The sequence below is a fragment of the Poecile atricapillus genome, chromosome 18 (genome assembly GCF_030490865.1).
Source record: "Poecile atricapillus isolate bPoeAtr1 chromosome 18, bPoeAtr1.hap1, whole genome shotgun sequence".
Lineage (NCBI taxonomy): Eukaryota > Metazoa > Chordata > Aves > Passeriformes > Paridae > Poecile > Poecile atricapillus.
In genome coordinates, this window is record NC_081266.1 from 4,871,643 (window position 1) to 5,155,764 (window position 284,122).

General features: G+C 42.6%; 9 protein-coding genes and 2 long non-coding RNA genes across 37 annotated transcripts in view; 4 read left to right on the forward strand and 7 right to left on the reverse strand.

The window, feature by feature from the left end:
* Positions 1-10,834: 10,834 nt before the first annotated feature.
* LOC131586118 (uncharacterized) lies at positions 10,835-18,926 on the reverse strand. Its single transcript, XR_009279086.1, has 4 exons — positions 18,137-18,926; positions 12,676-12,795; positions 12,407-12,524; positions 10,835-11,096 (listed from the first exon to the last, which is right to left on the reverse strand). It is a non-coding gene; the product is annotated as an uncharacterized LOC131586118 (long non-coding RNA).
* A 328-nt stretch (positions 18,927-19,254) lies between these two features.
* BPGM (bisphosphoglycerate mutase) lies at positions 19,255-53,662 on the reverse strand. 3 transcript variants are annotated; one of them, XM_058852869.1, is made up of 5 exons: positions 53,525-53,662; positions 38,555-38,597; positions 33,845-33,937; positions 30,839-31,494; positions 19,255-22,453 (listed from the first exon to the last, which is right to left on the reverse strand). In XM_058852869.1, exons 4-5 carry the CDS (start codon positions 31,437-31,439, stop codon positions 22,275-22,277), a joined length of 780 nt encoding a protein of 259 aa, XP_058708852.1. In that variant the 5' UTR covers positions 31,440-31,494; positions 33,845-33,937; positions 38,555-38,597; positions 53,525-53,662; the 3' UTR covers positions 19,255-22,274. The 3 variants fall into 3 exon arrangements, with proteins under 3 accessions (XP_058708852.1, XP_058708851.1, XP_058708850.1); XM_058852868.1 differs by lacking the exon at positions 38,555-38,597; XM_058852867.1 differs by lacking the exons at positions 38,555-38,597; positions 53,525-53,662 and adding an exon at positions 35,018-35,101.
* On the forward strand, positions 45,747-69,879 carry LOC131586111 (aldo-keto reductase family 1 member B10-like). Of its 4 annotated transcripts, none has more exons than XM_058852862.1 (10): positions 45,747-45,925; positions 64,030-64,197; positions 64,516-64,632; positions 65,868-65,945; positions 66,487-66,609; positions 67,733-67,839; positions 67,964-68,045; positions 68,517-68,600; positions 69,338-69,420; positions 69,685-69,879. In XM_058852862.1, exons 1-10 carry the CDS (start codon positions 45,860-45,862, stop codon positions 69,725-69,727), a joined length of 951 nt encoding a protein of 316 aa, XP_058708845.1. In that variant the 5' UTR covers positions 45,747-45,859; the 3' UTR covers positions 69,728-69,879. The 4 variants fall into 4 exon arrangements, with proteins under 4 accessions (XP_058708845.1, XP_058708844.1, XP_058708847.1 ...); XM_058852861.1 differs by lacking the exons at positions 64,030-64,197; positions 64,516-64,632; positions 65,868-65,945; ... (4 more) ...; positions 69,338-69,420; positions 69,685-69,879 and adding exons at positions 46,274-46,441; positions 47,429-47,545; positions 48,692-48,769; ... (4 more) ...; positions 51,397-51,479; positions 51,933-52,209 and having other exon boundaries at positions 45,748-45,925; XM_058852864.1 differs by lacking the exon at positions 45,747-45,925 and adding an exon at positions 62,864-63,044.
* LOC131586108 (aldo-keto reductase family 1 member B1-like) lies at positions 53,968-59,628 on the forward strand. The gene is made up of 10 exons (XM_058852857.1): positions 53,968-54,099; positions 54,181-54,348; positions 54,667-54,783; positions 56,001-56,078; positions 56,323-56,445; positions 56,942-57,042; positions 57,222-57,303; positions 57,799-57,882; positions 58,271-58,353; positions 59,010-59,628. Exons 1-10 carry the CDS (start codon positions 54,025-54,027, stop codon positions 59,050-59,052), a joined length of 954 nt encoding a protein of 317 aa, XP_058708840.1. The 5' UTR covers positions 53,968-54,024; the 3' UTR covers positions 59,053-59,628.
* Positions 69,880-70,812: 933 nt separating the features above from the next.
* LOC131586117 (uncharacterized) lies at positions 70,813-74,602 on the reverse strand. Its single transcript, XR_009279085.1, has 2 exons — positions 73,961-74,602; positions 70,813-72,139 (listed from the first exon to the last, which is right to left on the reverse strand). It is a non-coding gene; the product is annotated as an uncharacterized LOC131586117 (long non-coding RNA).
* A 113-nt stretch (positions 74,603-74,715) lies between these two features.
* LOC131586110 (aldo-keto reductase family 1 member B1-like) lies at positions 74,716-84,075 on the forward strand. Its single transcript, XM_058852860.1, has 10 exons — positions 74,716-74,874; positions 75,110-75,277; positions 75,726-75,842; positions 77,153-77,230; positions 77,611-77,733; positions 80,865-80,971; positions 81,123-81,204; positions 81,726-81,809; positions 82,600-82,682; positions 83,435-84,075. The coding sequence occupies exons 1-10, from the start codon at positions 74,809-74,811 to the stop codon at positions 83,475-83,477; spliced, it is 951 nt and encodes a 316-aa protein (XP_058708843.1). The 5' UTR covers positions 74,716-74,808; the 3' UTR covers positions 83,478-84,075.
* Positions 83,823-99,875, reverse strand: LOC131586112 (aldo-keto reductase family 1 member B1-like). Its single transcript, XM_058852865.1, has 10 exons — positions 99,720-99,875; positions 96,936-97,103; positions 96,170-96,286; positions 95,088-95,165; positions 93,604-93,726; positions 93,278-93,384; positions 92,412-92,493; positions 91,846-91,929; positions 91,368-91,450; positions 83,823-90,574 (listed from the first exon to the last, which is right to left on the reverse strand). The coding sequence occupies exons 1-10, from the start codon at positions 99,783-99,785 to the stop codon at positions 90,535-90,537; spliced, it is 948 nt and encodes a 315-aa protein (XP_058708848.1). The 5' UTR covers positions 99,786-99,875; the 3' UTR covers positions 83,823-90,534.
* Positions 99,876-99,967: 92 nt separating this feature from the next.
* USP18 (ubiquitin specific peptidase 18) lies at positions 99,968-113,296 on the reverse strand. Of its 3 annotated transcripts, none has more exons than XM_058852854.1 (11): positions 113,158-113,296; positions 110,488-110,684; positions 109,745-109,841; positions 108,434-108,579; positions 106,839-106,918; positions 105,886-106,032; positions 105,373-105,468; positions 104,679-104,849; positions 103,787-103,918; positions 103,361-103,410; positions 99,968-102,996 (listed from the first exon to the last, which is right to left on the reverse strand). In XM_058852854.1, the coding sequence occupies exons 2-11, from the start codon at positions 110,654-110,656 to the stop codon at positions 102,948-102,950; spliced, it is 1,137 nt and encodes a 378-aa protein (XP_058708837.1). In that variant the 5' UTR covers positions 110,657-110,684; positions 113,158-113,296; the 3' UTR covers positions 99,968-102,947. The 3 variants fall into 3 exon arrangements, with proteins under 3 accessions (XP_058708837.1, XP_058708838.1, XP_058708839.1); XM_058852855.1 differs by having other exon boundaries at positions 110,488-110,645; positions 113,158-113,261; XM_058852856.1 differs by lacking the exons at positions 104,679-104,849; positions 113,158-113,296 and having other exon boundaries at positions 110,488-113,147.
* Positions 113,297-116,303: 3,007 nt separating this feature from the next.
* Positions 116,304-124,213, reverse strand: TUBA8 (tubulin alpha 8). The gene is made up of 5 exons (XM_058852853.1): positions 123,998-124,213; positions 120,090-120,312; positions 119,272-119,420; positions 117,721-118,401; positions 116,304-116,820 (listed from the first exon to the last, which is right to left on the reverse strand). The coding sequence occupies exons 1-5, from the start codon at positions 123,998-124,000 to the stop codon at positions 116,527-116,529; spliced, it is 1,350 nt and encodes a 449-aa protein (XP_058708836.1). The 5' UTR covers positions 124,001-124,213; the 3' UTR covers positions 116,304-116,526.
* Positions 124,214-126,067: 1,854 nt separating this feature from the next.
* On the reverse strand, positions 126,068-131,376 carry PEX26 (peroxisomal biogenesis factor 26). The gene is made up of 5 exons (XM_058852866.1): positions 131,053-131,376; positions 130,562-130,702; positions 129,894-130,207; positions 129,093-129,239; positions 126,068-128,697 (listed from the first exon to the last, which is right to left on the reverse strand). Exons 1-5 carry the CDS (start codon positions 131,241-131,243, stop codon positions 128,594-128,596), a joined length of 897 nt encoding a protein of 298 aa, XP_058708849.1. The 5' UTR covers positions 131,244-131,376; the 3' UTR covers positions 126,068-128,593.
* Positions 131,377-154,197: 22,821 nt separating this feature from the next.
* The window catches only part of MICAL3 (microtubule associated monooxygenase, calponin and LIM domain containing 3), a 149,193-nt gene continuing 19,268 nt past the window's right edge, over positions 154,198-284,122 (forward strand). For 4 of the 20 annotated variants that reach the window (XM_058853043.1, XM_058853050.1, XM_058853047.1 and 1 more), the window contains exons 1-38: positions 154,198-154,359; positions 199,547-199,922; positions 205,558-205,765; positions 206,778-206,894; positions 207,604-207,705; positions 208,261-208,416; positions 208,941-209,041; positions 209,609-209,866; positions 210,459-210,574; positions 211,857-211,983; positions 212,487-212,580; positions 213,711-213,858; positions 215,103-215,299; positions 216,231-216,343; positions 216,827-216,889; positions 217,615-217,788; positions 218,846-218,938; positions 224,339-224,434; positions 226,500-226,556; positions 228,394-228,498; positions 230,980-231,087; positions 233,623-233,730; positions 234,372-234,558; positions 237,879-237,967; positions 239,075-239,162; positions 257,912-258,107; positions 260,753-260,991; positions 262,115-262,204; positions 265,247-265,384; positions 267,468-267,530; positions 270,222-270,326; positions 270,935-271,063; positions 271,452-271,543; positions 272,486-274,361; positions 275,265-275,359; positions 278,978-279,028; positions 280,624-280,731; positions 281,464-281,557. In XM_058853043.1, the coding sequence (XP_058709026.1) occupies positions 199,659-199,922; positions 205,558-205,765; positions 206,778-206,894; positions 207,604-207,705; positions 208,261-208,416; positions 208,941-209,041; positions 209,609-209,866; positions 210,459-210,574; positions 211,857-211,983; positions 212,487-212,580; positions 213,711-213,858; positions 215,103-215,299; positions 216,231-216,343; positions 216,827-216,889; positions 217,615-217,788; positions 218,846-218,938; positions 224,339-224,434; positions 226,500-226,556; positions 228,394-228,498; positions 230,980-231,087; positions 233,623-233,730; positions 234,372-234,558; positions 237,879-237,967; positions 239,075-239,162; positions 257,912-258,107; positions 260,753-260,991; positions 262,115-262,204; positions 265,247-265,384; positions 267,468-267,530; positions 270,222-270,326; positions 270,935-271,063; positions 271,452-271,543; positions 272,486-274,361; positions 275,265-275,359; positions 278,978-279,028; positions 280,624-280,731; positions 281,464-281,557 (6,445 nt within the window). In that variant the 5' untranslated portion in view covers positions 154,198-154,359; positions 199,547-199,658. The other 16 variants (XM_058853051.1, XM_058853063.1, XM_058853044.1 and 13 more) reach the window with 15 other exon arrangements.

The following is a 284,122-nucleotide window of genomic DNA, read 5'->3' on the forward strand; positions in this document are numbered from 1 at the left end:
TTGTGATTTTTTTGCTTAATCCATCCTGCACCACGTCAGACTGGGCCTTCCTTACTTTCATGTCAGCTTTTCCCCAGTGACACGACCTAAAATAAGAGTGCCAGGGCTGCCAGGCATTTTAGGGAGACTGAACACAGCAATAACACCAGTTACTGATCTCTTAAATGTGTTCTAGATGGGGGGTTTGGCTTCCTTCAGGACAGCAGGGGAAAGAAGTCTTTGTTCAAGCATTGTTCTTCCTTCTGAGCACAACGGGGTTGTGTTTTTTGTCCCACAGAGCGACAGGTTTTCAACACAATGGATGGAAGTGTGAGCTCCCAGCTTTGAGATGGCAACACATCATGTTCTGGGGACTAGAATTTGCTTTTGAACTTGAGCTGAACGGGCATTAAAAAGATTCATATCTCTTGACTGTGTCATTTACATGCAAAATGAGTGTGTTTAATCCTGTCCTTTGAGATCTTGTTAGGAGCACATCTGACATTCTATTGAAGGACAATTTTCACTCAGTGCTCTTGGAGGATAAGCGAGCTCTGGATCACTCTTCACCTACATCAAAGCCAGAGCTGAACACTGACAACAGCAGAAGTGTCAGTGTATTACTGATTGAGCCTGTCCTGGTGCAATATTTTGGATTCCTGCCCCATCAGCTGGAATCCTGAGTGATGTGCATGGTGCAGAACCAGCCTGTTCACACACAGCAAGACAAAACTTCCATCCTGGCATCCCCATGAATGTGCAGCAGCCACTTTCCCAACCTGAGCATGTTGGGCTATTAGAGGTGCACAAATTGATCTGGAATTATTCAGCAGCCAGATGTCTAGAACTGACTGGGCCACTGAATTGCCAAGAAAAACAATCAGCTATTTGCAGAAAGTAACTGGGCTGGCAAGTCTTCAACCTGCAGCAAAAGGAGTCGGAGTCCAAGCCATCCTTTTAATATAGCTGCCGATCATCATTATTTCCTGGCTGCAGAGGATGAAATAAATTGCTCATCATCTTTTTTAATTAAGTTATGCAGCTACAGTAGACACACCACAAAGCCTGTAATAGCAGAAGTTGCTGTCACAGAGGAGCACAGAGCAGTGGGCATTCTGAAAGTACAGTTTTGTGTAACTATCCAAAAGAAAACTGGGAGAAATCCAGGCTGTGTTTAGCACTGAGTCTTGAGGTAACCAGTTACCACCCCACCAACTGAGGTTAAAAAAATGAGGTTAAAAAACAAACCCATAAATAAAAAAGGAACCCCTCCATAACAATTATCCAGGGATGCATTACACCAGGGCTGGCAGATTCACGAGCTGCATCTGAAGAGCTCAAATGTTCCCCTCCCTGCATTTACTGCAATGAAATGAGCTGAACTCTCTCACCCTGCTGTGCATGGCAAGGCCAGAGCTGTGCAGCCCACACACAGCAGTGGGTTTCACACAGGGGCTCACTCGTGGCTTTGTGCTCTGAGAGCTGATCATTGCAGTGCAATCAGCATTAATCCCTTGGGGCAAAGCACATGTCAAGGTTTACAGCCCAAGCACACGCAAAAACGTGCTCCTCTGCAGCCAGGGAAGGGCTGACACCACCCATGGAGCCTGGAACAGCTCCTTCTCCTCAGGGCTTGGTTTATCTTCCAAACACAGAACTCTTTTCCTGACCAAAACAGGCAACAGAAACCAGAGCAGAAGTGTGCTGCTCCTCTGCCACACTCTGTTAGGAACAGCCATAGTGACCACACAGAGAGAAAGTTTTATTCTTCCAGATTTTCTTTTATAGACAGTTCTGAGCAGGTCTGAGAAGGTAAAACTTTCATTGATCATGGAACCAACACATCACCATCACTGGACAATCGAGAACAGCACCCCTTGGCTGTTTCTTACCATTAACAAGGAACAAACAGCACCTGCAAAGGTTGTTTTCCTTCTCCAAGGACTGTTTGGGTTCCTCCTTATGATTTCCCAGGCCAGAGTGAGAAAGTTGTGTGATTGAGTTTCACACAGACATTGCGCTCCTGCCTGATCTCTCACATTCAGCATCCACACTCCTCCTTGCCCCATCCTCCTTCCACTGCTTACAATCCCTTACCCCACAAACCTCACCTCCCCTCCTCACTTCCATTTGTGTGATGCTCCTATTGACAGGGAGATTGTGTCACCTTTGAGCCTCTGAGTGCTCCTGCAGCACTAAACAGCATCCTCTTGCCCAAAGGGGAAGCACTGCTCATAAAAAAACCTCCACATAAAAGAGGCATTAAAGTTGTCCCTCTCTTCCCTGAGGATATTTTGCCACAGCAGTGTTTGCTGGGCAGGGAACAAGCGATATCCTCATGATGAGGACAAGTATCACAGCTGAAGGGGGAAGGAGTGAGCACTGCTCCTGGTCTAAGAGGGAAGAACAAATGACAAGAGAAACAGAGGCTGAGGTGAAGCAGCTCTTTAGATACCTGTTTGCTTCTGCAAATGCTCCTTCCTTGCTGTCTGTTCCTGCCAGAGCCCATTTTTCTATCCATACACACACTGAAGCAGTGCTGGCTGGCTCTGGACACCCTCAGGCAGTCCCTGCTGTCTCAGCAGCCTCTTTCTTACAAAGAAAACCATTAAACTTTTTTTTTTTTTTTTAATTTTAATTTTAATTTTTTTTTTTAATTTTAAATTTGTTCTTATTTGTTTTTCCCCCGAATCTGCTACAGGAATGGCTGATGAATGACTTTAACATTTCAAACAATGGATTTTAGCTGGAGATCAAGCAAGAACCTGGATGTTAAATGATTGGGAGGGTTATTGGGTTATTGATGATGACAGACAGATGGGTAACAAGAAGGACTAACACCAAAGTTATCTCCATGTCCCCAGTGAGCCATGAGGCATTATGTGACCATCAGCTCCATCAAGCAGAGGATCAGATATGCTCACCCTGTGAACAAAATTATTTGGAAATATCTGTAATATTTGATCTTCCTGTTTCCTCCCAATGTGCTGATTGCCACTTTAAATCAGTCTCCTGATGACTTTGCAGGGAAAGAGGAGATTTGTCCTGCAGCCCAGTGTTATAGAGGCCTTCTGAATATCTCTGGTTATTAAAACACTCTCAAGCACGTTTCTTTTCTAAGAGAGGGTCCTGGGTGCTCCTGTAAATTATTCCATTGTCATTCCAGAGGGAAAATGCCTCTTCCCTTCCCCTCTGGAGCAGCACAAGTGGCACCCTGCCTCCTGTGCAGAATGATCCCTATACATGGGCTCAGAAGTGATTTGGGGACTTGCACCAAGTAAGGCCACACATCATTATTCCACAGGTAAAGCTTCTGTAGTTAGCAGTAGCAAAAAGGGAAAAATACCAGGAAGTTTTCATAGAAAATATTCAGGGAAAAACGTTTTCAGGTTTTCCAGGCTTTTGGAAATATCTGAGCTATTTGAAACCTCCCTCAGTTTATGCACTAGAGAAGGAAATAGTAAGAAAAAGGCAAGGATTTGGACCAATTTGAATTTTTATAAGTCATTTTCCATCACAATACTTTCTCAAACTTCTCCCTCCCATCACTCTCCACAAAGATGTGAAGGACCCACATTTTACTGATGTCCCATTTATAATTCTGCAACTTTGCTGCTTTGGTGCTTTTGGCAGAAGCAAGTGTCTACCCAGCTCTGGCTTGGATTTTAGGGAAATACCTCTATTTTGCATAGATTCACCTGCTGCTTTTTAGGATCTTGCACATCCAATAACCTGCAAGGCTCAAGTTACTCTGTTTTGCAAGGAATCAGAGGCAAAGGACACAGGACAGGGCAACCTGGCATGAGACAGGCAGTGCTGTCAGCAGTCCAGAGATTCTGGCAGGTTTCCACGACACAGAAAGAAGGAGGTGATGTGAAATGATGGACAGGATATTAAACCAAAAGGAAGAAGCAGAGATCCTCCCCAAGCACCCCCCCACTGTTTCTCTGTAAACAAACAAACATGTTAATCAAGGAAGAGCAAAAAGTCAGAATGCACTTTGCAACCAACTAAAGAAAGCCCTAAAAAGGCACAGACAAGCCAAGACACACAAGAATCCTGAAAGAGAAGTGCTAGAAGTTTAAAAAGACAGTGAAACATAAGATGTCAGAGAGAACTCCATCAAGATTAGAAAACATTTTTATTACACTTGGCATTAACAGCTGAAGTCCTCTAACTGTGGCTGAGATGTAGAAGGAACATCTATAACACTCCATTGTATTTTAATTTAACATCAAGAAAAATGTAATTCCCTGGGAACATGAGGCCTCCTTGGTGCCAGCCTGGCTTTTCACCCTCCTCACTCTACTCCTGGCCAAGAACACTTCCAGAAGAGGGTCACTGAGCTCTGGAGTTTGCTGTGCCACGAGGCTTTGAGAAGGGAGAAGCCAAACTGGGGACACGACCCTGCTGGCACAGGAGACACCCCCATTCCAGAGGAGGGATGAAGCCACAGTCCCATGGCACTGATGGAGATTTTCAGGGTCAGAAATGGTCCCTGTTGCTGCAGGCAGCAGCACACCATGATACCCCTCAGGTTTTCCACTCTGGGTGAGTGGAGTGCTGCGAAAGGTGCAGGGAAACAGCAAAAATGCTGTGCTGAGAGACACCTCTGCTTGTGAAATATTGGGGGAAATCTCCCAGTTTCTCCCCACTAAAAGCACTGGAACAGCCTAACCAGGGAACTGCTCAATCCCCATCCCTGGAGGGATTTAGCAGGATGTAGATGTGGCACTCAGGGATGTGCTTTAGTGGTGGGCTTGGCAGTGGTAGATTTACAGCTGGATTTGATGAGCTTAAGAGCCTTTTCCAACCTAAATAAATGGTTGCATGGGTTCCCTGTAACACCTCTGCCAAGCAGGAATATCACAGCTTTGTTTGACTGTCCTCCTCAAGTGTGACCAGGAAGAAGAAACCTCTCTCTCCTCTGCATAGAGACTTTCCCTTCTTTTTTCTTGCTTCTCAAAGAGATGCAAAGAAACAGAGACTTTCAAGTGGTTCTGCTGAGGCAGTAATTTCATGGTTTGTTCAGTTCCAGGCTTTAACCTCGGTGCCAAGAATCAGTGCCACACAATAATGAAAAGTCTAAAATGATTTTTAAATACAGAGGGAGAGAGAAATGCAGTGCAAAATACAGCTAAAAATAAAAGAGCAAAAGTAAGCAAATAAGGAATGCTCAAAATTGGCATGGCAGTTTCCTCTGGATCAAAATTAAGGCTTAGTTACCACCCAGTCTAGTGAACCTGGAGTGGATCTGGAAGACATTAAAGATTTGGAATAAAAAACACAGAGCTGAAAAATTATATTTGATTACTAATTAAAATAAACTGCAAAAATAACAGCAGTAGGCTGCCAATATCATCTGTCCTTCTGTAGTGCATCCAAACACACTGCGTGGAATTGCACTGCTCAGTCCTTGAAAGAGAAACATTTGAATAAAAATGCATCACCAAGTTCAGGAACTTTAGCAACAGTGCAGAGACATCAGCCCATTTATGTTCTGAATGCTTAAAAACAGGGATGATCCTGCATGGATCAGGCTCAGACTGGTGCTCAGGCTGGATCCCAACTGAGGATCCACAAGCAAGGTGTGCAAGGGGAGGTTCTCAGGTGCCAACTCATATCCTATATAAGATATAACATCTTCATTTAATGCATCTTTTGGCCTTTCAGCTACAGAGTGTATTGAACTCCAGAAAGAGCCTTTGAACTTCTATGGAAATGTGGTTTTTATATATATATACATATTTTACCTTTTCTTTTTTTTCTTTTTTAATGGGTGTCAAGGATGCTAAAAAAAGAAAAGCAAGTATCTGGGGGTTTGGGTTGTTTTTTCTGTTTAAAGCACAGTCTGAACTGAGCTGGGTTCTGCCATCTATCAGTTTGTGATTCCATCACATGGCCAGGGAAAGCAGGGCAGCCCTGCTGGGAGTCTCCCAGAGGAAACACAAGTGCTGGCAGACCCGATGGCAGCGATCCTCCAAACAATGTGGATCTCCTTAGAGCTGAGAGACTGGGTGTTGGAGCCTGGAATCCAGAGTGTGTGCCCTTGTTTCTGATACTTAGTTATAAGATCTAGAAAAACACTGAATTTCATATCATATGAAATTCATGAGCATGTTTTCAAGGTGATACATGAAAACAAATGTTAAAGTTAGATAGAAAAAGCTAAAAGTGTAAATGTATAAATTAGAAAGTTTTTTTAAATCACTGGGTGAAAAAGTTAGTTTAGAGAACAGGAGACAAGATGGAGGATTTAGGGTGTTGTCTCTTGTTCCTTCTTCTTTCTTCTTCATGTTCCTCTCCTGGAGGTTTTTGGGTAATAGTGAGTGATTGGATAGAGAATGCCACAGTGCAGCACAGAGGTGATGGGTCATTGGGTCATTAAGAAAAATAATATACATGTCTATTGTTAATTGGGTAAAAATAGGTATAAAGTTAAAAGAACTGCGTATTTTGGTGCCATTTTGTGCATCAGACACGAAGTGTGCCACAAGGCCTTGTTTGTACCATCAGAAGAAAGAAATGTCCCAGATTGCAAAGATTAACCTTGTGTAGCCAGCCTGGAGAGAGCTGTTAAGTTTTGTGATCACCTGTTAATAAACACCAGAAACAAGATTCTAACGAGCTCGGGAGTTTTCTTCCAATCACAAGAACTGAGATAAGCAGGGCTCCCCACGAGGGAAGATCCCAAAAGAATTCAGTCCAAAGGAGGCTGAGAAATCCAAGAATAAAAAGAAAAATACAGAAGAGATGCAGCAGAAACAGAGAAAAGATTTTTTTAGAGAAAAGTTACACTGGGTCTCTGACAAGAGATTAAAGATGGAACTGTGGCCCATGGAAAGCTCAGAAATCCTGTCACCAGAGGAACCTTGTCCCTACTCCCCATGGCAGGGCTCCAGCCAGCACACACAAACCACTTCAAGGGAAGCCAATGTCCTCCAACATGAAACCTCCAAAGGACCAGAGATCTGAAAAACTGATGGGGTGACTGGTTCATTTGTGCTCAGGAAACTGTGCTATGTTTAAAAAGCTCAACAGTCTCTCTTGCCTTTGATAAATTACACACATTAGCCACCCCAAAGGTCTGCTCAGTAGCTGCCACCCCACTGGAACATCTTGCTTTCTTCTCCACAGGAACTCCATAAATTCACTATCCCTTTCTTGTAATCCATCTTCCTCCTTACTTCTGTCAAGGAACCACTTGAGCTTCTTTAATTTAACCAGGCACAATTTAATTCAATTTTCCCAGGCACAGCTAAAAGCCTTTGCTTGTGTTCATGAGAGGAAATGCCTGGTTATCTGCTAGGTAAACTGATTAATTAAATACAAAAGCTTCCAGGACAGTTTTTGCTCTTTTAAAAGCAGTTTCTCAGTCCAGTCCTGTTGTCCCATTTCCTTAATACAGAGTGTCTTTACCTTTGTCTAGACCCCATGGCAATATTTCAAGACCCTACCAGGGGCAGCACAGATCTTCCACAGGGCACCCACCAACTCCTGAACTTCATCAGAGGGCTCCAAGGTCAGATATTTTGGCTTCAAGGCTTCTCTGTGCTGTTTTTCACCAAAGTGCATCCATTCCTCTTCCATGGTGTCAAAAAATCAGCAGTCAGTCACTTTATTTTATGTTCTCTTTTGCCCTTTGGATGCATTTAGCATTGCCCCTAGAGGAAAAAAAAAATACTGGTTTGTCAGATTTCTACCATTTCTAATCAATCCAGAGCTTTTCCCCTCCTGGATTCTTTCCATTTGCCTTTCTGTATGTATTCCCTAGCTCAGGAAAGCAGATTCTGATTTCCCCTAGGCCCAGCACAAAACAATACTAATATCTTTTTTATGTTTGATTTTGTTTGGTTGGGTTTTTTTTGGTGGAGGAAGGAAACATTGTTTATTAAATCTTTTTTTTTTTAAACTAAAAAGCTGTTCTCACTTAAAATGCCAACAATCCGTTTTGAGATGGCAGCCCTGTGTCTTCAGCTTGTGTGTTTGCAGAATATACACATATTTTTAATATAAGGTGTGTATATATAACTATTGCACAAGCCTAACCAAACTCACAAGTAATAACAGGAGTTTTCAAATAAAATTAGGAAACTTCTACCCAAAGAAAATGGCATTTACTGTGCACTCAAGTGTAACCAAAACTGCAATTCCCAGAAGGAAATGCCATGGTCTCTTGTTATTTTTTTTAACCTGTTCTTTCTGCTTTCCACCCAGAAGGAAAAAAACTTTTTCACTCACAACTTGAATGAATGTCTTTTGGAAAGAGAAAGGGAAAAGAAAAGGGGGAATATGACATGAAATATGTCTGGCAAGGCAGGGTAGAAGGAGGAATGGGCAAATGCTGATCTCTCTGAGCTCAGCAGGGGCTTGGCAGGCACCAGAGAGGGTCCTGAGCATCTCTGTGCTCCTCACCTTCAGTGCCCAGCAGGACGTAGCCCCTCACAGAAGCTTCAGAAATGGCTTTATTGCACTAAAGATCTGTGAGTGGTGCCCTCCTGTTCCTTCTTTTCTACAAGAGGAATGTGTTTTGGCTGCTGAACAAGAACAGGAAAGATGGGTTGTAACAGTTAAACCACTTAAATCAACTTTTTTCATTTCATCTCTTCGCCCTCCCCCGGCCATTTGATTCACACAGCAAGCAAATCCACCCACTGAACATAAACATAAATAGATTTTCATGGGAAAGTTCATTAAAAAAAAAACCTCAAGCCTTTTTTTTTTTTAAAAAAATAATAGATATGTCAATGAGGAGCTGTAAGCTAAAATCATTGTCATTCTTACTCTCCTAACAAAATCAAACCTAGAATCTTCCTGGGTAATTCCCATCTTTGCATAGGTCAAATGCATAAATTAAGTTACTTTTCCCCAGGCTTTCTCCACAGCCAAAACAAAGCCAGGATGAACAATAAATTTCCTCACTAGATGGAGCAAGAGCATTTAGATAGCAGAAGGTATTGCCAAAGTGCTGTAATGGGACTCTCAGAACTGGGACAGCCCAACTCCATTTAAAGCCTTGGAAAACCACAGAGCTCTTGTCTTTTATTCCAGCAATGTCAGTGCTCTGCTCAGTAGCTGAGCAATAATCCAAAATCAGGGGGGAAATCCCTGCTATGGTAAAGGTCTTCAAACTGAGAGGGGTTCTTGCCACCCTCCTCCTCCCTGGTTCTCACCCTCAATAATGCTGTTGCTGACAGAGCTGGACAAACCATGCTCCTGCTGGCTTTGTTTCTGGAAGAACAGTAATTTTCAGTGCTGATTTCTTGTCCAGCTCAGCCCCCTGGGCAGGGTTGGAGGTACCAGTGGTGCAGGGACACCTCAGCTACTGCAAACTCATGGCAGGGATTTGATTTTATTTGATTTTTGTAGCCACTGTTGGTTCTCCCTGGCTGAAATAAGCACAATTTTCAGTCACTGATAAAACTCCTCCTGGGGATGACCAGCACAGAGGGTCCAGCATGGAGTTCCACCAGTTCAGACAACCTGCAGTGTCTCTTGAGGTAGGAGCCACTGCTTGTACTGATGGATGGAGTGGTATTTTCTGCAGCTCCAGTTAAAGCCACCACTCAGAGTTATTCCTGTTTTCCCACATCCTCAGATCTGTGACAAAGTGTCATCATTTAACCCCAGCTCCCTGCCAGCCCCTGCACTTTCAAGGCAAACTGCATCCTCTCCTCCTCCTTTCTGAGACTTCACAGTGGCAAAAAACAATTTATTTCCTAACTGGAGATTCAGCAAGTCCTTTTGTGATCTGGCATTTGATACCCTATTCTGAGGAAAACTTCTGGTGTGGAAAATACCACCACTGTTCTCTTGGGCTGAAGTTTAACAAAAATATTAACAAAAGAAAATAGGATGTAGGCAAGCCTAAGGATTTTTTAAAAAACATTCAGCAATTATTAATTGCTTAATTATCAGCCCTGTTGCCAACTTGTGCCAGCAGAGGAAACAACAGGACAAACAGAAATCAAACCTACAAGCACAGAAAGTTACAAAGTCCTACAAAAACCGTCTTATGTTGACAACAAATCACACAACAAGGATCATTTCTCATCATTATCAATTGATAATCCAGGATTAGAACAAACCTTTGGTGCAACATGAGGAGTAAAATCCCCTTTCTCCCCAATTTATTCCACCCCATAACCCAGCCCCATCCTGAACTTTCAGCTGCCTGCAGTTTTACACAGAGATTTGCAGTTTCTCCACTGCAAATTATTGATTCTTCAAATTCTCAGCTGGGAAATCATTGATGTGAGAGCAATCATTTGGTGAGATGATGTCTGTACCTCACTTCTAAGGAACAGACAACTCACAGCAAAAATTCCTCTGTAACATATTTCTCTGCCTTCCAGAGAGCTGTAGCACAGTGATTTTCCCCCAGGAATGCTGGGGAACAGGAATTGCCCTCTTTGCCACCTTCCTTTAAGAGTGTGACGTATTTCACAAAATGCCTGGGTAAATAATATTGCATCTTGAGAAGGTTAAATTTCAACAAATAAGATGCAAACAAAGGCATAAAAATGTTTTTAAAATGCCAATAGCTTTTTTCCCCCTCCATCTTTTTGTCCTCACAAAATCTTTTCCTGTTGGACAAAGAAGCACAGACTTAAAACAGAATTTTCTCCTGTTTTCTTAGACTATTTTCTATTAAAAAGGAATTTTGGAAAAAAAAAAAAAAAACAACCACTTCCCAAAATAATTTCCAGTTTTTTATAAACAAAATATTTGTAGCACAAAGTTGTGGTTTCTCATTTCATATTGTTAAATCTGTGAAGAAAAAAAAAAAAAACAACAGAAAAAAACCATTTTATTCTTCTCAAATACTTTAAGGAGAAAAATAATCCACCAAAACATAACCAGCTCTTCACAATAGTAGCATATGCTTGCTCCTGGCTTCTTTCATATAAAGATAACCACACTTAGCTGCAGGATTAGATGGGAAATTTCCAAGTGGCACAGGAGTAAGCAGGAGGATTGTTCTTTCTGCAGCTTGCACACCTCAAACTGCTCCGTGGTCTCTTTTATCTCAATAAATCTCATTGCACATAGAGGTCTCTGACTCAGGTTTGCTTCATTTCTCACTGCCAGACTTTGAAGACTTTGTCTTTATGGTCCTGCATGGGGAAGAGGTAGATATATTCATTATGGTCTTTCAGGAAATACATTTTATCCCCACCTACGAATATTTTGCCTTATTTTATGTATGAAAATGGGGTTGTTGGTTATGCAGTTTGCTCACATCCCTGATATATTTTGAAATCCCCTAAGTTCCTGCCTGGGTGGAGGATTCACAGGTTGCTCCTAAATTACCCATGGTCTTAACCTCTGACTTTGAAGGTCTTAACCTTTGACTATGTTGGTTGTATACCCCAAACACAGACACTGACGAAGGAAAAAGTCCTGAAGGGGTCATTGGGGTCAGGATTGAGCTCTTAATTATCAGATGCATCCAATTAAACTGACTGCAGAGTAATGCTGACATTAATACTGTAAAATATGTTTTACAGTTACAATTGCATCAATGAGAACCGTAATACACCAATTTCCTGAGGCTGTTTTATTTACTTCAAGTGGTTTGAGCTTGAGAAACATAACTGGGAAAGCATAACAAATGCTTATTTCTTGGTGGTTTGCCTAGATTTGTTATGAAGCTGAAATCTAGTCACTGGTCAAATGGTTCTTTATGGATATTGGTCATAGGTCTTTCTTTTTTACTTTAATTTCCTGTTACATTTCTATTTAGAATTTAAAATTGTCTGTCCTAAGAATTTCCCTTGTGGTTGCTCCACTTCAATCAGAGAAATTCATGTGGGCATTTTCTGGAAGCTAAATATGCAGGTCTGAACTTTTTCTCAACTGTTGGGATTGCAGCTTTCAACACCAGAATTCTGCAAAATATTTAACACTCCAATAATGAGAGAAAAGAGCCCAGTTTCTCTCCACCTTGACCTGTCTCCCCAGCAGGACCTGATGGAGCCTGCAGAAAATGAAAACCGAAAAATTCACCATAACCTGGCTCACTTTGGGCTCTGATGGCACAAAATGGACCCAAACCATGTGGCTGTTTCATCTTTATATCCATTTTTTTACCCAGTTAACAATAGACAGGTGTATTGTTTTTATATATTAACAAATAAGTTTTCTATATCTACTTTTGTAACTAAAATTGTGACTAACTTTCAAACAATCACTCTTTGTGCTCCTAAAAACTGCAGAATCATGGAGAAGAAGGAAGGAGAGCTAAAAACCACACCTTTTTTTTTCCCTCCATCTTTACTCCATGTATTAAACCCTCTAAAATCTGTATTTTTTACTTCAGTGACACACTAAACATTATACTACTTTCTACTTAATTTTTTTATAAATCCTGTTTTACCCAGGGATATTTGGAAGCCTTTCTGTCAGTGACAAATAGGATTAATACCTTTTTGGGGAATAGGACAAACAGAGAAATGTTTCTCCATTTCTGGATTCTTGCATCCTCTCAGGGTGGTTTTGGGCAACACAGGGCACTGCAGGGCATGCTGGAAAGCCCTTTCCACCTAAATGGGGTGGAAAAGAAGTTGAAATCATACACCAAGTTTGCTGGGTCATCTTTATGGACAGCACAATCCAGCTTTGGGGTAAATGATTAAAAAGGGTATAAATGTATCCATCCACGGGGGTTTTTTGCATGCTACGTGGATCACTTACCAAAATCAACTCTGCAGCTCAGAAACCAAACTCATCAGGCATGGGGATCCCTCTGTGCAGATAGAGGCTTCTGCAAAACATCCTAAATCAGATCTAGTCACACTGGAGCTCCCTGAGTCACTGGGGAGAAGAAAAGAGTGGGAGGCCACTATTAATCTCACCTAAATGAAATATCTAAAATAGCTCTGATGATTCACATCCTAAAAAGGACTGCTAGTCCTTCTTATCAACAAAAGGAGCCAAGGGAGAGCCTTGCTCAGGTTGGGGGATATTTATAGTGCAGACATGTCCGAGGAGGTGAGGTAAAGCCTGTCCCATCAGTCCCCCTTGGTAAAGGAAACAGTGTTATCAGGAACATGCTTCATCAAAAAAGGCAGGAACTCTCCCTCCTCTTCCAGCTTGGCATTGTGGTTGTTTAAATTGAACTGGAAAAACTTCCTGTCCATTTGCAACAGCATTAGGACAGAGTGAGGACAATCTTTGGGCCTTTTGCAGAGCTGGAAGTGGCCAGACTGTTTTTGGACATTGATTTATTTGCATGAATGAACTCCTACAGAGATACCTATGGCATGGTTCTACCAATGCAATGGAAATTGCCACTGAAGACTTCTGAGCTCTGGTCTCCACAATTTTTACACAATAAATGCTTATTACAGTTGTTGTAGTGTGAAAGAATAGGCAGGGAAACTCCATTTTAAAAACAAATTAATCTTTTAAGCACACTGCAAAGATAAAATGCACAAAGCTGTTGCAAATAGAAGGCAAGGTAGAAATCTCAAGCTTTCCCAGAAACCTCATTACTCAGAGCTCCATTAGGTGGATGAGCAGGCTAGAATTCAGGATTATTCATGCTTTGCAATGTCTAGCTCTCTTCCTGTCTGTCCATCGAGGCTGCTGTCGTTAAGGGCCCTCCCAGGAATCTCACAAGAAATGAGATTTCACAAAAAGATAGGAAGGTTGCATTTCAAAGCCTGTTCTTTATTTCTGCATCCAGAGGAAAAAAAGAGTTGTGGGCAGTTTGGGCCCTCTCCCTCTGCAGACAGGGGGACCTGCACAATTTACTGTGAGGAAAACAAAGATCAGGATCACAGGATCAAGGTGATCACAGCAAAACCGAGGTGAGCACAGCAAAAGGAGGATGTAAAGAGCTAAATTCAGCATTGTGTTTTTAGCCAGGAGTTCTGTGGTCACCAGTGGACACGTTGGACACACGAGGGCTGAACCTGGACCTGCATGAAAAAGGCACTTCCCTCACCTCATCCTTTTTTCCCAATCCTGCTCCTTTTTCCCAATGCTGTCTCAGAGCTGAATAATGTTGGAGTCTGGAATCCAGAGTGTGTGCCCTTGTTTCTGATACTTAGTTATAAGATCTAGAAAAACACTGAATTTCATATAACATTAAATTCATGAGTATGTTTTCATGGTGATACATGAAAACAAATGTTAAAGTTAGATAGAAGAAGTGTAAGTGTTTAGATTAGAAAGTTTCTTAAATCACTGGGTGAAAAAGTAGTTTAGACAACAGGAGACAAGATTTAGGGTGTTGCCTCTTGTCCTTCTTCTTTCTTCTTCGTGTTCTTCTCCTGGAGGTTTTTGGGTGATAGTGAGTGATTGGATAGAGAATGCCACAGTGCAGCACACAGGTGATGGGTCATTGGGTCATTAAGAAAAATAATATACGTGTCTATTGTTAATTGGGTAAAAATAGGTATAAAGATAAAAGAACTGTGTATTTCGGGGCCATTTTGTGCATCAGACACAAAGTGTGCCACAAGGCCTTGTTTGTACCATCAGAAGAAAGAAATGTACCAGATTGCAAAGATTAACCCTGTGTAGCCAGCCTGGAGAGAGCTGTTCAGTTTTGTGATCACCTGTTAATAAACACCAGAAACAAGATTCTAACGAGCTCGGGAGTTTTCTTCCAATCACAAGAACTGAGATAAGCAGAGCTCCCCACGAGGGAAGATCCCAAAAGAATTCAGTCCAAAGGAGGCTGAGAAATCCAAGAATAAAAAGAAAAATACAGAAGAGATGCAGCAGAAACAAAGAAACAGAAAAAGGAATTTTTAGAGAAAAGTTACAGACAAGATCACACATTCACACTCTCTGCATCCACTTGAGACAGCTCTTCAAGTGACCTGCTTTTACAGAAATGCTGACTTCAGTGGAAATTATTGTGCCTCAAAAACAGGGACATAGGAGGCAAACCTATTAAGCACCTTCTGTACCAAGACCAAACAGCCAGGCTTTGTGGAGCCCTTTTTTCTCATCTCCATGAAAACCAAGTCAAAGCTACAAAGCTGCACAGCTACTGTCAGCTGTGAAAAACTGGCTATCATGGTGGGAGAGAGCTTTGCTGGAGGAACAGAGAGAACAGAACAAGCAGATAAAAATTATTAAGAGGAAAACAGGTCACTCGGTGTTTCTCTCACGTGGGTGGCTTTTTCCAGCTAAAATATATATATATAAAAAAAAAAATCCTCCTTTTCCCCCGTGAATCGTTGGAATGCAGACAGGACTGTAAAATATAAAATGTGATCCAGCTGGAAATCCACAGCTCAGCACAGCAGTTCTCAGGCTTTTTCAGATGTATCTCCCTCTCAAAGCCATTCCACACTTGACCCTGTCTCCCCCCATGTAAGCACCTCTGCCAAGGAGCCTGAAGCTGGCAGGACACACCACGGAGGAAGGTGTCATGGAACAAAAATGCTCTGTGGGGGCACCTGGGTGGTACTTTGTGGTTGGATGGAGAAGTTTAGGGTGGGGACACATCAGGGGACAGGGAAAAAAAACCCACAAACCTGAGAAGATGCCACAGTAACCAAAGGCCTTACCCAAAACCAAGTGATGACTCTCCCCCCCCTAAGAAACACGAAGGACCTTGTTGTGCAGACAGCAGCTTTCTATGGAAACCATTTTTGGAACTTGCCAGTTGTTGTTTTTCATTGTTCTGGACAAAGATGTCAGTATTTCTGGTGGATTTTGACCAAATCTGATTCATGCTTTCCAAACTAAGAAAATAGAACCAAAATCCAAGCTCCTGTGGAATTTGAGTTCTAAGGTATCAGAAGGGAAGGGCAGAAAACCTAAATAAAGAACTAGAGGACAACAGGATATAAAATACTAGTTAAAAGGAGGTATTTCTGGCCACAGAAAACACTTGAGCCAACCACACAGAAGTGAAAGCACAGAATATAAGATTTCCAGCATTGAAACAAAATACTTTTAATTTCTGTAGGGTGTCCTAAAGCTTTCACCTGAGCAAATGAGGTCTGGGAAAGTTTATTCTGTTTTGCTGTTGTCCAACAAAAATTAAGTGTCAGTTCCCACAACATGCCATGAAACTGAAATGTGTATGTTGATGTACTTTAAAAACGCCTTTAGAGATATGGGTTGAAGTATGCAAAAACAAAGCTCATGAGTTTTGCATCACTAACAAGCACTTTTTGCACTGATGTGTTAGGGAAGGTTGCAGAACAAGAATTTATTTATTTTTCTATCAGCTACACCTACAGCCTCACTCAACGGGGATAACTCACATCAGTCCACATATTTCAAGATAGGTGTAAGGGGGGTCTGAACTGTCTTTCTTAAAGCTTAATTTGACATTTGACAGCATGCAAAATAAATAATAATAAATGAATTTCCACAAATTCTGAAAGGTAGAGAGAGGAATACAAGAGCCCTTGGGGAAAAAAAAAAACCAACTAGTACAGGAGTATCTGAAATCAGATCCCTGAAATCCAAGGCACCTTCCAATTCATGTTCTTTTTAATTTGGTATTTGCTCATTGCTGAGCACCTTTTGTCATGCAGCCCTGACTGGTCTGGTGGAGATGCTGAGGTGAGACTAAATCTGGGATCTAAACCTAGGTCTAGCAACCCTAGATGATGACTGCAACTTATTCCACAGCAGAACTAAATCACCCTCACTCCACTTGTTAAACCACAGGGCAGCTCTGGCAGAGAAAATGTGCTGCTTCTCAGGAGAGGCTGATCAGCCTTGCTGTGCCCACAGGGTGTAATTCTATTTTCCTGTGCACACTTTACCACAATGCACTTGCTCCACCTGTTGTCCACTTGCTTTTCTACAGCTGTAATTTGTGCAATTCCTTTGCCTGTAGGGATACTCGGGGATCTTTATGACTGCTTTCTCACTCCTAGCACAGCATCACTGCCTTCCATAGAGGAAAAAGAACAACCTGCAGCTCAGGAATAGCTGAAAAATAGCTGAAAAACCACAGATCTTAGAGTAGCTCAGCTTTAATCATACATTATCATTGTTGTTGTATGAGTAATCATCTTGTTACTGAGAGCCTGACAAGCGTCTGTCAGGAAAGCAGGATGCACTGCTGAATAATTAATATTTCAATTATTATTTAAATAATTGAATTGAATTCAATTAATATTTAAATAATTAATTATTCAGACAGGCATCCTCAGTCTAGGTTATGGCATTAATAGCAAATGCACATTCCTACTTTCCAGCTCTTCTGCTAGATTATCACCAGAAACAAGGAATAAAAAATGGCTTTTACTGAAAGAAACAGGCACTTCCACTAAACAGCTCTGGCAGCACCAGGGTAATGACACATCATGAGTGTATTCAGTTGTGCCATTTGCTCCTCATTGGTAGAAATGACCAAGCTGGAAGATGGCACCAAATTCTGCCTGGTTCTCCTGAAGTCACCAGCAGCCCAAATGTGAGCATTTGCTGCCACACTGCTTTCCTGGGAAAAGGTTTCCTTTCCTTTTCTTTTCCCAAATTAATACTTTCATGCAAGTACCAGACTGAAGGTGAGGAAATATGTGCTGTGCTGAGGGGGAGCTGGGACAGACCTGAGGAAGAGCATGGCTCTGTTAATGAGGCAGTAATGCTTGCAGACACAGCATTTGTAGTGCCAGGGCTCCCCTTAGGGCCACAACTGCTTTCTGAAGCTGGTAAGAGTAATTGCAGCACCACAGCAACAAGCACAGAACAATCTGAGCTGGAAGGGATTCACAAGGATCAACTGAGCTGTGGGTTAACGTCCCTCCTTTTAAAAGAAGTCATCTTCAGGTCACTTCATTGCACTGGGAGGGACAGCACAGCTCAGCAGCAGCTGTAGTCTGGTGTCTGCTGCCCTCCCCTGCTCTGTCAGCATCATGGGAAGGGCAAGAACAGGGAGCCTCTTCCCCTGCTCCCCCATTTTTCTGTAGCATAGGGACACGACCTGGCTGCTAAATTCTGCTGGAATGGCCCCAAGAAGGCCTGGCTGCTGAGAAACAAGGAGTAAGGCAGTGGGAAGAGTGCCATGGCACAGCCATCCTGCTCTCTGTGCTAAGCTGAAGTTCTCTCTTATATCCACCCACCCCCAGAACCTCTGACCACCACAACACAGGGCAGAGGGAGCAACACCTGCTCTCACAGCTCCTCCAAACCCTTCTGCACCCTCTGCTTGTTATCATTAATCAGTTCTCACCAGAGTTCTGATTCAGAGTGCTTCCTTGAGCAGCAGAGCTGTCACATCAACTTCCTCTCCTGCCCATGGGAATTTAAGGCTGAGGAGATGCTGAGGCCAGCAGAGAAGACAGACAAGGCAAATGTCCTTTATGGTGAACTCTGAGAATGAGCACTCTCCACAAACTAAAAGGAAGAAAAAGAAAAAACAAAACAAAAAAGGAAGAAGAAAAGCAAAGTTGAAATTTTGCAAATGTGACTAGGTAGAGTCAGTGTCTCCTCAGGCTGTGAACAGCAGGTTCATAGCAAAGTCCTTGGCACAAAGGTATGACAGACTGAAACCAAGCTGGTCTTCAGATGGTCTTTTCCCAACAAAAGAAACAGTGGGCACTGCTCTGGAACAATCTGAGGTGTTACTAAAGCAAAATACAGACTGGGGGAAAGGGAGGGAATACACCTTAAAATACCAATACAATTTGGAATTGGCTGACAGCAGTGCCACATTAACTGCAAAATGATAAACTCAGATCTGTTCCATTCCCCACTCAATCTCAACACAAGACCAAGTTTTAAAAAGGTCTGTTTCTTTAGTATGCTTTTTTAAAGCCCCACAGCTGTGTCTTCCCCACTTCTAGCTGAATGTTCAACTTTTTTAGGATTTTTATACTGCCTGCCATCCTCCCAGCACTCAAGGCTTTCCATGTGAAGGTCAGCAATAAGAGGCAGCCCCCAGCAGGTTTGCAGTTCCATGTGGCTGTCACTGGAGCTCCAACTCTGCTCGGCATCAAAGTGCTTTGGAGACACACCATCAAAAATTAATGCCTCTCACTAAAAGGAAAAGCAAGCATGGGAATTGGTAAGCATTTGTTTAGATCCACTGTTGTGGAACTAAAGTTCCTTGTTCTCAAGTAAATGTCCCCATAGTTTTGAAGGGGCATGTATTCCCTCCAACACTTCTTTCCGTGTAAATACCAGGAAGTGTTGGCTCCAGCACTATTTTAACCCAACTGACTGCATGATGTGTGATAAACAACTGCTTGAGTAGTTTTGGAACCCTGAAGGTCAGTTTTATTTACTTATCAGCCCTGAAAAGGAAACAAACGGGTTAGGAGTAGAAGAAAAAAAAAGACTGAAGCCAAATTAAATTTTATTTCAGATGATTTATTGAGTTATAAAGAACCTGCCAGCTCCACCATATTTACAAAGGTTTTCAAGAGGATCTAAAGCTATTACTGCTACTGAACCACAAGTTAAAAATGCATAAACAAACCAAATCAACCACATCCATTATGTTAACTGTAAAAACACCATTTACGTTATAGGACTTTGAGGCACACTCAAACACAGGGAAAAATCCTTCCCAACCACTGATCTCTAAAGTAAGATTCTCATTTCCCCCTCTTGATACAGCTGTGCCTGAAGATCAGAAATCCTTATGCCACTGCTGATGGAATTTGGTTTCTGTTCTTCAACAGACATGGTTTCTGAATCAGGATTTTAATTAAAGGTTTATTAATTTAGTTTAAAAGGTTACTCAGAATTGCAAGGCATTAAAATAATCTTAAAGAGCACAGTGAAATCCCCAGTTGGTTCCACTTGATACTTTTGTGAGGTGTTATTGCTGCCAGATGTGCAAATAAAATCCTGCCATCACTCTGGAGCCACAATCCAAGCAAACAAAGTCAAACTTCCCAGAGCACTGTCACTGTTCACATCTCACACAGCACCTCCTGAAAACATCACACTTGTGTTCTCCTCTTCCTGTGCATGACTCAAAGGATGATTTCAGTCAATTCCATCCATTCAGCTGCAATTAATGCTCCCTAAATTCCCTCACCCACTTTTCCATTCTCCTCCTTGCCCACAGAAGAGCTCATGGGTTCTGTGAGACAAGGGGAAGAAAGATTCAGCTGGGTTCGTTTCCAAGCATATTCCAGCTGCGTGTCACATCCTGAAGAAGTTCCACATTACAACTGCACAATGCCAAAGGGATATGGACGTGCCCTGGGTGCTCACACACCTGGATGCATCCAGTTCCCACTGGCAACAGGTGGCTCTGCCAGTCTGGTTTAAAGTCCACAGTAACATTGACTTGATATTGAGCTTCACACGTTATTTAATGTTTGGGGAAGAGTTTATTCACTTGAGTGCCAGTGAGCCTTCTCAGGGTTTCCACAGGTGAATGTTTGCTGATCAGCAATCTAATGCTGTGACACTCACTTGTAAACTACCAACTAAAATTCAGAGTTACTCTAAGCACAGAAACTAAAACCCCAGAAACTAAGTCAGTATCAAAATTAAGTAGCAGAGAAGTTGCCAATAGCATTTCAGAGGAAAAAAAGCCAAAACAACCAAAAAACACTGAAATATCTCTTGTACAAAGAAAGAGGAAACCTACCAGCTTTATGTAGCATTGTTCCTACTGCAAGTGCTACAAAAACAAAACCAAAGAGAAGCCCAAGCACCATTCATGCATGAGAAACTACCTTCTAGCAAGAAGTCTGTTATGGAGTACATGCTACTCTAATGTGAGCTGGCATCAGACCTGCAAAGCCTTGCTCCACATTGCAGCAAGACTGTCAGAGGCACACCACACTGTCACACTGCTCTCCTCCAAGGAAAAAACATCCTCTCACACAAAGCAAGATACACAGCCGCTCACTGCTGCAGCAGCAGCTCCTCTAGGATTTTAGAACTTTAGCATCACATCAAGGAAATGCTCATCAACATTGAGATTTGTAGCTGGGCCATGCTGAGAACACATTCAGCTCAAGCAGCACCCATGTTGATATCCAAGGGCAGAATCAGATGCTCAGGTGTTGAGACAGTGGGTCAGATATAAACTTTTTAACAGGTTCGTATTTGCAGGTAAGATTAAGGGCAAGTCTTCAAAAGTGGAATTACTCTGGTGCCTGTGTAGATAAAAAGAACACCAGGCTGCCACACCTGATACACTGCATCCAACCACAGGGTGAACTGGTCAAATCCAGTGCCAAACAACAGCAAGGCCACAATCTGCAGGAATCAAGCTACAATTGTGAGGAGAGGTTTACAGGGGACCACCTTCAGGCATGGCAGAATATCCTTCCTTACCAGCAGGATGGCTGAAGGAGCTGCACCCAGCAACACTTGTGACATGCTTCATGCAACTCTTCCAGCCCTTCAGAGAATTTGATACAGATAATGCCACAGTAATGTTACTGTGGCACACATTTATCACGATACCTTTGCAACTCAGGAAAGCTTAGAGGGGTTTTTCCCCAGGTCACTTTTGCTGAGGTGAGCAGGAATTATTTATCAACTCAACAAAGGGGTGATCAAACTAGTATATGTTACCAAAGTATTTCAAAGTTATTCAGGTCCCTCACTAGGAGCTACATGATAAACAGAGCAGAAAACCTTTGTGCTTCTTTTGTGGATTAAAGTCTGACTTAAATCCTATTACTGCAATCCAGCAAAATGCAGTGATGCTAGGCTTTGCAAAGATGGTGGAGGAAAAGGGATTCCATCTGGATTCCTGAAAAACTGAGTAAAGTGTAACAAAAGACAACTATGTTAACTCTAATAGTCAGAACATCTCTACAAAATTCTCTGGACCATGAACTGGCCACAGAAGACTCAAAATAACAAAGGCAGAGAGTTTTCCAGCTGGAAGCATTCTGAAAGACTGAAGGAAATCCATCGAGAACAAATTGACATGGCTGTTGTGACACAGAAAAATCATATTTGAAAACAGAGTTACCTGGTTCCATTTTATCAGTGACAGTTTTAGTGCCTGTAACATCCTGGACTTTAATTAGCCCAGTAAGCTGGTGCTTCTCTCCTTAACAGATGAGGATTGATTGTTGGTAGACACCAAGAACACATCCCTTTATTTCTCTACTGGACCATCCTAGGTGGTGGATCTGGGGCAGACTGCCCTGCAAGTTTTCATTACCTGAATCATCTCTTCCTTTTCCAGTATCGAAAACCTCACGCTGCGATCTAAATTCCAGTTTTTGAAAAGGCAGAGGGTTAAACTACCAACCTGAGACTCAACAATTGTCCCTTCCAATTATTTAGTGCTTGAAATTGAGACATTCACACAGCACAAACTAGCAGTCATACACACACCCTCACTTACTACCACACTGAACACAGCTGTGATAGAGAGCAGGATTTTACTTCTCAGCAGCTTTTACTTTCCCTTGATCTTCCACTTTTTTGATGGCAGCTTGGATAGCTTCTTGATCACCCAGAAACTGGTGAGGGCCCAGAGGGTGCAAATTCTCATCAAGTTCAAGAAGTATGGGCACACCAGTGGGGAGAGTGACATTGATGATGTCCTCATCGGAGATGCCTGCCAGAGAAAAACAGAACAGACACCTTCAGCTTCCTCAGTGCCTGTTTCTGAGGTTTCCTGGTCTTACAACAGTCAAGGACAACTTCCAACCCCCATCAACACCAGCAGCCACTCAAGGGTCAATTCCCAGCTGGGCCACAGCTTGGGAAGTGCTTTAGGAACAGCTGAAGGAGAGAATTCCCACCAAGGTGAAGACAGTTTCTTCACTTTTTCAGCCTACACGTGTGAAATAAACAGGAAGAGATTGCCCTGGAGACTGTTCCTTCAGTACAGGACATGGAGTACAATAGGTTCCCCTCTATCATTTCCCAGCTCACACATCACAAAAGATGATGAGAGTCCACATGTGCTACTCCAACATGAAACAACCTCTGCCACACAGCCAATACACACTCCTTAAAAAGGCAGGACAACAAGGTTAATTTTTCTCTTAAATTTTCTGGGCAGCTCTTATCACACAAACTGTCATAAAAATCAGTATTTAATTCTTCTTGTGTGAGAACCACTCTTTGCCCACACCTGATTTCTCACAAGCAAGTTTATAGCAGGGTCCACAGCATTCTCAGAATTACTACATATAGGATATTCATTTCTACTTTCAAATGAGGGGAAGAAAAAGGAGGCAGAAAAGCCAACTTGTACTTTTTTCCACTTAACTAAAGGAATGTGTACACGTGTGTACTGGAAACAAAGTTTATTTTACACAGTTGTGTAATTAAAATATTCTGGGCTCTCATCTCAGTGAAATTGCACGTTGTTTTTATATCAAATGCACATCCAAGAACACCAAGTAAATTGCAAGACCAAAGGTGCCAAATAAATTTCAAGACCAAACATCCTAGTAAAATTTCCACACAAGTTCTAAATAGTTGCACTGAAAGCAGTGACTGCAAAGACATCAACCCTCAAAAAAATCAGGCAAAAGCAAGTTAGTGTTATTGGGAATGTCAAGATTTCCCTTTCCCTCCCCTTTTCAGAAGCACGGAGGTCCCAGCAGCAGCCTGCTGTTGTGCAGCAGGGCACAGATTTGAGCAATTCACTTGGAAAAAGCACATGACCAAGCTTCTAAAGTGATGACACCATATGAACCAGACCAAGGTGCACCAAGCAAACATTCTCCTGGAGCAGCTGACAAAACAGATGGTGCTCAGAACACACGGGTGTAAATTTACCAGAGATTTTCACATTAAGCAGAAAAGCAGAGCCATCATATTAACAGGAAAACACACACATGAGTAAAGAAACTCAACTGTTGGGGTGACAACAGTTCAGAAAAAAAACAAAACTGTTCATGAGGTGAGGATCACGTGCCCCTGCCCAGAGACTGCACCAGCACCCAACTTTTGCAGTGACCTGTTCTTGGTTTATGCTCAGCACTTGGGTGAGCCCTAAGTTTCAGAAGGGCACCAGCCTTTACAAAAAACTTACACCTTGTTACATATTGAGCATCAATCCGCTGAAGTCACACTCAGCTTAAGCAATTCTTGCATACAAGGGACAATAATTAATCTGGTGTTGGCCACAGTATCAGACCTACAGGGAAAAAACCTCAAAGAATATCTAAAATTTAAAAATGGCACAGAAATTAATGGGGAAAATATTACATCCATTCACCAGTCACAAGCACTGTTCTCAAGGACTTTTGTTTGCAAAACAAGCAGCCAAGCTGCCTGAGCTCTTATTTCAAGGATTCTTAAGCATTAGATTTTAACAACACCCACATCAGCATGTATATTCCCAGAGAATCTATGCCTAGGAAGTGTTCTGACCACCTCCTAAGTTCTGTCTCCCAGACTAAACCATTCATATACACACAAAACAGATGAAGTCATGCAGGAGAGTTTAGGCAAACCACATAATGTGGTCAGGAGACATGATATTTAAAAGTTTCCTCTGGAGATGGATTAAACAAAACTAGCTGTAGCTACATGGATTCAGAAATGCATTTTACTGTTTTTACAGAACACAAAGTGACCACAATGTCAACTAGTATCAATTTACAAAGCAAAACAGTGCAGTCTAGGATAAACACACAGCAGCAAACATGATGGTTTTCTCCTCAGGACTTTTCCTCATACTCAAGTGCTGCCCCACAGCCAGAAGTCTGGAAACACAAGCTGAAATCAGATGAAAATCCTAAAGAAACAGCAGTTGTCCTGTTGCTGTGTGCAGTATTTCTGTTTCTCAGGAAGCAAGAAGCTGAGCAAGCTGGTCACACAAGCTCTTTGGTTGCAGGGAGAGCTCACCAGAACACTCCCCAGCCAGGTGCTGGAGTGCCAGGCACAGAAAATGTCCCTGTATCTGTGCTGACAGGCTCAGGCACTCAAGAAAACACCAGGTTTAATTTAAGACCATGGAGAAGGCTTCTAAAATTGAGTGGAGAAGCTGGGAATGTGAATGTGTGAGTTAGAATTATGTTAAGTCACTGGGTGAAAAACTTAGAGATAATAGTAGTGAATGACAGACAAGATGGATGTTCTAGGGCATTGGCTTGTCTTTGCCTTTCTCTTTTCTTCATGGTTTTGGGTGGTGTTGGGTGATTGGATAGAGAAATGTGGAACATGGGTGTTTGGTTATAGGGTTAAAAGTAAAAATAAATTAGTTGGCATTGGATAATTGGATAGTTTATGCTTAAAAGGCCTTGTAGACAGAGCCCTAGGTTGCCATTTGTAGCTTGTTAGGTTAGTGTAGAAGTGCTTACTGTCTGTAACAACGTAATATAGGCAAGAAAAATCAACATCCTAAATCCAAACATGAAAGATTTCTCTGCTCATCAATCCTGATCCTGGGGAAAAACTGAACACTTTTACACACAGGGAGAACTCCTTGCAGTGCTGGTGGCTGCAGTGAGAGCTGACTGCTATCCAGTTACTCCATGTGCTGTAACTGTAACCAGCTGACCTTTTCCTGCTGAACTCTGCCCCCAGCCAGCCCATGGCACTGGGAAGGGTGAAATCAGGGCAAGATCTCAAGTGCTGACTACAAGGTGCAGTGGTAAATAAGACCTCTGAAGAAGCAACTCTTCCCTCCAGTTTAATACCAAAGCCCTGCTGAAGTACTGTGCTGCTGTAGCTTTTTAATAATTCTTTTTGTTTCTTTTTTCTCTCTGGATTCTGCTGCTGTGCTTCTTCTGCACTTCTTTTCACTCTTGGATTTCTCAGTCCCCCTTTGGGCTGAGTTCCTTTGGGATACTCCCTCACAAGAAGGGAGTAAAACTGAATTTATCTCAGTTCTCTGGGTTTGAAGAAAACTCCCAAGTTTGTTAGGATCTTGTTTCTCATGTTTATTAGGATGTTATTACAAAACTTGGTAAGTCTCTCTAGACTATCTGCACAAGTTCAATTCACCACAACCTGGCTCATTTTGTTTTGATGGTACAAAATGGCCTTGTGGCTCACTGGCTTTGAAAGCACAAAATGGCTCTGAACTATGCAGATTTTTTATCTTTATACTCATTCTTACCCAATTAACAATAGATACATATATTATTTTTCTTTATGACCTAATGAACCATCACCTGTGTGCTGCACTGTGGCATTTTCTAACCAACCACTCATTATTACCCAAAAACTTTTAGAAGAAAATGAAGAAGGAAAAGAGACAACATTCTAAATCCTCCCTCTTACCTTCTGCTTTCTAAACTATTTTAAACTCTAAACTTTTTCACTCAGTGACTTAAGAAAACTCTCTAATTTACACTCACTTTTAGCTTTTCTATATAACTTTAACAGCTGTTTTCATGTATCACTATGAAAAGATGCTCATAAGTTTCATGTTATATGAAATTCAGTGTTTTTCTGGATCTCAGAGCTAAGCATCAAAAACAAAGTGCACACACTCTGTGTTTCAGATTCTAACATGCTGCTGGAAGCAGTCTTTACCCAAGAGAGTTTAAAACCCAGCTCCTACCTACTTACATTCCTGAGAACCCACAGACATTACTGAAATACTCAGGATGACTTCCTCAGGAGCCCAGATAAAATGTTCAGCAGACAGCTGCACTCCTCAAGTGGCCATCTGCCATGCTGTGTCCTGAGAACACTGTTCCTCACCTGTACAGCAGGAAGCAATTAGGTACAGGAACTCTACGGTAATTTGGTACAGCACTTATTATAATAAGAGACTTTTCAAAATTACATTCTAAATTCTTCCCCAGCTCACTTATCCTCCATTTAGCCAAACTGGGTAACCAAACACACAAACTGGAAGTATCTCCAGGCAAGCTTAAGGCTTCACCTTCATGTGGCAGCCCATGGAGTGTTTTGAAGTATTTGTAGCTTGCAAAGTCCTACAGAGACAAACCCCACTGATTTTGAGCACCTACAGCACTTTCACAGGTTCAGATTCCCCTTCCCTCTCACCTGTTCTTACCAAGTTCCTCCCTTCTATTCCTATGGTCAGAGGAACCCCAAACCCACAAGAGCTATTGAGAATAACAACAGCTCTCCTCTCTGCATGTCAGCTGCACTTGAGGCCAGGTGATTCATCCAATAAAAGATCATACACATGATCAAATGCATAAATTCAGCCACAAAAGCTTGTTAAATACTGGTGCATTGTAATTGAGTTCCAAATCAGGTCATTGCATCCTTCCCACATGCTTAATGAAAATACTAAAGCTTTAGCCTAGTAAGGTAAATATTCAGAGCCACTTTCTGCCCTCCCTGCAGGCTGACAGAAGATCTAACTTCAACAGGGCAGAGGAGGGAAATTAGCAGAGTATTAGAATCTGGCTTTTGATCTTGACAGAATGTCAACTTGCTGTGCAAATTTTAAGGAAAGATGTGTGGGTTACAACCATGGTGCACATCATTTACATTTGTTTCACTCACATCTGCCAAGACTTTCTGTCTGTATTAGGTTTGCACAGCCAGGCTTTAGTAGATGGGGGCACCAAGAAAGAATTCCCATCCTCAGCACAATGGCTGGGGAGAAAAGATGCAAAAATAACTTGTGGGCCAAGACAAAGGCAGTTTACAGAAGCAAAAGTAGAGGCCAAGCACAGAAGCAAAGAAAAAGGATTTATTCTCTACTTCCCATCAGCAGGCAATCCAGCCACTTCCCACTAATCAAGGCTCCAATATGCAGAGCTATTGCTCCAATGTCATTACAAATGCCCTTCCTCCTTTCTCTTAGCTTTTACTGCTGAGCAGACATCATATGGGGTAAGGAATAAATATCCCTTTAGTCAATTTGGGTCAGCTCTCCTGGCTACCTCCCCTCCCAAGAGCTCCCCCCAACCCCAGCCTACTTGGGGATAATGTTGGAGAGATATTCCTGATGCTGTGGAAGCACTTCAACAGAAACAGGGCAAAGTGGTCACAAGTATTACTTGTGTAAGTATTAATGTCTTCATAAAGGGGTGCTGTCAAGAGGGCTCCAATATGAAGCACTGGTTACTAGATAAATAAAAAACTGTCCTCCCCCAAAGAGTTGAGAAAAAACACCTACAAATAGATGCTGTGCATCCAGGATGCTCATTTAGCATGACAGATTCTACAAACATTCCATACACCTTAATGAGGTCCATGCAGTACAAGGAGAACACAAGAACAAAACCCACACCCACAATCAAAGCCTTTTGAGCCTGATGCTGTTACTCCAATGATTGCATGCAAGTAGAAAGCAGAACTACATGTCCAGCTCTTTACCAATTACTCAGAACAAGGACAGCACAGATTCAGAGAATTGCAGGTCTGTTTCAAGAAAACACCTCCTTGAAATAATAACTTCAAGGGATAGTCTGTAGTCTTTTATGAAAAAAAAACTCAAATTGACACTGGAACAATTAGAATTGTTTCATCAGATCCAACTGAATGAAAACATTCCTATTTCCTGCCATTTAAAGTTTGAGCTACATCTTCCAAGATCAAGTTAACATCATGACTAAGACATCCAAGCAGCTGTGCAAGATTGCTGCTCGAGGCATTTGGAGCCCAGTTTTCAAAATGCCAAAAAAAAAAAAAAAAGGAAAAAAAGGCAAAACAGCTAAACTAGAGAGGCTTAGAAAACTCCCTTCAAGTACAGGACACACTAAGCTTATAAAAAAGAAAAATCTACAAAAACACAGCCCATTTCACAGTGGGTGCTATAAATACAGTTTAAGTATGGCAGAGTTTAAGCACTGTTGAATCAAGTCCAACTCTAGCAGGGTTCCAGAGCAACTCACAACCTTTCAGGAGAGAAAAGGAGAGACAGCCAGCAATGCAGACAAGGAACCTCATAGATCCAGCTAGTTTTAGGCCAAAAGAAAAAACAAAAACCAACAAAAACAAAACAACAAAGGCAGATTGTAATACCATGGGTCTCAAAGCTCTGTCCATGCTACCCTTCAGGCAAGCTCTTCAGAAATCCAATCTCCACTACATAGAGGGCAGGAGAGCCAGCAGGTACCTGCCGGTTGTTCCTGTGTGGGGTAGCTCACAAATGGCCACCAGAACCAGATCTCTGCCAGGGATTGCTCACATTTCCCTATGTAAGCATATGCTGGGAGGGTGAAGGTGTACTGCAAGACAAAGGATAGTTTTATTATACTTGGAGTATGGGCACTCCTGGAAGAATTACACAGAGTTAGCAACTGTCCCAAAAGAAAAGTTCTGCAGCACTGCTCCTCTCTGATCTCAGTGCAGCAAGAAATCCAGCCATGCTAACTCCAAAGCAGCCCTTGCCAGTCCCTGATGCTGCCAGCCCCTGTTTGCAGGCCTGCACAAGGAAGGAGCTCTGCAGGAACCTACATTCATTCAGCTGTCACCATTTCACCCACAAAGGGCTTGGCCAGCACGGTTTCATGGAGCTGGTTCAGCTCTTGGGAGGCAGGGGAGTCACCACAGCTGCAGATCCCTCTTCCCCTTTTCCCTTGATCACTTTACACAGTGTGGACAACCGCTCTGACCACAGCATGGAACTGACTGAACCAGCCCTTCCTCCTTCATCCAAGCAGTGATCTGCAGCCCAGGATTCACAGCCTCTCTAGTTCCAGAAGCCATTTGTACCTGTTCATTTCACAGGCTTCAGACTCCTGACAGTTCCAGCATGGCCAAATGCAAAAAGTACTCAGCAGACAGAGCCACAGAACAGGGGATTTTATAACTGAAACACAAAACTGAGTGGACACAATCCAGCCTGTGCATATTTGTAACTACAACTGTACTAGGCTGCATTCACACATATATAATCACTGAATTCTGCTCTACCCACGAAGAAATTAATATAGTTCAACTTCCAGTTTAGAATGACCTAGAAGCCAGGAGATGAAAGAGGAAGGGAGGGAAGACTCTAACAATGAAAAGGATGTTTTTTATCATAAAGTCACAAATAAGTCCTTTTCAAGACCACTTCTGGGATTTCCAGTCAAGGTTAAGACTTATTGGAGCAGGATCAGAGGGCCTCAAAAATGAACAGAGGGATGAAGCACATCTGTTAGGAAAGACTGAGTTGGGGCTGTTCAGCTTGGAGAAAAGAAGATTCCAGAGGGCCTCTAAGAAAGATGGAAACAGACTTTTTAGCAGGGCCTGTTGCAATAGGATAAGGGGTAATGGCTTTAAACTACAAGAAGATCATTTCAGACTAGATACAAGGAAGAAAATTCGTACAATGAGGCTGGTAAAACACTGGAACATGTTGCCCAAAGAGACAGCAGATATATCCCATTCTTGGACACATTCAAGGCCAGGTTGAACAGGACTCTTGACAGTTGAACAACTCTTAACAGACTCTTAATCTAGTTGAAGATGTCTCTGCTCATTGCACAGGGACTGGACTAGATGGCCTTTAAAAGATATTTCCCAACAGAAACCATTCTGTGGTAAATCAACAGCCTTGCTAAGCTACCAATTTGGCTGTTTATTGGGGTGCATTTTCTATATTGGAATATGGTGCAGTACTTGCACAAGCTTTAGCAAGTGCCTACTCCCTGTCACATAAATTTTAAATAAAAAATTATCAAGGTGACCAATCAGAGTAACAAGAACATCTCCCACAACCCAAGCCAAGCACTTTTATTCTGCTGTGTTACAGCAATGTTTTTTTAATTAAGAGATGATTATCACAGACCTGAAAAAGCAGCTGAAAAAAAAAACCAAAAATAATGTCAGCCTGCAGAGTTTTTGTGTATCTAAACCAACCACAAAGTTTGTTTGAATACAGTAGTTTTAAATGAACAATGAGAAATAGAATGAAAGCATCTGGCCCTTTCCTTAACTACAGGAACCTAACTAATTCTCTCACCTTTCCACATGTCCCAGTTTGCTTCCTTGACCAACCTTCTACTTCCTCCTTGGAGACCACAGACATTGCCCAGGTAATATACACTCCAGAGCAAGATATAAAGCTCCAAGCTGTTGAGTAAGGAGGAGAGGGGAAGGCTAAAACAAAGGCCCTTACCTTCCACGTGCTTCAGCAATGCCCTGCTGCTGTTGCCATGAGCAGAGATAAGAATCATTTTGCCACTTTTCAGTTCTGGCACTATCTTTTCATTCCAATAGGGAAGGAGTCTATCAAGCACATCTTTGAGACTTTCAGCCTTTGGGAGATTCTCCTGAGAGACATCACCGCATTTATAGCGGCGGTCGTTGTATATCTCTGCGTAGTAGGGGTGAGATTCAGAGATGGGAGGTGGAGTAACATCGTAGCTTCTTCTCCAGATCTTCACTTGCTCCTCCCCGTGGTTCAGAGCCATCTCTGCTCTGTTGAGCCCGATCAGAGCTCCATAGTGACGCTCATTCAGCCGCCAGGAGCTCTGGATGGGGACCCACTCCTGGCCCATCTCTTCCAGGATCAGCCAGGCAGTCTGGATGGAGCGGCTCAGCACTGAGGTGAAGACGAGGTCGAACTCGAAGCCCAGCGCTTTGAGGTGTTTGCCACAGTTCTGAGCTTCCTTTATCCCATCACTGCTCAGCTTCTGGTCCACCCAGCTGCAGAAGCGATTCTCCTTGGTCCAGGCTCCTTCCCCATGTCTTAGGAGAACGAGCCTATACTTTGCCATTTTGGTTGCAGCTTAGCACAGATGGCAGCTGGTCTGGCATCTAATAACAATACATCTGGACAAAGACATGAGAGAGACACATCAAACATCCTACAGATAATGCGTTACAAGTAGCAAAACGGCAGTGAAAAGTAAACAACTACCAGAAACAAAACAACCAACAAAACAAGTGTCTGCTGAGTATGATTTTACAATTGAGAGTGGGAGGAATTCCAAACCAAGAGACCTCACGTGGGAAGGAAAGTGCCGTTCTTCACCCAGCTTGTTGCAACTAGCCCACTTAAACAATTGATTAGGAGCAGATTTGTACAAGCTGCTCCAGCCTACAGGTTTCCCTCAAGTGCTTAAACAGAGCCTCACTCAGTACCACAGGCTCCCAGAGCAGCAATCTCTCTCACTGGGGGACTCTGAGGTGCCACATGTAGCTCCAGCCCATGAGGGCTCTCCAGACCCTCCCTGCTCTGAGGGGATGCAGGCACAGACAGCAGCTGTGGCCCTCAGAACTGCAACTGGCAACACACAAAACCTTATCAGCTTTTCTCAAAGGAGATTTCAACACAATCACACTCTGCATAATTTCCTCATATCCCCATCCTGTCCTGCTAATTAAGCCAGTCTATGCTTGATTTTTTCCCCAGGCCACCTCCTCCATGCTCAAGTGTGACAACACAGATACTCTGGGATGCCATGTTCAACTACTGAGTCCTCATTTCACTGAATCTGCAAGTGACCTCACAGATTATCCCATCCTCTTCCTGACTTTCAAGTCTATTTTTCCTCTCCTGTCTGTGAATTACAATGCCAGATTCATGGGCACCAGAATTAATGTTTTCACTTTTGGAGTGGGCACAAAAGGCCTATTTGCTGTCCTCATTAAGTCAGACAGCTACACATTCATAAGGCCAAACAGTACCTTTCTCTTTTTTCTTGACCAAGCAGCATCACCTCTGGATTGTCTTCAATGGCAGATACATTCTAACAACACATCCAAGGGCCTGCCAGGGTGGTCAAAGATCTGACAGCAGATGATGGAATGCCTGAAAGGTCCATCTAACAAAGGACTGCAACTCTGAAAACCCCACCTGATCCCTCTGACCCGAGACACAGGCTAGATGGAATGGACAGAGCGGGGGAAAAATATAAAAATACAACTCTGCACTGGGGGAATTGCTGTACCTCAGATGAATATGAAGTGCTCCCAAAACCATGGACAGTGGGAGACTGAGCTCTGACTTCTGCACACCCAACCTTGGGCTTATTTCCATAAGAAACACACTTAAAGGAGCTCCCATCATCTCAAATCAGTTGGAGCTGCTTCCATCACACTCCAAGTATCTCAAATTCAAGCCCAGTGTGACCCTGAATTAGGTCAGCAGGATGGGATAGGCCCATGCATTCTAGGTTCTGGGAAACACCCAGCACAATACCAGCATTCATTTTTCCAGACTTTCAAAAAAAAGCATCTAGAAAAGTTAAATTCAGGAATCTGATCTTGCAGCTTAGTTCTCCTCTAATCTCATGTTAAGACAGCATTTACATCACACAAAGGCACTATGCAAAACCCCCCAATGCTAACTCCTGCCTAATGGCACAGCTCAGGATTAGAAAGCCTTTGAGGACTGAGATTTTTACAGAGTATCAGGAAGTATTGTTTGACACACAATACAAAATACAAAAATTTTGTATTCAAGAAATACAAAAGAAAGTCTTATTTCATGCAAAGGCAGGCTGAGATTTGTGTAGGGCAAGGAACATCTCAGACAAAATTGCCTGCACAGTCCACTTTTTCCACTCCTGATAATCAGCTGCACTTTAAGCAAAGAAATCAGCTATTGCTAGGAGTCAGGTATTATGTCACATCAGACCCAACACTAAACTGCACTCTGTAAGATCCAGGCTTGTAACAAGAACAAGTATTTGATAGAATTTCCACCTAAAGCAACTGGTTCTTACTCAACATACCAGCGATACAATTAAAAAATTGCACTGTGTTCACAGCATGAGCTGCTACAAAAAACATCTCCACAGAAAGCTCTATCTCTACAGATGCCTCATTATTCAGATGAGTTTATTCTATTATCCACAGAAATAAATTGCATAAGCTACAAAACCAAATTAAGACCCAACAATAGGGGTGATGCACCTCTTTGCCAAAGTTCAGTTGGCATTTTAGCCAAAAGCAATAAGAAATTTAGCTAGTATAAGAGACACAGTTACACAAAGCCCAAAAATCATCTGGGTGCCATAAACTCCAGTTCACTTATATAAAACATTAGGCAGAAGCACAATTCTCAAACAAATTTAGAAAGAGCTAGCTGACACAGAGTTGTTTAAATATCAGTCCACTTCTGGAAGCACTTAAACCAGAAAGCCTTAGAGCAACACATGGAAATAATCCTACTCACCTTTCCTATGGCAAAGGAACAACCTACACAAATCCCAGTACAGGCTCAAGAGCTGCTTTATACGGAGACCACCACACACTCTTGGCTGGTTACCTGCAGGGAAAGAATAAACACTGAGCGCTCACAGAAAGAGCCCACAAGTGCAAATGGTCATGCCAGCCACCATTTGCTCTCCAAGTTGTTAAAAAAATAGAGCACACACCCCTTGTAAGGGCTGGGAAAGTTACCAAACGCCTTCTCCCAAAAAGAGATGCCAATGCACAACTCCTGCATTTCTAACAAGGGAAAGTTTCTGGTCTCCCACAGGCCCCGGGATATCATTTGCTTCCTAAGATTTGTTTAGGCTGCAATTACATAGCTGTAGCATGCAGAAATCTACCAAAAGCTCTTGGACACCATGGAGGATACAGAGAACAGACACGGATCCAGCACAGAGGCACTGGAACAGGATATCCATAGAAGCTGTAGGTGCCCCATCGCTAGAGGTGTTCAAGGCCAGGCTGGTTGGAGTCTTGAGCAATGTGGTCTAGCGAAAGGTGTCCCTGCCCATGGCACGGGGGGTGGAAATAGATGGCCTTTAAGGTCCCTTCCAACCCAAAGCACTCTGTGGTTCCGTCTGTGATAGAACAGAAACCCAGAGCCCCAGCTCAGCCCAGGAGAACAGCGCACGGTGCTCGGGATAACATCTTACACCGGCGGATCTCTTGGCCAAGCACAGCTTTAATGTCTAACACCAGTGGCTGTCACTTCCAGTGCTCCTGCTCCAGCCGGGACAAGCTCCCCTGCTCATCCCTTTTATAAGGCGTCCCTGTGGGGAGCACCTGCGTGTCCCAGCCCTCCCCGAGCACGGAGGCTCGGCCACAAGTAGGGCAGCACCTCCCGGACAGGCGCAAACCCCCGCGGCTGCCAGCGCGGGGCGGCGACCCGCACACGAACACAAACACGGCCCGGGGCCCGCGGGCACGGCCCCGGGGCACACACGCGGTGCCTCGCAGCCTCCGCCCCCTCGGGAAGCCGCCGCTTCCCCGGGGCACAGCCCCACCATCCCTCCCCGGAGCGCCGGAACAGCCCCGCCGAGGGAGCCCCCCCCCCTCCCCGAACCCAGGGCCGCTCCACCTCCTGCCCGCTGCCCGCTCCCCACCCCGAGCTCCCGGCAATGCTCCCGGGAATTACCGGGCTGAAGCCGCGCTGCCTCACGGGGAGCGCCGGAGCCGCCGCCGGGCCGGCCGAGGGGCGGACCGCGCGTCTTATTGCGAGAGAGACGCGCTCTGATTGGCCGGCCGGCGCGATGGACAGCGGCGCCAGCCAATGGGCGCGGCGCGGGGCGGTGACGCGCTGCCCCGGGCCCCGCGCTCAGCCCGGCGCTGCCGAGCCCGGCGGGGCTCGGGGATGCTGCGGCCGTCCCGGGCCTCCTCCCTCCGGCCCTCCCGGCTCTCCTCCCTCCGGCCCTCCCGCGGCAATGCCGGCCTCCCGGAGCGGCCCATCTGCCGCCAGGGACCGCGGCAGAGATGCTGGCTCCCCCCGCGGCTCTGGGCACGCAGGCGGCGCTTTGTGAAGCGGGGAAACGGGGTCGCGCCAACGCACGACCGGAGGCATCCAAACCTCTGGCTTCTCCCGAAACCGCTTTAGGACCTTCTGGTTTTGGTAAAAAGCAAGGGTCCAAAATCTAATTACTCATAATGAAATCAATAGCCAAAAGAATAAAAGAATTGGACGTGAGTCTTCCTAAGGATCAAGCTAGCTCACTCATTCCCACAGGCTGCAATCCAAATATAAAGTAATTAAAAACAATTAATGTTTTTACAACAATCTAGTTCGAAACAAGAGGAAAGTGGAGTGGAAAGATGGTGTCCTTTAGTGCTTCTATTGCCATAGGTCTGATTTTATCTTAAAGAAGAAGCAGAGCACATCTTTCATACCCCTTCAGAGTCATAATTTCTTCTCTAAATGCTTACCCTGAACAGCCACGAGGTAAAGCTTAGAGGGCCACAAACTGGATGCAAACCAAATATATTCTATCATCCTCTCTGCAGGGGATAGAGGTGATCTTCCCTTTTTTAATAAGTTAAAAAAAGACTGCATGAAAATGAAAGATTCAGATTCTGATAGGAAAAAGTGGCATGATTAAATTTAATAAAATTTGGGGCAGAGTTATTAAAATAATATCTCTGTTGTGCTGTGAAGAGAAACGGTCTAATTTTACATTTATAGGGAATAGATCCTAAAATGTCAGTGGGAAAGAAGGCTAATCCAAGTGAAACACTGCTTTGCTAGGCTCATAGCACTAGCAAAGTGTTTACCCTCAGTGGTAACGGTGGCCAGGCTGCTGGTGAGCTGCGTCCTGCATCTCTTTGGTGATTACTGCACTTTGTTCCTCATTCATTTGGGAAGCTCTAGAAAGCATTCTGCATCTCAGGGAGAATACTTTCAATGCCTTCCCTGATAGAGCAATTCCTGACCCCACCACAGAACCACAATAAAATGTGCTGCTTCTGCAGAATATTTCTACTGGATGTGCATTGTACTTAACAGTTACATATAAAATCCTTTTCACCTCATCCACCAACTTTAATAACTACCTTTCATTCCTGTCAGCTTTGTCTAAGCCAGAACTTAAGAGTATAAACCCAGTCCAGCCTATGTGATCAAAGCAATACTCAAGTTCTTGGTGTAGAAGAGTTTGATTTGCCAGATCAGCTCCAACTGGTGAAGAGAAATGCTCCAACCCCCCCTGCACGACCACACACCTGCAGTCACCATGCCTTCAGGCAAACTGCTTGGCTGACTTTGTAAGGAAAAGAAGCAAAGTTCCTAGAGATGGAAGGAAAAATAGCTTTTCTTGAATATCAGAACTATGTGCATTGGCTGTACATCAATCATCAAGAATACAATTAACAGAAAGAAACATTTTATGCCAATGTGCAGTCGTGAATGAGTAGACAGTACCCCATGCCACAATCCAGGACTTCTATGGCCATTAAATACAGATTTTTGTCTCCTTTAGTCTCTAGGCAAGACCATTTCATTAGCACGGCAAAAACAGCCTAATGACTTTGATTCACATTTCAAACTATCCAAGGACATAGAGTCAAAGCCACAACCCTGTGCGTGACTTCTTGCAGACAGCTACACTCACTAGGCAGCTATTATCTCTCAGACCAGCTGGCTTGTGTTTTTCAGGATCTCTGCTCTGGAGCCCTTCCAGCCTGTTGCATTTAGCTGGAATGTTTGTGGCAGAATTAGTCCAGGAAACTCCTTTCCTCAACCCATAAACTTCCACCAGGGCACCAGTGCAACTGCACCGCTCTGAATAAAGGCCTGGAGCTGAGCAAGGCAGATGCAGAAGAAAACAGAACTGGAAGAAAAAAAGGCTGATTAAGGATTGATTCAAACTGTGGCAAACAGGAGTCTTCTTCACTGATTATGGCCTTGGTACTCTTTCACAGAATAGTTACTTTGTTCAAAGCCAGATCCAGTGCTTGCCACAGAGCATTGCAGACATTCCCATTTTAATTTCCAGAAAACCCTGAGCTCTTTGTTTAGAACTATTTGATACATGATCTGTCTTCATTAATAATTTCATGCTCAAAATACACTTCTGTAATCAAGTCCTTGCACTCTTTAATAACCCTGAAACCCTCTCTCTAAAACTTCTCCTGTGTTTTCCTACATGAATTTACATCTCCTTTTCTAGACCCTCCCTACTCCTTTCCAGCCCATTCTCTCTGCTGCCCAGATGTGTGCCCAGGGACTCTCACTCACTTTTTTTCTGGGATTGCAGGCTCATTCAGGTAATTTTCAACACTTGACATTTCTTTCCCCTACAAAAAACCTAGATCTTTCCTGTCTACAAAAAAAACCCTGACTTTCCTGTCTGCCATCCAAGTTATTGTCTCACATTCCTCTGCAACTATTCTGATAGCCCACAGACAAATTTGTATGGAGAAAGCTCTGGGAGTATAACACACTACAAAGAGAAAAACATCCTTACTGCCTTCTGAGGATTCAGAATTACAACACTGTAAAATTACTCTGGCTAAATCCATCTCTTCATACATCTCTACGCACCAGATCTCGGTCTGTAACACAAGGAAAATGAACCTTTTTCCATCAGAGCTCAGGGAGCAGGAGCAGGCACTGTAACATAAGGAAAATCAACCTTTTTCCATCAGAGCTCATGGAGCAGGAACAGGCACTGTAACACAAGGAAAATGAACCTTTTTCCATCAGAGCTCAGGGAGCAGGAGCAGGCAAGGACATGCCAGGCTCCTGTCTCTCTGCTGGAGCCACTCACCACATCTTGCAGTACCCACACATGTGGCTCTCAGCATTTCCTTGGCTGGAGCACACCTGTGTGTTGGTAATTTTTCATCACACACCTACCCCTATTTGTCAACATATCACACCAGCACATCTTAAACCAAGCCTATTATTACCTCAGACTTGGGGGTGCACCTGACAGAGCAGCCAGGCACACCTTGCAGTCACACAATTACAATTTAAGCTCCTTGGCAAAGGCCCTTTTTCACATTTAGTTTCACTAGTTTAGGTACTGTTCAACACCTGCTCAATACAATGTTCCTTTCCTGTGTTAACACAGTGGGGCTTTCATCCTGTTTGGGTAAGGAAGCAATACACAACTTCAGGAGATTCTCCTTCTATCAAAAGCAGAAGTATAAGCCCATGTGAAGAGAAAATAAAGTACTTTACCTTTTTTTTTCTTCTCTCTAACTGCACTACTTGGAGGGAAAATCTGTTTAAAAAACAAAAAGAAAAAGTTGAGTGTGTCAGCACTCTTAAACTAAGCCTGCATTTCTCACCAGAATCAGAACTTTAGTCTTTAAGGAAGTGCAGAAGTTTTTCTGCATCATTAATACCAAATAAATGACCAAGAAGGAGGAAGAAAATACATAAAAGCTCTCATTATATGCAAAACAGATGGAGGGAAGCTGCTTTGTGAGGCATCATATTCTAAACCTGAAGTGGGAACTGAATTTTTTATGTAATCCCAATAGCTAGTTACTGATAATGTTATTCTGAAGTAAAAAAAAATTACTTCTGTTTGTTCTTCTGAAATATTAACTAAAAAAAAAATTATTTCTAGATATCCCAAGCTGAGAACACAGGCATGGGAGAAAAACTTATATTCTCCATGCTCTTAAAACCATTATATTGTCATCTTCAAATAAACACCTCAGCCCAAGCAAGTGCCTAGAACATACAAAAAAGTGTGTGGAACACAATGTTCTGAAGAAATCTTCATGGATACAGTTCTAGTCTTCAAAAATACTCTGAAAAAAGTTTTACAAGGTATCAATGGCTAGGAAAAGAAATTTCTTTCTCACAATCAAAAGTTTTCCCATTTTTAGAGCCAGAGACAAAATCTGAAAATTTACAAGGTTCACTTTTAAATTTTGTGGGTTTGGAGGGGTTTACATTTCAGATTTTGGTTTGGAGCATTTCACTGGTTTTTAGTCACAATATTGTCCAAATTAACTTCTTGTAGCAGTATCAAAAGCAAAGAAAATCCTGTGATGAAATCTGCTTTTTTTTCCCTCATAATAAACAAAGTGCTCCAGACACCAGACGTCAGTAAGGAACTGTCTGGGAAGAGATAATTTTAAAGGGCTTTGAAAAAAGAAAGCAGCAGGGTGGTGTCTAGTCACGATAAGTTATTTTGAAAACACACTGGATAGTGCTGATACTAGAGCATGATGACAGCACATAACAATCTGGGCAAATACAACCAAAAAGGGTAAAATGGGAACTTTTGTGTTGTTGCAGAGAATGGTGAGAACAACAAACACACACTACATATTTAAGTTCATGTGTATTAACTTTCTTGTTATGAAAAATTAATGGTTCACCTCAAAAAAAAAAAAACAAAACTGCTCTAAAGTCTTTTATTTCCATGTTACAATGAACCTTGGATTAACTAAGACTTTGTTGATGTGTGTGTGTAGAGTTATCTCTGTCTGTATTTATGATGTTTGTTTTCACACAAATTTGATTTTCTTGTACAAATCACAAAGACTTTTCTGGTGCTTCTTGTGTTTCTGTCCATGGTATGTGGCTCCCTTGCATCACACCATTTTACAAATCAAGACTGGCTGAAGTTCAGTTTGGTTTTGAATGGAGCACAAAAATGAGCTTCCTATATAAAAAGTCTGTCCTATGTGTTATGGTCACATAATATCAAGAGAAGGACTGAGTCACACTGTTCTTCCAGTTTACTGTAACTCCTCAGAATTCACTGGGGCTGCTCCTGACCGTAAAAAGCAACAAAATCAGGCCTCTCTTTTACAGGATTGTTTCCCAGGAAACTTTAGGACTTAGGTTGCTAAATAAATAGCTGTGTATCACAAGTCAATTCATGCTTCCTCCTCCTCCACCCCACCTCATTTCTTTAACAAAAAAGGAGCATGAGTGGAAAGACAGACAGGATTAATAAATCATGCATGATGGGGAGTCAAAATATCCAACTTCACAGAGTTTTTCAATTCAAATTTTTCAAATCTGTTTTACTTACATGGAAAACCATTCACTTAAATAATTTTGTGCCTGACTTCTACTCTTTTTCTATTCAGAATTAGTCTATTCCTCTATATTGTCACCATATCTTGCTATCCATGGAAGGGCCAGAAAAAATATTCTGCCTGTAATTCAGTATTTCTCTCCTTTTTATCTTAAAAAGAGACTTTTCTGCTTCAGCACTGTCCAACATTTAACATTTTGGACAGGTCAAGTACTTGTTTAAACATTCAGTATTGCTGTCCTTATTCTTCTGGGTACTGCATCTGTAATATATCAAACACAGGACTGAGCCAAGATCAATACAAGGATGTGTGAGGGAAAAGAATGGGCACTAGGTCCTGCCCTTCTTAAGGAGGAATTTGCAGCAGTAGATTCATCTGGCAACAACCTGTTTTCTGTTTGGGGAAGGGTATAATGTGTCTAGAAACACACCACAGAATGAGGCACGTGCTGTTGGACCAAGGCCTCTTGCCCTTTTCAAGATCCAGAAACTTTAGAGATGAAGAAGCCACTTTACCTGCTCTTATGGTTGCATGTGGTTTGGGGGGCAGCTGGGAACACACCCAGGCCAAAACAATTTTTCTGGCTTCAGCAGCAACCCACACATGGCCACCATCTCTGCCCAGCCCCTGGGCTCCACACACATTCCAGCTGCAGGACGAGCTGAGTCCCCAGCCAAGACAATTGCTGGAAGCCTCGTGCTAGAACAATGTTCAGCCCATGGCCTCCTCCCTGCACATCCTGAATTCCTTCTGGAAATGACAGATGCTGAGAGTGCAGGAGCCCATCTGACCAAGCCCAGAGCAGAGCTGGAGCACAGAGCGCGATAACTGCACAGCCACGGATTAGTGAAGGACAATGAGCTGAACTTCTGTGGGAATCACTGGACCTTCCACATCCCCACTAAATGTTCCTGTTGCCCACGGGTCCTGCCATGTGACGGGAGAAACACCACATGAGGTTCTGCTCTCCTATTTACAAAACCTGAGTAACTCAGTCAGCTAAAACAATCTGGCTCCCCTGTTGTGTACGAGTTCAGGTTATAAAGCAATTTCTATTCAGCTCCAACTGTACAGATTCCACAGTGCTATTTTTCATGTTGTTCCTAATTGAGATGAACTCTTTGGTTTTACTGTGTGCTTCATTTTGTTTTGTTTTTCAAACACTAGGGAAATATTTCCAACACTTTTCAAAACTTTTGTGGTTTTTTAAAAGGGAAAACTTATCTCTTCCTCTACTCTTAAGACATTCAAAGCATCCCTTTCCTTGTCAAAACCAGACATGGCTTACTGCTGAAACTTGAAAGGAAGCATGAAAATATTTTTCCGTGAGAATAAGAGCCTCCACCTGGCAAGAAAAATAGTCAACTGCTCTCTAAAGTGATGAGCTTTGGAAAACCTACAGTCTGCATATACAAGAAAGGAAAATCCCATTCCTGTGATAACCATGCCTACCAACAGAACTGGACAGGAATGTAGGTCTGGGATGGGCAAATTTTCCATTTATAGATGAGATGGGTTTGGATGCTGGCCATGGTGTTCTTCCTACTTAATTGAAGTTGCCTCTCCCCACATTACAAAGCCCATTCTCCCACAGAAACAACTGAGAAGGTTTGGTCTTTGTTGATGCTTTGGTACTTCCTCTTTTTACAGGGCTTGACCTAGAGAAAATCAAGCAAAGTATTTGCCAGTCCCACATTAATCCACCTCTCCAGTCTGTGATCAGAAGGTTTCTTTTTAGAAGTTAAAGAAAAGACACAAAAGACACTGACATGTTTCTGCTTCCACAGCAACCAGTCCTGGCCTGTGCAAGGAAGTTGAAGTTTAATTAAACCAGTTCAAAAACTGACGCTGTTAAATTAATGTGAAGTCTTTGAGAGGATGGATGTTATTTTACTGGAATCGTTTCTACTGTTTTAACTGAAGTGGTAAGGAAGGGATTTAAGCTAAATCAATACACAACATACTTCAACTGATATGTGTCCAAAAAAGGCATTTGCATCAGCATAATGAAACAGTGCAAGATTTTCATGTAGACAAGACTCAGAAGAAAATATAACTATATTATTCTTTGGGAATATTGTGAACATGCCTTGTTTTGCCCTTGTCTGCTGTCAACACCTCCTCCACTGCCTCCAGGGGTCTGCTCCCCACTGCCTGACAGTTTTATTAACTCTCTCTTCCTGTCCTGTTTACCCCCAGGTACCCATTTGTTGGCAAGTTACACTTCTCTTTATCACCAAACCACCACCCCATTTGATGTAGTTCTCAAAAACTGTAGCTTCCTGCAGTTCTGCTCAGTTAAAAGGTTCCTCTTCAGGGTAGTTTCAACTTGACGTTCCCCAGATTTTCCCCTTTCCTCTACTTGTAACAGTAATAGTTACTCCAGCTTCAGAAGGCAATTGCCTAGGTTTTTATCAGAACCCAAAATACATTGTTTCAGGTTTCTTGTGTGCCCAGTGCTGTGGAAACATCAGACTGTGATCACTCCTTCTGGGAGGCCCATCTTGATCCAGAGGGTGACACACAGTGAGAAAAAGTATTAAAAAAGGCCATTTTTAGCAGCTACTCTCTCAGCTTTGCATGATATCCCAGCACCTCTTGAGCTCACTGGTTTACACTAGACTGGGGAATGTCCTGGGGAAGAAGGAAATGTAAATTCTTACTCTTCTTACTGTTCTTGGTTTGCCCCCAGAGGCCAGCATGGCCAGGTCAACCCTGGGATGCAGATCCTGAGGAATTTTTTCTCCCCGTTTTTCCTGAGGCACCAGCACTGCTGCCCTGGGAGCTGCAGGAGGAACACAGGGGATCCCTGGGGACGAGGCACAGAAAAACAGCTCAGAAATCTCAACATCCAGCCATTCCGAGCACACCAGGGCCAACATACAGCATAGGTCAGACAGGATTTGGTACTACACTGGCTGAACAAAGAGCTGGCAAACATTTTACCAAATGGCTCCTTTCCACATTATTGGATCCATGGCAAATTTCCCAATGGAAGCAGCTTCTGGCCACAAAAGTGCAGTTAACAACCCAAATCTGTACAGCACACCCTGCTTCCTACCAGCTGCACATGGCCACAGACCCCACAGACAGCTGCAGGCAAAAGCTGGAGCTGTTGAGCACAGGAGAGCACTCCCAGTTGTAGTAAATCCAACCATACTAAATTTTAGATAGTCTTTCTGCTTCTCCTTGGACACAAATGATGAAGGTAAGTGCCTTGTTAACAGGAGGGAAAAAACAGACTTGATTTCCCCTCCACGTGCATAACAGTGATTAAAAGTGCGAGTTTTGGAACACCTCTGGTTGGAGACCATCTCACATTTCAGAGCAAAAGACAGCAGGGAAAATGGAATTATTTTCTATGACTTGAGTTTAAGATCAGTCAATTTAGAAAATTGGTATGTTAGTGAGAACTGGCTTGCAGTTATCTTTTGCAATTTCCTCTTTAAACACAGATTTGTATCTTTTGAGTCCCTACCAGAAAATTTTCAAGTCTATTAATTTATTACAAATGTAAACCACCTTTATTTTTTTTCTTCTTATCCTTTTTTAGGAAAAGAGGCAGAGGAAGAGAGACTTACAACTTCTCATTATTACAAAATCTAAGGAATCCAATATCCAGTTCAATCTGCTGAGTTAAGACTGAAGAAATGCAAAAGCAGTGGCCACAAACAAGTTTAACTCTGCCCCCGTGTGTGCAAACATTAAAACACATCCATCCACCCTGGATCCTGCTCTGGTTTTGTGCTAAAGGGTGTGTTAGTTTGTGGCAGTAATTATATATGGCATCCACAATGACCATGAAGCTACAGCACACTTATACACTCATATGTCTTTGCATTATGAAACTCTTTTATTACTGCATTGGCTGCTAAAAAAAAAGACACAAAGATATGCCTGCTGCCCACAATAATAATAATAACAATAATAACAATAATAACAATAATAACAATAATAACAATAATAATAATAAATTAAAAATAAATAATTAAAAATAAATATATAAAAATAGAATAGAATAGAAATAATTATATTATAAAAAAATGATAAGACAAGAAAAGGTGAAGAAAATAAAGAAGAAAGGAAGGAAAGGAAGGAAAGGAAGGAAAGGAAGGAAAGGAAGGAAAGGAAGGAAAGGAAGGAAAGGAAGGAAAGGAAGGAAAGGAAGGAAAGGAAGGAAAGGAAGGAAAGGAAGGAAAGGAAGGAAAGGAAGGAAAGGAAGGAAAGGAAGGAAAGGAAGGAAAGGGCAGTTCTGGAATTTTACCAGAGGGATGATTCTGTTAAGATTGGGGAAAAACAGGGACTTAATTTTACTTCTCACAGTTGGCACACATGCCCTGTGTGAATTTCCCTGTCCTACACTGTGCCTCACCTTTCAGCCTGAGAAGGGGATACCAACACCTTTGGGGAGGGTGAAAAGGAGCTCCTTCCTCCCCTGCAAACTCCCCCTGAGGTTTCTCCAGCTGTGTCACTTCATCAGCACACATGGTGACAAGGCTCCATCAAGGAGAGATGGCACTGCAGGAGTTGATCCTGGCAGAAACACCAGCAGGATCAGGACACACCCGCCCTCAACCCTTATCTTCTCATAAGGGAAAGGTCTACAGGGCACACCACTGCCAAGCTCCGAGTAATCACTGTAATTTTTAATCTGTTTTTTTGATTCTGCTCTATTTCTTCTCTCATGTGGATTTCTCAGTCCCCTCTGGGCCAAGCTCCTTCAGAATATTCCCTCATGGGGAGTTCTGTTTATCTCAGTTCTCTGGGTGAGGAAGAAAACTCCAAAGCTCATCGGGATCTTGTTTCTCGTGTTTATTAGGATGCTGATCTTTCCAGACTTTCTACACAAGTTCAAATCACTCCAACCTGGCACACTTTGGGCTCTGATTGCACAAAATGGCCTTGAACTGTGCAGCTTTTTTATCCTCATATTTATTCTTATCTAATTAGCAATAGACACATATATTATTTTTCTTAATGACCTAATGACCCATCACCTGTGTGCTGCACTGCAGCATTTTTTATCCAATCAGTTACTATTACCCAAAAACTTTTAGAAGAAGAAAATGAAGAAGAAGGAAAAGAGACAACACCCTAAATCCTCCATCTTGTTTTCTGCTCTCTAAACTAGTTTAAACTCTAAACTAATTTTTTCACCCAGTGACTTAAGAAAACTCTCTAATCTACACACACTTTTAGCTTTATCTAACTCAGAGCTAAGCAACAGAGATAAGGGCACACACTCTGTGTCTCAGACTCCAACAATCACCTCGTCAATCTTTAATTGATTTCAGCTTTCCCATTAACCTTTGTGAGCCGAGTGCACAAGAGGAAAAGTCACAGCCTTGTTTGCTGGATGTGGGAGGGCCCAAAGCACCAGTGACACAGCAGCATTGTCCCAGCCCTGGCCAGTGAGCACTGTTAAACCAGACAGGCAAGAGGCAGCTGTGCTGAGGCAGCCAGGAGGGAGTGCAGGATCATGGCCACCTACGTGCAGCTGAACACCGGTGCCAAGATGCCTCTCGTGGGGCTGGGCACCTGGAAGGTAAGAGCTACAGAGTAAAGCACCTGTACTGCAGAGCTCCCCAGCACAAAATTTCACTGCTCCTGGTCCAGCTTTGGACAGCTGTCCTGGGGCTCTGCTCTGCCTGGCTGTTGGGCTGAGCATGAGTTGGAGTGGAGCTACAGGTAAATGGCTGGAGGTTGATTTCCAGCCCTGGAGTCCATGTTTACCACTGCAAGAAACGGTGTTCTTGTAAAGGAAAAAACCCCACCAACCTGGACTGGGGGGAGGGATTGCTTTCCCTAACACAGTTTTCCTGGTTTTATTTATTCCCTAGAATACAGATCTTTGACAAGCACTGATTCTTAATATTTATGCATTTTTTTCCAGTCTGCAGCTGGGCAAGTAAAAGCTGTGGTGATGGCTGCCATCGATGCCGGGTACCGCCACTTCGACTGTGCCTACGTGTACGAGAATGAGAATGAAATTGGGGAAGGGATCCAGCAGAAAATCAAAGAAGGAGCTGTGAAAAGGGAAGACCTCTTTGTTGTCAGCAAGGTAAGGATCAAATGATCCTGCAGCCTGGAGCACAGCTGGGGGAATGCTTTGCATAAAGTATTTTTATTAGAAATAAAATAGGAAGGTAGCAGGAAGGTAAAAAATAGAGACAAACTTTACGTTATAGGATAAAGCAAATCATAGCAGCATTCAGGTCACTGCTGATACAAGGTTACAGCTTCACCCCTTTCTGTAGGGAGAGTTAGGAAGGACACACCGTGTCTGCACCCTGCTGTGGTGACCCAGCACTCCCGGGGGACGGACTGATCAGTGCAAAAGAAGAGAAGCAGGAAAAGGCAGAGTGGACCAGATAGCCCCGAGCAAGGTAGAAACAAGTGATGCAGAGGTCAGAGACCACTCAGTGTAAAGGACTGATAGAGGCAGAAGCAGCTTGCTAATGACAGCCTGCTGACTGCTAAAGCACAGCAGAGCACACAGGCCTGTCACTACCTGGTGCTTGTTCCAGCAGTTGGCTCAGGGCATTGCCAAAGAAGTGTCCCTGCCATGGGAGCTGTCTTTCAGAGCACCTTGGGACACTCAGCACATGTCCCAAGGAAGGTGGGGATAGTGGGCTTTCTTTCTTATTACAAAAATCAGGCTATTTAGCTGGAATCTGGAGTTACTTCTTACCTAAGTAAAGGTTGGGGGCAACCACTCTTTATGGTTTGTGTTATATTTCCTTGGCTTTGCCTGCTACATGCGTGCTCAGGAAGAACAGATACACCACTGCCTCTGGGAGCCCCCTACTGCCAGGGCACACCCTGGGGCAAAGGGGGTAGCACAAATGATGGGTGAACCTGACAGTGGCACACACTGCCCCCAGGGTCACAGGCCAGGCCCAGCCCAGATCTTGCCACATCTGAAGAGCACTAGGCTGGCCTCATGCCACATCTCATTCCAAAGAACAGGGAGCATTTCTGTGCTGCGCAGGAGAGCACCCCAGAGCTTTAACCAGGAGGTCACAGTCTGCCCTGCTTTTGTCTCCAGCTGTGGTGCACCTTTCATGAGAAGCCTCTGGTGAAGAAAGCCTGCCTGAAGACTCTTGCTGACCTGAAACTGGATTACCTGGATCTCTACCTCATGCACTGGCCTTTTGGCTTCAAGGTACACAGTAACAGCAGGTCTCATTCCTGGGAGAGCTCCTCAGAAGTGCCAGGAGCACTTGCAGCACCACTGCTGCTCCAGAAAGAGCCCGTGCCTGTTGTGCCAGCACTGCCCAGTGCTGCCCATCCCACTCTGCCCCTGATCTCTGCCCCAACAGCGCTGCCTGCACAGCGTCCTCTGCCCTCCTGATAACGGGCAGGCAGAGCCAGCACTAAGCTCAGGCCCCTGGCTGCAAGCAATAGCTGTTTTTCTTTCCCTTTCCTTCACAAACCCAAAGTGTGCTCTTCTGAAGGAAAAGCCCCTGGGATAGAGGGGTGCAGTTTGCTGCCTGACAGAAATTCTTTCCTCTGCAGCTTACAGAATCACATGGTGCAAGTAAACACTTCTGTTTCCCATTTCTTTCTTTATTCTCCAAATCCTTCATACAGTACAGATTGAGCTGACCTTGCCTGTAGGAGCCTTAATGTTGTTTCACAGACTTTGGATCTCAAAAAGATGATGCCTATCAAATTCTTTATTCTACTTTATGCTTTTGAGCTCAATTCCATTCCTTCAATATTGTTCTAGTTAGCTTTATGTGGACAAAGTTGTCAAGTGAAACTGCACAATATTGTGGCATTTAGATAATTCCAGTAATTCAAAATACTTCGGCCATACTGTCCAGTTAGAGGCTGTTCTAATTTTTCTAATACAGCAATTTCAACAATGAGCATCCCCATGGGACATCTGTCAGCAGATGCACTCCAGTATGAAGGTCTGTGTTCCCAAGTCAATCCTCCGTATACCCTTTTTAACAACAACTAAAGAAACTGTTACTTGAACACTACTTGAAGTGAACTCATGTAGGACTCCAGAATATTGTTCTATAAGTTAACCACCTCCCTGCATGCACTCTGTGGATCATCACTTCAAAGGGTCCAGCAGAAACACCTGTCTTTATTGGCATAATAGTTGACAAAAATTCAAGAACTAAGAATAAGAAGTAACCAAAGAACTAATTGAGTTATGGAGAGAATTGCTTGTTGTTTTGTTGGGTTTTTTAATGCAGTATTTGCTTTAGCTCCTTACATCCCTGTTGGGTGATTTTACACAGCTACTGCCACAGCAGAGATTATTTCAAGCCTTTTCTCTCTCTCTCTCTGACAGGCTGGAGAGGAATTATTTCCCAAAGATGACAAAGGCATGGCCATACCCAGCAACAGCGACCTTCTACAGACATGGGAGGTAAGTTCAGCCAGAGCAGAAGAGGAATATCCTCTATCCTCATCAGTCTTTTCCATGCTTGCATTACCTTCAGCAGTCACAGAACTGTTGTCTTGTTCACACAAAATTAGTTGGAAGGAACCAATTTAATAAGGCAGTACAAACTGCCTTATTAAACTTAAATTTACTGCCTTATTAAACAAAATTACAAACTTAAATTTAAACTTAATAAGGCAGTACAAAATAGCTTTTCATAATGGGCATGCTTAATCCTTCCCTGGTTATTCCTATTCTCTGAGTGTCTTACTTGACTGGAGCTGCACAAGCACTTCCAGTGGCCACCACACTGAAGCTAGAAAAATCTCACTGCGGAACAATAACAACTTGTTTTAATAACAAATTGTTTTCACCACAGTTCTTGTGCCTTTCTTGAGTTGCTCAAACAAATTTCACAGAAATAAAGACATTTTAGGTTGAAATCTGGCCTATAATGTGTGGGACAGCCCTCCACTGCTTGCACAATGGTGGATTACTGAGTGTCATCATTCTTCTCCTCATGCAACTCAGTGTGAATTTCTACACACTCAGGGAATGAGAATTTGGGCTTGGGTGAAATGGCATTAATGTGCCAGCATCTGCTTTTCTCTCAGAGAACTTTGCAACACTAAACAGCTCTTTTGTGCTGCTTGTGGTGGGAAACAAGTCACATTAGGAAGAAAATCATCATGAGCTGCCTTGCACACTGGATGATGATTTTGTTGTTTTAGGCCATGGAAGAGCTGGTGGATGCTGGTCTGGTAAAAGCCATTGGTGTCTCCAACTTCAACCATGAGCAGATTGGAAGAATCTTGAACAAGCCAGGACTGAAGCACAAGCCTGCAAATGTCCAGGTGAGCTGCAAAGTGACTGCAGGGGACTGGCTTTGTGGGATTATAAAGATCCAATTACAGCTGCATGAGGAAAAGGAAAAACAAAGCAGACACAGCATGTACTTTAAATTCCTCTCTATGGATATTTCAGAGTACAGCACTTAGATACTTCTTTTTTCTTTTTTTTTTTTTATCACCTTGCTCAACCACTGTTTAAGTGAGAGTTTTCCTGAAAACAGTCTTTCTGGAATAATAAAGAAACCAGAGTTTTGTGAAAGACCCCCCAGCAAAAACTGTGTAAACCCTTTGTATCATTATTGCCATGGTATTATCATGGAGGCCATTCTCAAATCAGGGAAAAAATCATGCTCTAATTGGATTAGGAGAAAATTTCTGGAGCACAATATTGCAGCAGTTCTGGCACTGTCAGACTGTTTGTTTTTTGTGTTGGCAGATTGAATCTCATCCATATCTCACCCAGGAGAAGCTGATCAAGTATTGTCAGTCCAAAGGGCTGGCTGTGACTGCATACAGCCCTCTTGGCTCTCCTGACAGACCATGGTAAATTTGTTTTGCAATCTGCCAGGGAGCTGGTGGGGGTTATGACTGAAGCACTGAGACTGCACACACACCACTCATTTCTTATTTAAATACAGATCTCTGTTGTTGTGCTGAATCTTTCTGCAGAGGTTTCTTGCCACTGGTTTGTTTTCTCTGTGTAGGGCTAAGCCTGAGGATCCTTCCCTTCTGGATGACCCCAAGATCAAAGAGATTGCAGCCAAGCACAACAAAACCCCAGCACAGGTGGGCACTCCTTCCCAATGCAGGAAAGCAGAGCTCCAAAACAGGTAGAACCTCTATCCCTTCCCCATGAACTGTGGCACTTCTCTGATTTTTCCCTAACAATGCAGATTTTTTTATTCTATTACCTCCAGGACACACCTTTAACTCTTTGGCCATCAAAGAGATTCTAGACCACCTTCAGATGTCACTTCCCCTCTCAAGTCCTCTTGCAGAGAATGTAAACCTTGCGTAGACTGCTAAAATCCCAGATGCAAACAAAAGGAATTGACTGGCCCAAAACCAGAATAGAAAGAAGACCTTCCATGGGGGCTTCCCCCACTCTCCTCTTTGCTCTCCAGGCACTGCAACCTGGACTGCAGGGACAGGGATGATTTGAAATGCAGCTTGCACAAGTGCCTATAGCTTAGGGAAAACAGCTGTTGGAACAGGAGGGAAGATTCAGTTGTCTGTTCTTGCAGGTTCTCCTTCGCTTCCAGGTCCAGAGAAATGTGATTGTGATTCCCAAATCTGTCACCCCACAGCGCATTGTGGAGAACTTGCAGGTGAGGGATCGGGATTGAGCTGCTGCCCCTCAGGGATGGCTGGGCACTGATCCTTTATCACCCTTGCCATGGCCTCCTGCAGCAAGAGGACTGGACTTCTTCTTTATGCTTAACTACACTTTACTCTGTGTTAACCCAGGCCTACTTTTGGAGAGTTTAATCAGCAATCCTTACATCATATTATTCCCTGTTCCATGGCTTGTGGATGGATGAGCAGGCACAGCTTGCTTGGAATCCCCACACAGGAACATGCCAGAAACATCTCATCTAAGAATTAGCAATGGTCATAAAATAATCCCTTACATCCATAAAACAAGTTGTTGCTCATAATTCAGTGGTCCATGTGTGAAAATGGATTCTCCAGTGTGGAGCTGCTCTTATATTTCTCTTAAGTTTGTTCAAAGAAGTGATTTCCACTTGTATCTCTGTTTAGGTGTTTGACTTTGAACTGACTAAAGAGGAGATGGCAACTATTCTGACCTTCAACAGAAACTGGAGGGTCTGTGCAATGAATGTGTAAGTGATGCTGCTTGTTTTCTTCTAAATCTTTAATTCTGAGTATTCTGTACATGGAATTTTGTGTCACAGCTTCTAACATGAAATTCAATTTATTTAAAAATCATGCCAACTCAAACTCCAACTGGTTTGTTCCAAAATAATAACATTTTCAGGAGAAGGCTTGATATTTTCACTTTAAAAATAAAACAAAAATTAAACCAAATTGCATTCTCATTTTTAGTTCTTAGTTTTCAGGAATCTCCCTGTAACTTGAATGACAAAAAATGGGTACTGGATGTTCAACTCATCTCAGTCTGTATCAGAGAAAGGAGAATATGTATCTCCACCTGTTCTTGCTGTGACTGCATGATGCAGGTCTTCCCTTGGTGGCTCCTCCATGCACACAGCATTATCTCTACATCACATTTGGATCATGTGTGAAAATAACATTCTCACTTTCATTTCTTTCAGGTCCAAAAATCTCAAGGAATACCCTTTCAATGCAGAATACTGAAGGTGATAAATACTAGACCTCTGGTGTCATCTGCCCTGGTGCTGCCAGTGAAGACATGGGATGTTTATCCCATGAAATTTGTTTTTTTTGGAAGAAGGAAAGAGTATTTTCTACAGCACCACTATTCAGTGGCTGTCTACAGTCGTGCATCAGCAGAAACCAGATGTTGACAAGCACACACCACAGGTCCACAATTTCATCAGAGGTGTCACGCATTTTAAATAAAATTAACTTTAAAATGCAAAAATCTGTTTGAGGGGAAGTTTTCTGTCTGTTGTAGGAAAAACCCAAGGCCCTCCCACCCAGAGATGCACAGAGGGGTGGGTTGCAGCCACCTGCACTGTGGGGACACAGGTCCTGCCTGGGACACTCAGCATTTTCCCCTGCCATCCCTCAGCACCCACCTTGTCCCCTCCTCACTGGCCACAGCCCCCAAGCCCTGGGCACAGCCCTGTTTTTAACAGGAAAATACAAGAACTATCAGAAGCTAAAGTCTTATTAAATAAAAAAATAAAAAAAACCTCTTGAGAAGACACAGAGATATTGGTGGGACCTCAGAGGATGCTCCTGGCTTGATCTGAACTCAGTGCAAGAAAGAGGCCAATGTCTTAAAATCAGATTAAATCTCTACTCCCCTGTTTTACTCCTGCCTTAACAAGCATCTGGAAGTTGAATCAATGCACACCATTTAGCAACATAAACCTGTTCCAATAAATACACTTTTCTCAAAGGTCCTGCCACACCTTCAGGACAGAAACAAGAATTGATATGGTCTGGGCAAGGCCTCACACCAACAAAGCAAAACACCAAACCTTCTGCCCAAAACCTTCTCTCAAAAGACCAAGGTGTCTCTCATGGGGAAAAGCAGGCAGCAACCTTCAAAGGAGAACATGAGTTCACAGAAGAAAGGGAGAGGAAGGAGAAACTGCATTTCTCAGCCCCCTGCTCTCTTATGTGATTAAACTGCAATACCACATCCTGCAGGGGACAGCTGACAGCACTGACAGAAAACTGGAGGAAGATTAAAGGGAAAACTAATTGTCTTGTCTGTCTCCAGTTAAATGAAGCAGAACAATCTTGGGCATCCTCTGTGGGAGAGACATCCTCTGTGGGAGAAAAAAGCACCATTGTACATGTTTCAGATTTCTCTTTGTACCTGAATGAATTCCCCAAGTACCAGCAAACAGCAAAGCCTCCCAAGCAGCCCTAACAGGCTGTTATTGAGCACTCGAAGGATCCTGTTGATAAATTAATTTCTTTTTCATTGCACTTTCAACACCTCATCCGTACAGCATATTTTGCCTCTCCAAAATTGCAAAGTCAGTTTCTAATGTGAAATTAAAAGGCCACCTATCATTTATTGTTACACTCGTACGTATTTCCTTCTGAAATACGGTTTGCACCTCCCTGAAGGCAGAGGGACAAGGTGATCATTGTGATACTCGCTGAAAACTCGGTTGTTTTGAAAACACACTAAAACACGCTTTCCCTTAGCATTTTAAATGAAGTGATTTGTCCTGATAATTTCCGAAATTGCTCGCAAACTCACCCCAAAGCGAAACTGTTTGTCCCACGTTTGTGTCTCTCAGGGAACCGAGAGGGGTTCAAAACACCGGGGGACATGGCACAAGCGAGACACGCACAGACAACCCGAGGTACAGGCGCAGGGTGCTGCGGGAGCTGATCCCTGCAGGAATTCCAGCCGGACCGGGACACACCTGAGCCCAGCCCTTATCTTTCCACAGGGAACTTCACCCTTCTCCCGGGGGAAAGCCGGGAGCGCGCCCGGCCTCCCTCACACACGAACCGCCCCCACGGCCGGCGGCGGTCCCCACTGGCCGCGGGCTCCACTGCTGATTGGTCAGCGCGGCGGGCTCGCGCCGGGACGGAGGACGCTGATTGGTCAGCAGGACGGGCTCGCGCCGGGACGGGGGATGCTGATTGGTCGGCGCGGCGGGCTCGCGCCGGGACGGAGGACGCTGATTGATCAGCGCGACGGGCTCGCGCGAGAGTGAGGGACGGTGATTGGCCGCGGGCGGGGGGGTGCTGATGGCGGGCATGGCGGGGTACGTGAGGCTCGGGACCGCCGCCAGCGCGCCCCTCATGGGGCTGGGAACATGGAAGGTGAGGCGGGCACCGCGCTGCGGGACGGGGGAGCGCCTGAGAATCCCTCACCGAGACCTGCCCTGCCCTTTGTCCCTTTAGTCCCCCCCAGGTAAGGTGGCAGCTGCGGTGATGGCTGCCATCGATGCCGGGTACCGCCACTTCGACTGTGCCTACGTGTACCAGAATGAGAAGGAAGTTGGGGAAGGGATCCAGCAGAAAATCAAGGAAGGTGCTGTGAAGCGAGAGGACCTCTTCGTGGTCAGCAAGGTATGGATCAGATGGCCGTGGATTATGGACATACTGGTTTTATCGGTGGTGTTTTTACAGTAGGAACAGCTGACATTTAACATCATTAAATGCCGTAACACTGGAGAAGTTTGTAATGTGAATGAGTTAATTGCTGGTATTTTCTTGCTTCCTGCGCTGCCGCACAGGCGAGAGCTCAGTGTGTGCGAAGAGCACTGTGCTGGCCCCGTTCCATCCCATTCCAAAGAACAGCATTCCTGTGCGGGAGAGCACCCCAGAGCTTTAACACAGCAATTCTCAGTCTGACAAGTCTGAGAAAGCCCTGCTTTGTGTCCCCAGCTGTGGTGCACCTTCCATGAGAAGCCTCTGGTGAAGGGAGCCTGCCAGAAGACTCTTGCAGACCTGAAGCTGGATTACCTGGATCTCTACCTTGTCCACTGGCCTTTTGGCTTCAAGGTACGGTAGCAGCAATGCCCGTACCTTTGTTTCTTGTGGCTGGTTTAACAGCCCAGCAATTGTTCTGGCTGACAATTCCATGCCTGTTATCTGTGCCAGCACTGCTCTGGTGCTCAGCTTGACCCTGGCCATGTGACTCGGGCTCTTGGTCTCTGCCCTAGGGGCAATTGTTTGATCCTGGGAATGATGGCCTGAAAACTAGAGAAACTAGAGGCAGCTCTCCCAGCTCCAAGCATAAGAGACAGGCTGCTTTACTTTTCTGTTGCAAATCCAGTGTGTATTCATCTCAAATTCACCCCTTGTGGGAAGGAGGGTTGCTTTTTGCTGCTTTTCTGCCATTTTCCTTTGTGTGCTACAGAATCAGAGAGCAAAAGAAAGCCTATCTGGTTTCCATTTCAATCACCAAGTCCTTAGTTCAGTACAGATTGAGCTGACCTTGCTTGTAGGAGCCTTAGCATTGTTCCACTGAGACAGGAATTAAAAAGGTGAAATTTCTTTTAGAGAGTTTATGCCCCCCAAGGTCAGTGAAGGAGTTGATGTCTCAGTTTGAATATTTCTAGTCACAGCCTTTCTATCCTCTTGCAGTCTGATCCCTCCCCATTCTATCTGTTGCTTTTGAGATGCTCATCTTTTTGTTGTGCTTTATTTTAATTTTATATTAACAGAGGCATGAAAATGAAACTGTCTCATGGTGACAGCAGCAAACAGCTGCTAAACACAGTTCAGTCTTGGCATTTTTTCATAACTTGTACACAAAGGCTCTTCTAACTTTCCTTGTGTTGGTGGCTTTACACTGAGCATTCTCATGGAAGAGCTGGCAGTGCACACAAAACCTCTTTTCAGTAGATCTGGTGTTGTGTAGACCAAAGTGTTGATGCCCCCCCTGGAAAAAGGACAAAGCAGTTCTTGCTAAGTGGAAACTGAAGAACAGCACCTGAAGGGAGCACATGTGAGGCTGGAGGCTGCAGCTCTGACTGCTTTGTTTCCCTGTAGGTGTTTGGGTGAGCCATCACTTCCAGGGGTCCAGCAGAAAAACCTGTTCCTACGGGGAGTGGTCACTGGCAAAAATGCCTTAAATTCCTTCCACTTCTCAGGAAGGAATGACTGAATGTAGACAAGAATTAGCGCTCTTGCACTAGAAGTTTAAGGTGCTGTGGTTGTGAGCACTCAAGTGGACTCATCAAGAGATTTTCAAGCAATTTCTCTCTCACTGACAGGCAGGAGAGGATCTGTTCCCTGTAGATGACAAAGGCATGGCCATCCCCAGCAACACAGATATTCTACAGACATGGGAGGTGAGTTCATCCTGTGCAGGAGAGTCACATCTTCTGTCCTCAGCAGTGGTGTTGCCTTCAGCAGTTGCAGAATGTTCATCTGTGTTGATCCATTTTCATTCCTAGTTAGCTGGAAAGAATTTGCAGAAGCACACGGCAGCTTTTAAAAATGTGCTCCCCATGAAGAAGAACAGAGCATGTCAGGAAGAATGTGTTCAGTCACTTCTTACCCACTGCATGCTGACTGTGCTCCTCTTTCTGCCAGGCCATGGAAGAGCTGGTGGATGCTGGTCTGGTAAAAGCCATTGGAATCTCCAATTTTAACCGTGAGCAGATTGAAAGAATCTTGAACAAGCCAGGACTGAAGCACAAGCCTGCAAATAATCAAGTAAGCTGCAAAGTGACTGCAGGGAAATACTTCTCAGGGATTATAAAGTTCTGATTACAGTTGAATGAGGAGGTGGAAAAAGAGAGAACAAAGTAGATACAGCATGTAGTTTAAATCCCTCTCTCTGGATATTTCTTCATACAAACAGAACCAGAATATTTCCTTTTTTTCTCACCTTGTTGAACCGCTAACTTTGGAGTATTTTACTAGGAGCCATTCTCTCTAGAGGCATGAAGAACCCAGATGTGGGCAATTGTTCTGACATAATGATTGACTCCTACAAAGCTTCTCAGAAAAAAAAATCCAAAAAGCACGTTAAGACTCAGTATAAAAGTTGGTGCCCTACAGAATTATAGTCTTGTATTGTCACATAGGTCAACTGCAGGGTTGGGTGAAGGCAATGTCTAATTAGAAAATTAGGATTCAGAAAAATCTCTGGAGCAAGGGAAAACTACAGTAGTTTTACAGCTCTCACTCTCTGCTTCTGTGTTGGCAGATTGAGTGTCATCCATACCTGTCCCAGGAGAAGCTGATTGACTACTGCCACTCCAAAGGGATCACTGTGACAGCCTACTGTCCCCTTGGACGTCCTGATGGGTAATTTCCACGTGGGTTTGTGTGATTTAAGTCTGAAGCATTCAGACTAATTGAGTAATGGTGCAGGTGTATATATATTTTCCTTTTTTTTTTGTTTTTTTTTAATTAATGGGGCTAGATGGAATTTTTCTGAAGTGATTCTTTGTTGTTTCATCCTTTTCTCCCCCTGTTTTGTCTAGTTCTAAACCAGATGCACCTTCTCTTCTGGATGACCCCAAGATCAAGGAGATTGCAGCCAAGCACAACAAAACCCCAGCACAGGTGAGTAGGTGTCAGACAGTGGATACCCCTTCCTCTAACAAAGCAATTTAGGAAACTCTGTCTGAAGAGAGGGCACAGCCACTGTGGTGTTACCTGTGAGCAATCCTGCTTTTTTCTCTTGTTAACAAGCAATGCAGGCTGTCCATTCTGTGTCCTACAAGACAAGCTACTACTAACTCTGGCCATCAGTCAAGAAAATATTCTTGACTCATCTTCAGATGTCACTTCCCCTCTCAAGTCCTCTTGCAGAGAATGTAAACCTTGCATAGACTGCTAAAATCCCAGATGCAAACAAAAGGAATTGACTGGCCCAAAACCAGAATGGAAAGAAGACCTTCCATGGGGGCTTCCCCCACTCTCCTCTTTGCTCTCCAGGCACTGCAACCTGGACTGCAGGGACAGGGATGATTTGAAATGCAGCTTGCACAAGTGCCTATAGCTTAGGGAAAACAGCTGTTGGAACAGGAAGAAGGATTCAGCTGTCTGTTCTTGCAGGTTCTCCTTCGCTTCCAGATCCAGAGAAATGTGATTGTGATTCCCAAATCTGTCACCCCACAGCGCATTGTGGAGAACTTGCAGGTGAGGGATCGGGATTGAGCTGCTGCCCCTCAGGGATGGCTGGGCAGTGATCCTTTATCACCCTTGCCATGGCCTCCTGCAGAAGAGGACTGGACTCTTTCTGTCTGTCTGGAAGGCAGGGCTACAGGGAAAACTGCAGTGAAGAACAGACAGAGCTCTTGCAAACACTATTCTGATAACCTTATCAGGCACTTTATGTGGTGCCTCCTTCTATTTCTTCCCTCTGCCAGTAGAGTGGAAAATCCAATGATATTCCTTTTCCTTTCCATGTTTCATGAATCTATCTTGTAATCAGCATCCTTTCTGATATGAAGTTGTTTTTTCATCTTGTGAATCTTGCTTCTGATTTGATTTGTTTAAAGAAGTCCAGCTGGTTTTCTCTTTTTAGGTGTTTGACTTTGAACTGACTAAAGAGGAGATGGCAACTCTTCTTAGCTTAAACAGAAACTGGAGAATCTGTGAAATGGTCACGTAAGTGGCAGTTTGTGTCCTTCAAACTCTTACATTTTCAATGATCTTTATTCTGATCTCACAGGGACTGCTATAGCTGTTCAAATTAGGTATATTTTGAAATCTGATAAAATTTGGGGGACAAAGCATCTGTTGTTATACTTCCACTTTATTGACTGAAAGGCAAGGGTAAGTTGTGCTGTGTATTCATTGTAAATCCATTCTCCAGGAAACTTTATATGCCTGGAATTCAACATGAGGGTTTTAGTTGATAACTTTGGCTGTGTCCATATGGGATAAATGAGCATTAGGCTGTTTTAAATTTTGGGTAATTTTTTTCTGTAGGGTATTAGAAATTGATGTCAGCCCTTACACAGGTGGTTGTGAGGATGGATAACCATCTGTTGTGCAGTACAAAGCACAGCTGCTTGCAAATATGCACCTTGGAAGCCAAAACAGGAAGTCTTGGCTGCAAGGCCACAGAAAGTGCTGCTGTCTCTGTGTGAATTTTAACTCTGTATCTAAAAAGAGTTAACTCTCTACTTGGTCCCACCACTGTTCAATGCCTGAGTAACAGAAAGGCTGGAACTTGGTCCTGTAGGCTGTTTCTATATTATCAAATCTCTTAAGTTAATTATTTTAGCCTTGAGTAATCTTTCCTCTTTGATTTCCTCCAGGTGCAAAAATCACAAGGCATACCCTTTCAATGCAGAATACTGAAGATGGATTTTTTCCTGCCCTTTCTCAGGCCTCCAGGGTCTAATGAGTTTCTACCATTGCCTCAAACTGTGCACTATGTAGCTTACACACTGTATCCTTCTTGCCAGCAAAGGCAAGGTTATTGTGTTCAGTGACTTTGGGTTTTTTTCTTTGATGGAAGGAAATTGTACAATTGTTCTGAAGAACAAAATGTGGGCTGTGATAATTCTCATGACATGAATGTTTCTGCATGGCTGAAATAGCAAAGGGGAAAACAGAAGAGGGAATTAGCAACTGATTTTATCTGCTGTCTTACATCAGCACCATTTAAGGCTGCAGGGTTAAGGATATATAAGTGCAGGAGAAAAATGCATCCTGAATAATCACATAATCACTTCCTGAAGGTAAATGACAAAATTAACTTCTAGAGTACAGCCCAAAGCTTTCTTCTTTCAAAGAAAAATAAGTGAGAGAAGTGTCCAGATGAATACCAACTCATACTGGGCCTTATTTCAGTCACTTTTTTTAACAGGCTGAAACTGGAAAGAGATTGATGTTCAATTTCATTCTTGACCAAAATAAAAATATTTGGATTACTGCTGGTTTGGAAGTTCTATTCTAATGCTAAAATTAACAAACCAAGAAACTTGCATGAACAATGTAATTGGAAAATAATTCATAAAATTGGATAAAATCAGATATAAAATGTAAGTGGAAATAATCATCCCTGTTCAATTTTAAATGATGTCACAAGAGCATTGAGATCTTGTGCTCAACAAGCAACAGGAGACCAACACCTGACCTGCTGAAAACTCTGCCTGGGTATCCCTGTGGACGGATTTGGTTGGTAGCCAGTGCTGGTATCTGGCTATTGAAAGCCCAGAGTACCAGAGACCGGGGGGAGAGGGGAGATAAGCAGTGTTCAGCAAGTGGCTGGTACAGCACAGAGAGTGGATGGTGGAACTAGAATATGTTAATACTGAGCTGCTGCCCAGGGCCTGACACTGGAGTATATTATATAATATTATATTGTATTCTTTTCAGGATGTGCTGATTCACTGGGACAGGTCTCTGCTCACTGTAACCATGTGAATGAGTAAAGGCTTCCCTTGCCAAAGCCTCTCCTGTTGGAGTCAGAGGCACAGAGAGTGTTCCCTTATCTCTGATACCTGGCTCTGACATCCAAGAAAACACTGAATTTCATATCACACCATGGAAACAACTGTTAAATAGAGAAACCAGGAGTGTGAGTGTGTAAGAGAGTTTTCTTATGTCACTAGGTAAAAAAGTTAAAGGTTTAAACTAGTTAGAAAACAAAAGACAAGATGGAGGATTTAGGGTGTTGTCTTTTCTTCCTTTCTTCTTCCAGAGGTTTTTGGGTAGTAATGAGTGATTGGATAGAAAATGCCGCAGTGCAGCTCACAGGTGTTGGGTCATTGGGTCACTAAGAAAAATAATTAACTTGGCATTTGTTAATTGGGTAAATGGACATATAAAAAAACCTTGAAGAAGTTCTTTGTTGGCCATTTTGCACCTTTCTATCTTAGTGCATGCAGCTCCTTGTGCCTTGTATATATGTAATATAGATTAGAGAAGAATAAACAACCAGGTCTGAAGAGAAAACTGCCTCTCTGTCATCAAACTCAGTCCAAGGGGGGAAAGAACCCAGCCACAAGTGTCCCATCATCTCCCTCCTGGTGGAGGTGCAGGTGAGCCTGGCTGGGCAGTGCTGGGATGGCTGGGAGGTGCTGTGACAGTGTGGCAGCTCGGGTGTCCGTGTGTCCACGTGTGCCTGGGGCTGGCAGAACATCTGCTGCATTCTGATCCGTAACTCCCACACCAGACCGAGCTGTGAGCTCTGAGGAATGCATGTGAAGGTTGAGCTGTGTCTTGAGTAGCTGAATGGTCAAGAGACTTCCTTGAGGACTAACAAAAACCAGCATTTGTGAAGGTTACTAGCATTAGGGCCCAATGCTGACTGACTTAGTGCTCATGCTGTACTACTGTTTAACTCAGTATGCAGCGGGTAAATACACTTAGACAAGCTTGAGCTGCTTGCATTGTACAATTGCAATGGGAATTGGGTTGTGGGTGTGAGTGCATGGATGAAAGGTTCTTGACAGATGGCAGAAAGGCTGAGAGACTGAATGTCACAGGAGCATCAAGAGGTTGCTGTGATTAGGAGTTAAAATAACTGGATATAATGAACCATGACTGACCAGTTGGTGCAGACAAGAGCTGTGGGAGGAGTCTTGGTACATAGCATGTGAAAGTGCCAGGAGTGTAACTGGAAGTGCTGGAGAGCTCTGTGGTGAAAGTGTGGACTGCTCTGGCTGCCATGCTGTGCTGATCGATCCAGCTTTACAAGCCCTCAGTAAAACAGACTGTGAGGGAACATGACTACACCCATGCAGATACCCAAAATGATGAGGACACGAGGTGTAAGAGCTTGTGTTAGTGCTGAGCCACCGCCCAGAGCCTGACAGGTCAGAGTTGAGTGCTCTTTTTTCCCCCAGGTGAGGCCACACTGACCCACTGCAGTACTTTAGGAGGGGCACACACTAATACACATTGTGAATATTTCCAGGTATGGTTCTCCTGTTGCTTTATCATCCAGAGCTCATACCAATACTCCTTCAGTGCATGTCACATCCTCTCTGTCAGGCTTTTCCTTCACTGATGCACTTGGTGAATCCAGTTTAGCACTGTCACCTTGTCTGGTCTTCCCTTACCCCATGACAGATGCAAACAGAACTTGGCCTTTGTAAGTGATTAAAAAGATTTTGTTCTCAAATGAGGTATGAACAAAACTTGTGCTTTTGGTTGTGACCAAATGGACCTCAGATACATTACAGCAAATGCAAACCTTCTGCTCAAAATCCTTTCTAAAAGACAGAGACATCTCTCAGTCAAGAAACCATTGGGGAAAAACCCCCAAACTGGGATGGCAGCAGGCCTCTCATGCTTGGCTTTAATACTGTACTCCTAATATCACAATCTTTCCACTGATTTCACTGTCCCTCAAGCCAAACCCCAAGAGTCTGAGCATGCTCAGAGCAGATACACAGAGGAGGAATCCAGCAGGGAAAAAAAAGTAAAAGGCAAACAATACGTTACATAACTATTTTGTGATGTTAACCAAAACATCACATCCTGCTGGGGATGGCTGATGGTGCTGACAAAAAACAGAATTACAGATACAAACTATTGTCTACCCTCAGGTAAGCAGGGCAAGAAAAGAGCTACAAAGAGAAAGCACACAGAGAAAAATGCATTATTATGTTGCCAACTGATGCTGACACCTGAATAAATTCTCCAACCACAAGCATCCAGCAAAACTTCAACATAACACCTATTATTCTTCAGCAGCTTTCAAAAAAATACTAAAAGAAGCATCTCCCAACACTAAAAATAATTTTTTTCTTTAAAATAACTGCTTTCTAATTTACCCCTTCAAAGGAGGTCACTTTTCCTCTCCCGTCCCAGAGAGATGAGGAGGGAACCCAGAGCCCACATTGCAGCTGGGGGGATGACACAAAGTGATTCACACAGACGCAGCTCCAAGTGTGATGAAAGAAGAAGGAAGTTTATTTTGTTCTTTCCGTATTTATAGGTTTTTGACCACGACCAGGGATTGGATAGTCAGGTTAACACCTTCCCAACCACACTGGCCGTGAGAGATGTCTATCAAAAGGCAAATCTTTAATGGACTGTATAAACATTTATGTTTATAGTTATTTTCCTGGGAAGGCGGCTAGAAATTATGAAAACAATATCGAAAGGTCTGATTCTCAGGGCGACAGGGGGAGAAGCAGCGAGCCCAGCCCGGTGTCCCCAGGGCCACGGGGCTGTGGCTGTGCCCGGGCGGGTCCCGGGCGGGTCCCGGGGCGCGGCGCTGCCTTTCTGGGAGGGCTGAACGCTCCGGGGAAACACTCCCGGCTGGAGCCATGGCCACCTGCCTGCAGCTCTCCAGCGGGGCCGGGATGCCCGCCGTGGGGCTGGGCACATGGAAGGTAAGGGGGACAGCGGGCTGGCTCCGTGCCATCTCCTCCGGAAGGGTCCGGAGCGCTCGGGGGTGGGCAGGGAGCCGGGACAGCTCGGCTCGGTCCCGGGATGCGAACAGAGCCCCGGCGATGCTTTGGAAGCCGCTTTCGCTCTCCGTCCCTGCCGCAGCCGCCAGGGATGCGCGGATCCCAGCCAGCCCCTGCTGTCCCTGTCCCTTCCCATGCCCCTGCCCTGCAGCACATCCCTGCTGAGGAACAGGCAGTAGCAAGTTCCCCGGGAGCCGTCTGCTAACGAGGTATGGCTTCAGAAGACAATTCATGCGTTTCGAGCAAGTTCTGACAAAGAGGTTTGCACCGTTGTTACGATGACTACAAAACCGCTGATCTATACAATGCCTAGAAACAAACATTGCTGGATTTGTGTGGACAAGAGATGCCAACATTTCTTTGTGCACGGCTCTTACACGCCCTTTCAGGGTGTAAATACACATGGAACTGCACACCTCCTCTGTCTCTGAAGGAAGCAGCTGATATAAAGCTCAAATTACAGGTGGGATGTGCTCTAACATGAGCACAGTGTAACACTCCAAAGAGATGTGGATGAGTAAGGTGTAGACCACTGCCCTCCCCATGAGAACTAAAATTCTTCTAGCTGGGCCATTTGTTTCTCAGACACAGCACTGGGAAGCGAGAAGTGTGGAGCAAGAGGCACTGCAGAGCTCCCTGGCACAAAATTTGGTTCCCCCTGGTCCATCTCTGGCAGTGTTGAGGGCTCTGCTCTACCTGGCTGTTGGCTGAGCCAGCTTGGGACTGGGGCAATGGATAAATACCTGGAGGCTGGATTCAAACCCAGCAGCCTACATTCGTAAGATGAAGAGAGCTTTAAGAGCACAGCATGGAAAAACTCTACTTAAAACCCCACTGTATGTGTTTATTTAGTTGTTAGATAAGTAGGAAATCTGTATGCTTTGGGATCTTAAGCTTCTTTTTCCAGTCTGCAGCTGGGCAAGTAAAAGCTGCGGTGATGGCTGCCATCGATGCCGGGTACCGCCACTTCGACTGTGCCTACGTGTACCAGAATGAGAATGAAATTGGGGAAGGGATCCAGCAGAAAATCAAGGAAGGTGTTGTGAAAAGAGAAGACCTCTTCATTGTCAGCAAGGTAAGGTGACCTAGGATGCAGGGGAATTTGTGACAACATATGCATAGAAGGAAATTCAGAGCTGTGAGGAAAGGCTGTGTGCTATAGTGTGAAATTATTAGGAGAATAGTTCAGACCCATACTGGTAAAAACTTCTTTTTGTCTCTCTATTTTGTAGAGCATTATCTAAGATGTGTTCTACATTCTTCATTTTCATGGGACTGTTCAAATTATGTGTTAAGCAGAAGTAGCCCCAGAAAGTGTGCTAGCTTTTTTTTTCCTTCTTCAGGAAAGAGCTTGAACTCAGGAGGTCACAATCTTCCGTGTTTTTCTCTCTAGCTGTGGTCCACTTTTCATGAGAAGCCTCTGGTGAAGGGAGCCTGCCTGAAGACTCTTGCTGACCTGAAATTGGATTACCTGGATCTCTACCTCATGCACTGGCCTCTGGGGTTCAAGGTACAGTAACAGCAGTGCCCTTGGTTTTCTCTCCTGGGAGAGCTCCTCAGAAGTGCCAGGAGCACTTGCAGCACCACTGCTGCTCCAGAAAGAGCCCGTGCCTGTTGTGCCAGCACTGCCCCAGTGCTGCCCATCCCGCTCTGCCCCTGATCTCTGCCCCAACAGCGCTGCCTGCACAGCGTCCTCTGCCCTCCTGATAACGGGCAGGCAGAGCCAGCACTAAGCTCAGGCCCCTGGCTGCAAGATTGACTCGTGCTGCTTAACTTTGGCCTAAATCATCCTTTCCTGCTTTGAGGGAAGGAAGGCTGTACTTTGCTGCCTGACAGAAATTCTTTCCTCTGTGTGTTACAGAAGCACAGAACAAGAGCATGTTTCTGTCTTCCATTTCCTTCTTTAATCACTGAGTCCTTAACACACTACAGATTGAGCTGAGCTCTGCTGTAGGAGTCTTAAAGTTGTTCCACAGACCCTGGATTTCAAAAGGTGAGACTTTCTGACATCCATGTCAGAAGTACATGAGATACATCTCATCCTTCATGTACTTCAAAGGAGCTGATGTCTCAGTCTGTGTCTAGTCTTGGCTTTTCCTTTCTGCTGCAGACAGGTTAAGACCTCCATCCTATACCTGTGGCTTTCAAGCTTGTCAGCTGTCACACTTGCAAAGCTGTCATGGTTAGTTTTATGTGAACAAAGAGCTTGAGTAAAAGTGTCATAATACTCTGACATCTTCACATTGGATGTGGAGGTTTATTTCTGAGTTTGTACATCTGGGGTGTTCTGATTTGCCTCCAACTTAAACTGAGGCTCCCCTCACAGGACACCTCTGTGTTCACATAATATCTTCTTCAGCAGATGTGGCTCAGCCTAAACCTGACTTAAATGTTCCTGGAACTTTCAACAAGTCCTTCAAAAAAAACAAAAAAAAACCCTAATTTGGCCTTAAAGGAATAATAGAGGAGTACAGGAAGCTTGTTTGTTCCACAAGTGTAACTTGTTTATCTGTACATGTTCTAGTGAGTCATCACATTGCTGGATCCAGGACATACACCTAATATCTGATTCCAGATCATTCCTACTAGGAATGATTACTGGCAAAATTGCCAGGAACAATGTAAACAAATATTAGTATTTTCTGTACTAGTAGCTAAAGCCATCATGGTCTTCAGTTGTCTTGGTATTACCTTGCCAATAAAAAGAGTGTTTATATAATTTTTTTTTTTTTTTTTCACTGACAGGCAGGAGAGGAGCTGTTTCCTGCAGATGACAAAGGCATGGCTATTCCAAGCAACACAGATTTTCTAGATACATGGGAGGTAAGTTCAGCCACAGTGGGAAAGTCATGCTTTCTGTTGCTGGCAGTCTTTTCCATGCTTTCATTACCTTCAGCAGCCACAAAGTTCTTATGTATTTATTGCACCATATACAAAATAGCTTTTCAAAACATACATGTTCAGTCAAGCTGATAATCTTTAGTGAAGCTGCAAGCCAGACTGCCTGGCCATACCAGAAACAGAACTGTCCTCATTCTGTTCTGAAAGTGCTCAAATACACTCTGCTGAAATAAATTAGGTTGTGATCATGCTGGCTTAAGAACACATCATTGATTATCCTTATTTTCCATGTGAAAATAACTGAATTTCTGCCATCTCAAGAAAGGAGCCCTTGGGTTTGGGTGAGATGGAAGACACGGCATAAATACACCAGAGTGCACTTTTCCTCAGGAGACAATCTTTGCAGCTCCAAACATTTGTTTTTCCTTGCCCATGAAGGGAAATGAAGCCACACAAATGAAGGAATAATTCTTCCAGGGCCTGTCTTGTATACTGATGCTGACTGTGCTCCTCTTTCTGCCAGGCCATGGAAGAGCTGGTGGATGCTGGTCTGGTAAAAGCCATTGGTGTCTCCAACTTCAACCATGAGCAGATTGAAAGAATCTTGAACAAGCCAGGACTGAAGCACAAGCCTGCAAATGTCCAGGTGAGCTGCAAAGTGACTGCAGGGGACTGGCTTTGTGGGATTATAAAGATCCAATTACAGCTGCATGAGGAGATGCAAAAAGGAAGAACAAAGCAGACACAGGACAGTTACGCCCTGTGATTATTTCTGAGTACACACAAAGGTGTTGTAGATCTGTGTCCTGATAGGGAATGAAGTTGTGGTACACAAATTACCACAAGAACTCTAAAATACTTGTTCTGTTATTAGTAATGGCATCAATCTGTTATTAATAGCAGATGATTGTTCACACAAGATGTGTTTTATCTCATGCAGGAATCCACAATTCAGTCACCCAGTTGGAAAGGGAGGTCAGTTTTAACTTTTATACAGGAGTAGAGCATTTACTGACACACTGGTGGCTTCCTGGTATCTACTCTGATTTATGTAAAATAGGAAATAAGGTATTTTTATACACACATATTTTAAAAATAAATCACCTAGTCTTTGCATACAGCAGCCACTGCCCCTTTGCATGCAGGTGCTGCAGAAGTTTATCCCTTCAAGGGCCCTTGGACAGACTCAGACATCTCTTACAGTTCTGAATTCAGTACTTCATGCATATTCACCAAGAGTACTAAATTCCCTCAGTCTCCAGAGCCTGCCAGTCCTTCCTCTGCATGTAGTTACAAAAAAAGAGCATGCTGAAAGGAAAAAAAAAAAAAGCATCTTTGTCCAAAACTATAGCACATGAGAAAGGAGCACCAATTGATGAGAAAGGGAGATTTTATGTCTGGAACAGATGGGGGGGGAGAACAGAGCAGATGCAGCACGTTCTTCTCATCCCACTCCACTTTACTGCTGAATATGTGAGGCATTGGGGTTTTCAATATTTGCTAAGCTACTGCTTAGAAATCTGAGAAGGACCTCAGAACATGCCAAAGAACCCCGAGGTGAGCCTTGTGGAATGCTTTTCCCCCAGAGCAAAGACCCAGAGGTACAAGGAGTCTCACTGTAGAAGCAGGTGCTGTAGAAAACTACGGCTGAAAGATGCTTTGCTAAGACTGGCACGTGAGGACAAATTCCAGCCTTGAAGTGCACTGGGAGATAATCCCTGCAGTGAGTTACAGCTGCATTCTACCCATCTCTACCCTTCTGCTGGCAGATTGAATGCAATCCATACCTTACCCAGGAGAAGCTGGTGAACTACTGCCAATCCCAAGGGATTTCTGTGACAGCCTACAGCCCCCTTGGCTCTCCAGACAGACCATGGTAAGATTGCTTTGTAATTTGTGAGGAAGCTGGCATGGATAATGCTTGGAGCACTGAGACAGTCGGTGTACTATTAGCCATTGATGTCAAAACAGATTTCTGCTGTTGTCTCTCCTCTGTGTAGGGCTAAACCAGAGGATCCTTCCCTTCTGGATGACCCCAAGATCAAGGAAATTGCAGCCAAGCACAACAAATCCACAGCCCAGGTACATGGATGCCAGGCTGTGGTACCCCTTCCTGTGACACAGGACAGCCAGTGACAGTGTGGAGGACAGGCTGGCTCTTTGTTCCCAGTCAGCTCTGGTGAGAGGCAGCAGTGCAGGGCCTGTTTTCTGCATGGCCTGCAATGCACACTCTCAAGTGTGCTCTGACTGCCATCATGAAACATTTTCTTGACCTGTCCTCAAATGCTGGAATGTTTCAGTCTTCATCTGAAGTCCTCCTGCAGAGAATGAAATCTTGATAGAAGTCTGGGTGAGCAGGAAGCCTTGACTGGCCCAAAACTGAATGGGAAAGGAGGCCTTTCACAGGAGGCTCCACCACTTCCCTCTTTGCTCTTCAGGCAGGGCAGCCAGGGCTGCAGGGACAGGAATGCTTGGAAAGAGGGATAACATCTATTGGAACAGTCTCTGCTTCCTCCAGGGCAAGAAGAATGATTCAGTTGTCTGTTCTTGCAGGTTCTCCTTCGCTTCCAGATCCAGAGAAATGTGATTGTGATTCCCAAATCTGTCACCCCACAGCGCATTGTGGAGAACTTGCAGGTGAGGGATTGGGATTGAGCTGCTGCCCCTCAGGGATGGCTGGGCTTCTCCCTGCACAGCAAGGGAAAAAATCCTTTATCATTCTTCCCAGCTCCTGCACAGGCAAGAACACCAGGCTTTTTGTCTGTTTACACACTCTACTAAGGGCCAAACTTAAGGTTACAGTTGGAGAGCAGGAATGAACCAAGCCTTTTTTCAGTATGCTGATAATTCTAGCAGTCACTTTACACAGTGTCTTGTATTCTGCAGACTTGAGATGAATTACCAGATGGTTTTTCACTGGCACTTGAGTGCAGCAACACACCATGAAAGGCTTATGTAGAGCAAGCAGTGTTAAGAAAACAGTTGTGGTGTTCACAAACCATGTTGCTCTATTCAGTGGTCTTTTCTAATTCGGTGGTCTTTGACTGCAACTGGTCAGTGGGATTTCAAAAAGTCTAGATAGATTAAATGAAATTTGGAAATCTTCTAGATGTGCCTTTGGAATAGGACAGAAAGATGCATCTCTCACAAGTGACAGATGCAAGAGCCTGCCAAGTGTCCTGCAACAGCTGGCATGTGTTACTGAAACTTGTGATGAATTTTTCTCTTCCCTCTGCCAATGCATTCTTGGTGAAACAGAGAGATGCCTTTTTCATGAAGCAGTCATGTTTTCTAACCAGCTGCCTTCCCTTGCAGACTTGAGGATTTTGCTTACAGACTCTGGTTTGTTCAAAGAGGCGGTTTTCTCTTTTTAGGTGTTTGACTTCAAATTGACTGAAGAGGAGATGGCAACTATTTTCAGCTTTAATAGAAACTGGAGAGTCTATACAATGAGCATGTAAGTGGTAGCACTCAGTATTTTTCTCCAAACCCATCAGTTATGAATATTATATACACAGAGGTTTTGCATCTAAATACTGCCTAGAATGTCAAGAGCCTGAATGATGAAGTAATTGGGATGTTCCAAATGTACAAAAACACATACAATAGAGGAAAACTAATCTGGAATGAACCCATCCTTCAATTACAGAGCTTAGTGGCTTCTTGAAGCAAAACTAGAAAGGAAAATTATGACTAAAATGAAGTTTTCTATTCCCTGCAGGGGCAAAACTCACAAGGACTACCCGTTCAATGCAGAATACTGAAGATATTCATATCCTGCCCTCCTTCAGAGCTTGGTCTGATATTCTTCCTATCAATTTATCTGACTTTCTTATTGCTCTTATTGCTTTTCTCCTCCTGCAGCCAGTGAAGTCACAGCATATGTATTCAGTGTTCATCTCTTGTTTATTCTTTCTGAAAGATACAGTAAAATTGTTCCAAAAGAATAAAATGGGGGCTGTAATCATTTTTTGTCAAAATGTGGATGGAGTAATCCACATTGAGTGCGGGAGAGACTTTGAACTACACATTCACCTTTTTAATTTATCTTGCTTCTACACAAGAGGATAGTTGGAGTTATGAGAGAAAAATCTGAAAAATGTCACCTAAAGGCCAGCAGTTTTATCACTCCAGAAGTAACTGAGAAAGCAGCTTTTCCTACCTAGGAAAAACTTTCCCTTAGGAAAAAAACCAAACTCTATAAGCAGAAAACACAGAGGGGTGTGGTCAGCGGTATTTTCAGCCAGGTTTTCTCCTGAGTGTGTGGATTTTCCCTGGGACAGGGCACATTTCCCATTCCCCTGCGGGCAGCAGAGGGCAGCCATCCCTCAGCCTGTCCCCATCCCTGATGTCACACAGCCCGGGGCTCTGGCTGCTGGCACCAGGAGCTCAGCCCCCAAAGTCCCGGCATCTCCTCTGGCCCTGTCAGCTTGGGGGGCAAATTCTGGCCGCAGTTAATGCCCCTCTAGCTCCATCCACCTCGCCCTCCAGCCCAGCCACCCATCTGCCGCTGCCCTTGGCCCCACAGCCCCAGGTGAGAACAGGAGGTGTTTGCTTTTGGGGCTGTGGCACATTTCTGCTCCCAACCCTTGGGCAGGTGACCAAACACAATCATGAAGTTGCACACTGGGTTTCAAGGCAAAAGAGCAAAACTCTTGTTCAAGAAAACCAGCACCTTCTTTGGTGCTTCTTTCCAAAATTTCCACTTCCAATTCATGCAAATATAATCCAAGAACATTCACTTTGCAGCTTTCTAAAGGAAGCAGCCCATAAAACCTTCTGTAACCCCATACTGAGGTGAGACTTAGCTCTGCTGAAATCAAATACAGATTTTTATTGAACAATAAAGGTACAATGTTACTATGATGCACAAATTTGGAGCACTGTCTTTTTAGTGAATACTTTCTCCAGCACGGGTTCCCCAGTGCCCACTGTGCCTTCAGAAGTTTCCTTGTTCAAACATAACTCATCCACCAGCTGCAGTCCCCTTGGAATTAAGTCCTTTCAGCATGGATCTCCTTCAAAAAAGTGCACCTGTGTCTCCAGAAGTATTCCTGAGTAGCAGGACTGTGAGCTTAAATTCTGGCATGGGACAGGGTGTTTGTTTCAGTGGTCTCCACACAGCTCACCACTGCCATCCCTTGATACTGCAATTTATATTCTTTACATTCCACCCTGCATTTAATTGAGAGATATATTAAGATTTGTTTCACCCTTATTCAAACTCCATCTTTAACATAATCATCATTTTACTGCATATTCATTATAAAATCCACTCCTTGCCCATGCAGACCTGTGTAGTTAACACCTCACCAGTGCAAACAAGACATGAATCCCAAACCCACCCCTTCTCCCAGAGACAAAATTATCAGGATCAACACTGTAACAGTCAACATATTTTCCAACTGCTTCTAAAATGCTTTCCAAGCTGAACTCCCAGCTATCCTTGGCCAGAGCCACTAATCTGCTGATCTTTTGGCATGCACTAGCCAGTACAATGCATGTGAGTTACTCCTTGATGTCCCAACAGCAACTTATCAAGTGATACCAGTAGTAACTGTGCTCAGACCTTGGAGCTTTCAGGCCACAGCATCAGTGATCACCACTTTTTCAGGGTCCTTCCCCCCGGCCTGTAAACACCACCCAGCAGTCCAGACATCTGCAGAGGAGTCTCATCTGTGGGATCAGCGGGATCAGACGATTTCTCCCCACAGCCCCTCACTGACGGATCCTAAAGCCTTCCTCCCTTGGGAAGGGCAGTGCCTGCTAGTAGCAGAGAGCCCAAACTTCCCACAACTCTGCTCTTACAAGGCAAAAACCTAAATCCCATTTGCTGACACAGCCTGAGCAAAGGACTGTCAAGAGAGTGCTCACATTCTGGGGAGCAGCACTCCCACCTCCACAGGCCTACCTAACCTTACAACTCAGGCTGCCTCAAGAGGCTTTGTTTTCACTTTGCCATCAGCTTTCAGAAAGCATCTGTTTCTCTTTTCCAAGTCATCTTCCTACCCAGCACTGGCCTGCCCAGATGTCTCCTCTCCTCAGGCAATTGCACACTGTGTGTGCTCCCCCCTGGACGTGCACTGGCTGCTCCACTTCCACTATTGTGTATTCCCAGGGCCAGGATCATTGCTTCTTCCAGAGTTCTCATTACTCCACTTCTGTGTCTCAGGTAACTGAAGAGTGAAAAAAAAAAAAACACAGAACAACAATTGAGAAAATGCCTTTCTCCCCCTTCCCCAGCCTCAGTTTAAGCCAAACACCAATCTGCTCCCTGTCCTCCTCTCCACCCCTTCTTTGTCACCACAGATTGCATCCAGGCCACCCCATTCCCTCCCTGGAAACAAGGGTGTCTCTGAGGGTGATGCTGGGTGCCTGATGCTTCCTTTCACCTCTCAGTCCTGCTTATTGTGTCCTAGAGCTCCTGGGTGGGCAGTCTGCTGTCCCCAGGGCTGCCAGTGTCCCCAGGACTGCCACTGTCCCCAGGGCTGCCAGTGTCCCCAGGACTGCCACTGTCCCCAGGACTGCCACTTTCCTGCCCAGCAGGGGTGACCCAGCCCACAGGATCCCCTCTTTGGAGTGAGGTGCTGCCCTCCTCAGCGGTCAGGGGGACGGTGGGGGACACAGAGGTGCTTCCCATCTGCAAGGACTCAGTCACCCCAGGTACAGTACCACTTTTAGAGCCAGCCAGAATCAGTCCTGACCAGCCTGGGGCAGTTCATGGCTTCCCCCTGCCCAGGTTTCCCCTGCTGTACTAAACCTGCCCTTCCCACACAATAATCACCACAGATGGGTGGTGGGATCTCTTCCTCATCCTTGGCTGTGCCTGGAGCTTGTTATTTCAGCAGGTGCAAAGGACAAAAGCATGAGGACAAAAAGCATCATTAGCTCTGAAAATAGGGCAGATCCACCAAGATAAGCTCCTGGGCTGATTTGAGCTCAGAATGAGAAAGAGGCTGAGGTCTTCTACAGTCATGGCTGGCCAAGCACCTCAGATCTGCCTCCTGGCATCCAGAGGTTGAACTGGAACCCACACTGAGCAAGATAAATCTCCCCTCCAAGCTAAGCAGAAATTCCTGCTGTGCTTCTCAGCTATTCAAGCCTGAAATCTGCCTGCCCTCACCTCCAAGGTGTAAGTTATGCCTGTGTCTGGTGTTTCTGAATCTACAGACCCCTGCAGTTCTTCCCCTTAGCTGTAGAGATGATCACACCTTGCAGCAGTGTCACCTCCCCACTTTGCCTTCACGTTATTTCAGCGGGCCACTGGGTCTCTCTGTAAACACTGTCCATAAGGACATACCCACTTCTGTTTTGGGCCCTGTTCTCAGATTCCAAACACCACTGGTCACCAAAGTCACAACTTGTGGTGAAATTACAGTTACTAAATGCAAAGTCAGCAAAACAAGCCAAAAACTCATGATATTATGCCTCCTGTGGATCAAGGGAAAAAAAAAAAAAGCAAGCAAGAGCCTCCTCCCCCTCACAGTTCCTCATTGTCAGCACTCTCTGTAAAGACATGACCATGTTATCAAGGACACAGGGCACAAGATTTAGCAGGCTGGCTGTCACAGGGTGACACGTGCAGTACTTCTTCCTCCTCCCAGGCCCCCAGAAGACCTTCAGGAGAGGCAAATAGTAGAAAGCTGGCTGGCCTTACAGCTCTGAGGGGGAAGGCTCCAACTCACAAGAGACAAGAGCAAAAACAAAATACAGAACTTCTGCCTGAAGCCTCTTGAGACAGGACAGAGGCATCTCCAGCCTGAAACCACGAGGGAAAATTCAACCCAGGTGGTAAGAGATAAGCACCAAGCTGTGTAAAGGTTTTGTGATCCAAGTGAAAGCACATCACATCCTGCCAGAGATGCCTGATGGTGCTGACACAAAACAGGAGGAACACTAAAGAGGAAAACCAATTACCGTGCCACCCTTAGCTAAATGGAGCAAAAAATATGGAGCTGCAGAGAGCAGGGAGAGGCACCCAGAGCAAACACTCGCACCTGAAGGAACTCTCCACATGTGAATAAGCAGCAAAGCCTCCCAGGCAAGTCTGGGTTTTTCCATTGCGCTGTGACGTCTTCAGCAGAACAGCGAATGCTTGTCTGCAAAAGCATCAAAGCCAGTTTCTGATGTGAGACTGCTGGCCACGACCACGTACCATTACAATCGTGCATTTTATTCTGCAATGTCCTCAGCACTTCCCTAAAGACAGAGGGACAACATGATCATGATGTCACTCATTAAGAAGTCACTGTTCCTCTTCTGAGACTTTCAAAACACTTTCAAAAAAACCTCTTCTAAAATTCAAAATAAAGCTGGTTTGGTGCTTGGTTTTGTTTTTTAATTCGCTCTATCCTAAATTACTGCTTAGCGAAGCTGGGTTTGCCTCACTCGGCGCAGGGAACAGCTTCTCCTGGCCCTCAGCAGTCAGGCACACGGGGGTTTCTGCTGCCGTGTCGCTGTACCAGCACACAGAGCCACGGGATCCCGGCAAGGGGGACCAGCCCGGGCCACCAGCGCTGCGGCGGGGCCGGGGGCTCAGCGCTCCCGCGGTGTGAGGCGGCTCCTGCCGGGGGAGGACACACTTCTGCCCCGTGTCCCCTCTGTCACCCCCGCCCGGGGATGAGGCTCCAGGGGACCGAGGTGCTGCGGGAGGGTAGCCCAGGGGCCACACCTGTCTGATATCTGTCCATGCCCCAGCACGGAGCCGCAGTCGCGGCCTGCCCCACAGCCCCGGCAGCGGCCCCGGGCTCGGCGCCGCCCCGGCCCGGGCGGGGCGGGCCCGGCCCCGCTCGCTATTAAAGGCGCGGGGCTCGGCCGCGGCTGAGGTGGTGCTGCTGGCGGGGCCATGGCGAACTACGTGCAGCTCAACACCGGGGCCAAGATGCCCATTCTGGGGCTGGGCACGTGGAAGGTACCGGGACGCGCTCCCTTGGGTTGCCGGCGTGAGGGCGATGGGGAGCGGGCAAAGGGAGGAGCGCGGCCCGGGCCCTGCGAGCGCTGTCCCGGCCAGGCCGCCGGCGGGATTTGGCTTTGTTTTAGCTGCGGTTTGCTTTGGATGTGGTGGCTTTCTTAGCTTTATCTTGCCGTGAGAGAGGTCTTCAGTGCTGTGTTGATGGGAGGTTTTTTTTTGCCGTGGCTTTTTTCAGTCCCAGCCGGGGAAAGTAACAGCTGCGGTGATGGCTGCCATCGATGCCGGGTACCGCCACTTCGACTGCGCCTACGTGTACCAGAATGAAAACGAAGTTGGGGAAGGGATCCAGCAGAAAATCAAGGCAGGCGTTGTGAAACGAGAGGACCTCTTTGTCGTCAGTAAGGTATGGATCTGGTGATGTAGGGTTTACCGGGAGATCCCTTTTTGTTTTAAAGTAATCCCCCCAGTTCTTTACTCACCTACTGTGTTGTGCAGCATGGAGCAATTCAGAGCATTACTTAAGCCGTTCCTGAGACTCCTACTTCACCTTATCCTGTATTGAAAATTATGCAGGGTCCATATCACAAATTTGGGTGATGCTTTCAACTTAAATCTTAATAACTGAAACCAGACTACTGCTTCTGTCAGGACATCATGCAGTTAGTTATGTGTGCTGCCACTGCACACGCTGCCCAGTATCACAGGCCAGTCCTGCCCTGCTTGAAGAGCTGTAGGATGACCTGGTTTCACATCACTTTCCCAAGGGGACAGGCACCCTGCTGAACAGTACGGAAGAGTTCCAAGAGCTTTAACCCAAGAGGTCACAATGTGCCTTGGCTTTTTGTCCCCAGCTGTGGTGCACATTTCATGAGAAGCCTCTGGTGAAGGGAGCCTGCCAGAAGACTCTTGCTGCCCTGAAACTGGATTACCTGGATCTGTACCTCATCCACTGGCCTCTTGGTTTCAAGGTATGGTAACAGCAGTGCCCTGTGAGTGGCAATTATGAAGAGCTATGTGGCTTTATTAGCCCAGTGATTGCTTCAGCTGCACAGATCATCCTATGTGTATTGTGTAATAGCACTGCTCTGGTGCTCAGCTTTACTGTGGCCATGTGAGCCAAGCTGTTGATTTTTACCTCTTGAGATCCCTACTTGTATGGCATCTGAGCCCTTTTTCTCATGGAAGAGGCAGACCTTGAACCCTAAGGATGGGATTCCCTGATGGAAGCAGAAGTTACATCTCTTCCCTTTTGATTATTGATTGTGTTGCCTTCTACAAATCCAAAGTCACATTCAGTGTGGTTTCTTCTTTGTGGGAGGAGGGCTGTCCTTTGCTGTCTGACAGAAGTTCTTTCCTCTGCATGTTACAGAATCACAGAATAAGAGATTGCTTGTCTTTCATTTCTCTCTTCAATCACTAAGGCCTTAAATACAATCCAGTTTGAACTGACCTTTGCTGTAGGAGCTTTAGCATTCCGCAGGCTCTAGAGTTAAACTTTTTAGTTCCTAAGTCTTCTACTGTACTGACTGCATGCAAAGGAACTGATGTCTCAGTTTAAATATGTCCAAGCTTAAGCTTTCAATGAGAGCTTGATCAAATTTTTCACTCTATCTCTTGCTACCAAGATGAACTGCTCTTCATAACATCTGTATTTTTAAAATTAGCTTCAAATGGACAGAACTATTGAAGTGAAAATTCGCTGTGGTGTAAATAACGAATTAGTAGAAAATAACTGGTTTTGAATGAAGTTGATACCTGGCAGATAGTCCTAACTGGGACACAGGGTGTTCTAACCTTCCTTATGCCAGCAACTTAAACAATGAGACTCCCCATGAAACACCAGCCAGGAAATCTGGCCCAGTATAACCTGAACATATTCCAAATCCTAAGTGGGTTCTTATGCATTTCACTAAAACACTTCATTATGAGCAGATAGCAACTGTGTATTTTTGTAAACTGGCTATAATTCTACTTTCTGTATTACAAGTGGAGACTTCAGTTTTACCCTGTGGATTTTGGTGAGCCAGGGGACACAGTGTCCATCAGAAATATCTGTCCTTACTGGGTTGACTGTAGGCAAAAAACCTGCCATAATACCATGTGGAAACAAAAGAAAAGCCTATAGATAGAGTATTAGTGTCTAATATGTATGTAGATAATTAGTATAATAAGGATTAGTTTGTCCTGTAATAAGAGTTTATAGGATCATTGTCTTCAGCTGGTGTTAACCCAACCTCCCAATAATGTTTATTTCAAGCAATTTCTCTCTCACTGACAGGCAGGAGAGGAGCTGTTCCCTGTAGATGACAAAGGCATGGCCATCCCCAGCAACACAGATATTCTACAGACATGGGAGGTGAGTTCAGCCCCAGCAGGAAAAAGTTTAGACTGATGAAGGTAAAGAGAGCATCAGAGGCTGCTGAGAACAGAAGATGATCTCACTAAGAATTACTTGGAAGGGCTCAACTGGTACAATAGCAAATTGTCATGTATCAGTCCATCATTTTCCACTTCTAACTTGCTGTGAATTTCCATGATCTCAAAGAATGAGTCCTTTGAGCATGGGAGACATGGCACATACACACCAGTGCTCTGAGGTTTTTTCCCTCAAACCTGAACTCTGAAAATCTAAGCACTTCATTTAGGTTCCTTATGAAGGAAACAAGGCATATCAGGAAGCATGTGCTCTTCAGGCCTTTGTATATTAGATCCTGACTTTGTGCTTCTTTCTGCCAGGCCATGGAAGAGCTGGTGGATGCTGGTCTGGTAAAAGCCATTGGAATCTCCAACTTCAACCATGAGCAGATTGAAAGAATCTTGAACAAGCCAGGACTGAAATACAAACCTGCAAATAATCAGGTAAGCCGAGTGGCAGAGGCAAATGTTTGGTGGTGTTCTTTTTTCTGTCATTTGTTGTGGGTTTTTTTTAAAGAAAATGACAAAGGTCTTACTTTGAAATAAGGTTATAGAAAGAGAGACTGGAGTAGACACTACATATTCTTCAGTCTCACCCTCCAGCTGCTTCTGGATGCCAAGGTGCTAGCTTTTTATGAGCTTTGTGCTTCTGCTTGGAAATCTGGCACTGAGCAGCTCCAGAATCCCTTCTTGTAGGAGGAAAGGAGGGGGAACTCAGATGAGCTCTAAAAAGCTCCTTGCAGTAGAGTAAGACTTGGTGTATGTGTATACATAGAGAATTGGATGACTTTTTCATGACACTCCTGTGGAGAAGCCAGTTCCTGCTGCTGATGAGTGAGGGAATTGATCAGGAACATGCTTTATGGACTCAAGACTTAATGAGGGTTAGGAGGAGGGAGGAAATGAACTTGCAGGGTAGGCAATAGAGTGGAAGTTATATAGACAGCACCAGAATGGAATCGTAGGAAAATTCAGATGGCAGGAGACCCTGGGAGATGATCTGTTCAGAGGAACATCAGCCCTGAGATCAGACCAGGTTATCCAGGGCTGTTACCATCTTGAAACCTGTGAGGATGGAGACTGCACAGCCTCCCTAGGTAGTGTGCTCTGCTCCCTGACCCCCTCAGGTGTATGGCAGGGAGAGGGAGTTCTCCTACATCCAGTCTCAACCTCTGAGCTTGCATCTGTCCTTTCTCCAAGCACCACTAAAGAGCTTGGCTTGCATTTGCATGACCTCCTTTTAGCTACTGAAAAGCTGCTACTAGGAGGCCTGAACCCTTCCTCCCCTCCCTCAACCTTTCCCAGTGCAGCAGGTTCTCCAGCCCCTACCCATCCTGGAGCTTCTCTGCTGAATTGATGGCACTCAGTCAATATTTCTGCTGCTGAGGGGAGCTGGGAAGAGGAAAACTGGACACAGTGATTATGAAGGTGGTTTGGCAAGGATGAGGGGAGGCAAATGATCACTTCTCACATATTGCTGGCTGTGTTCCTGCTGCCAGGGCTCACTGACCCCCTGGTCCTTTTAAGCATAGCTGCTTTACAGGTAGTCAGGTTCCAGCCTGTGCTATTGCCAGGGGCTTTTCCTTCCCAGGTGCATGGCTTTGGGCTTTTCCTTCCCAGGTGCATGGCTTTGTGTGCAGCCTTGTTGAATTCCTTCAGGTTTTTGTTTGATTGTTATTTCTGCTTGAATGGGTCCCTCTGAAGTTGCAGTCCCACCCTTAAGTATGTTGGCTGGTTGTTCCTCAGTTTGACATCACCTTCAGGACTGACATGATTATGGACTGGCACAGGTTGCTGGAGAGGACAAGTCCCAGGATAGACCCCTGTAGGGTCTGTCTAGTCTTGACCCTTGACTCTTAGAGCATTTGAAGGACTCTACTCAATTAGTGATACTGGATTAGTAAAACTGGGTCATTTATTGTGGTAATGTGAGCATTATCAGCCCTGAAGCACTTTCAGAAGGCTTAATTTAAGTTTTATGATATCTTTCAACATCTGCCACACCTCATTGCCACTATCACTGTATGATAATTGCCCTTATCTCTGGTATAGTGACCTTTCACACTTGTAAATGCTCTCAAGCTTTAAATGATTACTGACTATAATCAAGTTTAGCACAAAGCATTGGGTCTTTGGTCCTTGTCCTTCACAAACTACTGCTTCTGAAGAGATGCTTGCAAGCCTGAAAGCTTGCTGTTACTACCAGGTGGGCTAATAGTGAGAGTGCTTCTTGAAAATTACTTCCTCTGTGCAGATATTTCACATGTAATCCACTGGCTTCTTTGTCATTCCCATTCTTTATTTGAATGTAGCCAGGATATGTGTTGGTTTCAATTGTAGCAAGAAAATTAATTTGGTAAGGTGGTAATTACATAACAATGGTGCTAGTACTTAATTTAATTTCTTAAGTGCCAGTGGACAGGTGAGGATGACCATGCTTTACTTGTTGCACATTCTACCTGCTGAATAGTTGAGAAAACTAGATGCTCTATTATTCTTAAATAGCTGTCCTTCTGCAACTGCTGAAGCAAAATAAATATGTATAATGTGTCCTAAAAATGGAGCTCTCTGTTCTGTTTAATATTCCAGCATGTCTCAGAGGGGAAACAGGCATGCAGGCCTCTGATAACAGCAGGCAGCTAGAACCACAAATAAAGTGCTCGAGGCTGTAAACTGATTCCGTGTTTTGCACTCCCTTGCTCCACCTGCCAGCAGCGCCAGCTTCCAGGACTGCCCTCAGAATGCAGCTGCAGGAGGCTCAAATGACAGTGTGTAGTCCAAAGGGTTCTTGCTGTTGCCTGCTGAAAGAAAAGTAGTGTTCCCTTGGTGTGCAACTATCCTGAAAGTAGTCCCTCTGTGCAAAGTATCAAATGTTCATTCACTGCCTCACTGACACATGAACAGTTCCTGTTCCTTGCTCCGTATCTGTGCATTTGCCTGCCAGAACACAGATCCACTATGAAGGAGTCTGTGCTCCATTATACAGCTGTTCTTGTGGAAGCTCATGCTAAGTGCACGTGTGTTTGTAAAGGGTCTGTAATGGTTGGTGAGCTGAAGGTCTCAAATCTGTAGCAGGCAACCATTCTCAACATTTTCAGCTTAGAGGTGCTTAGTGTGAGTGTTGACACAAAGCAAAGGAAGACTAAAGAAACAATGCTGACCTTGAAGTTAACATGATAGCTGTAAAAAAAATATTATGGCACATTTAATTAGGGCTGAAAAGAGAACTTTGCACTTCTCTGGTCTGCAATCCTGTTGCTGTGATTTTGCAGCTCTCCTGGGTGTGCATTTTACTGTTCCATTTTGAAGCAATTGTGTAGCTGGTCACCCATATGCTGGAGATGATCTGGATCAGCAAAGTTTTAAGGAGTCTTGTCACAGTCCTCAGACCCTTCACTGCAAGGAGAGCTACTATAAATAGTAGAAAAGGGGTGGGACATAGAGAAAATAAAGACTGTATAATATTGCTTAGAGACTATTGAGTTAGCACAGAAATCAGCCTTTGTTTAAAAACTAATCCCTGGAACATGTTAAAGCAGTTAAGTCACTGTCAGTCTCTGTTTTTATGTTGGCAGGTGGAGTGCCATCCATACCTTACCCAGGAGAAGCTGATCAAGTACTGTCAATCCAAAGGGATTTCTGTGACAGCCTACAGCCCCCTTGGCTCTCCTGACAGACCATGGTAAGCTTGCTTAGAGACCAGGGAGCTGGTGTAGATTATTCTGGAAGCACTGAGACTACATGTGCAGCATTAATTTTTCATCCAGATACAGGTCTTTACTGGGTTGGGCCTATGGAGGTTTCTTGCCACTGATCTTCTTCCCTCTGTGCAGGGCTAAGCCTGAGGATCCTTCCCTTCTGGATGACCCCAAGATCAAAGAGATTGCAGCCAAGCACAACAAAACCCCAGCACAGGTGGGTAGGTGCCAGAGTGCCCCTTCCTGTAGCCCAGCATGAGGGGCAGCTGGTGACAATGTAGAGGGCAGGCTGGCTCTTCATTCCCTGTCACTTGTGGTGTTAGCTAGCAGTGGAGGTTTTATTCCTTATGTGGCTTTCCAAGGATGCTCTAATCATCACAAGAAACATTTTCTTAACCCGTCTCCAGATGCTGCCATGTTTGTCTTCCCACCTCAAGTGCTGTTGCAAAGAAGGGAACATTTGAATAGCCTACTCAAAATCTGGGTGAGAAGGAAAGGAATTGAGTGTCACTAAATTGCAGGGGAGAGGAGAATGGAAGCCTTGTGGGATTCCACCACTCCTCTATGTGCACTTCAGGAAGTGCTGTTTAGAATTCAGGTATAGTTTGAAAAGCAGCTCCAAAGAGTGGGTTGCTTCTGCTGAATTGTACCATTTGCAGTAAGTGACTGCTAACCAGGCTCTGTTTGCCATGGAGCAGGAACCATCCCCTCTCTGATGCAGTGATGTGCCTCTTGCAGGTTCTCATTCGGTTCCACATCCAGAGAAATGTGATTGTGATTCCCAAATCCGTCACACCACAGCGCATTGTGGAGAACTTCAAGGTGAGCTGGGTGCATGGCATGGCCAGGGGTGGCTTGGCTTCTCTCAGCACAGCAAGCAGAGATCCTTTCTCACCTTTCCCAGGTGCTCTTCTGACAGTAGGACTGGGCTTTTTCTCCATGTGTTTGCCTACAGTCTCCTGAGGGCTGAATTTAAGATTACAGTGGGGGAGAGCAGGAGTGACCAAAGTTTTGGGAAACACTGTATCCTGATAATCTGAGCAGTCACATTGTGATTCTTCCTGTTCTGTGTCATGTGATGAGTCATTTGACAACTTATTTGGGGCCTGAGTGCAGTAGCACACTCCAAAAGACTTCTGTAGAGCAAGCACTTTTAAGGAAATAGTCCTGGTGTCCACAAACCATGTTTCTACTCTTGATTCCTGGACTGGACCCAGTATTAGGATTTTGCTTCCAAACACTCAGTGGCTTTTGGTGGAATATGGAGATCTTACAGCTTCTACTTTGGCATAGAACAAAAAGATGCATCCTTCACAAATGGAAGATGGAGGCAGTCTGCTACACAGTGCTCCCCAAATTTAGAATAACTGGCATGTTGAGATTCTAGAATTCCTGCCTCTCCCACTCCAGCTAGGGGAGGCTCAGAAATCCAGAGAGTAGTGTCTTTTTCCTTTCCCTTCATTCAGCAGTCACTTCCAACAAGTCACTTCCAACACTTCCTACACTGTGGACTTGTTCTTTAATTTTGTGATTTTTTTTCTCTTAATATTATTTTTTGCTTACAAGCACTGATTTGTTCAAAGAGGTGATTTCCAGCTTTTTCTCCTGTTAGGTGTTTGACTTTGAATTGACTAAAGAGGAGATGGCAACTATTCTCAGCTTTAATAGAAACTGGAGAGCCTGTGAAATGACCATGTAAGTGGCACTTCCTTTTCTTTAAGCTATTAAGTTATCCCATAGTTCAGTAAATGAAGTTACAGATGGTAGTCTTGACTGAAACTCAGGGTATGCAAACTCAAGTTTTCAAAGGAGTCATCTTCAAAATAACATTCCAGAGTAAGATTTTTTTTTTTAAATGTTCATTTTATGAACCAAAACATGATGAGCTTTGAGCAAACTTCATTTTCAGTTCAGTGGCCAAGAAACTCTTTATAGCTGGAATTGCAGCAGGAGGTTTCTTATTCATAATTTTTTTGTCCCTATTGGAGGAATGAGCATGATGCAGACTTAAAATCTTGATTAGCTTTGCTTGTGGTGTTGTGTCTTTCTTCCTCATCACTCCTAAGTACATTACAAAAATCTGTGTGTTCTTCAAGAGTTGTTGGGAAGGTAGATGAGCATTCAAACTGTAAGGTGAGGATTTGCAGCTTGGAAGTGTAGATCCAGATATGAAATCTTTTCTGGAAGGCTGAAAGAAAAGTCTTTCTGTCAGTAAACAGCAAAACCTTGACTTAGTTGTCCACAAAGCACCTCTAGGTCCCATCACCCAAACAACAGAAGGCACTCAAAATCTTTTTGTTTGGAAATGCAGAATATCATCAAGGAAAAGAGAAGCAGCCTTTGCTTTTATACAGTTAATCTCTTCCCTTGGTGGTTCTTTGATGTGGTTACAGGTGCATACAATGTCTTGGGGCATGAGATAATCCTTGCTTTTTGATTTCCTCCAGGTGCAAAACTCACAAGGGCTACCCTTTCCATGCAGAATACTGAAGATGGTTTCCTGCCTTTCTCCAGGCTTCCCAGATATGCTTCTGCTGTTGCCTATGAGTTGTCTGTGTAGCTTTTTCACTGCATCAGACACCCCTCCACACCCCCATTTTTTTTCCTTCTCTTTTTCCCCACAAACATGCAGTATATGTACTCCGTGATTTTGTGCTGTTTTCTTTTTTGGAAGAAGGAAATGCTGAAATGATTCTGGAAGAGCACACTGTGTGTGGACTAGTAGATTTTCTTTGCCAAACAGTAAGTCTGGAATTGGTAAGCAGAAGGCATTGAGCAAGTTTGAACAAGCAGTCACTTTTATTTTGGAATACTGTGATTTGGAGCTAGTGACTGTTCTTGTCTAGAAGGACCAGGATATTGGCAGATGTTGCATAATGAGGTCTGCTTTTTTTTTTGTTCTGATTACTTTTGGGGTTGGTTTTGTTTCTTTGTAACACTCCATGCCTTTTCTTCCCCTCTAATTGGAAGTATAAGTTGATTTCTAAGTTATTTCTACATGGGTAGCTCTTTGAAAGTGTATAGATCCTGGTTTCTTGGTGATATAAAAGCTGTTTTGCTTATAATAAAATACAGTTTCATTACTGTGTGTAATGAGATGGTTATTTCAGCAGTACTCTAATGGTGGTAATGCTGGAGCAGCTGTATAATATCAGCTGTCTCTAGAGATTACACAAAAGCAAGGAAAATTACCATCCCCCACAAAATCATCTGTTGATGTTGACTTCTTACATGTGCTCTGGGAGCTGCCTGCTGTTCTCATGGTTGAACTTGTGGCCAATGAGTCTGTTTGTGCCTCTTTAAATAGAACTGGTTTGGTTCTGACAGCCAATGCAGTCATGTTTAATTCAGTTTTTATTTTACTGAGGTGATAGGATACTTCTGCTAGTAGAAAACTTATTCCACTGAAGACTTGAAGCCTGCACAGCATCCTATGGGATTGCTTTAATTAAGCAGTAAAAAACTTGCCCTCTCCAGCAGGGAGCACATGATGCAGGAAGGAATTCTGTGTTTGTGTGAGATATCATTGGCAAATACAGTAAAAATTTCCAAGAAAATCCTGTGTCATTGAGCTAGCAGATCAGAAACTTAATGCTTTGTTCAGGGAGTACAGAAAAATAGGCTGATACTGAACTTCTGGTTTGTGGGGTGTGTTTGTCCCTTCGTGGTTTTCACAATACTTGAATGTAGTGGTTTTAAAGCTGTTGCCACCTGAGAGCTGCTCAAGACTGTTCACAAAATGCATTTGGGCACTGGTGAAAGCAGTGGATAATGTTGGGTGGCTTTCTTGCATGTTCCTTGGAGAGTTTTTTAGATGTCTGAATAGATCTGGGATGTGAGTGGCCCCTCTGAGGAGGGTAGTGTAGGCCTGGCAGAAAGATGGAAGAAGGGAGACACCAGGGCTGTTAATGCATAACCAATCTAAATGGGAAATCTAGGATTGTGATTCCAGAATTGTGTAGCAAACCTTAAAATGAACTTGGCCAGGTTAAAACGTAACATGAAAGCAAGTTGATATCAAAGTATTTGTGAAATAGGTGGTTTGTTTCCTGGTTCTGATCAAAAGGAATCTGACTAATGAGTCATACCAATTGAAAATTACAAAAAAAAAAAAATCTGCTTTCTCAATATAATGGTTAATATTTATTAGAAAAATTTTAAAAGTATTTTAAAAAATCTTTCTAGTGATGCTGAGACCAGAATTAGCATGCAACACGTTTTTGGTCACAATAATTTACAATAGGCTGAACAGACAAGATTGAATTAACTTAAAATATGAGGAGGAGAGAATCGGTGTCTGACTTGAAGCAATATGCTCCTCTAGTGCTGATTCTTCTAATATAAATTGATTATAAATCACTTTAAATTCTGGGCTTAAAAGCATGTACAGAAAGCTTCAGCTCTGTGAGTGTTTTTGGGAATCTCTAATGTGATAAACAAAAGCCCTAAGGTGTCTAAAAAAGCCAGAAGAGATGATGTTCTTTGCTTAGTCTGAGCTGTGACAGAAAACTGTTTGAGGCAATGTTGACTTACTTGCAATTAACATCTTTGTGACAAGTGTGTTCTGGCAAGAGGTTACATTGAGGGTCAGGGTTTCCAAAATAGTACATCAGGTTCTGTGAGCTTCCTCTATTTTCATTTCACTGTAACTTTATGAAAGTTTGTGCCTGAAATTTTCCATTCTGGAAGTAGGAATTTTACTGGAGACAGCTTGGAGACAAGAGTGCTCCACAGCAGAAGGGAGAGCAGCGAGCTCTCGGGGTGGAGTGGCATTGTAACAGGCTCTCTCTGTATTTCCCTGGATGACTTAGTGGGAAGGAATTTGGAAAGGGTCGTTCTGGGACACAGTGCAGAGCTTAGCCAGCAGAGGGCTTGGAACTTGGTGAAGTGTCAGAGTGGGAATAGAGAGAAAACAGAGAAGCACCTGAGTGCAGGGGTAATGATGCACAAGCTTGAACAGCAAGCAGGCTGCTGTCAGAAAACATGGGGAGGGCGTGACAGGAAACCCTGTCACCCTTAATTAATCCAAAATCTGGATAAGCAATCCAGGTTTTGGATTGCTTCTCCAAGGGCAGATATAACTAAGGCTAAGATAGAGGAAGAGGCAGTCTTCCTTTAGTCTAGGTTGATCTAGGAATTATTACAGTAAAATGTAGCCTGTTGTACCCCCATGTTTGTGCCATACCCTCTGCCTACATGAGCAGAGATTTCCTTTCATCTCCTAAAAGGTAAAGTGGAAAGATCAAAGAGTTCAATATCCGGAGCTCAGCATTCCTGCTAACTGAGCTCTTCCTGCTGAAACTGTTCACAGCATTTGTTTTTGTATTGTGATTTGACAGATCTCTGGGTTTCTGATCAAAGACATTTTTAAGGACAAATACAGGCTTGTAGCTCTTCCAATGAAAAGTTGGTTGTGTTTTGTTTTGTGTTCTTAATTTAAGAACTTGTAGTTCAGCTCCACCTTGTCGGCCTCTTCCTAGACATTCTCTGGACTCTGCTGCAGCAGCTGAGCTCGTGTGATACTGTAGCACACCCTGGGAAGAGGATTTCCAGCCTACAGGAAAGATTAAGAGCAGCAGGGAAAAAAAAACTTGTCCTTGGAAATGGTAAAGTCAGTATTTGTACAAAATTTGTTTCACTTCCAGCTGCACTCACTGCTCCAAATGATACCAGATTAGCAGGCTTTTATTTTGTGTTTAAAAGAAAATGGAACTCACAGGATAGATCCATTTACTTGGTAGCAAAGAATGATGGTGAACTGATTTATCAGGGAAAGCAGGTAGAGAAAATCAGCAATTGTCTCATTAGAGAAGGCAAGATACTGTTTTTGCAAGATTTTTTGTGTAGTAGAGGAGAATACAAGAAGTATTTGGAATGGGCATCTTGCTGGCTGAAGGTAGGACAGCACATATACTCTGACAGCATGTTTGTTTCAGGTTGCAGCTGATGTTCTTTGAGAGAAAATAGCTTTACTTCTGCTATTGGAACAAAATACACAGGCCTGCCTGGCTGGAATCACTTTTTATATGAAATTTATTTAAATTGGTGTTTGCTTCCCTCAGGGAAAAAGGGAGACAGGACCTCTCCTCTTGCTGAGCTCACAGGGCTGCACAAATGCTATGGAATGCACTTGTTTCAGAGTTGTGAAAACTGGGGCACAGGAAACTACAATATTCAAAATGAGAAAATAAAATCCTGTCTTTGGATTTTAATCTGTATTCACTGTGTTGAGGATACAACTAGAAATCTGGAGTTTTTTGCTTAGCTGGGGCACAGAACATTTAACTTGGGACAAATTATTTTCATTTCAGTCACTTAATACTCCCTTAGTGTGTCATCTACAAACTGTCAGCAACTATTTATCATCTCTCTCTCTGCCCTGCCCTTGGTTTCTTTAAAAGTACAGAGCCCTGTCTTATTCTGGCAGAACCTTGTTCATTTTACATGTGAGGCAGCTCTTAAAACTCTTAAACAGACCACATTGCTCTTGCATTTTAACTTGTTAAAGTGCCTGGTACAGGACCACTAGACATCTGTAAAACTCCATATTTTTTTCTAAATTCTTAAAGAAAAAAATAAAAGCTGAATGCAAAATCAAGCTTTTCTGAACTGAAACAGGCCTGATTACAAGCCAGCTGGTAGTTGCTCATAAGAAAGCTGAACTGTATCAAAGTATCTACATATTGTAGCATCTTGTCTCCATCTGGGGTCAAAATAAGTTGCTGAAGATTCATAAATTGAGCATTGCAGCAAAGTGTTATTTAAATATTCTGACAGCAGTTTGTTCTTTTATGTTTAACAGCCATCAGTTAACTCTTTGTTATTCAGTTACCTTCTGAATCTGTTATTTTCCAAAGGGAATGATGCTTCAGTTTGTGAAGAAATTGCCATCTTTTATTTGTTCTGGGCTGATTTGCTGATAAATTAACTTGATTCTACTGCTTTTTACTGTGGAGGAAATAACAACTGGTCTATTTCCAGTCACACTTTGCAAGCTGCTCCAGGTTTTATAAACATCTGGCACAGCTTCTTGTACTGGTGTCAGGTCAAGGAAAGTCTTAGTCTTTTTAATTACCATCTGTAGAAATTATTCCTAGGCCACTGATTATCCTAATTAGTCTTCTGTAAGTCTTTTTTTTTAAGATTCAGAGGAAGGCAAGGACCAGTACTTCTTGTGCAGGATTACATGCAAAAAGTTCATGAAATAAGTTTGTATCTGACTGTCTTTGGCTCCTCATTCAGTTTGCTTTTGAAAAATGTTGACCTCAATATGAGAGAGCTTGAAATTCCAATAGATAGAAAATTTGAGCAGTGATGTTCAGCAAAGAGTTTTGGATTTGTACCTATTGTTCTTTACCTGTGTTATCCACTTTTCCCTCTGAAACACAGACATAACATTTTACTTTTTTCACCCAGCCCTTTTGGAACTTTTCATGAGGCTTGACACTACCAGAATGGATGAACTCCACAATAAAAAGCTGAAGTCATGGGACAATGTGTTGTGATACAAAGTGCTAAGCTAAGGTGTTCCCATTTTACTGGGCTCTTTGGCACAGAGAATGTCACTGCTGACTAGGAGTGATGGATGTCTGGGTTTGGTGGAAGAGCACTGCTGCACAGCTGATAGAAACTGAAAATTAATTTGGGATATTAGAAACCTTTCCATACAGCTCCTGGCAGCAGGCTCAGGGCTGTGCTTGCTGTGAGGCAGCAATTCTCTTCTAGAAAAGCATGTTGTAAATAGGGCTGTGGCTCTGCTGCAAAACAGGGGGGCTTTTTATTTCCCAGTAACTGACACCACCCAAATTCTTCTCTTTTTACCTTTACTAAAGTCTCTGCAGCTGAAAAAGATCTATTGTCTCTGAAACAAACACACAATCTCTGGCTTCTAACTTGTTTTGAATTTTTTACTATTATATGGCTACTGTGATCATCTAGTCTGACTTCCTGCCTACCATGGTCTATAAACATCCTGTAAATAGCTTCAAGTCTGATAGCTGTGATTAAATTGGAATGTGGTTAGAAAATTCCTATGAAGTAGAGAATATTTCAAGACAAAGTGGGTGTTGCTGCTACTGCTGGAGATTGACAAGTCACCACAGGCTGAATACCTGGGAGCAGAGCACCTTCCACAGAGTTCACCTTCTAATTGCATCTAGGATGATATCCTGCAACTGGCCTTTTAAATGTAGAGTGTTCAGGAGGAGAAAAAAAGAGAATTCCCATTACAGGCACCTTCCTGATCATATCACTGCATTATAACTGTTGAGTGTCAATTCCTAATAGATTTTTCAGACCTCTTTCTTTAGAAGAGTTGCTGTAGGAAATCCAATTTGATGGGAATTTGCTCTGTTGTGTCTGGGGCACCTGTTACTCAAATGTCTTGGAAAAGTCTGAAGTAGCTCAAAGATACGCCATAATTTCATTAATCAACTGAAAAGAAAATCAGTTGGAAAAGGATATCCATAAAGTGTGTATCCTAGTCCTGAACTTTAATTACACAATTGTCCTTCTCTCTGCATGCAGTGCTGAGCCACACTGTTCTTATCCTGGGCTGCAAGAGCCTAAAGCAAGTTACAGGAGTTTTGAGTCAAGTGTTAAAGAGCAAATCCTGATTAACAGACACCTCATTAAAACACCAGCATGGGCTGCAGCAGCACTGACTTTCATTTTGTTTTTTTAACTAGAGATAACAGCATCCAAAGACATCCTTTGAGTCAAAACACAAGGAAACTACCTAGGGAACAGTACAGGAGAGTGAAAATCTACTGTTGGCTTCTGTGAAGCTGCCCAGCTTTTCTGCTTGCTAAATACGACAGTTGCCAAACAAAATAATTCCTGTGTGCCTCCTTTATCAGACTTGGGATTTTCTAGGAGAGATTCACAGTCTCAACTGCAGTCATTCTACTGATAAAGGCAGTATTTATATACTCTTGCAGATACTATAAACCAAGCATACAAATATCCTAGTAGTTTATTAGTTTTTAGCAGTTCATAAATAAGAAACCTCATTAAGAGCTCCTGAACTGTAATTCAGCAGTGTCCTCTAAAGAGCTTCAGTCTGTTACACTGAAATTACTGAACTCAGCATGTCATGTCATGAAGATCTTCTGATGTTAAATGGATTGTCTTGTACTGATAATTAAAAGACAGTGTGTGTATTGACCTTTTGTCCAAAAGTATAACTAATCAGAGAATTTAAATTTTCTCTAGGCTTTGTCAGGATATACAGTTATGACAGAGACTGCTTTTCCCTAAGCCCAGTCAATGGGTTTATTAAACTTCATTTTCATTGCTAAATTAAGAGAGAATATATATTTTGCTGCTACTGCAAACTGTGTTACAAGAGCAGATAAAGGACTGATACAACTGGTTGATAAAAAGGGAAGCAAATGTATCCATGTTCAAAGGTGCCTGAGAGTTACCTTCTCCCATTTTTTGATACATATTCCCCTTCTACCATGAATTAATACACAAAGTATTGCAGATTGCTTGAAATAACAATAAATGGTCTGGATCCCTGGAGGATCTGAAGCTGATGCCTGTGTCAGTCTTCAAAAAAAGGATAGTCCTTGTGATTTTTGCATCTAGAAAAGGAGAGCACAATTAAAACACTTTTATAGTTTAAAGGAAAAGCTTTTTCTCCCCTGGTAAAAGAGCTCAAACTGAACTACATTAAATAAAATGTGTCTGCTTAGTGTACCCAGGGCAGGGGAAGTGAATTCTCTGTAACCTTTGCATGTATCAGTGACCTCCTTCTCGAAGGATAATGGATCTTTTGCTCAGCTGAAATTGCCAGAGCAATTTTATATTAAACCTCTCTCTTGGGAACTCCCAAGTGCCCAGGATGCTGTCAGAGAAGTGGGTAACCTGGGAAAACTAAAATTAATCAATTTAAGATTATCAAATTAAGATTTTGATGAGTCTGTAACCATTCTGTTATCTAGGCACTGCCTTAATAACGTTGGCAGGAGTACATAGGCACAGCTCTTCCCTTCAAAAAAAAACTTACAACTCTCATTCTTAAAATGGAGTTTATTTACTCTGACTGTCCCTTGTGTAAAGGAGCCAAAGAAAATGGGGGCTGGGGGAAGTGGCTGCTTATTTATTTTGGAATTTCCAGCTGATTTTGATTTTCAGGCAGCAGTTTGGTATGCATCCAGTACAGGATATCTTAAGAACATTGTGCCTGCAGAAATCCTAGTTTTCCCAACCTGTACAGGCTGGGCAATGCTCTAATAAACCCAAGTGTGAGAGTCCAGCAGATACAACCAGGTGTTGGCTAAGGCCCCCTCTGTTTTTATTTTGAAGTGGGGCTATCAAATACCCAGTGGTAATCCAATCCTCATAAAGCCAGGAGGAGGAGGAGGAGATACTCACTCGCTTAATGCACAGATGCGATAGCGCTTCTTGAAACCAAGGAGGGTCTCCATCTCCTCTTTAGTCAGTTCAAAGTCAAACACCTGCAGCAAGGTCCCAAACAGATGGGTTACTTCAGTTTGCAGTGAGATGAGGAAGTTTCTTTGCAGAAAGAATACCAAAAGCAAGCTCAAACACTAGGAGCTGTGCAGCAGGCACCCATGCAGGGAGAGCAAAGAATAAATGTGTGAAGGTTACAGTGCTGGTGGTGTCTGCCTGCAGCATCACTGTACCACAAGGTGCAAGAGTTTGGCTCTTACCTGATGTGTTCTGATGGCTCCTTACTTTCAAAGTGACTTTTTGCATTCATAAAATAATAATCTGTGTGGTATCTGACAAAACTTTACAGTTGTACGTTTGAAAGTGGGTGGTTTGTACCCCTGATAGAATGGAGGTTTTCTCCTGTGTAGTGTAATCACTCTGTAAGGTGCCTTCTTACCTTAAAATTCTCTTCAATGCGCTGTGGAGTGACAGATTTGGGAATTACACTCACATTTCTTTGAATCTGGAGCCGGATAAGCACCTGCAGGAACACAAAGGGAATTTACAGATGAGAGGTGCTGCCTGTCTTCTGAAAGCTGAAACCCAAAGGTGCCTGCATGGTTACACAGAGCTGCTCTACTGGTAATCAGAGAGGGCTCACAGAGGAGAAGCACTACCTAAACCCTTCCTAATTACCACATGAGCTCATTAATTCCTTATCCATATGTGAAGCTGAGATGACAACAAAGGAGTGCATTGAGCAAGAGGTTAGGATTGGCAGGGATGCTGTGTGGAAATGCAGCCAGAAAAAAAACCCACCTATTCCAGGTAAAGCCCAAAGCCACTGGAAATCTTCTGTCCATCACTAAAACTAAGGTAGAGAGAATATTTTTCTAAAGCATTAAACTGTGTATAAGACACAGCTGGAATTCCATATTACTATCCCACAATACCTCTGTAAATAGTTACTTTAGCACAAGTAGGAAGAATACAGCAGGGAAAATAATTCTGATCAGTATTAACCTGAGCTGGGGTTTTGTTGTGCTTGAGTGCAATTTCCTTAATTTGAGGATCATCAAAAAGGGAAATATGGTCAGGCTTGGACCTGTGAAAATAAAAATACCCAGGCTTCAGTAGTTGAATGACCCATTGTCTTCTCCCTCAAGCCCTCGATCATAAGAATATTAATTAAGTGATTAAAAAGCATAGCCTTGCAGACTTCAATTTAACATCTTGTTACTTCAGTTCCTGCCTTCACTCTTTCCTTGTCTAACATGTTGAGCACATGAGAAGGAGCCTGTAGTTTCTAGTAAAAACAGGTCACTATAACACATTTATATCCAGCCTGAGATCAGGCTGGGAATTTCTTTGATCCACATCCCAAGAATTTAATTTTGTCCTTTACAAGCACAGCTGTTCTGGCAAATGTCCTGTCCTGGGTCAGAGAAAGCCATGAAGATGGGAGTAAAAGCAAAATTTCTGCAGCTTATCCATTTAAAAACTGAATCCCTTTGTCTCAGCAGGACTGCAAAGTTGCTATTTTCATAAGCATCTGCTGCTTTGGTTTTTTTGTTTGGTTTGTTGTGGGTGGGTTTTTTTTTTAGTTCAGAAATTCTCCTACATATTCAATAAGCTCACCAAAGCTCAGTAAAGAATTTTCTTCTCTGCTTTCATCAACCAATTGCTTGTTTTTCTTCAAAATACAGAACTGTAGTGAACTGAATATCACAATAAGTGTGAGGTTTCTGTGGGTGTTATTTTTAATGAATTAGTAAATCTCTTCCTAATTACAGGAGTTTTACTCTGAGGTTTCATCCACATCCTAAGCCTGGTTTACTTCACTGACTCCAATCTACATCTAAAAAAGAAATCTCACAAAATATTCTTACCCTGGCCAGTTGGGTGCTCCAAGGGGACAATATGCAGTGACAGAGATCCCTTTGGATTGGCAAAACTTTATCAGCTCTTCCTGAGGAAGATAGGGGTGGCTCTCAATCTCAAAAAAAATATATATAAATAAAATTATCTTTCAGCTCTCAGAAGGTACTTCAAGTTTTAGCATCACTGTGGTGACCTAACAAGTGCCACATGAGCTTTGAAAAGGTGGTTCTTTTTGAAACTGTGGTTTTTTTGAGGGACTTTGAAGAGAGTTTACATCCAGTGCAAGCCCCAGACAGTTGTGATGTCAATACTGAGGAGCTGGAGGACAGTTTACCTGATTATTTGCAGGTTTGTGTCTTAAGCCTGGTTTGCTCAGGAGCCGATCGATCTGTTTGCGGTTGAAGTTGGAGACTCCAATAGCCTTCACCATTCCCAAATCCACGAGCTCTTCCATAGCCTAGGAACACCACAGAACCACACTTCCTATTAAGTTCTTTCATTTTTCTATGGGAAAAATGCCCATTTCAGTGATAAAAATCGTCCTGGCTGGACTCCTCTTGTGCTGTGAGAACAGAACATGAACAGTGGTGCTCTGGTCGGACTCAGGATCTCACATCATGTGTCCCCATACAGATAAAGAACAGCAATATTCACATAATTCCTCCTGTAATAATATTATTATTACAGTAAAATATGACTATTTTGAAATACTATCCCCAGGCAGATCTTAACATAGATGAAAGAGATTCTTTTAGGGTGATTCCTCAGCTAACCAAATAATCATCCCATAATAAAAAGCAACTTCTTTGGAATAGGGCAGCTCAACAAGGAGTTGTTAGGAGACAGCTGGAACAGGATGGATACTGGTGATCAACACTGATTAATTTCCCAAGAGAGATGTACCATTTAGCAGTTGGATTATAGGATAAGCAGCACTGTGTTCCCCCTCCATCACCTATTTTCTTTCACACTAATGAGCAATAAAACAGCCAGACAGCCCTAATTAGATTGTCACATCCAGCAGAAAACAAAAAGGTGAAAATCATCTACTACCAGCCTTTAGAGCAAGAGATACCCTTGTTCCAAAGCAGAAATAATTTTCATTAGAAGTTGTCATAAGCAGCAGCCTGAAATGTCCACTTTTAACCTTCAAATGAACAACAAAAATGTGCTTTATTCTTCATCTGACAGAAGGCAAAAAGCATCAGTGAATTCTTCTGACTCTGGTGAGTTTCTTACCTGCTTTTGGCCTGGCTGTGCTGAGCACATGGTGGGAGTGGAAGGGAAAGGAAGCCCAAACTCTCGGCCAAGCAGGAATTTGAACTTGCGCCCAAGTGTTGTGTGTGCTGCACACAGAGCTTAGCAAAGGACTTTGGCCAAGTCCCACTGGCTTCTAGAGACAGAAATTTGGGGGCTCTGGTTTATTGGCACAGGAATGTTGGCTTTCCTGGGGTCTGGATGGCTCAGGTGCAACAGGAGATGAGCGTGGCTACAACTAAAGCCAGGAAAAATTGCCCAGACAGCAGGGTAGGGATGAGAGCGACAGCATTTTCTACCTCAAGCCACTGCAGGGTCCACAGACAGTCAAAGATTTCCTCTTGTCATGCCAACCCAGCCAGTTTAATAAGCAGTAGATATAAAAATACCTAAATTTTGGCACAGTGACACAAAAAGGAGCCCAAGGACACAGAGAAATCAGCAATCTCGAATACTTTATGTTAGAAATTCTCTCAGAACAATTCCCACAGTGGAAAGCTTTGAGTTTTCAGGCTGTTATTTCAAAGTAGCAAGATATTTTTGGCCTGTAAATGAATGTACCTCCCACGTAGCCAGAAAATCTGTATCGCTGGGAATGATCATGCCGTTTCCATCTGCAGGAAATAGCTCCTCTCCTGCCTATCAGCACAAAAAGAAAAGCAACATTAAGGTCAGCTGAATTATAAGTACTTAAAGATATCACTTAGAAATTTGGGCTAGCAAGTGGAGCTGGAGACATAGAGTTGGATATCCTGATTTATGTTTGTGGTGGCGAGAGATGTGGCAAAAAAAATGAGCAGCCTTTACCAACAGAGAAATCTTCAAGAAAATCTGTCTCTTAAGACTCTGTCCTGCAGGCAGAGGAAGGGCAGGCACTTCTGTATGCCTCAGGTTGGGAGAAGGCCAGGGAGGTGATATGATTGGGAAACCAGGATTTATTTAACCTGGGAGAAGAAAAGAGACAAGAGGAGAGACAAGAGAAGGGAGAGAAGAGAGAAGAGAGGAGAAGAGAAAAATGAGAAGAGAGAAGGAGACTCGAGGAGAGGAGACTCGAGGAGAAGAGAGGAGGAGAGAAGAGAAGAGAAGAGAAGAGAAGAGAAGAGAAGAGAGAAGAGAAGAGAAGAGAAGAGAAGAGAAGAGAAGAGAAGAGAAGAGAAGAGAAGAGAAGAGAAGAGAAGAGAAGAGAAGAGAAGAGAAGAGAAGAGAAGAGAAGAGAAGAGAAGAGAAGAGAAGAGAAGAGAAGAGAAGAGAAGAGAAGAGAAGAGAAGAGAAGAGAAGAGAAGAGAAGAGAAGAGAAGAGAAGAGAAGAGAGAAGAATTGGAACTAAGTAGTTTGCATGTTTGATTCTTGATAAGGAAATGGCAGCCAAACCCCATACTGTAAGAGGAATGTGATCTGCATGATAATTGGATCCATGACTTGAAAATGCTGTGCAGGGAAAAATAAAGTGGTTTTTGTACTACAAGACCTAGTTTCAGCAGCCATGACCTTACCTTTCCTCCTGGGCTCTCCTTGCAGAGGTTTATCATTATGTCCTAATGAGGTTTTACAACACTCCTTGTTGGAGTGGACTAAAGACAGGTCCCAAAGGCAAAAGGGGCAGAGCCCTGACAGATGGATCCCAGGACTTCAAATTGCAATACCTTGAATCCCATGGGTGAGTGCATCAGGTAGAGATCCAAATAATTCAGCTGGAGGGCAGTGAGTGTTTTCTGGCACACCTCCTTCACCAGGGATCTCTCGTGGAAGGTGGACCAGAGCTGTGGGGGAACACAAAGCTGCTCTCCTGCCCTCACAATGGCAGAGCATCCCTGGCAGGGAAACGCCCAGCACAGGCACAGAGGCAGCTCAGGATGTTGCACATCTCATCTCGGGCAAGTGCCACTTGAGGCACCTGAATTTATCGTTAAGTAAAATAAGGATGGGATACTCTGAAATTCCATCAATTATTGCAACAATTAAAACAAAGAAAAGAAGCTAACCTGGTGAAAATCGACCCGCCAGCTTCCAGCAGATAGAAGTTACTTTATTTTTCCTACCATTGTTGTTGGGGGAAAAAACAAAACAAGGCATAACATAGAGGAGTTGACAGGCTGAGGCCGGTGGCGCAGCAGGAGCGACCGCGAACACAATAGCCCTGCTTCCTATCCCAGAGGCCACCGAGAGCACAGCCTCAGTTCCTGTCTCCATGGCTGACAATGGATATGGACTACAAAAAAACCCCTCTCAAACCAAGCCTTTTGTTCCTCAGGGGTTGACCTATTCCTTCCCCGCACCATCCACAAATTGCTTTGCCTTGGCAGAGATGAGTTAATTCCCAGCTTCATCCCGTGGCACTTTCCATGCTGGGGCTTCGTCTCTCCTCCCTAGAGCTTGGCCTCATGTGAGAAATCCTATCCAAGGACACACCTTGCTGACAATAAAGAGTTCTTCTCGCTTCACGACGCCCTCCTCAATTTTTTGTCGCAGCGCATCCCCGATCTCCCTCTCGTTCTGGTACATGTAGGCGCAGTCGAAGTGACGGTACCCAACATCGAGGGCAAACTTCACTGCATCCCTTGCTGCTCCCTGGAGACACTGAAACCAGGAGAGAAGACAGTGATTTGCTAAATAGCAGATTAAGAAGTTTGGTGTTCTGAAAATCTGGTGTTTTTAAGCCCCAGAGTAACGAGGTATTCCAGTCTGGATTTGGCTTTCATTGGTTTTGTGAAATCAAATGGCAAAGGGAGTCACTGATGAGGTGCCTGAGCTGATCCATCCTTTTCTAAGGATTGGGAGTTCACCTTGGGGCACGAGGCTATCTTGAAATTCTAATTTCCCCAGAAATTAAAAGCAACTTCACTGTGACATACCGGTGACATGAGGAAACCAATCACCTCTGGAATGTGCGCTGGCCCTGCACAAAAACAATCCAGCTCTTGTTGACACGGGACAGGGAGGTGGGGGACTCAAAACACTACAGACAGTGCCACCTCCTGGGTAAAGTGCACACTTGGTACTTAATAGCAAAATAAACCACTTCAGATTCTTGGTTTGGGGACACCGAAGAGCTGTTTGAATACTGAATCTAGAAAATGGCACTCTGAACAGAAACGTGATTCAAAACCATGAACAACTCCTGCTTTTTTAAAAAAATTATATCACTTCTCCAAATTTTTCCAGTCAAAGGGCAGTGAGTTGCTCCACCTAAATTAACAACAACAAAAACATAGAAAACACAGCAATTTTTTTCCCCCAGTTGGAAGTTTTATAGGTTTTCTTTTTTGCAGTCCCTTTCCCCATCCCATCCCTTCCTACATCCCATCCCAGGGCAGGGAGGGAGCAGGGAAGCAGGCTAACAGTGGCCAAATGCTGGCATTTTGGAGCCATCTCTGGGTGCTGATGCCTCAAGAGGCTCCCTGGAACAGAGGCTGGACAGAGATAAAGGAATAAAGTGGATATTTATTAAAAGGCCTTCAAAGGATGCACCTTGGGCAGTGCAAGAGCCTGGCTGTGGCCTGGGTCAGGAGTTTTCACACTTTTATAAGTTTTGGGCCATTTCTATATTGGGGTTAATTGTCCAATTAGAGCTTCAGGTGATGAAATCCCATCCTCTCAGTTTGCTCCCCTCAATTCACTGTTTATAATTTTTGGGCCTGAAGCTGCAGCGGTGTCCTTGGTTCTGGGGTTGGAAAATTGTTTTGTCTGCCTGAACTGTGAGGAGAACTTGCTGACACTTTATGTGAAGCTCAGAACCATCCACTAAGGCAGTGCAGAATCTGGAAAATAGGAGAACTATTTCTAATTAATTTAAGGCATCAGTGCTGCTGCAGCTTGGCAAAGCGATCGGTGTCGCTTCCGAGGGGAGGAGCCAGTGGAGAGCAAAGGCAACACCATACCCCAAGATTACATAAAACTCTGTCATGTGAGATGTTTTTCAGAGAAAACAATCCATTGTTTCATTTTACAAGTCTTTCTTTTCATTTACTGCTCTCTGAGCTCGAGTCAGAGCTGCTGGGCCCCATCACTGCACCAAAAGGCTGAGGCTGCTGTGTAAACCTTGAAATCAAACAGCTTTAATGAAATAAACCATAACCATGGATGAATAAACCATGGCCCAATAAACCATGGGCTTGGGCCATGTTTTCATTACATAACAGAAGACATTATTTTGTGGTGGCAGGGGTGGTGTGCCCGAAATTTTCCTTCTACTTGGTTCTAACCAGTTTTTATTAACAACATAACAAGTTCCTTCAGAGAGCTCCCCCATCACAGCTTCCTGCCCTAAGAGGCCCCCTCAAGGCACACTTTGGTTTTTAAAGCCTACTTTAGGCTTCTTAGTGTCCTTTGTCACCAGAAAAATAAAGACTGAAAGGGTTAAACAAACCCTTTTGTGCACATAAAGTTAGATGCTGATTAGCATCAGCTGACCCAAAAATATGGCAAGAATTTAAGATATTTTTATGGTGGCTGGGAAAGTGTTTCATGGAGCTGGGAAGTTGTGATTTGACATATTTTGTTTCCAGTCTCTGATCTGAGGATCAGAGCTAGGGGAGAATGTACTTTTTTAAAATCTTTTTATCTTAAGAAGATCAGTTTCTTAAAATTTTCAGCTCATTTCCAGACTCCTTTTGCATTTATAATTCAGTATATTCTTAAGCCTACTCTCTCTTACCCAAAGTCCATTAGGTAACATTTGCAGGTAAAGAACCACCCAAACTATGTTCCTTCAAAGAGCTGCTTACTCATCTGCAGCCAATAAAAATAAGTTATCCTCAATCTCTATGGAATTATTGCAAATTCCCATTTCCAAATCTACTTATTGCCCCTTAAGTTCCTTTATCTACACACACTCATCAAAGATGACACCTACATGATGTTCTGGGGTGCTCATACCCAGTGCCAAAAGCAAAAAGAAAAACAAAACAAAAAAAACAAAACAAAAACCAAAATACAAAATAAAACAAGCTGGGCAAAGGTTTTTACTTTTGTAGCATGTAATTTGTTTTTTTTCCACAGCTAAGAAAAACCTTGTACCTACTTGACTACCTCCACTCGCTCCAAAGATTTCCTGAAGGCCAGGAATAAATAAATACCTGCGTTACCTGAGATATTTCAAAAGGAAATATCGCACAGAGGATTTGCTGCACTCCCTTGATGAGAAGAGGAGGTTGCTGAATAAAAACCAGTCTGCTGTGATTCCCAGCATGGTACCTGCCAGGTCCCCAGCCCCAGGATGGGCATCCTCGCACGAGTGGGCAGCTCCAGGTAAGTGGCCATGGGCGGTCTCCTCCCAGCAAGGACAGGCTGTGGTCTCTTGCAAAACCTTTTTAATCAGCTCTGCCCCTCCCTCCTGCCTGCTGACTGGCTGCAGACCAGGAAAATATGGGCAGAAGTGCTGTGATAAGAGGAGGCAGGGATTTTGGTTTATCTCACCCTTTGAAGAAGTTCAAAACTGATTGCAGGCTCCTCGTGAATTTATTGAGTGAGCTCATCATGGCAGTTTTGCATTGGCTGAGGTTGCAGGGTTTTGTATACCTCATGGTCTCTGCTTTCCTGCAAGGAAAGTGATCTTTGGGGAGTTGGCACATGCCCCAAAACCATTTCTCATCTCACATCACCAGAAGATACCAGATTGCTGCTTGTCTCAGGAGGAAGCATTAAACTGTCCACAGGAGGAATAATTTTTTTAAAAATTCCCAATATGGCTTCATCCCCATGGCACTGTGCATCCATGGTTTTATATTTTTTATTGTTACTTTAAAATACATATATTTGATCTCAAGGCTCCCCATAGCTTTTGCTCTCAGCTGCTGTAATGATGAGTGGTCACTCGACTCAGAAGAACCCTTTTAATTTTATTTTCTCTGCTCAAAAAGGTCAGGCCTGAATGCTGCCAGGAGATCAGGGTTTAACCAGCACTTCTAGTGCCCAGGGCTGCTGTGTTGAGATTTCAGTCCCCTACATGGTTTTTCTCCTTATTGGTGAGAAAAAGGAATAATGCAGGTGAGATATCTGTGATGACCATGTCTGAATCATTGTTTCCCTGTTCTTCAGTGATTTTGTAAATTACATATTGACATTCTAGAAATTATACCTTTGTGAGACATTTGTTAGATGTATTTACTTTTTCCCCCCTGCTTTTTTCTGTGTGCTTATTGAAGGTAAGGAATATCTGAATTTGAGGAGGATTCTGGCAGAGATGAAGCAGAGATTGTGTAATCTGCTACCACATGGTAATCCTAAACCAAACAAAAAACAGAAACAAGGAGTTACCAGGACCTACAATAATCTCTCCACACACATCCTCTTGGTTTTATCTGGCTTTTCAAAACCCTTGCTGTTGATGCTGAGTTTATTTGCACAGTGACTCAAACACAGGACAAATAATCCCAGCTCCTTTGTAGCAGTTTTTGGTGGAAAAGTGTTTCTGGCAGAAATTCTGGGGGGACACAGGGGCAGCCAAGGTGACTTTTTGCAAAAGCAGCTCAGCTCAGGCAGTTGTTAAATCTGAGTTTTTGCACTGTTCACCCTCCTGCTCTCCTGTGGCCCATCTGCATGTGGGAGCAATTTAGGCTTTCACAGGACAGCAAACCCCAAAATAAACTCACTGTGCCTCCAGCACAAGGGTGAAGTGTCCACGTTCAGCTGTTTTTCCGTGGCTCTGGGAGCTAAACATTAGCAGCAGCTCTACCCTGAATACCTGACCTGCATTCACAGTGTTTAGGAGGAACAGATCAAGAATAAACCACAAGACTGATTTTCTAAGGAATTTATCCCATACTATTTTATTCAAAAAAACACTGATTACTTTTCATTGAAATTAAATGGATTTTTTTCCACATTCTTAAATATATCTCTGCAATTGTTTCCTTGATGGGTGACAGGTTATGACACATTTAAGACATTTTTCATAAGCCTAAGTTTTTAAATTTCAAGTTACAGCTAATTAGAAAGGTCAGTCTCTTGCTCCATTAAATTCTCAGTTCCTGGGCATGCAGCTTTTTTCAGCTCCTTCACAGAGGCAAAGTGTTGGAAAAACAAACAGAAACTCGTTTTTCTTACTCACCTGTTGCAAGATGCTTTAAAAAAGAGTGCAATGCATTCCTGAAGGTGAACAGGCTGAAAATTCCTCATCCTGATGGCAAATAATACACTGGGATTTTTTTTTTTAACCACAGAATAAATAATACAAACACAGAGCTGAACAGAATAATTGCTAACACAGTGAAATAAAAGCCTGCTACACCATGGAAGAGTAATTTCACAGCTATGCTCTTAAGATTTCTCAGTTTACATTCAGGAAATGGACATGAGTCATCATCATTACCAAAATTAAATTAGTTTATACATAGATGGTAGCATATCTTCATTAGTTTTATAGTCTTGTATAATTTCTATAATTTTAATATAATTTTCATAATTGCTCAGTCCCACAAAACCAGCACCTTTGTAAAGATACAGTCACAGAGTGCATTAGGTTGAAGGTTCTTCCAGATCTCAGACTGCTGGGATCCTCAATCCAAGAGGATCAGCAAGAGTTAATGTCAAGAGTGCTTTAAAAGCCACACAAAACCAAAAATCCCAAAAGTTCCAGCACATCAAGGCACCCCACTTTCCTTATCACTGTGTATGGCCTGTGTAGTGCAAAATCACTAACCAGCCTCAGAATCTCTGCTGCTCTGAATATTTTCCTCTACAGGAAAGGAAATGCATCTAAAAGCCTGATGAAATAATAATCACCTGCACAAATTTACACAAACTCATCTTGTAAATCAGAACTGCTCCAATAAATCCATCTTATTGTGATTAAAACACGGGTGATTAGGTGATTTAAAACACCTCTTGACACATCTCAGGCCCTGCAGTGATTCATCTTCAGGCAGGTTTTAAGGAGTGTGTGCCACTGATGTGTGTCATAAGGGTTCTGAGCCTTCCCCCAGCTGTTTCTGGGGTGATTTTTGGGGTCTCCTGCCCAGCTTGCCAGCATTTAACGTGGTGCTAAAAGGACAAAGTAAATCTCAAACTCTTACTGGCTCTGTCTGGCTCCCACAGCTCTCCAGTTTTACCACACACATCACAAGGCTTTGAGACCAAACACTTCCCCTGGGCTGGAATCCAGGGGTCAGCATCAAGGAAAACAGCAAAGCAGCAGAGACAAGGACCAACTTCACCATCTTTTACAGAGGAAATGAGCATGTAGAGCCACATAAACACATAAAACACACAAAGGAAAAGGTCTGTAGTTGCAACTCTTCCTGGATCCATTCCCTAGCTGAGTGTCTGCTGCACTTTTTTCATAAATAAATGTGAAGACCGAGGTTGCTGAGTGCAGAATGTCTTTCTTGTAAAACATTTGTGCATGTCTGCACTGGCATAGAAGTGCTGAGCTCCATGGACAGTGCACATCTTTCAGAGACATTCTGATACTCCAGGACAGGCCTACCAAGGGTGCTTTTTCATATAAAACAGGAGATAGGCTGTTTCTCTCCTGTGGAGGCAAAGAGAAAGCAAAACACAAGGTATGTTTGAAGGTCTAGGTTGCAGGTAACATCCCTGAATTGCTCCTGTTCAGCTTTCTGAGCTTTAGGTCAACTAAGCTGGTCTTCTCCAGTGTGCCCAAGATTCCCTGGCAGTGCTATAGTTTATAGGAGAGATTGTCTCCCTCCTGTAAACTCATTTTCTTATGATGCATCAAAACAAAAAGCATGGAGAAATCCTGACTGACATCTCCTGCATGCCCACTACACCCCAGGCAATATGCAGCCCAAACCAATTTGTCTTCCCTCTCTTTGCTACCCTCATTCCAAAGTCCAGAGCAGCATTAGGAAAAAAACAGGGATACATTTGCATACCAGTGGAGGTTGGAATGTCCATAGGTGCATTTAACATCATCCCACGATACCTAGAGAAGAAAAGCACACAACAGATAAGAGTGGTATAATAAGTGGCACTTCCAGGAGCTAAACAACTTTCAATAAATCGGTTTTCTGCTTTTACTCTTTGAGGAAAAACAGTTCTGAATGCAGACATTGAACAGATGTGGGGTATATTGAGTAGAATATTCAGCAAATAGCTGCTTCTGCAAATCACTCAACAGACACTGAGGCTTTGTTTGGTGCAGAAGTGAGAGTCACTCTGCCCTCAGCCCAGAGCATCCTGGAGCAGAAGTGAACAAACCTCTGCAGCCTCAGTTTCCTTTCCTGGCTCTCTTTAGTCAGACTGGAGGAGACCTGGAGGAGAGTCCAGGAAGGTACAAAAATGTGGTTTGTTCTGCTCACCTGGCAAACCTCAGAATCGTTGAAGCAGTACCATTTACCCTCGGTGAGGCTCCGAATGTAGGCACAGTAATGGCCACAGCTGGTTGATCCTGAATGAGCAACCACAGCAAAAAGCTCATACTTCCAGGTAGCCTGCAAAGAGACACAAAGAGCAATTTTCAGTGCAGAATTTCTCATCTGCCATGGACCATAGAGGAGCAGCAGCCAGGGCAGCAAGGATGTGAATTCTGTAAGGGAAAAAGATCAGATCAGCCTTGAGCACCCTGCCTTTTTTTGCTCTTACCCTCAGAGTTTTTCCTGTCAGCTATGGGCTGGCAGCACCCCCTGGAGACCAGAGGATTGTGAAAAAAGCAGCAGGACAGCAAAGGAGCAGCAAAGAGGTTCTCCACAGCCAACGCTGCAGCAGTGACTTCTGTTGTTGCCACGCTTCCCCTCCTTATTTCCCAAAAGAGAAACAGATCCACAGTGGGGCAGACCCAGCTCAGCTCCCTGGCAAAGCTGCTGTGGCCAGCAACGCCAAACTCTGCCAACAATTCCAACAATGCTGCGTGGGAAATAGCAGGAACAGAGTTCCCCTGTCTTGGACAGGTGAGATCTGCAAAGCCTGGCTTCTGTCCTTAAGACAGGAACTTCCAGTTATGGTGCCTTTGGTGATTTGATCACCAAATTTATTTAATTTAATGTGATTTAATCACAGAGTGATGAATAATGGCTGAACCAGTTAAAACTGTGGGATGTGAGACCAGGCACAGGCAAAGTTTGAGACACAAGTTTTTAAGACAGGCACTTTGAACTGAGACAGGTATTGGTGTGATCTCTTAAATTTTTATGAGAATGGAGCAGAGAGGAGAAGAAAATCTGCCCTTTTTGAACAGAAGTATTGAAAAATCACCTTTTCGCTGTCATCTGCTTGACACTGATTTTCTTTCAAGACTTCCCTGAAATCAAGTTCTTGTGGGAATGGCAGGGAGTGACTCAGCTTGTGCGTGTGAGAGGATCTTTCAAAGCAGAAGCGTTTTAGGTGCAAGGTCAGAGTCCGTGGCAGATGGACGAGCTTCATGCTCTATAAAGCAATAAAAAACACCACTGAGAACCGGGGAACAAACCCTGGGGAGTAGGGTGGAAACAGCCATTGCCACCCAGTGTGTGTAGAGCGGAGAGCAGCCAGTGCTCCAGTGAATATTTGCCAATTCCAGGGCACAGCAGATGCCAAACCTTTGTAGCCCAGCTGCACACAAGGCACATCCACATAACACAAGCTGTGACAGCCAAGATTTTCAGCTTTAGTGTCATCAGCACCCAGCCTTGGGGGGTGTCTCAAGGGCTGCTGCACTTCCCATGTGCTTTAGAGCTCTAAGTTGGTAGCACTAGGAAGGAGAGGAGACACAAATCAACTTCCTTGTGACAAGGGACCTCCTTCCCAACAGGAGGAGGGATGCCTGTGGTTTATATCTCACTGACACTGCTGTGCTGGCAAATCTCAGTTGTTGATCTCTTAAACTGATATGGTTGAGTCCTTTCCCCACCCTCCCCAGTCCTCAAGGGAGTTCTGGGTATGAGATGTGGGGAAATAGTTCTCCATTTACCTGCAGAAAAGTTGTTTTCCTCCCACACTCTTGACAGAAACACATGTTTAGCCCAGTCAGCTCCTCTGGATGGAAGAAGTATTGCAGACAATCCTCCTAAGAAGACAAAGAATTCTTTCAACTGAATTCCTCCAAGCTGGGTTTTTATTTCTACTTATTTCAGAGGGTTCAAGCAAACAGCAAAGTTACAGATGTTTTTATTTCAAGGACAAAAGACTGCCTAGCAGCCTGAAAAAAAAGGTTCCTCAGTTCTCCTAGCTGCTGCTGTGATTGCAATAGTTGGGGGGAAAAAAAAGAGTGCACCTATTCCACAAAGAAGGTATTGATGGATAAATGTCTTTTACATCTACTTTAAAGCCTTAGAGGTTTTCAAAGCAGCTCCTTTATGCTGAAACAGTGTAAAGTGGTCAGAGAATCAATGAGGTCCAGTGGTGCACTGGCATTTGAATAATCCACTGTGAACAGAGGGGAATCATCTCTTTCCTAAGGAAACAGCACTGCTGCTAAACTTACCAGAGTCTTCAGCCTGTGAGAATTGGCATCCAGCACTGGGAGTGGAAGGGTTAACATGGTGCTGTTGCTCTTTATTTCAAAAGAGCATTTCTGACAGGCCAGATGCTCCTGTATGCAGATGGTGTACAAATCACTCAGCTCCTCTACCTGGAGGGGTGGAAAAGAAAGGCCAAAAGAAGATTTATGACAAAGACAGCTGAGCTGTTCCCCTGTGGCTGGGAAAGCCCATGTGGTCACACATTTCAAGCAAGGTCACTGCTTTAAGGTTGGAACCAAGGTGTGACAATGACTTACGTGGACAGGGTACTTCCCACAATTTAAATGAGAAGAATTCCTTCCCCCCCCATTCCCCAACAGAGGGGAAAGACACAGCCTGTAGGATCAGAGAGTTAAATATCTGCATTGATGTAGAATTGGTCTGTTTTGCTTGAAACTGAAACAGGAGCCTGACTTCTGTATTAACAATACTGTGACTGCCAGTCAAGGAAAAGTTTCTTTTTCTCTTCCCAGTCCCATGGGAGGAACTGCAATATAAATCATGTTCTGTCAGTGACTAATTATAATGACATGCACGTGGCTGACTTCAAAGAATGGAAAGGCTGTGTCAAGATACACCAATAAATGCTTACAGAAATTTGTGGGGGGAAAAAAAAGAAATTAAACATGAATAAATACAATGTTCTAAAAGATCGATATTTTAGTTATTAATCAGCTCATCCATTAGAATGGAGGCTGGCATGCCCTGAAAGCAGGATGAGCAAAACTTAACTGTGGTTCAAAATGTTGAAGCTTATGAAACAAAGATTCTCTGTCCCATTTGAAAGACGCAATGCAAGAGGGGATTTATCTTAAAAATTTAACTTAGGACAATTGCCAGTGAACAGGATCCTTCAAGGAGCAGAGGAAACCACACGTGATAATGGGCAAAGGCTCATTTCAGTCACCATCCTTACCAGCTCTGGCTTTTTCATCTGCTTCTTTAACAAGTTCCAGAGAGTCAGAAAGAGCTGAGCAGCATCATGCTGCACAAACACTGCACAAACAGAAAACACAACCTCAATCAGCATCATGAACAGCACCCAGCACAGCAGATTTCCCACAAATGCCAAAAGGAGATTGACTGTCCCCCCTTAGATCCAGTCTCTTGGCCTTTGCTCCTCCCTGCTGAGACAGAGCTTAAGCTCGGCACAAGCTGTGATTTCTCCATTTGACCTGAGCAGGCAGTGGGAAAAGACAGTCTGCACCACCCTGTCCTTGTCACCAGGTACAGGGACAAGAGGATACTCAACACCCACCAGAGGAGGGCTCAGATGGCTCCCTGGGTTGAGGGATGCATTTAACAGCATCAGAGAATGGTTTGGGTTGGAAGGAGCCTTAAACATCATCTGGTTCCCCTCCTTCCCCACCATGGGCAAAGACATCTTCCAGCAGACCAGCAAACACCTTCCAGCCTGCCCTTGAACCCTTTCAGGGGCACAGCAACCACAGCTTCTCTGGGCACCCTGCAGCAGCATCTCACCACTCCCACAGTTAAAAAATCTCTTCCCAATATTTAATCTAAACCATTTTCAAGCCATAACCCCTTGTCCTGTCACTTCTGTCCCATGTCCTACCATGCCCTTGTAAACAGCCCCCTTTGAATCCTCCTTAGAAACAGCACAGGGAAGATTCTGTTCTCTTTTTCACCTTTATTACTGCACAGACCTTTATTTCCCCCATCCTCCCATGCAGGCTAAAATGCTCCTGAGTGCTGAGATTAAAATGACAGGAGGGCTCATGCATATATCTCACACATCAGCTAGTACAAACCCCTTGATCTCTATCTCTTCTTTAACTGGAAGAGAGAGGGCTGACTGCAAAGCCACTCAGAGTCAGGAGAAAAATGATGCAGAGATACTGAGTTTGTGTTCCTCTTTCATAAAGGCACCTCCCCTTTCAGTACTCTCCTGCTTTTATATGACAAAGATAAGGGCATTTGGTTATTTATATATATATCCTGTGTATTTGTACACACAGACTGACTCTTGGCATCCCATTGTCACTGGTAACTCATGCACTAAAACCTCTTTCTTTTAGAACTTTGAGCAGCTGGGAGATTTAGCCTGCAAATTCTTCTCTCTGCCCCTATGGAGGGGGATCTGTGCAAATTAATTCTCTTTCCCACACTATCCCTTTCTTCTAATAAGTAACAGCAGCTGTTTCACTATCATGGTGCCAGTACAGGAAGACAAATCAAGCAGTGAACTCTCTGCCCTGCACAGCCCTTTCCTCCTGGCCAATATCCCGAGCTGTATCTTCTAGCAGGCTGATACTTTCCCCCCACCCTTTGGATATCAGCAAATAAATCCAGCAGGGTTGTTTTGGGTTTTTTTTTTTTTCTCTCTTCACAAGTAAGACACAGCATTGCACTCAGCTGGGAGGCAGCTCCCAGGAGCTCTGTGTCATTGTGCACCTAACTCCTGGCATTTCTGAATTCAGAAGTGGAATGGGGAGATGTTGGAGTGCTGGATAATGCAGACAGAGGTGGGCAAGAAGCAGGGCTGCTCACATTTCACTCTGTGCTCTGAGAGGCAGCAAGCCAGCTCTCTGGGACCAACAGCTTTGCACTTGCCATACTGCATCTTCTCCAACAGCAGGAGCATCTGGTACGGGACATTGCTCCTCCTCTGCGCAGGAGATGGTGGCACTGTGATCCTGAAAGGGGAAGAAGAAACACCAGTGGTAATTAAGAGGTACAGTGGAGAAATATCAGACACCACACCTGAAGGAACACAGGTCAGTAGCAGAGACAGCAGCTCAAGAGGAAGCAGAATGGGCACAATTGCAGCAAAAGAAGGAAAATCATCCCACAGTGCAGGCTGACAGTTCTAAAGTAAAGGGCCAGAATTTTAAGTTGGTTTGTTCCTGGATAAGAGACAAGCCAAGCAGGACCTCAAATGCTTTCTGGCCTCAGAAACAACATTAGTTACAGCCAGTTTCAGACCTTTATTGCCTCCCACCCACTGATGTCCTCACCCTCAACCAGCCCTCAAAATTTCCTGGGCAGGTATATCATAATGTTTGTATTTCAACCATAACTCTTAATTCTCCCTAAATTTACTGTAGCCCATAGGTTTTCCTTACTTCAAATAAGCATGGTAACCTACAGCCTATTTATTTAGCTTTGCCCATTTATGACACTTATTGTTTCTGCATGTCTGTAATTTGTTTTCTCTCTCCTCTGCTCAGTAGTGAGCATGTAAGAAAGCACTGAATAGGAATGATGCACTTAGATGATTAAATCTGCAGTGAAGTGAGTAAACCAAAAATAAATCAAACCAGTTATCAGCGTGGTCAGTAGGGAGACAGAAGCCCAAATCCTCCTTAAAACATGCAGGGACAACAGTCAAGCAAAACAAAGTAATTCTAGGTATTCATGATCTGCAGCAACACTCTCCTCTATCAGGGGCCAGCCAGGACAGCCAGGGCCCAGGGATTGGGGTTTGTTTATGTTTCCATGCTTCAAGTGACAAAATTAATAGTGGATATGGCTACACGATACATCCTTTATTATAACAGTCTGTGAGCAAACCTGGAATAAAATTATAGCCTGTTATAGAAAAGAGAGATGCAAGCCATAAAGACTCAGCCCAGGACATGAATCAGAGATGATTTACAATTCTGAACACAGCAACTTCTGCCTTCACAGTGTCAGTGTACGACAGACACAGCAAGGCAGAGACCTTGCTGAGGGACCAAAAGCATCCTGACAGCACCTCAGTGATCCAAGCCTCCAAAAGTACATCCCATAGGAAATCAAAAGGAGTGGAGACAACAGAGCAACGATGGAAATGTCTCAGGCAGCTCAAACAGGTGGTACCTTCTGAGTATCCTTGTGAAGCGTATATTCATGAGGAACACCTGGAGCAGAGAGTTCAGACAGCAGCTCTGCCCAAGGTTGTACAGTCCAACAGCTTCTGCAGGGGAGAAAAAGAGGAAGAGAGAGAAGTGAGGCCTGGGGATAGGTACAAGAAAAGAAAGTGAAAATTATCTGGAAGTGGCAAACTCTTCTTGTGCACATTCAGCCATTCAGTGTCTTGGTCAGACCTGGAAAAGCGTTCAAGCTATTCTGCTGCTGCTCAAGCAGATTTGGTTTTGTGTGGCAACTGACAGAAAAAAATGCAAGTAAATCTGGCTAATGATGCTCAGATTTCTCCCAGTTCCTCTGTTTTCAGTCCTCTCTTAACACACTTAAACATAGAATAGAACAACAGGAGGCAAAGACTGCCTGTGTGAGGAGAAAAACCAGGGTCCAGTCCATGGTTTAGCAAATCCAGCAATGCTGGCTGTGTTTGGAAAGAGCCAGAGCCAGCAATTAGGCCTTTTTGTCTGCAATGGCCAACTTGAGGGCTTAAACAGGGAAAAAGCTCCGAGATCTTCATGTATTCCATTCAAAAAAAACCCTCAAAATGGTTACTTGGCAAGGCAAAATGAGAATTATCTGTATATTCCTCATTGAAGAGGTAAGAAATAGGAGAAAATTTAAACCTATAGACAGAGAATGGAACACCAGGCATGAGAAACAGAAAATATGACAGTGAAGAATAGGTAAAACATTATTACCATTTTTTAAGTCTGCCACACCAAAGACTGATGTCAGCTTCTGGTTTTTGGCCTTCAGCTCTTCGGTTTCCTCTTTATTGTTTTGTATTTCAATTTCTGCCTCCATGGTCTTGCTCAGTGCCACCTCTGGTTTCCTGCTTCTTTCTTGACGTCCACTTCTTTGTCCCATCAACAATATTGATCAAGGAACAAAAGGACTTCAGAGACATTTTCATTATGAAAAAGGTGAAGTAAAAAAAAAATAAAATAAAAAATCATTGAATGGTTTGGGTTGGAAGGGAACCTTAAAGGTCATCTAATTTCAACTCCCTGCCACAGACAGAGATGTCACCCACTAGATCAGGTTGCTCAGGGCCCCATCCAGCCCAGCCTGGAACATCAATAAAATCAGAAATATTCCTGCAACAGCATGTGGGATATTTGAATTAACATGAGCGTTGAGGTGTGCAGGCTATTGCTAAGGGAACAGAAACAGAGTTTGGTGACAATTGCTCATCCTGTCTTCCTCTTGTGGCTAAATAAATAAATGAGCCTTCAGTTCCACAGAGACAGCTCCATCTAGCCAAGGAACTCCACAAATCCCCGTTCAGAAAGGTTTGGTAAATAAGATGATTAAAATTGCCCAAAAGCAGACACTGCAAAAATCCTTTTTTTAGCAAAATATTCTGTCAAAAAAAAAGTAGCCTAAGTATTGAAAAGTGAATTTTCACCTTCTCTTCTGACCAGATAAGCCAGTTTGGTTTCTGTTCTGGGCTCCCTGCGTTGGTTTTAAGCTCCTGAGTCACAGCACCACTGAGGCACTTTGGACTGTAATTTTGAAAGACATTTAAGTGCGAACATATCAGTTTCTTTTTCTGTTCCTTCAAGTGATCACAGGCAAAGTAACTGTTAATGCAAGAGAACAATTATAATGCCTTGATTTTTAAAGGAGTGTTCAACAGCCCATTACTCTGAGGTCTCCTGTGACTCAGCTACTAAAGCAAAATAAAAGTACACAAACAAAATAATCTGATAAAAGTGCAAATGCAACTAGGCAAAAACGAAACTTTCTAAAAGTCCACCGCCAACATGGAGACAGAATCAGAAAAAAACAAATATTCATGGAAAAAGGGGGATGTGGAGACCCAAAAAAAATGCTTGGAAATGATTATTCTACAAATATTAAACCACACGTAAAATCAAGCTAAGGCCAGGCACTGAAAGAATTAAGAAAAGTTACCAAGAAAGGGAAATAAGCAAAATCCTGGTTCTGCCTTTCATATAGAGAAAATAAAATCTCTGTTTTAAAAGCATGTTTTTGGGTTAACTATGCCTAATAGTGTCAAATATCAAAGTTGGTGAAGATTCATGCAGAGAAGCTAGAAATAGATTTTTTTTCCTGATTATTACCTTTCAACTAAGGTATACTTATTTCTAACTGTACTTTTGATTGCTTACTTTTGAAGATTACTTTTGATCTCTAAGTGTCACTTAGATCTCACACTAAGATTCACCAAATATTGTTGATTTGCTGAGAAGTTTTTTTTTTGGGGGGGGAAAGAAATTAACTCTGAAAGATGTATTCAAGAACGTTATTTTTTAATACCCAAACCTGGTGATTAGAAAAAGAAAATATAAATTTAATCTGATTTCTCCTTTGCCAAAAGGGAGCCTGGACACAGACTGCCTGTTTTCCTGGGGATGATTTAAGGGTGAATTCAGGTTTCTGGAAGCTGAGCTGGAGTGGGAGCCCGTCTCAGGCTGGTGGGTTTAGCTGGTGTAGAATCACAGAAGGGAAGGGATGCTCACAGGCAGTGGGGATGTCAAAAGAGACAGAAAGGAGAGGGGCAGCTAAACAACAGCTAGAGGGGACAAAGCAAACCTGTAGGGCACAGGTTTTGTCAGGAAAGGGAGGACTAAGAGTGGGATTAAAGAGCAAGCAACAGTGCTGGACGGCTTTGGGTGACTTGAGGAAAAGGTAGAAAGATCTTGGGGCAGGAAGGTGCAGGGGGATTTGTGTCTCTGGTTCCATGGAATTTTCTCCCAGTCACCACTATCAGGAATCCTGTTGTGGGAGCAGGGACGCAATCAGAACTTGCCAACCCTTGGAACAGCCTGGTTTCAGCTATCAGAAATACAGCCCTCCTAAGACTTGTGCTTGGCCTCTTTTTCCCTGCACAGGGACCTTTCTCCCCAGCCTGCTCCAGCCTCCACCTGCCCTCCCAAGACTCCAGCTTCTCATGATAAACCCCAAATTGTCCCTTCCCTACCCGTACCCGAGGAGGGCTCCCACCTCTGGCATTTATCATCCCTTCCCTGTCGGATCCTTCTTTCCTTCATGGGGATCTCGGGGTGCAGGACCACGTTGGATGGGGCTCTGAACAATCTGTTCTAGCGGGGGTCCCTGCCCTCAGCACGGGGATTGGAACTAGATGATCTTCAAGCTCCCTTCCAACCCAAACTTTTCCACGGTGCCCCCTGAGGTGCTCCTCGACGGGCTCCAGCAGAGATTCAGGGTGGCTGCCCACCCTTGAGGGGAAGAAAACACCTAAGAGCTCATCACCTCCACATTCTCTGGGATGCGGCTGAAAGACTTCAGATTTAGCCACCAAACTGCTCCCCGTTATTATTTCCCTCTTGATCCCCTTCCCTCCTGACACGCCGATCCAAAACAGCTAAAGGGCTTCTTACCAATTCCAGCAGCGCTTCGGACCGCAACCCCGCTCAGGGGCAGCGGGGGATGGAGCAGCGAGTGTGCCCCGCGGAGGAGCCGCTCCTCCGGGGCAGCAGGAGAGCTCCGGGACCGGGGAGGGAGGGCTCCGGGACCCGGGAGGGAGAGCTCCGGGACCGGGGAGGGAGAGCTCCGGGACCCGGGAGGGAGAGCTCCGGGACCCGGGAGGGAGAGCTCCGGGACCCGGGAGGGAGAGCTCCGGGACCCGCTCGGGAGGGCTCCGGGACCCGCTCGGGACCCGCTCGGGAGAGCTCCGGGACTCGGGAGGGCTCCGGGACCCGCTCTGGAGAGCAGCGGGCGGAGCGTGGCGGCCCCGCCGCCTCAGGCAGAGGCAGCGCCCGGCTGAGGCAGCGCCCGCCCCGCAGTTTTCATTTCCCGCTCGGCCTGGAGCAGACACAGAAAGTGAAACTCGGAGCCGCCCTGCGCCGCCTCCCGGCACCGGAGAAAGGGGCCGAGGGATTGTCACAGCCGGTTCTTTTGTCCCTTCATACAGATGGCTCCGCTTGTGCCGTGTGGGGGAAGCAGGATGAAGCACGGGTGAGGACAGCAGGAGCTCCCAGGCCTGTGCAGCCCCAGCCCGGATCGCTGAGCCCTGGGAAGGAGGCAGCACAGGGGGGGCTCTCAGAGGGGTTCCACGGAGCCCCTCAGAGCTGTCCTTGTGGTGAAATCCCGGTTGCAAACCCTCTGGGCAGGTAATGGGAATGCTGCTCACACCCCGTGCTCTGTCGGAGGTCCTCAGTGGAGGCCGCAGGGACAGCAGAACTGTCCTGAAGCCTCACTGGGGGATGTGGATATCTGTAGGGACTCCCAGGCAGAAGCGCTTGGAATTCAGTGTTTCGGCTGTGGCAGAGGCTTTTAGCAACAATTTAAATTTAGTGGTGTTTCCTTCCTATGAATGGCCTGTGTGGTGACTGCCCGATGGAAGGGAGGAAGGGAAAGAGCAGAACCTCTGAGCCATAAATTGCCTAAAGAGAATGAAACCACCTGAGCGAAGCGCAGAAGGACGCTGGAGGTTAAATCTGCCAGGTGGAATTTGGTGAAAAAGCTGAAACAGATTTTGGAAACGACCCCTGTGAGAGCCTGGGCGCTCAGTTAGGAGGAGTTTTAGCTCTTAAGAACATTTTCAGCTTTGCCTGCAGAGCTCAGCCACATCTGGAGCAGGTGGCAGGCAGAAATGTGAGCCCAGAACATGGGCTCAGCTGAAGGGATGGCTCAGGCTGAAATGTGCAGTGTTTGGGTGCCCAAACCCAAGTGCTGCTGAGCATTGCATGGAGAGTCCCTCGGACAAAATCTGCCGGCTCCTGATAATTGCCACGGCTTTTCTGATGTCCAGAGAGCTCCAGAAAGTGCCTTGGCTGCTGAGAGAGAGCAGCTGAGTGCTGAGTGCCCTCCCAAATAAAATAAATCATCGGGCTGATGGCCAGGATGAGAGCGGAACAGCCTTCGGGAAGGGGGGAAATCACAGCCCAGGGGGGTCAGTGAGGATGAGGAGGGGCAGGACAGCCCCAGGTGGGGTCAGTGAGGATGAGGAGGGGGTGAAGCAGCCCCAGGTGTGGTCAGTGAGGATCAGGAGGATTGGGACAGCCCCAGGTGTGGTCAGTGAGGATCAGGAGGATTGGGACAGCCCCAGGTGGGGTCAGTGAGGATGAGGAGGGGCAGGACAGCTCCAGGTGTGGTCAGTGAGGATGAGGAGGGACAGGACAGCTCCAGGTGGGGTCAGTGAGGATGAGGAGGGGCAGGACAGCTCCAGGTGTGGTCAGTGAGGATGAGGAGGATTGGGACAGCCCCAGGTGTGGTCAGTGAGGATGACGATGAGGATGAGGAGGGAGGGTGGCACCCCTGAGCAGGTGGGGCAGTGTCTGGGGGTGTGGGGAGATCCTTTTTCTTTCTCTTTTCTATTTCATCTTCCCAGTCCCATCCCAGGGCCTCTAGTCCCCTGCCCAGTGCCCCCAGTCCCTCCCTAGTGTGCCCCAGTGACCCCAGAAAAAAGGAGTTTGAGGGAAAAGTGGTTTCAGATGAGGGGAAACGTCATTTTCCACTATTGTCTGTGTTTAAGTTGGAGGGGATCCCCCTTCACCTGTGATTTTAAGGGTATCAGTTAGAGGAAAACTTGTCTTTTCCATTATTTAAGGTTTAATTGAGGGGAGAAAACCCATTTTTCCAACATTTGAATTATTTAAACAGAGGGGGGAAAGGGCAGAAAAATAGAGAGAAAAAATGGCAGAAAGAGTGAGGAGAAAAAGGAGAGAAAAAAGGGCAGGAAACACGAGGTGGGAAAAGAGTAAGAAATATAAGGGGGAAAGAGTGGGAAATGTGAGGTAATTAGCAATCATGCATTAATTAATCGGGAATTTATGAACACAACTGTGCAACAAAGGTGAGGTGTTTCCTTAATTTTTGTGAGAAAATCTGGCAGAATCAGTCCCAGAAATGAGCTTTTTCAGGTCTGAAAGTTCACGGTCCTGAAAAAAGGCAACTTGAGTATTTCTAAGAATTGTCTTATTTTTTATAGGCAGGTCCTTCTTGAAGGCAATTCTGTATTAGCATCATAAAAAAAATCTAGAGTCTGAAATGAGCAAGGAGGATCACAAATGCATGTAGGAGAACTTAATCAAAAAGCAAGACAACATCTCATTTGTTGCACAAAGGTGTTAATAAATTCCCAAATAATTTATGCATGAGCACCTAGGTACTTCATGCATAAGTGCCCAATTAATTTATCTGTGATAAAATTAATTTATCTTTAATTTATCCAATTAAATCTGCCCTCCATATGCCTTAGCACAGCTTCTGGGAGGACTTCTTCCACCAATTTCCCAGGCACAGAGGTGAGGCCAGCAGGTTGGCAGTCACCAGGGCCCTCCTTTCCACCCTTTTTAACAATGGGGACAATGTTTCCTTTTTTCCACTCCCCTGGGACTTCACCTCATTGGCAGGACTTTTCAAATATCCCAGAGAGGGGATTCCAGAGAATCCCAGTTTAGGAGGTGTCTGTGGTGTTCCTGTTGGCTCTGTTGCTCTTGTGCAGGGTTCTGCAGCTTTTTGGGATGACCTACATGGAATGTAATGAGTTTACCATGTACATTAAAGTTTAAACAGGCTCAGATTAAGTGTGCAAGGGAGAACAAGTCTTTTTACATTACTGGGAGTGGCATTAATACAGCTGATGATATCTTACAGAATAATTTGCCTGTCATTTATGGAACAAAAAATGTCACTATATGAATTCTCCTAAATTTATGTTTGCAACGTGCTGAAAACCTAATTGTTGACACATGCAGCACAGTGATACAGAGACAATTCCGTGCTCACCAGGAACAACATGTATTTTAAAATTCCTCCACATCATTCTCTTCTTCAAAAGAGTCAGTTCCCACTTCTTCATAGTCCTTTTCCAGGGCAGCCAGGTCCTCTCGGGCCTCTGCAAACTCTCCCTCCTCCATGCCCTCGCCCACGTACCAGTGCACAAAAGCTCTCTTGGCGTACATCAGGTCAAACTTGTGGTCCAGCCTTGCCCAAGCCTCGGCGATGGCCGTGGTGTTGCTCAGCATGCAGACTGCCCGCTGCACTTGGGCCAGGTCCCCACCAGGAACCACCGTAGGAGGCTGGTAGTTGATCCCAACCTGGAAAGGGGAATGTGAGAGAAGGCTGTAGAACAGCAGGAGGCAGTCAGAGAGCTGAAGAAATGCGAGTGAAGTTACAGGTGCTGGGGAAGAGTGGTGCCATTCCAAATGTCAAATACCATGATGCACACCCACTTTAATACCTGTACTATTCTACTGTTTCATGTACACTGATGAGTTTGTGGCTTTTTTAAGAGCTACTCAATACTGAACACAGAGTTTTGCCATGACACTCTGTAGAAAGTAACACAAAATGTTGGTTCCCAGTGGAAAGTTGACATTGCTGCAGGAGCTGTTTGTATGACAAATGTTTTTCCACTGTTAATGTCTGTATCGTTGAAAATATGTTTCCCAACACTTCTGTGTAGCCAGTGTGGAGAAGCTGTATAAAATTCTAAGTTAACTAAGAGATTCCCTAATATCAGCATCTCCTTTATTAATTTTATCAGTTTTGGTATTTCCTCAATTTTAGATTGTGCCTCAGAAGCAACGCTCATTGATTTGTTCCAAAGGTTGGGTCTTTCAAAACTTCTTTCAATTTTAACCCGTACACACTTTGAATTTCCACTTATTTCAATATCTAAGAGCCTGTGTCAATGGATGTCCGAAGGAGAAAAGGCACATTCTATAAAAATGCATCCTTCTTTTGATCATTGGGAAATATCTATATTCCCCCATTTTGGGGTGAAATGGGAGAAATAGACAAGATAGAAACCCTTAAATACAAGTTTTCTACTAGACTGAACCAAAACTCATCCTTCTTACGTTCACTGGGAAATATCTCTATTCCTCCATGTTCAGCTGGAAACAGAAGAAACAGAAAGACTCAAATACAAGTTTTCTACTAGGCTGAACCTGCATTTTAAACACCAAAGAGAAGCTCACGGCGGCCCTACTCACCTTGAAGCCTGTTGGACACCAGTCGACAAACTGGATGGATCTCTTGGTCTTGATGGCAGCAATGGCGACGTTGACGTCCTTGGGCACCACGTCGCCGCGGTAGAGCACGCAGCACGCCATGTACTTGCCGTGCCTCGGGTCACACTTCACCATCTGGTTGTTGGGCTCGAAGCAGGCGTTGGTGATCTCGGCCACCGAGAGCTGCTCGTGGTGCGCTCTGTCGGAGGAGATGATGGGGGCGTAGGTCACCAGAGGGAAGTGGATGCGCGGGTAGGGCACCAGGTTGGTCTGGAACTCGGTCAGGTCGACATTCAGGGCTCCATCGAAGCGCAGCGAGGCGGTGATGGAGGACACGATCTGGCTGATCAGGCGGTTCAGGTTGGTGTAGGTGGGGCGCTCGATGTCCAGGTTGCGGCGGCAGATGTCGTAGATGGCCTCGTTGTCCACCATGAAGGCACAGTCCGAGTGCTCCAGGGTGGTGTGCGTGGTCAGGATGGAGTTGTAGGGTTCCACCACAGCGGTGGAGACCTGAGGGGCTGGGTAGATGGCAAACTCCAGTTTGGACTTTTTTCCATAATCCACAGAGAGGCGTTCCATCAGCAAGGAGGTAAATCCAGAGCCGGTGCCGCCACCAAAGCTGTGGAAGATCAGGAATCCTTGCAGCCCAGAACAGGCATCAGCCTGGAAAGCAAATGAGAAAGTGAAACAGCAGCAGGTGGAAAAGGTGGAAAAGACTTTGCTACGTGAGCTTATCCTGAGCTGAAGGAATGAGCAGTCATAGGCAGAATACAGCATAGATTTCACATCAAGGTTTCCTGGGAAAAGGCCGGTGATAATTCCAGCTTTTGCTTTCCTCACTGTCTGAGCTTATGACATAGGGATCTGTCCAGGCCTGTTATGGATGCTGAAAGCAGGCAGGGAGAACAGAGCCTGTGTGAAACTAAGCCACACAGGCTTCTCAGTGTGGCCTGAGAAAGCATCCAAACAATCCTTGATAAAGGACAGCAATCTGCAGGTGTTGTTTAGTCAAGGGGTGGTGTTCCGCTTAACCAATGCTGGTGATGTGTTGCTTTAATGACCAATGAGAGTTTTACCTCTCAGACCTTCTCAAACATGTGTATAAAAGAAGATTAAGAATAATAAACTTTGCTCTCTCGGACAATGCAGCTGAGCGAGTCATGTCGTACTCCTCGCCGTTCCTAATACAGTGTGATAGCCTCTCTCTCTGAACTTCACACTGCTCTGTTGTTCTAGCTGAAACCAGCAATCTACAACTGCATAATCCACCCTTCAGTATCAGCACTGGTGCTGTAGGGCTGTGCTAATAATTAAAAATTACATATTCAGAGCCACTTTATAAAGATGGCTGGAGGCATGCAGCTGGGAAGTGAACTACTGTTCTCTCTTCTGCACCACATCCAGGATACCATCTGTATGACTTGCAATCTCTTTTCTGACCCACTGGTATCATCTAAAATTAGCAAGCTGTTAGTTCTGCCCTTCTTTCTTCTGCAGAGTCCAAACTGCTGCTTCAAAACCGCTGGGATTTACCAGTTTACGGACGCGATCCAGCACCGTATCGATGCTTTCCTTGCCAATGGTGTAGTGGCCACGGGCGTAATTATTGGCTGCATCTTCCTTTCCAGTGATCAGCTGCTCTGGGTGAAAAAGCTCCCGGAAGGTGCCAGCCCGTACTTCATCTGAAGAAGAAAGAGGAAATTGTAAGAATATGCTCCAGTGCCAACAAATTCTGCTTGTTGTTGGCATCAGCGCACGCTCTGAGCCACAGGAGTTCATGTGATGCCAAAAGACAGATGCTGATGGAGAAGGGAAATGTCTCCAGAGCATTTTTTTGTTGTTGCTTTTGACTGATTTATGGTGCATCCTCAATCCAGCCACTTGTCTTCTCATGAGCTTGTTGGTGACAAGTACAGCCTGCACCCACGGGTCCCCACTAAAAATAAAAAAAAGGTGTGAAGAAATTCAGGTGTTCCAATTTTCTGACATCCCTCTAAAATTGGAGGGAAGCGATCAGGCTCCCACTTTGAATCCAAACTGAAGAAAAGTGGAATTTGAATGGCAAAAATGTCCTGATAAACAAATCCAAAAGTTGAATATTGATGCAAAGAGAAGATTGTACACACCCCGTGTACCGGCTGTTAAACTGCTGGGGATCCTCCTGTTCCTGTGTTTGTAACACTTGTGACAAAATCTGGCATCCTGTGTCACAAGAAAATTAATTTTATGCTATCTAGTGTCAGTTTGAGGTACAAAGGGTTGCTTTGTGCCAGTGAAGACTGGTTGCACACCATGGTGATACAAGGGAAAGCAATCTCATATCCATTCTGCAGGTTTATTTCTCTACTGACCTACCACAGTTGGTTCCAAGTCCACCATCACAGCCCGTGGCACATGCTTCCCAGTGGCTGTTTCATTGAAAAACGTGGTGAAAGAGTCATCAGAGCTGAGTTTGTTTTGCAGGTCCTTGAAGGTGCCGTCGGGCTGAATGCCGTGCTCCAGGCAGAAGAGTTCCCAGCACGCATTTCCTATCTGCACTCCAGCCTGGCCAACGTGAACAGAGATGCACTCACGCTGAGGGGAGAGAGAAGAGGCAGGGTCAGAAAAAAGTGTACCTTAGCTCTCCTGATTCCTGGTGGTTACATTTTCCCACTGTGTTGCTTTTCAGAAAAATCAGTGAATTTTTACTGTCAGCTGTTCATCTGGTTGTTCAGCCCCACGACCACAATGAGACTGCACATTCCAGATACTGGGACAGTTCTTTAAAAAATTGAGACTGTCTGCTGTACTATAGAAGTATATTAAAACAGCCAGGAAAATTAAGTCAGGAAAACTTAATTTCAATCACACAAACCCCACCTTCCTTCCTGGATTGGTGCTGCTGAGGAGCCCATCCCAGTTTAGTTTATTTTTACTCCTGGCTGGAACCTGACACAGCCGTGGCATCCTTCACCCTTACATAACCCAAGGCAGGTGATGTCTTTTGATCCTTCTACCCTGTGATAGCAGGCTGGTGTGGAAACTTGGAAGAGCTGCTTTCACCTAAGGAAATGATTTCAGATTTTCTTGGTCAAAACAAACATTCCTTCCAGCTCCTGAGCAGCCATTGATTTTACACCATGGCTCCATTTCTTGTCAGGCAGTGCCATTTCAATGTAGTGTATTTCCATGATTTCCAGCATTGCTTCTGTGGAAGCCAGGAAGAGAAAACTGTGTAACCCCAGACTAAAGCAGGCAGGAGTCCATTGCTCCAAAATCCTGTATGCTTAAAAGTACAGGAGCTTGAAGGCCATGGTGCTGGGTTTCATAAGTTCACAAACAGAATTATGAAGCAAATACTTGTGGGTTAGTCCCAAAAATTGCAACACTGTCTGCACTGAAAGGCATTTTTTTGAGGAAAGAGTGGTTTTAGGCATGTGGATTTTTTCATATTTGGTTTCTGCTTTGGAGCAATTCAAGCTGCCTGAGCTCTGATTTTGTGATACTCAGGGCCTTGTCTATGCTAGGGAGCAAAAAAGAGTCAGGTCATAGTACAGAACACTGGCCTGTGATCTCCAGTGCTGATTGACAGTTCAAAAAAACTGGCACAGTTTTGGCTTAGGCCAGTTAATATTTTTCCAGACAATGCTTGGGCACCATGCAGAAAACAACTCGTCAAAATTGTGAGCAGCTCAGTGACCACTGCCAGGCTTTGGAGAGGGAAGGAGAATTGAAATGCCCAGATATGAAGCCAGCCTGGATTTAAGGGCAGAGGACAGTCCTCACTCATTCTTGTTGTAATATTGCATTTAGAGATAATCAATGGCACTATCAGATTTGACCAGCTAATTTTAATTTATTTTTTTTTAATCAAATTCTGTAACTGCTTACCTAGCAAAATCATTCTGTGACCTGGGAATGAAATGTATCTTCCCCAAAAACTAAATTTTCAGTTGCAATGTGTGATCAGCAACATCTCTGGAGCAGTTTTCTTCACAAATTAACATATATTCTTATTTAAGAATGATAACTGAAGACATTTTTTCAGAAGCAACTAGAATTTCAAAAGTCACCACTGCCCCAGCTAGTCGTCCCCAGAAGCTCAAATGAGCATGAAAGCTCAATTTAAATCTTTCATTCAATGAAATAAATTATTTCTTTTCAGTACTCATTTCTAAGCTGCTGTCCCTGCAAATGCACATGTTCTCAAGAGTACTTGCACAACCCTGTTTTTTCCCAACTGAGCTGTGCAAAAGTCTCAGAGTTATTTGAGTGACAAGGGGCTTTATGAGTGAGTGTGTTGCAATCTGGAGGATTACCCAGGAGACACTGAAGGCATATTTGGGCTTAGAGAATTCAATTAATGCTGACTTTCCACAGGGCAGGCTCCTGCCTTTTCTTTCAAATCCCAGTGAGAATCTGTAAGAAAAATAAGTGTTTCTTTTCTTTTCTTTTCAAACACAGCAGTGAGGCCAGCTGGCTTTTAAAAAAATCTTTTAAAACAAAACTACAATTACAAGTCAAGCAATATTTTAAACCTAAAGAGATGCTTTGCTCACTTCTTCAGGTCTGCTTTTTCACAGATAGAACAAGTTCATGCTGCCTTAGGAAGTTAATATTGTAAAGCTTCATACAGGACTGTAGTTGAAGATTTTTCAGACTGAGTTTTCAGCTGTAAGTTTGAAACCATATCTCAACCCTGATTTTTGAGCCATTTCATCTTCTCCTACCTCAGCAGTAATTTGGAAATATTCTACCAAAGAGAGAAGAGAGTGAAAAAGAGGTTTCTGATTTTGCATAGTAAACAGCATTAAAATAGATGCTAGACTTTTAGTTGGGAAGAGAGTGGGACTTCTTCAGCGTCACAGTCAGAGTAAGCTGATCTTTATGTGATATTTTAATTTGGAGCCTATTCCAAACTCATGTTTCACATCCCACCACTAATGCACCAGGACAGATCCAACAAAGAAACAGTAGAACAGACCAGATCCTTTGCAAAACTAAACCTGGGACAGCTTTAAAAAAACAAGCTAATACCTGGCTCCAGGAGTAATAATATTTAATAATAATATTCAATAATAATATTTAATATTAAATATTGCAGTATTTACTGCAAAAGGCAGACTTTAGTCTTCCAGCTGTTCCACAAGCACTCTCACTTCCCTAGGTCTGGGGAAGCCTGTGGAAGTATTTTGCCTGCAAGATGAGCTGGCAGAAAGTAACACAGCTCTTCCTCTGCACCAAAATTAGACTCAGTGCTAGAGATACACTGGGGTACAAGGTGAAATGGTTTTTTTCACATTCTAAGAGGTTTTGAGGGATTTCTACAAATTTATAACAAACCCCCAACACTTAAAAACAAAGGGCATTGTTTCTTAAATTAATTAATTTACTTAGATGCATACGTATATAAAAGGATTCATGGACTCCAGAAACACACATGCATACCCTGTATAGCTATGGATAGAACAGCCATTGGGGCTAAATTAATTTTAAACAGACACAAAGATTACTGACTTTTTTTTTGTTTATTTCTGAAAAAACATACCTAAAAAAAAGGATCTGTCACTGGTAACATCTTGTAGCAATACTGCTTTTCATTCATTATGGAGGTTTTTTTTTCATTTTCAGGAGAAGGCTTCATTTTTGTGAAACACAAGAAGGAGAGCAATTTAAAGGAAATAGAATTAATTTTTAAGAGATTCCAGAAACTGAAAAAATGTAATTTTTTTGTTGATATTTTTTCACTAAACTATATACAAAACCAATTTTATTTATTTTTTATTTTTCATGGTTGCTTTATTTTGAGTAGATGAAAATGTTACTTTTCTCAAACAAATGCAGTAGAAAAATAAAGAAACTTTTGACACATACATTTATATATTATCCATGTAGCCATGATTCACAAGCTTATAAAAGTAGAAAACTAGGACATACACACCAGGACAAGGAGCTAAACTCTGTCTTTGGCTAAAGGATCTCATGTAGGTAAGTCCTAATTATTCATACGAAAACAAACTAGTGTTGAGAAAATGTGGTCACAAGAAGAAAGTACCAAACAGCTGAGACTCCACATCTAATTGATCTTGTAATTCCACTAATTAGGGACTCTCTGAAGAAAATGTAATGCTGTAATGCCTCAGTGAGATTTTCTGTGCTCCTTTCCCATCTCCTCACCTGGTGAGTGGTGCGTGAGGTCAGGACAACAGCAGAGCCCACTGCCTTCCCTCGCCCACGGCCCTCCCAGCCCCCGTGTGCTCAGTGCTCCCCATCCCCTTACCATGGTGCCTCCAGAGGTGTTTCCCTCCCTTTGGGATCCCCTTGGGATGGCTGGTGGCAGCTCTGTGCCGGAGCCTGGCTCTGGGCTGCAGGGCAGGAGGAACCCCTGGCCCGGCACTCGGCACCTGCTGCCGCGCTTCAGCGTCGCAGCGCTGGGGGAAGAGGTCACCCTGCTGCCTCCAACACCCCTCCTGTGCAAATCCTCCCTCACAGGCTGGCCTGACACACCCCAGGCTTCCAGCTCAGTGCAGACAGCCTTGGCATGCTCATTAATTTGGAGTGTGGCCATGTGGCACGTTGTACGCTGTGCTTTCTCAAACCTCGGGGTTTTACGTCACCTGCAACATGACAGTTCCCTGTTCTGCCAACACATCACACCTCAGTTCCAGCACAGAAGGTGTAAGAGAGCAAATGAATGGAAAGGAGAAGGATAGAACAAAAACAGAGATCTGGAAAGTAAACATAATTATCATTCTTAAGTGTGCTCTATTAGTGCTTTTAAATGATCTCCTGGCTTCTCTGTTAACATTTCAATTTACTCCTATTACTTCTCTTTCCATGTGCAGTCATCCAGGCTGTCAGCAGGATGGGACAGCTTTCAGTACAGACTCTCACTGCTCTTCCCAAACAACAGGAAAAGATTTGATTCTTATTGCAGTGTTTATTGCAGGACAGGTCTGGAGGCATCACCCCAAAATTCTGACATCAAATTGGTGCAGTCGCCTCCACCCTTTTGGTCTTTCTGCACTAATTCCCCACTGGAAACAGCAGCTTCTCTCAGTAGAGAAATCCTCATTTTGATGCAACTCCTGGGTAACAAAGAGGAAGGCACACTTGATTATTGAATCTGTGTTATGTATCCCCAGACTTTATAGATGTATGATGTTTAATCAGCAGACATTAAATAGACAATTCCTAAAATGTAGGTTAGTCTACTCTGGCATGATGATATTAACAGATTGTTCTGTCACTGTTGGTGACCAGCATAGAAGTATCCTCTTTAACACCTGCATTTTAAGAGTGAGAAATAGTTCATACTGGTTTTTATAAACTCACTTTGGTATAGTCTTCATTTTGCTGCTCTTTACATAAACCTGCAAACCATTACTCTTTGCTTTTGGCTGGGAAAAGCTACAGATCCATTATTTCTGGAGTCATAGCTGTTTTTTAACAAAGAATTTCCATGATAATTTCCATCTGCTGCTTTGCTTAAGCTGAATCTCAGAGTTCTTCAGAAAACCATCAGGTCATTGCTTTGAGACTAAGGAATACTCTCACATTTTCATACCTCTGAAAATGGCGTTTTGGAATAACCCAGAACTCAGAAGTAGCATTGTACTGGTTTAACCCCAGCTGGCAACTGAGCACTGAACCAGAAGAATAAGAACCTGTGGGTTGAGGTATAGTTTAACACACAAAGCAAAAGTTGTGCCCACAAGCAAAGCAAACCAAGGAGTGGATTCACCACTTCCCATGGGCAGGCAGGTGTTCAGCTACAACCAGGACAGCAGGGCTCCATCACTGGCTCAGGAAGACAAACACCATCCCTCTGAATGTCTTCCCCTTTCTCCTTCTTCCCCCAGCTCAATATGCTGGGCAAATATGCTGGAGATTGAAATACACCAAGAGGCAAATGAAGGACAGTCAGCTCCTTTTCTTCCTCTGCTGGATGTACATCCCTCCCTCCTGACAGGTTGGTTGCCTAAATGATTCACCAACAGTGTCAGAAACATGGATTATTTTAGAATACTATTATGCCATTTTACAGAACAGTACACTCTTAGTAAGTTCTCAGGTGATCACACAAAATCCTCTTTTCCTTTTAATTTGGGACATGTAAGTATTTGCATTTCCCATGCATAATACCTTCCTCAGACAGTGAATGAAGATTTAAACACTTTGCATTCCCTGTAGAACTGGTTTCTGTTATTCTGTTGCCACCTGCTGGGCAAACCAGCAGCATTTCCTTTCAGGATTTCTGAACTTCTCTAGTCTAATAATTAAGTACCTGTATAACATTGCTACACTGATAAAATACTGGTTTTCAGGCATTATCCCTGAAACAGAGAACTGTGCTATGGATTTTTATTTGTAGAGTTTCTCTCCTAATACAACAAGGTCAGAACTATAGTTAGTTCTAATATGAAGATAGATTCATCTAATAATGATAAATACCAGGTATTTTATTCTTGGTAGTATTGGTCTTGGACATCCCAAAATGCAGATTTACGCCCTACCAACATCATCAGTGGATTAGATCTCATCAGATTCACACCAAAGACATTCTTGACTTAATTCAATCTCTGCTGAAACTATGAAACAATGTGAAACAATTCTGGAAAACTGTGATATACTTTGTAGTGTATCAATAGAATGAACACAATTTTTTTTCATACCCTCAATCACAGCACAAACAAGCAACTCTACAAAGAGGTCAATCAGTAGTCATTTTATTATAAAAATTAGATACTGCAGTTTTAGTATTAATTGCAAAAAAAAAAAAAAACCTGATAGCTTATTTCTGCCTTCTTGCTCTCTCATGATGATTTAAAAACAATATAAATTCTAAATCAGTAGTACCCCAATAAAGTCAACATTTCCAACCTACACTTAAAATAAAGTTGAATGTTAAAAATCCTGGTAAATGACACTTAACAGCATTCTAAAAACTGTGAATAGCCTGCTGAAACCACTGGTCCAAACCAACCTCCAAAACAGCATCTCTGCCATCCAACTAAAAATGATGCCAGAAGACTAGAGCAAAAAGTGTTCATTACCTAACAGTTACTTTGGTAAGAAATTGGCCTGACTTCACAGTGAAGTTTGCCATTTCATTAACTGGCTTAAAAAAGGACTTAACCTGTGGCCTTGCAAAGCAGGGGGGGCAGAAGACTCATCCTGGTCATTTCTTGGAAGAGCTCAGCTCCAGACAGAGCTTTTGTGTTTCACTTTACCTGATTTCACATCAAGTGTTGGTTGCAGGAACCATTTAGCAATACCAAAGGCTGTTCCTCCCTGTGTGTGCAGAGTATGTAAGAAATTACTTTTTTATATGGAAAAGCTATGTGCTACTTAACCTGGTGTAGAGTCCTGGCAGAGACAAAATCTTTGGGGAGGGATATGGGATTGGTCTGGGTTTTAAAACCTCTGGAGACAACTAGGCAAGGTTGTTACTGCACTCATGAATAACCTGCCTGAGTTTGTCTGACAATAACCCTTTTTGGGATAATTTTAGATGAAACAGACAACTATTTTAGTAGTTTAGATGAGACTGTTTGCAAAGTGCCCCAGTAGGGAGCAAAGCAACAGATCCCACAGAGTCTGAGGGTACCAACACGCCCATCTGTGTGAAGAAAAAACAGGAACAGCTACCAGCTTGGAGAATGGTTATTGCTAGAGACAAAGGGCACTACTGCTGCCAGACACCACACTGGGATCTCTCCTTGGAACTGACCTCTTGCCAATTGATGAGAAATGGGTGAATGGATGGAGGAGAAATTAATGTTCTACCCCAAACCTCCAGTTTCTGCCCCAGGCGGTTAGAAATGCAGTTGGTCTGGTGACAGACCTGCAGATGTACAATTTTCTTGCCACTGATCTGGGGAAGACCTTGTGATGTCAGAGAAGCATCTTTTTCTATAAAAAATAAACTTTTGTTCTGAATGACAGAGCATTGCTGAACTACTCCTATCTAACCTAGGGCTTTGGGTACTGGGGACTTGGGGAGCAAGTCTAGATACACAGAGAGACTTTTTGACATCTATGTGAACAAAGTAAGAGGTAGGGAAAGAGTAAAACAAAGCAACAACTTGAGTTGTTCAACCAGACAATAACATAGAATATAATTGAAAAAAACAACTCTATTGCCTTACCACCACCACCAAGTGCTTCTAGGAATGACTATGCATCAGGCAAGCACTAAGTGCTGTAATTTGCATTTAAGAAGAGTAGGTACAGCACAACAGTCTTTGTGGCCCACCACCCCATCTTTCTGGCTTAAATATGACTAAAATCCAGTGTGCCTGTCCAAAGAGGCATCAGTCACAAGAGAAACCATGGCTTTCAAAATGTAATAGGCTTTACTATCTCCAGTGTTTTTCTTCCATGTGCTTGTCCTAAACCCCATGCTGCAGGAACTGGGCTTTTCAGATGTCTTCAGGCAAAACAGAATATTCTCCTAATCACTGGTACTCTGCTGCCTTCTACAGTCACGCCTCCAGGAACACTATTGCACTTGTTCAGAGAACTGCTCAGCATTTGCAAGGATGAGAACTTCTTCCACAGTTCATAACTGGCTACACAACCCTCACTCAAGAGACACATCCAAAGCAAAGTGTTGGAAAAGCTTGAAAAAGAGGATTGAAAAGGAAGATTCTTATTCAGTTGCAGATAGGGAAGGAGTGGCTTTACCCTAGTGTTGGACGGGACCAAGCAAAATGTCAGGAAAACTTGCTGTGGCTTCAAAATTCATACACCACCATTCCCTGTCTGGAGAAATTCCAGGAGTCCACAGGTGGTCATCTCAGATTTCACCAGTCCCTGAAGAGCCTGGTAACATCCCCAAGACAAAGGTGACACCTTTAGTGGAGGAAGACACTTAGTCTCGAATTGGAGGCCTATGGATTGGAGAAAGCATGGCTGACCAAGCCTGTCTGAAGAGCTGGACCAGTTTGTAAATGAATGGCAGTGATGTGGGAGAAGCTGCAAAACAGAACAAAAAGGTAAAACCAGCTTGGTACAACTAACTAGGTAAAACTAACATAAACTAAACATATTAAGAAAGAACAACCCCCAACTAGAGTTAATAAAAACCCAGCTCTCTTCCTTCCTCCAGTGAGGAAAAGGCTGAGTTTAGGACAGCTCTGCCTGCCTCTCACAGTCTGTACCTTGTCTGCTGGAAAGAGTTTTCAGAAAACTGGCATTTGTGGAGCTTCATCTTTCTACATGGACTGCAACTGGAAACATTAGACAAACTAAGCTCCTAGTCACCCAGATTTTGTGTCTCCCTGAGACATTCACCATACTAAATACAAGCAAATAATTTCTTTTCCATAAGCACAATGAAATTTGAAAAACTGGAAATCTTAATCATGTACCTGGGTCTAATCTCACCACCACCAGGTACAGCAAAAAAGTAGCCAAGAGCATCTTCTTGTAAGGAAGTAAATAGAAGTGATTTGACATGGACCTCATTGCTCTACGCAGCAATGTCAACATGGTCAGGAGCTTTTGGGACAGCACTCCTGGAAAACAAGAACAGAAAGGCTGTTAGGGCAAGGTGAAGTTTAAAAAGTAATCACACAGATATAGACAATAAAAAAACTAAGATACTGGAAGTCTGCATGAGAGCTGGGTTGGGTTTGGTTTTTTATACAACAGAGAAACAGCAAAATTTTGTAATACACTTAATTATACTTCTTTTTTAGGCATCTACTTTACTGCAATATGATCTTATACCACAGTAGTGCCAGCTTCTGTCCTGGGAGAAAACATCAAATGATTTACAGTTCTGGAGAAGGAGCAGTACTTTAAAATGCTAGACAGGCATCGTTCTACTTGGACTCAACTGTAAATGGAAATGAAGTAAATTGTACACAGAGCCAACAAAACTTATTGTCAGGTAGTCTTAGTTTTCCTTTTTTACCTCAAAAAAACCAACCAAAACCTCCACAGTGCTTTTGATCCTGGACATTAATTGTCAACTCCTGATGCTGGCAGACTAAATATGCCTTGCAATTCTTAGCAAAGGTATCACTAAGACTTTTAATTCCTGCTGTGATACACAACAGGACTTCCTCACGGCAATATTCTTAATAGCTGCTACCCTTCGCCAGCAAGGGACCAGCTTGAAATGAAACCATAAAAAGAAGAGCACAAACAACAGAGGGAAAGCCCACCCAGAACAGTTTCTGTGGCTGGGTCTTGCTGCTCCTCAGCAGCCGAGTGTGTCTCTTCCCGCTGAGCCCAGCGGCGGCGGCTCTCGCGGACGGTGCCGAGGATCGCCAGCTGCCGCTCGCTGTCCAACGTGACACAGCCCCGCACCAGCTCCTCCGCGCCCTCGAAACGCCCCAGTGGCAGCAGCACCTGCTCCAGGTACAGCTCCAGCAGCTCCCCGAACTCGGGCAGGCTCTGGTTGGCACCGGCTCTCAGCCAGCTGCTGCCGACCTCCAGCATCACCTGCGGCTCTCGCACTTTGCTGTACAACAGGATGCTGAAATGCAAGGGAGAAGCAGGAGAAAACCCTGAGTCTTTGTCAGAGCTACAACCCACAGGCAGCTCCCAAGAAGGAACAAATCAGGGTCTACATCAACACACACAGAGAATTCTGAGGCAGACAACAGGTGCAGCTATCGATGTTACTCTCTCAGCATCACCCCTTCTGGACTTGATCGCCATGAAGCAATCTTGCAGGCATGCTCCAGCACACACAGGTCAAGAACAGGCCTGTCCCAGATCTCACTTACACCACACAAAGTGAAAACATCACGTAATAGCCAAGCCTGGCCTGCAGTTAAACCTAACGTAAGCCCTGTGTGTATATCTGACAGAACAGACAGAAACTCACCACAGCTCCAAAACTTTTGGAGGCAGATGTTCAGGTACATGGTAATACTGCAGCACCCAAGACAGAACTTCTCTCCACCGGTTCATCTCGGCCAGCGCCTGAATCCCCACAACACAAAGGGAGCATTTCACTTCTGCAAAACTGGTAAGGAACAGACACCTAAGTAAGTGCTTCTTACAACCACATTTCCCCTTGTATCCCTTCCAGTGAGCTTCAGTGCAGCCCAGGTACCCCACAGCTCTCTGCTTCCCCTCTACTTATCCCCCATAAAAAGCCCAATTCGACCTCCTAGGATACACACTGTGACTGTATCTCTGAGAGAACGAAGGGAAGGCTGCTGGGCACACCCCACCTCCCTCAAACACAATGAAACGCGTTAATACCGACAGGGATAAATGAAACCCCAAAGCAGCGCAGGCGTGGCCTCAAGTTCGAAGGCAGCCGGGCGCTGATGCGGCACCGAGCAGCTTCCCCGTGCCCGCCGCTCGCACCTCTCGGGGCCGGGGCCGGGGTCAGGGCCGGGGCCGGGGCTGGGGCCGGGTCCCAGGCTGTCGCAGCCCGCCTCACACCGCTCCACGGCGGCGGCGAAGTCTCGGTGCAGCACCAGCAGATCCGCCGCCTCCTCCAGCAGCGCGGCCGCCTGCGCCGGCCCCGGGGCCCAGGCGGGCGGCTCGCCCCTCATGGCCCCGGCGGGAGGGCTCTCCCCTGCCCCGCACGGCTCTGCCTCAGCCTCCGGCTCCAGCGCCGCCACCGCCCCCGCCGGGGCCCGGCTCGGCTCCGAGCCGCTCGGGCAGGCACCGGAAAGCCGGGCTGGAGCCGCCCGGCAGCGGAAGGGCCGCCCCGGAGCATCCCGCGGGCCGCCGGGATGTGTAGGCCCTGCTGCAGGAGGGCGGCGGGGGTGGCGGCGGGCTGGAGCGTCCCTTACGAGGAGAGGCTCTGAGGGAGCTGGGTCTGTTCAGCCTTGGGAAGAGACGACTGAGAGGGAACCTCTGAAATGTGAATAAATACCTAAAGGGAGGAGCTAAGAAGATAAAGGCAGGTTCTGCTCCGTGGTACCGAGCAGTAGGACAAGAGGCAAGGGGCAGAAACTGACGCACAGTAAATTCCACCTGGGCAGGGGGAAGAAGTTTAGTGTGCGGTGAGCTCGCACTGAAACGGCTTGGCCAGAGCAGGTTTGCAGTGTTCCTTCATGGAGATATTCCAGAATGGCCTGGATGCAATCCCGTGTGCTCGGCAGTGACCTTGACGGAGCAGGGAGCTGATGACCCAGCCTGACCCCCGCCGTGACCCTGCGGGGATCAGCGGTGCAAAGCGGGCTCTGTGGGACCGACATCGCTGCCCGTCCCTGACAAAACGCGCTTCCTTCATCTCCTCCCTCCTGTGGCCGCCGAGGGAAAGGGGCCGAGCCCGCCTCGGCTGTTCTCCCCGCGGCCGCCGGGAGTCAGCCCAGCCCCGGGAGTGTCCCGGTTCTCCTCTCCCGGGAGCCGGGGCTGGATCCCGCCCGGCCGGGGATGGATGCTCTCCGCTCCCGGCCGCCTCCTGCTCCGGGCACCTCTCCCCAGGCACCCCGTGCCCGCAGGTTTAAGCACATCACGCTGTTAATGGATTTGGGGTGTAATGACAGCGTCTCCAGCAGTGCCCGGCAGGCAGAGATTGGCGTTCTCCTCCGGTTGTTGTTTAAAAACAACAGGGTGTCTTGGTTACAAGGTAATTGCCTCAAACGCTCTTCAAAAAGGGATCTCTGCAGGAGAGACGGGATTGATTTCTCTCGCAGCCTTTTTAGACAACCGACACATTTATCTGTCCCCCCACTATGATTATGTAATTAAAAAAAATAAAAAAATCAAACGGGCTGATAAAAAACACGGCGCATAGTGAAACACATCTTTTAAAGGGGATTTTCTATGCCTTTTCAGTGTGGGGAATCTGATTAAAAAGTTGATCAGAGCTCTGTTTTTCTAGGTAGCTGTTTCCCGGAGGCAGGACCGCGCACCTGCCCCTCTCGGCAGCAGGAGCAGCTTTTACACAGCGGCGCATCCAAGGGGTTGGCACACCGCCCTTAGCTGTGGAAGAGATTCCCGAAGGATTCTGGCTGGCTACGGTAAAACCACTGCACAGAAACATGTGAAAGGAAGGGCCCAGCAGCAAGCAAAGGCAGAGATAAAGGCGTTTCAGACTTCTCTTTCTGTTGCTCGGAGCTTGCAATTTGGAAAACAGCATTCCTTTTTGGGAACTACAAGTCCCAAAGTGCACTGTGGGAAGAACGTGCCTCGTACCAGCTAGTGCCCAGCACAAATTCCCAAATATGGATAAGGAATCAACTTTGAAAAAGACTCACACTGGCTTGGATGCTCCTCACTGAGACTCAGAAAAGGAGTGAGACAACACAAAAACAAGGTGAGTTTGCGCTATGCAAAGATGCTGTTGGAGAATTTCTTTCATGGGGCGCAGCCAGTGATGTTCTGTCCCTTAGAAGGGCAGCCCAGCATTGCCCTGGTGATGTTTGCAGGAGGTGTTGTGGCCACGGAGGCAGCTTTTGGAGCCGGGCTGTTGTTTCAGGTGGGGAGTGAGCAGCAGGAGCTGCGGAGTGAGTCAGATCCTGTTTCCCTGCGGATGCGCCTGAAAGACAGAGCTGCAACATTGATGCAGTCATGTTAGAGGCTGGGAAGGGTCAGGGAGAGGTAGGAGTTGCTCTGAACGGCAGCTCCGTATGAGTTGCAGTGTGTGGTTGTGTAAGAAGACAAGGTGGACAAACAGCCTTGTAATAACAATAATTATAGGTTAAATTAATTTCTCCGTAAGGCATGGTAGAATGTTTTTGTACTTCACCCCTCTTCCTAGAGGGGACAGTGTGGTGCCTTGAAGGCCAAACCTCTCGCAGCTCTCTGACCTGCAAATAACACTCAGTAACAGGATTGTTTAACTTCAGGCCAGGAACAATTACCTATTTTACCGGCTATTAGTTAACAAGCAAAATTAAATCATTCTGAAACAGAGTAATCTTCGTGGAGATGAGAGACGCTTCTGCCGGGCACAGGTGGAATCTTGGTGGCTGAGCTGGTCACGGGCAGCATCAGCTCCTGCCTCTGTTTGTCTGGCTGGCAGTCAGGCAGGCTCCTGGTGCAGCTCAGATGCTGTGTGGGGACATTCTGCTGCTGGGTGACGTCAAGTGCAGCTGGCCAGCTGCACCCATCATCCCAGCACCCTCCTCCTGCTATGTAGGGTCATGAGCAGCACAGCCGGCGCAGCGCTGCAAATGTAGGAGCTGCAGCGCTCGGGAGGAGAGCCTGAGACTGTTTGGGCTGCTGAACCGAACTGTCAGATGGATACTTGTTGCCAAGTCAGAATGATGCTGTTTTTCCATCTTTCCTTGAATGGTAGCAGCTTAAATTGTCTTAAAGCTGGAAGGGTCCCTCTTGTGCTTGAAGCAGCTACGCAGCAGGGCAGTGTCTCGTGCTACACAGGAAAGCAGCGTGTTTGCCTGTGCTCCTGGATAACAGTTTCTAGAAACCAGAAAAGCTGCAGTCAAACCACCTGGCTGTCAGTGACAGGTAGTATGAGGGGGGTACCATGGTGGGGTTTGTGTCCTGGGTGGGATGTCCATGCCCAGGTTGTTGCCTTTTATACAAAGTCAAGGAGGCTTTTTCCACCCCCCCCCCCCCCCCCCGTCTTTTTTTGTATAGAAGGAAAAATGAGTTTCAGCAAGGCCTTGTTTGTGTGTGCATCATCTGTGGATTTGCTGGTTCCCCTCCTCCCTCTCCTGCCAGGCAGTTTGAGGAGAGTTTAGGGTTACAGGCACCTGTGACAAGGCCTCCTGAGGTAAATCGCCTCAACTATTAATCCAGATCTGACCAGCACACGGTCACAGGGCCAGAGGGCTGGCAATCAGTCTTTTTCTGTTGTCTCTTCTGTGTCAGTAGGCTGTTAATAGGAGATTAGCAGCATTAGGGAGACTTTGAGCTAGAAATGGTGAGGCCCTATGATTTGATTTGAAGAGAAAGAAACCCTCCTACACTTGTATAAAAACAAACAGAAGAGCTGGAAATTATAAACGGCATTACAAACACAACTGAGGAAAGCACGGCCTCTAGGAAAGATGTGGAGCTCTGTAGTACCTCATAGCTTATCAGCAGTACTTTAACAAAGCAATGATGTCCATGGAGACCTCAGGATGCAGGGATAAGAACCACTCTGTTCTTATCATTATGGATGCTAACTATGAGCAGAGGCAGGGAGCACAGTGCCTGTGGAATAGCAGGCTGCATCATTTTCTCAGTCTCGCCTGAGAAAGTGGCCTGGGAAATCATAAGGAGGAATTAAAACAATCCTCAGAGACAGAAGACAGCCTTGCAGGTGCTGTTTGTCAGTTTCTTGTTTTCTTGCAAGAGAAGGTCGAGGGGTGGTGTACCCCACTGACCAATGATGGTGATGTGTTAGTTTACTAACACATACTTAAAAATACTTAAAATATTTTCTTACTAAAAAATAAGAGTTTTGCCTTTCTGTACTTTCACATATCGGTCTATAAAAGAAGATCTGAGGTAATAAACCTTGGAGGAACTCTCCTGTTCAACTCACAAGAGAGTCTGTGTCGTTCTTCTCACCGTTCCCAATAGAGCGACATTATCACCACGTGCTTTTGTTTGACTCTGGCGAGACCATGACGTGCTGGAATCTGTAATTCGCTTGTAATTTCCATCAGCAGTAAATCCCTATTAAATATGAAGCTGGCTGGCTGCAGATCCCTTCAATTAGCCCAGATTCAGGGCTTCCCTGGCTGCTGGCAGGCAGTCTGCAGAGCCTGGGGCTGGGTGAAGGTGAGCTTTGAACAGATGGCCCATGGTGATGCTCTCTTATCTCACCCAGCACTGTGGCCCAGCATCACACCTATTTTTTTGTGCTGGTTAGAGGAGACTCACCTGACTTTTGAGCCCACCTGCTGCTGTTCCTAGTCAGTGTATTTAAGTGTCTGATGTTGGCTATATCCAGAGCTATTTAAACAACAGGCGAGGATGGTGCAAAGCAGAAAAGACAACTGCAGGGGCAGTCACAGGCACGGTCCAACTGGGGGATATCACATAAAACAGAAGAGTAAATCTCTGTTTCAACCTTCATCACAGATGTACAAACACCAAGTGAGGTGTAAACACTAGAAACTGGGAAACTGGAAACACAGGGTAGTGTTCGCAACTTGTCAAAACTTGAGTTTTACTCGGATAATAACAAAACCTTTCCGAAACAAAGAGCAATTTTAAGTTGATTAGGTCCCTTTCTTTGCTTCATAATCAAATAAAATACTCACCTTGGCAAGGCAGCTGTCAAAGAATAGCAGGAGTTACTTTAATTGTTACTGTTATAATAGTCATAATTAGTGCTGGGTGGGGCATTTCATAGCTGTAAGGTGACCAATTTGGTTCAAGGCCTAGGGCATCTTCTTTTCTACAGCTAGTTATTATCTTTGAGAAAATACTGAAGCCTGTCATCACTGTGGGTCAATTACACCCTGTTTGCCTAGCCCAGCTTCTCTTTGCTCATCGCTTTAGAGTCACAACCCCTCTAACAGTTAATGCCTCTTCTCAAGGCCCAACTTGCCAAAATCAACTCTCATCCATGAGTCTCCACCTTTCTTTTTTTTTCCAAAGCCATCCTTGTGCTCTCACGACTGGGAGAAAGGCTTGACAGTGTGAATCCTGGAACTATTTGTACCACAAGGCAAACAAGGTGATTTAAGAAAATGGTTCTTCTCCTTTTTAACTTCCTGACATCTCAGTGTTTCTTTTCACAGCGTCACCTGTCCCTCATTCTGAATGCACATTTACTGTGATCTGTGTTAATTATCTCTACAAGCAGGCAATGCACCTTCTGCATCTTGAATTGGAAATTTCAGAGTGTGCTACAGAAGTTAACAAACTCTTTTCCATCTCAATCTGCTAGTCCTGGCTCTTGTGTGGCCTTGTGGTGCTCACAAAAGTTGAGATGCGAGGTTGCTTTAGGAAAGCCAGCAATGCTGCAGAATTGCGTGGTAGCAGTGCCTGAGCCTTGGAAAAATCCCCTGGGATGGGGCTGTTTGTGGTGGGCAGAACTCCCCTGCTTGCTGTTTGTGCTCCTGAACTTGGTACAGTAATTTACTGGTAATTGCTGTTTTATGAACCTCCATGTGAACTTTTTTTTAATTTATTTTTTAAAATATAGTTAATTAATAGTAATTAGTAAAATTAGTATTTTAATAAACTTGCAGCACCTTTTTTGGGAGGATTTCTCCCCTCCTCTGGAAGATCTGTGTGCTGTTTCAGGGTCTTACAGGTTTGAGAGGTGTGCTTACACCGTGTGTAGGATTAATGTCTCAAGCAGTGTATTGGCCCTCGTTTCTCTCTTTCCCTCTCTCGTACTCGCTGCTCCTTCTCATCTTTCTTGGCAGCACCAGGTGCAGACAAAGGTAGGATTAAATGTCTAATTAGTTTATGTAGCTTTACACATACGTGGTTACTTCTTGGTACTGGGGGAAGGGCAGCCTGTGAGGAATCCAGCCCTTGTCTCAGTGAGGTTTTCAGCTTTGGGAGCAGCCTGAGCACAGGCAGATCCAAAAGGCAGGCCAAATTTTTCTAGACACATTTTTCTTCCAGATGCCTGTTCAAGGAAGAAGTTGAAAACTCAGTCTGTATTACCAAATCTGAAATAATTTCTCATTTAATGTTAGATCCAAAAAGTTTATTTCCAAAATATGACTCAGTGTAGACAGCCTGAAAGAACTTGCTTGAAACATAAAGCTACTAAACTATAATTAATATGTTTTGGAACTACACTGTAGATGGGACAAGTTGTATTTATAATATTTTTAGCTTATCAAAGTGAACTTTAGGCTGTAGCTCTCCTGTCTCCCACTGCCACCAGCCTTCAGCAGACGTAGCCAGGGGAACAGAGAAGAAAATTGTCATTGTCTTTCCTACCTGACAGAAGATTTATTTGATTTGAAATTCCAGTTGTATTTATGGAATGCTCCAATATATGAAAAGAAATGGATGAAGGCAAAGCAAAGGATCAAGAGTACCCTGCAGCTGTGCACACCAGCAAAATAAAATCACTCCAGAGCAAAGCAATAGAAATGGGATTCATGTATGAGCTCTGACCAGACCTTCAAGGATGGAAAATGGGGTGGATTCTGCCAGGGATTGGGAACTTCATTTTTGCTCTCAGGGATGGACAGCAGCTGCCCTTACATTTTCGTGGAGTGTCTGTGATGAGAGAGAGCTGCATGCTGGTGTGTCAGCCTGGCACTCAGAGTACAACCAAGTCATGAGGGTGGAGGTCACTGTAAACACAGCAAGGTTAAGTGAAATAGGGCCATGAGGAGGTCATGGTGAATTTGAAAGGGAGAGTGGATGGACAGATGTGACTGATGATAGCTCTGGTGACTGAAAACAAAACCTTAAATAACTGAAATTTGTATTCAAGAACGCTTGTCCGTGTCAGGACTCTACATCTGTCTTTCTGTGTCAAATCAAGCTGCAGTTCACAGCAGTTCACATTTCCAATGCACTCTGAGCTGCTGGAACAATATATCTATTCTGAGCTCCCCTTGCAAGGCTGTCTCATTCCAAAAGGTGTGCTCACAAGGAGACATTCAATACTAGAAACATAGTCAGATAATTTTAGGAGGTGGAATCACTGCATGCTGAATCCCCAAAGGAGCTGACTCTCTAAATAGTCTTAGCAGGGAAGCTTGCTCTGTAAATCATTACCAAAAGTCGGGCTGAAAGCATTAAAACACTTGGTACAATAAGCACGTAGGTTCTGCCTCGATCTTCCAAGCCACCGTGGTTTATTTTCCTAAGCTTGCCGTGATCAAAGCAGGTTCTTTGGTGTTGCTATTCATGTGGCAAGATTCAGACTGGTCAGAAATAGGGACTAAACCTCCAGAGCTGCCCGAATCATAGGGTTAAAAGAGGACTGTGAAGTACTTAATAGGCTGCCTACACAGTGCTCAGCAAGTCAGAGGTTAACAAAGGACCTTATTATTTGAAAAGATAATTGAGGCTGAAAACAAGTCAACCATCTCACAACTAAGCCGTGGAGATCATCAGTTTGTGTGAACAATAGCTGATGATGTCCGGGATTCAGTGAGTTAAGTGGTTAATCCTATACAGAAAGCTGAATCCATAATGCACTTTAAATAGGGGAAATCCACCCAATTTGACCCCTGGAGAATTGCTTCCTGCTGTTATGCTGATGGATATGTCTATAAATATCGTGGAAGCCATCAGCAGATAAAATCTCAGCGAGCTGAAAAGCCTCTCCCTATTAAATGATACATTGATCTCCATGAAACAGCAGGAGCCTGGGGTAAGGAGCCACTGAAACCAATCCCCCTGCTCTCCCCAGATCACTGTAGCCAAACAGAATTAAGTGCCATACACTGTTTCCATCTTGATTCAGAGGGAAAAAATCAAACCCTTCGCACAACCTCTCTTCCTTCTGTCCTGTCTTCCCCACAAGGCTGCTCCTTACACTCTGTATGGGTCACTCAGGCAGCAGTTCATCAGCCTTTTGCTGCAGTTTGTTCCAAATTTGCCTTTTCTTTACATCCCTCAGAGAAATCCTTCACTCAGGACACTTTGGGCACAAAGCTGCCAAAATGTGTAGGATGCTCCAGCAGGTTTGTGTGTCTTCTCCAGCACAGGCACCAAGGGGTGCCAGACAAACTTCAGCAGCCACTTCTGTTCATCCTCACCTTCTTCTGTCACTTTCGGATTTTAGCAAAAGAGTGTTCACTCTCCTGGTTTGGGCTTTGTTTGGGTTTTTTGTTTCTTTGTTTTTGTGAGGTTTGTTTGTTTGTGGGGGTTTTGGTTTTTTGTTTGGTTTGTTGTTGTTTTGGGGTTTTTTGTGCGTTTGGGTTTGGTTTTTTTTTGTTATTTATAGCTCAAAACCTTAAGGTTTCAAAGCCTTTTGTGTTATAAAGTAAGGCCTGGCTTGTGATTTTCTACTCCCTGTTGGTGCTGCATACCATGGAACATGCACATACACACAGTAGCATATAGATTTTACCCCCTTCATTTGAACTCTTCATACTGCCTGTATAATGTCTCCATATCTGTATGTGCATGCAGATCTCAGAGCAAGCTTGCTGACTTTCTGGTGTTTAAACTAGCTCTGTTCTAGTTTGTTTTCTGTATCTTCCTTTTCTGCACTCTCCATTTGTTACCCTCCATTTTTTCTTCCTCCATTTTGTTCTTTCTTTTCTCCTCCAGCGCTGACTTACTGCAAATTCCATCATTTCTCAGCACTGGGGACTATGACTGGCAGTTGTGCTGGGCAAACCCTTGGACATCACTGTGGGATTTACATGGAAAACTTGTGCTGTTAGCAATCTCCATTCCAGAGTTATTAAGGACCAAGGCAATAAAGATTGGAAGTAAGCAGAATTTCACAGTCCCCACAAATCCATAGCTGCACACAGTGTGAGGATACAGAAGGAAAAGGGATTATGAGGTTCTTTCCCTTCTCTCCATGGACCTTTCTGCTTGGAAAATTCAAGGATTGTCTAGGCAAGGAAGGGAAGAACATTACAGGGACTTCATTTCTGGACTTATCCTTTGCTGCTTCGGTGTCTTTGAGCATGAGAGTCCTTTCCTTTGGAGACTCTAGAAGGAGTTAAAATAAACTGGGACATAAGGGAAGGATCATGAGATTCACCAGCTCAGCCTGTCCCATTGGCACTCATGGCTGAGTTCAGTGACTCAAAGAAATGGGCTCTCATTACCTCTGAAGAGCCAATGCACTCCCAGAAAACGATTCTGCTCCGTTTTCGGCAGTATCAACAAAATCGTTTACCGAGTTCCAAAGGGTGATATTTTTGGCATTCCTGTGGCCTGTTTTGGCTTGTTGAATGTTACTTATGAGTAAGAAGGAAAGAACTCGACTTGATGCTCAGTTATAAAGCAGAATTTGTATGGCTGACAGTTAAAGGAAAACAAAACGAATGGAGTATTTTGTGTGCTTATCTCCCAGGATCTGCAGAGACAATAACTACAGAGACAGCTGGTTTCAGTTGCAGGGATATGTCCTGGTTTTTAAAAGTCATGTCTCTGGTCTCTCAAGACAGCTGCAACTCGAGACACCCAAATTCACCACTTGAACACCTAATTGTAAATGGGCTGCCCAGAGTCATAGGAGAGTCATGGGGAGGTGGGTGGGATTTCTGTTACAGACAGAAAATTCTCCCCCTGCCCTGGAAACCACACTGACCTTGACTCTGGAATCTGTGCTCAGCCCCTGTGGCACCAGGAGAACCCTGCTGAGGCTTCCTAAAGGAAGGATGGAACTGCAGATATTTCCAGGGCTTGTCTGGAAAACCGGTGTCCTGTAGGGAGGGGCTGTACCCACCCTTGTTTTCTGCTGTCGTGCTGAGTGAAGGGAGCCTCCATCCTCTGGGCAGGGGAGAGGTGCTGTGAGGCTGGGCCTGTGAGGTAAAAATGCTGTTAAAGTGGACAACAGGGTGCAAGGTCTTCACTGGGGACTCAGGTCCCATAAAAGTACATGTGACAATGCCAGAAAAGCTACATATTCTTGAAATTCATACATATTCTTATATATTCTTCAAATAGCTCCAGGAGGATGGTGGTGCTGACTCCATAGCTTGGGCTGGAAATAACAGCCATGGTAGGTAGCACTGACCACTGTCTGGGAAAGTGAATATGGAAAGGAATGGGAAGAGCCCAGAAAGCAACAACATATAAATAGTAGCCTAATTAACAATTCCTAGTCACCTTTATATGGTGCTTTACTTACCTGAAGCACTGTGCAAAACATTAGCTGATAGATGTTAATTAATCATTCAGGTAATTAAATGGAAGTGAAATGTAAATGGTTAGAGGAAGTTGGAGTATGAAGACTTCCTGAAATCATTAAATGATTTTGCTCTCTTTGATGGAGGAAGAATTTCTTCCTTTAGGGTTTAAATGTTCTCACAGTGTGGGTGTTATTACAGTTTTAATAACCACCTGTTTAATTCCCTGGGATGGGAGATTACATGCAGTACAGCCAAGAGTTTCTTGTTTGTTTGAGTAACTTTGGCAGTTTGATGGGCCTAAAAAAAAGAGAAGTATCCCCAGCTCTGTGTTTCAGGGCACAGAAGACCTGTGAATGAAGACCAGACCAGCTTCAGGAATGAGTCTTGATCCTTTGACTTCTCACGAGCAGGATGGGCTGGGAGATGGACTGCCAATACACAGTGACCTGTTGTTTTAACTTAAGCAGTGAAAAATGAAGATGTGCTGTCATTTGATGTGGAGGAACAGCTGAAACGAATGTGGCAAAAACCACTGAGAATGTTGTGAGTGATAGCTAATTTTTTTATGGATTAATTCTTTCCCCTACAGTAACAAGATAGGATTCTTTGGCAGAGAATCAGTCAGCTTGATTCCTGGCTGTGGCATATTTAGGTTTGTGTTATCACCCACTGCCCACACTTGTGTAGCATAAACTCCTGAGGGAATTTGTGAAGAGATGGGTTTTCAGTCTGGCCTGAATCACTGCTTTGCTGATGAACCCCTTAAGCTGCTGGAAAAGACCTGTTTTATGCCAGTATAACCACAAACCAGGCATGTAGGTCTGATTTCCTAAATTAAAAGACTGATTTACTGCGCTGTGTAAGTTGGGTTTCCAATTTACCTGCAACCTGAGAACTCAGTCTCTTAGGGCAGGTACAATACAAGCAGTTGGTGATGCAGATAAAGCCAAGAAAAAAAGGAAGACATGGTTCTGTGACTGCTAATTGCTCTGATACCTTTGCTACCCTCCTTCCAGTCTGTGTTTCCTTCTGGCCTGGGACACTGTCACTGTCAGCAGTGAAAGCTATCACAGTTCTCCTTTTTTCTCTCCCTTTTCCTCTCTCTGGTTCCCCTGGGGACAGAAGATCCTGGCAGCTGGATCTACCCCAGGCTTTTGCCTTTTGTTTTCCTCTACTTTTCTCTTGGCACAACGCAGAAGTTTGCAGTGTTGTGCTTCCACAATCACATGCTAAAATATTTGCACAGCTGTCTGATGACAGAAAAAATGGGGAAAGAGAAAATCCACTCTTCCGTTATTTGAAAAGTTACAACAAAACAAAGCAAAACAAACCCACAAACAAACAAACAAAATTTAACATGACTTAATCACGTAAAATCTTCCGTTTTTCCTGCTCTTGTATAACAGAATCCTCAATCACTTTGCCTGGCTCCCCTCCATGTGCTTCACCTTCTTTTTCTTGTACACATAAACCCACACTTTTGTGCTTCTGTTCCAATGCTCTGGGTTCAAACACCCGTGGGACTCCACTGCCCACCCGTGTGCACTCACTTCAGCCTGTTCCTGGTGTACAGAAATAGGACCAACTCCTACAGGCTGTAATCAGGCATTCTTCAGGCAAATCTCTGACTGAAGTCAGTGTAAGTTTTGGCACAAGGACCACAGAGCTAATTTCGTTACTCCCCCAAGTATATATATATGTATTTTTGTGTGTATATATATATATATATATATGGGACAGCGATGAGAGATAAGAAAATACTGCCTAGAAAGAAAGCCCATTAATAAATGAGAAATAGATGTGGGGAAAAACAGTTGATTGAATTATTTATAATGCAGTTATAAAATTGCTGACTTGCTGAGCTTTCCAGAAACCCATCAATAACATGCATGACCAGAGCAGCACTTAATAGGGGTATAAACAAGCTGGAGCATGGATCTCCATGAAAACCAGGTGTGGAAATATTGGGGGGAAAAAAGCCTAGCATATCCAAATCATTTAGCACAGAATATATTCTAATGTGGTGATTACTTTCCAATAGCCTTGAAAACTGGTTGTGAATTAATTTTACCAGCAGTGCACCAGAGGATCTCAAGCAAAAACTGATCAAACGTGGGCCCATATTTTAAAAATAGAAAAGCAGCACAGACACTTCCTAACAAGCCTAACTGTGGATCAGAATGACAAAAAAAAAATTAAATGTGGGTTTAAAATAAACCTGGATAGTGATACTAAGAGCAAAATGAACCTGGATGTTTGAAAGAACCAATCTTGTCAAGTATTTTTTTGGTCAGAATTATCTAATTGGTGACTGATGATACTAGAGCAAATATACTGCATTAGGTCCTTTGGTGCAGTGAGTGGAAGATTCAACTTTTCAAATCTTCAGCAGCCTAAAGAAAGGGAAGTGAACAGGCCAACAAGCACTTTTTCAGCTTTGACATCTATAATTCACGTGCAGGGGCTGCACTCCCACTACCAGCACCTCCCTTCCTACATAAACACACACTCCCTGCCTTTATCCTGCTCTGAGACCACACACAGCTCTGTCCAGTTTCTGCCCTTCCCATCAGCCAGCCTCTTCTCTGGGAAGCATGAATGCCTCCTCTGAACCCAGGTCTCAGTTCAAGGTGTGTTCCTACCCTGCTCCACCAAGCTTGGATTGGTTTTTCTTTTTTTCAGGTTTTTTAAAGTCTTTCTTGCTGTCCTCAGTCGTGAGCTCCAGACAAAGCCTTCCTTTCTTGTGAAAGAGCTTCAGAACCAGGAATGTGGTCTGGACATTTATGGACAAAGGAACATTCAATGTTTCTGCTCCTGTTGCCTCCTAATCCTCAGGAAGAATGACTGTGCTGTGTCTTCAGCATTCCAGCTCACTTTCTGAGGTCCTCCTGAGGACATACATTTCGAGATAGCCCTCCTTTTGTTTGTGGCTGGGCCTGAAGTGTCGGGGCACAGGGCTGCAGTCTCTCTGTACTGCCCTGGATCCAGCAGACAGAATGTCATTTCCAGCCCGTTAGCCTCCAAAACATTCTGTTTGTGCAATTAGCCTTATGAGGCAGCTGATGAGAAATGGGTGCTTATTAGCTGCTGTCATTTTTATACCCTCTTCCCTAAGTAATGGTGCAGCAGCCCTCGTGATCCCATTAAATAGCTCTGACTGCAGGAGGAGAAAGCTGCAAATGGAAAAGACTTCTCAGAGCTGCAGGCCAAGCCCAGCCACCTCCTCTCCCCGACATTCCTCTGCTGCTTTCATACTCCCTGAGAGCCCAGCATTATTCCTTCTCAGGATTGTCTTCTTCAGGGGACAGCTTCAGTTTGAATGGCTTCCTGCTTCACACCCAGAGGCACCGAGTCTTTTCCACTAAGCCAAGCATAAAAATAGCTGAGGGGAGGGGTGGGGGAGTGAGTGTCAGCAAAACAGATTTATTTAATTATATGTACCAACCAACATTTTCCTACGTGAGATCAAGTGTGCAGCTCAGCTTTTGATCTTGCTGCATTCTCATTTAAGGTTACTGAAGAAACAGGCATAAAATGCCCATGATAACTCGAATTTCTGTAAGATGCCTTCATATGTTTAATAACCTCACACCTGTGTGGACCTGGATGCTCCTAAGCATGGGTGTACTAATAACTGATTTTGAACAAGGGAGGGTGTCTGTTTGGGGCTGTGATGCTGTTAAATCCTGTGCCTGTAACCAGAAGGCTCCAGGGATGGACTGGGATGCACTTTCCTGCTTCACAGAGATATTCTGCACTGCCAAGCCCAGCGGTGTTGTCACGGCCATCACTGTGTTACGTGATGTTCTCCAAGTCTCACATTTAAGAATCCTGTAAACATAGGAGAAATTGAAGGATTTTTTTCTAAATCAAATTAAATTCTAATCCTCACAGTATGTTGGAGGAAAGCTGGGAAACTCAGACTGAAGGCAAAGATAAGTGAAAAGATTAGAATTTTTACTTAACATGTGAGCTTTTTTTGCGTGCTCACAGCTTTTATAATCTAATTCAATTCTTTCTAGCCCTTCTGGCTGATACTGCTGTTCTTGACTAGTCCCATCTCTGTTGCTGCAGATTACAGTGGAGCAAAAAGGTGCTTAACCCTTTGTCATGATGGGATCTTTAACATCTGGATTTTGGCACCTGGAGGCCCGTCCCTACCTAGCAAGTTGGGATGAGCCACTGTCACAGATTGCCCAAACAACCTGGGTTAAAAGTGAGGACAGAAAAGTCAGTTAAGAAAGCAAATGTGTGGGTTTTACTTCTGTGTGTTTGTTTTTTGTCCACACCACCTACAAACACACAGAGCTGTGTGTGTTGTCCTGAGAGAGGAAACCCATTACCTTAAAAGAAGCACTTGGCTTTAAGAGAGAATAATAAGGAAAGCAACAAAGAACCATTAGCAACATTTTATAAAGAAGATGAGATAAATAGTCTGTCTCATAAACAAATGGTATTATTTAACTCTCTAAGGAGTTGCTTTCCAAAACAAGGCTGAATTGTTCATTGTCCAGCGAAATAACGCCTGCTTCTGCAGCCTTGGCTGCTTTTCTGACTGCAGCCCAGAGTCTGTCGGTCTCCACTGTGCTGGGCTGTCCTGCCTAACATTACTGCAAATATTTATGTCAACGTTATAAGTAAAATAAGCAGAAAACAGGCCATATTAATATTAAGGCTCGGAAACATTATTATATTATATTAAGGCTCGGAAGTGATAGCACCAAGACTTTTCAGTTGAGGGGACAGGAACAAAGGATTTCTGCCAGCCCTGAGCTTCCCCGTGGCTGTAATAGGGCCTCACAGACACACTTGTGCTCGGTCGTGTTGGCAGAGAAGCACTTGGCAGAGAAATCCCCTCTTGCTGCCTCAACTGCTCATTCACCTGCTCACAGAGACAAGATTATATCGCGCCGTCCCAGCACTTCTTCCAACACTGGTGAGCGTGTGCTCGTGTCCAGATATTCACCAGAACAAGGTTTCTTTTTTCCTCTTTTTCACAAGCCATGGTATTTCCCCAGAGGAAGCCAGCAGCTCTCTCGGGGTTATGCCAGCTTTCCTATACCACAGAAACAAGATTTAAGATGCTGTAGAGCTCCGTGAGCCGAGTAACCAAACTGGGAAGGGGGTGGGGGTGTATGTGGGGTGTGAGGGAAATATCTCATGAATAAAACAGCTTTTTTTTAAGAAATGGGTGGATTACCCAGGTCAGAGGAATCCTCGAAGGAGGAGGCAATGCATCCCTTCAGTGCTCCCATTGCCGCTCCCTTAGCAAGCCACAAGGGACCACTGCTCCGTTACTGTGGCAACAGTGACGATTTGGCAGCCAGACCCATCATCACACAGCCTCCTCGAGACTCTGCGAGATGCTCTGGCAAAGGCTTGCACAAGGAGATTTGCATCTGAAATCCCATTTCTTTTCAATTTTGCCTTTACCTTGCGAGCCTAGAGAAGGAGAATATCGCTGGTAGGAGCCCTGCAAAGAGAAAAAAGCCGTGTGGAGTGGCCAGGGGCTCTAATTCAGGTGTGTGCCCCTGCCAAGGTGGGAGAGCTGTGAGCACCTGTCGGGGAGGAGTTGACTCATGTGAGAAGAAGGTCATTCCTGCAGCCTCGCTCTGTGAGTACCGACCCAGCCAGCCTCTCCTACCTTCTGCTGCAAATGTATTTTTATTGTTTGTCATTGATTAGTAAATCACAGGGTTTCTTGTGTCTAAGGGGAGGTTTTTTCTTTTGTGCTAGCTCCAGGCTTCATGCAAAATCCGTGAATGCACTACTACTGGCTTTTTGTCCTAGGCATGAATTCCTGCAGGAGCTGCAGCCTTGCCATTAGCAGCAGGCTTCTTACAGGAAGCTCGCTGAGATCTGCAATTTGTAGTGAGCACTGCACTACCTTAATACCAGGTTTTGTGCTCTAGCCAGCTGATACAGTCCTGTATCGGCATTTAATTCATGATTCCAGCCTTTGTTGAACAAGCCGACTTATTTGTTTCCGTTGAGATTAAGAATTTAAGCAGTAAGTAAATCAAGTGCTTGAACAGGTGCAGAAAGAGTATTTGCCCGATGTAGGATAGAGTTACAAGCAGTTTCATTCTGATGAGACAAACAGATGCTCCAGATCAACTGCTGATAAAAGGAATTATTTTACTGGCAAAGATCCACCACATTCCCTTGTAGCACATGGGTGTCATAGTCAAGCATACAGACAGAAGCCATGGGTGAGATCGATCTAGCATGGCTAACAATAGGCATCTATAAACGTGGTCATGTTACTGAGCAGTGTGATCATCGTGTCCTGAAAAAATATTAATGTAACTTAGACATCTGGGGAAAGAACACACTGCTTTGTAAAAAAGTAATTGAAAAAAAATATTAAAAAAAAAAATAAATAAAGAATTATAAGGGAAAATAAATCAAAGGTCATACACCATAGATCTGAAATCCTGATCAACCTGCAGCCTGCTCACATGAAAGCCAAGGAGATTTTGTTTTCTCCAGATGAATTTGGTGCTCGTTCTGTTCCTTAATCAGACAGCAGCACTGGGGCATCTCTAGCTGTAATCTCATTAAGACTATTAGGCTGTGATTGTGCTTGTGGTCTGTTGCTGGCATGCATTTGGGCAGACAAATGATCCCTGGAGCTCTCACAGTTGAGAGGAGACGGGGATCCGTTGTTTCTCACGAGGTTTGAAAATCCTACATCCTCAGCTTTGGAAAGGCACTGTTTGCAAAGCAGCAGGGAAGGCAAACGGGGACAGGTCCTCTCAGCCCAGGCACACAAGGGCAGCTTGTGAACACGGCTTCTCTTGGTGCCACAGGAGTCACGTGTGGGCACAATAATGGCACAGCAGCCTCCCCTCAGTGTGTAAACAGCATAAAGCTGTGCCTGTGCGAGTGTTGGCGTGACAGGCTGGGCGGCTACAGAGCAAAAGCAGAAGTCAGAAATTAATTATGTCCTCCTTTCTCCAGCCCCAGAACCACTCCTGTGTTCTGCTTTGTCCTGCCTGTTGCAACTAACACAAACATAGTAGCTTTTGTTTAGTTGGCCTCTTTGACCAAACTGAAAAATATTTTGATGATATTTCTGGATATTTCTGGAGTCAGATACAACTCTTTTCATTCAATTTTAGCCCATCATTCTTCATTACAATTCCAGGGGACACCATAAATACCTCTAGTTTCTCTTCCTCATGCCTGCATCGCTCAAAGAGTAGCCCACAGTTGTGTTCCTGGGCAGCAGTGGAGTTGGAGTGCTTCTGGAGGCCAGTGGATTTGCAGCCCCCTGCGTGACCCCTGCACATGTGGATCTCCTGCACACAAACCCACAAGCAGTTGATGTCATTCGCGCATGAGCCTTGGGAAGCAGGCTGCTGAATGAGTGCCAGTGTACCACACAGTTCATAAATATGTAAAAGCAGCGGGCCCTAGCCCAACAAGCTCAGATTCAGAAACGTTTAGCAGATGTTCTGGCTGTGGGGGAGGAAAACAGGAGATGAATAACTACAGTACTGCAATAGCAAATACTTTGTTGATGAAACTGCGCAAAAATTAGAATGACAAACACACCCTTACTGGGACTTTGACCTATCCATAAAACAACATCAACATGTTTTATTAATAGTAGTTCCACATTCTCAAGATCAATAAAGTGACTTCATTGATTTACTTTTCCCTTTCTATTAATACTTCTCTAAACAGTGATGAATTTGGATTGAACATAGGTAGAGTCTTTTTTACAGCTTGTCAAAGAACAATTCCAGTAGCTCTAATAAAATAGTATAAACTTCTCAACCAGGACAACACAGCTAAAGAGAATCTAACCATGGTTAAGAGTTTGAAGGAAACTTCCAAATCTGTTTGAGATTTGGGGCTGTCAGTTATTTCCATACAGCACCACAAGGGAGCTGCTCTGTACACTTCCTTAAAGGAGTAAAAAGCTGTTGTTTTGAAAACAAGCATAGAAAACATAGCTCAGGCTCTCCCTTAATCCAAACTCCAAATAGTAAATATGCCTTTTAGACTTTGATACATGCTAGATGGAGTAAACCCATCTCAGCTTTACTGGCAGCTCTTGTGGGAAACTTGTATAGTCCAAATTAGATAAGGAACCAAAGAAAGGTCTCAATAATGGCCTTGCAGGAATTGTCATTACATTTCACCAAGGAACATTTGAATCCATTCCCTTTGGTCCTTCTCAAGGACTGTCTGAGTACAAGGAAGTGCTCTACTTGTGATTTTTTTGGTTGATGTATTAATTGTAGGCCAGCAGTCTAGTAGTACTTCATCTGGGTATGGTGTTCTTGCATATCTGTATTTTCTTCCTTGATAAGCACTTGTCTTACTGCTTTGAATGATCTCACACCTCTTTACATGCTTGAACTGTAGTTCCTAAAGCATGAAGAGAAACTCAGCTGGGCTACTCTTCCCAGCCCTTAGCATAATGTACCATTTTGGGAGGGAGTTTTCTGCATTTTGGTTTGGGTTAATTCTGTTAAAACTTTACAGTATAGTGAAGTGAAAGTTATGTGTTTCTCATCAGCTTCTCGTATGCCCACAGTCCTGAGTCATAGCAGCAAACCCAGCTGCAACTTTATATTTTACTGCTTGGCAAAATCTGTGAGCAGTGAAATTGTCTGAAGTGTGTATGCACAGACCCAGAGCCTTTCTTATTCTTAAAGTAGTTCCAAATGATAAAGTCTATACTGAACACTCAGCAGATTTGCATGTAGCCCCAGAGATACCTTCCTTGTTAGTTCCTATCAGAACACTTATTTTTTCAGCATGAAGGGCTGGAAACATTTATCTTCATGATCAAAACTCACTGGCTCTGATAGGCTGCCTTTTTATTTTCCTTTTTAACTGCAGAAGTTTTTACCTACAGAAATTTTTACTTAGCGAGCCAAGAGAGGATTTTTTCAAGTGAATTAGACAGGTATTTGTTTCCTTGCAACCAACCACCACCAGCAATTCATTTAAAACTCAGCTCCCAGCTCAGCACACAACATCAGTCTGGATTAGGGTGTGCATGTGTGTTCAGAGGTGGTGCAGGGGGTTGAATACATCATTTCATAAATATTACAGCTATTCAAATTCCTATGCAGTGAATAATCACTTGTATCAGGAGAATGACGAGTGTTTGGTGACTTCTGCCTTGCATTTAAACCACAGATTGAGCACTTGTGTTCTTGCTTAGGAAGTCAGTGCTCTGGAACAACTGGACAGAAAGCAGCAAATTGTATAATTTTAAACTAGTAGACTAGACTAGTCCTTCAGTTTCTTCTGAAAACAGTTCTTCTTTTGGAAGCTCTTAGCTGCTCATTTGTGTACAGATCACTTTTACATTAAAAATAATGGGTTCAGCTGTCCAAGTGTGAGCATGAGAAAACAAGACTATAACTCATCAAGATCCCAATTCAGTTGCTTACAGCTGATGGCAATTCAAATACAGTGACTTTTAACACAGACACTTGTACACAGGAGAAAAGAGCTCCTGTTAATGGAGAGTGTATCAGGGGCTTCAGTAGCAGTTTGGTTTTATATTGTGGCCTTTTACAAACTGAAGCAAGAAACAACAACAAAAAAATCCTCTGTCACTGTAAATGTCACACTAAAATGTATAAACAGGAGGGATGATTGTAGAACACACCAAGTGCTCCTTCCTTTCAGCATTGTACTGGTGAGGCCTCAGCTGGGAACATGCTGCATGCTGTTCCTGCACAGAGAAATCCAGGAGAGACATGGATTAAAGTGAGAGCCACCAAAGGGGAACACCGTGAATCAACAGAGCCTCACTCAATTCCAGGAGGACAGGCAAGAAGAAATGGAGTTTTAGGTCTGGGGAATGTGGTGACATGAGAAATCTTTGTGCATCTAAAAGGCTGTTGCAGGAGTGGGGAGCAAATGGGGGTTTTTTGTCTTTATTGGGTAGATGAGAAGTACAAGTAAATTATGGTAAAAGAGATCCAGGCTGACCATTAGGGGAAACTTTCTAAAGGCAAAAAGAGTGAATCATGAGAAAAGAACATCTTGCTTGGACAGGCTGTGGTGTCTGCACTGGGGAGGTCTTTAAGAGGTAAAACAGATGGGACAGAGATGCTTTCACAGCGCTGGAGTTAGATGACCTCTCAATATCCCTTCCAGTCCTGTAATTTGGTGATCACCTTCTTGTTTGAAAATCCACTTGCTGTGTTTTTACTTCCTGTTTCCAGATGTGGGGACTCTGCTCCAGGACAGTACGCTTCCAGTGGAATTTGGTGCTCTGGGTTTATAAGAGATTACAAATTCCTACAGGAGCCTGCACCTGGCAAGTCTTGAACCTTGGAAGGTTGTCAAAATAGAATTTAAGATTCCTTGGCTATTTTTACTGTGAAAATAACTTTGATTTCATAGAGATACCAAAAACTTTGTTGAATTTTCTTCTGTAACTTGCCTTCCTTGTTATACTCCTTGTCTGACAGAGCAACACCTGGGCCTTATGAGCCTTGAATAGTTTCTCCATAAAAAAGCCAGGCCTTGTTTTTCTGTATAGACTTTTGAAAACGGGACACTGTGCCATACTCTGACTTTATTTTGAGCAGTAGCAGCTCATCTCCTTTAAAAAGCTCAATCTGGAACCACAATATTTTTCCCTGGGTTGGTTTGAAGCTGCTTCCTCAACAGCTGCTCTGCTCACTAGCGGTCACTTCTGGAGTGCCAACACCCAGATTTACAGTGCCTGTAGGCACCAATTCTCAGGGAATCAATCACTGCCTGGCTGGGGTGAGGTGACTGTTCCCTAGCCCACTGCAAACCAGTGGTTCTGTAAAATCCTCAGGGGAGATACGGTGCTGGGCTTGCCTTGCACATCACCAGCCTGGAACATCAGGCTTCTAACTAAGCCTTGGAGTAGGGTTTCAGCTGTCTTAGCTTGTTTTTTTTATAGTGCAAAATAGCCCATTTTGTACTGATGTTGCAGTTTTTGTGAGTGTGCTTTATTAGCCTAAAGTTCTGTACAGTACTGGCTGCCACCCTCCTCCCACTCTGCTCACCACGTGCATGCGGTGACAAGGGACATGCAGAGGCAGTACAGTCCTTTGTTTTTGCTTCAGTTCAACTTGTTTAAACCCTTCCTCTTACAGCACATTGTGAAAACTTCTCTGGGAATCCAGCAGCATAATGATGCAAATAACCCTGTCATATGACTTAGCCTCTCTGGTGCTGGATTCCAAAATATCGAGCCAAGACATACAAGTCTCGCCGTGGATGCCATAGGCAGCCTCATGCTAGAGTGCAGATGGCTTTTCAGTTCCCTAATGGGAATTGTTTGGGTCCTTATTAGCACTTTACAAAGATTATTGTTAAACTTGCCAGCTCTCCTCCTGACTGTTCAGAGCGCTCAGCCAGTAATCACTGCAAACAGCGTGCGAGTCGGCCCCGGGAGAGCATTTTGAAACATCTCCTGTATCACTGTATGTAAACCCCCTCCTCCGTCTGCTTTTTCAATAATTAACACACCCCCAACCTACATCTCTGCAGGGGAGGACACCTGCAAATATTGGTTTGGAACAGATAATGGAAGCTGCTGCCTCCCCTGCAAAGCTCTGCCTCTGTCAGTGACCTTCAGTGACTTCCAAGGGGGAATATTCCCTGTCTGGAGCTCTTGCCACCCTTTGGTGCTTGTATGGGCATGACTTTGTGCATCTGCTCAGGTAAGGACAGGTGTCCTTGCCACATTTTCCAACACGTAAGCTGAATCAGCGAGCTGGGGCTCTCCGGTGATTGCAACCAGTAGCTCTAATTTCTGTGCTCATGGAAACTCCATCAGTAAACAGGGTGGGTTGAGCCAAGTTTAGATCAGCTAAAGGCTTTCCTCCATCTGTTCTCAGACGTGGATATAGATAGTGAATTGGGAATTGTGCACTTCTGGCTGATATTTGTCATTACCCCATTGTAGTAAGAATTTGCTCAGCCGTATCATTAACTCATTTTATGCACCTCTTATGAATGGTATCTGCTCGATGTTTTATCGTGTGTTTTTACAATGACTGACTGCTTTTCATGCCAAAATCTCTAGTACACTGTGGAGATCAAAACTTCTCTTAAGGTAGGGTTGGAAGGCTGTGGCTTTGGTAGGACTTTTCTGGGTTCCTTGAAGACCAGGGGTTGGCTCATTTCTCTGTCCAGCCACTACCAACACTGTCACCTCTGTGTAACCTGAGTCGATATTTGGGGCAAGGATGATGGCAGCAGCATCCACCTGCTCATCTTCCCCAGCGCAGGGGCAAGGAGCCTGTCCCCGAGCGCATCGGGATGCGAACAGGACGCGTTGCTATGGCCACCCCCGACCCAAAAATATCCCCGGACTTTTCTCATGACGGCTTCACAAGCGTCCCTGCGGCCGCTTTTAGATCTGATTTATTTGCCGCTTTCCTCCGGCCGCTTCCTTCGGCGCCATCGCTCGGCTCCATCAGCATCTCCCGTGTCCCGGCGGCCCCACGCGCGCCCCCGGGGCACAGCGCGCGCACCCCCCCGCCCGGGGGCGCTTTAAACGGTCGCAGTCTCGCCCCGCCCCTTTTTTTAATCTCCGCCAATCCCCGCCCGGCCTGTTGCAATTCGAGCGGTGGGAGCGTACCACTGCCACAGGGGGCGGGGGAGGAGCGGGAGCGTTTAGGGGCTGTGGGGGGAGAACCGCGCGGGGGATGGTGTCAGTTCCCCGCCACACCCGTTGTTCTCCCGTTGTCTTCGCTCTCCTCTCCTTGTCCCCCTTCTCCAGCGCGTGTCCAGCGGCTGTGGAGCCGCCGCTTCCCCGCCGCCTCTCCCCTTTTCCCGGTGCGCCGCCCGAAGGGATGGGCGGTGAGGGGGCTTTGCCCGCGCGGTGGGCGGGGCAGCGGCAGCGCGAGCTGCCAAGGTGCGCGCGCGCCGCCGCCGCCGCACCCGCCCCTCCCGCGGCGGGCAGGGACGGGTCGGTCCCGCTCCGCTCCAGCCTCAGCCTCAGCCCCAGCCCCGCTCCGCCGCCCCCGAGCAGCGGCATGAAGCGAAGGCAAGTGCCCGCGGCGGGGCGGGAGGGCTGCGGGGCGGCAGGTGGGGGCGGTGCGCGGAGGATCCCCTCGTGCCGCGGCACCGCGCGGGGAGCGGGGTCTGCGCGCCCTGAGGGGAGCGGCGGCAGCGGCCGCGGCTGGCACAGGGCGGCGGGCACCGCCAGCGCTCCGTGACCCCATTACACGGCTCGGCGACCCGGGGCTGGAGCGGGTGGCTCAGCCCAGGGCACGGCGGCGGTGCCGGGCTGGGCGGAGCGGCGGTGGCCGCGCTGCCGCGGTTTGGCCTTATCGCCCGGAGCGCCGTGCGGGTGCCTCGCACCGCCCGCCAGCCGCGGCCGCCACCGGCTCACAAAGTGCCGCCGCCGCTTCCGTCACACGGAGCTCACGGCAGAAACCGCCTGCAGCTCGCACAGGCTGCTGCTTGTCTTACCTTTAGCCTTTCTGTTGTTATTCTTAGATAGATTCAGCACGAGGGGTTATCATATTTGTACCTCTGCTCCTTTATTTATCGTGTTATGGTTCGTTCTTAATCTCTGCGGGCTGTTGCCCTAAGATGTGTTTAAGGGTGTTTAGTACTTAACAAGGGTAGCTGCTTCTAAACATAGGGTTTCTTCTTGTATAATAATAAAAACCTGCTTATCCATTCACTGCAATGACTTAATTTCATATTCTGAAGAAGTCCTCTCTTCACCTCGTGCAGTGATCCATTTAAGGTTAGTGCTCTGGAGCACCTGGAAAGGTTCCCTCCATCTCGACAAAAGTTAATGTTATGTTTGACACGATAAAATAATTCTGCTTCCTTTGTTGGTCCTTTTGTGCTGCTTTGAAAGCTGAACAAAATGAAGAACCTTTGTGAAATCTTTTGAGTGTTAGGCTCAAAATTGGCATTCTCGGTTATTCTGCACTTTAAATGAACTTTGTCTGTGCTAGTGCAGTGGACTTAGGGGAAGCTGAGCAAATAAATGGCCTCTCAGTGGACAAGCTGGATATACAGGAACTGATTATCCATCAGGCTCCTTTTAGCTAGAAACTTAGAAATACATAAGGTAACTGAGCTCTGAAAAATGCAATAAACAAGATTTTCTTTGTTTAACTATAGGCTCGCTTGAAATATACTACACTTACCTATAGTTACGCTAAAATCACTTTCTGTATTTCTTATAACGTACATGTTTGATTTATTTCTCACTGTCACATTTTCAGTACTTGTGTTTGGGTTGGTTGCACTGCAGGGATATGTTCAGTAAAAATAACTCACTGCATGGGAATTAAGCTCTTCAATCATGGGAATATTTCTGCTGGCCTGAGAGTCTGTAATAGCTTGCTGGTACAAAACTAGATTTAGAGTTAGATTGGAGTTGGCACTGCCCCTTTAAACCAGCCAAAACTCCACTGCACGTTCATCGGCAGCTGCAAAAGTCACACTGCAGTTAAGAAAACAGATATGTTTGCATTTAGCTTGCAGCTTGCTAAAATACTTCTGCCTAAGTAGATGGCTTAACTAGGTATGCTGGACTTGTATTCATTCATGTCTTAAATTACAGTTGGAAGGCACACCTTACAGCTAATTGGTGATGTTGGCAATCCTGTAATTATTAAATTAATGGATGGGGAACTCCTCTTCAATGTTACCGGACAACCATAAATATTTTTCTTTTGCCAGTTATTTCTAAGTATTTGTGCAGAAGAAGCAACTAATAGTTATACTGCTGCTGAATTACATGTATCTCAGTTTCAGTATTCAATAAATTTGAATACAAATCCTGTTTCTGACTATCCTGTGTATTAAGAAAGGATCTGTAAATAGTAGGTAACTGTATATTCCTGGTCTAAACCTAAACACAGCTGGTTGAGGTCAGGATGACATTTTATTCTTTCTTGCCTCTCTGGGTTTCAAATATCCTGCAAACATGCCTCACTGAGAAATCTCAGTTATTTTGCAGGTGCAGGTCTCTTGATAAAGGCTCCAGCACTGTTACTTTGCCATGAGTGAACTTTGAATTACTGTTGTACTCATGGTAATGCAGGGCTGATGACACTTCTTGGAGAAAGCTGAGGTAGAACTGGGCTTTACTTGGATGTGTTCCTCTTTCCTTGCAGGATTTCAAAACGACTTCTCAGACACTTAGGTAATCTGTGAATGGATTAGGGTTTGGTTTTATTTTCCTTTGCAAACAGGGGCTGTCCTGCTGGTGGAATCTTAGAGTAGTACTCAGGGTAGCTCCAGGTGAAGGGAGAACTGTTCCTGCTTCTGTCTGTCCTTGGCAGAGGCAGGAAACTTCCACTCTGTCACTGGAAATCGCCCACAAGAGCAACAGCAGAGCCTGTATGTGCTGTTACAGACTGATGTTATATGATTTATATGATTTTTAGGAATCCTTCCTCTGCCTGGTGATCTATGTCTTAACCTGGAGTAAGAAGGAACCCCATCAACGCTGTGTGCAGGGTCATCAGGCAGGAGCAAAGCACAACCTGCCCTGGGGGCTGCTCTTACATGTGTGTTGTTAATTCAGGGGTGCAAAGTGCAGCTTTCACCAGGTACTCCTGGTGTGGATGTGATCCCTGAGAGGTTTCCTGGCAGTGCTTTTACTGCAGCAGATCCTAATGGTAATCTCATCTTTCATCCAAAAAGAGGAGGAGGGAACAGTTCCAGCTGGTCAGTGCAAGGAAGGGGGATTTTCTGTTTGCTCTTAGGTGTTTTCTTGGGTCTCCCAGCAGCACTGGATGCTGCTCATGATTAGAGAGGTGGAAATAAAATAGCAGTGATACCGAGCTGGGGTTCGTGCTGCTATTTGGGAATGATGGGATAAGATACAAGAGTCAGGCACTGTTTGTTTACTAGGAGGGGAGATACCATATCTCCAAAACCATCGAGATAGACGTAAGCTAACCTAGGAACATCAGCTCACCACCCTTTCCTTCCTTTTTCTCCCCTTCCCCAGCTGAATGTCAGCTCACATTGTAATTGCATAGGGGAGAGGGAGAAAGGGAAAAGTATATCCAGGAGAACCCAGGAACATATACATGCCAGGGAATGAGATCTGCAATAGGTGGTGTTTGTGAATGGTGTGAAAACATTTGGAGTTCAAACATTTTGAGTGTTTGGGGCACACAATAAGTTCAGTTTCAATGAATTATTTGTTGTCTGTCCCAGTAGATTCCTTCTAATGTTGAGGTAATTGGAATATGGATTAAGGAATTGATAAGGCTCTAACAGCATTTGGTTTCTTTGTATTAACAGTAAATGGACATGGCTCTTCTCATTCTGCCTGTGTTGTATCTTGGTTTGAAGAGACACTGAGATACTCTTGTGTATGGGATGGCTTGTGATAGAAATGGAGTGCCCAGAAATGGGAAACAATTTAAGGAAGATGAGGTTGCTCACCTCTGTAGGCAGCCTTTCTTCTCATACCTCTTCTTTTTTTCTTTCTCCTTTGAAAGTTTAATCGAGCAGCAATCATGTGCTTTGATAGCAAGAGGAAACTGAAGGATGTTTTTCTTTCTTTTTTTTTTTTTTTTTTTTTTTAGATACTGAAATTTACTCCATTCAAATGTATTCAGTAAGACTAGGAAAGGAAATGCAAGTTTTTGCTTTTCCTAGACAGCATTGAATTAACAATAGAATTATTTCAGCTTCAGGAAAGAGGAATGTATTTCATCCCACACTTCCTGAGGGAGTTCATAACTTTTCTGCTGAAGGTGGGCAGTAGCAGCACAGTTTTTTGGCTGAAGACAAGAACTTGATTGCTCTGATAGAGATCAACTGTTCTGAACCTGTTGTTTTGCAATAGACAACATGAGAAACTGCCTTTCATTTTTGAAAAGGGACACTGAAGAAAGCTATGGAAATTGTGAGGAAAACCTTTTTACTACATTCCTGTCTCTTTCAGCCTGTCATCTCTTTCTTCCCAGATCTTTATCCTTGTTATATGTTAACCTTTTTCATTCTTTCTCCACAGTGACTTTGAGATATGATCTTTTGTGTCTAGCCACACGGTTAAAACTAGTCTAGGCTGCCCTTGCTTTGTCTGGATTTCTTCTTCAAAATTCAACTGTTCAAAACAATGACCATTTTTACCAAAAATCATTCCTACATGGGGTTCTACAGCTAGACATAAGCACACCACCACAGAACAGAGGAGATAAAGTCTACTTTCTACCTTCAATCTTTCTTGGCCCTTATGTCCTGTCACCTGGAGTGAAATGCTGTGGAGCACTTGACATGTAGTCCCACTTGGTAATGCTGTTTGCTTTGAAGGCATTCACCAAAGCCTTGTTGTGGACTTTCTTTGCTTTGTTCATGCAGATGGGTGCTTTTCAGCCATCATGATGAAGAATCCCATAGATATCTCTGGTGCTACTTCATCTTCTGCCTTCAGAGAGGTTCATAATGCTCTCACCTGCCATGAGCTGACTGAACCACAGCAGCTTGCCAGTGGAATCAATAGGCCTTGAGTGGTTTTGTCTTTTTGCTGCCTTCTCTTCTTTCCTCGGATCTGCTTGTCCAGCAGTCACCTCACCCCCTGAGGTGGAGTCTCTCTGTGCCAGAGATGTGTTTTCTTGTTCTGCTCCTGTGCAACATATTGCATTTTGCAGTTCTGTCTTAGACTGATGATCTCGAATGTTATTGTAGGATACAAAACAAAGATAAAATCTTGACATTTTCTGTGCTCCAACCTCAGTCCAGGAATATTTGTTTTGCCTTATGGGTCTTTTGCTGTGTTTTCCTGCATCAGGATTCCAGTTGTAAAGCTTAATTAAAATCTGGGAAATAGCCCATTTACAGAATCAGCTTCCTCTTTGGCCAGCAGGAAAATTGTTCTGTGTTATTGCTTTCTGCCCTCCTGTTTGGAAATAATTCCTCTGAAAATGCAGTGCTTTGAAGTGAGGCGAGGCTTGCTGGAGGCTGATGTGGTTGAGGGAAGAGGACATTGCAGTGCATTGAAGGCTTCTAATAAATCTCTTTCAGGCTTTATGTCTTTTATTTTCATGGCTGTAAGATGCTTTGGAATGAACTTTGGGTGGTGCATCTGATGAAGTCTTAGGCTATAATCTTCTAGGCTTCTAAGCAACTTTTGAACTGAAGTGACAATAGGTAGCATAACTTTTACAGTGACCTCCCTTTAGATTACTGAGGTTTCTTTACTCTGTGGGGAGAGCTCTCACTGGAAGTTTGGGATCATATCTCTGCCATACAAATAAAAATGCTTGTGCCTATGTGAGTCCTAGCTAATATTTCTATCTCTTTATGACCCTGATGGAACTGTCCTGGTTGAACAGAATGGTTTGGAGTCCCTTTTTGCCTTCTTCTTGGTATTTCTAAATGTGTTGACTTACACAACTGTTAAAAAGTCTTGTTGGGTTGGGTGTAAAGGACAATACCAACTCTGCTCTGTTTTGTGAGATGCTGCAGCTTGAAGTGGTTTGCACCATTTAACACACACGTTTTTTAGAGTTCATTAAAGAATTGAGTCTAAAGGCAAGCAGAGACAAATTTGATTCTAACCCAGTTAAAGAGCACAGACCCAATTGATATCCATCAGTGATAACCATGGGATATCCAAGTTATTCTGGATCTTGTGTTGAGGAGTGTCCTCCAGCACTTCCAACATCATGGTAATGTGACTGAAGGAATGAAGGAGAGGTAGAAAGTAGATTTTTATCTCCTCTGTTCTGTGATGATGTGCGCAGAAACGAGGAATGGGGGGCAGGTGTTTGTCTGAGAGTCTTGCTATAAACAGTCAAACAATGTTTCACTAGTTTGTTTTTTATTGGGTTGTGTTGTTTAGTGGCAGAAAGTAATTTCTGTAATAGCAGTCTGTGTACATGGTATGTGCCACTCCATCTGGTGTAAACAGAGTTCTGCTTCTGCTCCATTTGATGAAGTCAAATACGGTTTTTCTGTGTCAGGAAGGGTGAACAGCTTTGGAGAATGCACCATGATTCACTTTGCTACACTAAATCACTAATTCATTAATTAGGCAAAGTTCCCATTCAGAACTCTCTAGAGCTGTGCCTCTTGCTGTGCTGATTGTAAAGGAAGACTGGTTTGGAGTTAGCCTTTGTGTCCAGTTTCCCTGGTGAGCCTGGGAAAGCCAGTGCCTTGCTGCAGGTACTTCAGGTTTCTTCCAGATCTTGTGTCATTTGTCTTACTGCTTATAAACAGGACCTAAACATACTCTAGACTTTCCAGGGACAGTAGATCTGCTTACACATTTTGGTAGCAATAGCCATGAGCCAGCAGGACCAAGGAATGTGTTTAGGACATGCCTCGTGGGCTGGGTTAGCTGTGCAGTTTGCTGTGTTCTTTCCTTGGAGAGGAATTGGTTAATGCTAATTTAGAAATGGTATAGTATCAGCTGTGATCTAAACCAGCTAAATTGCTTGCAGAGTGTCACTTGAGATGTTTGCTTCCTCCTTAGGAGAATTCTTCTGCTGATGTGCCCTTTTCTGGACCATTGTCTAGATGTCTCATCAGTCTGGAGTGGCTTGTTTTCAGTGCCATATGCTCTCTGGAGAGTTTATTTTTAAATAGTTACTGAAGCAACAGTCTTCTAAAATGCTGCTGTGCTCGGGTAGAAGGAATTAAAATGTTTACTGAGCCTCTGAAAGTCTAGATTGAAAAAAAATACATTTGTATCTTCTGTTCTCTAGGGCTGGATGAAACTGTTTTAAAGATGACTTGTTTACTTTGTATTTTTCTTCTTCAGAACTCCTCTAGTTTAAGTTGTGTAGGTTCCCAAACTGAAATATTGCCAAGCTCAAATGTTTTACTTCAAAGGCTGCTCTGTGCTGTCCTTCATTCTCTGCTATAAAAGATGACTTGTTTTCACCTGTGGTGAATTCTGCCATCTTAAGGTGAGCTTCATCCTGAGATAGCCACCTTGGAACCGTAGCTCCCATGGAGCAGTAAGGTACTATTACACAAGAAAAATAAATTTCCTTTTTTAAAGAGAAGCATTTTGTAAGTCTTCCTTCCTCGTGCCAAAAACCTGGGGACTTTGCTGTTTACCCTCTGCCAAAAAAATTCAAAGAAAATGTTTTTCCGGAGGTCAGATTTCCTTATCACGTTGTACTCCTCCAGCATTGTAGCCATTCTACTTTATATAATTTTCTGTCTAAATCAAAAGCCTTCAGATAGGTTGTGTCAGGACAAGAATTAAAGTCATTGTACTAATTTGAAATCATATCATGTCACTGATAAATCAAATGATTAATTGAAAGTTGCAGGATGTCACCTCCATGCAAAAGGGATTGTCTTTTTCTTAGTCCTCATTCCTTTGCTGCTCCATTCCTGTACTTTCCAGCTATCACAAAAGGCCCTTTGTTGTTCATTTGACTGTTAAACTATGCTTATTTTATGCTTCATCAAACTCTCAATGAGCTCAAGGTTTATAATATCAAAAGTCTGGCTCTCCAAGGGTGAGAGAAGCTAACAGATTTCATAAAGCTGTAGGGATCAACCAGCATACAGGAAAACATCCCAGGCAGTCAAGACTTTCTTGATGATGTTGGATGATTCTTAGCGCTCATGCAAGCAGTGATGGCGATTTCTGGGCACGATGCTTTCTCACTGCCTGTGCATTCAGCTGTTGAGCAGAGTGCTTTGGTTCTAGGCTTTGGAGAGAGCAAAGAATTTCACAAACGTGAAGTTCACATCAAAGTTGAGAGTCGTAAAAAGAGAGGAAAGGACATGGCCAAGCAGGCTCCAGGTGCACGAGCCAGATGTGACCCAGCTGGCCCAGCACTGCACACTGCTCTCAGTTCTTCCTTTTCCTCCTGGTGTCACAGCAGAGGTGCATCTTGAAGGGAAAACTCCTGATGGACTGGGCATCATGTGCTCTGAGATTAGCGGAGTAAATTAAGATGAGTGTTGACTTCTGTTGGATTTGAGCGTGAATTGCCTTACAATGCTGTGCTAATTACAGCAATTCAGGAAATGATTCACAAGAGTGGGTAGCTGAGCTTGGTTCTCCTAACAGCTGCCTTAGCTTAAGCTAGGTTGGTTTATTTACTAGAATTGTGCTTCATGAGCTACAATGGCACTTGCAACTGCTCAGTGTTAATTCCTGACTTGATTGAATGGAGTCCTTTGACAGATGACAGAAAAACGGGAGCAGCTTTAACCTCTCTACAAAGGGGCTTTGTTATGTATTTAGAAGTTTCTTTAGGTGGTGTGGGGTAGAAGGTGTTTCCAGTGCTGTGAATTAAATGCTGAGTTGTTACATTGAATATTGCATGATCTCAGTGGGGTTTGCTGCTTGCTTTGCCATGTAGGCTCCAATATGGAGAGAATATCCTTAATAAGTATCAGGGAATCTGGGAGCCAAGTAAATTCTTGTAAGCCTGTTTTCAAATACAGTAATGACTTAAAACATGGGATTTATTCAGGTATAAAAAACTGTATTGTTCTATATCCCCAGGAAGAAATGTGAAAGATAATAGTATTGCCATTTGATGGGATAGCTACTGCTGTGTGAAATACACACTGCTGTGACATATTAGAATTTATGCCACAGTTAAATGTGTGCAGTGTCTATGGAGTTTGTTATGACAGCAAAATCTTTAGGTAGCAAGAACAAGGTCATGGGTGTGAGATTAACTTGCATACAGCACTCCTTGTTGTGGAAAAGAATGTTTGGCAGTCATCAACTTTCTCAAACCTGATAATATTCAGGTACTGCAGAAAAATTCTCCTTTCTGTGAAGGTCTTAGAAATGGCAGTGGTGTGAACTCTGGCCGCCCTCTTCAGCTCTGGGTTTAGAGGGGCTTTTCTTGCTGGGGATAGGAGGAAAACATGATGGACCAACCACTTTGGTGTCCCTGTTCTGATTTGTGAGAACTTCCTAGAGCTGTGAAACGGAGCTGCAGCTCAGTTCTGGAGTCTCACTGCAGGATCTGGTGGCTACATCCTACAATGGTTAATGGCAATGGGGAAGATGAGCTGTGACCTCTCCTTGACAGAGCCCTGACTCTAAGGAGTTAAAACTTGGAGAGGAATGGACTGAGGTCAGCAGCACAATTAGTCTGTTCAGTAAATAATTTTCTTTGCATACTGACTCCATTCTTTCACTCATTATTTGCTCCACTTATTCTTTTCCCTTCCTACACACACGCAGGTGAATTTTCTGGCTTTATTATCCTCTCTTGCCTTAGTGACCACCTTCCAACAGCCACTTGTCAGTGTGACCCACCCTCTGGTGAGGAGCTTGTAGAAGATAGGTTCACTGAGCAAGAACCACCCTGGCTCTGGGATGGACACCTCTGCTCAGCGTAGGAGAGCACGGCTGTTTTCCAGCTGCTCCTGCAAGTCTGCCTGCTCGGAGCACTGCAGTGGCTCTACGGAATGCAGCATGCAGGAGGGAGGCTGCTCTTCAGCCAGACTGAAGAATTAAGAGCTGTTGCCCACCTTTTTTTCCCCTTGGTGGCAGGCTGTGAGCTTCTGGGTGAGTGAACATCTGGTACACGGCATGCGCTTTTCAGGGCTGCTGAAAGGGAAATCCATTAAATAGCCGTGCTGTGAGAATTTGGGTAAATGTAGGACAAAGCATTGGTTAATGCTGGAGCCTGCTAAACACAGCAGGCTTTCCAAGGGCTTGGACAGGGTGCTATGAAGAGAGAAAAAGCTTTTAAGGGTCCTGTATCTGAGTATCCACAGAAAACATCTAGATGAAAAAGTAGGATTTGGGGGGTTGAGTGACCTTGAATATGCTCATGTGAATCGAACAGTACCATGTGTGATTGGTATTTAGGAAAATATTTTCTGGGAGGCCCTTTTGTTAGGGGATAAGCAGTTTAAATGTCCTGAATTTGTTCAGAAATCTATTTTGATTTTTTAATGGAGGTATAGTAGCTGCTGCTTGTCACCTTTGTATGTGATCTTGTAAATGCTGCTATCCCCAGGCTCCTGCAAGACGTGCTGACTCTCTTTTGTGGGTGTTAAATTAACTTAGGAAACCACACAGACAGAACGAAATAGATGCTTAGCAGGTGTAGTGTAGCACAGCAGCTGTTAAAAAGACAATCCAGGTATAATCATAAATTTATACTTCTGGATTTGGGGGGCTTTGGTTCTGCAGCACTCAGTGATCTACAGCCCAATAACTCTTGCCTGCTGTTGGAACACAGCATCTGTGTTCTTTCTTTTTCCCTTAGGGCACTGTTGTCTGCTTCATTCTTCTGAGGTTTTTATGCTTTCCATTGTGTTTTCTTAAATAAAAAGGCAGCTCTAGAAACAAACAAACAAAATTCCTTTCTTGTTTGATTTCTGCTTTTCCTTTATAAATGTATTTTCCTGCTTTTTCTGATATGGCAGCGTTATTAGAACCAGGACTTTTTTCAACTAAGCTTTGTTGCTGCTGAGCCAGTGGGATGAAGTGAGTATGTAGTGCTTGCTATGAGAAATTGTTTTTTTTTATCCTTGGTTTAAATATTGATAGTAGTGGAGTTACAGATCTGAAGATACTAAATCAAGACAATTGTTCATTGTTTTCTAAACAGGGTTTAGATACAGCTTTCCTATGACTACATTGTGCAGTGAAGTACATTCCTTTTCAGTAAATAGACAGGCTTTAAGTAAATAGACAGACTTGAACGCCCTTAGGTTCTTCAGATCTGAAACAACAGCAGCAATCACTAAAACCAAATTCAAAAGGAAAAACAATTACAGGGTTTTTAGGAGTGTCTTGGGCAGTGCCCCTGCCCTCCAGTTGCTTGGTTTTTAAATCCTGGGGTTCTGTGTCCTCTTTGCCTGCTCTTGTCACACAGCACAGCTGTCTGAGGGTGCAGAGAGTCTTATCAGAAATCTGATCTGGGTTCAAAAATAGCCTTGTTGGATTAAAAGATGTGAAACCAGGCGGGTTTACTGTGGGATCCATAACTGCCACGATGGCACTGCTGGGCAGGGAGGAGGATTTAGTGCTGAATGACAAGGAAAAGTTGTTGCTTAATGATGTTGTATTTGGGAGAAGAGGGAGGAATGTTCCAAGTATTACAAGCTTGAATGAAAGAAAGGCGAGAGATGCAAATTAATAAAGGAGAGAAAATAAAATCACTATTTCTATTGAACCATTATGCCTTTCCCATGTGAGATTTTGGTTCCTAGGCTCATATTCTGGCTGTTCTGTGTGTCCAGGGCCCCAGCTGAGAATCAAAAGGAGCAATACTTGAAGTAGTTTTCTGTTAGCTGCTGTCTGCTTTTCCTCTTAGCTCTGCCAACTGCTTCGTGTGTGCCTGGGCACTTGTGAACATTGTCACTTCTGCCTGTACCAGCTGTTTTTATAACAATATTTGCCTCTTCCTGTACATGACCTCATAATATTTTTACTAGCAAAGTATATGCTACTTGCTCATTCTTAATTACAACTGAATATGTAAAAAAAAAAAATCAAAGCTTTTAATAACTGAACACATGACTGCTTTTTCCTGTTGACTGGTAATTAGGGGGAGTTTAGTGAAATGTTGGTAATCTAAAAAGCTGGTTTTTTGTGGGAGGAGTTGTTTGTTTGGTTTGGATGTTTGTTTTTTTTGAAAATTATTTTTCAGGTGGATATTTAAGTACCCATTTGTGTTAGCTGAGATTTCTTGCCATGTAAAGCCTTTTTTATGCATCCTTCAAAGAGCTTGGCACTGATTCAGGAGGGCACCTTTTAGTGTAGTGAGGTCTTGGGATGCTGATTTCATGTAAAAAGGAAGGGCAGACTATGGCAGGACTTCTGTGAAGCATTGGAATGGAATTGACTGAAATGAGTTAAATCCTGGCTGTACTCAGAGAAGGATGGGAGGTGACCTGTCTCACTGCTCCAAGATGAGCAGCCACCCTCAGGAATTGAGTTTCTTGTGTCTCTGCAGAGAAAGTTGAAATGAAGATGCCCCGTCTGCTTGGTGAAGGAGGAGTGTAAACCAGGTGGAGCCAATGCAGTCTTTAAACAAATTCTGGAGAAAAAAATCAGAGGTTCTAACCCTGATGGGTCTGAATGCCAGCTTTACAAAGCCTAAAGAAAAATGGAAAGGAAGCCAAACTGGAAAGAAGGACCCAGCTTTCTTTCCTGTTCCATGAACAGCATGGACTCCCTACTGCACACACTCTGTTCTATTCAGGAGTGTGATATCACTGGTTGCTTTTCTACCTGTCTCCTGTACTTTGCTCTCTAGGTGAGATTAGGCATTTGCAGCGTGACAGGGTTTCTGTCTGTGGTCTGTCCTTATCTGGGAAAGCAGCACTGCCTTTTCTAGCGGTGAAAATACTGTTGATCTAACATTACACTGGAATTCTTTCATCTCTAGGTGTTCCTGCCCTTTTACCAAATGGATAATAGGCTTTGTCCCCTCTGTTTCTGAAGGGAGATAAATGAAATGCAGCATTATTGTTCTGGAGTTGAGTTTCATGAGTGTAGACACAGCCAGGATAAGAATTTAGTGCTTTAAATACACTGATGCCAGGAACAGGAAGAGGGAACCTTTTACCATCTTGCAGATGTGATATATGTGTTTGTGGGCATGAATAGCAACTAATGAATATTTATAGATGCACTAATGAAGTCCTACATCTGTTTTTACAGATGCATGTGGGTATGGACTTGCAAGATACCAGTGTGGGTGTGAAAAGATGCAGGCCTGGGAAAATTGTGATAGCTTGTAGCTGTGCCACTTGGCACATACAGTGTGTCCAAATGCCTACTTGCAGAACAGCAATAAAGGGCAAAATAAAGATTTCCACCCTCTTGTCCATTCCCAAAAGAGTCATGAGCCCTAGGGTGTTGGTTTTTTAAAGCATAAGTATCCTTCACTGAAAATATTAATTGTACTTCCCCTCTCCGGTCACTTTTTGAATGGGAACCAGTGTTGTGTGGCCGCTCTTCACTTCCACAAGTAGGCAAGCCTGGGAATGCTGATTGTGGGAAAGGGAATGCTGTTCAAATGAACCTAAAACCCTTTTTAATAGTCCTTTTATATTTTATATAATATTTATATATAAATATTATATATTTACAGTCTATTTATATATATAATTATTTATTATCATAGTTTAGATTTAAAATTTTGGTGGCTGGTGGTGAAGTTGGCAGTTTATTTGGACTGGATGCTGGGAGTTATTTCTAGGGATGTGTGCATTGAGCCCCTTCCATGACAAAGATGCCTTTTCCTTCTGTGTTTGCTTGTTTTTAAGGGATTGGTGATTTACAGAGATGTTATTACATCTGACTTGCTTCAGTTTGGGGGTTACTCACAAGAATGTTTGTTTCTAAAGTGGATAGTGTGTTTTATTTGTCTACCTACAGTGTTCTTAAAGCATTTCCTTGACAGCTGTAGTGTTTCTGAAATGTCTGTCACACCTGGTGACCCTCCATGAGCCACTTCTGTTCCTTTAACAAAATCATTTTTTAGCAAGAGCCTCAGTGTTTGATTCTGAAATGTTTGTGGAATTACCATTCTGATTTAAATATTTTATTTAAATCTATATTTAAATAAAAATAATTATTTAATTATACATTAATTAATTTTAATAATTAATTTTAACAATTTTATAATTATTATTTATTATTATAAGATAATAGTTATTAATGTAAATAAATTTTAATCTGAGGGAACACATATTCTATTATTTTACTGCAGTCTAGATAACTTGAGAAATAGGAATAATGTTCTGCTCTGTTATGGTCTCTTCTGTTGTATTCTTGTTTTTCAAAGGTGTTTGAACTTTTCAGAGGACTGACCTAGTGGAGGCAGCCTGTTTTGCTTTCAGCATTCACAGTATCTTTTCTTAAACTGTTGTTTCAGTGCGTATTTTAGCATTTCTGTCTGGAAGCATTTATTGTTCAAGCCTTCTTTTCCTCAGGGCAGTCCCAAGTTAATTAACCAGCCCCTTTTGGAATTTTGTAACATTAAGTGTTCTTTTTCAGAAAAGCAAGAAATAAATGGGGTTTATGGCTGTTTGGTGGCTTTGTCAATGTGATGAACACAGATCTTGAGTATGGACTAAATCTGGTTTTTTCACTGCAAACATCCCAACTACTGCCTTTTAAAAAATATGTAGATTATCTGACTAATCAATGCCTGAACTTTATATAACTTGGCCAGTCCTGGGAGCTCCACTGAATTACACAGTATAACATTTCTTGTTATAATTCTGATTCTGGCAACACTCATACCTGTGCTGCTTTCTCAAGGTGTCCTGCCACAACAGGTGAAAAAAAAAGGAGGCAGGGAAAATCAATGCATGTTTCATACAGTGAAAACCAGTGAATAAATAGTCCAATAACAGGAGTTAGAGATGTGAACTGGAGTTGATATTTGAGGATCAATATGCAGTGAGTGAAGCAGTTGTTCATATTGGAATATGTTGCATTCTGCTTCTGGCATGAGAGTATTTGCTCCATCTAGTTCTGATGTTTGGCAGGGGGTGGATTTCCTCCCTGGAAATCACTATGCCCTCGGGTTTGCTTTTTTAATATCAGCCTGTCTGACTGCAGATCATTTCTTCTCTGCTTGTTCCTGTGTGCCTTTTTTTTTTTGTTTGTTTTGTTGAAATTCCTGGTCACACCGAGTTATTTACTTGTAAATTAATTTATGGAAATTAATTTCACAAGTTGTCAGGTAGTGTCTCAGACACCTTTCTTTGTGTGTTTTAAGTTAACTGATGGGAAAGAGGCAGCTCAGTTTGCCAGGGCTAATGTATGGGAACTCGTGGAATTTTTCCTGCTCCTGCTTGGCATGCTAATGAGGATGAAATAATAGTAAAATGAAAAAAAAAAAAAATGAAATTAGTACTACTGCCCTATGAAGGGAGTGAGCCCAGCAGCCTTATGTGGCTTCTTTATGCTGGATTATTCACTGTAGTAAACCTGGCTTGTATTTTTATTGGACTTTTGAAGGAGTCCAAATTTTACAACTGTGTTTAACACTTCTAGATGAGTGGGAGGATCTCCTATATATGATATGTAGAAGCCCTCTCTTTTGATTTTGTGGAAGGATAATCAGTGAATGGTTCCTAGACCGGCATTGTCACTGGTGATGCAGCTTGAAAAGAAATTCAAACAACCCCTGGATTATTTTCTTTTACTTAAGAGCCTAATGTGAGAGCGTGTGGATTGCCAGCTGAAGAAAGTGTGTATGCTTGCTTTTTTTGGCTCAGTTGTGACTTTTTAAAACACTTAAGTGAGCAAATGACTTATTCCTTTCCCTGATCTGGCTAGTTCTTTCACAACTTCATCTGAGGTACATTCACAGATTCCAAGCAGGGTTTTTTGAATGGTTGATTTGCTGGATATGAAGGCACAACTTGGGCTTTTGTTGATGAACAGCAGCAGTAAAAATAATAATAAAGAGATTGTGTGTCCTGGCTGATATTAGTCTGTGTCGTTGTAACCTCTTTCCTAAAGACAGAAATCCCTTCCTTGGTGGTTAGAGCAGAATTCACACGTTTAAGCTGGAACCACGAGTCCTGACTGCAGGCCTAGGAGATATTAATTCTGGGACTGAGCTGTGTCTTCAGCCCCCATGTGCATTCCAGATCTCTGGTTAAGGACAAGTAAAAGCCACATTTTCCCAGTTCTCTTCTGGTCTGTTGTAGCAACAATCTTCTGCATGGTTATCAGAGGGAAAGTGAATCATTTACTTTGTGCTTTTCCAGTAGGTGCCAATTTTCTGATGGTGGGAAGCAGAAGTTTGGATCTGAACTGTGAGAGGAAAGGGTTCAGCTTAGGTCTTACTGAAACAGCTTTGGCTTTGGAGGTTTTATCAGAGGTGAAAATTTCCTCTGCTTTTTTGTGGAAGAGCAACTACTTGGAAGATAGTGTTCATGGTGTGTTTGTGTTTTTATATATTTCGACTGAAACAGGCAAGATACTTCCATTTCCTACTATTGTTGCACAGTCTAGAGCAGCACTGTCCAGTGCTTTCAGTTTGCATTAATAGAATTTTCTAGTTGTTTTTCATCTGTTTGTGTATCTGCAGCAACAGTTACAGTTTGAACTCTAATTTCTTAGCTCTTTTCCAGGTTTATGCTCACTACTTGTGTTACAGTTAAGCAGTGAAGATTCATTTTGGCAGGTGGAAGAAATGCCCTTATCTTGATGTTTCCATGAAAATGCTTTACTGTTTATAGGTTTCTACTCAAGTGTGTGCTGTGCTAACAGAGCAAGGGAAATTTCAGTGTTATTTTTGTCAGCTTGACAGTGTGTCATGTTCAGATTTTGTTTGCATGACTGGTTTTCTCTTGTGCTGAAAAGACATTTATAAACTTTACTAGAACAAGAGAACACACACTGTATTTGAACAAGTGTAATAGGTATTAGGGCATGTCTGCAGTCTGGTTTGTAGAAACACTTCTGCCTATGGAGCTCAGACTTGACAGCTGAGGAGAGCTCTTCATCTCACAAACCTGCATTTATTGCAGTGCTGTTTTTCTCCAAATAGTCACATTTGGCTTGATGGGGTTATTGCACTCTTTGGCTGAGGACAGGCCTGTTGACGCTAGCCCAGTTTTGACACAGTGCCCTATTCTAGTCTCTACTTTAAAAACTGGTTTTGGGCATTGCTTTCAGCAATAATGTGCACATAAATCCTATCTAAATAAAACTTGCTACAAGTGGAAGGCAGCTCTGAAGCATGCATTAAAAACATTGCTTTGAATGTGGTAGGATGGAATAAGGAAATCCTAAAGAAAACTTCTGGGTGCTTAATTCCCTCTAAATGGGAAGGGCACAACTCCTTTTTGTAGTTTGCAGTGAGGTGTAGAAATGCAGCATCTCGCTGACCGTACAAGTAACAAACCCTTTCCCATTCTGTTCCCAAGGAATGCTCCAATGTTTGTGCTGTTATCTCATGTGCCAGGGCTATCTGCTTTTCTGGGCCACAGCCCATAAACCAAAACAGCAGCTTTGCCTCTTGCTCTCTCAGCCTTTTTCCTCTCCCGTCAGGAGAGCTCCATGTTTGGAGGAGCACAAAGCGCTCTGTGCGAGGAAGATAACCATGGAGTTGATGTTTCTAGGAGAGGGCTTGGCTCTATCACCAGCTGCTGTCAGCTTGCCCTGGACTTTGTTACAGGACTGATAGTGCTCTCCAAGAGGCAGATCTTTGTGTCCTTGCATGCAGACTGGCTGGGGAGAGCCGTGTACGTACAGAACGTGTTTGTGTTTGTGCCTCCTCCCCTTCAGGAGGGCGGCATTTAACTGGAAATTTAACCAGAAACTGAATTTATGCTGCTTGTTTGAAGGTCTGCACCATCATCTGTAGGAATAAGGAAGGAAGGTTGATGGCATAGACTGAGACAGATGGGAAAACTTGGCTGAGGATGTTCTTTAGTTTGGGATTTGTGGCAAGTGCCCTGGCTTATGACTTTGTTTTTCTGGCAGTGTAGATATCTGTATGAGTGGAAGCTGTCCTTTACACTGATCAAGAATACTGGTGTCATTCTAAAATGTGAGGATGTAATGCTCTGCACTCCTAGGTATGCTCCCAGTCTCTTGAGGAAGCCTTTCTAGAATTTAGGAAGTCTCAGCAGGAACAGCTGGCTTTTTGTGGCACAGCATGCTTCTGGTAGGGCTTGAGGAAAACAGGACTCAAACTGTTGTAAGGCTCGGTGGGATTTACATGTGCAGATATTACAAGGAGAAGAGCTCATTTGATAGACCTTTATAGGGCCTCAAAACAAATGGGTAGAAGGGAGATGTGCATTTTTGAAGAACTGACTAAAAAACTTTAGTTATTATAGAAGTATTGAAGTGCCATAAAACCAAGGTACCAGCTTTTAAATGTGGATGCCTTTGTGTCATGCAGCCATCTGTTATGTCATTTAGTAGCTCTGCCAATGTGATGTGGGTAATTTGGTAAATAAAGGGTTTGGTGTTAAGGTTTTCTTTTTGTTCATGATTTATAATTTTTAAGGATTAGATTGGTAGACCCAAGAATAATCTTGAAGTTAAAGCCAACCATATGATGAGAAGCTTGAATCCTGTGACTCTGGACAAATCACTTTATTGGAAAATAAACCTGATCACAGGTGCTACAGAGTTGAGGATAGAGAGGGGGCTTTAAGATCTTGCTTTTAACTCCTACCTATCTTTCTCTGCTGATATTCTGTCTTCCTTAATTTTTCCAGCACTGGTGCTAGTGGTCCCCATTTGAATGTTAAGAAAATATTCTTTCACAGGTCAAAGGCTTGCACTTTGCTTTAGCAACCCTTAATTGCTGTGGCTTTGTGTGAAAGAATATATTTTACTGATAATTTTCCATTAGTTGGAATAAGTTGTTGACTTGTCAAAGGAAAGATGATGTGGGATAGACACAGAGACCTACAGTGAAAGCTCTGAAAGTTGCTTTTGAAGAACAATTTTGTTTGTGTGAGAGTTAGGACTAAACTCTTACAGTTCTGCACTGTGCTCAGAGACTCTGCCTTGGCTTTGCTCACTTTCACAGTAAACCTGGAGATGGTTCTCTTTGAGGTTGGTCCTCCTTGATCAGACTTCACAAATGAATTTAGCAGGTGCACAACAGAAGCACTCAGGTCTCAAATATTGGCAGTAGATATTCACTGTTAAGTGAAGGTATTTTCTTGTCTAAGAGCCTGATAATCCACAGTTATACAAATATATTGATGGAGATTTACAGGATGCAAGTTGAAGCGTCCCCTTGGAATTGGCTCTAGAACCTTCCTGTTACTACCAAAGTGATTCAGTAATGAAGCAAATTTGCTAATTCCTTGTCTATCCATTGCCCAGGCAACTTCTGGTGACATTGCTTCTCTGGCTGGCTCTTTAGCTAAGTGTTCTTTGGAGGCTGTGAGTAGTTGGTTTGTAGCCCTGAAGAGAGAGTATCTTTCTCTGCTTCAGTTCAGGAAGAGTTGGAGTTATTGCCTCCCTCAATTCCCCTCGTCTTAAAGCAGCAGGAGTATGGGAAAGGCTATACTGCCACTTGTGCTGTTTAAATAAGCTGGGCCTTCATCCTTCTAGGTTTTATCAGTGATATTTCTATCACTTGATCAAGTGAAGTAGCCTCTTATAAAAGCACCCCAAGTCATATGTTTATTTAGTGCTTATTATAATGCCTTCCTTCTGGATTCAGGAACATTTCCATAAGGACTCTTCCAAGTTCACAGTGAGGTTATTGTGTAAGAGAGCAACAGGTTGGCTTAAAGTTCACTGAGTGCTTTCTCAGTACTTGTGGTACTTCTTAATTGAGGGAATTGTTTGGGAATTCATAAAATCACAGAATGCTTTTGGTTTGGAAGCAAGCTTAAAAATCATCTAGTTCCATCCCCCAGGAAGAGCTGGGGAGGGAATCTGTGCTGTTTATAACATCACCAGAAAAGATAGGCCAGGAGAACAACCTGGATAAATCTGCTGGTCACTGGTGCTCTTTCCTTCCCCACTGGAGTTGGGCTCAGGCTGGTGTAGGTGAGTGACAGTAGATCTTTACCTCTTCTGTGTATTTAGATATTAAGAAAAACACCTTTACTGTGAGGGTGGTGAGTCAATGGCAGAGATTGCCCAGAGAAGCTGTGGCTTCCCCATCCCTGGAAGAGTTTAAGGACAGGTTGGATGGGACTTGGAGCAACCTGGTCTAGTGAAAAATGTCCCTGCCTATGATGGGGGATTGGAACTGGGTGATCTTTAATGTCGCTTCCAACCCAAACCATTCTATGATTCTGATTTTTCTAACATTTTTTCCATCTTGCTGAGCTTGGATACTCAAAACCAGTACAAAGACTTGTAAGTTATGTCCACTCTCCTGTTGAAAATATTGATTAAAAATCAAAATCTTTTCTAGCTAAATTTGTGAACTTTGTGGTTCAGAAATTTGGTCATGGTTTCAGACTGATCTAGAATGGAGAGTAACAGGCTAAAATCAATTATTCTTTTGGTTGTTTAAGAGTATATGTAAGACTTAAAAGTCTGGTTCCAGTTCTTAATGTATTTAGTCTAGAACTTGTCTAGTACAATGTGGAGATACCATACTGAAGAAAATGCTAAGCCATAAATGTAAATACTCATGATTGATGGGAAAAAAATGAAACTGTGTCTTAAAATCATATGGTAGAGCTGTTGCCTTTCAGCTTAGTTCCTCCTTGCAGGAGTTTCATGGTGCCCATGTACTGATCTTGGCTCTAGAAGAGCTTGGATTTGTCTCAGCTGAACAACAGCTGCAGATGTTATGCCATCCTTGAGACACACCACCAAAAAGTATGTTTTTTTCTTAAATAACAATTGTTTAAAAGAGTACTGCAGCTGGTTATAACATGTGTAAAAGCTTATGTGAGAGACAGTGTGTGATAAAGCATGAAGAGCACTGATCTGGCAAGATCTTGAGTCCTGTAAATGCTGCTGCATTTGGTGTTTAGTCTTTTAAATAGAGTAAGGAGTATATATGGGTAGCAGTAACAACAGTAAAAAAGGCTGGAACTTGAAATAAACACATGAGCCTTTGGGTACATCGTAATCAAAAGCAGTTGTGTTTCATAATCTGAATAATAAATATACATGGGAGGTGATGGTGGTGGAAATCCATCTACTCATAAAAAGTACTTCTGATATTTATAGATTTCCCCAGACTCCCAAAAATTGTTTTGGTGAAATGGCCATAGCTATCTGGAATAGCTTTTGTCCAGGATAAGAGAACAAGCCCAGAAATATGACCTGTACAGGGAAGCTTCTGACAAGGTATTTTCCAGAGGCTCTTGTACTAACCTGTTCTTCCTTGCTGGTGCAAAAATGTGGAGTATGCAGGCCAGTCTTTTTTCCTCCACTGAAATCTCATTTGGAGGCTGGAAAAGAACAATATTTATACCTTGAATCTCAGATTGTCCATAATACAGCAGGGCCACTCATCATCCTTATATACACTGACTGCTCTGAACTTGCACCAGTAGTGATGGGAAGCAGGGCTCTGGTCACCTGGTGCTCTGTTTGATGGAATAGGAATAGAAATGTCCAGTGGAACCATTTTATTCCTCCTGCCCCTCTGGTCTGTGCTGAGGGCTGTGTTTGAGCTCATGTGAATCTCAGTGGTTGCGTTACATGAATTGAAATCATGGCTGTACCTGTCTGGTGTTGAAAAGAAGCCATTCCTCCTTTTGCTTCCTCTTACTTTGGATGCAACCTCCTTTCCCTTTCTCTGTTCAAAGTATTCAGGTGATTCTGAACTTCAGATTGGGCAGGAGGAGGGTCAGTTCTGTCATTGTCCTGTTCTCTGGAGGCTCAGTGCCATCACAGGTGTTCAAGGGTGGCAGTTGTGTTTTGTGTCTGGAAACCAGCACCTTTGTGTATGTAAAATGTGCCCTTGCCTAGAAATGCCTTGTTTTGAACAGCAGCAGGCCCAAATTCAGATGTTTCCTGCTTCAGAGAGCTTATTTGCAAATGACATTGCTCGCCTCATAACCTTCACTTAGTATCCTTTAGTCTAAAAATAATTACTGCTCGTGTGAGATTTCAAGGACTAATACTTTGCTTGTTTTCAGCAGGAGACCGACAGGTTTTTAAAAAGATTGATTCATGTAATAGTTTATAAACACAAAATTTTGGCTGGACAATGGAACACTCAAAATCTGACCCTTAGTAAACTGTTTATATATTACATATTTCCATACACACATTATTGTTCTTAAAGACCATAAATATTCATGGAGTTTCCTCTCTGTCCCTTTAGGGCATTTTTTTCTGGGTCAAGAATTGGTCAAGAGAGCGTGTAAGGTACCACAAATTGAGACATACTCATGTGTTAGTTATCTTTAGGTCCTTGAGCAGCAGTAGTGAAACAAATCTTTGTGCTGTGTTTTCTTTCTCCCTTCAGAGCCTTCTCAGGACCAAAGCCATTCCTGTCTGCTTGTTGCTGATCAAACAGTTTTGTTCTCAGTGTCTAAATAGCTTCAGAAATCAGACTTGAAAGCCTTGTGTGTTTCCCTCATTTTGTTTTGTTCTTTCAAGGTTGGGAGCATATCAGCTGTGGAGAGGAGGAATTCAAGGTTTGTAGCACAGCAGATCTGTGTGTGAACGCTGCTTGGAGAGGCCTCTTTTTAACTGAGGTTTAAAAGGTGAATCATCTTAAGAGCTTTAACAGAGGAGAATGAAGGCACTTGTAGCTTCTTCTCTTAGTAACACCCAAAGCTTGCCATCTCTGCACCTGAGGTAGATTTGTGGCAACTTCTGGGAACCCTGTCATGGATGCAGGTCCTGTTGAGCTTGGTATTCCCAAGGAGGGGACTGGCATTCCCATCACATCAGCATTTGACCAGATATTTTGGCAAAAACCTGAGCCAGGAGAGCAGCAGAGTGCACACTCTGACACTTCTCTGCTCTTCAGTGTTATGCTGGCAGAACCTTTTGTATTTTGGGGCTGTGGTTTGGTTTTTATTAATTGTGCTTAGTCTTTCTCCCTGTGCCATCCTCAGAAAATAGTGAGGCAGCTGTGTGCCCCAGTGCTTGAAGACTGTGAGAGAGAATTCAGAGGAATTGCCATGGAAAAACTGTTTAAAGGCTAATGGACTTACAATATTCTAATATTAGACATAGCAGAAGTATTAAGTTGACGAGGTGTTGAAGCAGCACCTTTTTAGTCACATTCTCAGTGTTGTGAAGCCTGTCACAGGTTCTGCATGTACCAAACTGGGTTTTGGTATTAACCTGACCTGGGACAGTTGTCAAGAGTCTGAAGAGAGGAGTGTTTTCCAGCTCATGTGGCTGTGGATTCTTGATAAATAGCTGGTTGGCAGGCTGTTGCTGTAGCAAGGGTGGAGGCTATCAGCTCTGTGGTGTTGCCTGTTCCTTTGCATTTCAGGGTGGTAACTGGATCTAAAAGTGTTTTTGTTTTGTTTTTTTTTTTTTGGTAGTCTTTTTTAGTTGTTGGGGGGCTCTTGTGTTGTTTTGTGGGGGGGTTTTGTTAATATCTGGCAGGTGATCTGCAGTATAATGGTAAGAAATCTTGTCTTTTCTAATTCTTTCCCAACCCTAGGAGCCAGAATTTTTCTGTCTGATGCTAAACTCATTTCTCCTGACCCTTGTTGTTCAATCCTCACTTTACAAGCTATTTGAAGAGCAGAGTTTGACCATGTAAGTAATCTTAAAAGGGTGAAGATAAAATCTTAAGTCAAGTTGTCAATCAGCAAAGGGATTAAAGAATGTATTCTAAAATGTGCTGGCGTAATAGAAAATTCTGAATGTTCAAGAGGAGGAAAGGCGTGTCAAGATGAAGAAAGGAGACCAATTTCTAGAGGCTTAAAAATGACTGTAAAAGCATATTTACTAACTCTTCTGCTTTTCTGGGTGAATAACAGATGCCACAGTTAAAGAAGTTCCATGACAAGAATTCCCTGTATTCAAGGGCTACAGGCTGACTTGGCATAGCCCACAGTTGCCATGTGAAGTGCTTCAGTTTGGGGTCATCAGTTCAAACACAGCCTTGGTCAGCAGTGGAAGAAAGCTGTTGCCACAGGAGGTTTTTTAATGAAGTGGGGCTGGCAATCTGTCAGGCTCTTAGGGCATGGGTTTCTGAAAAAAAACCCCATAAATGGTACTTACAAATAAACTTTGAGTCAAAGAAATAAACAGGTGTCAATGATAATCTAAAGAAATGAAGTAGGCATACAGGGAGTAACAGGCATTGAGCACTTGTGCTTGTGCAGCTGATAAATGGGCTGTTTATACATTCCTTCATGAACTTCAAATAAAAAAATAGTCAGTAAAGCGGTGAGAAACTTCTACATCATCTATGTTTTCACTGTCCAGATAAAAATAGAAACCAGTGATGGTAACACATAGGCCAGCCCCCAGCAAAGCTGTGCTTTCATGGTCAGAAGAGGCAGTCCTTGAGTTCCTTTTGACTCTGTCACCTTTTTTTGTGTTCAAAATTACCGCTTTTTTTTGTTATAGTGGCTTTTTCAGAGTCTTGTCTAGCTCTTACTTCTGTATATCGTTCATCAGAGATCTGCTGTTCTGCTGTGGAAAAATTGAGTCTGACTTTCCTTTACTGGAGTCCACAGCCAAGTGCTTAATTCCTGGGTAAAACTCAAGTTTGTCCTCTTGGAAGCTTTGCATGGAACATCCCTTGCCCTTCCACCTACCCTTGGTGTGAAGGATGAGATGGTACCAGGCTTTTTTCCTCTTCTGTAGCCATTGCTTGGGATTTAAAATAGTAGTTTGCCTGAGCAGCTGAGGAAATTGTCTTGGTGTGGTGCAGCATTTGTAAACAGTGTTTGCACTGCAATTTTCTTTTTGTCTTTTCCAGGCTTCTCATGTCTTTTTTCACCTTCCCCCACATACGTGGTCTAAGCCAAGATAGACAATGCTATTCATGCAAAACCTAGTTATTCCTTAGGGAAGAAACAACAAATGAAAGTAACTGACCCTGAAGCTTCTTAGCGAGCACAGCAATGCTAAAAGCTGTTCTGCCTGGAGATGTGAACTTAAAATAGCTCTCAAACAAAAGTGCTTTTTTGGCTTCTCCCTTTTTAGCCCCATCTTGCCACATTGTGGTCAGAAATGCTTTTATAAAAAAGTTTGACAGTTATGGATATTTTCTTTGACTCAAATCAACATATACTCAGACATGAAATCATCTACTTTAGGAAGTGAAGAGAAACCAGCTGCCACATCACCAGGGTTCTGTCTGCCCACCACCCTCTGTACATGTGATGGGGACACAAAAACTTCAGTTTTTGCTGAAGTGTCTGTATGTGCTCTAAGAATTTCAGCTCAGTCTCGTGCCTCGCTGCTATTCCAGTCGCTCACTGTTGTACCTGATTTACCCTTGCCCTTCAAAACACAGATGGGATTCCTGCTTTCCACCTGCACCTCTTTCCCTGGCTGCCAAAGAGAGCATAGTTTAATGGATGAGCTGAACTCTGTCTGTCCTGCCTGGATGGTAGGTGGTGACGTAAGTGTGCATAATTGGAATTCATCGATTTCCCTGGAGTGCAGAATTGAAAGGCAGGAGGTTAAGCCAGCAGGATATGTGCTCTTGTTCAAGAGGAACAGTGAAGTAAGGCAGCAAAAATGCAGGAGCAGCTTGCTTTGCTGCACCACGTAAGTGGCAGCAGCCTCAGCTGAGAATTTGGGAATTGCTTGGAAAGGGACTGATTTTGCAAATCAACCTCATAATGAAGGTTTTGTAGAGCGTGCTGTAGCTCTCCTTTAAAATAGTGGTGAGCTGGCAAGAAGTGGGAGTTAAAAAGTGGAGATGAAAGACTTTGAACACAAACTGAATGGCACTAATTGAGATTAATTCTTGCTTTATCTTGTCCAGCACTTTTTCAGTAATCTTTCATCTTGCTGCTTTGAAGAGTAAATAGATTTTATAGTGAGGACAGTATGTGCTTTTGTGGCTGTAGGATTGTTTCCAACTAAACTTGCCTTCCTTTTTCCTCTGAAACATCTCCCTTCTGGATCTTTGGGTACACTTGTTACCTGTATAACTCAGATTTAAAGATGCCACGTGAAAATCTCTGCTGAGTTGAAAAAAATAATATCTAAGCTGGGTTGTCTAGTTGAGTCATAACCTTTTTGAGATTCTGGAGAACTATGTATTTTGGCTCTGGAAAGAAAGATGAAAAATCATTGTAGAATGGTGGTTGTTTAAGCTGTGGTTGCTTTCTGCCTGCTTAGGCAAGGCCTAATTAACTGCTTTCTTGCAAACATATAATAATTGTGATATCTTTAGCTGCTTCATGGGACAACTTCACCCCATGAAAGACAGAACTTCACAGATGGTTTACATTCTCCTGAACAAAACCGAGTCCAGGAGAATAGGCATGCTCTGGAGCTCTGCTCTTTGTGCAGCTTGCTAGCTGAGGATGGTAAGTCACATAGGTTTTCAAGCTGAATTAAATTAGATTTTTGACCATGTTTTTGATTCAGAGCCATATTGGTAGCTTACAACTTTTTATTTCATTGAGAGAAACTCTCTAGTGTAAATAAAATATGAAAGCTTGTGAAGTGTTGCTCTGAATTCTTATAATTAGATGATCACCCTTAAAATAGAGCAGGTGTCAGAGCCTAAAGGTTCTTTTTTTTTCTTTTCCAAGTTACAATACACCCAATGTGTTGTTTGCCTCTATAGATGTGTTGTAATTATGTCTTGTTTGTATATTTTTTTTCCTCTGTGCTTGCCTCTGCCTCTCCATCTGAAATTTGTGCAAGGAAACATGCCACTCACTTGGCACAGATATTTTATGTTCCCTGTGTCAGGATTCCAGAAGAAAGATGATGAAGATTGTCTTTTGTTCTGTAGCTGTGTGGAAGGGGGCTTGAGGGGGAATATCATGGGACACTTGAGAAGTCTCAGGTGCTGACCTGTGAACTCTGAGACAAATATATCTTATCAGGCACCTGACCAAGAGCTTTGAGAACACTCATGGAGAGTGGGAAAAATATTGCACTTGAAATGTTCTGTCCTTAAGCATCAAGCCTTGTGGTAATTTACATCCCACGAGCTTATTACCCTTGCACAAAAATAAATCTGTGGATATTTGTAGAATTTTCCTGCAAAATTATAGGAAACATAATCTAGACAGTTAAGACTTATTCCTCCTGCTATTTTTTAAAGTAGTCTAATTTTAAATTACTTGAACAACAGACTTCCACAACTTCCCTTGAGTGTGCCAAGTTGATAATAGAGCAAACATTGAGTTGTACTCTGTTCCACAACAGCTCTGATGTGGGCATGAGCTTTTTTCTGTACTGCTTTGTCACAGTTTCTGATGGCAGCCTTTTGGACTGCTCTAATTGATGTTTCTCCAGAAGTTTTTTTGAAAGCTAATTAGCTGTAGCCCTAAAAAGTACAATTAAAATCCTGGAACAAAATTCTGCTCAGTGTACAGCTACTATGAGTGCAAGAAAAAGTCAGTGATAAATCTACAGGTTTTTAAAATGGAAGTTAAATATGGGGATGTTAAAAGAGGAATTGGAGCCTTTCTTAAAGGGACAGGCAAGATGAAATGTGCAGTTTTAAAGATTTGTGTCCTTAAAGCATGCAGAAGGGTAGATCCAGACAAATAATTTTATTCTGTATTTGGCTGTTAAGCAGGCTGGCTTCTTGGCTTTGCACATGCCATGTCTAGTTAAATTTAGAGGTAATACAACTTTAAAAAAAAAAGTAAAACAAAAAAAAAAAAGGAACTTGTTTTCCCAGATGTGTCATACTGAGGTGATTGAAACTGCATATTTTTTTAAAATACTGACATAAATATTTTCTTCTGCCAAGACCTTGCTGATTTTAAAATTTTTTTTTCAACTTTCGCTGACTTTAAAAACTAAGTGAGATTGTTATATTTCTTACAGCCTCTGCCCTAAGGTATAAAGATATGGATATCATCATGATTTGCATGAAACAGCTGAAGATCCCACAATTGCCTAAGGGATGGATCTCATCTCATCACAAACCTTGTGTTTGTTTTCCTCTTCCATTTCTCTTGCGATAGATGTGCCATGTGGTGAGTCAGGTCAAATCTCTGACAGGACTGAAGAGGCTGCTTGTGTTTGGTTAGGCCAGGGGAGTTTCCAGCATGGTCTTCAGTTGAAACTCATTTCCAAAATGCGGGGGAAAAGGTAACAAAATAGATATCCTAGATAAATAGATTTAAGCAAAGCACAGATCTATATGTAACCAGGAGATCCTGGTTGCATCTGCTGTTACAGCCTCCAGTTATGCATTAACAGGAAGGTTGTGTGGCTACATTTCCGACCACAAAAGTGCTGTTCCTTTCTGCATTATCATCAAGTACTTAATAACACCAGCTGATAGGATTTAATAAACCCAGTGAAACCACAGGACTGGAAGAGAAAGTTGTAAAATTCAGGAACTGGTTTTGATGAACAAGCTTGTTGTCGTTGGCCTTTCTCAAGGTGGAAATATCAGCACTTCTTTGGACATTGGTACTGAATTTTCTCTTGCTTGTTTTTGACTGAGAGTGCATTTAAAAGTGCTCAGTTTGAAGAAATACACACTTCAGTGATAGGAATAAATTTTGAAATTTAGAATGGAAACCTATCAAGACAAAAATAAAAGCTAAATAGACTGTATTCCTTATTCTGTTCTTGCACTACTGTAAATGTAGGAAAAGTCTAACACTTGATTCTTCTGAGATATATTTACAGAGTTGAGCATAGCTGACTTGCTGGTGATGGATAACAGCTTTCCCTTTGGAATCTCCAGTGCCATTCCAGTGCAATTATTGCTGACCAAAATAGTCTGAGAAGAGCGTCCTTAAACTTTCAGAAGAAGATTTCTCTGTCCCCATGCTAGAAACTATTCCCTGTACTGTTCTTGGCAATTTGGAATGGAGAAGTGGTACTGCAGGGAATAGCTCTTCTTTCTAGTAGGGTTTCCTCTTTACTGAAGGATCTAAAAACAACAGGGAGGAAAAAAATAGAAAAATACCAACTGTGGCTTTTCCTGCTCGTTGTTTGTGGTAGATTCAAACCTTAAAGGAATAAAACCACTTTTGGTTGCCTTATCTCAAAATTTCATAAATAATGATCTGTAAAGTATTACTAGGGATATCAAGATATGGAATAATTTTTTAGTGTTTTTAATTAAACATTAATTTAATTTTAAAATTAATTTTTGGTCTTTTAAGTCTAAGGAAACCTACACTCCTTTTTCTTTCTGTAAGTAGTGAACTGGAAAGCTCAAGGATACATTGAAATAATTAATTTAAATAAACTTTACAATGGTAAGAGATAGCATTTTTTAAAATTAGGCACTTCTATTCCTTCCAAAATCTTAAAGCCATAGTTAAGGGTTTGTTTTTGAAATGGACTTTGAAGGATTGTAGCAATAATTTGCAGAACCCTAATGTGTCTCCTTGGGATGTGCTTTTGATTTACTTTTTGAGGAGCCAGGTCACTAAAGACAAAACTGCTCATAAAATCTGGAATAATTGATATTGAAACTGCATATGTGCAGATTTCTCTCTAAATGAAAACAAGCTTGTTTTAAAAATAGAATCCATGACTTTCGTTTTTATACAAGGGGAAGGATGAGGAGATATATATATAGATATATGAAATGCAGAGGAAACTCAGTGAATTCTGCAATTGCTAGCTGACCTCTTTAGGCTAGAGACTTGATTCAAGTTTTAGCTTAAAATTATTGGCTGGGATATTTTCTTCCAAGTTTCAGCATAAATTCCAAAGTTTTTGAGCAGGTGTGCACCATGACAGGCTATGGTAATGTGCTAGCTGAATTTAGGCTTGGACCCTTACCTGGGCTGCGTGCTGTGAGAAGGGAGACACTGATCCTGTTCACTGAGGACACCAGAAAACTTTTCACAATTTCAGTGCTCGTGGTATCCATGTCTAAACAAAGCCTTTCCTAAGTCTAGACTGAGACTAGGCTTTTTTTTCCTGGAATAGACTTAGTGCTGCTTTCCCTGTTTGCCAGAGGATTTGAGTGGAGGTAGTTGTTTTCTAAATAAGCACACACAAATCATTGCTTATTTTCTTTTAACAAAAGTTCTTTCTAGTACAAACCTTTGACTGGAGAAGTTCAGAGTTCCAGTGAGACCTGCTGAAAAGTTGTGTGTGGAACAGTGTGAAGAAGTATGTTGTGTACCACCCAGCATCTGTTACCTCAAGTAAGCATTGCTCAGGATCAGACTGGGTATTTACGTGGCTCGTGATGGGTTTCAGGCAGTTGCTGAAAGCAGTTTGGCTCAATCTCTCATAGCCCTTGGCCCTTTTGTGAGTCCTGAGGTGATTAACTTCACTTTTAGACTGCTGGCGGGGCTGCACTTCCAGCTTTGACCTGGTAATCTTCTCAAATCCTGTCTCCAGACCCTCCTATTAGGGGATGAGGAAAGAAGGACCCTGGGTGTAAGAGGGCTGACCTGCTGGCTTGTTGAAAATCTGTGTAGGGTCAACCTGCTCTGCTGGTTTCTTTAACTTGTCTTTCCCCCATGAGTGACCTTTTCTTTCCTAGCAAAATCACTTTTTACTCGAGTACTTCGAAGTAGCCACCATGAACTGAGACTAGAAACAGTTTCTCATCCCAGAGGTGAACCTGAATTATTGAGTGAATTCTTTATATGTCAAAATTAAAATGGTAACCCTGCAAGAACTGAAGCCTCCTGATTACACCAAAACTGAATCAGGGGTCCTTGGGTTCTACAGACAGCTACTGTTTTAAATCATATTGACACATTGCAAGTCATCCAAAAAGTGGTTTTGTACAGGCAGAGGTGGATAATTTAAAAGTGAAGTGATACATTTTAGTCTGCACATATGATGTATCTTTCCTCACAGCCTTGTAACACCCCCAGCACAGGATAAGAGAGTAATCTTTGGCTTTGAACTATCTATTTAAAACCTTGTGGTTCAGTTGCCAGCTGCATAGTTATTCCTTGTTGCCCCATTGCCAGGAATTACATTCTGCCTTTGGAAAACATAGCATGGATTTTTTGATCCTAATTTTTTTGTTGTTGTTAGGTGCAAATATCCTTTTTAATGTCATTAGGTACCTCTTATATTGCAGCTTGTAAGAAACTCACATGTTCTGGGTCAACATCTGGACCAACATGACACTCAGTCACTCCTTGAGGTTCTCTTAAGTGTTATTTATGATCCTGCCAGTGCTTGTTTACTGCAAATTCAGATGTCACCGAACTTGACAGTAAGAACTGTTTTCAAGGAGAGAAGAGGCAGTTTAGTTAAAGCCTTGTACTAGGTGTTGCTTTTGTTTAAGAAGTAGAATGTAAAATGGGATTCAGAGCTTCAACATGATCATATTGAAGCTTACCATTGTAAAGTTTATTTAAGCTTCATGTGTTGTCTTCATGGGTTAAGCTTTCTTTTGTTTAATGTTCCATTTAGGCCTGGGAATAAACAATTGAGTTTGTTTCAGAGTTAGGAGGAAATCTGAGGACCATATGAGTTTCATGAATATAGGGGAAAAAGTGACTTGCTGCTTTTGGCACCCTTGACTTTACCTTTTAGGGTGATGTGTGCTGGGACTTGAGTATCTATCCTCTCTTGTATTGCTTGGTTACATAAAAATTAATCTGCCTGGAGGTTAAATATGCAGGTCTGTCTGTTGCAAGAGATATTATGTTAGGCTTAAAGCATCCCTTGTGACTCCATCCTTGGAGATACTCAAAACCCTACTGTGCACAGTCCTGAATAACCTGTTTTAGCTGACTCTGCTTTGAGCAGTGGCATCAGCCTAGGCAGTCTCCAGAGGTCTTTTCTAACCTTAATTATTCTGTGGTTCTGTGACTCGCAATTTCTTAGTTTGACCTACTCCTCAAGCGAGAGTTTTAAACAATATGGATTGGTGTACTTTCTTAATCAACAGCCAAATCAAATTTCATAGCTAAGAGAAAAGGAAACATGGATGCCTTTCCCCCAGAAATGTTCTGTCTTTTTCTGCAGCCAAATACTGATCTGATGAAAGCTAATGGTGTGGCAGGCCTCCAGCTTAATCCTGTCTGGGTCACCTTAGTACTGACTGCAGTTGTTGAGTGTAGCCTAGTTGGGACAGATTAGTTTTTCTCTGCAGGCACATGGGCTGTTTTTCCATGAATGGGTTGTAACTATTTGTGTTCAGTGGAGAAAGCCAGGAGAGGAGTGTGCTGGAAGCTTCTCTGTGCTCCATTCTGTCTGTAGAAAAAGGCTGCTGAGAGAATGAGCCTCCCAGCCTGGTCATTCCAGTCAGAGAGAGTGAAAGCTGCTCTTGTTCACTTCAGGTGGTCATTTGTGGACATCACACCCAACACTTGCCAGGCTGACCCAAGGTAGGATTGAAATAGATGTGGGCACAGACTGTGTGTGATGTTCAGATCTAAGTGAAAGTCAAACTCACCTTTAGTAATGGATTGTGTTTGTTTGCAGGTGTTTTGCATCCACACCTGCCTTGCTGCAGGTTGCTTTGCAGTGTTGTCAGCTTCTCCCACACATTCCCTATGTGGCTTCAAATTCTTCCAGGGAAAGCAGCCTTTAATAGCAAGGTACCTGTTTTGTTGGCCATTTTCATTAGATGTTACCTTGCTCTGAATTCACTTACATAAGCTCATGTTAATGTGGCATGTGGTATAAGTAATAAATAGCTCTGTGCTGGAAGTGAACTGCCTTGTCCTCTGGAGTGCAGGAATGTGGGAGTCTAATGCTAGATCTGGACACACAGAGTCAGTAAATGCTGGGTGAGTCCACGGAGAGGGTGTGTGGGTACCACAGATGTTCTCTCCAGCGTGTCCTGTGAGTTACTGAGGTACCACAATGTTGAGTAACCTCAGGGTTACTCCCCACAGCCTACAGTGAGATGAGCTCTAGACCCTCCATGAAGTACCCTGGCAGGCTGTTTTCTCCAAAACCAGCAAGTGGGATGGGTGTAGGGGGACATGGAAGCACTGGCCCAGGTAGCAGTCCAAGCTCCAGAAAGGAGCACCTCTTGTGTCCAGTGAACAATGCTGTATTGTGCTTGTCAAGGACAGAGTTTCACATTTCATTACAGCTGGATACTGTAAACTTGCTGCTTTGTTCTGTTTCTCTAAGATACCACTGCATCTCAAGCTAAGGCTGCTTATAAATGTGCCAGCAACCTTGGACTGAAGTCACAGACATGTCTAAATACTGATCTTTGTGTTAAATGTGAGACCCTGCTGATCTGCTTAATGGCTGTATTACTGGCAGATCTAAGGAGTTAGCCAGGGGACTAATGAAAGTGAAGTCACTGTTCCATAGCATATGTGGAAAAGGGAAAACCAAGCTCGTTCAAGATCAGATTAGAGCAATGCTGCATCAACCACACTGTCAGGGTATTTTAGATATTTCTAAAAGCAATTCAAAGACACAAAATATTTTTTTCTTTTGGGATAATGGACTCCTGGGCAACATATAATATATGCTTGGAGCACTTGGAACAGTACTTATCTCTTAAATTCTCTTATGTAATTTGTTGAAGTGATTATACCCGCATAGCTTGTAGTCATCTTACATTCCTTTATTAGCTGTGGGGATACAGATGATGCATAAATTGCCTGAAGTATTTCTTTGCATAGCATAGCTTTGCTTTTGAGGGAAAACAACATTCAAATTTCATTTTCCAAAGTAAACAACACACAGGAGCTTACCAGCAGCTTTTATTTAGCTGTTCTTCCAAAAGCAGAATTTTCTTGAAATTATGTGAACAGCTTTTCCAAAAGATGCTGTTACCAACACTGTTTCTGGCAGCTCTGTGCACACAGGCAAAATCATACAAGTCTCGTGCCACCTTCAGTTTTCAAGGCTGTAATTCTTTGAAACAGAGGAAGAAGCAAAATTTCATCCATCCTGTCAAGGAAACGGACTTTCAAATGACAGGGTCACATCCTTCACATTTCTTCCCACCCCACACAACACTTGTGAGAGGACAGAGGGTTATAGAAGTGGCTACAGTATCAGCTGCTTTCACAGAAATTCAGCTTCATGCAGCTAAAGGCCTTGAACCCGATAATTTTGCACAGCCTTCAGTGAACCTTCAATAAAGCTGTTTTTCTTTGCATACATGTTTGCAGTCATGGTTAGGAGCGTGTGATTCTGGCTTGGCGCATCAACGGTGCACATATTGTTGTGTCTGCATCTATACAGGAATATCAAAGCACTGGACTAGTTTGGAGGCAAATCCTAGCATGTAAGCACATGTTTCTTTTCAGTCTCAGAAAACTGTATTCTCTTGATAAACTGAGTAATTGCCTTGGGCTTTTCTTGTTGGAGAGTGCTCTAGAACTCCATTTCCCTGGTTTCAAATAGTGAGTTGCAGGACAAAAGCCAACATGTTTTTCTGCCATACCTGGAGGAGTTCTAACCAATTTTTTATACTGATACAAGTAGGTTAGGAAGTAGAGGAAGACTGGAAGGGCTGATCACAAGTGTTGACCACAGCCTGTGGAAATCTTCCACATGAAGCTCCAGCAGTCTCCTGGCCCATGGCATTGATATTGCATCTCTTCTGCGTCCAAATACCATATTTCTTTCATAAAAAAGACCAAATTGTGTTTAGAAGGGGATGAAGCTAGTTTGGGGGGGAAGGGTTCCTGTACCTGCTCTTAAAGGATCAGGGCTGAATTTCTCTGTCTATGAGACCAACTCTACCTTTACATTGGTATTGTGTAAAAAGAACTAGAACTTATAGGATACACATGAAATTCAATTCAATAGTGTAAGACAATCTTATGGCCTTTTGCTTGGAAATAACCATGAAAGGAGAAAGAGTGATTCCTGTGATCAATGAGTGCATTAAAATGTATGCTGGTTGTGGATTGTAGAGGTGGAAGAGACAAAAGCAATCCCAGAATGGGCAGGAGAGGGATGTACTGTACACCCTATTGTGCCATCCTCTTCTGAGAACTCATCTGGTCAAATACACTGTACAGCTATAATTCTTCTTAAGATTACACAATCTTCCCACCTTTCAAACTCATAAACCCCATACCCAACATTATGCAGTTTTTTCCTTGGGAAACCTCAAAAAAGAAAGCCTCTCTTAGTCTAAGTGAGCTTGATTTGACCTTAGCATAATGAAGGTCAAGGGGAGGTATGGAATTGTCTATAAATATGTGTGGTGTGGGAAGGGTGGGAAAGCTAATGCATAGGTCAGCATCATCACAGGAGCAGAGAGGTATAAACTTGGCCTGGAAATTAAAAGAAAGCTATTGATCATAAAAACAACGGGCTCAGGAAGAAATATCTGAGTTGATAACAGGGATGAGACATAAAGCATTAATAATCTCACTGGCTACAGTGTGATAAGGGTAGGAAACTGCCCATTTCTATTAGCATTAGATCCTTCTGTCTGCATTTTTCTCTTCAAATGAGCATTTCCCTGTTATTCTCTATAGTAACAGAACATAATGCAGAAATTACTGCAAAAGGTGAGTGCCCAGCCACTGGTGTCAGCCAGGGAAGGGAAATGAACTTTCCTTATGGCAATGCCCTTAACAATACACTTTAACTTTTGTTCAGCCAAGCAGTTGGGCCAGATGATCACTGTAGGGCTCTTCCAACTGGAATAGTCTGTTCTATCCTAAAAAATAAACAGGAGTGTTACAGAAATGAAAGGTTAAAAGCAAATGTTGTTTATTACTTGTGGTCACTCCCAAGTATTTCAAGAACCAAATACTGAAGAGTTTTCTGGTTTGCTCCAGGAAATAAGAAATTTTTCTCTACAGTTAGCCAGGTCTTTCAAGTCCATGGGAAAAACACATGATAATTTCTGGGGTGTATGTATGGGAAATGACAGGGGAGTGGAGAGTAGACATGGATTTTACTGGTAGCTCCCAGTGTAATTAGAAACAAATTTACATTTCTCAGTCCTCAAAATGGAGAAAACTAAGCTTTCTTAACAGCAGCATTTGTTTCTGTAAGCATAAACTAATAGTAAATATATAGGTATTAAATTCTTTACTGCCAGTGAACAACCAGAGAGTTTTCAGGTGTTGAAGACCCCAGGTTCTCTCCAGGAGCACTGTATGGCTTTCCAGGAAAGCAGCTATTGTCATGCTATGGTGCTGCCACCACTCTTGGTCATTCCCAGTTTACAGAGAGAGCTGTGCTCTGCTATCAGTCTATTTTGGCTGACTGAACCTGAAAGCAGAAGTTGAATGAAGAGAATACTTCTTAATTTCAGTATTTTTTCTTTTCCAGATTCAGCAGCAGTAGCCTGTTGGTATTGTCACTGAGAAAGTCACAAGTGACCTGCAGTCTCTTGTGCTCCTTCTTGCTGCATTAAAAGCACTTTACCTTCCAACTATCTGCCTCAGACCCTCAGATATCCTTGCAGAGGAATGGCCTTTATCCAAAGGAGGATGGAATTAAAAAGACTAGACAGAACAGTCCTTGAGGATGAAAGGCAAAGAGAGATGTGTCCTTGCTACTAGGAATAAATTTTGCTGATGGCATCCTTACACTGAGGTTGGATTTTATCTCTGACTAATTCTTACCAAGTCTTTTCATGTCCCCAGCAGTGCAGCTGTATTTGAGGAGGGTGGTAATGTCTGCCTCTGGAAGTGATGCCTGCCATCTTCCTCCAGGAGCTGCTTGCCAAAGCCTCAGGGAGAGGAGAGTAAATCTCAGAACCTCCTCCTCCTCTTTCCTCTGATTTCCTAAGAGATTTTAGTTTGCTGCAGGCACTGAGCTTGGCATGGTCTTTGCTGTGAGAGGCATCCTGCGGGTTGCAGGGCTGCAGGGAGAGCGCTATCCGGGCAATTGAAACTGCTCAGTATTTACTGAGAGTCAAATGTCCAGCCAAATGGGGAAGGTGCTGCCTGGTTACTATTTATAACCTATGTAACAATATGTGCAATTGGTATTATCTGATATGTGGAGCTGAACTCAAAGTTTGATGTTGAGAGTTTTGGTTTTGCTGCCTACAGTTTGGTTTATTTTCAAGATTCTGGTATGTTTTGTAGCATGAGAAAATGCAAACTCTCTTCTGGCTGTTTGTCAAGATTGAGCCAAAATGTTGAATTATTTCAACTGGTTATTTGCTTACAATCCATTCCTGTCTCCTGGTAAAAGCTTTCCTTGTATCTATGAGGAAAATGAATTATGGGGAAGCATTAGACCCAGCAGATTGTGTAACAGAGACAAACTTTCATTAAGTTGCTAGATTTCATCAGTTGTCATTTGATGGTGTCACAGTTTGTTACTAAGGGTTGGATTTTCCTTTGCTTTTTAAAATTATTTTCCTTACTGAGGATTGTGGAGCATGCTAGAGTGCCAAGGATTATCTTGAAAAGAGCAAAGATTTATGTGAGTAAATTTATTGAGGGTTAATACTAAACTAAGTTTAACATGCTGTCAAGAACTCCAAAATATATGCATGGTAAGAGTATTTTGAGGAAAGGATGGGATAAAGACTTTCTTTCCCTCTGAAAATAAAGTCATGTCTACAGGAGTGCAGCCTGGGAGAGGTTATAGAGGAGGTTTGTGGGATGTGTGGAACAGACCTCAACCAAGTGATCTAATTAATGAAATAAAAGTTATAGGACTAATGGGTGGGTGTGTTTCCTTCCTGTGACAAATTTGGATTTAACATTGTGTCTATTGCTTGTGTTCACTATCTCTCCTTTTATCTACCAGCCCCGTGCCTTTAGAGTCTAATAAATAAGTTTTACTGTAAAAATGAGGTGCAGCTCCATAGTGAATCTGGCCAGAAAGATAAACCATGATGGAAAGGAGTCTCCTTCTGGTTCCTTTCAAATGCTGCCTGATGCCCTGTTCAGACTCTACTCAGTCAATAGTGCTCTTGCTGAGATGTGTAATTCTCTGCCTCTGCAAAACAAAATAAAATAGCTTAATTGTATATTATGGTCTGATCTAGTGACTGATGTGGGAGCACAGTACATGGCTGTGAAGCCTGTTCAGAAACAGCCTGATCTAACCTAGATGGAGTTTTGTTGTCGTTGCCATTTGTGATTTTAGGTGTCCAGACAGACTGCAGAGCACATATTGTCATGCATAACTTGGAAGGAGAAAGGAAGGAAGGCTGGTGTAGTTTGAGTTTCAGGAGCAGGGTACACCCATGAGTGGTTATAAACACACTGTGGGGTTTTCTTGGGCAGCAGGGAAACTTGAACCTGGGGGAATTTAGGTCTTACTGGCCATGCATGGGCTGGGGACAGGGGCAGATTGAGCATTAAATAGCTGGGATGAAGAGTGACTAATTACCACTGACCTCATCTGCAGGTGAGTCTTTGAGATGCTGTTCCTGGTTGGACTTCTCTTAAGGGAAAGGAGGTGGCAGTTCTGGAGGTCTGGCTTCAAGGGTTGATTTTTTAGGTTTTAGTGGTTTTTTTGATTCTGCATGTATCTTTTATATTGGGGGAATTATACAGGCTAAGGTTGCACCCGTGGGTTATAGCATGACCCCAACCCTCCCTGAACTTGTCCTAGAATAAAGCTTGGGATTTGTTGTTTTTTGTTTTTTTTTTAAAAGTTCAGCAGTCTTTAAATGGTGGTTTGTGGGTTGGAGAAGTCTTTACAGCTCTTTTATTCAAATGTCTATTTACTTAGATTTCTTGGCTGCCAAAAGATTCTTGCAAGATGTGTATAATGAAGAAGATTCCAAAATGTTGAACTTCCTCTGCTTTCTGTAATCAGTCTTCTTCCACAGAAAATGGTTATATATCCAGTAAATAACCTGTGATCTGTTTGAACTCTCTGTGCAGGGGATTTGTGATGCCATACCCAGCTGACTGTGTAAAAATGGTGACATTAGGAATCTTGTAATCCTGTTTTCTAACTCCCTTGTCATCCACCGCTTCCTTTCAGGAAGTGCCTGCCTCTTTTCCACACCCATTACAGCTGAGAGTTGGAAGCAGCACAAATAAAACTTGCTTTCCCATGTTCATATTTTACTGTCTGTAACTGGAATATTTGTTTTGTGAGAGTCTGGATTTACCAAACCACGGAGGGGTGAGTCCTGGAGTTGAAAGTCTAGGCATCTATCTGCTGTGATTAAAATAAATGCTTGCACAAATGACCAATCTTTGAGCTTTCTTCTGAAGTGCTAAATATTTCTCTTAATGACTGATGCAAATGAAGGGGGCTTTGGTAAATTCAGCCTCATTTGGATCCTGTGACTCTAGGTGATAAGTAATCTTTGACCTATATAAGGGGGAATTACAGAATTAATTGCAATCAAATTACAGAATCAAATGTAAAAAGTTGGAAAAGACCTCTTGAGATCACCAAGTCCAAGCTATGACCCAACACCACCGTGTCAGACCACAGCACTCAGTGCCACCTCCAGTCTTTCCTTAAACACCTCCAGGGACGGTGACTCCACCAGCTCCCTGGGGATGCTGTTCCAGTGCCTGACCCTTTCATTGAAGAAATTCCTCTTGATTTCCAGGTCTGAAGCTCCCCTGGAACTGCATCAGACTGTCTTGTCCTGTCACTTGTTCCCTGGGAGAAGAGGCTGACCCCAACATGGGTACACTCTCCTTTCAGGTGGTTGTAGAGAGTGATAAAGTTACTCCTGAGCTTTCCCTTCTCTACTCTGGGCTAAACAACCCCAGCTCCATCCAGTGTTCCTCACAGGCCTTGTGCTTCAGACCCTTCACCAGCTTTGTTCCCTTCCCTGGCTAATTAGCTAATGAGGGAGAACTGAAGCACATTAAGTGGAGGCAAGTGCACATAAGAGAAAGCAAGCACCTACTACAGAGGGTGCTAGACCTTTTCATTTTCAGATCTCTGAACCATTCTACATCCTCAATAAAGATTGGGAACTTTTATCCTCTTGTCACTTGCAGATCCTATGGTTCTACCTGTCTCTTTGTCCCTGTTGATTATCTTCTTTGTGATCACTTCTGTGATCATTGCAGGCTGTGTTTTGGCGCTAGCTTCTGGCAGATAGAAGCTTTCACTTATATAAGTTTTTGCAAATGTGTTCATGTGAGTTTCATTAGAGAATTTCTTTTATGAGCTTTTTTTTTTTTTTTCCCCCAGAATACAAATACAGGCTCTTTGTTTTTTCCCTGTGTCATGGAATGGTTTAGGGTGATCAGTGCACTGACAGAATCTGGAGACCTCAGAGGACGTGGCTCAGTGGGCTGCAGAGGTTGTTAAAGTGTGTTTGTATCCTCCAGTCTTTGTTCTGCCCAGAATTTCTAATTGGGGCAGAACAGTGTTCTTGTTCTCTAATGTTCACTAAAGCTTTTCCCCAAAAAACTGGTGTTTCTTGTGGCATACACAGCACATTGGCTTGGAAAAATGAATGGCTCCATGTCCTGTATGGTGTCAAAAGCTGATATATCTTGCTGTGCTAAGGCAACCAATTTGTTTTATTCCCATTTGAAGTCATAGAAGTAAAGTTTTGTGAAAGGATTATTCTGATAATTTTAGGAGTCTTTCTTTTGTTTTGTTTTTTAAATAGGCATTTCCTAGGGTTATTAAATAGTGTTTGCAGAACTCTTGGGAAATCCAGCTTGTAAAACTGGGTGGGAACTAACTTTAGGATGCATTTCTATGTTGAAATGTAACATCAGGAACAGCTTCAAAGCACTTCAGATAAGGGATTTCAACTGTGTTGCTCTGTTACGTTGTGGTGTGAGAATGCCACCTGTCCAGGTGTCCTACTATTATTCCTTTACCATCCTCTGAGGGGACAGCAACCTCTTCCTTGGTATAATTTCCTTTTTTTTTTTCCTTCCAAGGAAAAACATTAATCTGTTCCTTGGTTTCTTTCTTTGGTAGTGTTCATTCATTGTAGGGAGTGCTGTGATCAAAGAGTCGTGTATGACAGCAGCAGCAAAGTATATTTTTTGAATTCTCATAGATAAAAGGTTGAATTTTGTAGGTCAAATGCTTTCAGTAGTTGTGTTGTGGCATTGAAGAAATGGTTAGTAATAAGCAGCATACACATTTTTCCTTCTGTACTTTGATGTGAATTTGGGAACCAAAATATTTTCTGTAACTGCTTCTGTATTTTTATTTTTCCATGTTCTTGTGTATAATCAGCATTGCTTCTCAAGTCAGTACTGGGCTGAATTTTTCTTGACATGAGAATTCTGTGAATCGTTTGTGTAAGTGCTAAGAACACGTTCTTGTATTTGCAGTCAAGTTTGGCTTTGGTTTCTCTTTCTCCCACTTTTGGCCTTGCTTGGAAGGGAGGGTAGACAGGAAAGAGGTGGAGACCCAAGAGTCCCATGTGGTGGACAGAAGTGACCAGACCAAGTTTAACAGGTGTATTAAAACACAGTTTTTTTGACAGCTTATTTGCTTGAGTCTGGAATCCCATCTCAAAACATGCTGTGGACAGTGCTGACGTGCCCCTTTTCCATCTGGTGTAAAAGGGAAGCTGCAAACAATGGCAACCACGCCTTTGTCCTCCTGCTTTCCCCTTCTTGCTCTGCATAATATGGAGCTAAAATAGTTGCCAGTTTTGGCTTTAGCTTTTCTTGTCAAAATTGTCCTCTTTTTGCCATCTGTTCCCTACTCTTACCACTGCCCTAAAGCTGTACTTTTTGGTACCTGTGATCACTTAGAAAGTCATGAACATATTGTAGAAAATCCATTTTTTCAGTTTTAGCTAGAAGTAAAAGAAATTAAATCTTGGAAATTAAAACAGAGCTTTTTCATTTGTTGGAATAAAGATTTTTTTTGTGTGTGTGGCTTCCTAAAGAAGGGAGGCTTATGGGATTGAGCCATTTGTTCATCTGCTTTTCAGTTCATCCTTAATAACTTTTGAACAATTTCATCCAGATTCAACGAGGAATAAGAGTCTCAAAGGTAATTGGTTTCCTACAAGAAAACTGGAGGCTAGGTGGAGGAGAGGGACAAAAATAGGTGTCCCCACTGTCTGTAGCATAAGCTTAACTATAATCTGTGCTTAGGCTTTTGCTAGCCAAATTCCAAGTGTGTCCTGGCTGCCTGGGTACTGCAGTAATTTCAGTTTCCAGAGCATTTTACTGAGTCTTGCCTAGGCACAAGCTACAGAAGGGGCCGTGGAAGGAAGGCAAGGGCATAGAGAATGTTGTTGGAGACTGGTTTTATGATCATGGACCAGTTTGGTTTCAAATTCCATGCGGTATTACCTCTTCTTCTCGATGCCTGACTTCTCAGAGGCTTGTCTGTCAAGGGTGCATCTGTGGTGTTTGCCTGGCTGTGAAATAAATGTAAGAAAGCATTTACATTGTGCTCAGAGCAACTCAGCATTCTGAAGTGCAGCTGGGCAGTTACTTTGGCAAATCTTTTATTCACTCCTGATTTAGGCTAGAGAGAACAAGTTGTGAATGTGGGTGGAATTAACCCAATAATTTCTGATGGCTAAAAAGAGATGGCTGAAAAATATATTCCCGTAGAATTTTTTTTTCCCTCAGGCTCAAGTTATTGCTTGAATGAACACTTTGAACAAAATGAGGATGGAAATGTAGAGGGGGGGCAGTAACTCTTATAATGGAGTTTATTTGCCTGGAATATACAAGCCCTGCATTTGCAACATTTGCTGCAGAACTTCAATTTGTACAACCAAATTCATTATGTGTAGAATTTGCAAAATTTCCTCTTATCTCTTGGCTTTGGCAGAAGTAGGGCACTGGGCTTTCTTTCTCGTGTATGCATTTGATAAAATATTCATATTCCTGCGTCTCTGGTGACTGGGGGGAAGGAACCACCACCTGGAATTATTCACTGCCTGCATCTCTGTGTTTTCCATTGGTTTCTTTTGTCCTGGGTGAGTACTGGAGGTCCTGAGGGTACTTGGAGCCATGAGTCAGTGACAACCTCCTGCTATTATTGTAAATAGCAACGTGAACGCTGTTCTTGCATGAGTTTTTCCACGGGCTTTGTCTTCCTCGCCCAACGCAGGAGCCAAGGAATTCACAGAGCATCTGAGTCAGCAATCAGCTGCCTCGAGACAAAACATGCAGGATACTGCAGCCCTGCAGAACAGCCAGCAAGGCACACAAATACCCTGGAAACCTGGCAAATAATTCTTGCCTGCCCTTGCTTTCCTCCTGTAATTTCCATGTTCTCTGACATGTTGCTCGTGGATTCCAAGGGGTGTTTACATCAGGAATGCAGAGTTCTAGGGAGTGACCTAACGTGGTGACTGAAGCCTCGGTGTTTCACCTGTGGGCATAACTGATTTCTCAGCATGTGTGAAATGGGATTTGGGCACAGCTGCCATGCTGAGGTACCCCTTGGGATGTGCTGGCTCAAATGACCTGCTTTCTGCAGGTTTGGCTGCTGGCTTGGCACACCTCAGACACACGGCAGTAAGTTCCTAGAGTGAAAGGAGGTTGGGTTTAAACTTTGGGGTCTTTGAGCAGTGCTAAACCAATGCTGCTTCACTTCCTTGCTGAAAAACTATGGCTGAAGCAAGAATAAGAAATGATCCCTATGCTGTCCTTACATCTGGCTGTATCAGTAGTGGAATGTGGACTAACAGACCCAAATTTAGGTCTTAATTTAGGTCATGTAACTCGTGTTGCTTTTTCTGCAGAAGTCTCAGTCATCAGCACTGGTATAAAGTGAATGTTTGGGTGGTAGAGTGGGGGTGCAAGAAGTGGGGGGAACATAATTCAGCTTGGAATGTTGTGCTGATTAATGAGGCATATGACTTTAGACTGTAGGTATTTTATTGTGTTTGTATGACACAGAGACACTGAAATGACTCCTTCAGCGTTAGAGGTGTTTTGTGGGAGTGCATTATAACATTCTTGAGAACAAAAGAGGAGAGACAGGCCTTCAGTACCTGGTGGGGCCAGAAGAGCGGTGGAGAGGGACTTGTTACAAGGACATGAATGATAGGACAAGGGGGAATGGCTTCAAGCTGTTATAGGGCAGGTTTATGTTGGATACTGGGAAGAATCTCTTCACTGAGAGGGTGCTGAGACACTGGCACAGGTTACTCAGAGAAGCTGAGCAGAGAAGCCCCATCCCTGGAAGTGCTCAAGACCAGATTAGAGGGGGCTTTGAGCATCCTGGTCTAGTGGGAAGTGTCGCTGCCCATGGCAGGGGTGTTGGAACTATGTGACTTTTAAGGTTCCTTCCAAACCAAACCATTTTAGGGTTCTGTGCCTTAGGCCTCTAGTGCAGTGATTTCCCTGAGGTGCAAGCCTAGAGCATGTTTCCAGCTTCACAACAGTGCAGTTAAGATGGAAAATAAGGAAAACAGTTCCAATTTGCTTAGTGAGCAGTACTGCTATAGACATGGGCATCACTATCAGCCAGTTAGAGAAACAGCTTCATGGGTACTGAATCCTCTAAGGCAGTTGTCCTAATAAAGTTAGAATTGCATTCTGCACTATAACCCATTGTTATACTTTGACTTCTGTAGGAACTTTTATTTTTAGAGACTACCAATCTGTGGCTTATGTAAAAGTTTCCAGGTCTCCTTTGCCATTTCTAAACATAAACAATAAATACCATGTTTGGCTGAAAAGCAGGAGTGCCCAAATAAACTACTGGAGAGCTGTCATAGGGGAGGGGAAGAGACATGAGCTGTAATGTTTGACTTGGCTTCCTGTCTACTGGAAGCAGGAAAAGAGCTGGTGAGAATCTAAAAAGTTTTATCCAAGTGCACATATTTCCCTTTTTACTTTAATACCCTTTGCACAAAAAACAAAGGGCAAAAAGCACCACAGAAGTGCTTTCACTTCCACAGTTGGTGTATGTGTTCCCATGCTGCCTTCGTATCTGAAGGCAAACAGAACTATTCTTTCTCAGCAAGCAGGGTAAGCTGGTGTATGTACTCTAGTACTATGTATAAAAGAAGAAAAAAGGTTTATTATATATAAAAGAGAGGGAGAGGAAGAGAAGATATCTATTCTTCAAACAAAATCTCTAATTGTGATCCAAAGAATTGATTCTGTAGGTCGCCAGCCTGCTTCTGAGGGATCCCAGAAATGAGCAGCACAGCTCATGACAGCAGATCTGACCCAGATTAAAGTAGACCCCAGCTACCACCTAAAATTTTGTATGGACCTGCATATCAAAAGCAGTTGAAAACCACAGAATAGATGAATTAGTATGGGAATCTTAGAAAGCTCATGGAGCAGTCACATCTCACTCTTATGCTGCTCATTTACTGACAAAAACACGTGTACAGGCTTTAGCTAAGGGAGATATCTATACTGCTTGATGCAACACAGACAGGCTTCCTTTCTTTCAGTTGACATATTTTCCTAAGAAAAGGATTGCTATTAGCAGGTTTAACTTACTTTTGAGATTACAGTAACCATCACTTTGCAAAAGCCAGTCTTGGCAAGGACTCTGTATCAGCTTGTGCTATGCCATCCTCTCTCATCTCTATTTATCATGACCAAAGACACATGTCTTTTCAGAATGAAGGCACCAAAGCTTATTCTACTGATGGAGAACCAACTCTTGAAGTGCTCTGTGGCAGTAGCATTTTTAAGAGCAGCCCACAGCCATTGCTATGGTGTTACACAGTAACTGGGACATAGTAGGTCTGCCTGTTCTGTTTTTACAACCTCTTGCCCTCTTCCAGACATCATGGAACATCTGCCTGTTTACTTGTAACTTCTCTGCTCTTCATGCAGAATGAGTTTTGATAAAACTTCTGAGGCACTGGCTCAGGTTAAAGTATTTTGTGATTCTGCAGAGATGTGCTGTTGTCTGCAGTGAGGCTCAGTGTAGAATTCCATGGGATATCAATCAGCTGGGGACTGATTTGGAATCTGGGCTCAATTCAGCAGGCTTAGACAAAATGTTGAAAAAGAAAGAGCAAGTTCAGTGACACTTTCTTCTTTTTATTTTATAGGTTAATAATGCTTGTGAGCCAGAGGTGAAAGTGGCTCAGCAGAACACCATCGGGAAATCTGGCAGACTGGAAGAGCACAGCTGCCCCCCTGGGCAGCTGCCACGTGTGAAGCATGGAGGAAAGTAAAAACGACAAGGTGAACCAGGCTCATGTTCTCTTCGACAGATTTGTCCAGGCTTCCACCTGCAAGGGGACTCTCAAGGCTTTCCAGGAGCTCTGTGACTACCTAGAACTAAAGCCCAAGGACTATCGTTCCTTCTATCACAAACTCAAGTCCAAGCTCAATTACTGGAAAGCCAAAGCCTTGTGGGCCAAATTGGATAAAAGAGGCAGCCACAAGGACTACAAGAAGGGGAAAGCATGCGCCAACACGAAGGTAAGAGGTTCAGTACCCATTACCCAATCCCTCTGGGATACACAGTAAAAAGGGATGGATGTAGAAAGATATTACCTGGTGTCACTGTAAGCCCAAGGAAGTTTCAGGAATGTTCTGACAATTTTAACCTTTGATCAGCAATGAGAAATTCCTTTTGTCACCACCAAGTGTGACTGCCCACCTGAATGTTTGTATTTTATTCAGGAGAAACAACCAGCATGTTCTTACACTGTTTTTGTGGCATTGGTCCTATAGATAGATGGCTTGGAAAATTTTAATTGGTAAACCTTTAATCTTGGTTAATTTCTTTTTTGTATTTTGACAGTAACAGGAATGTGTGCTGTTGGAGTCTAGGATACAAAATATGCACGTTTGGAAATTTCCAGTTTTAATTTGAAAATTCTCATGACTCTCTCAAGAAAACGGAACTTTTCTGCCAATTTGGCAAAGCAGACTGTTTCCTATTATTTAGAAAGTGATCATTTATATTCCAGGTTCAAAGGAAAATAATATACTGTGGAAACTCATACCAATTCTTTTTAAAAGGTTGGTATGTGTGGTATTTACTGCAGGAATTCCTGCTTTTACACACACACACAGAGCATTTTACCTTTTTTTTTTAACCTGAATTATTGTGAGCTGGCATTTATGTGCTGTACCCCTTGGACAGTACAATTTGAAAGCAATTCTTTATATCATTTACTGAAATGTGAATAGAATAAGTTGGTTTTGTAAATAACCAAGCACTCTTGTTTTTTAAAAAAAGCAAATAGTGCAGAAGGGGATAAAATTAGAACAGGTTTCTGTCCTCCTTCATTGAGGACAATAGGTGCTGCTCTTTCTCTTGAATAGTCACCTTTTGAGAGAGGGAAATACTTTAATTGGAAGAGTCAATGAGTAATTCCTCAGTATAGAATTGAGGGAGAAATATATTTTGTTCAGACAATGTCATTTCAGATCCGTGACCTTACATTTTCCCCCAACTGGTTATTAGAAAGTTATGCTAATTTCTTAATTGTTTATCTTGTTTCACTTTCCAGTGCCTATTTTCATATGGATGAAGGCATTTATAATGAATTACTACAGTAACTCTTGGTAAACTCTGAAAATCAAACAATTGGGCATTGTTGGTAGTCACAGTGGGCAGTAGCTTCAGCACCCCAAGAATCCTACCACTGTTAAAAATTTACATTTTTCAGGCAACATAAGAAAGGAAGGATTTACCTGAAGATAATGTTGTGGGTTTTGTGTATGCTTAGGAATAGGCCTTCCAAGCTCTATGAGCATCATGGAGAAAAATTCTAAATTTTCTGCAAAATTGATTGCCCTGTGCATTCATTAGATTCAGGAATTGTTCTTAATTTGAATGAAACATAATGGCTTGACCTGAATGAGGGTGTTTAAGTCTTTGAAATGAAGATAAGTGGTTTATGTTTTCATGACAAAGAGATGGAGGGAGCAAGATGTAGAGGTTTTTAACTTATTTGAATAATAGACAATAAGAGTGATTTTTGCATCTAGGCTCTGACTGTATTTGTTAACACTGTGGAAAAAGTTGGTTCAATAATAGAGATGAAACATTAAAGAAGGGATTGAATGAGCAGATAAGTGGATAGTGCTTGATTGGGAGAGCATACAAAAAAATCAGATGTGAGTGGAGAGTGACATCCAGCTATGAAAGGCATCCAGAAAATCAAGTGTGACATTTATCTCAAAGGGAGGTGGTGAGCTGAGTTCAGAAGGACATTAGAGCTCCATTTGGTTGTGTTGGGCTTGAATTAACAACTAGGCAGCCACAAGGAAATGTCAGAAAGGTAGAGATTTTTATCTTGGCCAAAAAGTAGCCAAGTGTTGAGTTGGACAAGTTTTGTGAGTTGACAGCTCTGCCAAAGCTGATTGAAGCAGTGTCACTGAATGAGGTGATGCAAAGACAGTTTATTGAGGAAGATCACACATGAGATCATGGGCAAAGCCTCCAGGAAGTTGGCAGTGAGAGGAATGAGACCCAGAGGAGTACTGAAGCTCAGAAGTCATCAGAAAAGGGTGTGCTTTATAGCCAAGTGTCTTTAAAACCTCTCTTCAAGCACAGTTATAGAGTGAATAAAAGGAGTAAAGCATCCTGGGAGTGATGTTTGACTGAAGAGGTTGCTGGGGATTTTGTATCATCCAAAAGCTTAACCTATTTCATACACCAAAGCCAAGTTAAAGAGAGTGAGAATGGAACTGGAGAACTGGGATCAAGAGAGTGATTGTAGAAGTAGCATGTGGTGGTGAGATCAGCAGAGAGACTCATGAGGTCGTGTGGGACTGTCCCTCATTGAATGATGAGGAAATGATTGATGATGAGATGGAATTGAATGGTGAGAGAAACCTCAGAACTTGCTGGTGTTGGGGTGAAGGACCACAGTGGTGGGAGTGAGCAATGACTGCAGTGGACATATTTTTTAAACTGAATTTCACTATGTATTCCTCTTACCTTTTTGTCTATGTTTCTATTAATTTCTTGTTTCCTATCCAAATAGTATCTGCCATTAAATGTTTAAATGGAGTTCCTAAGACATAATCCTAACTGTTCAAAGCAGAGGCCTTTTGAGAACTGAGTCATGTCTGATTTTTCCTAACTCACTTAGCTTTATATTCCTAATGTTTAATGTAATCTGCAAACTGCTTATTAAAAGGTACAGAAATTTAAGTGGGCATGTGGAGATGATAGAAGTTAAAATAAAGATTAGGGTTTTATCCATGTCAGAACAGAAGTCAGTCATTTCATTAGGAAGCCTGGCTTCTGTACACTTGAACATAAACCAGTTCTGAAGTTTTCATACTTTGTAGGATAGCTCTTAATTGCCCATTTAAAAATTGTTCAAGGATGAGGTGCTGTGCCTGGAGTTGGGCAGTTTGTGCACATGGCCAGCATCCAGGCTAACCAGAATTCAGATAAACAGAGTTCACAAAAGTGTCTTGGACTCGATGGGTTGTTCAAATGTAAATAGTTACAAATGGTGCTCTCTCTTCATTGGTTATACAGAGAATACAGCATTTCAGTTTGCATTTGATGTTCCATTACCATGGCGTTGTTACTGGAAACTTAATTTAATCTGTCTGAAAGATCTTGAGCAAGAAGTGTTTTTGAGGGGTGAGACAGCTTCAGTGCAGGGAGTTGCAGCAATTGCTTGGAGTCACTGAAGGGAAAGGGAACAAGGAATAACAGTAGCTGCCTTTATTTGGCTCTACTTGGCATGTCACGGGGTCACTGTTGACTGAGAGTATCAGAAGGTGGGTTTTTATGAGATATCTGAAACTGGAAAAGAATATTTTCTATTTTTAATTGTGCTTAGAATTGATGTTTTATAACAACATAATTTAATGGCTTTGTGATGGTATTAAAAAAAAGGCAGCTTTGACCATAAATTACTTAGCAGAGTATTTTATATCCAGCACATCTAGAATCTTAAACATAACCTAAATGCTTTTAACCACATCCCTACGAGGGAGGAAGGATAGAGAGAGAGAGAAAAAACCTTTTAAGTTCCTGTGACAAAATTGCAGGCAACTAGTTTATAATTTCCTGAAACCTGAGTTTGAATAGTCTGATTTTAGTACAATTCCTTGGCTGTTGTGTACTCCATCATAAATATTTTATATGTGGAAGTTTGTCAAAGTATGAAGGTCACCCAATTCAGTGTGTTCTTGTTTCTTATTGGAACCCAGGCTCTTTGAAGATTGCAGTTGTCAGCCAAGCAAAATTCTTACCTGGATAAGTATGTTATGCTGAGCTAATTTTCTGAAAAGTTTAAAAAAAGAAAGGCGAGGTGGTGTTTGGGAGTTACACTTAGCTACAAAGAAAGCAATATTAAACTGGTATAATATAGTAGATCCTAATACTGTATCCTAATAAGGATATAGTATATATAATAAAATATATTATATTATAAATATTATTATAAATCATTACAATATTATATATTATAATATATATGATAATGTTATTATAAGTTGTTATTATTATAAAATAATAATCCTAACAATGATTCCTTATATCAGATTACAAAATGGACACCTGTTCTATATACAGTTTTATTTAGGTATTTATTAACTCAGAGGTTGGGTGTGCCTTCTGTCCCAGATGCTTTCAGGTTCCTGAAGCCACTAAAAAAGCAGTGGTGTTATTATTCCCTTCCCTGTTGTCTAGACTTGGATCTCTGACCTCAGATTTGTGTCATTTCTTACCTCATTCGGTAGTCTTAGGTGGAATTTGCATGTCAATAGCTGTGTCATCGCTGCTGTAACTTGGACTGGTTTTCCATCATTCAGGCTTTACATTTGCAGCTCCACGGTGCTTGCAGAGTTTATGCCCCAGAATAAGTGGTGAGAATGTGGCAGACTGTAAAAATTGTCCGATGGGGATGACCACTGAACAGAAAGTTTTGTTTTTTGGGATTGGTTGTCTATCACAACACTGGCTGATAGTTAAATTTTGACATATTAAAGAATTTCTCAAAGAGCTTTTCTTGTGCAGCCATAAGGATCTGGAGGAGAACCAAGGGCAGCAGCAGCCACCTCAGTAACAAGGTCTTTATTCCCTGTCTCTGGTTTACTCAGTAGAAATCAAAGTACAATGATGATATGACAAAATGGACTGTGTACTGTGTTTATGTGACTGCACATACCAACACTTTCTCTGTGGACCTCAGTTTCTGTGGTTAAGAAGTGGCTCTTAACTATCTTGGCTTTTTAATCTGAAAGTATTTTGCTGCATCATTCTGTTCTCAGAAGGTACTTCACCACTAGACACGCACATATTTTACATTCTCAAGTTGTTTATTAGCATCTGATGGTGTTTGTGACTAGAGTGGAAAAAGATAAGAGAAGGTGAAAGGCCTTCCATATGACAAAGGTTGAGTTGGAGAAAAGATTTCTCTGGTCACACAAAGTTCATGTTTACATGATGTTTACTTCCCCAAAGCCTCCTTTGCTACAGTAGTAGAAGCACCAAAGCACCAACAAAGGCATAAATTAGAGTGCTCTGACTTGGCTACACTGTTATTCTGTTATTCTAAATTATGGTGTTTATAAAAACATGAGTGTCTTGTGTTTATCTGCTGTAGCTGTTGCAATGCTACTTAGATATTCTTCAGAAAGGCCAGCTCAGGGTTTGGGAGATGAGAGGAAAGCTCATCATTGGTTTTATTTTTGTTTTTTGGGGGGTTGTTTTGGTTTTTTTGTTCGGTTTTTTTTGTTGTTGTTGTTTGTTTATTTGTTTAATTAAAAAAGAATGGAATGTGGGAGGGAGAAGCCTTCAGAAATTTTGCTGTTCTCCAGGTAGTTACATAGCTTGGAAAGTATGACTTGGCAGCTCTTCTTAGATCAATGGCTGCAAGCACACAGTTTTGCTTGCCTGCTTTCTGAGTCTTTTCACTTCCCTGCAATATACTTCATTTTCAGGCTGTGGTTACTGCTTTAACCATATGAATGGCAGAACTGGGCAGGTAGAAATAGAAAGACTGATCTGAAATTGCAGCTAATGTTTCAGACAAAGAACACTTTTAAGAGCCATGGGATGCTCGAAAGCTGCTGCAGAAATATCTATTTCCTCCAAGGACTGTCCAGTTACTCTGTGCTGGTTGTTTTGCAGTGTCTGATAATTGGGGCTGGACCCTGTGGCCTTCGTACAGCCATCGACCTGTCGTTCCTGGGAGCCAAGGTGGTGGTGATAGAGAAGAGGGATGCCTTCTCCCGCAATAACGTCCTGCATTTGTGGCCCTTCACCATCCACGACCTCAGGGGCCTCGGCGCCAAAAAGTTCTACGGCAAATTCTGTGCAGGATCCATAGACCACATCAGTGAGTACAGCCAGGGCTGGACACAGCAGCACTGCTTCTTCCTGGGGGAAACGAGGGGAAGGGTGTGGGGTAATGAAAATTCAGCCTGCACCAGACCCTGCTCTCGAGTTATAATGGTACAGCTTTGCATCGTGCATTCTGGGCTCGTCATGAGATTAAAACATGCAGTGTTTATCTGTCATCTCTTAGACATTCCTTAGGCACAGCTTCTTCCTACACTGAAAAATACACTTGAAGCTCAAAGTTTTTCTTTTTCTTTTCTTCCTATTTTTTGCTGATACATTCCTGCAGCTGCCACATTATTCTGTTGCTCTTGAGCAACTTGTAAAGAAAAATTAGTGCATGCTTTTAAACATTCGTATGAATTTCAGTCTGGAGAAAGGAGGAACAGTTTTGGCTTTGTTAATTTTTAGAAGAGAGATGAAGATACGTTTTGATTAAATAGATGGTTATGTGTTAAAATTGAGAAATAATCTTGATGATTTTTAAGTTCTGTTAAATCAGTCTTCTTTGAAAGCTGAATACTTTGGTGGAGCAGGAGTTATTTTTCTTTTCTTTTTTCGTCCCCAAAATTGACTGTACGTGGTACAGCCAGGTGTTGCCCACCAGTCTGTGTCTTGTCTTTTTTATTTTTTTAATTTGGCAACAAATGATAAAACTGGAATATCTTCATAATTTCACTCTTGCAGGTTGCTTTTTCCTTCTAATTTCTTTTCATTTTTATTCTTCCATCTTTTTATGCATTTTGTCTTTTTTTTGCATATCAGCACAGCTAAAATTTAGTGTTTAAGTGAAGGATTTTTTTTCATTGCAGTATCTGAAATATGGCAGTATGGTATTTTCCTTCAAATTAATTGAATTTGCACATTAATTTTCATTCCCATTGCCAAAGTTACCTGAAGAAGAAGAAAGTAGCAGCTGGCCTTGAGTCAGGGTATCAGTAATGTCCACATGGGCACTTGTGCTCTTCTCTTTTTCTTTTATTTCTCTATCATCTGCCTTTTTTTTGCAGGTATCCGTCAGCTCCAGCTCATCCTTTTGAAGGTTGCCTTGATCTTGGGAATAGAGATCCACGTCAATGTGGAATTTCGGGGGCTCGTTTACCCTCCTGAGGACCAGGAGAATGAAAGCAAGTAGCACTGAAATGGGCAGTAGAGAAGGGGGAAGTTGTGGTTGGATACACAGGCTCCTAAACCTTGACTCTGCTTATGACATTAAGTCCTTTCCTCGTGCTTCATTAATAAGTTATTAATCCATTTTTGCTTGGATTTTTAGTAGGATTTGTTTTTCTAGTGACAAATCCAAATTAGTTGAAATTTTTTTGAGTTTGTATGAAGCAAAGTCACCAGAAGGACTACACAGAAATAGACCAAGACATGGCAAATTGTAATTGCTTCTAAAATACTTAAGCCTATTACATAACATTCTGATAACATTTTGAAACAACTCCTTTCTTTGCATTCACTGAGGATATTCATATTGGTGAATGATCCTTGTTATGCTTTTAGTATCACTGAAACCTGTTCTCTGATCACCACAGGAGATGCAGCTTACTTGTTTTTTTGCCTTTTATTAATTGTATAGATAGTAGAGAAGTTTGTAGTTGCTCCTAAAGGGATTAGAGGAATTTTAGCAGAGCTGTTAAACGTTTATGCCTCTGATTCATATGGAATTGCTGCACAGTTCAGGAATAGCCCTGTCATCAATGTAGCTGGTCCTGCAGGGTTTCTTGACTGATCATGTATTGAAGGATTTATTGATAGTAAGAACTGGTTTTATCTATTTTTTTCTGTGATTATTGCCATTTATATTGTCATTAACTTGGAGTCTATCTACAGGAATAGGTTGGCGTGCATTGGTCCACCCCAAAACCCATCCAGTGTCTGAGTATGAGTTTGAAGTAATCATTGGAGGGGATGGCAGGAGAAACACCTTAGAAGGTAATGGAGTGTCCATAATTCACCTCCAAACAGAACTTATTCTTAAATTTGTTAGAACAAAAGTGGCTTTTAATAGGACAATCTGCATCTGGAAATACCACTTGACAAGTGATAGGGAGATTAAAAGTCCACTAAAAATCCATTTGTAGCAAAGACGTGGGTGGTCTTTGTTTTCTTCCTCTAAACTAACAAAGACATGAGGGGTTTTGATCTGGATAATTTTTCCTACATTTTTTCTTTAGTTGAGTGGTGTTGTCACTCCTACCTTTGGGTGTAGGATCTGAGGTGTTGAATGTTGTTCTGTGTAGCAGAGAAACACATGTTAATATTTTTTTAATGGAAATTGCAGCTTTGGAAAGAGAGATGAGAGAGGGGGTGGTGAGGAGCTTTTTCCCTAAACAACACTTATTTTCTGATGAAGCAATTGTTCTTTCCTCAGTGGAGGAGTTTGTAACTTATCAATTCCCTTCTCCCTCTTTACTTTGTCTGTGGCATACTGAGCCTTCTCTGAAGGTGTGTCTGGTTTTCAGCCTTGCAACTTTATCCTTCCCGTAGGGTTTCGCCGGAAAGAATTCCGTGGTAAACTTGCAATTGCTATCACAGCAAACTTCATCAATCGCAACACCACAGCTGAAGCCAAAGTAGAAGAGATCAGCGGTGTGGCCTTCATCTTCAACCAGAAGTTCTTCCAGGATCTCCGAGATGCCACAGGTTTGCCGGCTCTTGACAGATTTCCAGTGAAAACTATTTGTATTTATTGTTACAGCTTTGCAGCTCAGATTTGTGTGTTTAATCAAGAAGCAAGCATCTCGTGCAAGGCAGTCAGTCCTTGCTGTCTCTGGCTTCCCTATTTTTGCAGCTGCTCTGCTGTACAAAGCAGATGTGTGTCATTTTGGTTCAGTAGCTGAGAACTTAGGGTTTTCAGGAAATCAGAGCTCTAAATGGGAAGAGGTCATGAATCCAGAGTTCTCTTTCACTCCACATCTGAATTGTAAACCTTGGAGTGATGATAAATGGATTTTTTTAAAAGAGGTAGCTTTATGCAGGTGAAATGTGCTGTCTGTGGTTTTATTGAGAATTCAGTTTTAAAGTCACCCAGAGCATGGGAGAAAGTTGTCATTCCCTCTGATTTTCTCTAATGGTACAGTTTCAATTTACTTTCTTCTGGTAGGACTTTTGTTGCACATAACTCCTAACTTGTTCCTTCACTACCACATCTTTTGTTCTGTCACAAGGCATTGACTTGGAGAACATTGTCTACTACAAAGATGATACACACTACTTTGTCATGACTGCCAAAAAGCAGAGCTTGCTGGATAAAGGGGTGATACGGCATGTGAGTATTAACTTCTGTATTCTCTGTAAGCTAAAATTGTGGTGACAATTTACTTTTGGGAAGGTGAAAGTAGGAAAATGTTCTTTTCCTCCATCACATAATGTTTTTTATACAGTTGTTATTTTAGAACATGAATGTAGTTGTGTTCTAAAAGGCAGTTAATGCCCTTCTGAAGTATTTTAAACCATCAGACGAGGTGAAAACCTGTTCTTTTCAAATTTGTCTCCCTTTGTAGATTTGAGAGTTTTGTTCATGCTAAGATAAAATATGCTAAAAGAACATTTGATAGTTTATTTGAGCTTCCCTCATTTTATGGGAATGAAAAATGCCCAAAAGTTTCTTAGCCCTTTCACAGTCAGAAATGCAAACAGGACTGTTAACTGTTTGCAATAAAAGATTTATAGATTTTCTCCTGGAAGCATTAACACAAGTAGGAATGAAAGAAATCAGCAGGCAAATTTGTATGAGTGAATTTGTCAGAATTTTAATGCCAACTACCATATATACCCATCTTAAAATCAACTTGTGGGTTTGACCACGGCACTTTTACTTTGCTGGTTTTGGCAGGACCACGCCGACACAGAGGTCTTGCTCTCCCGGGAGAACGTGGACCAGGAGGCTTTGCTGAACTATGCCAGGGAAGCAGCAGATTTCTCCACTAACCAGCAGCTGCCATCTCTGGACTTTGCCATCAACCACTACGGGCAGCCTGACGTGGCCATGTTTGACTTCACGTGCATGTACGCGTCCGAGAACGCCGCCCTGGTGCGCGAGCAGAACGGCCACCAGCTCCTCGTGGCGCTGGTCGGGGACAGCCTCCTCGAGGTTTGTGTTCAGCTGGAGGCTGTGAGCTCTGAATGAGCCACAAACCTTTGCACCATCACTGAAATGTTTGCTGCCTGACATAGGGAAAGCTGCTGTTTGTTGTAGGATAAAGTGGGAGGTTTGAAGGAAGGGTGGGAGTGTTGGGAAAAGAGAATTTTTAGCATGGTAATGATGTCGCTTAGGAAAATGTGTGCAGAGCTTTTTCTGAAGTTCTGCCTGTTCCATCTGCTTCTTGTTGGGATGAGTTGATTCTCTACAGAACCTACTGTAGGCCTGCTAATAATTAGCATTTTGTAGTTGGTTTAAAAGTACTGTCTTGAAGAGAAGCTGTTAAGGCACTCCAGGCTATGAATTACTGTTAGAAATAGAGGGACATTGATTTTGGAAGAGCTCATGAGCTGTTCACCATACATCTGGTTTCCTCTAACCCAGTGGGAGTGGAGCTTGAAGCTAATTACTGAGTTATAATTTCCCAGAAGATTACTGCCTGAATATGTACTTGATACTTCTTTAAGAATTTTCCCTAAGTGATGCTTTTCCTTTCTCTGCTTTTCTTTTTCTTTTTTTTTCTTTTTGTAACCTATAATATCAGCCATTTTGGCCAATGGGAACTGGAATAGCCAGGGGATTTTTGGCTGCCATGGACTCTGCTTGGATGGTACGAAGTTGGTCGCTTGGAGCTAGTCCTTTGGAAGTTCTTGCAGAGAGGTAATGGGGAAAGTGAATACATTTACAGTTCTAATCCAATCCTCCAGCATCTCATCATTCATTCCAGTTTCTTTTAGTACAAATGTGTAGACAGAATGGGAGATACAGACTCTCACTGTTTTTAGAGAATGGTTGAGGGTATAATTCAGTTGAAGAAAAAAAATTTCAGAGGAGTCAATAAACTGAGGTATGTGGAGGAGTAAGAAATGTTGCTGTTCCTGGTCCTAGTTTTAAAGGATTAGATGAAGAACTTTTTTTTTAAAAGTGCTTATTGACATTGCATGGACAAAGTGAGCCTGACTGTCACCAGCCCTTCAGTGGCAAACCAGGTGAAGATGTAGGTGCCTTTAAAGTACCAGATACAAAAGTTCTTGCCATCTCCTATTATTTTGTGGATACCTTATTATTTCCTTTTAAGGAAGCTGTGACCTGCTATTTTTCATGTTGTCCTTGGTCACTTTGTTTCATGTAAGCCAAGCAGCATCTCATCTCTTTTGAAGTATTGAGTTGTTGATGTGTTTCAATCAGCTTTGGATGAGTGTTGTTTTGGTGACTCAAAGCAAATTTGGTGATCTCTCTTGGAGATCAGAACTGGCTTAATTAAAGAATGGAGTATGTTAAAGCAACAGTCTGTAGGTCCTATTTTAAACTTCAGCAACTGCAGCTTCTGACTGTCAGGAACCATAGTATAATGTCTAAAATTGCACAATGGCACAATTCATACTTAAAATTCCATTTGTTTGAATTTAAAAGAACAGTGAGGAAAATAATGTTGCTGTTGAGGCCAGACTTCACCTTTCCATTAGCCACTTCAGATAGCAGTAAGATCTTCCCTGGGCTTTCTCCTCAATGTACTGAACAAACTCAGCTGTCTTGGCCTCTCCTCACAGAGCAAATGCTGCAGTCCCCTTGGTGGCCCCTCTTCCTGAGCTCCTCCTGTGTCTCAGTGTCTTTACTGTACTTCAGTTTTGCCCAGTGAATTGTTCTCTTCCCTCCTTTGGAATTCTGATGTTGTATTAAAGTGCAGATTTTTATATGCTAATGCTGACTCTTAGCTATGCAGTGTCTGAAGTGGTTAGATTTCTGATTTGAATGTTTATCTCTCCAGAGTTTATTTAGCCATAGTAGTAGTGATGCATCTCTTAAGAAAAAAAAAACCAAAACAGAACAAAACCTCAAACCAGCCGAAACAAACCAAAAACCCCAAACCACCACAAAGCCTAAATAAAACAAATGAACCAAAACAAAACCCCAGACATTTTTTTTGTGTTATTTTCCCAAGGGAAAGCATTTATAGGCTGCTGCCTCAGACCACCCCAGAGAACGTGAGTAAAAACTTCAGCCATTACAGCATTGACCCTGCCACCCGATATCCCAATATCAACGTCAACTTCTTGCGGCCACAGCAGGTAAATCACAAATTGTGCCTCTGAGTGCTTGTAATCTGCAGTGTCTTTCCTCAGGTGAAGCTGTGCCAGTGTTCTGGGAACAGACAGTGATGTGTGTATAACATGGAAGGGTTGAAAGGTAGTTGCATCAGTCAAGAGTAGACTTTTGTGCTTGAACAAATTCCTTTTTAGGAATGCTTGATTCTGATAATTTTAGCTGTGATATGATGATACAGGAAACCTATAAATGTGTGTTTTCTATGTGTGTACGTGCATTTTCTTTGTAATAGTCCAGTTTAGCAGTCTGTCATTGCAATTTGGTGTCCACTGAGCAGCAGCAGCAGTCAGCTGGACTGTTCAGCACTGATCCTTGCTGTTGTGAGTTCTTGGGATAGGATTTTTGCTACCTACGTGTACTTACCTTCCTTTTTGTACTTTGGGATGTTTCCTTATTGTCTTCTGGTTATTTCTGTGTGTATCTATGGCATGTTGATCATCATAAATGTTTTTGTGCGTCATTTTAGGTACGCCACTTGTATAATACAGGAGACTTGAAAGACATTCACCTGGAGATAGAGAACTTTGTGAACTCCAGGACACCAAAGCTGACTCGAAATGGTAGGTCTGGCTGCTGTCCTACTCCTTTTGGTATTCTGGAAGCTGGATCAGTGCAGGAACAAGAGAGCAGGGCTGTAGAGTATTATTTTACCATTATTTAACCTCTGCATTTAGAAAATGTATCCACTAATTGTTTTGTCAACAGTCTGAGCTTACAGTTTTTCAAGTTGCCATTAGCATGGGAATTTATTTTTGTTTGCCTAATTTCCCTTGCCTTATAATGCTGTTAATTTTCTAAGCATATTTGTTTGTATAGGCAGTTCTTTTCATCTCCTTTATCTCTAGCAATGTCCTTGCTTAAAGTGCAGAAGCCTGGACTGAGTTTGCTCTAACAGTAGACTCAGAACTCTTACAAATGTAACAGAAGTTATTGCTTGTGCAGTCTTGCATGTTCCTGCTTTCCTTTTCTTCATCTCATCTCTCAACTAAATGAAACCTCACTTTGCTTGCATTATTCTGAGAGCTAGATGCCTTGTGATAAGCATTTCAGTATCTGTCTACTTGTCATACCCTGAGGGGTATGTCAGACTTTTCCTTTTGCACGCCTTGTCTTGGATGCCCAGATAGTGTTCTGGGATTCCCAGAGTGGCTCTTTGCTGCTGAGCCTTCCTTCCACTGCTGAAGAGCTGTGTAGTCTCTGCTCTTTGCCCTGCAGCCATGTCCCTTTAGGCTGTAGTCTCATCAGATCTTCTGGTAAGACAAGGTCAGAATAGGTCATTGCTTTTAAAGGAAAGTTTTCAAGGGAGAAGAAGTTACAGAAGTACATTTGCAGTTCTTCCTGTAGAAGTAGTATATCTGGGATTTAGAGAGCATTGCTACTGTATGTCCTTTTGATCATATTTAACAAGCCTTTGCAACAGTTTTATATTTCCTGGGGCTCTTTTACAATGGCCAGGGTGAAAAGTCTGGCAAGTTACAACTTAGATAATTACTTTTCAGCAAATGAAAAATACTTTCTTGGATTTTAAATAGATATGATAGTATTTTTAAAAGAAAATAAGAATCCTGTCCTCTGTTACCCACTGTAGAAGGAGCTTGTTTTTTACATTAAGGTTTTGCTTGTTGACTTCTGGAGTTTGTGTTGTATTTAGAATTTGGGCTGGTTTGAAATGTGCTATCTTTTTTTCCAGAGTCTGTAGCTCGCTCTAGTAAATTGCTCAGTTGGTGCCAGAGGCAGACTGATGGATATGCTGGTGTTAATGTGACAGATCTCACAATGTCATGGAAAAGTGGCTTAGCTTTGTGTGCCATTATCCACAGATACCGTCCAGACTTAATGTGAGTAACTGGCTGCTTCAAATAACTGGGAAGAGCAGGAAATTAGTGATATTTGAAACTAATAATATGGAGTTGGAGGCAGTGCATTTGTGACTTATGAAGAAACGGATTGAAATTAATTCAATTAAACTTGATAGAAACCAATGTCCAGTGGTCCAGTAGCAGAATGGAAGGTCATGATAGTTTGATGAATTTGAAAATAAATGTGTTGTCATTTTCCCTTCTGGATGATTGGGCAGGATTAAGCTTCAAATTGGAACTGAGTAGAAAGCATTATTGACTGACAGATTTTGTGTATGGAGTAAGAAACACTTCATAGCTTCAGTTAAATCTCTTGTGAGCAAGTCTCTGCACGGTCCTTTATAAATTCCCTGGTTATCAAAGCAACTCTTTCTAAAGCCTTTCAGGCTTCTCTTTCTAGAAATACTGACCCACAGCCTAAATAGAGAGTAGTACAGTCTGCACACTGACTTTTTGGTTGGGTGAATGGCAGAGGTGTCCTCTTCAGTGCTAAATTGGGTAAAACACTGCCCAGATTCTAGAATGGGAAAACACTGGCTGGAAAGGTGACAGCACCAAAGACTCTGGTACTTTAATCTGAAATGCCTCCAACTTCCCAAAGGGACATCAGAAAAATTCTAGAGCTGTACTTGAAGACATAATTCACTGTAAAACATACTGAAAAAAATGTGGAGTTATTCCAATCCATATGCACCGAGTTACTTCTATATTGGTGTACTTGTTAACATGAGATACACTGTTTAATAGCTTTATAGCTTGTGGAGAGTTCAAACAGCTTTTAAAATGGTTCTTGTAACTCTCTACAAGCTATAGCTTTTTATATAGTTAGACAAGTTTTGGAAAAAGCTAGCAGAACAAAAATATGGATCAGTCAAGGAAAAAAGGGACAAAAAGTCAAGATTTAATTTAGTACCAAGCACAGAGAAGATTTTATGTAAGGGAGAATGTACAATCTTCCAACAAAGGAGGAAGTGGAGATGTATTTCAGAGGATAATGGTTTTAAGAAGAAAAGTCTAGGTTTTTAGCAAGAGCAAATAAATTTTTAAAGAATATATCTGAGCCAAAGTTTGCTGTAATTAAGTAGCATCAACTTTGTCATGTTGGTGGCAAATAAAATTAGGGTTTCAAGTGAAAAAATTATAAAAAAAAAAAGGATGTTTGAGTTCTTTCAGAAGACTGGTTTCTACTTGAATCAGTGCATGGCCTCTTTTGCCCTTTGCAGAGACTTTGATTCCTTGGATGAGAACAATGTGGAGAAGAATAACCAACTAGCCTTCGACATTGCTGAGAAAGAGTTTGGAATATCTCCCATTATGACTGGAAAGGAAATGGCATCTGTTGGAGAGCCAGATAAGCTGTCAATGGTGATGTACCTCACACAGTTCTATGAGATGTTCAAAGACACCATCCCCTCTAGTGGTAAGCGCTTTGGGGCACTTCTGTCAGATTTAAAGGCTGCTCCAGGGTGAATGTGTGTGCTTCAGTTACCTTCATGCTGCTTCTGCATGAGCACATAGAGTAGTTACTCACTGTAGCTTTACATTACAAAATGATTTGTTTGATTTTGAAGAATTTGATTTGTTACTGATGCTGATAAAAACCATGATGTCAGCAGCAGGGGCAAAAGAAGGACTTGATACACAATAATGTCCTCAAAAGTTCTAGACTCACTTCAGCACTATTAGATAAGTTTTCTGCTTTCTTACTATTGTTTGTTTGTTTTAGCTAGGTGCCTTGCTAGTAGCTGTTGAACAGGTAATTTCAAAACCCCAGCTGAGTTTTATACATATTCACCATCTGTGAATGGTGAGAGTAACTTGAGGCCAGTGAGGAACAAAACATCTTTGATCAGAACTGAAAGATGTAACTACCTAACCCAAACCAGCATAGCCAGCCTTTAAATATTGATAATGTTGTTACAGCTCTTTATTACTGATTATCTTAATTCACATCTATCTTTCTGATAAGGGGGAAAAATTTGGTTTAATAGCCTTTAAAAAATTTAGTATGTATCATGTATTATTTCTAAAACTCTGGACTCTTTAAGAATACTGATGTTCATGTTCTTTAAATCATGAACATCAAGATTATTATTTTATTTTATACTTTAAATATAAATGTAAAATAAAGTAAATGAAGTAAACATAGTATCTGTTATGGGTGATTATAAACCCTGAAAGAACTGCTGTGGGCAAAATGAAGAAGCAGAATAGCTGAGAAAGGTATTCATTCTAGACATTTTGTACAGAGAATTTAAGAAAAAGATTGGTATGTTAAAAAGAATCAGTGAGTCCTTCAGTTGAGTATTTAATACCGGTTCTTGTTATTTGTTCTGCCTTTTCACTAACAGATAGCCTGGACCTGAATGCAGAAGAAAAGGCAGCCCTGATTGCCAGTACCAAATCTCCCATCTCCTTCCTCAGCAAACTGGGACAAAGCATCTCTCGGAAGCGCACTCCCAAGGTAACCAGGCACAGCCCTGGGGACACTTGGGTCTGGCAGGCTGCTGGACAAGCAGTGGCACTAAAAAAGCAGCTGTTAGTGTTTATCAGTGCAGTTAGTTTGTGAGAGACCACGTGTTCTTGGTATGGGACATATATATGATTGCAAAATTGCATCTGTAGCATGTACTCTCAATGGTGTATATCAGTCTTAAAATCTTAGCCTTGTTGTAGTGTTTGGGCATATATTTTCTCTTGGAATATAGCTACTTGCTCACTTTTCAATGATTTGAAAGTGTTGAAGAATTGTCCAACTGAAGATAAGAATCCCCTAAGGAGTATCTAGGGGAAAAAGAAACTTTTTCTTAAACAAAGGGAGAATGAGCACAGAGAATTAAATAAGCTTTGCAACTGAACTGATTAAGTGCACTGATGACACTTATTTCAGTCCAGAAAAGTGTGATGCTCATTTTTGTTTTCTTTCCCCTGCTCCTTCTGTTTTCAGGACAAAAAAGAAAAGGAACTGGATGGTGCAGGAAAGAGGAGAAAAACCAGCCAATCTGAGGATGTAAGTATTACAGTGAGAGGTGTCAGGGAGCAAAAGAAATGGTAGGTACATTTTTCTCACTTCAGTTCTTTTATTTTTTAATATAGGATTTATATAGGATTTTTTTAGAAACAAATTAATTTTTTAGATACAATTTAATTCTTCAGAACTTACACTTTCATGGTATCTCCAGTGCAAATATTTAATTAATGTTTGTGAAAGAATACTACATAACAAATGAAATGTTGCAATTCCCTCATACTCTGTTTTTATCACAAATTACAATGGTTTGAAGACATCAACACTCAGAACTTCTTAGTAAAATCATACAGTACTGTCAAAAGCTTGATGTATAATTAAACTTTGGCCTTGCTCTGTGCAAAAAGCATACATTTCCAGTGTGCCCCATAAGGCTGTCTTTCAAATTCAATGTTTATAGCCAAATGGGTAAAGGTGAATTAAAATTCAGTGCTTTGGGTTTGCTGTTTGAAGATGGGCCTTTGGTTTATGTCAGGGTGTTTCAGCTGAGGTGTTTTAGGTAGGTAAGTGTATCAAATAAGCTTGAAAAGATCAGTAAAATTTAACAGAACACTTGTTGACTTGCCAAAGGAAATGAAAGTATGAGCTTTCAAGTGGGGCTAAGAGATCTGTTATCTACAGGGTAAGAAACTTTTCACAGCAAAGGGGTAGAAAGGAAAAGGTGATCTGGTTGTGTCTTGTTAAATTTTGATGTCACTGATTGTTAGGAGGACCTCCCACGAAGCTACAGAGAAGAAAGGCCCACACTGGTGAGTGCCCTGACAGAGAGGAGAATTGATGCTGCCATTGGGAATCAGAACAAAGTCAAGTCCATGGCAACCCAGCTACTGGCCAAGTTTGAAGAGAATGCTCCGGTGCCGTCCTCAAACTTACGAAGACAGGTAGGAGATAGATAAGAAACCCCTTTATTTTGGAATTGTAGAGGAAAACCATCAATGATAGCATGCATTCCCCAAGACTGGATGCTAGTGTTGCTTTTCTACTTCAAAGGCTCTCCTAGAGAAGAGTGAAGTTGACCCAAAGCTTAAAATTAACAAGTACAGGGTGGAGACAAACTTCTTTAAAAAACCCTGTTTCTCTGTTATTGCCCTTATTGTGTAATCTTTCACAAACATATTACCAGCAATTTAGTTTCTTTTGTAACTCTATTGCTCTTTAAAAGCTTTCCAGGAATGTTCTGCTTATACTGTTTAAGAACAACCATTTGATTTCTGATTTGAACATTTTCATATCGGGTTACATCTGTTTGTTCTCGTGAGCCGTGATTAAGCTTTGTACGTGTATGTATGTGCAGCAGATAAATGCCTGGGAGTTTCTTGGCAATCAGGATGTTTGTGTCATTCCAAGTGAGTCCTGTTTGTTATCCAGGATGGTATCTGAACTGCTGCAACTGCAGGCTGGTTATCTTTGAAGTTAGATTGAGTCACTTGAAGCTGCTGCTGGCAGTGCAGTGTCAGCAGGATGAGGCTCAGTGTGGTTTAAGTGCCAGAGCCCTTGCTCTGCTGCATGAGTCCATCTCCACAGCTTGTGCCACATCGTGAGTGGGACCCAAGCTGGCTGCTTGAAAGCCAGGTCAAGTTTGTCTGTGCCACACTACATGTCAGCATTAGTAGTGTAACATAATCAGAATGGTGAATTCTATCCATGCAATAAAATGTTTCTTCTGCTGCTGCACATTGGCTGGCATACTCAGCCAATGATTTGAAGAAACAATTAAATGAAAGGAAAGGTCCAAAAATATGTGAAGTTTCCCATTTTTGGATGTTATTTTCCTTTTTATATTTTACTTGCTAAATGAATTCCCCCCCTACCCTATTTTTTTTTTTCTTAAATGTTTGTCTGTCTTATTCTGTATTCCATTCCTATGGCTTTCCTTGAGCTTCCTTCACTATTTTATCTTTCCTCCTTGGTCCCACCTTCCCTACAACCTGCATGCAGCAACCTGTCCTGCCTTATCAAGAACGTGTTCACAGCCAGCCATCCAGCAGACGAGAGCAGGGCCGGCTTGCTCCCATACCCCAGTGGAAACAGGTAAAGAAATTCATTCTGACTACAATGCATTGCCTGCACCCAACACCAGCTACCACTGTTGTGTTTTTAAGCCAGTCCTTTTCTAGCACCTTGTCTGAATTTGTTATTTTAAATAACTTTCATTGAATAAAGTCAACATCTCCCTTTGGTGATGATGTATGATTTAATGTTTCAAAAATATTGAATCCCATTTTCTTTGCCCTCTTATGTTAGTTTCAACTTACCAAGACTTTCACGGATGTTGCAGCAGAAATTTTTGCTATAGAATTTCTAGATACTTCTGTTAGAAATAAAGGAAACTTGTAAGCAATTATGGAAAATGGTGAGGTCAAAGATGTCATATCATCTATGATATTAAAGCTCTTCCTTGATATAAACAGTAAAATTGGTTATCAGTTTTGCTATTCCTGTGTGAAATCTTAGGTGTTCTGTAGTTGCAGGAGACTTTCCTGTGGTTTCCCTTTCTTTATTGACACTTTCTTTAATGCAGCTTTCCTCGCCAGCTTCTCACACTTGTTGCTTTGCAGACTCCTGTGATACTGTGAATTCAGTACATTTTAAGTTTTCTTCCACAAAGCGGTTCAGAATAGGGACCAACAGCAGAAAAATTAGCAAGTATCAAATTTTATTTTCCCTCCAACATTTTGGGCCATTGTCATCGCTGCTGAATTTCTTACAGCCATGTGCTTTCCAAAGCTAAGGTTCCTGATAGATCATCTTTCCAGGTATTTAAGGTTACTTACCTCACTGGCTCCATCTGCTTCCACTGTTTCCCTGTTCAAATGGCCTCCTCATGTTTCTGAGAGTGCTCAGAGGAGTTTTGCTGACAGCCAGAATTTAGAGAAACATCTACTTCTTTCTGTCTGTAGTTTAATCAGAGCATAGCCCAGAATCAAGAGGAAGAAGATGACACTGGTTTGGAAATTCGCTGTTCTCGATGAATTCACAGTGATCTTCGTGTCTGAGGCATTCAGCACAATTAATGCTGCATGTCATGACTGGTGCCATGATCTAGAAGATTTCAAGGAAGAAGACCTAAGCCCAGGAGAGTTATTGTCAGTAGGATTGTCAGGATGCTTTGGTTTCCTGACTCATTGTTTGTTCTTGTACCTTTTGTCTCATCAAAATCATCTTTATAGGCTAATGAGCACTTTGAGATGGATTCACATCATTCATGATTAAGGCAAATTTTATTTCTCAAGAACACTTAGAGCAAGGGAAGGGAAAAAAACTGATACAAAAAAGCTCTACAATATTAAGTGAGTTGATGAGCACTGCTTATATTACCTCCTGGAAAAAGGAAAACTGGATTGCAGTGGATGTCTCTCTCTGCATTCCTGCACCCTTGAGATTTCTATTTGAACCTGTTACTGAAAGTTTATGAAGGCTTTATAATTAAGTTTAGTGCAACTTTATAGTGAGTCTTTATAGTGAAACACAAATGTTCTTATTGTCATCCTTTTGTCATTGATAGAATAAAAGGACAAAGCTTTATTTCCTCTTCTAATTGAAGATTTTTCTCCTCACCAGGGAGCAGTTTTTGTTTTTGTTTGTTCTTGTTTATACCTGCACTATACAGTTTAGAAGAAATTCTAAAAAAGGAAGAAAAAATCCTTGCACTTTCCCTTGACGTCAGTAGCATCTCTGTACAGGAAGCAGTGTAGGGCATGTCTTTGAAAAATCTTTATGCAACAGTTTTCCTTTCAGAGGATTTAAATTCTTCTTTTCAACACTAGCAGTGATTGCCTTGTGTGGATGATTTCCCTCTCAGTGTTACACATGGAGATGATCTTTCCTCGATTGGCTTTACTGCGTCAGCAGAAGATGATTGATTCCTGGGTCCAGATTTCTTGCAGGATTTGCAGTGCTTTTGTAATGAAGAAGTATAAACCTGGGTCTCAAGGATGCAAAATCTGCAGGATACAAAAGGATTGAAACCCCATTGATAGGGTCCCTGTTCCAAAGGTTCTTTCCTGTGTGTCTGGGCAAGGGAAAACTATGAGTTACCTTCATTCAAAAGCCATGGACATGCACAGAGCCATTTATTGCTGACTGAACAGAGATCAGCTGAGACACTGAGCCAAGCAGCCAGCTTTTCCAAGCCTGGACAGAAATCCCTCCTGGAGGAAGCTCTTGCTGAAGCAGTACCTTGGCTGGCTGCTGAGATTCCTGATTCTGGTTGCTTGGGAAGGCAGAACCTGATAGCTGTGAGGCTGCAGCTTTTGATGGTGCTGGACTGGCCTTCTGTGTGACATCGGTCACTCTGGCTTTATAGCTCATCCCTGGCTGACAGACAGCAGGGAAGTGCTGCTGAGCACCAGGAGCTCTCACAGAATCACCAGGTTGGAAGAGACCTCCAAGATCATCAAGTCCAACCCAGCCCTAACACCTCAACTAAACTCACTGAGTGCCACATCCAGTCTTTTTTTTTAACCACATCCAAGGGTGATGACTCCACCACCTCCCAGGGCAGATAATTCCAGTGTTTTATCACTGCACATGCTGTAAAGGATTAGTATTGTTTCTGACAAGTTCTTTAGGGAGGATGATACTTGCTAGAAAGAGCTGCTCATGAAGGTTTTGGAAAAGTTTCTCTTCTGTCACAGGTGTTGAAGTTCATGAGCAGAAACTTCTGCTGCTGACTGAATATATGACATAGCAAATTCCAGCTAGTGGAGAGTGCTTTGAAGAGGAGCAAAGCAGCTCCTAAGGGGACAAAGGGTGGGGTGTGTGTTATTGAGAGAAACCACAGGTTGCCTAATGTTCTTACTGGCTGGCAAAATGAAGTTGAGATCTTCTCTTTGAGAGAATGGCAGTTATATGATGCACAGGTTTGGTTCTTCCTGTCTTTTGGAAACTGCATGGAAAAGGAAAGTATATTGCTAAATCCTGAGAGTGGTTGCAAGGAAGAGAATTGCAAAAGAAATGGTCTGGATTGGACCCACAGTTCTGATGAGAAATTTGCATCTGCCTTGGGGTATTGCCTGCTGGTGTCTGTCAGATGGAATTCCTTAGCTGTACTTGTTTACCAGTTTAAATCTAGAATCTTGCTTTACCCCTGAATTAAGATACTAGCTGAGCAGTTTGCATGAGCTTGTGAGGCAGGATCACCTCTGTGTGTTGTATAGGTGGGGTAGGGGTGGCTTGCTAAGAGAGAATTCCTAGAAAGAGTGAAATCCTGGCAGAATCTGTTCTGAAGCAGTTTTTACTTTCATCACAAGAACTTTAATGCTGTCTCTCTTGGAAAAGCAATACCTCCCAAAGAAAAAAGCGGTTAAAAACCTCACCAATCTGCTCCTCACAAAATTCTGTGTGGCCTGCATCCCTTGTGAATTGGATGACAAAAATTGATTTATTAAGTTACACTTTGAGGATGTTGACCTGTGTTGTTAAATTTGGTTTTGTGTTCTTATGAGCACCACAGCAGCATCTAAAGATGCACAAAGATATTGTGAAGTGAAAATGCACAGTGGAAATGTAGTTTTTTTATATGATGGTAGTATCACCTAAAAAGGCTGGATTGTTTCATGGTGTGGTGGTTAATCTCCTCAAATGAATGCCTGCTGTATAAGAACATCTTCCATCATGTGCTTTATTGCTCTCTGAGCCATTTTGGCTGCTTTTGGGAAAGAGAATCTCATCCAGGATCATGAAGCCACTGAAAGCCATATGGTCTATCCAGAAGAGGAGCTGACTGGGCATGGTGTGAGAGACAAACCTTTTAAACTGAATTTTGCCCTGGATTTCCAGACCCTCAGCTTATAGCCTTCGAAAGTCTTCTGCTATTGTTCTGTAGGTCTCTTAGCAGCAGCAATGTTTGAGTGTAATACATAAACTTAAATCATGTCTGATGTGTACAAAGATACTTGTAAGATGGAGATCCCACATCTTTTGGTGCACATCTTTTCTGCCTCTGGAGATCTGCTGCTTATTCTTTTGAGACCATTCCCTGAAGTGTGATAAAGGACAGTAGTACAAACTGCAATCATTTTGTATTTTTTGAAGATAAGTGATGACTGAGATGACCACAGACAGCAAGAGCTGAAACCTCGACAGGAGAGAACATAAAACACCAGTGACTTCTGCTTTTTTTACCTCAATGTTTTCATTTAAATCTGTTGATTATTTTCTGCTTTCTGGTAGTCATCCTTTTCTTTGCACACTCAGAAATAGATTCTACTGCAGTACTGACTGAACACATACTTCATACATTCAGTATTCTCAGATTTGCCTCGGAAAAATAAACAAATTTGTGAAAATTTTGACATTTGAAATGCAAACTTGGCCACAGACAGATGAAAATCCAGGAGCAGCTCTATGGTTGAGAATGTTAGCATACTTTCAGTTAGAAATTAGTGACTTCACAGCTAAGCCTTTTGAAACAGCATAAAAATGTTCCTCATCCACTGCAGTGCAAAGTCATATGCTTTAGTTTAAGCTGTTTGTAGCATCTGTTTGAGATAGAGGAGTGTATTATTTATTTAACTGTTTTGTTGAAAAGGAGAGCACCCAAACAGATGTTAGTGGCAGCTTGTCTGCAAGGGCAGTAGCAAACATCTGTAATATCTCTCTACCACATGCAGTTTTTTAGAGACTTGTCTAACAATGGCTTTGGGTACACAGCATTTTGTTTTTTCCCAGTGCAATCATTTCCAGATATGCTCTGGTGAGAACTCAAAAAGAAAAACAAAAATCAGGCAGAAGGCACATTAATAAAGAAGAAATGGTGGGGAAAAGACTGTACATAACAATAAATACAGCACTAGAAGAGCATGTTTTCTGGTGTGTTAAATTGAGGACATGGATGTGCATTGTGTAATGTGCAGACTATTAGGTACAGCTCCATTTTCTCTATAAAACAGCTGGATTTCTGTTCTAATAGAATGTAGTACATTTTAGCTTGCCTGAGATGGTGTAATGTCTGTAAGTTAGAGAGGAAGGATTTGAAGCTGGGAGCAGAACACTGACACTTGAATTGTGTTAGTAATGATCTGCAAGCAGGGGTAATTAGGTCAACAGGATGGATGTTTTTAAGCATTTTAAGGCACAGCAATAAGTAATTTTTCATAAAGCAAAGAGAGCAGTCCAATTGTGTTATGGAGAGTTCCAAGTTTTGCCTTTAACTGATTGTAAGACCTTGACTCAAAAGCTGTTGGTTTAATTGCTGATTGACACAAATCTGTGTTCATGGACTGTCAAATGTGATCTTGTGGCTCTGGGTGAAAACTTGGGTCTCTCAGCTTCAGGTGCACTCTGGCTTTAGCTCATTTGAGAGAGGTGTGAGCTTAGGATCATGGTCTCAGTTCATGCATTCTGGCCTGTCTCACCAAACCACTGGTAATGTTGCCTCTTTTCTACCATTATTATGATTTTTTTTTTCTTTTTCTGTTTTAAAAAAAGATGAGGCATAAGGAACGTTCTCGGACCTGCCCCAAAAAAGTGATCATGCTTTCTTCTTCCACTCCATCTTCCTCTCCACCGTATCCCAGGCAGCAGGTGATTCCCTCTGCATGCTCTGTCCCTTTCTCTTCATTGCTGCTTGTACAGGTGACTAGCTCACTTATCAAATAGCTTATTTACAAATACATTTCCAATTTTCTTTCTTTCAGATGCTGATAAGGGTTAGGAAGGTAGGGCAGCTTTAACTCACTGGAAGCATGAAGAGTTTCTACTGTAGACTGAGATTTTGCTCTAGGCATATTTTTTATTACAGTAGCCTTTCTCAGTTTTGAGATGCAGCAAAGTAGAAATTAAATGTTTGGATTAATGCAGGGAAAGAAAATTAAACTTTATTCCATCTTCACTCTCCATTTAAATAGGTGTGCCTGAAAATTTGCCCTTGTATCCAATTTTTTAGGATTTCTTATTTGAAGTGCTTTTTCAGTGTTGTAGTGGCCTGCACATGTTCACTGTGGTCCTTCTGTTTCTCCCACACCAGGCTCTAATCTCAGTCTGTCTGACTTTGAACTTGGAGCAGTGAGAGCTGTTCTGAGCACAGTGTGTGAATGTACATCCAGATGTTTGTGCACATGTATTTGTTGTCCCAGTTAAATATTACCTGAAATCCTTCTAATATTTGTCCTCTTGTATATTGTCATTGTGCTTTTTTGAATTGTATCCTTGTAAATTATTTGCTTTGTTTTCCTACTTTCAAATCCATTTCTTGATCAATCCTGAACTAGAGGTCCTGAAAAGGCAGTTGCAGTTCCTTAGAGGTGTCGTGACATCTCCTAAGGATTGTAGAAATTAATTTCCCCAGAGGTGGAGCATGTTTCTTTGCTGAGCTCTTTTATGCCTATAAGCTGTAAAGGAGCATTACCTTTTAGCAGAGCAGACAAATTTTATTCTTTGGCAGAAGTTTTGACTTGCCTTATTGGTGTGATTTCTCAAATTTTAATTACATCTTGCTGTTTATCTGGTGTAATTATTGTCAGCCTCCAGGACACAGATTCTTTGCTGCCTCTGTGGTGTTTGCATCTACAAGATAGATCAACTCTGCCTACTGATCCCACTTGAAACTGTCAAAAACTTACAAAAAAGGGGGTTGGTTTTCTGCCACACTGTGAACAGCAGACTTTTCAAAAAGGATACAGGAAAGGATATCTAAGTAGAATGGGTGAGGAAAGCCCTTTTCATTAGCAAAACCTGCATTTAAACTGCAGTGTAATGTTATCAGATGATGTAATATAGCTAGCTGCCTTCCTTTTGTCAAAATCCTTTGAAAGTTTTGTTTGATACATTTTATAAAAGAAGGTTTTTCCCCAACGTTACAGATAGAGAACCTAAGACAGTTAAATGCTGAGTTTCACTTTCTAATCTATAGTGTGGGATTCATTTTCCACGTAGAGAAACTTGTTTGCACTCGCTAAGGATCTGGTAGCTCTCTATTTTCCTTCTGTCACCTCTCCAAGTGTTTGTTTGTCCTGTGTCTTTTTGGTTGCCTAGCTCAGTCATGAAAGCCAGCTACTGCCAAGTGTATTTTGACAATTTTCTATGTTGTGTCCTATGGAAGTCCTCCTTCTTTTAACTCAGGAATTTTTACCCTCTGTGCTACAGAACTGATGTTAGACTCAGTTGAGTAATCTCCTTTTGGAGGCATTCTTTTTCCTTAGAAATGATTTTTTTTTTTTCCCTGAGATTGTCTTGGCCCAGGCCTCATAGCAAGTCAGATGGATCTTGTTACACTGATGTCTTTTAAAACCTTTAATTCTACTCTTCTACTGCATTTATTCTGCCACATCTTTTAAGCTTTCCATCTCCTTCCTCTGAACTAACATCACAACATGGGTTATACTGAGTGTCTTGCCATCTTTATTGCACTAATTTGATTACATTGTGGTACTATGTTGTTGTTTATTGACTTAATATGAATATATCCTTTTTTTAAAAATTCCCTACAGGAGCCAACTTGTTCTTGCCAGCTTTAGAATATTCTTAATAAAGTTCTGCTCTTGTTATGGCTTTTTTATCTGCCTGCATCATAAGAAAAATCAGATAAAGTGTGTTCTAATTAGGAAGCTGGTCTGTGATTGTTTTTAAGCTCATCATTTGTTGCCTGCAGAGATTCAGGGAACCTGGTGCCGGCTATCCCGGGGAGCAGAGCCCCAGACAGGAAAGGGTAAAGAGCATGAACAAATGGCATGGGTGCTGATGACACAAAGCTGTGGTGGATGTGTGCAATACAGAGGTGAAATACAGGGGATGGTGAAGCACACTCACCCTAATGCTGCTGTTAACACGCTGGAACTGCTGAGAGTCAGTCAGGAGCGATCCTTCCTGTGTGATACCCACAAAAATGCATAACAAGCCTTCATCAGCAATTTGCTATATGCTTTTATTTTGCCCTAGGTCGAGCACTTGAGCTCTTCTCATTCTTCTTTTCCTCTTACACCTCTTTAGTGAAGTATGCTGTGGCTGTAGCAGAACAAGAAGAGTTATGTTTTGTGCTAATTCATGCGAACATGGTTGCATTGTGTCCACCGCTTGCTTTCTGGATGGTTAAACAACTGGCATTCCATCTTGCCTCCTACAGGCCAAAGTAAAAGGAAAAATGATGAGGCATTATTTAGTATAGACACTTTGAAGCCTTCTTAACAATGAAATATTAGGCAGTCTGAACAGCTCAGTATTATACAGAAGCATGGGAAAAGAAAAGATGGGCGCTCAAAAAGACCAGTTGATTTGAATTCATATTGACAACTTAATTGACATTCCAGTACAGGCTTTGAATGAATTAAGTCATAAATGGGAGCCAGCAATAAAACTGTTGCAACTTCCAGAATGTGTTGTAACAAAAGGCTCTTGTGGGCCGAATGTTTTCTGACAGGCAGTAGAAAATGAATACGCGTGTCTGCAAAGACACAGAAGCCCACAGCTTTATAATAGGCCCCAGTTTGAGTGAAAATGATCTAGTAGGAAGGAGTAGGTGGAACGGAAAGCAGCTTGAAAGGAGAGAGTATTATTAATGCATCTGAATGGGAAATGTGTTTCTTGTAAACTGGGTGTCAACCCAATTTTCTGTTCTGCATTGGAGGATAATTAGTAATACAGAGCAGCACCCTGGCATTATTGACAGATCAAGCCTCGGATTTCTTGATGCACATATTTGTAGTCCCTGGTCCGTTTAATTTTGTATTCTACAAACAAATTAGCTGATGGCTGTGTGATACTGCAGTGATAGTCCTGCCTTTTATAGCAGGCCACCTGCCAGCTCTTTTTTCATGTCACCAAGTGCACCACAAAACAGTTTAGGAACATTGATATGAAAGACCAGAATAGCAGAGGTGTCAAATATTGTGCCTAGAGTGTATTGACATGGTAGTGCAATAAGAACAAGTAGGACAAGTAGGACAGTGAAGTTACATAAGTAAAACTGGCAGCTTCTGTGACTGATTTTGCTGTTCTTTGCTTTATTTAGACAGGCTCATTAAACATGCTCTCTTTGGCTTGTAGAGTATTTATTTTGCATGTACCACCATCTTTAAGAAATTAATTCATTCTTTATGAGAACTGAAGGTCATTACCCTAAAATGTATTTCTGTACACAAAATCTAAGAAACAAATAAGTACAACTTGAGATATTGAAAAGAAATCCTTGAGAATGGAGAACTACGGGAAAATAAACTGACAAATAAGGCTCTTTATGCATTATAAAGCCACATTTTAAATTTATTTTTTGATGGTAATGCCAGAGAGAGAGGCTATGTGCTTGTTTGATATTGGCTGCAGCAGTCCTAGGAGGAGTTGTAAATAACAATTAATTCCACTGGTTTTTATTGCCCCTGAGGGTCAAAATGTAGCACTTCATTAGAAAAGTAGATATTGGGGGGTTTTTACATGAGAGCTTTAGCTACTGTTCTGCATGTGAATGTAATACCTTTTGGCTGGCCATTTTGGTGTCTCTTCCTTTTTGTGCTGTTTTTTTTTTACTTCCCGCCTCCTTCCTCGTCTCGCAGAGATCTCCTCGTTTCTTTTCTCATGACCAAGTGGCCATGAATGTTGAGCAAAGGGCATTTCAGCTGGCTGCCCTCCTGGAGTCACGCCGTGCACTGAGGCATCAGGTGACTACAGCCCTGCCTATCTACAGCTGACCTGTAGCAGTGTGGGATTCTGGTACAGGTGAAATCTTGGCTCAGAAAGAGAGAGAAAAAAAAAAATCACTAAAAATATGATGACCACTACTCTACAGTCATGTGGTTAAAACAACCATCAACTCTTTTGTCTTGCCATTTCTTAGCTGTTTGGTGAGTGACCCTTTCTGTTCCTCAAAACAAAATATGAACAGTGAAGTAAAAAGCAGCCTCTAAATTTCAGAGTAAATGCTGAAGCCCAGCTGGGCTCTGGATCAAGTCATCTCACAGTGGTCATTTAATAGTCAGCTGCTCACAAATTTTATTTGCTTCTGGAAGCAAGAATATTCACATTTTCCAAGCTTAATTCCTGGCTCTTTAGTACTACTCTTGTGTCCATCCTTCCTGTGCAGTTGTTTCCAATGGTAGATCTGGCAGTTTGTGCAGATTGTCTTTGATTTCAGTGTTCACTTTTGTTTTGTTTTTGGTTTTGAGCTTAATTTTCTCTCCAGTCTGTTGTCTTTGGGCTATGGGAGCATGCCAGTTTGAACTGTGGTTTCTTTGGTTGCTCTCTGTTTTCAGTTATCTTCAGCAGCGTTTGGCAAACTGCAGAGTGCTTTTTTGGAAAGCACCATCTACAGAAGTGATTTTTTTTCATAACTTTACTGTTTTGAGTTAACCATCCCAAATCAAGCTGTCTTTTTGAGGTGGAGCATAAACAGCCCCAGAACTTTTGTTGGTGGGCATAACTTTTGCAAGCCCTACTAAAAAGAATTTTGTGACATCAAGGTCACTTCCCATTGCTGGGGTTTTTTGGGATGCCATCTTTTTCTGATAATTAAAATCACAGAATCTCCAAGAAGGAGCAGCAAATCTTTGAAATTAGATTTGAAATTTTGGGGACAAGCTATGAAGGCCTCAATAATAAGCCTACTTTAAACACAGTGGCATCTCTTTGTTAATGGGTGCCATGACTTAATATCTAAAGCAAGATTCACAATGCTCATGTGCATTTCCTTATTCAATTAAAATGATGATACAGACATGAAGATCTAGACCAAAATACTTTGCTCCCACCTTTTATAGCACTCTCTGGCAATTTTTAATCCCCTTTCAGAGGGTGTAAAAAGATTACAGCATTGTGATGCAAAGACAGCAATTATTCTTGAAGTTGTCTAATTTCTGTATTGTGCAGAATTGAAAAGGAGGAGAGACTGAGAACACAAAGTAGAGGAAAGCATAAAGTGGGTAGGGCAGAGAGGAAAAAGGAAACAGATGTTGGAACACTGCGAGCAATGATGGATTATGATGTGGGATTTAAAGGAAGAAAACAAGAAAAATACTAAGAGAAGGCTTAGCAAAGTAAGACATTTTCAGAGAAGAAACTTGATTAAATGTTGATGTACAGAAAATTTTTGTATGAATAATAATATTAATTATAAATTGGGGAAATTGTGAAAGCCAATCTCTTTTCCATTTTGCTCAGTGAATTCAATCTTGAGGTTGGTCTATTCCAAGTGGTTAGAAGTAGCTATTTTCATGGGTCATGCAGTTACATGACATTTAGTTTTCCTTTTTATAACTAAAACCATAATTTATTTTGCAAAGAAAGCCAGTTATTTTTTTAATGTGCATATTTTTTTTCTTTCCAGACTATAATTTTTAGGAATGCACAGTTTCTTCCAGTACTGTTTGTCTGATACTTCCAACTTTCAATTTTTTCCTATTTATATGAATTATTTCTTGGGAGATGGGCATAATTATCCACAGAGATGATGATGAGGATATATTAGAAGATGAAATTTTGGGTTCTCCTGTGAGGAGCCAATTTCAGAAGGATGCGGGTTTTCAGTCTATGGTTTATTCTTTGCCATTTGAGAGTCGAGATCAGCAGATTATTTTATATTGAATCAATATAATCTATTTTGGTTCGGTGTTTCTAATCTGCTTGCAGTGAATTTTAGGTTGGGAATTTGCTGTTAATTACTGGAAATACATACAAGCTAACTTCTTTCTCTTCTGTCCCCCAGGAGAGCAGACTTTTGGTTTATATAGTTAAAATGTAGAAGAGATCTCACGTGGCCTGAAAGATGATCGTAGTGCCTTGGGCCAGTAATAGAGAACAATGGGAGATACAGAAGGAGCAGAGGAAATTGATTTGGGGTCTTTGCCAGTGGCTTAGTTGGTTGGGTTACAGGAGGTTGGACATCTGTGGAAGTAGGTAACTGCTTCCAAATGCTCCTAAATAATGTAAAACCTAATAAAGAGCAAATTAAGAATAACTACACTGCATCCCTAGGGAGAAAGTAAAGATACACTGGGTATTTTTCTCACAGTTTTCCTGTAAGAGTCTTTAAAAAATTGTTCTTGAAGGTAGCCAGAAAGGCCTGGGATGGGTTTTTTTTTTTCATTTTTCCTTCTCTCTTAGAAGAGAACATGTATGATTGTGTTGATGTTTATTTTATGTTTTAGCCTGAGAGCGAGCCGTCTCGCCGATTCTTTGTTGACCAGTGGGAGCTCTCCCTTAGCCTCCGCTCCTCCAACCGCCCTTCCTCACCCTCATCCGACTCTCTCCGCCAGGTAGCCCTCTCCTGAGCACTCCAGGTGCACTCAGCTGCCTCTGCTTGCCAAGGACACCCCACTGGCACTGCTTCACCTGCAGAACCTCTGTGCTTATTCATGCCCAAAGGAGAAGCCAGAGGCTGCCTGTGCCTGGCACAGCTCGGGTGTTGTCAGCCTTAAAGCGGTTTGAAAGGAAATGTTTTTAACATTCCGTGTCCGTGAGAAGTTTGTGGTGCATCTCACGCTCAAACCAGGGGGTTTGAGCACTGATAGTCCTTCTGGCTTTGCAGTGAAGCTTTCTGGTTTTGCTTGCTGCTTTTGTTGAAGTTTTGGGCTAAACAACAGAATGTGTTTGTGCGTATATGGTTAATGGACAGTGTGAAATAAAATGTGCTTTGGCTTTTTGATAATTCACTGACAATTTCAACTAGTTACAGTTGTCCTACGTAAACAGCAGGAACTTGATTTGACCTAAGCTGGAGCAGGTTCTTTGCCTCCTTTTGAAAATGCTGCAGAACATTCCATCTCTTGAAAACCATAGGAAGAAAGATAAAATGCTTCACTTAATACCCCTAATTAGGCCAGATGTGATATGTAGGCAAAAACCAAAACAAATCAGAAACACACAACCCCAAATGAAAAATTCAGCAAGTAAATTTCTCACACCAAATAGTCCAAGGTACTGTGAGTTAATATTAACATATTCATTTTTTGAGCACAGAACTTCTTATGTGCTGGCAGAAATGTAAAGATCCTGAAGGATCTGCAGTTGAAGGTTTCAGATCAAAACTTGATCAGGGGAAATCTGGTTCAGCTAAAAGGAAGTTTTTCCCTGGAAATGTTTGATCTCTCTTCTAAGAAAACTTTAAAAGCCTTAAAGGTCTCTGATCATTCAGAAGAAAGGGAAAACTCTTGGCCAAATTATGATTGCCAGTTAAAAATCAATGCTGAAGGAAATTGTAGAAGTGAGCACCATTTTAAATGTAATGTTTGACAAGATATGTGTCATTGAAAAGCAACTCTGCACTTATATATGTAGAACCTGGAAAACTCTGAAAGACAAATCATTTGTTATTTCCTGCATTTAGAAATACTGCAAGTGCTCTGCCTCTTGGAATGGAATCAGTAGACAGGTATAAATTCTTTCTGGGTAGAAATAATCCCCCTCATTACTGCAGTGACAAAGAGCTTAAGGAATTAGGACTGTAGTGACAGCAGCAGTAATCTCTGGCTGAGCACTCCATTTTCATCATCTTTTTTCCCCAAAGAAGTACCCATTCTGTGATGAATTTCAGTTTTTGGGATGCTTCCTGCTGTTCTCGTGTCTGAACTTGTGAAGGTTTTACACATTGCTAAAAGGCTAACAACCACACCTATTAAATTAGTTATTAGTTGTGGGAAATAACTACTGTGCTTCAAGCAAGGGGGGGTTTTAAGATACAACTTTCATTTTGTTATCCTTGGCATTTCCCACTTGCTAGAAGCCGAGTGGCTCTCTGATCCTGTATTAGCTAAGAATCCAGCTAGAAACATTCATAATGCTGCTTAGTGTGGAAAAGGGAAGTTGCTTGGTGTGCTCTGAGCTGCTCTGAGTCAAATCCGTGGCGTTTGCAGTGTGATTGAGCTAACGTGGATGGAACCACCTCATTTTCTTAACCACCTAATTCTTGCCAACGGTTGTGTTTCCTGTGAAAAACACTTCCTCCACTCCTTCAGTGATTGAACTTGGCTTGCAGACACTCATTTGGTACCATCTAAGGTAACAGCTGACTTGCCTAGACTGCTGAAAATACTGGAGGGTTTTTAGATATCCAGAGTTATGGAGTCAGTCTGTGCCCGTGAGGGAGAAGAGCCAAGTCATAAAGCTGTGTTCAGGGTTGAATAAATACATGTTCCAGATGTATGCAGGTATGGCTTTAATGCATTGGATGAGGCTCTTCCATCTTTTTCCATATAAACCTCCACGTATTTTTAGCACTGGAAGAAGTAATATTTTTGAGTCTCTGTGAGTTCTTTAGTTAGGGACTTGTCCCTGCTCCGTGAATGCTCTGTAAATTAATTCTTTCCAGGTGCAAAGCATACAAATACACTGTTGTAAATCAGCATGTTGCATTAGACTTGGTAACATTCCTTCTAGAAAGATCTTTGTTTCTGATGTCAATTTTTCCTGAAACCTAAATTCTTAACCTATATTCAGCCTCATCTTTTAGAAGAGTCTATACTCAAGTTTCCAGGGGCAAAATACCCCATAGGTAAAAACAAGATCTGCTCCCTTCGTCATCATAGTATTCCTGGAACTTAAACTTAAAAAATGCAAAATGCAAGTCTTCCTGTCAGCTCCTACAGGTGGTCCTGGACTGTACTTGTGATTTCTGATGACACTGGCTTTGCTATTACTACTTGTCACTTTATATTGTCCACTGTCTTGGCATGATTTGACCTCTCTGCACCTTTTCACCACCTAACCTCTCATCATTCTAGTTATATTTTTAATTTGATTTTTTTTTTTTCCTTTTCTCACATCACACTTGTTTTATTCAACCCATCTGGTAGAAGTACATAAAGATGTACACAGGCGGAGTGAGCTCATTGGCTGAGCAGATAGCCAATCAGCTTCAAAGGAAAGAGCAACCCAAAACCCTTCTAGACAAGAAGGAACTGGTAAGACGATGTCAAAGATAACGCGTGTTTGTGATTAGATGTTGTGTAGATCTCCAGTTTTGTGAGTGTCCAGTTGTTGCACCACTGGTGGAACCTGTCGTAGCTTTGTGAGAGATTTTTGTTTCCCTTCTTCCATCCACCCTCACTCCTGCCCTCGTTTTCTTTGCCAAATATTTTAGTCTAATGCCAGCGTCCAAAGACTGTGCATAGTGAATTGAGAAAGCTGTTCATAATACTTCTGCACTGCTGCTCTCTGGAGGAAACACTGCTTCTGGTAATGTAGGTCTAAGAATTGCTGTTTGAGGGTGTTCTAATGGTTTTGCCTTTCTTCATAAGCTTCCTTAAGTCACTGATTTCAGGGTCACCATTAATAGTACTGGTGTCCACTCATCTACCCAGAACTTGTTTTACTCCTGGTAGATGTAGGCATGGCATCCTAGGACCCTTTTTCCTGGATGACAAGGTTAGTTTTTGGTGTCCTGGTTAAAACCGTGACTCGTGTCCAAGAACTGCAGCATCCACGTGCGAGAGAACCGCAGCAGCATCCAGGTGCTCCTGTACCCACATAAACAAAGAGCAAACATGACCTTGGTGTGCCATCTGGACACACACAAATTCAGCCATCCTTGTTTTGTGTCCAGGGCTCTCTGAAGAAGGAGTTCCCCCAGAACCTGGGAGGCAGTGACGTGTGCTACTTCTGCCGCAAGCGCGTCTACGTGATGGAGAGGCTCAGTGCCGAGGGCAAGTTCTTCCACCGCAGCTGCTTCAAGTGCGAGTACTGCACCACCACCCTGCGCCTGTCCTCCTACGCCTACGACATCGAGGATGGTAAGGGGATGGCCTCCTGCCCACCACTCTGTCCTGGAAGCTCTTTTGTTGCTTGAAAGTTATTTGGTGAGTTAGGGAAGAGAGTAACTTCCATTCTCTATCTCTCAAGCTGTTGGAGGTTCACGGGTTCCTTATGGCCAGGTAACGGTGGCAGAAGAGCAGCCAAGCTCATAGGAATTAATACAACATTGTGATGGTGCCTAGAGAGGCTCCCTGGAACAGAGGCTGGACAGAGATAAAGGAATAAAGTGGATATTTATTTATTAAAAGGCCTTCAAAAGATGCACCTTGGGCAGTGCAAGAGCCTGGCTGTGGCTCCACCCAAGATGGACCCTGGGTCAGGAGTTTTCACACTTTTATAAGTTTTGGTCCATTTCCATATTGGGGTTAATTGTCCAATTACAGCTTCAGGTGATGAAATCCCATCCTCTCAGTTTGCTCTCTTCAGTTTGGTGTTGTTTATACTTTTTGGGCCTGAAGCTGCAGCGTTGAAACCCTTGGTTCTGGGGCTGGAAAAGGATTATTTTATCTGCCTGAACTGTGAGGAGAATTTGCTGACACTTTATGTGAAGTTCAGAGTCTCACACAAAGGCAGTGCAGAATCTTAAAAACATGAAAGCTAAAACTTAAAGCATCATTAACAGCTGCTAGAATGCAGGGAAACAAATAATAACTGGAGGCTTTAAAAAGCTTTACAGGCTGCATTTGAGGGCTAGACCTTTTACTCTCCTCATTTGACAGTATTTAAATAAAACTGAGTTTAATACCACTTAAGAGAAAATTACAAGTTGGAGAGAAATGTGGTCAGCTTGTTCTTCTTGAAGATACCACAACTGTCCAACTCTGTATGTTTATTTTAGATGTAATAAAATAGGAAATTTATACTCAAGGGCTGTGATAATAAGTCATTACAAGCTGAATTCTGTTTATATAGAAAAAATGGAACATCAAAGTTGAGTAGAGGTAAGCCAGTGTTAGAGTAGTTACTGAAGATTCAGTAATGACTCATTTTCTGTATCTGACAGACTAAAGAGAGAAAAATATGATTACAAAAACTTGCTGATGCCTCAATTTAAAGAATATAACATGCTAAGAATTAAGAGAAGCTTCAGATATACCCTACAAGTCTGAGAAACCAGACAATATGTCAGCAATTCAGAAACTCAGTTTATCAGCAAAGTGAGCATATTAAAGGTAATAATTTGAGATCATCCATCACCTGTGAAAAGTGATCTCCTTGCAAGGGTAGCTGTGTATTACAATCTTTGTTTGAGCAGTAATTGACAAAAACATCACATTTTCTGAAGAAAACATATTAGAAAATACTTCAGGTAAATGTTTCACATCTGCAGGTATCCATTTATTTTCTTACACAGCTGCCTATCTTTAATCCAATCTCAGTGGGGAAAAAAGTGCAAAATAGTGTAAAACTAGTGATAAGTCAGGTGCAGAGGATTCTATTTCAGACATCATGGTGTAGAAAACAGGAAAAAAGTGTTAGTACCAGTAGTTTTCCCCACTGATTGAGACAAAGAGGGAGTAAAAATTTAAAATAGATGTCACAGGTTGACACTCCAAGATGTTCTGCTGCAGATTGAAATTGATGGGTGTCCACTCTGTGTAACTAAGAAGAATCTTTTAGTATATACTAGGTAGAAAAATGGCTGTGGAAACACCATCTGGTTTAAGGGGCAAAAAGAACTAAAATTGTGTATTCATAATGCATTATATAATGACTTTGAACTAATGGACTTGCTGGGTTGTGAAGAGTTGAGGAAACTCACTCATCAAACCAGACTCCCAGTAAGGAATAGAAACCCCTTTATTGCTTGTGTGGAAGGTCAGCAGACTTGGCAGGCAAGTTTAAAGGGGCCAGTGGTAATTTTGAAATCAACATATAAAAGTAACATCTTTGTCAGAAATCAAAGTCGAGAAAAAGCATTTTTTGAGCCCTGCTGTTATTTTGAGCACTCACAAATAGTTGATTTTCTGACTGACTGTTCAGCAGTAACAGACTGAGTTCCTCTGTCAGCTGTAGGGGCTGAAACAGTTTTTACCACCAGATATTTAGTGATTCCCTGTGCAAGCATGCTTGTGTTATGACCAGCTAATTCTCAGTGAAACAAACACAAAGCTTGCAGTTTCAGCAGGCTAACAGCATTCCTTCTGAAATATTACATGCCTAACAGTTGTATGCCTATATGAAGCATATATGGCTAAACAGAAATCTGTGGTGTCCTATCTAATGTAATTGTGAAAATGTAGCTCACATTTCATTCTGAGCTTTCTTTGAGAGGAAAAAAACCAAAGCTATACACACATTGCTGCTGTTCATCTGTTTGGGCTGACAAGCATTCTGCAGCCTTCTGCAGTCAGTGTCTGGTTTTAGGCTTCAAAGTCTGAGAGTTTTTATGTAAGAGGTTTTCAGTTGTTACTCATTTCAGACAATCTCAAAAAGCAGGTTTTGGTAAGAGTGAATATTAAGAAATACTCCTTGAAGTAAAGATTTGTAGAAAGATGTTTGTCACTTTTCATAAAGCATTTTGCAAATACCAGCAGAGGGAAAAGGCAGAGGTCAGAATATATGTTGGGAATGCATTTTCAAAGCTCTAGGAATGGGACAGCAGTGGGGAGTGCTATGGGCTGCATGTACCAAGCAGGATACACTGATAAAGGTACAGTGGAAGATAATTATGAGGTATCAGTTTGCTGCTTTTATTAGTACCAGTAGTATTTGCATGATGGCATTGCTAATGCTGCTTTGTCTTCCTGACAGTGCTCAGATACCAGTGAAAAACCTCTCTAGACTTGTGGGGTGTTAGTAAAGCCAGCAGGATCACAAAAGGTCTTATTTGTGAAAATGAATCATTGTCCTTTCTACAAGTAGCCACTGTGCATTTTGAGAGATGGTTCTTTGGGAGTTAACACTGTCCTCTCCCACTTTCCTCTGCTGGTTGTATTAATTCTTGCTTTTTCCAAAAGTGCTTCTGCCAGCTTTTCATGTGATGATTTCTTTGTTCCTCACACACTGCCGCATTGTTAGCATGTGATACCACACAAGCCTGCAGCTTTGCTTTGGTGTTTGACAGGATTTTAAACTAAATGGCTCTCAGGCACCCAATGGAAAGGAGGCTAGTTACAAGGGTAGACAGCAGGGCTGGATCTAAAACTTCAGCCAGTGTTTGTCTCTGCATATAGTGAAGAAATTAGAGAGAGCAACAGGAGTGGCAGCAGAAAATAAGTTGCAGTGAGATGGACATTTATATTGTGCTAAATTCCTGTATTCCTGTTGCTGACCATCATTTGTGTTTTATCTGCAGGTAAATTCTACTGTAAACCTCACTACTGTTACCGAGTCTCTGGTTATGCTCAGAGGAAGAGGCCAGCAGTGGGTCCTCTGTCAGGAAAGGTAACTCATTATTTTTTGTCTAACATGCCACTTTAATAGATTTTGGTTCTTAACATTGGGAAAGTCTGTGTGATGGTTTGGGGTTTTTTCAGAAAGTAGAAAAATTCAGAGTGTATTTAGTTGCTTTATGTATCATGAAAGCTTGCAGTCCAACTAAATCTTATTTAAAAGCAGTTCCTCTACTTAATACTGCTCTTTTCATGGTACTTACTATGAAATGATGTGTTTTCCCATCCAAAACAGAATTTTGATTTGTTTTTCTTGTCAGCTGAAATAATTTCTCAGCGTACGTTGAGACTAAATGAATAATGGTACCAGTTCTGGTTTTGCTTTGTTTCTCTATGGTTTTACTTAAGATGAAACAAATTGTTTTCATTTCCTTTGAAACATAAAGTTCTACCCCACTTGCATAAGATGCAAAGATGACAAGCTTTCATTTCTGAAGGTCTGCTGTGTGTTAACAGGAACCTGCATGGAAAGACAGAGTATCCCCTTTCCTATACTACCATAATAGAAGTATTTGTGCTGTAAATATAGGATGAAGAGACACTCTGTAATACAGAAAAGTCCCTCAGCTTTTGTCATTATAATCCAAGGCACCTAATTTTTCTCCTTAAGCCCCTTTTCAGTATTTTTGCATACACTGAGCGAGCTACATGCTGGTTTCTTAAGTTCTGTTAAACTTGTGTGCTGCAAACTGCCCTTCTCCCTTAAATGATATTTTCCTTTGTGCTAGCAGTGGTGTCTGTCCTTCTGCCTGATTCTCAGTTTTATTAGTACAAGCTGAAGCTGTACTCCTTTTTGGAAGGATAATAGATCCATCCCAATATGTGCCATACTTCCTGCCAAAACTAAAGACTAAAAATGGTACCTGTTTTATTTCCCAGAGGAGCAGACCTCAGGGATCTTACTGCTTGGACTTTCTTGGCTATCCAGTTAGTTTTTGAGAGCTTTAATAAAACCTTAAACTGGGAAGGAGCACGCTTGTTTTTCAGCCTTTGCCTTATGGTGATGATTGCAGGGTATCTCAATTCCTCTCTCGGCATGTTCAGTACACACAACAATTTCAATTTTAACGTGAATTTACCTTCCCCCACGTTCTTCCAGGACACCAAAGGACCTCTGCAGGACACCATGGCCAGCGAAGGGAACGGACGGGCCAACAGCATCCCCACCTCAGCAGAGAGGGCCCCAGGTAGCTCCGCTTCCTTCTTTAGCAGGGTGGTGCAGTACTCGCTCGGCCTCGTGGGCAGAGTTAGGGTGGTGAGCCAGCGCCTGCACAGCACAGTCTCCTCCATTGGGCACCACATAGCCCAGAACCCTCTGGACTCCTTTTTCATGTGTCAGCTGCTGGCATTTGGGGTTCCCTTTCTCTATGTGCAGTCAGAAGTTCTCGGGCAGATCCTAGGGGAGTTCTGTGGGCAGCCTGCTGACCAGTAAGAATTCATGTGACCCCACTTTGAGCTGTGTAACTCATTTGGTTTTTGCGGTGCCGTGTGAATTTTGTGTGTTACGTGGAAATCTCGATATATTATTTTGCACTGTGGCTTTGGGGCCTAGATGTTCTCAGTTCTTTCAAGGACATTATTTGAAAGAATTCCAGGAAAACACAGATGCTCAGTTGAGGGTCTCCTGTGAGTCAGCCCAGATAAAGAGCCCTGCAATGTATGCAGCTCGGTGTCAGTGAAATTCAAAGTTTTTCTGAAGCACTGGAATAGCTCACCAACTGTGATTTCTGTGTTTTCCTGAATTCTGGGTGTGGTTTCTCGTTCTCCCAAGCTTCTCTTTATTAATCTGGTACTTGAATGGGAAAGATCCCATTATCTTTGGATTGTGTCTCCTTTGGAATTCTGGGTGTCTGACAGCTAATGGGATTGGATTCCTTAAACCCCTCGAATTTCGTGGTGCTGGCAAGTCATGGTGCTCTTCCCTCTGCCAGCATCTGTGCTGCTCCTGGCCCTGGCTTTGGAAATGGGGTGGTGAATGTGTGTCTTACTGTAGTTTTCCCTTTTAACTTGACATTCTAATTCCATCTAACACGAGAGAAGTGTCTGTGCTACAAATGCTCGTTTGCCCAGCCCCCAAGTGCTCCTTTTGTGATGTCAGAAAAAGGAAGAAATATTAATTTCTAGTACTTATTCCAGAGAACTATGAATAAGCTAAATCAGCTGCTTTTAGAAAGGGAATATACTTAGGGCAATACTTTGAGAAAAGAATGTTTACATAGTACCAGTTGAGAAGACCTTAAAAACACAAAGGAGAGATAAAAATCATGGTGTTCTTTGACTTTATATTGTTATACAAGTGTTTCTAAGATTGTAACTGAATGCAATCTGACAGAAATTTATTCTTAGTGTGTTGATTCTTGGAGTGTAGTTACTTTCAAGATTTCCCCTTTTGTGTGTGTGCAATTTCCATATGGCAAAAGTGAGAAAAGGGTAGGGAAGAATGATATTTGCAAAATGCTATGGACTTTGTGTGAACTACAGCATTTTTTGCATAACTGGATAGATTTAAAACTGCTTTCTCTGAAAGTGAAAAAAACTTTATTTTTCTTGTAGCTTGGAGCATATTCTTAAAGATGAATAGAAAAATATATTTATTGATGCACAGGGCAACTGATGTTCACATAAGGTGTTTGTTTTGTGGAGTGAAGCTGTAGGTGATGGTAATTGGAAGGAGATTTTAATCACATTTATCAATTAGTTTATCACAGCAACTGCTGGCAGAAAATCTCTTTTGATTTAAATCAAATTTAATTGCTTTTACAAAGGAACAGTCAGCAAGTAGCACCTAAATGAGTGAACAGTAGGGCATAGTTTGTGACAAACTTGTATAAATCAGATAAAAATCAGCTATAAATCAGCTGTCTCCTTCTCTAGTGGTGGCACAATCCCATAGCAGCACTGTAGTACTTCAAGAGAAGCAAGATGGAACAGACAGCATCTTGTCTAATGGCAAAACTTGAAATCTAGAGCTCCTTCTATTTGCTTTCTGCTTTTTAAAGCAGCATTTAACTGTAGCATAATGTTTAGAGCTTTTGGACCTTTTAAATCTTTGCCCCTTGCAGTGCCCAAAGTGCATTAGGACACCTTTCAGGCAGTGTGTTGTGCATTTTCTGGTGTGCATGGCAGAAATATCTTCAGTGGTAGAAGAGGTGAGCAGTGCCTCTGTTGTGCTAAGGAAATACCATTAGTGGCTGAGTTTTCTTTTCTTTGTGCAGTATGATTTAAGTAAACTGTGGAACTACTGACTTAGCAATGGTTAAGAAGCAGGAGGAAGCTAAATGGAATGTACTTTAAAAACAAGCCACAGTGGCATTAAAGGCAGGTCAGTTCTCTGTTAAAGTCATGTTCTCTATGTGCTTACCCTCAGCTCCTGTTCTTGCTGGGTAGCTAGGTCAGGAAACCTGTGATGGGTTTTACAGTTATTTATGGCTTGAGAAAATAAACCTTTTTGAACTACCAAGCTTACCTATACAGTGGAAAACCAGGATATTATTCCTGAATAATCAGGAGTCTGTAAGATTACATCTCAATGTAACTCCTGAATTTAAATTATTTGTGTATATGCTTTCTTGCAAACTTTCACTGTAGGCTAGACAAATACCTGGAGCAAGAACCTGTCTGAGATGGAGACAGAGACAGGGCTCTGATTCCCAGCCTCCACTTGATCCATCTGCTCACTCACCTAGTACAGGTCATACATCTGAAAGTGTTTTACTTCCTTTAAGGCAAGACCACCAAATGGAATTTGGCAATAACAATTTCAGGCCCTGAGGTCTGAGCTAATCCTCAGCAGTGAGGTAGGTTGTGGTGTAGGGTGTTAATTGCCTCTGAAAGGATTAAGTAAAAGCAGAGAAGTGTGTAACATTCTCAGGTTTGATATTTAGTGGCAATGTAAAGACAGCTTAGAGGGTAAAGGGAAGGTGTACAACAGTAACATCCACTTTTCAATATATAAAAAGGCAGCCATTTTTATATTTCATACCTGAGAGTTAAATTCAGCCCTGACTTACCAAAAGTGCTTGTTTCAGGGAGCTTTATGGTGGCTCATGCAAGACCAGCTTTTTAGTAGTTGCCATGAAATCCCAAATGGATGTAAATTGCCTGGGTTTTCTCAATACATTCACTGCCCCCTTTGCTATACCACCAAACCTATTTTAGCCAGCTTGATGCTTAAAATATATTCAACCACAAAACAGCCTTCAGCAGGTTTAGTCAGATGAGGTGAGACTGCTCACAATAAACCTTTTCTTGTGCTGTCACTAACCTGTTTGGATTAACTTTGCTAAAGATGTCAGTCCCTGCCTGGGTGGCATTTAGTGATGGTTGCAGGGCTCAGTCTGTGATCAGTGAGTTGAGGTTTGTTCAGCTGGGATCAGCCTTTTTGGGAAGGGTTTGCTGCGTGGTCCTGCCCTGCAAGGGGAGCTTCTGGAAACCTTCAGTGTGGGAAGTGGCAACAAGCTTTTGAGCAGTGGCTGCCATTCTCTCTGGGAAAGGGAAGTTGGGGACAGCTGGGACAGCTCTTGCTGTGCTTTTGGTCTCGCTGAACTGTGGCATGCTTGTCGTAGATTCTGTAACTTTCTGTACCTTGTCTGCCTGTTTTTCCTCTATCTCCTGCATTTGCCTTTGTGCCAAAATGCTGCTATTGCCAAGAAGAAAAAAAAAAAGCCAAACAAAGAACTTTTGCTTTTCAACTGTCTCTCCCTTTGATAATCTGTAACTGCTGTGTCTTGGAATTTTTTTTTAATATTATTTACAGTACTTTATACGGTTTTAATGTGCTTTTAATGCAAATGCTGTTCTTCTGTTTGTTCTAAAGGTCTGTAAGATTGTTTCTGAATTTTCAGCTCTTCCTTGACAGATGGACTTGGAACAGTCTTTACCCCTATCAGCTTTATGATATGCTCCTTGGGGTGATGTTAGCCAGCCATGTTCTGTTGTAAAATGTTTCCCATTTCAGGCTCATATTTTCACAACAATGCATTTCTGTCCCTATCAGCAATAGGAAGTTCAGAAAGGGAAGACTGCCCAGGGAAACTCATACTTGTACAGCAATAAAAGGCAGGTCATGAGATATTTTGCTGTAGTTACTTGACCTGTGAAAGATTAAGAAATCAACTGTGATAGTATGAAAAACTGAAAAATGCAATACAAAGTAGAAATACTGGGGGTTTTTGTTTTAATACCACATAAATACAAAGTGTATATGATATAGGTATGCAATCTAAAAAGTTAAAATCCTCCTATGGATGTGCCTTAAGTGTTTTCAGGGAGAAATATTCAGAGCAAAGCCCTTCACAGCAGACCCTTAAACAAGTACAGGTGTATAACAGCAAGCAATATACGTGACAAAATTCTTTTGCTGACCTGGAGAGCTAGGAAAGAGTGGCTGTTTCCTCTAAATGGCATGTCCTTTAAAATAAATTATCTGAGCCACATTTGCAAAAGGGTCTTAAATGTCTGTACAAGTATAAGGAATATTTTTGAATGCATCCAATATCATTTGCACAGAATTCAATTTTGTCTGAAAAAATACAGATATGTATTTGTTTAGGAATTCTCCTTCATAAACATTGCCTCTATTGTTCAGAAGCATTGCCTTTTCACCGTTCTGCATACATTGAACATGCCTTACTTGTGAAAATGATTTAGCTCAAAGCAATACTGTTTGCTGTGCAAACAAACATCTTGATGAAATCCTTTACTTGGTCACTTCTTTTCATTATTATTCATTCACTTTTGGGTTTTAATTTGCTCTAGTTTGAACATTAAATTAGGGAAGATAACAGCCAACAAATTCTGTGGCATGACATTCTGTTTGAGGTGCCTTCATTTTAGACCACTGAACGTTTACAAATACATCCCACTCTTTTCCCTGCCAAAAAAATAAAGAAGAAAAAGGAAAACATTCACATTTCAGGATGGGCCACCAAATTGGGATGAAAGCTATTTCCTCTCCTAGCGTGCCTTGAATGTTGTCTGTTCTGTTTGGAGGAGCCAAGGCTGTGGGTTTGGCAGGACATGGCACATGAGACTGAACCCTTTTTTGGGGTATCAGAGAGCTGCAGAGAGATCTGATGGAAGATTGACTTCTCTCTGGAACATTTACAATACAAACTTAAGAACCAGACCCTGTATTTTTATAAGCTGAGGAGAGTGTAGGGGTTGCCTGATTAGAAGCAGGGTTCAGTGCCCAGTGAATCATCCCTCAGTTACAAGCCAGGAATGTGTTAGGATAAGTGCTTGACTGTTCCCAGTCCATCATGTTCCTTTTCAGTGTTCTTATCAGGATTTGGGTGCTTTTGGCATAAAGGAAAGGAGAAGGCTAAGGATTGGTGATTTGAAGCCCAGAAAATTTGGAATAGAAAAGGCATGGTGGGAAGATTATTTGTCCTTAAGAGTAGGAGATGAAGCTGACTTGATGGAGTTTCACTGAAAAATCCTGAAAAATGTTTTGAGGATGGAGAAGGATATATACACAAAATAGCAATGTGCTGAGTTTGTGCTCCTGGCTGGATCCTGCTAAGAACACTTTTTCTTGGGAGTTACTGGGCTCCCAACTCCTCCTCTTTCTCTCTAGCTTTCAGACCTGTAGACTTGTGCCACTGGAATATTTGTTGTTTGTATGTGTATATTCTGAAGGGTGATATGAATTTTTCTGGGCACTTTTAGAGCTTCATGGAATGTTTTTGTGTCTTAGAAAAATAGCATTAAGTTGGTGTGAAACAGTTGGATTTTTTTTTTTTAATTGCAGAAATAAAATGTGTGGTTTTTTTGAAAAGTGGAATCTTAGTAATACTATTTTGAGATTGTTTCCCTCAGAGAAAAGGAGGGACTGTGCATAAAATAAGTTCAGTGACAGATAATGCTCAAGTGAGATGATTTAGTGCTCAGAAAGGCTTCATGTCTCCACTGTATAGTCCCTTTGAAGACTTTGATTTATGCAGTTGTTTTTAACCTGTTTTTGTTTTGGGTGTGTGTGTCTCTGAATTATGTAACACGTGGTTTCCCTGTTGCTGTGAAATGGAGATATTTTTTTGTTCAACTGTGTGAAATGTTTAAGGGAATAAATTCCAAACAAACTTCAGGTTTCTGAGTTTTTCTTTGTCCTCCCCCTTGTCCCTCCACTGGTTCCAGGTGAGGGATGCTGCAGGGGATACAGAATTGGGGGACAGTGGAATGAATAGATCTAGCAAGTTCTAATACAACAGCCATTTGGGGAGCTCCATGGTCACTTCAAAGTACTACTTTTCAGGCTCTTTCTGTACTGTGGTGGTTTTTTAAAAATGTTGCTGTTATGTTGTTGTTTGCTCTGAGTGTAGGGCACACATTGCACAGACAGCATGACCTGCTGAGGACCTCCTTGCTAGATACTCTACTGCCTTGGCAAAGCTGATTTTGGATAGATGTGCTCTCAGCATTGTGGATTCACAGAGTTTGGTGTCTTTAGGAGGTTGTTTTGTGTGGCCAGAGGTCTTTGTCATGTTCTGTGGACAAGGCAGTCACAGCCATGGGGGAGCAGGGACACGTAGTGTGACAGGTAAGAGTCCTGACAGGCTTTGCTTCCTCTGCTTGGTGTAGCTGGGATGTTTTGGTGTGATGAAAAGACAGAAAATGAGTAAATCCTCAGTAGCCAAATCTTACATCTTGTGTTCTATCTGGACTGTTGTCCTTTCTGAGGAGAGCTGCACACAAGGAGGTGACCTGCCTTCCTCAAGAGCCTTTTCTGTGATGTTCTCACCATGACAAACAGACCTGGATCGTAGTTCTGAGCTGCATTTTCCTGCTCTCAAAAATACAATTAATTACTCTGCATTAGAGACTTGCTCTGTGTTTTTTCCTCACGTGCTTCTCCTGCTTCCTACTGCACCACCTGCAGCTAAAAGCTTGATTTAACAGATGATTTTTGAAAGTTCAGTTGTGAATGCTTTTGCCCAGAATAGTTACATTTAAATGGTACGTCACAGAGCTACAACCACAAACCAGTTCTGTTATATGTGTAATTTCCTTCTTTGGAGGAAGGTAATTGCTTTCTGCCTTCAAAATTGCCTGTAATTTTTCATTACTGTGTTAAGCAGTACCAGTTTTGAGGTTAAGATGGGCCTTCAGTTCTGAGGAGGAGCCATGAGAAACCAGTGTAAAACTTCACATGCTGCTGCATGAACTAGAAATGTCATTTTGATGAACCTCTCCAACAGCCTCCACTGTTCTGTATCAGGAAAGCTGTTTACTCTGCAGCTACATATATTCTCTCCAGAAATCAAATGTTTGCTTCATGAATTAAAAAGAAAAAAAAAAAAAGAATAAAGGATGAAGGGAGGTGCATTTTTCCCCATCAGAGTAGAAATCAGACATCCTTGCTGTACCAATATAGGAAGCCATGTTTTCAGCTAAAACTTGGAGTAACCAAGTGTAGCAGTGGTAGGAGAGACAACCCTCACCTCAATTTTCCTTTTAATTTACACAGACACCTCACACTTTGTGTTTCTATGCCTGTGGTTCTTCTCTAGTGTCATGACTTCTGTTACAAGGATGAAAAAGTGTAAGAAAGTACTTCTAAAATACCAAGTGAATAAAAATTTATACAAACTAAAACAAGGGAGTTGTAGTTTTACCACCTGCTTGTGATCAGCAGCATAATTTATTAAGATATGTAGTTGGTGATATATCTTAAAATGCAAGAAATAAGGGGAGGAAACCAAATTAAAAAACAAACAAAAACCCCAAACCAAAACAGCACCCAACCCAAAAATAACAAAACAAAAAGCCACAAAATCAAAACAAACAGAAATAATCTCAAGGGAAGGAGCAGATAATCCAGAGACAGCATCAAAGCTATTCTCCTGCTTCTTTGATGTGTATTTATGAAGGAAGGTGAATTAATTTCTGAGCTGATCCTGACAATGTAGAGTTTAGCTTGGGCTTTCCAAGCAAAACTGGGCAGATGCTCTTTAAGGATGAGATGGCACTTCTGTGCCCTGTTTAGTTGCTTACATCTTCTCTTAAAAATGTATGTTTAGTCTGACATTTCTCATGTTTGCTGTCATCCCAGAAGGCCATGTTTGCTTTTTTAGGAAAATTTCATAATCCTCCTTTCTGCTGTTACAGACATTTATCTGATGGCTTGAGGGTAGAAGTGTTTAAAAATAGGAATTTTTTACCCAAGAGATGTTTTGAATACTTCTAGGCTGATGTGAAAACACATCAGAACTGATGTGTAAACTATTTTTAATCAGCAGTAAGTCTTTTGGAAGCTTTCTTCCTGGAACTGTGACAGATTTTTACTATAACTATCTACATATATAATTACAAAAATTTTCCTAGTTTTAAGAAAAAATCCACTAAGGTGTGAACCTCTGGATTGCTTGGAATATTTGGTTGCTCTGTAAAATGTACACAAGAGAACGTGGTATAAGTGTAGATTATAGAAAAGTATGCAACAGAAAGAGGGAGCAGATGTTGAACATTTTTGGGGTATGTGGATCTTTTATTTGTGGCAAGTATTCCCCACTATATTTTCCAGCCAAAGATTTCAGCCTGTTCCATTTGCAGCACCTGATAATCTTGATATAAATGGTAGAAATCAGGTAAAGAAATGCTTAGTATCTAAATATTATCTGAGATCCAGTGATTATGGAAATCTGTTGGACATTCTCTCAGAGATATAATGGTTATTAGCTCAGTAGTTGAAAGAAGACAGCTGCTCACAGGTAGTGTTTTGAATCTGACCACAAATTGAACAGGAACCTGAAATCATTACATTCCACATTTTTATTATACATGATAAAATTTCAGCCTTCTGATGGGTTGTTCTTTAATGATCAAAATATTGTCCATTATCCCATGTGGAACTAGAAGTACCAGTTTCTATAAAAAATAAGCAAAATTTGTACTGAAAGATTTGAAAGAATGGTTTGGGTTGGAAGGGACCTTATAGATGGTTCAGTTTCCAGCCCTTGCCCTCGACAGGGGCTCTTTCCACTAGACCAAGTGGCTCCAAGTCCTGTCCAGCCTGACCTTGAACACCTCCAGGGTTGGGACATCCACATCTTTGGGCAATCTGTTCTGGTGTTTGATCACCCTCACAGTAAAGAATTATTTCCTGATATCCAATCTAAACCCACCCTTTTTCAGTGTAAAGCCATTCTCCAGTGTCTTACCACTCCATGCCCTTGTACAAAGTCCCTCCTCAGCGCTCCTGCTGGCTTGAAGGCCTCCACAGACTCTCTCAGCCTTTCCTCACAGGAGAAATGTTTCATCCCTCTAATCATCTTTGTGGCATCCTCTGGGCTTGTTCTGACAGATCCACATCCTTCTTACACTGGGGCCCCCAGGGCTGGATGCAGGACTCAGGTGGGGTCTCAGAGGGACACAATCCCCTCCTTCCCCTGCTGCCCACAGTGCTTTGGATGCAGCCCAGGACATGTTTGGATTTTTGGGGTGTGAGTGCACATTGACAGATCCACCAACACCCCAAGTCCTTCTCAAAACCCTCTCCTGCATCAGGCACTTCTTCATCCTCCTAGTCCCTGCCTTTGCCTTCTGTGATTTGAGCCTGGAGCATTTGCCAGTGAAGATTCCACTGCTACTTTTGGGTGGAAATAGCCTTGGTTTGGCTTGGTGTGATTTGCACAGTGGGGATCACCTGTCTGATCCCTCACAGTGAAATGGGAGAGGCCTGCTAGGTACAGGTGGCAAGAAATAAATGCCACAATGAGTAAATGATACAAAGTGTTATGTAGTAGATAAAATAGTTGAGGCTCTCTTTGTAACAACATCAAAGGGGTCACTGTTAGGATCATAACTGGACAATCAGTCTTAAATATTAATTTCTAAGTTACTTAACAAAAATAGAATAGTTCACTCAAAAAGTGGGAAATCTCATTAACCAAGGTCATGGTGATTTTAAAATCTAGTGTGGCCTTCTCTTTTTTTTCCCTTTTTTTCTCTGCCTCATCCCAGGTGGTTCTTTGGGGTACCATACCTTGAATAGCTTCCAGAACAAAATGTATGCCTGCAAAGTAATGTTATTTTATCCTCCTCAGAGCCTTCCCACACTCAGGTTCTTTCAGAGAATGGAAATGAGGCCAGGCAACAGATGATAGAGCTGATCAAAATACCAGGGAGAGAGCTCTGACATCCTAGATGATATCAGCAAAATGAAGAATGACTGGTAATAGGTTACTGATTTGCCAATGCTCCTGAGTGATAAACAGGCTTAAAATCCCAAAATAATTGTATCTCTAGTACTGGAAACCAGTACTAGAAACCACTTTGGGCAGCAGCAAAAGCGAATTCTGTACAAATATAAAGGATTTTCCTGCCAGAAGAGATGCAATAAGAAATATTGAGCTTAGCAGTGTTCCCTGGGGCTTGGATTAGGTGACCTAATAGCTCCTTTCCCCTGATTCTCTTCTCCACCCACCAGTGACAACACTGGCCATTTTCCAGGAGTCAAAAATAGCCACACTTTGGATTATTCTATACCTCTGCTGTAAAGAAAGGCAACTTTTCTGTATTGTTAAACCACATACTGAACTCCTAACCTTCATTACATAATGCTGCTACTTCATGCATCTGCATATGGGGAACACTGTTCCTCAAACATAACTTATACTGTCAGTTAGATGAATTTCTATTTGATTCCAAGACATGAGTATAAATTACAGATGACCTTGATCTGTGATTCTGGCTAATTATATTCACTTCTGGTTGCTTGCACTAAAACCAGAGAAAGGTCAGATCGATGCAATTGCCAGGTGTTTCTGAGCTCAGCCCTAGTGATGCAGTAAGCAACTGTTTTGTCAGTGTCTGTTTTGGGAGTTCTAGAAGTCTGTTTTAACCAAAATAATGGGGAGAGTGGGGCAAAACCTTGCAACACTCATAAGACAAATGTGTGAAATTTTCAATTTCAGTCAGTCCTATTTATTTTCACTATTATGAAGAGAACGAACTTCCATATTTATGGACAATATCTGAGAATGGAGAACTTAATTCTAGCTGGACATTGTGGAATGTGTGGAGGAGGACTTATGCCTTTATATGTTTGTTTCTGGGGTGTCTGTTTCAGAATCCCTTGAGTATTTTAGCTGTCAGCTGTTCCTATACATATTTATAGTGGTTTGGGGCAGGGAGGCTTTCTGCTCTTCATTGCTTAGGGAATCAGTAGATATCAGCATCTCACTGATTTTTGTTTCATGTGCTGTTGAATTAATGCTGGAAAACAACTTGGCCAGCACTAAAAGTGGTTCTTTGATAACTCTACTGGCTACTTCTTCCAGTAGAAAAAAATCAGAGGGTTTTTTGATTAAACACCTTTCTGTCTGTACACCTTAATCTCCCCATTTCTCTGTTTAGGTCCCCAGTTTGCTGGGGAGAATTTCTAGACTGATGGTGTGAGGATGGAGCCTGACATGGTAGCAGAGGTCTTGAGAATGTTGGTTGCTTTAAGGACAGCTTTATTGATCAGGTCCAGCATAAGCCAGTTTGCCTTTACAATTCCCAAAAGCTTTGACTCAGTAGAATACATCTTTTGGAAAGCTTAGTTGCTATTTACTGTTAGGATTGGTACGTGTGCATTACAGAAGAATTTTGGGAGGGCTGTCTTCAGGTTTGAGCACATTTTGAATGCTGTGCATGGATACTGAGTATCTTACTTGTGAATAGACTTTGTTTTTCTTATCATTCTCTCCTCTTTGAATTCAGGCCTTTTATATTTAGCAGAATGTGTGATGGATCAAATGGGAAACATCAGAAAACTCAAGATGTGATGGCTTCATAGTACAGCTGAGTAATTCAGGCTTTCAGAGGGTTTGGGAATACCCATGGGTAGTAAGAGAGAAAGTTGAGGCATTGTATCAAAATAACACTGACATTTAGTGACTGCTTGTTGTGGTTTAACCTCAGCTGAGTACCACACAGCTGCCAGGAGCAGAACCAGAAAGAAAATAAAACTCATGGGTTGAGATAAGAACAGTTTGATAATTGAAACAAAGTGAAATATACTACTACTAACAACAATAATAATTGTAATGAAAATGAGAGGAATAACCCCAAAGAACAATGCACAATACAGTTTTCTCCCCACCCACTGACTGATTCCCAGCTAATCCCTGAGCAGCTATCAGTCCCTCCTGGCTAAGTCCCCCCAGTTTATGTTGTGGCCATGACATTCTGTGGATGGAATATCCCTTTGGCAATTTGGGGTCAGCTGCCCTGGCCATGCTCCCTCCCAGCTTTTTTGTGCACCTGCTCACTGGCAGAGCATGAGATGCTGCAAAGTCTTTGACTCAGGGTAAGCACTGCTTAGCAACAGCCAAAACATCAGTGTGTTATCACACCAAACCTGAAACACAGCATGGTACCAGCTACTAGGAAGAAAATCAACTTTATACCAGCCCAAACCAGGATACTATTAAGTATTTAAATACAAATAAATTTGTTCTTGTGTCTGTTTGAGGTGTTGCATTGCCCCTGTTGTCTTTGAGGATGCGTTTATCCAAATTCAGGGCCTCCTACCAGGAAATGTGCAGTTCTGCAGTTTGTGATGTGAGACTGGGCAAACAAGCACCAACAAGAATGCAGCAAGTCTGTTGGGCTCTTGCCAGGGGTTTCCTGGAGGAATTTCCTAAAAGAGAAGTGTAAAAGGGCAGATGAATCCAGATTTAAAACTTTGAACTTCTTACCAACCCTTAAAAAATCCATTTCGTTTAACACCTTTCTGCAGGCAGTTTAGAATTGCCATGTACATGGTTTATGTGTCTGTTGCTGTGCAGTACAGAAATTGTTAACAGTATCTCGATAAAAATTTTTGAGAGGATTAAGGAAAGGATTTCAGAAGAAATCAGTTGCACTTATTTAAATGAAATGTCTTAATTGACTTAATGTTTGAATGTGTGCAGCATTTAAGAATGAGCCTCAATACCAAGATTTCCTTTCTCCTTGTGCACACAGTGCTGGGCACTTCCTTACATCAAAGTGGATTTTTTTGTTGACTTGAAGTGAAGTTGAGAGTGAAGTGCTTGGTGCTGTGCATTCTGGATTCTGTTTTTGGCACTGCCACCAGACTATTGTGAGATTGCCTTGCTGGTATTTAATCTCTGTGTCTGGACTTGTGCAGTGCCTCTACAGTACTTACCTACTTCCAAAATAGGTTTGTTTAAGTGTGCTAGTACTTGTAAAGCTTTTTGAGGCCCTTGGATGAGAAGTGGGGCTGGAATACAAACAGGCAGTTAATGGAACTGAAGTGGGTGAGGGTGAAACTTCTAGGAAAAATCCTGAAACTCAATGTGACATGAACACAGATGAAAAATGAGAAGCTAAAAATACTGCTGGATCTCGTTTGCTGCCTTCTCTATACCTCAGTGATAATGTTTGCTGAATTGATAGCACACTTCAGAAAACTTACCCCAAAAGGTATTTCTTAGAAATTAATTGCAAGGGAATATGAAGACTTCTAGCAGTTCAAACTCAGAGCTCACCACATGACTTTTAAACTCCCCTGGAAAAGTTCCCATTTTCCTTTGCAGCACTTGGTCATAGGCAATGTGCTGCTGTTTCTGTAGGCTTTGTTTTTTTTGACACAGTTCTCAACTGTGTGGAGATAGAAGTGATTGAAGTGTTTGGAAAAGACAAGTGAAAACAAACAGGTACAGCATTTCACATTACCACAAAACCACAAGCTTTGGGAAATGCATAATGAAGGTTTTCCTGAGAGTGTATTAATTCCTTCCCCCTTTTGCATGTGTTTCAAAGTAAACTCTTTAATTTGAATTTCCATAATTCCCCAAGGCCACAGCTGAGTCTATACAAAATACTGGACAAGAGATGACATGTACCTCAGTCAGATATTGAGATAGCAAGCTAAGGAAAGCAAGTCTAGAGGTAGCATGATTACTGAAAAATAGCTTCTAGTAAAATAAACAGGTGTTTTTTTCTCTTTGGGAAGAGTTCATTGTTCTCAGATTCCCAGTTCCCTCCTGCATCTTCAGCACTGGAAGTGTTGTGTCAAGGAGGAACCTTGGCAGGATTTCATCGAGCCCATGTGAGTAATGCATAGATTTTACAGAGCAAGGTAATACTGGAAGTGAATTGAGATGGGATCCTCTCTCAAGAGGAGCTTCCCAAACCTTCCAGGAATTGCCAGAATTGCTGGAATAGGTCACACTCATGCAGGCAAGGAGCAGTTCTGTTGGGAATGTTATCTCTGATCAGACACTTATCATTTCAGGAGGCAAGCTCTGTCAAAGCTGAGATAAATAAAGGCCTCTGGCAGCTTTCATGCACCAGCTCAGCAGCCTGTCCTGTTAAGAAAAACAGCTCCCTTCAGATGATCTATATAATGTTCATGGCCCACTGACTTTTCCAAAGTAAAGAATCAGATTTTAAAATGTGTCCTATTTTGGATGTTGTTTGTGGGTTTTGAGCTGATCAGTTGATTGTTCAAGAAGCTACACTTGGCTTTGAGGTAGCTCCCCTCTCTGGGTAGTAACACAACTTTTCTTCCTGGCAAATGCAGCCACATCAGCCCTTTTTCTCACTTGGAAGTTGTTGCTGACTTTTGTCTCTGATGCAGTGACCAAGTAGAAGGTCAGGTACTGGCTGAGTACACTCTGCAGCTGTCTCCTGCCAGCAAGCTACAAAACAGCCTGGGAAATGCAGTTTATTGGTTGGAGAGAGGCAGCTTTCCCCTCCAGAAGAGCTGTAGGTTTACAAGAACTGCATTGGAATGGACTTTGCCCATGCATTTAGCATCATATATATATATGTATATATATATATATATGGGAGAAATTAGTAGGTGGCAAGCTTCAAAATTCCTCAGTCTTATTTATATTTTTATTGTTGTATTTTTATGTTTTGAGGTTTTTTTTAAATTCTGATTTCAAATTAGTTGGTGTGAATTTTAGAGTATAAAATGGGGAAATTGTCCATCATCTGAACACTTCAGTGATACATGTATCTTACTCTTCCTTTCATCCCTTGTACAAGTGAAGTGCAGTGCTTTTCCTTCTGACACTGGATGGCTTCATGGTGCAGAGAGTTGGCTGTCAGTTTAATTTCCCTTGTTTCATATTTGGTAAGGATTTGGGCTTTGCAGGCAGCCAGATTGGCTAAATGCATGGCACCTTTTAGAAACAAAACTGACACGTGTAGCAGACTAAATAGTCTGTGTAGTGCAAATTCCTAGAAATCCCATGTTTAACTGGTAGTCAGTGGAGTTTCTGTGTCATATTCTCTGATGCAGAGATGTTTTCTTGGCAGAGTGGAGGGATGTGACCACTTTTGCATCTCAAGTGTACAGATATATAAATTAATAAGAGAAAACACTGGGAATGCCCTTCCTACTTTGAGATTTCGAGGCATGGAGTGCTTGTCAAGCTCACAGGTCATCCTGGCTTGACCCCATCTTTTTGCATTCACTCCCAAATTTGCCCTAAACCAGGACAAATACAGACTGATTTTCCATCTTCAAAGATTTTTAACACAGTTGCATTGAGTCACTCCCACTTACAGTTTGTGCTGTGATAGGATTTGTTTGATTCTCTGTGTCCCAGTTACACTGGGTCTTTGTGATGATTTGTGGTTAGAAAAACTCACCTGAAGGATCACATATGCTCATAAAATACATATGAACAGATGTCAGCTTGATTTTCTGTCCTTCTCTATGCTACAGTGATTGCTGCCAGTCTTTCTCCCCACACTAGATATTGGAGTATTGAAACAGCCTTTCTTTTAAAGAACTCTACTCCATTTAATTTAATTATATGAAAATTGTTTGTTTGGGGCTTTTTTGTTTGTTTGTTTTGTTTGATTTTTTTTTTCTTTGAGAAGGCTGACAAAAAGCCCCTAAGATAGTTACAAAACAAAAGGAGTGAAATAATATCAGATGGATAAAAGTTCTTGTTCTTTGGTTTTCAGAATTCTTTTTCTTGGGAACTTTGCAGCTATGTCAGGGTTTGCATCAGAAGAGAATAAGTTAAAAACAGCTTGTGGAAATACATTCCTGTTAAAGTAGCTGAGCCTTGCTGATGGCTCTGTGTATAAAGAGTTCTGAGTAGTACAAAACCTTTTTTTTAAATCATTATTTTAGTATATTCCTTGTTTGTTTCCCCTGACCTTGGTGCTAACCAGAGCTCTATGGTTTTTTTTACTGTCAGCCAAAGTAGCAGAGCAAAATTCGAGGTCAGTTCCTCTGTTAATGTGAGCTCAGGGTTGGGTAATCCAGCACAAATTGCAAAGATAGATTTGGCAGAGTTGGTATCACCATCGAGAGAAAGAATGAAATGAAATGAAATGTGAATCCCAGTGAAAAAGGCAGATCAGTTCCACTAAACTCTGCAAATCAAAGCACAACAGAAGGCTTAGCAGCAGGAAATGGTGCAGACCACAGCATCCCTGGAAATGCAAGGCAGTGTTGCCACCTGAGCAAGTTTATTTGTTTATACCATGAAGAAGCTCTGTAGTTCCAGCTGAAGGCATGGCAGGCACCTGCCCACATCGTGGAAAGGTTAAAACATATCAGGAAAGAGAGAATAACACTTCTGGCAGTTTATCTTTGAAGGGGGGGATTGGAAATAGGTGCCAGTAATTATGTAAAGACCTGTGTAATTTTGTGTGAAATATGAAGGTGGTACTGAGTGAGTAACTGTCCTGAAAAAAATCCTGCTAGGAATAAAGTGAGAAACTACAAAGGATGAAGAAAGGAAACAGAAGCTGTTTTGGACATTAAAATGTGTGAGGATATAGTAAATGTTGCCAAAGCTCGTGCTGGGTTAGACTTTGCAAAGGAGAGCAAAGCAAAGAGCTCTATTTCTTAAGCATTTAAGTAAAAGCATGGTAAAGGGAAAGCAGAAGTGTGTTCATAGTGAAGATGGAGCCAAAATAAAATACAATTTTATGTATAGTCAATCAGACATGGGAGCAAAAAAATCACTGTGTAGCAAGATTGGGAAATTCAGACTAATACAATGAAGCAAATAGTCTGTGTCTCAGAAGAGTGGGAGAAGTGTAAAAATGAAATTGTGAGCTTGGTGGTAACAATTTGTGATTAAATCAAGCTGTCCTGATGTACTTTGTCTCATTCAGGAAATGCTGTGTGACCACTGGGTAACACAAGTATGTCCTGCAGATAAAAAACCAAAAATAAAATAAATAAAAAACTTTAAAAAGTGATCTGAACAAGTACATATCAGTTAAACAGTAGATTTAACACCTTCTTTTAAGGAATAACTAAAAGCTGCTAGTTCTGCAAGGGAAGTCCTTTGACCTCATGCAGGTAAGTGCTATAAAATGTGGCATGGGTTCACCAGAGACTGTGCTGGACTCGCTTTTATTGACACCTGATACCTCCATGAGAGAAATTATTGTGCATTTGAACAGTCTGGACTTGAGTAAAGCACAGGAATGCTGACACATGGAAATTATTGTCATGTAATAACAATTATTATTGTTAATTAACAACAATACATGAAGTGCATACATGGAGTGAGTAGTTAAGAAGCTGGCCTAAATTAGAGATGAGAGGTTTTCTTAAAGGAGGAAATAATGAGGTTGGGTGTCACCTACAGACTGTGCAGTGTCCCAAAAAGTGATCTGGGGACTGATCTTTGTAATACTGTCACTAAGGTTACCAGCCCAAAACCAAAAAAACCCCAAAAAATCAAAAAAATAATAAGAATTTAAAAAAAAGGGAAAAAACCCTGCTAATGAAATTCAGGGCTGAGGCAACATTTCAAACCCTCATCAATGCAGAGGAGGACAGGCACAGCATTCACTAAGAGCTGCAAAATGTTGCCAACTGTTAGATTAAACTTAGTAACGTAATAGTGGAAAGTACCAGGTCACTAAGAAGATGCTGAGAATTTTTGCTACCAACAAAGTGCTTACCAGTTGAAATCAAAGAAGGGAAAAGATTTAAAGTTCATAAAAGCCACCAGTATTATGTGGTATATAAATAGGTAGGTGTGTTCTCAGCATGTATCTGATGAGAGATTTGTGTGTTACATTGATAAAGGCCTCATCTGGAAAGCCACGTTCACTTTTAATCACTCAGGTTCTGGAAAGATTAATCCAAACTGGAACAGGTGCAGAGCCCATGGGGATGATCAGTGCACTGAAGAGCTTATCTTCAGTGAGAAGAAGGCTTGGCTTGTTTAGCAAAACAAAACAAAAGGATGGAAATATTGGGCTCTGTGAATAGTAAATTGTGTAAGGGGTCAACAGCTAAAACAGCTTTCAACCTAAAATATTACAATTTTTAAAAATAAGTGGATGAAAGCAGGGTAGAATAAAATTCATTGGGTGTTACAGTGAATGAAGCTTCTCATTACTTTTCTACAACTGTCTGGTTCACATATCCCTGCAGTTTTTGGGGATTTTTGGGATTTTTGCTTACAGATGTCTCTCTGAGATTTGTCCCTGTGATTCATTACAAATTCTGATTGAAAAGCAAATTGATTCAAGTCTATTAAAAGTTTTAAAACTTGGCCTTTTTCATTCCTTCCCTCATCTTTAAGTAGTAACAGTATTGTTTTGCTCCTGAACTCTGTAGATTTCCCTTGGCTGGTGCCAGTTTTAACTCACAGCAGGGTTATCCCAGAGCATTCCTACTGTGTCTCAGATAATACATCCAGCCTGTGCCTAGGCCTTCCCGCAGAGACTTCATTGCATCTCTAGTTTTTGCAGCTAAAATGGCCCTGTTTCCTCTCTCAGCTAGGACATTTAACATTCTTTTTAGCATCTATTAGCCAAAACCACTAAGCTTCCCTTTTGCAGTCTGGCTTCCCAGTAGTGGCGAACAGGAAAATGACGTAAGGTATTCTCTCGCTTTATTTACCTCCCTCTGCCTCGTGCCCCTTTTCTCCCAACTGCTCAATTTTCTTAAAAACGTGAATTTCTGACTGTTGCATTTGTTGTTTGTTGCCTGGCTTGTTCTCAGGTTCCAGTGTGAACGGGCTGGAGGAGCCCAGCCTGGCCAAGCGGCTGCGGGGCACTCCCGAGCGCATCGAGCTGGAGAATTACCGGCTGTCCCTGCAGCGCGAGGAGGAGCTGGAGGAGGTCCCCGAGGAGACGCTGGCAGAGCACAACCTCAGCAGCGTGCTGGACAAAGGGACAGAGGAGGATGTGCCCAGCAGGTCAGCACACACTGCCCATCAGCTTTTGCTACACCCATTCCATCAGATTTTGCCTGCCTTTCCGTTCTTTTTAACTGTTGGCATTGCCCTTTTTAAAGTTTTTGAAACACAGAGACATTTCATTGTGTAGTTTCTGTTCTAGGAGGCAGAGGAGATGGGGAACTCTTTGTTCCCTCCATGTCTTATGAAGGATGGGTTGGGCTTTCAGAGTTCACTGAGGTGGCTGATGGAAATCAGGCAGAGACCTCACATTTTGGTGCACAGCTTTGCATCACACACACACTGCAAAGAAAGTTTACAGGAAACAGTATTCAAAGTATATTTTTTCAAAAGAGAGTTAATCTTATTTAAGTTTCAATAAGAAAAAATATTTATTTAGCAACTAAACCCAGACTGCACAGGAGTCTGAGGTGTGGGAAAGCACTTGCATGGCTTATTCATTGCTTTTAAGTTGCTGTAGCCCTCAGTGTGCCATCTCCAGTTTTGGTGTCGTGTCCTGCTTGCTATATAGGTCTGTATGGCAAGGGAAGAGAAGAGATTCATTGCCAGTTTGGGTTTCAGTTCCTTTCCTCAGCACCAAATCTGTGTACATACACATTTTTCTAATGAGATACTCAACTGCTTATGCAAATTCTATAGAGCAACCTACCTTGGTCCTTGATTTCTGGTTTATAGGAAAATACAATTTCAGCTGTTGAATCAATTCCTATGGCACAGGGTTTCCATGCTGAAAGGAATGCTCACTATACCACACCATCTCTCACTGCTGTCTTTCAGCTTCTCATTTCTCAGTATTCAAAGGTCAAACAAAAGCCAAGTGATAAATAAAAGCCAAAGAAGGTAAAGTGAGCTGTGTGGTGAAGAATTTGTGTCGTCACTCCTCCATGCGATAAGCCGGCTGGTGGAAGAGCAGCAGCTCATCCCATCCAGCAGCCATGGCAACAATTTGAACAGCAGTAAAACCTTATTGACAGCACACCAAGCCCCCAGCATGCAGCACCTGTCAGGTTTATTTCCATGCTAAAGGGTGGGACAATAAATCAGGGAGAAGGGGAACATCACTTTTTATCTCTGTGACAATATCTGTATAAAGCCTTTGGAATATGCTCAGGCCTCCATGCACCAAGCCCGTGGCTTGCCAACAGTGTTTGTATTCAGTATTTCACGTGTGAAAAGCAGGCAGTGTGTTAAAAATAACTATTGAGTTTATGCTGTGAAAAAGCAGCTTGTAATTTGAGCAAAATAATGTTATTTGTATGCAGACCAGTGAGGAGAATTTAAGAGCCTATGGACAGCAATGTGTGACAATCAGAGCATGAACAAAGTGTTTTCCTTATTAGATTTGCTATCAAAAACAGCCTCTCAGACAAGTAGATGAATAAAATTATGTAAATATGATGCTACAACTGTACAATTTGTATTTTATAGACCACCATGAAGTGTAAACTTCATTACTTTCAACTTGTTGATTTTCCCTTTCATTGTCTGCATGGAATGGGTTCTGCCAAAGGCCCGTGACTGTGGGCATAAGGAAACAGAAATACTATTCTCAGATTTTTCACCCAAACTTTCATTATTCTCAAACAGTTTTCTCCTTCAGTCAGTTGAATTGGGCCTTTGAAGATTTATAGGGGTATCATCCAACAGTTGCTCTAATTAATGCAGTTCTGTTATGACAGTGCTCTATTAAGGTAAATCAAAGCTAGAACACCTTTTCACCCTGCAGAGAGGATCTGTGTTGTGGTCCTCACTCATTTTCCAGTGACAAATGCAAACATCTCTGTCCTCAGTCTCTCTAGGTAGTCTGGCAAGTAAGTGAGCTAGATTAAATGTCACTGGATAAGTGGTTACATTTCCTGCCCCTGCTGCATATGCTGAGGAACTGTTAGATTAAACTGAGGTGATTTCTGAATGGCACTAATGATTTATGGCTTTGCATGGTTTAGACTTTGCTGTGGGAATAATAATCTCATTATTGGAATTATCTTTGCACTGCTTCCTACGGTTTCTTGCCACCATGTGCACTGTGTGCTTAACTGGATACATATTTCTGTCTGTGATGCAGAAAAGTGAGACATTTTGGGATTTTTTTTTCCTCCATCTCTCCTTAGTTCATATGCTGTATCCTTTGCCTGATGTATTTTGTATTCTTTCTACTCCCAAAGACTTCTCTGGTTCACAGAAGCAAGTGCCAAAATCATCTTGGGTATCTTAGCAGTAGCTTCTGTATCAAAAGACGTGGCCTTCTACATTCTGATCCTGTAAAGAACTCCTGAACCCATTTATCAAGAGCAATGTGATATGAAGAAAATTGTTTCTTTCTGTTGTATTCAATTGTCTTGAACTGTAACAATAAATGCTGCACAAATATTTGGACTTGGCTTCACAGGCACTTTTCTGCTGCCTCACCTTCTTTAAAAGCAGCAGGGCACGGACCACACTGCAGCCCACAGGTGATGCTGTCACTAAAAGGCCTATGAAAGGTTGAAAGCTGAAAATCAGTGTTATCAGGTTTATGTGTGTTAAAATGACTCGTTAATGATCTAAGACTGATCAAGAAAACATTGACTTCATAATCTTTAATATTATTATTTATTATTAGCAAAATAATAATTACTTTATTTTTTTTTTCTAAAACCTTACAGTAGTTCAGAATCTGAGATGGAGGAGGAAGATGAGGAGGAGGATGATGAACTACTGCTGCCTCAGCAGCCCCCTTCAGACTTGGGTGGTGTTCCATGGAAAGAGGCCGTTCGTATCCATGCCCTCCTGAAGGGAAAGAGTGAAGAAGAGATTGAGGCTGAGCAAAATCATGAGATTGAGTACAAATATGATGATGAAGAGGAGGAATACGAAGAGGAAGAAGATGAAGAGTCAAGTGAAGGTTAGCTTGGTTTGTCCTTTCTTTCTGCTAACTAGCAGGGAAAAATGAGTTAAGTATTTGCCATGCAGAATAAGAAAGATTTGCCTTGGGAAACTTTATTCCTTCTTTCACTTCTTAGTTGCTCTGATTTTTGAGGGAGTTATTTTTGAGGAAAGCTCGAGGTGGTTCATTCTGGATACTGAAGGACTTTGCCCACAGGATAGTTTAGAGTACTAGTAAGTACTAACACAGTATGGTTCCCATACACCATGCCAACATGTCAATTCACAGCCTTGTGCTGCTGTATTGGCTTATGGTTGTTTTTTGTTATTATTTGGAATTAGATTTGAATGTGCCCTTTGCTCTCTGACAGCAGGAGCTGGAAGAATTGTTGCTGCAGTGTTTTCAGTTTTAGAGTGCCTCACTAAGGGGTAGTGCACTGTCAGCAGGGCATTCCACAAGAAGGTGCTTGTAGCTCTACCAAGTTAAAAGATGGCCTTGAGAAATAAGGGAGTTCAGATTCCCGTTTTAGCTTTGAAAGCTTTGACAGATTTCTATGGAAAACCTTAGGGAAAGACTCCTTCCCCTGTGTTTGTCTCAGTCATCAAAATGCAAAGTTTGTGCTCAGAATAGACATGTTTCCAGTGTTTCACCACCATGCCAAATTTCTCACTGCTCTTGTCTTTGTCTTTATACTCACATTTCCTTTTTGAGGAGACTTGTAGACTCCAAAGAGCTTTTTCGTAAAGGTCTTTGGCTGCCTACTGCGAGCAGAGGTCCAGTTTTTTGCGTCTTAGTGGCAGTGTCGTTGATGAGCTCAGCAGGCTCCTTAGCTGCTTTCTCAATATAGGAGCTGAGTGTCCAGAGTCTGTGGAAATCAAGACTTCTTTCTAAGTATGGTAGCATGCATGTTGTGTGTTCAGTCTGCTGAGCAGTGGTGTTCTTGGACGGATGTTGTTTCATTCGAGCAGTTTTCCTGTCAGGCCCTTGGAACACAGCGGGAGCGCAGGGAGTTGCAGCATTTCCAGGCAGTCTCTCTTTCTGATCCTGTCCTCTCTCTTTCTCTCTTTCCCTCTCTCCATGGCTTGTGTGTGCACACGCGTGTCTGGTGTTAAATGTGGATGTGTGCTTCCCTCTGCTGTAGAGGGGGAGTATAACCCTTGGGAGAGAGAGCTGCAGCAAGGCCTCTGGCTCCAACGTCTCTCAGACGAAGAGGACTCGGGTACACCTAAAGGTACCCCTACACTATCCCCACTTCCACTTCCCCACAGGAGCTGGGAAGGTGTTAAAGAGCAGGTCCCACATGAAGAGTTTCTGTGTTTTATTTAATTGTGTTACCAGCTCCCTCAAAACTGATTCATTGGTTCGAGGGCCATTAATCAGATTTGTCATTGCCACTGGTTTTAGGTTTTAGCTTTATCACCTGCTGAGTACCTCGGGATTTCTAGAAAACCTGGACAATTTGCTACTGTAATTTGCATGAACAATGACTTCCAGGTTATAAGGAGTATCAGATTTGTTCTGTACTTGCAGACTTGTTGAACCTGTGCATTATCTCAGACACATGGGACACATGAGAAGTACTGCCTTTAGACTGCTTATGTCAGCAAATTTGCTTTTTTTGTTGTCCTCTGTGTGTGTCTGTCTGTGGGGAGAGTCTGGAAGGAAACTAATCAAGCTACAGCAATCCCTCAAGATTCTTCAAACAGTTACATAACAGCAATAAAATTAATCAGACATTCAAATCTAACTGGTTGCATAATTTTCCATGATGCATTCTCTTGCAGTTTATTTTTGATTGTTGGTTTTTTGGTAACACTTGGTCCCAATAGCTTGTTAATCTCTTTTTCCCTCATTGTGGTTCATTAGAACCAGAATATATAAGAGGAAAATCCAAGTACCTTCCTGCATGTAAGGGGAGGCATATGCAGTTGTCAAACTGCATATTTTACAGTTTATGGTTGTAATAACAGTAGCTTGGCTTCTGACTTTTTTTTTTTCCCCAAGAGGAAAAAAAAAGGAAGAAACATAATTTTTTTTGCCATTTAACTTTTCTGTGATAAGAATGAGAAGTATTAGTAAGGTGGCTGAAGGGCATACATGAAGAAGTTCCTCCTGTTGCAGTTTCCAGGGTGCTTCAGACCTGACTCTGGAGTTGGTTTGCAGGTGGCTCCTTACTCCAGTAAAGTGCAACCATTGAACCAATAAAGTGAAAACACTGAGCCTGCCCACAGCTTTTAAAGTTCTGGTGGGTGCTACAGTGGAAATGGAGGAAAGCTGCCATTCCAAATCTAAGTGCAATTAATGTTCCTGCAAAGCTTAGCAGGCAGTCCTGAGGAAAGGCCATGCTAGGTGTTGTTTGAAATTCTCAAGCACTTAGACATTAAAGAAGTGTTAGGTTTGCCTCTAAGCCAAGCAGCAGCCTTTGATGTCTGGCTGTGCTGCTCATTATTTATTGCAAGAGGTGAGAGGGACAGGACAGGCTCAGGCCTCAGTCCAGAGGCTTGTGGAGAAACTAAATGTTAGAGTGGCCTAAATCCCAGAGCAATCCACTTTCAAACATGCAGATCATGTGGGACCTGCTCTTTCCGAGCCTTGCTGAGTGACTCTGTTCTTCTCAGCCATTGCTGGCAAACCTAAACCTTTTAACCCAAAAGTCTGTGTGGCGATGCAAACGCTAACTCTACTCATCCTGGGGCCTGCATGCGAGTGCTTTGGTTCGGAGTGGGAACAGGATCCAGGATGGCCACTGCCTCTGGTAGCCCTTGTGGTTGTGCCAAGTGATACAAAAACTCTCTGCTGAGGCCACAGAGACATAAAGCTGTGGAATACTTGGCTACATTGTGAATCCTGCTCTGCATTTGAGTTTGTGCCTCTGAGCCCGTTTCCCTTTAATGAGCGTCTGCTGATTCTGTCCTTCCTGCAGTTCCTTCTGCCTGTTTCTTCTGCGGTTTTAATGCCAAATCTCACACATAGTCATTCCTGAGACGGAAATCCCAAACACTTTGTCATGTCTGGGGAAAACATGGCTGGGAGAGAGGAACTTGTTAAAATGAGACAGCAGGAAATAATGAATGCAAGCTCTAAATGCTGCTAATGTGTCTTGTTTCCTTCAAACACTAGAGCACCATATGAAAATCTAACTGCTTTTGAGGTTCTAAACTGCTGCAACCATGCTTTGCCCTACTCAGTGGTAATCCAGTTGTGAAAATTGACTTCCTACTTTATAAACTAAGTGGGCATTTTCCTTTCAGGCTGAGACATTTGCTTTTGAAGACCACTCCTGCAGACACAGGAAACACCTGTCCCTTGCAGAACCAGTTATTTTGTTATGGATAAGTGAAGCCTGGGTTACAGAACCAGAGCTGACAGCAATAGAGACAGGGTCTATAAATTTAATACCTCAGAGGAAGTGCTCCCAAGGCAGGTGTTGTGCAGAAGTTAAACAAGCTCATCAATTGATTTAGGTGCCCATTGTTCTCTTTGACATTCCATAAGTAGCTGAGCTTTGTGTAGGCAGGTAATTGAGGAGTAATGCAATTCCTCTTAAACAGAATAATTTGTGTGACAGGAATTCCCTTCTGGAGAGCTGTTAAGTCACAACCAAAATTCTGTTACCTTTCAGAAAAAAATTCTCCCTTTGAACAAGTCAGTACAAAAGATCCAGGAGTAAACAAAGCGGTGTTTTAGGTGCTTAAATTAGCATGTGCCCGTGTGTGCATACACACGTGAAACTCTCAGATCCATCATATTATTAAGAATAGAGTAGAAAGAAGTGCCTAACCCAATAGCAGAGAATGAAAAACCTTTTGTCTTGGTGCATCAATCAGATGGAGATTGTCCCTCACCTTTACCAGCAAGACATGTTTGGCAATAATCACAACGAATAGGCTGAAGGAGCTGGAAATCTCTGCTCAGTTGGTATTTACATACCACATGCTGTTGGACAGCCAGAGAACGTCTTTCATTTCAGCGGAGCTTCTTGCAATAGCCACGATGTCTAATGATGTTTTTAATAGCATCCCTCTGCCCTTGGAATGGCGTTACTCGGCTTGGATGGGAGGCGTGAGGAGCGCTGTGTTGGTGTACGCGTGCGCACACGATGCTGAGCTTTTTCTGTCTGTCTTGCAAACTGATCTTAGCCAATAATATTTTCTTTTCTTATTTCCTTTCCTATGATGTGCTACCTTTCCTTTCCACTGTTCTCCCATCTTTTCCTCCCTGCCCTTCATACACCCTGCCTACAACCTGTTATGCCGTGCCCTCCTCCTGCTAGCTGGAAACCTTAGGCTGCAGCAGATTGTAAATCCGGTTGATCCTCTGGAGATCCTGGCTGATGTGCACTGGACACACATCCGTGAGAGAGAGGAGGAGGAAAAAATGGTCTCAGCCTCAAAGTCCTCCACCTCCAGAGGTAATCTCCCCCAAGCCCCACACCATCGGTTCTTGGATCACAGTTGCAGCTGTTTAACTCTGTTGCTTCTGCGCCCTTCAAGAGCAGTGACTTCAGCAGGGGCAGCAGTGATTGAAAGGAACTGCTCTCAAATTGCACTGAAATTACACTTGGTTAAATGTTTTGCTTTTCAGGTCAGTGTCTGTTTAAAGTTGCTGCTTTCTCAGCTCCGTGACAGTGTGACTTCTGACCTCTTTGTCTGCCTGCTTTGACTCCATAGCATTTTTCCTCACCACATATGATTTGGTAGTGCTGGCATTCAGCCCTCTGTAACTGGCTAGGGATGCTAATAGTGGTAGTCTCGTGCTTTTTGTGGCTCTACACTTTTTAGGGAAAGCTCAGGGGCTGTGTTGTGTAGCTACAAGAGCACAGATTGAGCAGATTCAGCTTCTGTATAAAGCGTATTTCTGTGCTGCTTCTTTTCCAAGTGTGCAACTGCATCTGGTATTAGCAGGGGATGATGGGAGTCAAAGGGCAAATCTGATCAGTGCAGGATTTGACTCCCTGTGTTTAAGATTTGAGAGTATATCTACCTCTAATGTACAAGTTACCAATTACACAAAGCAAAACTTTGGAGGGGGAAAATGCTGATAGTTTAGATTTCGTGTGAGTCCCTGATGCCCTTGTTCTAGGCTATGTTACACAGTGTCTGAAGGTAAGTATGTCAGAAGCGCTTTATTTGTGGGCTTAAATCAAAGTTCACCCTGCAGGGGGTGAGCAGTGCTCTTCTCTCAGTCTGCAACCATGGTGACAGGGTTGTAGAGGGAGTATATCTGCTGTGAGAAGCTGTGTCTTTCACAGAAAAAATTAATTCAGGTTAAAAATCTAGAGCTCTTGATTCCCTTCTATTCCAGATAATTATCTTCTCCTTACAGTTTTAGATGTTTGGTATAGGGGCTTTTTTAATCCTGGTCTGGCTTGATACACAATTCCAGATCAGTATGGCAGTACTTATATTTGCAGCTTGTAGAATGCACTGGGATTTTCTGGTGTGAAATCAGCTCCCAACAAATAAGAGATGGGTATTTTGATCCCACTGCAGCCACAGAAATAGGCTGTGTTCAACTGTCTGTAACTTTCAGTATTGCTAGTGTTTAATGTTTAAAAAGCACTAAGAAAAAAATGTTAACACAGTTTCCTAAGTTTACAACAATTAAGGTTACTTGTGCTTCTGCTTGGGGTTTGCATCACTCTAGTATCCAAATTTTTATTTTAATTTGTATTTCATAATTCTTACTTTTCTGGAGTACTTTTTATGGAGTACTATTACAGTTGCCAGCAGTAAGTGATCTTTCCAAAATTTATTTAGTGATCTTTCCAAATTCCTTTGGGAAGAGAGTCAGTATTTCCTTTCTGTCCTCTGAAATTTTCTTTCTGTCCCCTGAAATTGGGCCAAGGTAGGACTATCCTGATTTCTGATTACCTTCTTCTGTTGCTTTGTCATACGGTAGAGGCGTGTGCAGGTATTATCAGCAGTTTGGGTATTCAAAAGGCTGTTTGTGGACAGGCTGTAAGTTCAATAGATTGTTCCTGGCTGAGGAGCTGTATTCTGTGATCTGAGGTGTTTGGAGAGCCCACTGGCAGCAGCAGTGACGAGGTTTGATGTGACAGCCTGGGGCAGTGTCACAGTTACCAGAAGTCCCTCTCATTCTGCTTTGGGAGCTCTTCTTCATCTGCTGGGCAGTGCAGGTTCTGGGACCCCTGGGACCCCTCTCCCATTGCTCAGCTCTTCCTTCTCTGTTTCCCTCCTCTGCAGAGCTCCAAGGGGAGCACGGTAGCAGCAGCCTGCTGGTCAGATGTGCTCTTCTTCTCACTGTGCCACACATATTTCCTCTAACATTACAGATCCCAAAGGCAGATTAGGCCCCTGACATTTCTGTGTTATCTCTATTTAATTCTCAAGCCTGGAATCGGTTGTTTGAAATCTCATAGGTTTTATTCCTGTATTTGCTGCTGAAAAGTTTCCCTCTGTCACTCTTCTGTTTTAGACTCTGACTGATGGTCTAATTTTGCCTTCTTACAATTTATTGTTTTTTAAATTCAGCATCCGACCTTCCCTCCGTACGCCATGAGGCGGTACAGGCGTGGCTGGAGACGGTCCCTGGAGGTAGTTTGGTGATGTTCTATGTATTCCAATGCACAATAACCCTTCAGCAGCTGAGCTGCTACTTTAACCCTGGAACTTACGGCCCTGTCGCTGCTGCATGAGTGGATTGGAGGGGGGGTCGGGGAGTGTGCATGCCAGCCTTGCTCAGGCAGCCCCTTCCTTCTCGCATGAGCTCCACACTCATCGTAACCCCCAAAGGCAGGCCCAGGACAGCTCATCCTGGCTGCAGGGACAGAGGAGGGATCCAGCTGAGCGCTTCCATTTGCTTTGCAAACTGAAGATGGGGCCAGTTCTTCTTCCCCCAACCTGTACACTAAAAGAGCGTGGGGCTTTCTTGCAGTTGAAAGGTTAAGTGGCAGAGAGCACTTAAATAAATTGCATTTCTCTGGAGCAACTGCAAACTGTAGTTATGTGGTGAAGAAAACAGGAAAGCAGAATAAATCAAAGCTAGGATCTCTAGGAATAGTGCTGGTTGTTGTATCTCTTCTGACCTGGCATTCACTTTACTCAGGAAAGTTGAAGGATGGTAGAGCTGATGAGCCTAAAGATTCTGGGATGCCAGTGAGGGTGTACATTGTGTAAAGCTGTGAAGGTGTCTAAATCAGTGGAGCAGTCCATGCTAGTTAGTTGACCTACAGCTGAGTTGCTTTGGCACATCAGAATAGCCAGCTTGCCTTGAAAACTTTGCTTCTGCTGCTGCTTTGGCAAGTCAGGAGTGTTTACAAGGTGTCTGCACACGATGCAGGCTGCTCACAGCTGCCAGCTAATACCAACCAAGTGCTGATCCCAGTTTGTGGCTGCCCTAGTGTGTAACTTCTGAGTTATTGTGTGACAGCTTTTGGCCTCTTGCTCCTTATCCTAACTGCATATATGTACATGCACAGTACATGTGCCATATAACCAGCCACCTGCAAGCTTCCTGTGTCCCTCAGAATGGGATCCACCCTTGCACCAAGTTGTTACTTATCGATGCATCTGTAATCTTCCCTTGAGTTTTTTGTACCAACCCATTTAAAACCCGATTTTCTCCTCTCTCTCCAACACAATCTCTGTGTGTCACGTCCGTTCATGGTTTCTGGATCTGAAGACTCACACATACGTGGTGGATTCAGAATATTCTTAACATCACTCATGTTTTTTGCAAGTTTTAATTAAGATTACTCACATTTGCTGTTACCATAAAGCCATTCCATGACATTATCATTTCCAAAATAACATAAGCTATTGCATACCTAAGCAACAATCAGACTGGGACATGGTTTGTTTTTGTTGAGTAGATTTATAAATGCTCCTGTGGGCAGTCCAGCCTTTGCCACATGATTCAGTTTTCCTGTGCTTAGCATTGGTGAGGGTGTGGATTTGATAATCCTCTGATGTAGAGGAATAGGAATATCACACATGTGTGGAACTGCCTCTTCACAGGAGCTGACAGAAAATAAACTAATCCATGCATTTGTCTGTCTGAATAATACTACAGAGCACAGAAAAAAGGAAATTCTCAGGTTGAAACCCCCTGCTGAAGGCTGACTTTTGAAATAAGCAAAAACCTGTATTAAAGGAGAGGCTGCAAGACCTCAGTTTTAGGGAGGGTTAGTTTGTTTTCAAGATTGTCTTAATTAGCAATGCAACAATATAAATAGTTCCAAAAGCCATGTTGTCACTAGTAAATAAAAAGGATCAGGAACTGGAAGTGCTCACTTTTTTTTTTTTTTTTAATATTTAAATTATGTTTAGTGGAAATGTTTAACCAAAAAAAACCCAGAAAAAAAAAGTAGCAAATCATCCCCTGTACAGTTTGGGTTTTTTTTAAAATATCATTTAATAATGAGATTTATACTCCACACTTTGGTCTTGTCTCTCCTCCTGTAATTAAATCCTGTCAAAAGAAGTAGTGTCAGATATCATAGTTTCCAGAGTTACAAATTCAAGAATCTTTTCGTTATTTTGACCCAGCAAATCAAATTGTGGTCTGTAAACGAAAAAAAAAAAAGTTTGAAAAAGTTTGAATATGTAATTTGAATTACTTAAAAGTGTCTCAATTAATGATCTGTAATAGAAAAATAGTTTTATATATGCCATTTTAATTACTTTAAAGTATCTCAATTTGTGCACTAGTCAAATGCATTTTCTTAAACCTTACCAAAGACTGCTGTAGCTGCACAGAGTTAAACAGTTTCCAAGTGTCACAATGGTCAATCCCGTAACTAAACTCTCTCTTTGACTTACACCCTCAAAACCGGTTTCAATTTCAAGATGAACAGTCCTGGTTAATTGTGAAGTTTCAGTTTTGACCTAATACTCATATTCTATCAAGTGGTGGTAACTGTTCCATTGTGGTAAAGAAGAAACCAAAATCTTCCTGGAAGAACAGTAACCTTTGTTCTGGTTTGATGTCTTCCCAGTCCCCTTCTCGATTAATTTTTCACACTTGTTGCTCAGAAAAGCCCTGGCAGCTTTCACTACAAGTGCCTTGGAGGCTCCCCAAGGAACAATTCCTTGTTTCGCTGGAGTCTGGAAGTGTCACTTCACCATAGATGTCTCTCCAGGTGACACATTTCAGGATTTCCTCTTTTGACAGTAATTGATAAACATCTCCAGTATAAACCGTCGGTACAGTTCAATACAGAACTTTTTCACTGTGTAGTGTTTGTTTTCTTTTCTTTTTTTCTTCAATATCTGAATATATTCTAGCTCCCTGTGAGGAGGAGGATGTGGAGGATGAGCTGGGCACAGAGCCTGCAGACACAGAAGGGCAGGCAGGTGAAGAGGGAGACACGGGTGCAGAGCTGGATGATGGTAGGGTACCACTGTGCAGCCTTTAAACCTGTTGTGTGAACAGAATGTGTTGGCAATGAACACTTTGCATGAGGGTACTTAAACCTGGTCTTGTTTTTAGAGGTGTGGGAGTTTGTTTCGAGAGGGAGCCAGGAGTGAGGGTCAAAAAGAAAGAGAAGAACCTCAGTGTCCTGGATTATGTAATGAATTTGTCACATCCTCTCACCACGTGTCTTGTGTCTGTATTCAATACTGATCCTGAAGCATAACAGAAATAGAATTAAATTTGTGAAAGTTCCATAATACTATGTCAGAATCCTTCCCTTGCTATTGTAAAATTAACTGCAATTCCCTTAATTGTAAAATTAACTGCATATGGCAGAAAATGTTGACGATTTTCCAGAGATCTGATAAGGCAGGACTTCAGTTACTGATTTAACTCTTTGTACTAACAGTCCAATCATTTACTGCTTACATTTACTGCTTAAATGACTAATTATCACACCAAAAAAAGGAGTGAACATTTAAGTGTCCAGGTTATGGAAGTAGTTAGCACCATGTGAATAGAAAGTAGTACATCCTGATGGGCTTGTATCCAAGTTCTCTTGGTTTTCTCCATCCATGATCAGACGACATCGCATCTGATGCAGAAGCGGAGTTTCGCTTACGTCAGGGTGGTGTAGAAAGGCCAGAACTAAAAGTCTCTGAGGATGAAGAAGAAGAAGAAGCAGAAGGTGCTTCTAGCAGTGTGACAGAAGGTAATCACTCTCTCTTCAGTGCTTGGCTGATGTTAATTGCATTTGAGATAGTCTATACAGTTGTGGGATTTAGGAGAAGAGAGTCTCTTGGATTTGAACCAAGTGGCAAGGTCTGCCCTTGCACTAACATTTTGAGAAGAATGTTCTGAATCCATTAAACAGAGCTTTGTAAAATGTGAGAACCCTTCTAACTGCTTGTTCTTGTAAAAGTCATTACATTAAAAAGTCTGTACCATTATTGACATTTAAAAATTTTTGTTGTGTTCTAGATGTTCAATCTAAAATTTGTAAAAAGCTGAAATTGGTCACTACTTGCTGTGTATAACTTTTAAAAAAGGGTAGAATTTTAATGGTTTATGTATTTTTGGAACATTTTTCCTTTCCTTAGATCCATGCAAGCCATCCATCCCTATCCAGCCCTCTAGTGACAGTGTTCTCCCTCTGTCTCCAGCTGCTAGTCCCAAAGCAAAACAAGCAGAGGTAAGAAAGGGATTCTTATTTTCTACTTAACACTTGTAGTTCAATAAAACAATTTGTTGGATAAACTAAAGAAGACTGACAGCAGTAGGCTCTCCTTCTTTCCTGTCTCTAATATTTATGCTGATCTTGAAATTTGACTTAATTTAGGCTTAAAATATAATGTATGCTCTCTTTCTTTCCTGTCTTCAGAGTTTAGTGGCCCTATCACAGCCACACAAGTTCCCATCACAAAGCCCCAGGCTGAATTACACAGGGTATTTTAATTTCAGTGAGCAGTTAGCTACAGATATATGTGATAAATGTGGGGAGCCATAAGTAAGATGTTTCCTGTTTAGCCTGGTCTGGCTGTCTTTTATGTGCCAAAAGCAGATTCTGTACAGTTGCAATTAAAAATTACAGTGGTAACCAAAGCAGGGTCTCTTTGTTCCAGAGTTCAGCACAGCTCAGCTTAAGGAAGTGAGGCATGCCAGCGTTGTACTGTCGTGTTATCAGCCCTGGAAGGCAGCTTGCAGGTGGATGCAGTGTGTAAGAGCAGAAGTGCACGACCCTTAAAACATTCAATTCAAATTTTCCCTTCCAAATGTTTCAGTTGGTTGCTTTTTGTTTCTTTTTTTTTTTTTTTTTTTAAGGAATTGTTAAAATATTGTCTTGGAGAGTTTTGGAACAGAGCAGTTTACTTTTACAGTGGGCTGAGTCTCATTTGCTGACAGCAGTTTCTGACAACATTTTCTTTCTATTAAAATAAAGTTTGTCTTTTTGATGGCCATCTAATGATTCTATCAGACATAGTTATTGTTTAGCAGGCAGACTTTAGGACATTAAATTAGTGTTTTGATACTTGGATAGTTTCCTTATCTCTAGCTTTGTTAAAAGCAAAAAAAAAAAATCATATTCTCATGTGCCCAGTGATCATTAATTTTCCCCCTTTTCATTTTTCTGTAGGATGTAGAAGATCCCCTGGCTGAAGTACGCCGTGCAATAAAATCCCCAGAGCCACGCTTTTTTCCTGAGCCTTTCGTTCTTGAGGAAAGACCAAAGGATGAAATTCCCAAAGACAGGAAAGTTCAGAGCCCTTTGGTGCCACCATCTCCAGTGTTGTCCCAGCCGGTTGCATCACCAGAAGCCATTGCACCCTCATCACTATCAGAGTCTCAGCCAGGAGCACCAGCACTGCCCTCATCCCCAGCATCTGCCCAAATGCCTATTTGTTCCCAGCCTTTGCCTTCTGCTGAAACATCCATTCCATCCCCCGTGGAGCCTCCAGTGTGTTTCCAACCTGTCCCAGCCTTAACATCGACTCCTTTAGCCAAACTGGCCCTTAGGGGCCAGGATGGTGAGGTGGAAAAACTGGGGAGCCCTACTACTGCAGAGGAAGCCCTGAAACGGAGCAGCCTCGTGGAAGAGTTCTGGATGAAGAGCGCTGAAATCCGGAGGAGCTTAGGGCTCACCCCCGTGGACAGAAACAAACGCTCAGAGAGCAACTTCACTGTGTCTGCTCTGGAGACAACTCCTCAGAAGACTTTCAACAGCAGGAATATTTCAGGGGATGAAAGGATCCATCCTGTGAAACCCCAGCCTGCCCCAAGAAGACAGGGACTATCCAAATTAGAAAATGAGCAGATTTCTCTGCTCACTCCGAAATCCCCATCAGAAAAAGAGCTAAAGATTTCCACTGAAGCACGGGGAGATGTATCCAGCAGCTCTGGGCTTGGCCTTCAGGAGAGCTCATCTAACATGAGAACTATGGCTAGCCAGAGCTTCAACACCTCTGACTCCACCATGCTGACTCCTCCATCGAGCCCGCCCCCACCGCCTCCTCAGAACGAGGAGCCGGCCACGCTGCGTAGGAAGAGGTACCAGGCGCTCTGGCAGAACGAGGTTGAAGCCAGATCACCTCCAACACCAGCATCAACACCTCCTGTCCCCCGACACCAGGAGCCGGCCCCTCCTGCCAAGGAGTCCCCCCCGGCCAGGAGAGACGACGTGCGGAAGTCGTTCGCGGAGAGCGTGGATGAAATTCCGTTTGCCGATGATGTCGAAGACACGTACGATGACAGGACAGAGGATTCAAGCCTTCACGAGAAGTTCTTTACACCTCCCACCAGCAGGCCAAGACCAGAGAAACCACACCTTTTGCCCTTGGTCAGAGAAAATGGTGGTCCACCCTCGATGGAAGGAGGGCTTCACCAAAAGAAGAGAGTGTTCCCTGACATTTCTGTGGAGGCCAAGGAGCTTGCTGAAGAAAGAATGAGAGCCAGAGAGAAATCTGTCAAGAGCCCGGCTCTACGTGATGCCATGGCCAAGCACTTGTGTAAGATGAAAGATATGGAGATGGCTGCTGCTCCTGCTACTGGGGCCACGAGGGCACGAAAGGCATCTTCTATGCCCTTGAAGACCAAAGAGTTGTTTTATGACTCTCCAAAGCATTTGGCCTTGAAATTAGCAGAGGGATCCGCACGAAAACATAATTCTGCTACTGAGAAGTACTCCACTCCTCCTGCTGATATGGCTGGGCCTGAAGGGTCTGTCAGCTCTTCAGAAGGCTCCAGTGGGAAGAGTAAGAAAAGAAGTTCCCTCTTCTCCCCTCGTAAGAACAAAAAGGAGAAGAAATCCAAAAATGATAGCAGACTTTCTGACAAATCTAGTGGTGGGACAGAGGAAGCAACAAAGCCGAGGTCGTTATGGAAGTCTGTTTTCTCTGGCTATAAGAAAGACAAGAAGAAAAAGGCTGATGAGAAATCCTGCCCAAGTACTCCCTCAAGTAATGCCACCGTGGATTCTGGCAAGCACAAACCCTCTCCACTGATTACAGCTGCAGGTATAACAGATAACTGCCTCTGCACTGTGCACTTCTCCTACTTTTCTAAGGTATCCTTGAAAGTAGTTTTGGTTTGCTTTGTCATTCAGCTGCTGCTCCCCAGTGGCAGAGGGGCAGAGCGGGGTAAGTGCTAGGGACTAGATTTGTGTGTCTGCATACTGACAGAATCCACTGGGAAAAGAAAAAAAATGGAACCCTAACTAAAAGCTTAACTCTCAATATGTACAAGGCACATCTGTTTTATGTCTTAGATTTGAGAAATAAGCATTATTTGTTGGAATTTGTGACATTTCATCCCTACTTTACATCTGATCTTCATTTTTTTCTTTGGCTGATCTCTTTTCTTTCTTTCCACCTGGCTCCGTGGAAGCTGAAGACTGCAGAGATGCTGTTATTCCTGTTCTCAGTAATCTGGTGGCTCTCTGCTGATCTCTGAAGGAAGGACTTGGCAGCCTCCTGTAAATCATTCACATGCCCACCAGTTGCAGGCAGAGATGTTTAATGGCATCTTGGGATACAGTAAATAAGTTGCCCATAAATACAATTGAAAACTGTTACATTTCTCTGGCATTGTACAAACAGCCAATACAGAGCCAGCTGCTGTCATTCCAAATGCTGTATCTATCCTAAGAGCATTGATACAGCACAAAAAGAGAGCCATGAGCATTATTTCTAACAGCATTTGAAGAAAGTGGTGCTCTCTTAGAACAGCTCAAACTCATGCTGGTCATTTCATGTAGCAGGGCTTCTTTGATCCCTCCCAAGAAACACAACTGACACTGACATAAAAGGACTGAATAATTTTGGTGCTCAAACAAACAACCTACAGCTGAGCTCTGAAGAGTGTACAGAAATAATTGTTACCACTTCTCTAACTTCCCCTTCCTGTTCCCAACTTTGCAGATTTACAGCTCCGTCAACACCTGAGTTTCTCAGAGGACTCCGACCTCTCCAGCGATGACATTCTGGAACGCTCCTCCCAGAAATCCAAACGAGAGGTATGTAGGTGGGAAATGCATTTTAGATGGATCTAGCACCATTCAGATCACAGATTCAGGGACTCACATCAGAAACTTAGCTGATTAATGTTGTTGTTTTTACTCCTTCTCCCATGGAGCAGGTTTCCCTGTGACTTGGCTGACTATCCTATCTAAAATAAGATGGTTTCACTTGTTTTCATGATTACAGGCTACTCTCCACTGTTTTTATGTGAAGAATCCATTGTCTCACTGTCCCATTACTTTACTGGGCACTAAGAGGAGACAGACTGGCCTGTAGGCTCCTGGGTATTCCTTTTTCCCCTGTTTAAAAATGGGATTTTGTTTCCCCTTTTCTAGTCACTGGGAACTCCACCTGCTGACACAGGTTTTTTAATATGATGGGCAGTGGCTCAGGCCCTTTCTCTGCCAATTCCCTCAGGGCTTGTGCACCTGTAGGTGCCTTCGATGTTTTCAAAGGTGACTTTCTCCTACACGGGCAGTTCTTCATTCTCCCAACCCCTTCTGTGACTGGGATGGTGTGGCTGGAGCCACTTGCTGGTGAAAATCAGGGCAAAGTTTGAGTACCTCAGCTTTTTCCATATCCTGGATAACCAGGTTTCCAGTTTCCTTCTGGAGGGGGCCCACGTTTTCCCTAGTTTTCCTTTATCACTGACATACCTATAGAAGTTTTCCTTGTTGCCATTGATGTCCCTGGGCAGATTTAATTCTGTCAGGGCCTTATCTCTCCTAACCTGATCCCTGACTGCTTGGAGAATTTCTCTGTATTCCTCCCAGGCTACCTGCCCTTACTTCTACCCTCTGTAGACTTCCTTTGCTATTTGAGTTTATCCCTTGTTCACCCACACAGCATTTTTGCCTGACTTCCTCTTTGTTAGGATGCATTGCTTCTGAGGTTGGAGGAGGCAATCCTTGAGTTTTAACCAGCTTTCCTGGTCCCCTCCTCTCTCCAGGGCTTTATCCCATGGCACTCTACTAAGCAGATCCATGAAGAAGCCAAAGTCTGCTCTCCTGAAGTCCAGGGTAGGGAGCTTGCTGTGCACCTCCCTACTGACCTTGAGATTTAGTATAAGGATTTAGTTTAATTGCACACATTTATATGTGGAAAATGTATGGTGAAAGCAAAGTTTCAAAGTTATTTTTAAACTATTTGGTTCAATTTTAGAATGTCACTGTTAATGCCAAAACAAGGGAATAATTTAAGGAACTGTTTGATCTTAGTAATGAAGAATCCTGCTTTCATTCCTGAGAGCCTCTAAGCTTTGCTAGACAGAACTGACAAGGTTTGGAGGAATATGTAGAGATGTTATTGACCCCACAGAACACCAAGGTTCTTCTTGTATACCAAAATGAAAACTGTGTTCCCACTGTTCTTCTCTGGTGGTGCCTGGTACACATGTTAAAAAAGCCCAAGAAGAAAAGAGCCTCTGGGAGGGAAATGTCACAGGCACAGTGACCTGTGCCTCCTTTCTCAAACCTGTCATCCCATGTGCACAAATCAGTCTCAGATGCCAAGTTGATCCTTGGCTGAGATGGCAAAGGCATGGAAATACTGTAAATTGAAGTGTCATATGAAATGCTTTCAAAGTATATATATTAGAATGAACTAGAATAGCTAATGAATGAATTTAAGGTTGGTGGAAGAAATTGATGAACTAAATAGGAATTTTCTGTATTTACTTATCTCTCTTTTAATCTCTTTCCCTAGTTGGTCTAGATCTCATCTGAGAGGAAGATTATTTTGTTTTTATTTTCTTCCCTTTTTTCTCTCCCCCTTCCATTCCCCCTTGCATGCCCTCAAGGCGTTTCATGAGAAATTCTGCATTTTCCAAGAGATGCAGAAGAATGAGGTACCTGGGGCCAGCAGAGGACAGATACCCAATACCTGGGGTTCAGATAAGAGTTACAGAGTTTTTGGTTTGCCTTGGTCATTTTTTTTCTATACTGGGCCACTTAGATTTAAAATGGCTTTTGCAGAAAGAAAGCTCACATCTCTAAGCACAGGAGGGGATGACACTGGCAGGTGCCTGGGATCCTCCTACTGAAAAGATCTCACAAGCTCTGCTAAGGGTGTGGTGGAAGTGTCTCATTTTCACTCATATGCTGTTGCTGGAGTTACATTAAGAATTTATTTCCTCAGCATCTGCCTGTTTTCTTAAGAATAGTTTTGAGAATGTATTTTTTTAGAGGATATGGATCTGAAAACTTGACTCACCTCATTTTGTTATATCCTATCCAAGGATGTAGAATATACATGCAAACACTGAAATGCCTTGCTGTCAAAAGAAATGTAACCAAATTTTGAGTCTGACCAAGTTGGGTTTGTACTGGTTTGGGGTGGGAGTTGTATTTTTTAAGTTATAACCTGCCTGCTACTTTATATGGGTAAGAGCTGACTTACTGTGTGCTACTTAACTTTTATGTGAACCCCTTCTCCAAACTGAAATCCTGTTCATGCTGCTTTTTTGGTAATGTAGTGAGCTTGCTTCCCAGACAGCCTGCTCTGTTCAGCCTGTTCTTTGTGACCAGCAGTGAGTTAATTCAGTCTTGTTTAATGTGGTGTCTTTCAAGAGAAGCATCTTGTCAAGAATTCCTAACGTGGGTGTTGTGTTTGTAGGTGTATTGTCACCATGTGTGTGTTTGTCATTGTTCCTGTGCACTTGTGGTGTTGTGCTCAGGTGTTCACCACCACAGGTAGCTTGCTTTTTCCTGGAGCCTGCAGACATGCTGGTGTTGTTCTCTGGCTTCTCATTTGTGACTTAGTTAATTGAATGTGAGAGTGCAAAATGCTGTCTGTTTGCCCAGAGTGGCACAATGCCTTCTTCTGGACTTCATGACACGAAGGGAAATTTACCTCTCTTCTTAGCAAATAAAGCCAAGTGCTTTACTTGCGTTATTTTTGTGTACAGGGTAGCATAGAATGTCCTTGGCTAAGTAGTGATTTCCCCCTCCTTTTCCTGCTCCTTTCCCCCTCCAATTTTAGCTCCTCAAGCTCTTTGGAGGCTCTCTTTTTAGACAAGGAGGTTCCATTTCTGCAGGACTCATAACCCCCTCTGAGCCCATCTGCTGCTTCTTATTTCATGAAGCAGTGAGTAAGATTTATGATGTTGGTTAAATGTCAATTATAATTTTTATGAAATAGAGATAATTTAAAACTGTAGAATAAGCACAACTCCTAAGAGAGACTGTAAATCAGAATATAAATGGAGAGTTGTGTGACAAGGTAATAGATGTTTGGCTGAGCCAGTTCAAACCAAATATGTTCCAGAAATAAGCCATTATTCCAAATCCTAAGCCAGAATTTCATACTCATACAGGTAGACAAAGGCCAAGTAATTCCTCTAGAAAAAGGTATTTCCAAGGTGACTGTATCTTCAAGGAGGCTGCCAAAACTAATTGCCCTCAGGAAAGTGCTAGAAACTTGATTTTGTGACCAGAAGTTCCATTGTGCTTCATCAGTCCGGGTCACGTTCAGCATTTGCACAATTTCATTTCATGTAAAAACCACTTTGTTTTATTACTGTGCACCTGTTTTCAATGTTGAACTGATTTTGCTTCATTTTGTGCGTTTTTGTTTTTTTTTTTTATTTTCCTCCCTTTACCATTCCCCTTTTAAAGTCGATCTATGTACCACACGCCTTGGCATTCAAGAGATCATACTCGTCAAAGGTAGTGTCTCCATTCCCACTAGTTGGCCATTGTTGCATTGCATGTCCCCCTCTACATTAACCCATTGAACCCATAGCTCTGCACCACGTGTGCACTAACATCAACACTGACTGTGCATGCCTGAGATGTTAGCAGACATGGGCAGCAAATTCTTTGTAGAGGATGTCTCCCAAAAATGCATTAAGCTGTGAAATGTCTGGTCGGAATGCATGCGTTCATCAGTGCGCCACTGTACGGTGATGTGGACGGTCTACATGCTTCAGAACAAATTGGTTTTCAAGGCACTTAAATATGTTTGCATATTCTTCTTTTTTAATATTTCCAATGGGAGTTCAAATGAATCATCACACTTTAATCAGCAGCTGTCAAAATTGCTGAGTTGCCTCAAATGTTAGTGAAATTCTGTATCAAGCTGAAATCAAGGCAGAAGCTGCTGCTTTCTGAAATTCTTATTGTCTTGTCTTTGCAGTCACAACAGTGTTACACCAGACAGAAAGGTCATGTGCTCTGTCACTTTACCTTCTAATCTGAGTACCATTGTGTTTTCAAAAAAGAAAGAGTAAAGTGTGAGCTTTTTGAAGCTTTAACAGTGGTGCTTGCCAATGACCTACCCAAGGGATTTTTAATTAAGCTGTGATCCTCCCTTAAACTCTGTTCACTGAGAACCATCAAGAGGTAGGCTGACCAATGTGGCAGTACAATAACTAGATCAAGCATATTTTAGGGTGATCTGATATAACATTCTGTTCTTGAAGTTGACTGTCCATGGAGGAGATCTCTTTCCAGAAGTGGAAGACACGTTTACATCAGTCCCTTAAGGCTTTACATTACATGTACATGAGAAAAGAGGCTTTTTCTTCACTGTAGTTTACTCAGTGCAGTTGTCAAATGTTTTTTGACACTCTTAAAACTCTTTGAGAGAAAGCCTTTCTAGGCTACAATCTATCCAATTGGTGTATTTGGTAAGATCCTAAACCAAATTTCAGTAGTTTTAAAAAGACAGTCTTAAAATACTAGTTCCACTGACAGAAAAGAAGAGGAAATACCCTTCTATTTCTATAAGCATAGCTTTTCCCCTTTTGGATGGCTTCTTATTGGTGGTGCAATATTCTACAGTAGTCTATAATAATTTCTTAGTTTACACTGCTGTAACTGTTATGTAGACAAGCCTTTATCCTCTTTAAATGAAATCAAGGGGACCCCTATCAAGATGAACCCTCTGTATGGTGGGCACTCACTGATTTATCTAAATCCATTTGGCTAAATTTATTAAGAAATGGAAATTACTGAGAATAAAAACTGGTTTGATCTTTGGGAAGAGGTTTCATATAGCAGTGGAAGGCAGGGGTGGGATATCATATAAAATCACAGCTTTGCAGCTGGCTTAAATGCTTCTTCACTCCTGATTTGATCCTGAAATTGTTGCTCACTGCACTGTGAACACCTTTGCCTACAGAAGCTTGACTTTTGACACAGCCATGGCAAAGACAGAACACCTCCCTTCTGAGATTTTTGGAAGAGAAAATGGTCATCCCTGCCCCTGTATCATCTCTGAGCATGTAAATAAGATCTGTTGCTGTTTTTCCTTCCTTCAGAGGGCCTACACAGAAGAGGAGCTGAACGCCAAGCTGACGCGGCGAGTACAGAAAGCTGCCCGCAGACAAGCCAAGCAAGAGGAGCTAAAGAGGTTACACAGAGCTCAGGTACCTCACAAGCCTCTTGTCATGGCACACAGCTAGCTCTGTGTGAAAGCACCCTGATCCTGACATTCCTGTGACTGTAGCAGAACACAATCCTCTCTTTCTACATGAGTGCTCCCTCTTTCAAGTTTCATGCCATGCCACAGAGAAGCGAAGGATGGCTGAAACCTATCGCGAGAGTTTTACAGTGAGAAAAATCATGCCCATAACTCCTTTCTAGCTGGAGATGGATGAACCATCATGCACTGAATGGAACAGTGATACTCAGATAATGCCTGATGGAGCTGCTCCTGTCATTGCTTTGCTAGGTTATGCTGGTGGGTGATGTGTTATCAAATTACCCTTTTATTACCTTTAATTACAGACAGTGAGTCTGCTGGAAAACTGTTAACATCATTTATGAGTGATGGGATTTGTCAAGGCAGGGGCTCAGCTGACTGAGTAGCATCACCTTTCAGTTCAGTGTTCAGAAAGGTGATAGGAGTTCTAGCAAATAAATGAATATCAAGATGTTTGCAAATTTAAGGGTTGAGATACAACAGGGTTATATCTCAACCCTGTGAGATACACACACTGGAATCTGTGATGCTTGCTGTTGAAACAGGGTGTTGTTGAATACAAAGTCTTGTTTTTGAAAAGGCAAATCTGACAGAAGTCTCTTAGTGCTGGATGTGTGCTGCAGACAGAGCAAGAGAATTGCTTTGGTGAGGCTCAGCTCCATTCTTCTCTGAACAGATTATCCAGAGGCAGTTGGAACAAGTGGAAGAGAAGCAGAGGCAACTCGAGGAGAGAGGAGTTGCTGTGGAGAAGGCCCTTCGAGGAGAAGCAGGTATCCATCACAATTTGGTTTGGTTTTCCATGTTTTCTTACCAAGTGCTTGTGCAGTAATCCGTAGCTGTTTGGATTTTAGAGGCAATTTGACCATTAGAGCCTAGAGACTGAGCCCAGTGTGAACCTGTTCTCCCTTCTCCACTATCTTTCTGAGGCCTTGTTTTCCTTTGTTTCTTCTAATTCTGGGAGTTCCCTGTTGGCAGAGACTTAGTCCATTTACCTTTGCCTGAGGTGTAGGAGATAATTTTCCAGCTACTACTAATGGCTGACTGTTTCTGAGTATTACTGGATGCAGGGGTTTCCCAGCTGCCACTCACAGCAAGTTGTCACAGTAAGACAACCCTGTTTGTATATTAAGGAAATAATTGTGAAACTGTGTGTGCTTTCTCTCTATTGTGTTGGATTATCAAGGTAGTGTCCTTACAAGGGACCATCACAGAACATCTTCCTCACTGCACAGCCCAGCACACCGGCTACTTCTGACAAAGTTGTGCAGAGCAGAAATGCACACGTGTACTGAAAGGTATCCATGTCAAGCTGTTAAAACAAATGCTGTGTGTACTTGAAATAAAATTAAATGAGTATCATCTGATCTGGCAAGCATATGAGTGGAGGAGTATCTGGTTCAGATAATGCTGATAGTACTATAATGATTTGGAAAACAAAATCCTCAATTTGCAAGGAGTCAAATATCCAACAGGCAAATGCAGTGTGTGTATACCAGTCAAGGCCAGGATTATGTACCTGATCACAAGGGTCAGAGTTCAGAAATGGCAACAGTGAAACAGATGTTTGAAAAATGTTTGCTTGTTGCTTGAAGAGCCACATCTATGCCTCTGAAGATGGAGCTTGATTAAGCAGTGAGGGTGCACCAGAGAAAAAGTCTGTTGTGGACTTCCTGCCAGCTTTTCCTGTGGATTCAGGCAGGATTAGATATGTCTGGTGTGCCAAAGGAGCAAGGCTGAGTGCTCACCAAAGCAAATAGGTACTACAAGTGTGAAGAAGAGTCTTGAGGACTTCAGTATGTTTATGATCAGGCTGTCTTTTTTCATTTGTGGGATCAAAAAAATAGGCTTGTTCAAATGCCTGTCTTTGTGGACCTGCCTCCTTCCTTATGCTGTGTGTTCCTGTGTAGCCCCACTCTGTTCTCTGGCCTGCCAGTTAGTGCATTTACTAAACCCACCCCCATTGTTTCTAATGGTTCTTTTCATTTTGCTTCTTTCCATCTGCAAGTCCAAATAATCTTGATTATTGAGCTGCTGAATGACTTTTCATGTAAGACATGCCAGCATAAATGGGAGATCTTAGCAGCTGAGGGCATATTATTCATGGCAGAGTTTTCTCACTGAAGCATCATAGAATGCCTAAAAGAATCATAGAATGCCTAAAACACGTTCAGAGAGGACACAATATGTCCAAGAGTAAGAGTTACAATTTTATATGCAGAGTAAACCTTTAGATAAACAGCTTCTCACTCCCAGCTCTCCCAAATGGAAGCAGTCATAGATGAGCTTGTGCATTTGTGTATTTCCTAGAACTGTGAAATTGTGGATTCTGCTTTGCAAAAGGGATCTCTTTGCTTCAGGAAGTCTCTAGGGTATGCTTTGCTCTTGCAAAATATTTCTATCAACAGGTTGAATGCTATGTTTGCAGAAGCTTAATTCTGACATAAAGAATTCACCATCCTAAATTCTTTCCCTTATTTCAGGGGATTAACCAGAAACACATTCTGTTGGGGTGGGGAAAAAAAAGCATGTTCTGATCTGTGTTGTCTGAAACACAAGATTATAAATCAATTCCATGCTTCACCTCTCTAGGTCCTCTTGCATGGCCACAGAATCATTTAGGTTAGAAAAGACCTCTAAGATCATGAGTCCAACAATTAACCCAGCACTGCCAAGCCCACCATTAAACCATGTCCCTAAAATACCACATCCACATACCTTTTAAATACCTCCAGGATGGGGCCTCCAGGGCTTGACAAACCTTTCCATGAAGAAATGTTCCCTAATACCCAAACTAAACCTCCCCTGGCACAACTTGAGGCCATTTCCTCTTGTATTGTTTGTTACTTGGGAGAAGAGACCAACCCCCACCTGGCTACAGCCTCCTTTCATGAAGTTGTAGAGAGCAGTGAGGTTTCCCCTCAGCTTCTTTTCCAGATATTTTATCTATGTTTGCAATAAAAATAACTGAATTCCTTCTTTTTGAGAATTCACATTCCATAAAGTTAATTTCTGCCTGCAATATCCACCAATTATTCAAGAGGGAAATATCATTTTTCTGTCATCTGCATTGTGACCTAACAGCAACCACTACATTCAGCAAGGACTGCTGTGTAAAGGTGTGGAGTCATGCTCTTGTTTCTGATCAGTCACTCCCCTAATAAAACCATGAAAATAGAAGCTCCAAAAGGGAAAGGCAGTGTGTAAAAAAAGAAATCTCTTTATAGGGTTGTGCAAGGAGAAAAAATGGGGGAGCTGGGGAGGTGTCTGCTGTGCACTTACTTTGTCCACGTGAATAGAGAAGGATTGCAGTACAGCATGGAAATAATGGCTCTTCC

Bases quoted from the DNA above. Each gene is read 5' to 3' on its own strand.
- BPGM (XM_058852868.1), bottom strand. From the start codon at position 31,439: ATGGCAAAGTATAGGCTCGTTCTCCTAAGACATGGGGAAGGAGCCTGG. The intron at 22,454-30,838 runs GTAAGGGCCTTT...TTTCTCTGGCAG, and splicing joins ATTGCTGAAGCACGTGGAAG to GCATCTCCGATGAGGACATC.
- LOC131586111 (XM_058852862.1), top strand. From the start codon at position 45,860: ATGGCCACCTACGTGCAGCTGAACACCGGTGCCAAGATGCCTCTCGTG. The intron at 64,198-64,515 runs GTAAGGTGACCT...TTTTCTCTCTAG, and splicing joins ACCTCTTCATTGTCAGCAAG to CTGTGGTCCACTTTTCATGA. The intron at 68,046-68,516 runs GTACATGGATGC...CTGTTCTTGCAG, and splicing joins ACAACAAATCCACAGCCCAG to GTTCTCCTTCGCTTCCAGAT.
- LOC131586108 (XM_058852857.1), top strand. From the start codon at position 54,025: ATGGCGGGCATGGCGGGGTACGTGAGGCTCGGGACCGCCGCCAGCGCG. The intron at 56,079-56,322 runs GTGAGTTCATCC...TCTTTCTGCCAG, and splicing joins ATATTCTACAGACATGGGAG to GCCATGGAAGAGCTGGTGGA. The intron at 57,304-57,798 runs GTGAGTAGGTGT...CTGTTCTTGCAG, and splicing joins ACAACAAAACCCCAGCACAG to GTTCTCCTTCGCTTCCAGAT.
- LOC131586110 (XM_058852860.1), top strand. From the start codon at position 74,809: ATGGCGAACTACGTGCAGCTCAACACCGGGGCCAAGATGCCCATTCTG. The intron at 77,231-77,610 runs GTGAGTTCAGCC...TCTTTCTGCCAG, and splicing joins ATATTCTACAGACATGGGAG to GCCATGGAAGAGCTGGTGGA. The intron at 81,205-81,725 runs GTGGGTAGGTGC...TGCCTCTTGCAG, and splicing joins ACAACAAAACCCCAGCACAG to GTTCTCATTCGGTTCCACAT.
- LOC131586112 (XM_058852865.1), bottom strand. From the start codon at position 99,785: ATGGCCACTTACCTGGAGCTGCCCACTCGTGCGAGGATGCCCATCCTG. The intron at 93,385-93,603 runs GTAAACTGTCCT...ATTTTTTTTGAG, and splicing joins ACAAACCTGCAAATAATCAG to ATTGAGAGCCACCCCTATCT. The intron at 92,494-93,277 runs GTAAGAATATTT...TTATTTTCACAG, and splicing joins GGAGCACCCAACTGGCCAGG to GTCCAAGCCTGACCATATTT.
- USP18 (XM_058852854.1), bottom strand. From the start codon at position 110,656: ATGGGACAAAGAAGTGGACGTCAAGAAAGAAGCAGGAAACCAGAGGTG. The intron at 108,580-109,744 runs GTACCACCTGTT...TTCCCCTTTCAG, and splicing joins TTCACAAGGATACTCAGAAG to GATCACAGTGCCACCATCTC. The intron at 106,919-108,433 runs GTGAGCAGCCCT...CTGTTTGTGCAG, and splicing joins CTCAGAGCACAGAGTGAAAT to TGTTTGTGCAGCATGATGCT.
- TUBA8 (XM_058852853.1), bottom strand. The intron at 119,421-120,089 runs GTCAGTAGAGAA...TTTCTTCTTCAG, and splicing joins CTTGGAACCAACTGTGGTAG to ATGAAGTACGGGCTGGCACC. The intron at 118,402-119,271 runs GTAAATCCCAGC...TTTGCTTTCCAG, and splicing joins TGGATCGCGTCCGTAAACTG to GCTGATGCCTGTTCTGGGCT.
- PEX26 (XM_058852866.1), bottom strand. From the start codon at position 131,243: ATGAGGGGCGAGCCGCCCGCCTGGGCCCCGGGGCCGGCGCAGGCGGCC. The intron at 130,208-130,561 runs GTGAGTTTCTGT...CTTGCATTTCAG, and splicing joins CCAAAAGTTTTGGAGCTGTG to CATCCTGTTGTACAGCAAAG. The intron at 128,698-129,092 runs GTACATGATTAA...TCTGTTTTGCAG, and splicing joins GGTGGTGAGATTAGACCCAG to CTTCTCCCACATCACTGCCA.